Source organism: Epinephelus lanceolatus, chromosome 18 (genome assembly GCF_041903045.1).
Source record: "Epinephelus lanceolatus isolate andai-2023 chromosome 18, ASM4190304v1, whole genome shotgun sequence".
NCBI classification, from domain to species: Eukaryota; Metazoa; Chordata; class Actinopteri; order Perciformes; family Serranidae; genus Epinephelus; species Epinephelus lanceolatus.
The window spans coordinates 13,644,801-13,905,171 of record NC_135751.1 but is presented as its reverse complement, the minus strand read 5'-3'; the positions used below and the strand labels follow the sequence as shown (position 1 = coordinate 13,905,171).

Here is a 260,371-nt window from a genome sequence, read left to right as displayed (position 1 = left end):
AAGTCTGATGTATCAAATTTATTTTACAGCAAGAAAAGAATAGTATGTTTAATGACAGTGTTTATATGTCATGTCCTCTCCCCAAAACAAATAAATTGTTTATAAAAAATGTTTGATAGTTTGTGTACATGTGTAAGAGGACAGTTGTGGCCAGTGGTGGATCTACCTAACGGTGGCAGAAGCCCCTTTTACACTGCTTGTTAAAGGTGTTAATTTCACAGCATTATACTGCCTCACCATTCTTAATAAAAGGTACGATTGCAGAATGGGGGCACAAAGTTGTCTTGCATTAAAGCCGGCAGCAAAGGTAGTAACAGCACTGCATTGGCGTGTGTGCAAAAAGGGCAGCCAATGGGATGGGACCATGGAGGGCATGGGTGTGATGTTTGACAACATCTTAAGTTTGTGACACACTTTAAAAGCAGCTACTAGCAGTCAGCAGCTAACTCAAAGAAGAAGAAGAACAGCAGCCAAAAATGTTGGAAAAACAGTGAGGTCCAGGAGCTCTTTACCCTCCGAGGATAGGACAAGATCAGCTCAGATCAGATCGTTTATAAAGCGCTACCTGACGCGTATGATATATGTCATGCTAGAGGCCAATGCATTTGTGTCCATGATGCATGCTGTCCAAAACACACCCTTTAGCGGTATGATGCCGCTGTTGTTTGATTCTGTTTAAAAAAGTAAAGGCGGTAATGAGGGTGTTCGTAGCAGCTCTATTATGCAAGCTCTGTTGAGGGCTTTAGGTAGCCAACTAGGGCACCATCAAGGGGGGGGGTGCCAAAATTGCACCATCTTGTTTTTCAGACACTAAAAAAAACTCGAGAAAATAAGGGAAAATGATCCAAAGATGCACATGAACTGCATGAACAATGCAGTTCACCTTAATGTGTTCATTAGTGTGTGACCATTGCATTGAAAACATACTAGAGCACTGATGGGTATGGTGGAGTGGAGTTTGTATGGAGAGCATTAGAGTATAAGAGAAAATGAATTGCAATTGTGGTGATTACAATTTTAAATTCATCAGCACTTGTTCTTGTTTGAAATAAATATAAAACATAGTATTAATAATAATAGTTTATTTTGGGGGGCAGGGGTGCCTAGGGTGCTAAATGTGCTAAGTCCTGCATTGGTTGTGGCTTGTCCAGACTCAGAGAGTCCAGTAAATAAAGGGCTGACTGAGCTCATTGTTGGCAGTAAGAAGCTACTTGATTAATGCACTCGTTTTCTCTCTGTCTCTCCCTCGTTTTGTTTCCCTCCTCTGTTTTTTCTCTCATGAAGGAAAAGCAGGAGGCAGACACAGGAAGGAGAGATTCGTACAACCGTGTCTGGCTGTGAGATGGTAAAACAGATTGTATCAAACAAAGGATCTTTTTCTTGAATTGGCGTGACACAGAGATGCATTGCTTTTGACAGGTTTGGTTTTTATTGCCTTTTATGAACTGATTCATTCTAGTTTGCCCTGGGTTTTTTCACAGTAGACAAAGAAAGATTCGAGACTGTTAACATGGTTACAGTGAATAATAACAGAGTAGGTCACTTTACGATAAGTCAGAGGATCTGCACTGTAAAAGCACCTTCTTTGTTTCCTACTAATTGGTAAAAGTTCACTTTGAAAGCAGCATTTTCAGAAAAGTATACACCCAACATTCCAAAGGATGAAAAGTACAGCGGTCTGGTTTTTTAATGTCCCCTATATTGAGGCAGAACAGAGGAAGCTGCAGCTGTTTAACATTCAAGGCCATTGTGAATGTCTTTGTCCTTCTCTGCTTCCCTCTCACTCGTTAACCTTTAGATGCTATATGTCAGAAAGGATTTGTTTGAGTAGTTTCATCCTGAATTCCACGTTACGTTTCTGTGATGAAATATCAGCTACCACTTTGGTCCAGACTGAAATATCTCAAAAACTACTGAATGGATTGCCATGAAATTTGTTACAAATGGGCGTGGTCCTCAGAGGATGAGTCCAGCTGACTTTGGTAATCCTCTTACTTTTTCTTTAGCGCCAACAGCAGGTGTGAAATTTCTCTACAAATATTGGATGGACTCCCATGAAATTTGGCAAACCCCTCAGGATGAACTGTAATCACACTGGTGAACACTTAAAAGGGACAGTTCACCCTAGAATCAAAAGTACACACTGTCCTTCTTACCTGTAGTGCTTCTTATCAGTCTAGATTGCTTTGGTGTGAGACATAGAGATGTCTGCCTTCTCTCAAACTGAACTAGCACTCAGCTTGTGGTGCTCAAAGCACCAAAAAAATAAAACAATTGAAAAACAATTTCCCTTGTATCTAACTGCACCCTTCAGCTGTATCACTGAGCAGAGGAAAGCAGCATTTACTTGCCTTGCACCTCGTGGTGCTAGAGGCTTTCTTCAGCATCAAAAGCCAAGTGCCATCTAGTTCCATTATAATGGAGAGAAGGTAGACATCTCTACAGTTGATATTTTAACACTTGGCAACTGACACCAAAACAATCTGGATTGACAGGTAAGAGGTAAAATACGTATTCCTGATTTTGGGGTGAACTTTCCCTTTAACGTTTCCTCTAGTACCATCAGTAAGGTCAGTTTGTCCAATACTTTTTTAAAAAAATATTAAACCTACTAAACATCATGTTACTATTGTCTGGTGAGTATATTAGCACACTGATGTTAGCATTTAGCGCAGGTAAATATAATATAATTTAGGTATATCCTTTCACGTATTAGGATATCCTTTCATTTCTGGCCTACCATCAGTCAGATTTAAAGTGTGTGTAACATCCAAACATCCATATGTTTTGAACAGTCGGAGTTTGTGTCTGAGTGCTGTGCTTGTTATGTGTTGTGTTTGTGTGGTATGCAGCTCTGTCTGTATGGTATATTTGGGCCCCCAGCATTCCTGCTGACAGGCAGACTGGAGGCCTGAACTGGCTCTCCGCTGGCCCTCTTTGTGGCTGCGCTCTGTTTGGACCCAGTGGTGCCGAGTCATACGGCCCGCTTATCTCTCCCAGTTAAGCCCCCCTGATTTTTATCACAGCTCATTCCCATGAGGCCATCCTGGTTCAGTATCACCCAAGCATTTGGCTGTGTTGTTTTTTTGGCTGTTATGTCTCAGGGTTCAGAAATGTACCTGAGGGTCAGCAGCACACATGAGCCACAGGTTTGTTTTATCAATGAAACAGCGTAGTGCACAGATAAGGTAGGTTCATTAAGTTGTCAAATGGTTAGTTGTCAACTACTAAATTAATCACCAGCTAACTCTATTTATTATTCAGTTTCTCTACATTTAATTAAGTTAAGGATCTGAATACAGTACAGGCCAAAAGTTTGGACACACCTTCTCATTCAATGCGTTTTCTTTATTTTCATGACTATTTACATTGTAGATTCTCACTGAAGGCATCAAAACTATGAATGAACACATGTGGAGTTATGTACTTAACAAAAAAAGGTGAAATAACTGAAAACATGTTTTATATTCTAGTTTCTTCAAAATAGCCACCCTTTGCTCTGATTACTGCTTTGCACACTCTTGGCATTCTCTCCATGAGCTTCAAGAGGTAGTCACCTGAAATGGTTTTCCAACAGTCTTGAAGGAGTTCCCAGAGGTGTTTAGCACTTGTTGGCCCCTTTGCCTTCACTCTGCGGTCCAGCTCACCCCAAACCATCTCGATTGGGTTCAGGTCCAGTGACTGTGGAGGCCAGGTCATCTGCCACAGCACTCCATCACTCTCCTTCTTGGTCAAATAGCCCTTACACGGCCTGGAGGTGTGTTTGGGGTCATTGTCCTGTTGAAAAATAAACGATAGTCCAACTAAACGCAAACCGGATGGGATGGCATGTCGCTGCAGGATGCTGTGGTAGCCATGCTGGTTCAGTGTGCCTTCAATTTTGAATAAATCCCCAACAGTGTCACCAGCAAAACACCCCCACACCATCACACCTCCTCCTCCATGCTTCACAGTGGGAACCAGGCATGTGGAATCCATCCGTTCACCTTTTCTGCGTCTCACAAAGACACAGCGGTTGGAACCAAAGATCTCAAATTTGGACTCATCAGACCAAAGCACAGATTTCCACTGGTCTAATGTCCATTCCTTGTGTTTCTTGGCCCAAACAAATCTCTTCTGCTTGTTGCCTCTCCTTAGCAGTGGTTTCCTAGCAGCTATTTGACCATGAAGGCCTGATTGGCGCAGTCTCCTCTTAACAGTTGTTCTAGAGATGGGTCTGCTGCTAGAACTCTGTGTGGCATTCATCTGGTCTCTGATCTGAGCTGCTGTTAACTTGCGATTTCTGAGGCTGGTGACTCGGATGAACTTATCCTCAGAAGCAGAGGTGACTCTTGGTCTTCCTTTCCTGGGTCGGTCCTCATGTGTGCCAGTTTCGTTGTAGTGCTTGATGGTTTTTGCGACTCCACTTGGGGACACATTTAAAGTTTTTGCAATTTTCCAGACTGACTGACCTTCATTTCTTAAAGTAATGATGGCCACTCGTTTTTCTTTAGTTAGCTGATTGGTTCTTGCCATAATATGAATTTTAACAGTTGTCCAATAGGGCTGTCGGCTATGTATTAACCTGACTTCTGCACAACACAACTGATGGTCCCAACCCCATTGATAAAGCAAGAAATTCCACTAATTAACCCTGATAAGGCACACCTGTGAAGTGGAAACCATTTCAGGTGACTACCTCTTGAAGCTCATGGAGAGAATGCCAAGAGTGTGCAAAGCAGTAATCAGAGCAAAGGGTGGCTATTTTGAAGAAACTAGAATATAAAACATGTTTTCAGTTATTTCACCTTTTTTTGTTAAGTACATAACTCCACATGTGTTCATTCATAGTTTTGATGCCTTCAGTGAGAATCTACAATGTAAATAGTCATGAAAATAAAGAAAACGCATTGAATGAGAAGGTGTGTCCAAACTTTTGGCCTGTACTGTATGTCTTCCATCTCTTGACACAAGGATGTCCAGGAATAAAAGGAATACTTTCGTGGAAAAAGTAGAGCTTTACATGAAGAGTAGCTACACACAATCAAGATCTGTTTCCAACACAGGGAATGAACTGATTAGGACTTAAATCAAACCAGATTAGATTTAAAAAGCTTTCCTATACAAGATTCGGAGTAATCCTAGACTTGGTAAAGTTGTGACTCACCCACCTGACCCAGTATCCTGGAGTTAATCCAGATGAAGCCTTAAAGATGGTGGATAGATGGGGATAATTTCACTGCAGGATCCCAGCCTTGCATCTGTTTCTCACAGAGGAAAGCCTGTAACACTTTCTCTCCAAATGCTGATCAGTTAAAGGTTTTTTGGCATCAAGTTGTTTTTTATTTATGAGGGTGTTCTTTAATCTGCTTCCATCGTTTTGGCTGTATTTACTTAATGATGTGCTTTTTGTGATCTGTTGCAGTTTATTGAGCTCCCTCAGGCCTCACTGATGAAAACTAACATTAACACAGGTGGTGGAAAATAATCTTGTTTATTTAGTACAGGACTTCATGGTAAGAAGTCTACGTTTCTGTGAATCAAGGCCTACTCCTCCTGTAATTTACACCCTGTCTGGGGAACAGGGCCTTGATGTAGCGATGAAGGTGGGGCTGAGACAGTCGTATTTCCAGCTCGTTAATCAGGATTCAATTTGGTATGTGGCCATCAGTGAAGTTGAGGGATGGCGGCAGAGAGGTTCACACTGGGGGATTCTGGGCGTAAAATGCCAGCGCACAAAGCAAGCGTTGAGTATTACGCAGTCAAACTTAGCTGGCAGCCATGTTGCCTTGGCCTGAGATCAGAATGAGTCCAGCAGCATTAAGATTCTACCCTGCACCCCTTTCTCCTTGTAAGTCCTGCAAATGAAATGGTCTCCCCATGTCGGACACATGAATCAGCTGTTTGACTTGGCCCTCCAGTGACTCCAGCAGCAGGGAGGGAGGAGAGGGACCGTCTGCACCACCCCTTTCTTCTATGTCTGTGGAGGTTTAATCTTCAGGACATATTACCTCAGTGACCAGATCTGAGGCAACGGCCGTGGTTTTCTAAAAAATCCAGAGAGCCGAAACAATTAGTGTCACGTTAATGATGCAACCCCAGCATCAATCCTTAGCGATGGAACCTTTTAAATCAACAAATCTCTGCCAGACTTACGGTGTGCCATCTTGTTTAACCTCCATTAACAAGAGACCAATTGGAATTCAAGACACTGTGTTGTTGTTTTTCTTCCTGACCAGCAACAACACTCGAAGGCCAGATAGTAGAGTTATACGGTGCTTTATTCACTGTCTCCCAGTACCACTGGTTTCCACTCCCTGTGATTTTATGACCCAGTAACAAGGAAGTCCTTTATGTCCCACTGCTGTTCTGGTTTTACTACCTGTAGCAGCACCACAGTTGAATTACTATACCACTGTTTTATCTTCTTAAGGACAAATAATGTTTGAATTCAACTTTAATTTAAGCTGGAAAATTTTCAGATGCATGCTGTACAGTTTTTTTTCCTGCTGTTTCCCACAGCCAGGCAGCCATTGGTTTCTCTTCATTTTTGAGAACTCTTGTGATGTTTAGTAGCCTATATGGAGCCTGACATAAAATAGGAAAATGAAGGTGTTGAAGAAAGAAGAGTCAAATGAATTAATTTATTTCATCAACTGATTGGTGGTATAGGAAAAAAATAAAGCTCTGTATTTCCTTTTACACTCAGCATTTATTATTAAATGTCAGCATTATTTAGAGATACTTTAGCTATGTTGTTCACTTGTCTAACAACCTTTTAATACTTAAGTCACACCATAAAGTATTTGTAGTAAAAAGGCTGGTAAATCTGTTGTATATGAGATAAAACATGTTTGTAAGAACATAACTGACAGTGTTTTTGTGTTTCATTCTTTTGTCTTCAGGGACATACGCTTGGAAAAGGGCAGCAGGCAGTCAGTCACAATCTCATCTCCACTTATCCTGTTCTCATTAGTAAGAAGTCAGAAAAAGACCAGCTGAAGTGCCCTGACGTCGCCAGCCCCGCGGTTGTCAAGGTAATGGATGAAAATGGTTTTGTAACGCAGCCTCTGTTAGTCCTCGTGGAGTTCAGATTAGGTCTGCAGTCACCACTCCTCCCCTCCCTCCCTCCCTCCCTCCTTATATCCCACTTCTCCTTGGCTTTACCATCTATCTGTCTTGGAGCTGGCAGGACGTCTAATAACCTGAACATAGTGAGCACCCCAGAGTCCTACAGACTCACAGGAGCCTCAGATACAGTCTACCTCTGCTATAATGAAAGTGTGCATTTGCTCCTGCAGCATGAGGGCCAACCAAATGTGCAATGTGTACGAGAAACAATATGTAATGTCATTAAAAAATATACATGTATATACAAAGAGCATGGACACATCAGAATCATCCATGTGTTGCTGGTTATTGGCTGTGGTGCTTTTTTGCTCACACTTTGGTGTCAGCCTAGTTGCTAGAAGAAAAGTTGGCTCAGTATGTTCATGCAAACAACGGATAAGAAATGTTTCATACATACTATATCAACATTTCTACACTGACATAGGTCAGATTGCATGTAGGAGCTGACTTTGTCATTGTGAGATGGAGTGGAAAGTAGAAAGTCTAGGCCAGACAGAAGCCAAGCAGCAGACCACTGCAGAGCACAGTTTGACACCAACAAACAACAAAACTGGCTGTTTTTTTGGAGCATTTCCAGCAGTGGTTGTAGCAACAAAACCAAGTATTTCAAGCCAAAACATGATTTATTCCAAACCCTTACCAAGTGTTTTTTGTGCCTAAACATAACCACGCCTTTAACATATCCACCTCATATGAAACCTATAAATGATACATATCTGTGATTTGCAAAAACGTAGCTTATAATGCCAACATTTGTTCTGGCAATTGGGTCATTGGCATACACTATGCTACTTAATGCCAAGGTACACATGCTTAGTTTTGGATGCAGAGTTATTTGTGTGCCATGAAATTAAGTTGCAGAATGCATTATGTGCAAACGCACTTTGAAACTAGTTTGATAAAGTCATATCACTTGTCATATAACCAAATATATTTTATGCCATAAAATTAGGTAAACAGGAATTGAATTTGAATGAATGACTCTTTAAAGATATGTAAAGTGCATTTCATACACAGCACACATTTTTGAGAGTGAAAAAAGTGTATTTTGTCTCAAGTAAAACAAATGATGATAATCCCATTCTAATGATATTCTAAACATTGCCTCGTGGCACAAAAGTGTATATAAATTGTTCAGATAATACAGTCTGTTTCATAGCACAACAAAACACAAAATACAATATGTCATTTAATTTAATACTGTGGTCAAGGAGAGTAGGTGAGTAACATTAATATCCATAGTAGGAGAGTTCTATTTTAGGTATAGTTTTTAAGACATACAAATTAATTAATGAGGCATTGTTTTTAAACCTGTGTATTGAGAAGCCACACATTTATCTTCTGTGAAGTTTTTGTAGCTGTGATCAGTTGCATTTCAGATTACGTTTTGTTTAATTTCAACAGCCATGAGTTTTATTTTATAATGAAAGGATTACTATCACTCAAGGTGCATGAAAAGTATTAGTGTGAAACACCTGATCAAATAATACAACAAGTACAGTAAATAGTTTATTTTAAATGGGAATTAAGTGGGGGGTGGTTATCGCTTTAACAAATGGAGGATTTTTATTTTGCTTTTACATTTTAAGGAGTCTCATTAAGTCAGTATTAATCTAACATGTCATAATTCCTTGAAAATGCCTGTTTAATGCATTTTTTTTAAATCAAAAACCATACTGAAAATTGTTAATTTAATCCAAAATTAATCAATTGCTCACATTCGAGTAAGCAGGTGTTTAGTGAGTAATCGTAGGCCTTGTATGTCCTTGTTATGTAACTGTGCTATAAACTGTGATCCAAAAAGGCGAGAAAACAGCTCTGAGGTTCTGTCCTACAAGCTGTTTGTCTCCTCAGTGAGACTCAAAGTGTGATTCTACCAAATCCTGCAGGCTTATACTGTATGTACGAAACAATTAATATTTCACTTTCTCTGTGTCTAATTTATCTGCTTCATCTGTTAATCTGCTGTGGCTTTCTCCGATTAGAGAGTGACGATCTCTTCCCAGCAGCTCCATCCCTTTGTTCGATCAAACTTTCTGTTTTCTGTTTTTGTGAGAGCATATGTGTGGTCAGGTTGAATTGGTGGCCAGACCCTGTCACACAAATTCCTTTTCATTCAGCTGGAACAGAAAGAAAGAGAGAAAGACAAAAAGGGGGTGAAAGTAAGAGTGAGAGAGAGAGTGAGTCAGAGGCAGGGGGGACAAGGGAGGAGAGGGGGGGAAAGAGAGAGAGAGAAAAAGCCAAGAGACATTTGTAGTTGAGTGGACGAGCACAGACAATCCCTGGCACACAGCTCTTTGAGTGTCATGTAAACCACCCCTTCGCTCTCTCTTTTTGTCCCATTCACTGCCTGCCACCCTCCCCTCTCTCTGCCGCACCCTGTGGCCTCTCTGCTTTGGACTTTGGGGGTTCGCCTGCCTCTATAAAAGCTCTGTTTGTGCCCTGAGTGAGCTCCATTCCCCAACATGGAGAGTCAGAGAATCCAGTCCTCATACAGGAAGCGTTTTGGGCCTCAGGGCTCGAGCGGCACAGGAGTCAGAATTGGGAGCCTGTCTTCTGGCCGTTTCTCCTGGCATGGCACCCCTCGCAACCTCACCCACTCCAGCCCCATATCCCGGATCTCCTTAGGCTCCACCAATGCTGCCCTGCTCCTGGGGAGCCCCGTGGACCGGCTGGACTTCTCAGCTGACTCTCTGATGAAGGCCCAGTACAAGGAGACACGCACCAATGAGAAGGTGGAGATGATGGGCCTGAATGACCGTTTTGCCAGCTACATAGAGAAAGTGCGCCTGTTGGAGCAGCAGAACAAGGTGCTGGTGGCGGAGCTGAACCAGCTGAAGGTGAAGGAGCCCAGCCGACTGGGAGACATCTACCAAGAGGAGCTGAGGGAGTTGCGCAGGCAGGTGGATGGTCTCACTGCTGGCAAAGCTCGGCTGGAGATAGAGAAGGACAACCTGGCTGCGGATCTGGCCATGCTGAAGCAGAGGTAGGAGGAAGAAGCAGGGTGGGACTATTGTGGGTGGAGGATCATGTTTGTGTGATGCACAGCAGCACCACCCTGTTATTTGCCTAAAAGATTGCTCAAATCACAGGCACAACGGGACTGAGTTTTGCAGCCTATTTCTCTTGGTTGTACTTTCTGATGATAAAAATGATAAAATTTATGTTAAATTTGGCACTTGTGAAAATAAGTCATCAGAAGACATAAAAACAACTTAAATGCAAACATGTAAATAAGCAGTTTTGTGAACATCAAAAATAGACATTTTAAGTTAATAAAAACATTTTGAAAGATGCCTTCATGGGGGTGCTTAAGTTTAAAATTTAGATTAACCAATAAAAACACATCTAACAGGTGATGGGGAGAAGTATCTGCTTTCTCCTTTCTTCTGTATATCTGGGGTTTTATTTACTACATTTATTTAAGTTTATATCAGTTTAATTTTGTGTTTTTGTGTTTAGCTACCTTTTCTATGCATCTTTTCACATGTATTTGTCACTATCAAGAGACAAACAACTTTTGGTCAGCTTGGTTTTTTGTGAATGTTTTTAAAATACCAGGAAAAGACAAAGAAATTTAGATTTGAGGTCTCTCTCTAAACAAAATGAGACATGGTTGGTTGCATAGCTGTTTTTTTTTTTCTTTTTTTAATTACGGATGCATTTATATGCAGATTAGTTTGTCTCCGATTCGTTGGAATGCTGACCGCTGTGCTTTGCCCGAGCTTTACTCCTGGATCCCTCTTTACAAACTTGATCCTGACTGAACCCCTCATCGCCATTGAGTGAGAGCGGAGGAATGAGGCAAACACAATGGCAGCCTTCCACAAAGGAAGCAGGCAGGCGGGCAGATGTTCTCTTGTTCCCTGTTACCCCAAAACACTGATTCACTGCAGTTGTATATTCAAATTTTGATTTTATTTAAGGTGCACGCGTGGCATGAATCTATAATGTAATTTAGTGAGAAGAACAAGTGATTAAATGTCCCAGAGGGTGGAAAAGTCTCCTTCAGACTCCTCTGTCTGATTACCACGCAGCTCCTGGTCCCCTGAAAGAACGCAGAGTGAAGAGTGATGGCCGCGACTGAGAGGGTCAAAGGTCACTTTTGTGATTCTGCTGCTTTTCTCGAACCACTCCATTCAGCAAACTCTGCGTGAAGCTATGCAGATGTTACCTCAAGTCTGGGCGTTTATGTCTCCATGCCTCAGATGGATTGCAGGGTGGTGTGTGTCTGCGTGTGAGGCTGTGCAATACACACATGCATCCTTTGTGTATGTGTGTGTGTGAGCTCCATCCCGTGGGAAAGGCCTCTGGCTGTTAGATTGGAGCGAATGTGTAATGATGCATAAGCTGCCCTTTCAGCTGAGCCCCGGTCGTCTCCTGAAGCACAAGGAGCAGCCCTGAAGCTCACAGTGAAAATGTGATCAAAGTGCTTGAAATAGATTTTCGGTCCCCCATAGTTTGACTCATATCAACAGGAAGGTCTTATTTGAATCACAGAAAACCTAATGCTTGTTTTTTTCTAACTGATGCTGCGCCATGAAGCAACCAGATGAAAAATTATTATCAGCAGGCATAAGAGCAAAATGGAAAATTGCTGGGATTGTTTTAGGGATTTTTGTTGTTAAAACAAATCTCCAAAAACACATTTTACTAAAATGTATGTTATGATATAGAACAAATGTATTCAACAATCATAAAAAAGACATGCTAACTTTTGCTGTTAATACTAATATAAATCTACAAAAGTTGTAGTGTTGTTAAAATATTTTTTCTTTGATAGACAGCAGGGAAATAAGCTGTAGTTATGTGTAATTTTCCTTATGATCACCTGCTGTGTGAAGCAATTTTACTTCACACTTTTATTCTTTTTTTTTTTTAACTTACTCAGGTTGCAGGATGAGCTTGGCCTCCGACAGGATGCAGAGAACAATTTGAATGCCTACAGACAGGTAATTCTGCTGATATTTCTCTGAATTCATGACTTAAGCTGACTGTCTGAGTGACTGTCTGGCCTCATTCCCATATGTGCCTTATTCTTTGCATAGGATGTGGATGAGGCGGCTCTAAATCGTGTCCAATTAGAGAGGAAGATCGAAGCTCTGCAGGATGAGATAAATTTCCTGAAGAAGACTCACGAGGAGGTAAAAATGAAATGAAAGATCAACTTTAACTATCACCACCTGAACCTTTAATCCATTTGACCACTTCATTTGAACTTCACTTCTCCCACTACCTCTCCCGCTCTCAGGAGCTGCGTGAGTTACAGGAGCAGATCATGGCCCAGCAAGTGCATGTTGACCTGGATGTATCTAAACCAGACCTGACTGCTGCTCTGAGGGACATCAGGGTCCAGTATGAAACCATGGCCTCCTCAAATATGCAGGAGACAGAGGACTGGTACCGATCCAAGGTGAGAAAGATATGCCTTTTATAAAGTGTATGGTACTGGGAAGTAGACTAAAATGTCCTTGTGAGGAGATGCTTACAGGCTGTTGGATTGTTTACCTCTGTGCACAGTTTGCTGACCTGACAGATGCAGCCAATCGAAACACAGAAGCCCTGCGTCAAGCCAAACAAGAGGCCAATGAATACCGGCGTCAGATCCAAGCGGTGACCTGTGATCTTGAGGCTCTCCGTGGTACAGTAAGTCCACTAAGCCATAGAAAACACTGTGTGTTGTGAACATATTGGTTAGTGTAATTTATCTCTGATAAGATGGACACAATGCAGCTTCTTTTGGTAAAACCAGGCAATTCTAAATTTTATTGGTCAGTATCTTGAAAACTAAATAAAATATCAAAAAGCTTCACATAGCCTTTTATAAGTTTGGTTCAATAATGACCCACGGAAAATTTGGTACCACTCTTGACCTACAGTTCAGGAGGGCATGTCAAAGATGTTTATTTTCAAAAACTTCAAAATGACATTTATGGATGTCTGTACCAAGTTTTGTGTAAATCAGACTTACAGTGTAGGAGTTGCGAATTTTTAAAGCTGACATTCAATTATAGTGCCCCCATCAGGCCAAATGGGGTCATATTTGTTGAGCAGCATTTGAGGAAAAATAATAAACCAGCACAAAAATAATTTTTAATATCTGTTTGCAAATGGTTTGCCAGAAGTCTGTGACCCAAAGACACTATAAGAAAATTCATCGAGATGTGTGCCAAGCTTGTACTGTAGCCAGCTTCAATTCTTGCTTGTTTCAGGTACATTTTGTCTTCAGTGGTTCCTCAACAAGTGAAATGTGATTGAACAAAAATATATATATATATAAAAAAAAAGTTTAGCCAAAGGAGGCTTTGAGTTGTATGGCCAAGCGCATTTTTGCCAGTGTGATGAAAAAAAAGATCCTGTCAGTCATAATAAAGTCAAAATAAAGTCATAATAATGAGAGACATTCTTATTATTTTGTGAAACTAAGTCATTTCTTTGAGATACAAAGTCATTATTTCAAGAGAGTGTTCATTACAGTGACTTACAGGACCTTTTTTTTCTCCTCACATTGGCAGAAGTGGCCTTCCACAGCTTTGGACCTGAAGTCAGACTATCTTGATAAATCATACGTTCTTTTGACAATCATGCATTTGTATCTCTTAAGTTAAGTATAAAAGTATTGAATGAATACATATATAATAATTTCACTAGTTTAAACAGAACTTGCAAAAATGATAGTGAAGCTAAGTTTGTTTTCACTAAACTGCACAGGTGTGCTAGACATGTTAATATGTGTAATATATATATTGTTAGCCTAATGCTATTTTTTGTCCTGCATGACATCATTGCATTAGTTAATGTTGCTAACCATTTACAACATTAAAATCTTCATAGAGAGTAAGATAATGACGCATTGTTATTAAATATTAAAATTGTCTTGTCTGTCTGTTAGGATCATTATGCAGCTGCACTTTCCAAATAGGCCTATTGAGGGACTCAAGATGGATGTTAACACCCTGAAACTGCCTTAAACCCTATCACTTAATACTTGGGAGCCAAAAATAGCAAAATTATCCTCCTGAGACATGGCAATTCATATTTGTCCTCTGTAGGGGACATGACACGGAGGCTGTTATTCCAAGCACCAGCCTACATGCAGTCTGTTAGAGCCCTAATGTGCTGTGAAAAGCACATCCTGGGCTCTCTGGTGATGAAACATACATGGCAGTGTGACCAACAAAACACTGTCTTTTCAAAAAGGGAGGAAATGCAAACAGCAAACACTTTTTATGGGAATAAGGGAGAATAGTGATCAAATTTATAAAAGTATCTTGTGTCTGTTGTTCATAAGGATGGTGTTTTTATTTATGAGAGTCTTAATTATGTCATAATGAGAGTTTAAAAGCCTAAACTATGTCCTACTGGGGGACACTCTTCTCAGTATTAACCATTTTCCATCCTTCAGCAAACTCAATGCACTCAGTGAGGCAAGAAATATTTTGTTGAATTATTGAGGAAGAGTCAGACATAGATTATTTGTACACACACATACACAGACATACACGCGTTCAAACACACTATGTATGACCAGGTAAAAGCATGCACAATCCCAAATATTACACTTTTTAAAATTGAATTTATTGATATAATGTGATTTTTTTGCACTGTACTTTTAGTGGAAAAGCTGTAATGGTACTGGTTTATAATAATAAAAATAAAAGTAGTGGCAGGAGTGGCAGTAACTTCAAAAATAGTAGCACTGGGAGAGTGGTAGTACAGGAGTAGATTTATGGTACTAGACGTGGTAATGTCAGTAGTAGTAGAAGTAGATGTAACAGTAAAACTCAGTTGAACTGGATTTCAGTAGAATATTAAATTGTAGCCCACAGTCTGCTACATTAGATGTTGGTGTTCATCACTTTGTCTTGTCTCTTCTCATTGAGAACGAGTCTCTGGAACGCCAGCTCCGGGACATGGAGGACCGCTTTGCCATGGAGACCTCTGGTTACCAGGATACGGTGAGCCATCTGGAAGAGGACATCCATGGACTGAAGGAGGAGATGGCGAGACACCTGCAGGAGTACCAGGACCTTCTCAATGTCAAGCTGGCCCTGGATATCGAGATTGCCACCTACAGGAAGCTGCTTGAGGGAGAGGAGAGCAGGTGAGCCAAAGCTCGACAGACCAGTTGGGATTGACACAAGCAAAAAATGTGAACATTATTGATAGTGAATATTCTTCCTCCTCTGTTCCTTCAGGATCACCATTCCAGTTCAGAGCTTTTCCAACCTGCAGTTTAGAGGTCAGTATTAAAGGTGACCTCACTGTATTCTCTTCCTTCTATTGATTTGGATTTTTTTGCTTTTTGGACAGTGCTCATGTTAAGATTTGAATATTTCTTGATAACAACTAGAAATTTTGTCCTGATGGCGGGGTCACCAAAATCATTAGTAATCATGCTTTAGGCACCATGAATATTCATAGGACATTTGGAGTCCAGGGTGTGCTGGTGGCCATTGATGCATGTCATTCCCCATCTCTCTTCCCCAACTTGTACTGTCATATCATCTACTGTTGTCTAACTAAAGAAGACTGCTTGAAAAACAAAACATAAACATGGCTATCTCTCTTGGGTGGTGGTAAGAATATAACCCTAAGCATCCTATGGGATTTTTGTTCCCTGAATGTCACAGTTTGGAACAGAGAGTAATAAACTTGCATTTCTTGGACTGTATTGACTGTTTCCTGCTTTCTCCCTCTACTCCTTTTCTAGAAACTAACCTGGACACTAAAACCCCAGAGGCCCATGTGAAGAGGAGCATCCTGGTCCGAACTGTGGAGACCAGAGACGGGGAGGTACGTGCTTTTACAAAACAACACAGTTCAACTCCCTCACACTGAGAGGGTCAATTAGCACATTGCACCTCTCACCCATTACCTCTGGAGGGCATTGTTGAACCCTTCTGCAGGATTTCACACTCGCTCACTGACGCTCAGCACACCTGGTGCCATAATGCAGCAAAAAGTCACAAGGGATTTGTTATTTGTTTCTATATTTAACTCTGGTGTCTTATTTTTTCAGATCATTAAGGAATCAACAACTGAACACAAAGATCTTCCTTGAAGTTAAGTCTTCAGTTGCCATCTGAAGATTTTCAACAGTTACAATTTTACTGTGTTTACCAAACCCCCAACACTGTTCCACCAGAGTCATCATCTTACTTTCTCTCTTTTCATCACGTGCCGGCTAATTTGCTCACTGCCCTGCGACAATAACATACCCATTAAATACTCCTAGACTCCCTCATTAGAGTTTCTCCCATAAACATCTAAGTTGAGCTTTTGTACAGCTGTGAGTAGGATGTAGGTAACTTATCTTAAATGGTCCGTAGCCTGTCCCAGTTAAAACAACTGGAAGTCACTGGTAACCTGTTTAATTTTAACTCAGAACAGATTTGTAGTTTCAGATTAGCTGCCATAGACAAGGCCTTGAAACGTAGCGATTGTGTTCAGCTAATATGTAGCATGGTGGAGCTTGATGCTTGGTTATGCGTATGTGAAATGTGAAATGTTGCAAGGGAAGTACGAGAGAGAGTTGCAGGTTTTGCAGACATCAGAACTGGATTTAGGCGGGAAATGAGAGGTGTGTGTATGTTAGAGCAGTTTTTGGTGGAACGACAGGTGAATATGGGCTGTTTTTTAACCCTTGTCAGGTGCTATTTTGCATTTTGTTCCTTTGTTGCAACAGCCACCTCTGTTTGTGTGTTGCCTCTTGTACAGGTGTTTTCAATTAGTGCATTCCTGTCTCACTTCTGGCTGATGTGTGCTCAGATTGGGGTTTAGTGGAAATCATTAAACCCAATCTAGTATGTGGGCAAACAACCTCCAATTGCTCACGTAAAACTACAAAATTAGGAGATAAAACAGCAAATTTATCGATGGCATGCTGGGCAGTTAGTGATGTATAGACATTAAAATCAGGAATTGAGTTTGCAGACATGTACGTTTACTAACGTCAAGGAAGTGCACCACACCAAGCCCAAAGGCACACCAGTCAAGCAAGATTTCTCAATAAATAAAAATCCTGAGGACATCAGAAATATAGAGACAGCTGACAGGCAATCAAGATGAAATCTCTGCAGAGTCCAAATTAATCAAAGGTGTGATGTTTGATGTATGAGTTTTGGCGTCAGCATCCCACTTATCTTGAAATTGCAGCACCACTCAGCTGTTGTAAAAAACAACAACATTTGCCTGAATTCTGTCTTAATCTATTTGTGCAGTCATTTGCATAACAGCCCATTTTAGTTGTGTGTCTTTTTTTCCACGCCGCTGCACCAACAGCAGATGCTTAATGTTTGTATGCTTTCCACTCAGAGGGCAGTGACCATGGCAACCTTTACAGTGCTGTCACATACACACAGTTTACAAAAATTCACCCCATCAACAGGTGCAACAAAATTAACAAATCCGAAGAGCCTGTCCAAACCCACACAGTCTTTAGGGGAGGTTTAATGAGCCAAAATATACAAGAGCAACTTTCTTGCATCACTTTATTTCTGCTCTTCTGCTTCCTCCATCCATTGCACACTCCGCTCTTGGCGTCCTCTGTTTCTTGAACACAAACTGGTAAGACATTTTTTGACACCAGGATGCGTCAATCCGGACATGCCCACTTATCCAGCAGGGGTGATAGGGACAGAGCCAGGTTAGAGGTGTGGAGGAGGTGTTTGGAAGCTGTCCTCCAGCCTCCGGTTAATCCACCAGCCTCCCTCCTTCAAATTCACCACCCAGTTTCTGTAGTGTGTAACTGATGGCAGAGAGGGCTGCGGAGATAACCTCCAACAAATCCCACAGTACTACAAACCCTTATTTTTCTACTTTGAAAGACAGGATGCAGGAGTAAAAAGAAAACGAGGGCAGGGATGAAGGTTTGATGGATGGACATCACAGCTCAAACACTGTAATCCAAGCCTCCTGCTTTGCTGGAAGTCCCACTGACTGATGTCGTGCTGACAGGCCCTGCCACTAATGAGAGTGGTGCTACGCCGGAGCTGGCTGTCGCTGTGCCCGTCGCCAAGGACACGCTGTGAATTTGTGTTCCCATGTGCCTCCCACCTTCTCCCCTCCGCAACTTCCACTCCTGTCACTCAGCCCCTTCTCCCATTTCTCCCAATAACATGCAGCTATCTCTTGTATTCACAGTTATTTTTTTAAAATGTCGATCACAGATAGAATCTGACTCCTGAGTCTTGTAGCAAAGATGCAGATAAATCCTGCTTTTTTGGAAGATACCTCTGCAGATGTGAATATAACATTAGTTTTGACCAGTACCACATGCTATAACATCATGTTAACACCAATAAAACATTTTGTTTGTCAGAGCTGATGCCTCTTGTTTTGTTTCTAAAAAGCTTAGCATTTATTTTTAATGATAGTTCATGTGTTTGTAGTCATGTTCCTTTGCTTCTCATTCAATACTGCACATACATACAGTATATCAGCTGTCTTCTCATTGACATTAGTGTTATGTATGCCGACACTTAACTTTAGGCTACTGGAGGAATGACAGCAGCTGACAGACACTATTCATCAGAACTGATTGTTCTGCCCATCGGCCAGCCCATCATGCTGAGCAGATGGGTTCACTTCCTGTAAGATCACAGCTTAGTATGAGTGTTACTGTATATGCAGACTGAGTGATAGCCTATTGCAGCCAAAAATAGTGTTGCCTGAAGGCAATCATGAGATGCAAATAAACACCTGCACCGGGTTGTTAAACACCTGAACTGAAGATTAAAAGAGTTTGTTAGTTTGTTACCTATAATGTCACCTCAACAATTGTCTTCAAAAAGAGACTAACAGAAAATATTATAGAAGTGCTCCATGTTGAACATTTCAAGGGATCATGATCTAAGAATATAGTTTGTTACATCCTCATCCTTTTTTCAATTTTGTTTGTTTGAGTGCTTAAAGTAGAGCTCGAGTTTTTCAAGTTTGTCTTAAAATAGTAGTCGGACGCCCCATATGTAATGAAACAGAGTTTGCTTGCTGTAAGTCATTTCAAAATAAGTGATGGGGGAATAAGATTCACCATTGCTGTCATGTTAAGCAAAAATACATCAGAAAGTTTAGCCAAAGCCACAACATGATCTCTTCTCTTCTTGTCATATCTTGATGCTTAGACGAGAGCTCTCAGTGTTATTATAATGACGCCAGGAGAAGCCTTTTGTGTTTTAGTTTCGCGGGACACAAACACCGGTCTCCTGGGTTAAAGTCCTGTGCTTGTTGGACCCATCCAAGCAGACCTTTGCACTCATTACACTACGGCTGTTACTTGGAGTGTCTACTAATAAAGCAAATGGGTTTACAGTGGAGTTGGTTCAAAGTCCAGTGCGTTTCACAAAGATGCTAAAGAGTGCCCACGGCGTCATTGTAGTGATGCCGGGGCACTGCCCAAGCAGCATATTTTGACACCCGAGGAGTGAGGCCTGGCTGAAAGCCAATATGTAACATCAGCAGTCTGAAGTAAAACAAATAAATTGTTTTACTGCGAATGTTTCCTTTGTGTTACTATCCCTCCAACACAGCTCAGCAAGGACACATTGTCTGGGGAAACACAAATTTCAAAAGACTATTTTAGGAAGGTACACTTGATTTGTCTTACTGAGACTGCTGAAGCTTCACTGTAACTTCACAAACTCTGGAGTATATTTTTGCATCAAACAAGGACACATCTCTTTCGCTGGAGAGGGGTTTTCTTAACAGCCAGCAGGGAGGAATGATTACAGCAAGCAAAACCTGTTTTACTGTACATATGGGAACGTGAGCATTGTTTGAAGGCAAACCTGAAAAATGAGAACCTATCCTTTAAGTTTTATGTCACGCCATTTCATAAACACATCCATGTAAAGAGCTGTTGCATTCTCTGAGTCATGTTGGGTCTGACTGGCTCTCTTCACTACAACAAATACTGGAATTTCTCCCAATTAGGAAAACTTGAACCAACTAAAAACACCCAGTATGATGATGTTATGTTTGTGAGGATTCGAGCTGTGTTTATGTGTTTGATGATGTACTGTGAAAATCCTTTCATTACTGACAACTGAATTGCAGGAAACAGTTGGAAAAGGAAATTTGAAAGTGGCTCAGAACGTAATCTAAATTATAGAGTAAGAATCAGATGTAAAGCATATTGCCTTCCTCAAGCAGTATGAATAGCTCAGATAGTTGGACTGTGCCCTCTCTTTTAAGTTTTCTGATGAGTATCTGCTACTTGAGACATTTCACAACAAAGTAATGAAGGCTTGACAACATCAGAAATCTTCTCAGTATGGTCAAATAATACTCATACAAGTACATCTCAGCATGATTACAGTTTGCCAAATTAAACATAACAACATCTTACAAGTGGCTTCAAGACCTAACATGGAAGTCCAGGATATCTTAGCTTTCCACCCGCACATGAATATTGCATTAGTCGCTAATATGTTAGCTAAACATTTTTGTTTTTTAAGTCATCATGTTGAACATGTTTTTATTCTGAGCTACAGTGTATTCGAGAGAAATGTGGGTGATGTGTGTACTGAAGTGTGATTGTGTGTGTAAAGTACAGTATGTATCTGTTTTGCCCCGTTCTTATCAGGGGAATGGTGGGTCTCAGGTCTGTACAGAAGTCGACTATGAGCTGAAGGAATTTCAGACAGATAAAACTCTCAGGCAGTCGGGGCTCTGGCCCTGACGTCTGGCTCTGAAACACTTTCCCATCCAGAGTTGTTCCACAGGGCTGGGAAGGGGCAAAGATGGGCATTTTTAAGCTCATTATCTTTCCACAGAGGGTGCCAGGTGACAACAGCTGTCATGTTAGCTATAGAAAACATGAATACACATGGTCACCCAGTCCCGTTAGAAAATGCCAACTCTTTTTGTTGAAATACACAAGAATGGACTTAAAGTGCTGGCATGATACAAATACTCTTAATTGTGATAGGGTGAAGTCAGGTAAAATAGGACATCAGGTAAAATAGGACAAATTAGGTTTCACATTCTGGGCTCTTTACATATTACCAGCTAACCACCAAACATGTTAATGCATTGTTACAATGTGCTTTACTTGAAACATTCATTGTGAATGGACTGAGATAACTACAATGTGCAGGTTAGAGATTAAAAGAATAAAAAAAAATCAGTGGTCGCAGGACCCGCAAGGTGAGTCATGTAGTCTACCATGTTGACTTTCTCTTTTTGGTAGTCAGAGTGCTACAGCTAAATGATTAAATTATAACAACAGAAATTGGTTGTACGATGTTCAATTTTAAAACTTCTTACCTTATAATCTATTTAATATTAATATTTTCACAATACACTTTACTTTTATGGGAAAGGGTCTTGAGTAAATAATGCATTTGGGTGGAAAAAGGACAAAAAATTAAACTAAAATGTGACATTTTACTGGAGGAAAATGTTTTTAAGCTACCAGGTGCCATAAAATCATGACTTATTGTGTGCCATCTGGTAATATTATAGACATTTTGAGTATTTCTGTCACTTTAAAAAGATTAAAGATGATGGTGGGTCTATATCAGCCACAATAGTCCAGAATTAGCCATCGCTGTCACATGCATGTCCACTGTAGACGACACACCACCAAGGAAACAGGCAACAAAAGAACAGGAGAAGGATGGCAGAAAGATTTGAGAGATTGAGAGATGATCTTTTCAATTAATAGTTAGGGTACATTAATGATTTAATGAATCAGTGACTGAGGTGATAAATGTTTTTAAGAAAACATGACTCATTTAACCTTACAACGTCACATTTTACCTGAACATGTCATCGGAGTAAGGTCAGGGTTCTTGATGTGTTTGATGGTCCAAATTTTCTAAAATACTTTTTCTGGCAACATCATGAACTTCTGGCAGCGTCTTCTATATAGAAATACAACCAGGATACATAATAAGCTCTAAAAGAAACACTTCAAGTAGTCTTCAGCATTTTAGGTGGATTTCTTGGTAGTACCACTAAGAAATATTACATCCAAAAAGTGTCTCAAATTACTTAACTTGACCCTAGGAATCATTTCGAAACAATTTTCTTTCATCAAGTCATTCCTCACTTCCCTAATGAATTCTGGTGATGCTTTTCATGGTTGCAGCATGGTAAAACACATGCTCTACCATCACCAAGGCTGTTTTTTAATCATTGCAATTGTTTAGAAATTTGCATCTGATCAGAACCTGCATCAAAATACTTAAACGATAATTGTTTGGCAGAAAATTAATTTGATCGATTAATTAAGAAAATAAGATCAGTTGATATTGAAACACCCCTGAACACAAATTTGTTTTAGTAAGTAAAGTTCTTTTACAAAATACCCTATCTTACAATCATTTTTAAATATTTCTTGATCACCTACTGGGCGTGAATCCACAAATGCTATTTCAATTATGCAAATTTTTAGGTTGCAGATGAATAAACACACAAACAAAAAGACATATGCAACAGAAAACAACATCCTTGGTGATGGTGACAAAAATTAAACGTAAATGTTTGACTTTTCAGTTGTCATACAAGGAAACAATTTGTGGGATGCTGCAGCAGGTCCTACAAACTGACACGTATCGTCCAGTGTTGCAGCCAACACCCCTCGTCTTTCGTGCTCTTTGTCTTTCGCTGCTCTCTCTGGTGCACATTCCTGTCTCACTTGGCTCTCACACCAAGGGGTCACAATGGGAAGGCATGTGTGCTCCTTGGTTAATTTTAGCCCTCATTTCATCAAGGCCATTGAAACAAAACAGAGAGCAACTACCTCAGCCCATCTGCTGGGACCGTGAGGCCACCTCTGATCTCCAAACACCCTTTACAGACTGAACCTATATCAGTGAACACATGCTCATACCAACTGCTTTTCTCTGGACAAAGTGGGGTGATTACTTTTTAGATGTAAAGGTCACCAATCTGCCAACTTAGAGGATCATTAATGGTCTCCTAATAGCCTCTATTTAATTATTTAAACAACAATAGGTCACATCAAAACTCTGTAACACTCAGATATCCATTGGAGTTAATATAGTCAAAGGAGCTGTATGTGACATGCACTGCATATCTATAGGCATTTTTGGACTCAACTGTTATGAGGACTTCCTGAGAGAAACGGCCCACTGGGGAACTCATCCAAGAACTACCCTCAAGGTCTTAATTTCTGTTTGTATTTGCATCAACAATAGCAACGCTGAAGTGATGCACTATAAGTTGGCTGGCATTGGTAAAGCAGTCACTTGAAAGAGTCAAAATCGCATTGTATTTCCACCATCACATATAAGCTCAGTGAAGCCTGAATATTGTCGGTCCATTTGTCTTTGTCTAGACCAATCACTGTACCTACTCTTGCATCACGCATGGGTCCTCTTGTGCTGGAAGAGTGCCCATTCTGAAATAGTAGCTAAAAAGCCCCTCAAAACAGCGTTCAAAGGACTATGATTGTTCCTAGTTCTTATGTTATGGACACAACAATAAGGGGGGTTCTTAGAACTAGAACAAAGTTCCTGCGGCCTGAAAACGCCTCATGATTCACAGTCTGGGGCAGGACAGTCTGCATGCAGCTTTCAACATGAAGGTGACTGAGCCGCTGGCTAACAGCTAACGGTGCTAAGTCAATAAACAGCACGGCAACAGTGCTGACAGAACTAACTTTGTTAACCTGGGGGAAAACTGGAGGGTGTGCGCTGTGCTTCAGCAGCGATGCCGTTCTGGGTCCAGCTTACCAGTGGGACACACACACAGGGACTCAACATGCACTTTCATGCACGTCTATCCGGACTTTCTACCACAACAAATAACAGAGAAGCTCGGGTTACAACACACACAGAGTGAACATGACTTCCTTTTCTGCTCAGGATGCCATTACTCCACCAAATATCGACATAGCAAATAGTTATTTGCTACTGTATTAATGTTCTGAATGTCGCATACAGAACCTTTAAGGGGTTCAGATCATTGCAGGTGCCATGTCAGTGTATCCAATGGTGTTCGAGACATAGTGAGAAAAAGGAAGTGTGATGGACTGACCCGTAAATACCACTCAGCAGTAAACATCACTCAGTTCAGCTGGTCAATGAAACTCTTCGTGGCAGTTTTTTTCCAAAACAAAACTAACAATGTGCACTGTGTCAAGAAGCCACTTGGAGCCTCTCCATGTGACCTTTAAGTAAGTATACAATTGAAACTCTGGCCTGAATATCCACTGTGTCTCGTTATATGGGGCTTGTGCCGGCTAAATGTCTCCTCTTTGGGCTCAAGGAGAAGATAAAAATCCTTTAAAGTCATGAGAACAGAGAAATAAGCTGCTTCCATATAGCTGCATACCAAAAATCTTTCTTTTCTGCAAGGTTTAAAGGGGACATGACACACACACATATACACACACAGGACCATATGACACCATGTCAAAGCTTATCAGCACTATAGATTGATATAATACTCCAGACGCGTGATGGCAGCCACAGAGAAAGAGAGGATGCTGCTATTTTGAGCTCAGAGACTTGTGATGTGGAGTGAAGCAGACTGATGAGGGTCTGCATTCTATCAGTGTCAGACCACCATCAAGTCATACACCACAGAGTAAACACCACTTCAGGACATGGATTTCAAAATAAACATGCTGTTATTAAGAAATACTCTGTGTTCAAGTATTTTTAAGTCACCCAAAGTCTCCAAATTGCAAATCATTGGTCCTAATTTTGTTTAAATAACCCCTCAATGTATTATAGCCTATACATCTTAAACTTTCAGAGGATTGGAGGAGATTTGTGGGGCATTTGAGGGCACTAAAACAACGATCAGATGGTCTTATGACCCAAAGATTTTCATGAGTACAACACATTAAATGATTATGAGAGAAAAACAAGTATTTGAGAGCACTATATTAAATCATAATAGATTTTTAAAATCTTTGTTGTTCTTTTCCAAGTGTTTGTATTTGGGGGGCTGTAACAAATTTTGGGATTATAACTAATTCTGGGCTTCCAAATTAGGGCGTAGGAGGACATATTCATTCATAAAGCGTGTGCCAGCTACCTTGAAGAGGTCTTGAAACAATCCTCATGTGTGCTTGTTTTCCGGAAAAAGAAGAAAGCCATTCCTTGCTTCTATCTTGAAAGTCTATCAAAACGACTTCCGTTTCTGAGCCGGTTAACTCAGACTGACTTGCCGCTGCTGACAGCTGCTCCTGTCGAGCCGGGGGGCGGTGGAAGGGGAGTGGATCCAGGGAATCTGGCTGATAGGAGCTTCTTCTCCGCCGTCCTTATCGTGCAGTGTCCAAACTTGCGGGAGAAGGCTGCGATTATATTAACAAACTGAGATATCCTTCAGCTTCTCCTCCCAACTTCTTCTCCCAGGTTTCCTTCTCTGCCCAGAGGACACCAAAACGTGGGGAACCGGTTTTTTGTAGTTTGCTTTCCTTTGTAAATGTTAAGAAACGTTGCATATGGCTTTTGCGGTATCCTAGTCTACTTTTTTTCCCACATTATCAGCGTGCAACATCCTGCATCTGCTATCGCCCTGGCAACCAGACCTCCTCTCCATCATTCTCAGGCGCTTCATCCCTCACCATCAGCCTCCGAGAGATATAATCAAAAACAAAATATCTGCTTTTGACGCTCGTGCTCCAAGTGGAAGCAGGTTGTTTTCTTCACACGTGGCTCTTCAAACTCTGTTTTTTTTAATTCTTTTTTTTTCTTCTTCTTTTTTTTAACCAGTAAGGTTCATGTGTCGGAGAAATCTTTTCTGTCAGCACCAAAATGCCTGTGAGACGCGGTCATGTTGCGCTCCAGAACACCTACCTGGACACTATCATCAGGAAATTCGACGAGCAAAGTAAGTGAATGTGAAATTAACTCTTGCTCAAGTAAGTAATGAATGTTAAATGCTTTCAATTAGCTGATCCGATTAAGATGACAGCTCGAAACAGGTGTGCAGAGAAAGTGCGTAAGGAGTTTACCCTCCATTAGAAACATCTGGCATTTAAAGGGGAGTAATAATCTTCTCCGTCCCAAGGGGGGAGGAACGGATTTCTGACAGCTAATGGTTACCATCAGTGGGAGTAGTGGGCCAACAGTACATGGATATTCATGTCAGGGTGGTTGAACTAGAGAACTGTTGTGAATGGAACAGGGATGGGTGTACTTTTAATTTACAGTAATGAATAATGTGGATAAAACCTTATTAATTTGGTGCCAAAGCATATTTCTGTGTTGATTCATTTCACCTAAAGTATTACGAAAAGGCAAGAAAGGCTACAGCATTCCATATGCTGTATTTATCATATTTGATTTGCCACTCTTATTAATTTAGACTCATTCATTGCCTGAACAGGTGGCAGGCTTTTTTTTAAAAAAAAAAAAAATCTTATCTTATTTGTATCTGTGATGTTGACAGCTCCCTGCTGCTCCTTTTATGTTGTAGGTGTCATTGCACCTGCATGTTCATTTGTTTGTGTGCTCACCTGATGCCTAATATTAGCTCACATGTTCCACTGGCTGCATAGAGAGACCTCCTCTTACACATTGACAAAGAACATGCCTTCTTTTTACTGTTTGTGTCTCTATTTCACCTTATGCTCATATGTTGTACATCAAACATTACATATCAGTCTTTTTTTTTGCAAGTATAATTTCCTGTCTAAAAATGCTATGATACATTATATCTAGAATATAATCATGCAAAGTCTGCATTTCAGTCTTCCTTTCAAGTCAGTTTTTCCATATTCCCTTTGCCTACTTAGACCTCACTATGGACCACTAATAGTGTGTTGGGTGTGTAAGAGTGAATATAACCTTGGATTTTGACCAAACATGGAGAAAAAGCTAGTTGACTGCTCTCACACAGTTTTAGTCTGATTTCATCTGGGGTCAATAATGTTTGAATCTCTGAAGCCTCTTTAAAAAAAATTAACCTATTATGTAAGGCCTCTACTGTATGTCCCTAAGTGTGTATGGGTGCACGCGCAGCCCCATGCACATGCATGTCCAGGTGTGTGCACGTGCCACAGTGGTGCTGCTTAGCAACGGTGTGACGATCAGTGTTTCCGCTCTGAGCCCCAGATAATGACTTTGGACAGGATGTGCTTTCCACCAGAGGAGCTCACCCATTTACTTTAAAGAGAGGGAAGAGTCCCCTCCACTCATCTGTGTGGGCAGCAGACAGAGAGAGCTGTTTAACCCAGTTCCACCACAGGATAATAAAAGGGCCAGGCAGAGGTGGCGGAGGATATGTATGTACTTTTCATTCAGCTCATTGAACTCCTCCATTAGCAGCCTTCGAACAAAACTGTCCTACTTCACTTTCATGGCGAACTGTGTTTTGGTGTGGTGTTGTGGATGCCACGTACATTACAATCATCAATAACAGGAACTGGATAGTTTATGAGGTTGGAATTACTATTAAGGATTTTTTCTGAGTGCAGACTCAGTATCAACGGTTTGACATCACAGGAAAAACCATTACTGTGGTCCAGTTTTCACTGGTGGATGAAGTAGTCAGATCCTTTACTGAATTAGAAGTGCCAATACAACGATGTATAAATGCTCAATTACAAGTAGAAGTTCTGCATTTAAATCCTACTACAGAAATATTATTATGAGCATATATGCCCCTGTTACTGACACATTATAATAAATATCATTGTTAATGCATCAGTGTGTAAGCAACATTAATGTTGTAGCTGCTCAAGGGTGGGACTAGATTTTAACCACTTATATAGGCAAGGCAAATTTATTTATATAGCACATTTCATATCCATAGACAACCCAACATTATACATTTAGATTATTCAATTAGACAAGTAATTTTCATGCAGTTGAATTGTATTCAAGCAGAGAGTAGTGAACTGAACATAAGAGAATTATTATACATTTGGGTCGGGGGAAATATTCTTGGGTGGGCTGACATAAATTCCATATATGTGGAAACACTGCTGTAGAATTAAATGGCATTCAAAGATCAAAAAAATAAATAACTTGCTGGTTAAAGTGTAAACACAACACGTTAAAACACATCCAAAACCAGATAAAACAAAAAAAACGAATAGCCTAAACTACATTTCAGAGGAAAACATTGTATTTTTTTCTTGACTACATATATCCGACAGCTTTAGTTACTTCCCAAATAAAGATTTTTGCATGCAAAATATACAGAGAGCTTACAAAATATGGTGTCTTATTATGAACTAAATTTCCCAGCAATTTATAAAAGGACGGCTCCATCTCAACCAGCCACTCCAGTAAAATCTGGCTTTTACATTAATGCATGAGTAATATTAATTTTATGCTATAATAGCATAAAGACACAGCCACCATTAAGAACATTTTCCTGACTAAACTCACATACCTTAATTTTCAATGCAGGACTTTTACTTGTAGCAGAGTATTTTTTGCAGTGTAATACGTTTAGCTAAATTAAGGATCTGAATACTTCCTTCACCCCTGACGGTATAAATAGAGACAAGGAAACACAAAATAGCTATGTATCATGATAAGTAGACATTAACATATTCCAGCAGTATAATGACAGGGCCATGCAATTATTGCAAACAGGTGGATGATTACAGTCTAATTAAAAAATGTCAGTTAAAATCTAACAGAGTAATCCTGACAGAAATCAAAACGTGTAAATTCCCACAAGTTACGTGGCGGCAGGTTTGAGTGAGCACAGAGGCTCTCATGATGAAGTGCCCATCTGCTTCTCCTCAGTCCACTTGGGAGAAATTGTGACGTTTATCACATTAGCACCGCTGAAAGGTGGACCTTATTAGCTCCACTTCAGCTGATTGTTAAGAGGAGACCATGCCGGAGATTCTGAACACCCTGTACTTTAGAGTGTTTGATTAAATCCAACCGTGTAAATGTAATTGTATTATAAATATCCTAAACCTACAACAGCAAAAAGCAGTAAGCATATATTTAGTCAAAATTGAATTTAGACCAGAATCTGTTTTTTTGACATTTGTTTTACCTAAAATATTATTATGACAGGCTCTTTCTCTTAATGTTTATAGTAAATTGCTTTTGGTAAAGCATCTTCTACCACTGTGTAAACCACACTGAATACTTAATGATACTTGGAGTAATGTGGTTAATTTGGTTAATTGATACCCATACTGGTTATCTAATATTATTTTTTATGATATTTAAAGTCAAATACTGTACTTTATAGGAACACTTCACTATAGGGCGTCTTGAAGGTGAACATTGTTTATAGCTTCTTGTGTAACTTCGACCCACAGTTGCTGTACATGTTCCCTTTTAGACTTCTTGAATTTTAAAACTGGAATATGACACACAGAGTGTCTTTCACCCTTCAGATCGCAAGTTTCTGATCGCCAATGCCCAGATGAAGAACTGTGGCATCATCTACTGCAACGAAGGCTTCTGCCAGATGTTTGGTTTCGCCAGGGCGGAGATCATGCAGCAGCCCTGTACCTGCCAGTTCTTAGTGGGTCCAGGCACCATGAAGAGTGCCCTGGCCCAGCTGGCGCAGGCCCTGCTTGGCTCAGAGGAGCGCAAGGTGGAGATCCTCTACTACGATAAGGAAGGTAAGGCACAAGAAGGAAGGAGTGTTTGCAACCTCAGATCCCTGGGTAGGAGCCTTCTGGCTGTCCTGTTGGACAGCTTGACTGTTATGAAAACACAGTTAACATAATCACCCATATGTTCCACTGTCTTGCCATCCATCTTCTGACAAGAAACCTGATTGGACAGATCCTAATTCCCTTACCATTATTCAGGCATTTGCTCCTGTTTCGTTCATTTAAAACATCTGTCAGTCACTGCTCTTTATTTCTGGAATATGGATGGGAAAAGTAATAATAAATTACATCCAACAGATTGTTTGCCTCCGAACTCCATGCTACCATTTTAGATTCCAGGAAACAAAATTTGCAACAGCCAAGGCTAAATGTTAAATCATCTTAACTCATATACACATTGTGTTAATGAGGTAAAAGTCTCATTGAGAATAAAAATATAGTATAGATATAGATAGTGTGTAAACTTTAGGATAAAAGATTATGTTTCTGAATATGGAGGATGTAGTTTTTAAAGTGATGTGGATCCAAAAACAAGAAACAAACAAACAAACAAAAAAATCTCCTTTCAAGAGTGACCTGGCCAACAAGGCAAATGATCTAGGCCTGACAGATTTTTTAGGATAGTACGTAAATAATGTTTCTGAATTTGCAGGATATAGTTTCTAAATTGATGTGGATGCAGAAAGACAACAGTAATTATTCGGAAGATGGCTGTTAGGAAAATATATACGTACCTTGTTTCAGTGTTGGAACATGCTGTTGTTTTCTGGTGAGGACGGCCAATTCAGAGACAAAACATACCACTAAGGCTGATGGGGATGTCATTAGTTGTGAAAATCTTTGGTCAAAAACCAGTCAAAAATAGTATTGGAAAATACTAAAAAAAAAAAAAAAGTTCCTCATTGTGGTGGAAGAGGAAAAGTTGGGGGATCTCTTAAGTCATTAGGATATATTGTCTGGGAATAAATTATCTTGTAATTTAATAAATTATGACCAGCAAGACAATCAGCCTTGTTTCAAGAACATGCAGAAAATCCTAAATGACTCTGTAATGGCCTGTTCCCCTTCACATTTCTGTCATTAATTAGTTGGAACACAATCACATTCAGATCTTCCCAGATTCTAGCCATAAAAATCAAACATGAAACACACAATTTATCAGGAAGAAAAATATCTTAATCTTGCACCTCCATGTGTGGTGACCATTCACAGTGACCTGCCTTGTTTTTTATAGACCACTGCAGACGCTCTGTGTTCTTGAAAACGACCAAATCAGAGATTTATTATCAGGCTTTAAATCCCATAGTGTGTACTTGGCACTGAGTTGCCTCCCCAGTGAGACCAGGCAGGCACACTCAGCATCATATTTTTAATCTCTTCATAAGACCTGTTCCTATGGATGCACATTTGTTTTGCCTCTCCTGTTCTGCCATAATGGTTTGTTGGTACAACCTTAATCCCTGCTCTCTTCCCTCTTCAACAATCAACAATCAAACCTCAACCTGTATTTATCTTTAGTGCAAAACATTGATTTTAGAAAATGTACAAACAAAAGCATAATTATCACAGGTGGGGAGGTAAGGGAATGAAAAGTGTAGAGACGTAGAAATGGTGATATTAGAATTGTTATGAGAGAACGGAGTTAAAGAACACAAAGATATAAGAGACATTTAAACTTGGAAACCATGGCATTTTATTGATCACCCCCTTCCTCTCAAAGCTTTATTTCCTCTTGACTCTCTGACTAAATCTTAACGCCACCTTCGGTTGCATACTGACCTGTGCAAAGGTCTGCATTTTGTCTCCCTGATCTTTGTCACTTACCTTCATTCTTCACCTTTTTATCTGTCACTTGCACAGAGACAATGAGGCAGAAACACATGATGGGGGCAAGCAAACACACCAGGCTTAGGACGGTTACAGACATCCACCATAAACACAATATAGTCTCAGTCTGCTTACATACACAGACATGCATGTGTCTTTTGTTACTTTGGACATTTGGGCATGGGGCGTGCAGTCTAGAGTGCTGTTGTCATGGAAATGCAATCAGCATGCCAGCTTAAAACCGCTAAGCATCTATTTGTTTTGTCTCCTGCTTCCTACTGTGCCTCCAGACTGAACAGGCAAAAAATTTTGCGAACAAGTGGACACAATGTGATTCAGCTGCTCTCACAGGCTGATTTTTTTTTTTCAGACTAAATTCCCGTCAGTGTTTTTCTGATTGGATGTGTGACTAGAATTGAATGCAGGAACTGTGTGTGTGTGTGTGTGTGTGTGTGTGTGTGTGTGTGGACATATTGTCCTCTGTATGTATGTGTATGTGTGTGTGTTTGTGTGATGTGCCCTCTCCCCCGTTTCTATTTTTAGACCACGCTGATTGCAGAGTGAAGTTAGACCTGACGCAAGTGTCGCTCATTTAGCCTTTTTTAGCTTTCAGTGTTGGAAATCTGTCTCTCCCTTTCCCCTCACAATCTCTCTCTGTCTTTCTCTCTCTCTCCCACCCACCTGTGCCCCCCCCCCCCCCCCCCCCCCCCCCCCCCGGTCTGCTGTAAAAGCCTCATGAAAAAAAAAAAAGATGGCTGTGACAGGCATGTGTGAGGGGGTATAGCTCAGTGGTAGAGCATTTGACTGCAGATCAAGAGGTCCCCGGTTCAAGTCCGGGTGCCCCCTGCTTTCCTATTGAATTCTCTCTCTGTGTTTAAAGGAACCTGCAGACCATGCCTGGTGGACATTGTCCCAGTAAAAAGTGAGGAAGGCATTGTCATCATGTTCATCCTCGACTTCCAGGAGCTCACTGATCCCGCAATTAAGAAGTCAGGCCTCAAGCAGAGAGTCGCCCAAGGATGGATTTACTGTAAGGCCTTTGATATTTGTCTCATACCTTACCTGCATGATACACATTCCAGTTTAGAGAAGCTTTCTCTGCCCCAGAGATAGACCAATACAAGTGATTTTTTTTTGCACCTGCGCATGCAATTGCATTGATTTTTGTCACGTGTCACACATTGACATTTAGAGTCATGGACAGTAGAAATTACCAAAAAGCAAAATTGTCTCCTAAAACATATCATTAATACAAAAATAATTACATATGAACATAATTTGTAGTGGGTAAAGTTTTGGTAACAGCCAAGCTGAACACAACCCTCAGGTCAGAATCGCAGGTTGAAGATGAGGCTGCCGGTGCTGCGGTCCATGCGACGACCTTCACTTTCCAAAGATCAGTTTGAAGGAGTGGTAGTGGACTACCTGCAGGTAAGGTGGCATGCACACACTCACAACACACAAGAGATAGTGCAGTGTTGAATGCTTATGTGTCTGCATGCCTCGTGTTCTGCTGTGATACGTACTGATGTGACAGTTGCCAAAATCTATGCAAACAATAATACTACATATCTGCTATGCATAACCTTTGTAATAACTTATTGTTTGAATTTACTGACAAAAGATTATGTTTGTACGAAGATCACGAAATATTCTGCACTCAAATTATTTATAGACAAACTTTTCTTGTAGGCTTTTCACAACCAAATTCCTAACACTGAGTACGCACTGTGTTATTTCACATTCCTCAAATAGCAGTAAGAATTGTTTGAAATTCAGGGTCTGATTTCTCAGCCAAGAGGACACCAAGGGGAAGAATGAGTGGAAAAAGCTCCGTTGTTGAGTTCATCTGTCTTTTCTCAGTCTTCCTTTACTTCTGTTTAGAGTTCTCTTGTGTTTTGATAAATCACTCCTAGTGTGACAGCATTTCCTGACGTTATTCATACCTGACACCAGAGCCGTATTTGGCCAAGTTAGGCTAACTTACATGTTGAGAGTCTTTGGCAGCAATGAAACATTCCTTTCTATTTAAGTTCTACTTTTATTATAAGCAAAACAACAAAATTTTAATGAAAAGGGTCCTGTTGTCTGAAATGCTGTGACTGCAGACAGATTATCTTTTTCTAAGAAATACTCATAGCATATGATTTTGTACATCTAAGACATGGCCTCTTGCTTTCTGTCCTTGACAGCCCAACAGCGAGGAAGTCCCCCTCAAAGAGTTTCGCATCCCGTCCAAGGAGAGCTGCATGCAGTCTGAGACGGAAGCTCTGATAGAACAAGACCTGGATCCTCCCTCCCCTGTAGCCCAGCCCTCCACCAAGCGGCGCTCCCTACTGACAGACCGCCTGGACCCTGGCAGTGCCTTCCCCAGGGGGACGTTACCTCGAAGCTGTTCTCGGGACAGCGTCCGCAGCCTCCGACGCGCCTCATCACTGGACGACATTGATGGCATGAGGGCAGAATGGAGCAGTCGACCTGGACACCCCCAACCCAACAGCAGTGAGTGTCTGACTGGGACACTGTGAACGTCTCAGGGGGAATTTATGGCTAAAATACAGAATTAATAGTAGGATTATCACAGGAGGCTATCAGAGCTGCATTTGTGTCCGAGAGAAACTAAAATATCTACACACTGTCGTTACATTAGTGAAATATGAATGTCTATTAACGTCTCATTTTATCAAATTTAACTTCAGACAGAAACATAACACGATCATTCTAAACCAGATTACACCAAGCATGCAACATTTGATGATGACATTATTAGTCAACAATTCATAGTACTGAATTATTGCCAGTCAAAGCCTCTCGTGTGAAATAGAAACCAATGTCACGAGTCATATTTCAACATGATTAACATACTTTTATTTAAAGATGGTGGCTTAATTTCTGTGAACACAAACAACAGTCGTAATGATGTAAGTTAAATCATTTTGTAATCTTACTAATGATACGCAACATAATTCACAGTATGTTTTGCAAGTGTGTGTTTACCTTGTCTGAATACACATTACATCTATGTTGTTCAAAATAAACCAGTAGTAACATTCATTGAGACGGGAAACAAAAGGGGAAATTAAACTGAAAATTACACACACACGTCACCAATGTAGTTTGGTTCAGTGGGGTTTTGCGTGCAATCATTTGGCAAAAACTGATCATTTTCATTAAGGGATTTACCAGTGTTGGGTAATGAAGGCAGAAAAGGGGCTCCCTACACCAAGACATTATATTCTGTGTAAGGATACCTCAGTATACATTACCATTACTATACCAAGGCCATGAATTAAGGGTAAAGGAAAAAATTGGGTGTATTCAATAACATGTCATCTGTGGCCAGTATAGCCCATGCCAGGTCAAGAAGTATGACTATTATTGCTACAGTTACCTGCAATTTAATAGAGCTAGCACAAAGTGGTGGCTGAAATGCTGACTGAAACTACATGTGTTTGAGCTGTCATATTACATTTGATTTCTGGGCATTTTTAAGATGTTTTATATTAGACAGCAACAGTAGAGAGACGATAGGAAGAAAGCAATGCAATTACAATAAGTCTGATGGCAACACAAGTTGCCCTGTAGTATGATATTCACACACACCTGATCAGAAAGGAAAGGAATACCATAGCCATGGTATAATATTGTCACCAATATTGGCCAACAAGACACAATTCTGCAACTAGCTCACGACAAATTTCTCACCACGATTCTCTCAAATAACCTTTACTTTTCTATCAGACAAGAAAAGACAGAAATAGACAAAAGATCAGAGATCACAGATCTCTGTCATCCATAACACAGAGTGTCACTCTGAGCACGTGCAGCCGGCTGATGGTTGTTTTGCAGAGACTCGCCAATCAATCTTTCTGTCACCGTGTGTGTGTGTGTGTGTGTGTGTTTCTGATTGTGTGTGGTTTTGTGGTCCACTTGTGGTTAGATTGCACATTAGTGAACATATGTGCTCCTCTCCCCTCAGGGGAAGTACTTTGTTGGGAAACTGTATTTTTTCGTTAAGGTTTCAATCATACTCTGGACTCCCACTTATGTCATATTTTCTGTCATTTTCATCAGACTTGTACATCCATCTGGGTCCTTGGGGCTGAGGGAAAATGCAGTCTGTCCTGATTCTCCTCTTAAAGCAAGAAATAGTGGATGAAGCATTTTGTTTCTGAAAACATTGGAACTGTAGTTTATATTTGTTTTAAATGTTGGTCATGATTTGGCCTTGAAACCTGGACACTTTTAGATTTCGGAGTGCATCATAGAGAATGCATTCAAATACATTTTCAGATATTAGTTTTCTGCTCTGTTTCATTTTTACTCATCTCACCACCATTCATTCATTATTGTCCTTGATGTGCTTTTGAGTCCTGATTGCTGATGTTGTTGCATTCTGCTGCAGATCTGAAGCCCAGTGCTCTGAACTCCACATCAGACTCGGACCTGATGAGACTTAGGACCATCGGCCGCATCCCTCAGGTTACTCTCACTTTTGGATCGGACAGGATGAGACCTCCTTCGCCCACCGAGATTGAAATCATTGCACCCAGCAAGATAAAAGACCGAACCCAGAATGTCACAGAGAAGGTCACTCACGTCACTCAGGTAGGACGAGTGCTTTAAATCCCATCTTTCTTTCTCTCTTTGCACTTCATCTTTTTTCAAACATAATTCAATCATCTTGTGGTCGAAGCTGGGATCTTAAATTTGGTATTCCTGATTGTTGGTTGCTTGCACGTTTTTTTTAAGGAATTTAAGATGGTTCTACTTATGCACTAATTTGAAGTTCTCACTCTGTTCAATTAAAGTAAACAATTTATTTCTTTTTTAAGATATTTTTTGGGGTATTTTTAGCCTTTATTTGATAGGACAGACAAGTGTGAAAGGGGAAGAGAGAGGGAGTGACATGCAGCAAGGGGCCACAGGCTGGAGTCGAACCTGGGCTGCCTGTGGCAACAGCCTTGTACATAGGGTGCCTGCTCTACCACTAAGCCACAGACGCCCAACAATTTATTTCTTATTTCTTTATTTCATAGTTACACTCTGAGAGCTGTGATCATTGCACAATTTTTAAAATTCTTGTCTGTGAGCTAAATGGCTGGATGCCTGTAATCAAAAAAGGGCCAGTGCTCTATGTTCTTTTCATCATTTTTGCTTGATGAAAAGTTAATAATGGATGTGCCTGTGCCCACAGAGCGACCGATGAAGCCAGTTGAAACCAGACTGAACTTAACATGACTTATTTTTCTTATGTAAATATAATACAATGAGGTGAGATAATTCTATTTCAATCAGGAGAAGCTTAATTTAGCGTGAACAATAATTTATTGTGCAGGATAAAGATGAATAGACCCCATTGTGATGTGTATGTTTAGGGGGTAGAGATGCAAACACTGGTTTAGAAATATTCCCCCGAAGGCTTCAAGACACTGGTGGTGGAAGTGAATTGAGTTGGCTGAAGATGAGGATGGTGAGATGTGGAGCAGGACTGGGCACTGGATGTAATGAAGACTGGAGGTGAATGAGGTGGAAGAGAGTCATATCTGTTTGTCCTGAAATTGCAACTGACAGCAGCAGAGAGGAGATGGTTTTAAAATTTGATAGCAAAGACATGATTGGTTTGATTAACTTACAGTGATGCCCACAGTCAGCTGATTGATGAGAAGCTGAAGAGTGAGGTGGAGTGATTTGTGAATGAAATGAGAGCATGAAGACAGTCTTTCTGATTCCCATTGCTCTGGTATCAGTGTATTTTTTTTTTCTGGTTACCCTTCTGATTGAAGACTGTTATTTATTTATTGCTTGTTTGGATGGATGTGTTTTTTGCAGTGTATGATTAATGTTTTTGGATCATTTCAAGTAAAGTTAACCCTTATATGTAGAGGTAATAAAGTTTCAGCTTTTCCTGCAAGCAGTTTTAAAGATTTGTCACGCTACTCACTCTGGGAAAAGAAATAATATCAGTCATATTGTTACTTTTCCTGTCACCTTGTTTGATAGGATCAGAATGTTGGCCATAATTGCAGTTGATCTTTCCGCACTGCCACATCCAGTCATTGTCTCTGCACATAGATAGTTCAGGCAAAGATGTCTATAAATGTTTACTGCTTTTGGCTCACTGAAGATGCTCGAAGACATCTGCAGTCCCAGGGTGACAGTGCGAAAGAATAATCTCACCTGAGGTGTGACATCTATGGCACCAGCAGCTCAACACTTTCATCAGCCAACTGTCATCACACCACGGTGTGCGTGTGCACATTTTGGCACGCTGCGTCTCACACGCAGCAGTGGAGGAAAAGCCACAATGGAAAAATACTGTGTGTGAGTGTTTAGTTCAGAAAATTGGAGATAAAGAAGTGATGAATTGTAGGTCTGCCAGCTAAATCAATTTATGCATCAAATATTCCTCTGCATTTTGAGAACATTTTTAAACACCCTTTATTTAATGTCTCAGAGACATTGGAGTCATTGGGGCTGGGTGACATGGCGAAAATCAAATATTACAATGTTTTTGACCAAATACCACAAAATTAATATTGTGACAATACTGTAGGGTGCTTTCACAAAATATTTATACATGGAGATTTTTGATAAATAATTGTCAGTAATGTGGATGTAATGACTAAGTGGGTTAAGGCAAATTGTAAAACAGCAAAAAGAGGGTGATAAGCTCAAAGAATAAAACACTGTAATGCAGCCTTAAAACCAGGAAAACACGACACTTAAGATATTACAATATTCAAAATCTAAGACGATATCTAGTCTTACAACACAGTATTGATATAATATTGACATATTACCCAGCCCCAGGTCTCTTACAGTAATTGTTACATTGTATTTTGTTAATACCTGTTAAATTCTCAGTCCGTCAACAGTCCATAGAATGTTGCTACATGATGCCCATGTCTTGCTGAGGTAAAGCACATAGACTTTATTTTTCAGAATGTGTACATATTTTATGAGCTTATTAAATCTGAATCAGCAATATACTCTTAACAGAAGCCATTAGATAAATGCTGTGAAACATTAACCACAATATTAACCTCAAAAATTTAGTGAAGAGAAAGTGCAGAAACTGATAACAATATAATCGTAAAATTCAAAGAAGTAGCACATCATAATTGTAAGAACTTGAGTGGATTTTTTTTTTTTACCTTACACACACACACACACGTACACACGCACATGGACAAAATGTCATGGACTGGCCTGTTTGGTGCAGGATTGAGCTGGCAGTCAGATGCTGTGGGGCTCCCTTAGTGCATCACATTAACCCAGTTTATCCGAGGGGCTTCCACAGTGGTCAGTTGACTCTCTTTCCATCCAGCCTGAGCCAAAGAGGCAGTGTTTGGCCCAATTGATCTGTTTGTTTGGCTTTTGGTTTGTTATCTAACAGGACAGTCCAAAAAAACCTGCCAACAGATCTCAAATAAACTTGTTAGAAAACTGTGCCGTGGGCCAAGGAACAAGTGATGTAGTGTCACCATGAGGCCATTTGTAAAACACTTTACATTTAGGTCCATAACCCCAAGAGCCTTTTACACAAAGCAGATTGGCTGACTGTGTTAATCAGTCTGTGTCTCCACATTTAGAATCCCCTAGGTCCCTTCATTGCCTTTCTCCATCCACCCACTAGACACCCTCAGACTTTCCCTCCTCTCCCCATCACCTGACTGCCCAGCCCACATTCACACCTGTTCCCACTCCCCTCATCTGCTCTGCAATTCCCAGGCCTTCCCTGCCCATCCCCTCATCTGCATCTCTTTCTCTCATCAGCCTCTCACTACATATACCGGCCCAGTTCTGTTCACCCCCTGTCAAACCATCAAAGTTGCTTTGTGCCTCATGCCTTTGTTTTCAATCGCAGTGTTGATTGATCCTTTCAAATGTGGGACATGGACTGAATTAAACATTACTGGTCCAGGTTTTACTCAGCAGTGTAAACCAAATTACTCAGTAAATCTGCTTCATTGAACAATTTCTATGAACTTCATGGTCAAGAGCAACCAAAGTTATTTAGTTAGTTATTAGTTCTTGGATCAAGATAAATCAAGGACCATGCAGTTACCCAAAAGTTGTTATACAATATATCAGCATGAGTCTACAAGATGTTGTTTATATTTTTATCTAAATTTGATACGTTTTTTCTGTAATTATATTCATGGCTAATTTGAAATAAAGCGAACATGCTGTGCAAATGCTAACAGATTTAGATAGAAGTGATAACTCTCAGCACTACACTGATCGATAACACAGGCATTAGACTTGATAGTGTGTTTATTTATTGTAAATGGATCCTAAATTTGCCTGACATTTGTATTATCCTATGTAATTCCTGCTGCCTTGGTGATGGTGAGATCTTACTGCTTCACACCAGAGAAGGCGAGTGGTATCGACAGCCTGCTGCACAATGCGGTAACAACGTGGCTTCTGTGGCCCTTGAAAAACTGACAGGACGAACAGAAGGCCTCCTCAAATGCCTGGCAGAACACTTAACTTGTTATTTTGACTCCACTGACGTCATGTGCTTCAAATTTTGATGAAGAGTGTTTCTCTATGTTAGCATGGCAGTGGAGTTGGGTTTGTCTTACTCTTTATGTTTCCCTTAGAGGGTAGAAAGCAGTTATTATAGCTATCTGTCTCTGGTATGTCTCCTGTTGACAGACCACACATGGCCTTCCTCAACGTGTCTTCATCTCAACAAAAACTTTAGTCCAGAACTGTGTCTTTAAATCTTGTTTTTAGTAAAAACAATGGGCTATTTATTTCCACTTGTTTGCATTGTATATCAACTTGTTTCAACTTGCTTAGCTGTTTTATAGCATGTTTAAATGAACTATGTAGTGGCAATTTATGAATCTCCCTCATTTTGTAATATTATTTCTTGACACTACATATGGCAGATTGATTATCTGGATACCTTTGCAGATATTTAATCTCTTGTTTCATGGAAAATACTATGCTTTCCGAGTATTATCTTTTGTGTGTGTTTTTAGTGTGATATGTTTTCAGTATATTCTATGTAAATTATTTTTGCATTGGTTATGCTTTGGTGTTTTAGCTGATCTCCTCTAGACATTTATTAGGGTATATGAATATGTCCACAGAAAAAGTTCTACCACTTTGTCCCTTCTCTCTCACTAAAAAACCCATAATCTATGAATATGCAAAAACATTTCATTCAAAAAGTTCACTACTGGACACAAGATGTCTCCACTTGAACTGAAAGCTTTAAGTTTCCACATCACGCTTGTGTAAGCTGCATATTGAACCAGGATTGGCTTCCTAAGTAGTTGTGATGTCACAAGATTCTGCTCGTATGTGAGTTTAAAGGTTAGCACAGGGAAATTTACCACCTTCAGCAAATGAAATTGAAAACTGACTTCTGGTGTTGAACTCTGCACAAGTAAATTTACAATATAATAAAACACATTTCTGAGTGGAGGGGGACTTTAAGTTTGTAGTTTTATTTGTCCGATCAGTCGTGGTGGTTGTCTGTGCTTGTCCATTTGCGTAGATTCTTTTTCTTGTTCCAACAAAATTCTAAATTATTTTTGGGGGCAGAGATGTGAAATTTCATTAACCAACGATAACTAAATCAATATTGTGCCTGTACAAATATTTGTTTTAAAATTGTGTCTGGAATTTAATTGATTAATATGTGTTACTCACTGTTGAGTGTGTGAGGATGTATGTGGAGATGGTGTGGGTGTGTGGGGGGATCACAGACTGTCTGTGAAGCTGTCTGTTCTGGTGAAATGTGCATAGTTATGAAAGCGAGTAAAAAAGGGCGATGGCTGTGAGCCTATTGAGCGGCACTGGGTGGCTTGACGCTGGTGCCAGTGACCTTGGCCTCTGGAGCTAATGGAAGTGGAGGGCATGCTCTCTGTGCATCTGCCAAACCTCCAACTGCCCTAAAAAATCACACTGCAGTCTCCTCCTCCTGTCTTCATGCTGGTGCCAGTTTGAGCTTTGGTCCTGTTAAAACAGTTGGAGTTGACTCCTCGCAGTGGCATCATAGTCGCTGGGTCAAATATGAATGTGAAGCACTGAAGGTCAGGTTTTAGGTCACAGTAATCGTTTCTGTTGTCATGTAGGAACAAACTGTAGCAACGGTCAATAAGCATACCAAGAACAAGTTTTTCTAGACAATTGTTTGTTTGTTGTTTTTCTTTGAACTAAATCTATTAGCAGATGTTACCTTTACTTTTTGTTATTTGCAATTATACAATAAAATTGTTGATTATCCTGCCTTTATAATTGGATTTCGATTGGCACCTTACAAAAAGGGAAATGAAGGCTGTCATTGATCTTTGTTCATATTGATTTGGCTGCATAACATGAAGCACACAGTGTGATTGACTCGACTGCAGCTTGTAAAAGACTGGTAACTGCAGAAAAGGCCCAGCACACTAACCAGTGTGTTTTGGGAAAGCAGAAATGTGTTTATGTGGTGCCCCCTGGCTGTCAATGAGCTTACAACATGAGGCTGCAGAGGAATTCAGTTTGAATGGACAAGAACTTCCTAGTTGTTTTTTAAAGGTGGCGCCATGATTTTTAAATTTTGTGGGCAGGAGAGTGTGTGTGCACAGTTGAAGTATATTTGTTTATCTGATTTGAATTTCCTAAGTATTACAATCTGATCAAACGTATTATTAAAGAGCAGTCAACAAGTGCAAGTAATCAAAATAAATTGAGGAGGTTGCGTGACTGTCCTCCAAGATACTGTGTTAATTCCCTCAAACATTTTTGGCTACATTGCCTGTTTCAGAGTAGAAAATTATGTTGTTTATACTTTCTTGAAATACAATCAGTTAATTTTTTAGCCATGCGACTTGACAAAAATGTAAAAACAAACACAGCAAAAAAAATGTCTAGTAAACAATCCAGACTGATAAATAGCACTACAGTTAAGAGGAAAAATATGTATTTTTGGTTCTGGGGTGAACTGTTCCTCTAAATAGTTCAGTGTATTTAGTTTGATTTATTTAATCTGCCACTTTTTGAGACAATACTTGATTGATGATTTTGAGTAACTTACAAAAACATGGTCTCACTCCGAAGTCGTCGAAATCCAGCGCTTGGTCAGTAACTTGCAGCGTCAGACACTGACAAAAAACGCTGTCCTTTGATGTCGGCATGATACGCAGCCAATCGCCATACAGTTTAACAGCGCTCGGTGCACGGTGGGACAAGAGCGGTGCTCACGCCCGGTACGATTATAAAGCGAAACCCTGTTCTTTGTTCCTAAACCTTAGCACATGCTTTTGTTGCTTAAACCAAACCATGTGCATTAGTTGTTGGAGGAAAAAAACATCAATTCGTGGTGTTGTACTGATGTATTGCGTTTATTTTGAAAGAGACAGTAAATTTCCTGTGAATACAAAAGTGTATTTTGAAAGAAGACAATGCATGTAACAGGCAGAACTTGACTTGACACGATGTCCAAGAATGTCAACAACCAACGCACCCAGGGTACCTCTCATGTTGTATCTGGACATGGATAGTCCATGACCAAACATTGATATGTGATGAGACTGGAGGGAGAATGTGTTGCACATGACCTCAGAAACAGCACAACATGAGTGATACACCCATCCATGTGAGCATATAGACAACAATTTGTTGACTGATAAAAGGATTATGCAAACAACTGCAACCACAAAATAAATAAACATGGCTGTAACTCACTGCATAGAGATATAAACATTTACATAATTATTTCTAAATAGCTAACCATAAACCAGACTGCCTATATAATCAGAAAAGCTTTGTTATCTTTTAGCAGTTATTGCCTGTTGAGTACCAGTGGTGGAGTCAGACAGCATCATTCATAAAGCCACTGTATCATTTTTTTCATGTTTGAAGGAGGATCCTGCTGTGAGGGCTGGGCCACAGGGAGGGAGGAGAGAGCAGGAGGCAGGGAAATACAGACAGATGGATAGGGGTTTCCTCCCTCTCACTCTCTCTTGCAGTCTCTTAGCCTCCTGCTGCTGATTACCCTGTGGTGCACTTCAGCATGAGCTTCAAGCATAAACTGCAGCCTGTGAGTACCTCAGCCTTACTGGGTCTCTCAAGCTCCCTGGTGTCCTCCTCAAACTCTCCCTTGACTTTTCAGCGCCACTTCCCTGCTTTGTTTATTGTTCCCTTTTCTCCTTCTTCCTCCCTCTCTCTGTCCTCATCCTGCACCTCACTCTTTCTGCTTACCTACTGTAGCTCCACAGGTGAGCAACACTAGCTTTATGCAGGTTAAGCTGATGCCATGTCACGTTACTATGACAAGGACTTGTCTGTCTATTTGCACAGTTTTCACACATTTTGTGCACAGAATCTTGCAGCTTATTTTGCTTTTGAGTCGCTTCTGTGGTGGATTTACTGAAGTACAGAAATATGTGTTCATGTTTAGAGTGGAATAAGGCAGGATGAGGAACACACACTGGCTGAATAGTTGAATTTCATGTTTATTAAAGTTTGCAAGAAGAAAAGATTAACTGAAATGAGCTATACGTGAAAGATTTTGCACTCTGCATTGTGTCTTTATTCAACAGTAAGAATAAAGGTAAGATTTTTTTGTCTTCACAGCAGATAAATTACAATTCACAATCATGTTTGTGTTTTTACGATCATGGTTATTTTGTATTCAAGCCCACTTTTAATGCCATAAAATCAGCAGTATCATATATATCACACTGTCCTTCATGATTTATATCCTGTTCAGTTTAAAAGCTTCCCCTGTACTTCACACCTTAACTGTTTTTCCTGTCTAATACAAGTGAAAAAGTAAAAACAGTGAACTCTTGCCCTGTTAATTACAAAGTGCAACTAGCAACAGAAGGCTGTTCGCGTGCGAACTTGTGGTGGCATTTGCTCTCTGGTCGTCATTATGACACAGAGCTGTGCACAGCATCAATAACTTAACATTTCTTGGATGAGTGAACTTTTGCTCGTGTGTTTACATTCTCATTACTGTGTTGTCTTTTCACATCTGTGCAGCTCCTGTGGTCAGTTGCTGCTGACACACAAAGGAGTGCCAGAAGTCGTTGTGTTCATTAAGTCCTGTGTGGTTTCCCACTTTAACCTCGTTTCCAAATACCGTATGATGTCTTTGGGTCATAAAAAACACAGATTTATGGAGCAAGACCAGAAGCCAACATTCACCTAGTTACTAAAGGCCACTGCATGCTATAATGGAAAACTATACAAGCCTTGGTTAAATCTAAGCTTGAACTTTGTATTTGCCTCCTGCTTTTTTAACCAAATATGGCCATGAACACATTTAGTAACTTTTTTAATGTAGTACTTTGTCCTTAAGAGGTATTTCACTTTGAGTATTTCTGACCACTGTTTTATCTAAGCTGGGAAAGTGGAAAGAAACAGCTTTTTTTGGAGGGAATGTTTGAAGAGCTGAATTCTAAGAAAATATCATGCTAGACTTTTCTTATGATTCTTGTGAGTTTAGTGTTTGGCACTGCAGCTACTCGTTATACAGGTCCAGCGTCTTTTGTCAGGGTGTCTTTGGTCCTAATTATGCAAACTAAAATGCAAATGAGGGTCTAACCACTGCAGGGTTCGTGAGGAGGTAGACAGACAACACTGCACGTAGAGCATTAGTGTACATATGAGTGTCAGCAGCAGGGCATCAGCAATACACACCTTGGGGAGAGCAATTTCACACCAGCAATGACTGTTAAATCAGCCACATAGAGTCCCAACCTTGCAGAATTAACTGAAATCACTCCTCTGTGTGGCTCCCAATCGATGCGGGCACTTATTCGGGTTGACAATCGATCAGAACGCTGGTAGAAGGGGTCACATGGTCTCCATAAAATGGGAATCACATGGTGCAACAGAGGCAGGTGAGGCTGCAGTGGGCTTTTTAAAAACAGCACTTAGTGATTTGACTTAGTGGAGCGCCTGGAGAGAGAGGATAGAGCCACACAGAGGCTCTGTCAGAGCTCAGATTGGGGTTTTTTTGTAGAAGCTTGTGTTTATTCTGCTAGAAAGTGATGCAGGAGAGGAGATGGCCACTACACAGCAGGCAGGCAGGGCTGCAAAGGGTTTGGAGGAGTTTCCTCCTCTGTTGCTGTGGTCGACACCAAGAGGAGAACCTGGACATGGAGGCCCTAATTGTTGTACCGGTCAGTGGGATCTTAATGCTCAACGTCTGATGCCTTTACAGTTAACTTACTGTATTTTGTTGGTCCGCCTGTTAATGCTATTAGACAAATCACTGAGGGAGTGGTGGTAGCACTGGATGGGGATTTGTGTATTGATGTTCTTTGCCTTGCTCAAGGCTGGGGTCGTTTCTGTTATTTTTGCTGCATTTGAAAAAAAACTGCATTTTAAGAAACTCACTGAGTGTGAATATGTTGCGACTTTTTCTCCTACCAAACCTGGTGAGAATCTTTTTGAGGAAGTTGTAATTTGCCACTCAGACACAAATTATTATACAATAAAGCCTGATTGGCTTGATTGCCAAACCGCACTCATTAGTGTGTACAGCAGCCACTAATGTATGCATAAACACTTCTCTGTCTAAATTAACAGCTACTTTATTGTATGAATATTCTGGACTTAATTAGGATATTTTTGTTGCCTTGCATCAAGTGGAGTGACAGTCATTTTACTTTGTTTTAAACAACAACTTAATGCAAGTGCTTGGTTTGGTTTTGCTTAATTAATGATTTTTTAAGGGAAAATTGTGTGTCAGTGCTCACATGAGGCTTTACTTTTTAAGTTGGGGATGTATTCTGTTATGTGTACTGATCTATACCAATTTCTAAGGTAACTTAGGACAAACTACTGCTAGCAGTGCTTAAAGTGAGCTGGTACTCACCAACATGCAGTCCTGGCACTCCTACATTTTACTATTTGGTGTACCATCAATCAACAACTCCCAAAACTCAATGATTTTTTGGGAGTCACAGAATCTTATGGGTCACAGATTTCGGTGTTACACCCATTCTCTTTTCTGCCCTCACCATATTGGGTTCTCTGGGCAATTTATAATGGCCTGAAATAAAGTACATTATCCAGGGCCGCTGGCAGCACTATGTAAGCTATCCAGGGGACACTACATGAAAGGGCAACACAAAGAGAACACAAACAGAATCAGAAAATGCCACAACACAGCTTTGAAAAGCAGCTCCTATGTTGCTAAATGGCCGAAACACAATTTTGGAACTCATCCGCTATGGTCTGACAACAAGTTAGCCTTATATTAGCTTTTTTAAAAATGTATATGCATTTATATGTAGATATCTGTGTATAGAGATTAGCTGAAACGTGTGGCACACAAAAAAGGAAGTTTTGGCCCGCATGTCTGCTTGCTACACCATGTCTGTGGAAAATTGCCCATTTCCCCCAGAGGATTATTGTTGTCAGAGCGAGCCAGTGCATTACGAAATTGATGTAATGCTATAAGAACTTTTAGCTGTTCTAATGAGTGTTGGCTGTTGTGTGTAAATTAAATATTAAAACAGAAAGAACATGTTGCTGTTTTAAATCATTAAAAACCACAGTATCTTCTCTGTTTTTCATCAAATACATACTGGAAAAGTGGAGGGTGAATTGTGTAGCAGTGCATGAATATTAATCCTCATCGCAAGAAGTAAGTTACTTGTATGTTTTTGGCTAATGTTTGTATCTTGCTCTTTCTTATTATGGTGTTTGCTTAAGTATAAGCAATGAGCACTTTCCATGTTTTCATCTCCTCACGGATAAATCAACTCTTGGCTCTTAACCCAGTCCCTGTAAAGTTACCTCTATCCCACTTGTCATACTATCCTACCTCCATTATGAAGAACATCCTCACCATCCTGTCCCTTTCTCCTCAGGTGTTGTCTCTAGGTGCTGACGTGCTACCAGAGTACAAGCTCCAGGCCCCACGCATCCACAAATGGACAATCCTCCACTACAGCCCTTTCAAAGCAGTATGGGACTGGGTCATTCTGCTGCTGGTCATCTACACCGCCATCTTTACACCGTACTCAGCCGCTTTCCTTCTCAACGAGGTGGAGGAAGAGCGGAGGAGAACCTGTGGCTACACCTGCAATCCGCTCAATGTGGTGGACCTGGTGGTGGATGTCATGTTCATCGTGGACATCCTCATCAACTTTAGGACCACCTACGTCAACCACAATGACGAGGTGGTCAGCCACCCGGGACGCATCGCACAGCACTATTTCAAGGGCTGGTTCCTCATTGACATCGTGGCTGCCATCCCCTTCGATCTGCTCATATTCCGCTCCGGCTCTGAGGAGGTGAGAAAGCAGGGGACACAGTGGATGTCAGTGGCATCACAACATCAAAATCAAATCTCCCAATGTTTTCTAACAAGAAAAATATGCCTTTTTTTTACAACAGACAAAAGGTCAAACGTCAAAATGGTGTGTAATAATGGCTCCTTCCGCTTCACCTTTCAGGATGTTATGCCAGTCATATTATCAGTTACACCGTCCGTTTCCTGCCACAACAAATGTCAAAATGCTGTGAAAAGCTATGTTTTATTTAGCAGGTATTTAGTAGTGTGGTTCTATCTTGGCTGCAATGACAAAATGTTTGTGTCTTGTGGGTCTAGTGTTTAAGACGTATACTATATAAGCACAGTGTCCTTAGTAGAGTTGTTCTAAAACTGCCTGAAATGCTGGATTGGGTATTGGTGAGTACATGAGTCCATGCACCAATCCGATACCACATAACTTATTGATAAACTTTAAAGTAGTTTCACACCCAGATACAATGGCTGTTTTCCTGAAAGTCAATTCTTCTTTGCTGCTCTAAATCAGTAGCCTACACAGCAAGTTGCACTGTGCAGCCACTGGCAACTACTGTTTTAACACCCAGATACAAGAAATTGACATCAAAGAACCAGTGGTGATGAAGGCCAACTGTGTTGCCTCAAGAAGTCTGTGTCTTGGCCAAAAAGTTGCACTTGAACACTCTGCAACCACTACAGCCAATGGCCAATTAGCATGTACATTCCGCACCTACGTGACAGGAAATAACTCTCCATACTAGGAGGCCGTCTCTAAGTCTGCATTCATCATTCAAAAGGGAAACTGGAAGACCAACAGGACAGGTCCAAGACACCATTTAGCCAGTTAGCACATTAACAACACAACTTTATATTGAAAGAACAAAGGATATTTACCGTGTGCTAGCAAAAAAATAACACAAACAACTACAAACTGTTTCTGCTAAAGAGCTTAATGATGGTTAAAAAAATAATCTTACCTGATATAACAACTTTGTTTTGATCTCACGTCCTCTTGACATGCCTCTAGTCATTTCTTTGTTTTCCTCAGTTCCATTTCTCTTCCCATTCACAGAGCTAAACTGCTAATCAGAGTGATATCATTCACAAATGGTTCCACTGTCTCCAATGCTTATCAACATGCTAAATTGGCCAAAAAAAACTGACAAGGGCCGAAAAGATGCCAACAGTATGGGCCACACTGCAAAAACAAGGGTGACAGACGCTCACTGACAACCCAATATTAACTAATGACTGAACATTGTCTTTGTGTGTTAGGGCCCTTAGAGCTGTGAAGAGGAATTGAGTTCTGGTAACAGTGTAATGTTAGCTGTTGAAAAATGTCATAAATCTGTAGTATTGGATCTGTACTTGTTATTGGCCAATACGCAAGTTCAGGTATAGGAATGGGCACCAGAAGGAAAAAATGGTATCGGACCATTTGTAGTCATCAGTTTGAATCTGATTTTGGACATTGTTGCATAACCCCCTCTCTCCCTGCGTTTTCTGTCTCTATCTCCAATGTCCCTATGAAACAGGGGTATAAATGATAAGGTGCTCACTCATATGGCACTGTAAAATGACAGTACCATAGTAGATAACAAGGACAGAAGACCCAATGAGTATGTTACAGTTTTTCATAAAGACCAATGAAAAAAACTTTTAAGAAACCCCTTTGAGTTACAGATGCTACAGGAACAGAGGCTAAATAAGTAGGTAGGACTCCCGCTCTCTATTGAATCATCGCTAAAACATTCAAAGTTGGACGAATATAAAAAGGTTTGATGATACTCTGCTGAGACATTGACCCCATTTGAATGAGCACACCCCTTGCAAATACATCAGCTATTCAGGCAGTGTCAGATTTCCTTCATACCATCGACCAGAATTGGTTATTGAATTATCTGGAAAAAAGAAATAGGTCATGCAGTTGCAGAATCGTTGTTAATTTATACAGCAATTAGTCTAAACATTTGTTAGCAACATTTAGACTTTTGAGATACAGTTAATCCATTTGTTGTCTAAACATCTTGCATAGTTTACTGATTTGTCCAACAAAGTGGTGGAGTATGGGACGTTAAGTGTCAGGTCTGTGTGTGTGTGTGTGCCAATGCGTTGCACGATAGAACCTTCCATTAATGTCTCAGTACACTTTATAACTGCAGCAGAAAGTCAGTGATTAATGTTACTGGTTATTTTAGACTGGAACAAAAGCTTGCTAATATCACTAACATGAGGTCTTCTCTTCTCTCTCTCCACCAGCCTCAGACAACCACTCTGATTGGCCTACTGAAAACAGCCAGACTGCTGAGATTGGTACGAGTGGCCAGGAAGTTGGACCGCTACTCAGAATATGGAGCTGCAGTCCTTTTCCTCCTCATGTGTACCTTTGCCCTCATCGCTCATTGGCTGGCCTGTATCTGGTATGCCATCGGCAACGTGGAGCGCACCGGCTCTGCCCGCATCAGAGGCATGAAGATCGGCTGGCTGGACAACTTGGCTGAACAGATTGGTAAACAGTACAATGACAGTGACGCAGCCTCGGGCCCCTCCATCAAGGACAAGTATGTTACAGCCCTGTACTTCACCTTCAGCAGCCTGACCAGTGTGGGTTTTGGGAACGTCTCACCCAACACCAACCCAGAGAAGATCTTCTCCATCTGTGTCATGCTCATAGGCTGTGAGTAGAATGGGAATGAGTCTGATATCAGAGCACCCACTTGAACAAATACAATATGTCTATTTTTAAAGCAGCTGTAGGTGAATGTTAATAATTGTCTGCATGTGCAAGTGAGAGGCAGAATCAAGATTCAAAACCTTGGTCACCAAGGTTTTGAATCTTGATTGTGGCAGATTTTTTTTGTGATATGATTGAACCAGCTGATGACCAGTATTTTGTTTTTTTTTTAGATTTTAGTTCGTCTTCATATTCTTATCATTTTCAGGCTATACAATAGAATTATTCTGTGTCTCCCAAAGACTAATGTGTATGTCAGTGTGGAAAGAATGTGAGACTAAAACTCTTATATAGAAATTACAAAATTCTTCAGGGTGTCACACCCTTTAAAGCATATGTTCAGTATTTTTCAACCTGGACCCTATTTTCCTATGTTTTTGTGTCAAAGTATCTAATAGGAACAACAGTTCATGACACTGGTCCATTACTGAGTGAGAGAGCTCCAGACAGCAGCCCGAAACAGGCTGCAATGTAACCACTCTGTTGCATGTTTGCACCTTGAATGTATGTCTACTAAAAGCTTGTTTTTGCTTGTTTTTGTCAGTGACAGGCTCCGATTATTATATTATTAGTGTCTGAAAACATTATGGAAGGATCCTGACCGAAATAGATGTTATTGTTAAAGACTAAGGTCCTTTTTGGTTTAACCAGAAACATCCCTGAAATCCCTATCTCCAAACCCACCAGACTCCATTTATATATACAGTAATTTTTACATTATAAAACACTTAATTCAGAATTGACAGGAACAAAATGAAACTCACAAAAACTGTCTCGGTTCTACTTTCAACTGTTCCAACAATTATCAGCGTTAGTTTGGTTGGAATAAACCCTTAATTCATCAAGTTAGATGTGAAAATATGCTGGCTCTAGTGGCTTTGGAGGTAGCAATTTCAGTGATGTTTCTGGCCAAACAAAAAGGTTTATTTTTTTCCCATAATGTTGTCAGACACTTAAAATAATAATCTGAACCTGTCAGTGACAAAAAGAAGCACTTTTAGTGGACATGCATTGATGGTGCGAACATTCCCCAAATGGGTGCATTGCAGCTTGCTGTCTACAGCACTCACAGTCGATACTGGACCAATTTTAAACATGGATGTTAGTTACTTAGACACAAGAACATGGAAAAATAGGGTCCAAGTTAAAATATATCAAACCCTATCCTTTAAAGGCCAGGTGACCTATGCATGTATTTGCTCACACATTAAACTCTGGTAAAGTAGATTCCTCTTTCTTAAAATCAGGCATTAATCTTCAAAAACATCCAGAGGCAATTCTTTTTTTTTTTAGGTTTAAAACACTTTATACAGCTTTGTTTAATTATTATTTCAACGAAACACCCATACTGCTCTTAAATATTTGCAACAAAACAAAAACAAACAAAAGTAACTTAATGAATTTCATCTGTCAATATTGTGTTTAAATTATCTATTTTCTGAAATGATTTTACAACATAGATGTAATACCAGCATGTTGCCAAAGGACTTAATTTAAAATACAGAATTGTTCGCATTGTGCCACTTGTTTTAAAAATGTGAAATAGAAAACAGTACATTTATCAGTTCCTCTGACATACAGTATCTCTGTGGTCTTTCCCATGCAGCTCTGATGTACGCCAGTATCTTTGGTAATGTATCGGCCATCATTCAGAGACTGTATTCAGGGACAGCCCGGTACCACACTCAGATGCTGCGGGTCAAAGAGTTCATCCGTTTCCACCAGATCCCAGGAGGCCTGAGACAGAGGTTGGAGGAGTACTTCCAACATGCCTGGTCCTATACTAACGGCATCGACATGAACGCTGTAGGTCAAGTAAGATATTCATGCACATACATGGTCCTGCACCAGTTCACATATTATTTGGGTAGAAACACTTTTTTATTGAACAGTGGATGTTGAGACAGTTTAGAAAGACAGAATGGTTGCTTTATATATTCATATAAAGACTTTAAATTAAAAATTACAGTTTTGTTTTTCAAAAGCAATAATACGTGAGGGGGTATAGCTCAGTGGTAGAGCATTTGACTGCAGATCAAGAGGTCCCCAGTTCAAATCTGGGTGCCCCCTAGCTCCATCTTTTGTGTACATAATCCCAAACCACAACTGTTGTACTGGCCACTCAGCTGGAACAAATGTTGAGCACTCATGATGCATGTTAAATATCTGTGTAAAATATGCCTCAATCAAACCTCGGGGCATGTAGTGTACTTTTTCTTTTTTTTTAGATTTGTCATCAACATATACTGTAGGACTATACATGCATTTGTTATGCTAGTCTCAAAATAAATTATTGGCAGAACATGCCTAAAAACTCCTAGGCACTGAAGTGGATGGTAAAAATAAGCATCCTTACAAAACTTTTATGATATACCAGGATGTTTTAGCACTCTCGTTTTCCTCTGGTTGTCTTTTTATATATCCCATTGACGTTTGCAGCATTACCTCACATATTCTGTTTGACCTACATTGGTTGTTTGCCTTGTTCTTTGCTGTGGCAATGACCCAGTTTTCCCACATTGAACTCTCATGTAACCTTACACTTTAATTAACATAAATGCAGGTTTTCACTATGTTGCATCGCAAGTGGATTCACTTTCAGAATTGAGATTTGTTTTTTTATATTTTTCATATTTTCGAACAAAACCTTTATCACAGTCAGCTTTCTTACCTCTTCTTTGAGCATATGTTGGGATTCATATGTGCTACTGTGAACATGAAATAAAACATTTTATGAAATCAGTAGGGGGTATAGCTCAGTGGTAGAGCATTTGACTGCAGATCAAGAGGTCCCCAGTTCAACTCTGGGTGCTCCCTTCTCATTTAAACATGGATGAGTGTTTCCAGTGAGGCTGAAGCATTGGGAGATGGCATTTTTAGTGATGATGTGCGTCATATCGCTGCTTAGGCTACTATCAGCACTGAAGCATGACACAGCCTGAGAGCAGCATTAGCGCCTGCCAATTCAATGTGAGAATAGATAATCACTTGGAGCCGCTGTCCGTTGCGTCCCCCCAACCCCGAATCAATCTGACACAATCTGCTCTCCTCCTCTCACCCTGATGTTTCTTTATTATGTATCTTTCAGATTCAGTTTTCTGTTTTTAGGTTACAAGGTTTTAAAAGATACACGACAAATGGATTCAGGAAAAAATGTATAAATATCATGGAGAATTATTAACAGTAGATTCACCCAATGCCCTCTGTTGCCCCACAGGTTTTAAAGGGTTTCCCTGAGTGTCTACAGGCTGACATCTGCCTCCATTTGAACCGCAGCTTGCTGCAGAACTGTAAAGCTTTTCGAGGTGCCAACAAAGGCTGTTTGCGGGCTCTAGCCATGCGATTCAAAACCACCCACGCTCCACCAGGTGACACTCTGGTCCACAGTGGGGACATTCTCACCGCCCTCTACTTCATTTCCAGAGGCTCTATAGAGATCCTCAGGGACGACGTAGTGGTGGCCATACTAGGTGAGCTGCAAGCCACTGTGGAGTTCCTGTTTACTGTGTCCTTTTTTCTGTAAGGTTGCAAATCGGTCATTATTGTAATTATCAGTCACTCATTTAAATATTCAACAAATTATTTCACTAATAAAATGTCAAAAATAATGACCAGTGCCCATTACAAACAACCAAACTATAAAATGAAATCTTGAAATTGCAATAAAAATCTTCATTTTACTCTTCTGACACACTGTAACCACAGCGTGTCGCTAATTTGTGTGTGTGTGTGTGTGTGTGAGTGTGAGTGTGTGTTGCCAGAGGTGTTTGGGCAGAGCTCCACTTCCATTTCACAGTGGCATTGATCATCAATAGGGTCAGCACTCACATCCAGGGCTACATAGGTCATTTCTTTTTTAGCTGAGTTTGGGGGGATCATTAATTTGTTTTGAGCAGCAGAGCTGCTGACAATTAATGTCACTCCATTGCTTTGTTTCTCATTTGTTTTGAATCAGATTCATCCATCAAAATGTTATCAGTTAACTTTCTTCACTATTAATAGCAGTCGCTTGCTCACTTGGTTAAATATCTATTGATAAACTCTTTGTGTTTTCCCATCCTCTTTTTTCCTTTTGCTGATGTTTCTGTAGGAAAGAACGATATCTTTGGTGAGCCCATCAGTCTGTATGGGAGGCCAGGTAAATCCAGCGCTGACGTCAGGGCGTTGACCTACTGCGACCTTCACAAGATCCTGAGAGATGACCTGCTGGAAGTGCTGGACATGTATCCCGACTTCGCTGACATGTTCTGGAACAACTTGGAGATCACCTTCAACCTGAGAGATGTGAGTGCCACCAGAGGGCGATGTCACACATTAAAAACACCATCCTATTAACAAATCGCATAATCTGTGCTTTTGCTTTTGCCTTGAAACCTAAGAAAACCTGTTTTGTCCAGTTTTATAAACAAACATGGTGCATATACATTCAACATTTCCCACCATGATTTATTGTGTGTATACGTTAGCCGTCATAAGCAGGCCTAAATTCATTCCTACCCCACGAAACATTTGCAAAGTCTTTTAAAAATGCCTTGAAACCTACATATTTTGGATCGGCTTGCATTCCTTTTTTTAAAATGCCCTTTTACTGGCATGTCTCAACCTTACTGAACTGCCTCTATGCACAGCACACTCAGCAAAGCATTGCTCTATAGCACCACAGGTGGTCAGTCACAAAGTCCACAGGGCACCTTAAAGATGTGAAATCAAAAAGATGACATCTCTTAGTCATACCTGCTTAGACGATCTCTTCTCAGCTTTATTTCGTATCCCTATCCTTGATTACGTGATTATCCTTGAAAGATTACTTTTGATGTATCTACCATGTCTTGGCCTGTTGTTTGTGTGAGATCCGGTGTGTATTTCTGAATTTCTGAGGCTCATATGTATCAGGTAGATAGAATACACCAGCCAACCCCGAGCAAGGACTCTGAATGTGGCTACCGCCGGACAAGGCATCGCAGAAGCTCCCTGCGTCGTCGAAACCGACCAGGTGAGTGAGGGTTGTTGCTTTAAAAATTTTCATGTTTCTACTCTGTCGGATCTCCATATTGCCTCATGCTGGTTGTCCTGTGACAATGTCTGTACAGATGGCATGGACCGTGAAGACTCTTACCCTGATCAGTCCTGTCCAATGGTAAACCACCACCAAGGCACGATGGCAGGATCCCACTGGGAAGACCTCTGCAGCAGCCCAAGCATCTGTTCTCAGTCTAGTGATGAGGAGATGAAGCCCATGGGGCACAGCAAGGGGGAGCTGTATCCCAGCGGGGGTGACACCAGAGACTATCCCCCAGCTGTGGTCAACCTCCTGCCTCACAGTGGACCCTCAGCAGGGATGGGACCGCCTGTAGACCTCGGTGGTCCACCATACTCAGGTAAAAACTACCCACAACCCCTTCACCAGTCATGTCAGGATAGTCTTCAATAGACTAGACAGAGCTTTTAAACATTTTAGAGGTCAGAAGAATTTTTAAATCACAATTCTATCAGTGCCTCCTTCAGAATTTGCTCTTGAGATTCTTTCCCTGTCAGATCAGGTTTATTCAATGGCAGTTTTTGCAACACACTTTTTCCTACATGTCTTCCTTTACTCTGAGGGCAACATCAGATGCTGCCATCCATCTCCACATGTGCTAGGCATCATGACTAATATAATAAAACAGAAGAATGAAATCTCCTTCCCTAACCTTTTTTAGTCACACGGAGGTGTAGTGTCTGATTTGTGATGAGTGGGGTTTTGATTAAGACCTCAAATTTTCATGCCAGGGAAAGTCCAGCGCACTTAAAATTCAAGTCCAAAGTGTATATGCAAGTAATAAACATACTATAAAATAAACTAATAATTAATCCAACAAAATCTGAGATTTGAACCAAAAAGAAATGTTTAAGAAAAGTTCATATTGTTTTGCAAAGTGCAACCAAAGAGTGTATTTCTATGTGTGAAATTTTTTAAGTGGCAGTGACTGTAAGCAAAATAATACAACAATAATAAAATCTAAATAGGATTTAGACTTGTAGTTTGTAATACAGAATACTTGTTACACAGATACAAATGTGTCACTATACCTTTAAAATTCCAGCTCTTCCAGTACTAGTAAAAATAGAACTGAAACTAAAAGAAGAAAAGTAAAAGTAAAAGTAACATCTGCAAAAAGCAACAGTCAAAAATAAACTAACAAGCAGAATCTGAATAACTGAAATGAAACATTTACCAAAACTAGTAAAAATACATCATAAAAAATCGAAAATGATATGAACATAAAGACTAAATCAAAAATCTAGAGTACAAATTGTCTGCTTCTCATCTCATACTCACATTGCATGATTTTCTTGAACAACAGACAATAAAGTGTTTCAGAAATTCAAGGCAGATTCTTGCTCCTCTGCACAGCAGCAGCCCCCATCAGCATGTCTGGCCTGTATAGCTATTGGCCAGATCGCAGAGCCAGCCAGTTCTCGGACAGCCAGGGACGACCGTCCTCTGTCAGGGCCAGTTTCCATCCTCCACCCTGCGCTGAGGATCGGCCCAGTGAGTTGGAGTCCAGATTGGAGCTGCTGCAGTCCCAGCTGAACAGGTGGGTTGTTTTTATGAAAAGAGGGGGCACCCGGATTTGAACCGGGGACCTCTTGATCTGCAGTCAAATGCTCTACCACTGAGCTATACCCCCTACTGAGTGTAAAGGATGGGTGTTAACATTTTCTATTATTACCAACAGCCTGTCTTTACCTCCACGTCATACTTAGGAAAGCTCCTCCCTTCCTCCCCTGCTGTGTTTACATATCAGTTCCCAGCTGATTGTGTGCATGGTGACTAGCAATGTGACTAGCATATGTATGAGAGAGAGGGAGACGAGAGAGGAGGTGGGAAAGACAGATAAGAAAGGGTCAAAGGTGGGAGTAAAAATTTTAGAAACATTTTATATAAAGTCAGTCATGCATGTGCTTCCTTCCCTCCTTTTACATGCCTGTCCTCATGTATGCGTGTGATAGAAACTGTAGAGAGAGCAAGAGAGAAACCTAGTGGACATTTTTGAAAAAGCAGATGAAAGGACTCTATAAAAAGATTATGACACACTCCATCCACCATCAAAACAGCAATAGTGTAATTTAAAGATGCATGTTTTTCTGTTCATGAGGACAAATTCCTAATGTCTTTCTTTATCCTGCCAAGGCTGGAGACTCGTATGACAGCAGACATCAACGTGATCCTGCAGCTCCTCCAGAGACAGATGGCCCCAGTGCCTCCGGCCTACAGCGCTGTGTCCCCAAGCCCTCACCCGCCTCACCCCACCACCCTGTACAGCACAGGAACACCCACAATCCACACTGTCCCTCCAATCCAGCCAGTACAGATCGACAGCACTGCCTCACTGCTGCAGGTGTTGTGTTCACTTTACTTACTAACAGTTATCAGACGTTTGACGCTCTGAGGTCATTCAGTTTGGGATCCTTATGGACTAATTCCAGTTACACTGAGAAAAAAAATCCTTTGACTTTTAAATTAAAGTAATGGTTTGACATTTCGGAGAATTCGCTTTTATGCCTCTGCGCTGGTAAAAGCCTTACTGGAGGTATTTTTTTTTGGGGGGTTGCTCCCATACTTACATCCATCCTATTTTCATGACTGTGATATCTATAGACATCCACTTGGACTCAACAGTTAACTGATTTTGTGGTTAAAGGTCATTGTGACCTCACAAAATGTGGTTTTGGCCATAACTCAAGAATTCATGTGCTAATAATGACAACATTTCACACAAATGTCTAACAGGATAAAAAGAATGAGTGATGACATTATATATCTAAAAGGTCAAAGGTCAGCTTCACTGTGAAATCATAGTTTTCTGCAAAAACACTTTTCCGGCCATTATTCAGTGTCTTAACTCAGGAACAGAATGGGAGACTTTTGGTCAAATACTAAAATGGTGACACTAATTTTGGGTGTTCACCTTGAATCTGTGCTGAACGATAGATCTTCTGTGCTGCTGGGTTGACGATTTGTGTGAAGCATCTATGTTTTATAATTTGTAGCTTTTTTTGCAGAAACATCCATATATGTCTATGAAGTACTGTCTATTGTCATGGCTACACATGAGTCTGGACAGACATGGATGTAAACTGTAACTGCAACTTGACTGGTTCGCAGAGGCATACAACTGTGAGGCGGTTATTTGAATTCTGGCTTTGTACAAAGGTAACACAAACCAACTACCAGCACCCTTAAAAAAGATGACAATGACAGTAGTCACGGGTATTTACCATCTCCAGCTCCCATTGTCAGTGATTGAAACATGACACTTAGGTGGACACGCTAATTTTGCCCCTTTTCTGGTACAACCATGGGTAACTTCTGCAACTCTTTGTCATCTTAGCAACAAATTCTGTCGATCTTGAGCATGGTCTGTGATGAGCGTCATTATAGATTACTCAGCACAGTGTTTGAAAAAGAGACTGAATAAGTAACAGATATAAAAGAGAAGTAAATATCACAACATTTTCACTCTATGCTGCTTTCTTCTGTTTACTTACCTGTTTTCCAACAAGTTCGTGAAGTTTAACATGATTTGGGAAAAAAGGGGTCTGTCACCTATTTTAAGCAGGTGTCAGCAAACACGTGTGCTAATTTGGGTGGGAAATGTGGATTACTCATAGTCTATGTAAAAAGATGGATGTAGCAACCCTGACATAACCCACTGAGTTGCGGACTCCTGTTTTGAAGCCTCGAGTTTGGCCCGTTGGCCATCACCATCTCAGTGTTTGTGGAGCCAAATTTAGATTAGAGGTTGGAGGTGTGTTGGAGCAATGGGCAGATCTGACTAAAAGACTGAGTGATGCCTCGCATATGTGTATCTTTAAGCCTTAGATAAATGTAAATGCATGAGATACATAAAAATTCTCAGCCCGTACAGTTGTCACGATAGTTGAAATTAGCTATAGAGACTAAAACCCGTTTTTTTCACTAGGCTGTAAAGGTGTTTATTTCTGCTGTAAAGTTGGGCAGTTTAACATGGATATGTATGGGAATTCACTCGCTTCTGGAGCTAGCCTCAAGTGGGCATTCAAGGAACTGCAGTTTTTGGCACTTCTGCATTAACTTCATTTTATCTAGGTTGCCTCTTGGTATTACTTTAGCCAGTAACTTCCCACAGTGTCAACCGGTTACCTGACAGAATGAGATTCAGGTGCTGCCTGGTGGATTTTGTTACCTTTGGACAAAGTAAAGCTGGCTGTTTGCCCCTGTTTCCAGTCTTTATGCTAAGCTAAGCTAACCTACTGCTAGCCCTAGCAGAATATTGACTTTGCAGAGAGTGGTATCAGACTTCTCATCTAACTCTCAGAAAGAATGCAAATAAACACAATGTTCAACTACTCCTTTAAACACTAAAGTCTGAGAAGGGTTCCCTACATCAAACCAATTCTGTGTGAGTTACACTTAATTCCTCTCTCTCTTTCCAGAGTCCAGACTCTGACTTCAACCACAAATCCAAGGACTCCCTGTCAAGCGGGATCCATCTCACTGTGGCCTCCGATGACACCGTGTCCATGTCGCCAGACGCTGATCCGCCACATCTGCCCTCTGTGGGCCTCACCCCTCCTCAGTTGTCAGGGGCTCTAGAGCCTCCTGGACTGCTATGTGTCAGCCAGCGCTTCCCCTCCCTCCCTGAGCACCTGGAGACCTCTACAGAGATGCAGGAGATCCAGCGGCATGTCTCTGACCCTATCTTGCCAGGCAGCTAGAGAACCAATCACCAACTCCACCCTAAAGCCTGGTCCTTTGGATGGGACAGTCGTATGTTCCCCACTTTCCTCCTTTAAAACCTCCTTTGTCCTGTTCAGATGCTGCTGTAGAATGTGGGATGCAGAGTTCAGAGTGCCTCCTGTTTCCTACATACAGACTCTACGGCGCCCCCACAGGCTGCTGTGGATGCGTGCCCCAGCGTCACTTCACACCCGAGGTCCTGTGCAATGAAGAGATTATTCCTATCCAGCAGGGTGGGCAAAAACACAAGTTGACAGTTAATACATACAAACATATACATGTGTTATTCACTGGATCTGAAGGCTACGCAAACTGCATCCCAGTCCAAGGCTTCCTTGAAGAGAGGTGAAATGTCAAGGACTACTAATATGTTTCACATGTGAAAAATTATCTGCATTCACTTTGTATAAGAATTGCACATTTAGACTTGAGCTTAGAAAAATGTAGTCATTTATTTGGAATTGAATTTATTTTCCTAATAGAGATGTGTTGATCACGATAAGAACGATACACCTAGTAAATGTAATAAATTATGAGTGTTATAAGTTAGAGACTCACTTTATTGTTTTGGTGTATGTTGGAAAAATATCAAAAGGCATTCTGTAGCTGTCTGGCGCACTGTGAAGGATGGTGGCTTCAAGGATAAAGTGTAATGTTCATCTCATATTTCATGCTCTGACACTTGATCATGAGAAGGTATTACAACATACACAACCAAGCAGAGCAGAATAACTTCATAGTTTCTTGTACATTTACACGTAGCTCTTACAATTTTGTTTTGATCATGACTGTTTTGCTTGGTTTCCCCTCTTCCTGTTTCTGTACATCTACACTCTTCAACTCAAACATGTGTCAGCTACTTTTCATGGTCACATGGTTTCATAATATACCTGATGTGTTTATCTCAAAGTGCCAACATTAGAGGACTCGTTCTCTCGTCCTCTAGCCTGTGATACTTAAACAGTTAACATACTTAAACTGCAGACAGCTGTTTCACGTCAACTGAGTGACAAGTGAAGTGGACGGTAACTGTCAGTCACACACAGTCACAGTGACGTCGTCTCAAGGCGTCCTTTGTTGAGATGAATCCACAGTTACAACCACAAGGTGAATGTAATGACTTTTTAAGCATTTATAATTCTGTATAATGTTTCTTGAAGCACAAATTCCTGTTATTTATCTTTTTTAGATTAAAGACACACTGCAGAGTTACCCTGGGAGTCTGATATGCTTTTTATTATCCAGATTACTCAACCTAGTAGTTATTTATTTTGGATTCTGACCCCTAACAAAAAAGCAGCGTCCAGTTAGGGTCTCTTTTCATGTTTAAGGTGTCTGAGTTGCCAGCAGTTCCATCAAAGAGAGTGTTCGCCTCTAAACTTGGTGGTTTCATTTGAATAAGTGAGGCCCTAAGAGGTCAAATTGTCTTCTTCCACTACTGGAAATTAGGTAATGAATTAAAGTGATCACCCTTGTGTTAAAGCAGCCTGTTAGGGAATTAAATAGACAGACACACACACACATGACCTGTCAGACCTGGGAAATGAAACATAAGCATTTATCTTTCGCTACATTTTTAGCTCTGGGAAATAATAAGAAATAAATTTAGCCATCATGTCTATACAGCACACAAACATATGCACTCATACACATTCGCACCACCCAAGCAGTCACTATGCAAGCAAAAACGGCCGGAGAGTTTTACACAATCAACGCTTGTGTACACTGAAATGTATCAGGGGGTATAGCTCAGTGGTAGAGCATTTGACTGCAGATCAAGAGGTCCCCGGTTCAAATCCGGGTGCCCCCTCTTTATACACACACACACACACACACACACACACACACACACACACTGTGACAATTGGCTATGCATGAACTAATAGTACAAGGAGACAGTGGACCAATTGCAACTAGACAAACAAAACAACAAGGGGCACTGTGGCCTTACAGTTTAAATGGTGTGTGTGTTCAAATGGACCCCTCTGTGTGGGAGAGCTGACGTGAATGCTGCAAAGCTTTGATTGGTGCCATGGTAACTGACTTCCAAAGTAGCTCTTGAAAATACTGTGTTTATTCCTCCACACCACTGATAGCCATGGCTGGGGGTTTGTTTTCAGGATGACTGTCCATCTATGAATGCCAGATCTAAAATTTTGATAGATCTCACCTGTTTACATTTTATTAAGGCTTAAAGTTACACATATTTAAGGACTGTCTGCAAAAAGTGTCCTAATAATTTAGTGCCCACCTTGAAACTGTGCTGATTGTATAAATCTTCTGTGCTGCTAGGGAAAGGTTTTGTGTGAAGCATCCATGTTTTCAGACACAGATGTAAACTGAAACTGCTATCTGACAGGTGCATGGAGGCATACAGCTGTGAGGCAGTTACTCTAGTTTATATGTATACTGTACATACCCACAAAATAGCCTATAATTTAAGAAATAGTAATCCAACATTATTGATTGTGCATCAACGGTAGTTAATTTTAGTTATTCTCAGACAAGGACAATTTAAGTTAGTGATAGTTTTGTGACTCTTACTCGCTCTCATCTAACATCAGTCACCAGCACTCCAGAGTTACTTTGACTGCGACAGTGTGACCACACGTGACAAGCTTAAAGATACACTAGCAAGATGTTAAGAAAGTCAAACATCTGGAATTCGTTCAAAAATTTGCAAAGGTAACCCCCAAAAAGTCAAGTGCCAAATATGCATAAGGAAACTGACAATCACAAATCGACAATGAGCTTGGCACAAAACTGTAATAGCTTAGCCTTCTTGCTAAGTATTCTTTACGTCTAGCTGATGTTTCAAAAAAGCAGTTTCTCAGTGAAACTTGGATGCTAAAAAACTGATATTCAGGACAGTCTTACTGTGGAGTAAGCATGATTGTTAGCAGGGTTTTCTGTGGGTTTTCCACCTTCCTCTTAGGTTGGTGACTTTAAATTGCCTGTGGGGGTACATCCATAGGCACACCTTTTTAACAAGAATAATCAGTTACAAAAAAATGGATGGACATCAACAAGTTTGTTCCTAGGACATGGAGGAATACAATTTATTAGAGCAAATTCAATAATAAACTTTATGAAAAAGCTACAACATGAACACTTGTCTTACCAACATCTCGAGTTGATATATTTATATGTATGTACATTTTTGCCTTGTAATGGCATGCTACAAGGACATGACCCTTTAATTATTGAAAACAACAAAAAGAGAGGCAGACGCAGTCAGGAAGTTGCTTCGCTCTCCTGCCATTCCACAACTCACTCTAACACACAAAGAAAATACAGCTTTCAATGCACAACCTTCTACAAATAAAGAAGAAGAGAATAAGTAGGGAGTTTAAAAAGGCTGAACGACATTGCTCTGGTAGGTTCTGAGTGTTGCTGTACATGGCTGCCTTACAGTGTCACCAGCCAAACTAAAACACACCGTATGATGACAAACACCACTGCAGTGACAATACGAATCCCTCTCAGGTTATTTTACGATTTATAAAAATTGCACAGGTCACAAGTTTGAGCCTCGTACCATCATATTGTGGGAGGACACACACCCATTTGAAATGGGTTTAATTGCCACAGGGAGTAAACAAGACTATAATATACTGATCTTTGAGTCACCAATAATATGGTATGAGTCCACAAGAAGGCTACGACATATCACTACATATTAGAGAGGTCATCTTTTGCCATCCACAGTAGTTTGTATCAACCTTTACAACTCAAACAGATGAAACACACAACATCTAAACCCTTCATCATAATCTCACAGCTGGCTGAAATCACACCACAAGTATAAAAATCTGAATTTCATAGACAACTGCTCAGAGTCCAAAGCTTCTGAACACTACCTTGAGAGCAAAATAAATAAGAGCTTAAACACGTTTAATAGAACAATGGAGTAAAGACATGGGAGAAAGTGTAAACCAGGTTATTGTGGAGTAGGTGTGTGTGATACTCCAAACACGTTCAGGAAGTTCACTCGTGACATCGTCCTGGTCTTGAAAGCAGTGGGACGACGACTAAAAATTAAGTCCAAATCTGAAACAACAATCCTTCTCTTCGTGGTCTAAGTGTTCGTGGCTTTAGACACGCAGGATCTCCAGGCAGTTGTTGTAGCAGATGGCGATCCAGTCCGGCTGCGTGGAGGCCCACTGCACGTTGTTGATCTCCCCTTCGGCAGTGTAGGCCAGGATGGGATCCTCAATGGCGCGCGGCATCTGCTGGATGTCCCAGATCAGAGCCTGGTGGTCATCGGCTGAGGAAAGAAGACGTGCAGAGAGGGCATTAAAAGAGATGTGTTGGACAGAGAGCAGAGAAATACAGATTACAAATAAAGTTAAGCCTTAAAGGAACAGTTTACCCCCAAATCAAAAACACAATTTCTTCCTCTTACCTGTAGTGCTATTTATAATCTAGATTGTTTTGGTGTGAGTTGCTGAGTGTTGGAGATATTGGCTGTAAAGATGTCTGCCTTTTCTCTACCAAAAAAATACCTTTAAAAGACCTCAAGAGCAATGTCTCTTTCCAGAAAATCCAACCCAGTTACTCGAAATAGTCCACAGTCCTCGTTGTGAGCAGTTTCATGTGGGAACTATTTTCTTTCTACCGACCTACACCCACCAACCTTATTACTGCAGCACAGACGGAAGCGTGTATCTACTTTTAGCTCACCTCGCACCACTGAGCAGCTAATGTTACAACTCAGCGGAGGAGGACGCCATTAATGTTTACACCTCCAGCTGTCACAAGCACAAGCTTTTGGTCAATGAGTAGATGCACACTTCATTAGGGGAGTGTGTCCCTTTAACGTCCCTGAACACTGTAGAAGTTTGGGCTGTTTCAGATGAAAGTTAGCTACTGTGAGGACAAACATGTTAAAAAAGCTGAATTTTGAGGCATTAAACAAGAGAGCACACTGCTGAGTACATATTTACCTCAAACTCACTTTGAAAACTTGGCGTTTTGTGTTGTTTTCCCACACTCTCTTTTAAGGTGTTTGACAATTAAAAATGCCAGTACAATGACCAGACTTGTTTTTTGTTTTGTTTTTTCATTTTAAAAACATGTCTATGGTAGCATCTGTTTTTTTCAACTATGTATATCCCACTATCTGTAGGTGCTTTTACCTGCAGTACAGATGTGACATGATGAGTGAGGGGCCCAGGCGATGCCGTTTACACAAGCCCGATGGTTGTTCAGCCGAGCCACTGGAGTGCAAGGCACACGCACGTCCAAGATGACCACCTATCAAACAGAACAGTGGTGAAGTGTCCATAAACTTTAATATTTCATGTTTCTTGTGCTTATGGAGCTGGAAAGGGAACACAAAATCCTTCAGGAATCAATTAACAATCAATGTTAATACAAAAAAAAACAATGGGCAGAAAGATGGGTAGTGAAGGATCCACAGCAAACTGACCTCCATGCCGTCCATGGCCATTGTGGCCAAGTAGTTGGGGTCCTGTTTATTCCAGCAGAGGCGGAGCAGCGGGTGGTGCTGGGGGTCTTCATAGATGATGGTGCTGTGTTCCAGGTGCCGAAGGTCAAACATGCGGACGGATCCATCAGCTCCCACAGAGGCAAACATGTCTCTGCCACCTCCTGCACGGCTGAACGCGATGTCATACACCTGCACAGACACACCAACACTGATCTAAATGTTTTTGTGCACAAAAACACATAGGGCTTCTTTTTCACAGCACAGACACACACAGACCTCTTTGTCATGAGCGATCAGCTGGGTTTTTACATGTCCGGACACCAGGTTAACCCGTCCCAACACCTGACCGGTCTCCAACCCCCAGATTGTGCAGGTGGTGTCGATGCTCGAAGTTCCTGCAGAATGAACAAACATGTTGAACAACACAACTGAAAGAGCAACAAAGCCCGATGTATAACCTCCAAACTATTTATCAAAGTGGATCTCTTACCCAGCAGATTGGGGTCAACTTCATTCCAGTCAAAGGAGGTGAGGGGAGCACAGAAGTCGGAGTTCTTGTTGTTATTCAGCAAACATTCGAGACGTGTTTCTGTGTCGCTGACCTGCGTGATAAATGTAAAGGAATTTGTCAGTGAGCAGACTTCTGAAAACAAGCGCTAAATTCAGATACAGATGTCTTCTTGAAGTGTAATCATGCACTACTGTAGATCACAGGGACAGGCGGGGAGTTAAGCAGTAAGACTGAAAACCAGTCAGACAAAACCAGACAAAAGGCAAAACCAGTAATGTTCATCTCTTAACACTTTCTGACTTTGTTACAAATATATAGTGTTTTTTTTTTTAAACGCTGTAGCACATTGTTTTAAACAGGAGTGAAAAGAGCACTTGTTGGGAACTATTCCTAGCTGTGGGTCAATACACAGTTGATGCCCTACAGCAGTGGTTCCAATAGGACCCCTTTTCTATCACCGAGTAAACTAATGACCCCTGACGAAGGGAAATATTTTAAGTGCAATTCATATTAAATTCAGTGCATATCGATAACAGTACAGAACAACTAATAGATTGTACAATTAACCCAAATAATGAACGAGATACCTGCATAAAGTTCTTATAAAACAAGTGATTTGGATTTTGAGCAAAGGATGTCCTGTAAAGATTGCAGAGATGAGCTTTTCCTGTCACTTTTAGTGACTTTTAATTAAGTTCTCTATCTGTCTTATGTGTTTTATTTTACAAACCTTTGATTTGAGACTTTTTTTTTTTTTTTACAAAGTCACTGTTGTTGCGCTTAATGTTTTATTGTTTGTTATTTGGTTGTTTCAACTGTGTAGTTTTCTAATGTAGGACGAGGCTGTTTAGCAGACAGTGAAGATTCTGTGACTATAGCTTGTGTTCAGGTCTTCACCGTGCTCTTAAGATTAGTTTTTACCCAAAATTATATCTTGAATAATAATCAAAACTTTATTTTTTCTCACAGCAATGAATGAAATGCAGAGATATAGGCCTGCTGTATCATTTTTTAATTATTTTGTGTTGTCTTACACCCCTAAAATCAAGCAAGTCCATGACCCCCATGAAGCTTTGGTGACCCGTAGTGGGGCTCAGGACCCAAAGTTTGGGAACCCCTGCTCTAGTAAGAGGCAGGATGGTGTGTGTGTGTGTGTGGAATTGACTTGAAACATAATCACAGCACCCCTATTTATTGTAAGGAAGGATCATATCACCCAGTGCAACTGTGACACACACTGATGTGTTTATAACAGTGCAGTATTTGGGCAACAATGGACCTCGATTTCATGTATATTTTAGATTAGTTAAGGATCTGTTTATAGATATTTTATATTTGCACCAGTTTTTGACAGCAACTGCTGCACAACAAGGAATTTGATGAACATATAAACAACAGACATATCATCAGACTCATCCTGTGAGATCAAATATCCTACCCTCCATATGCGCAGGTAGTCTCCACTGGTGGCCAGCAGGTCCGGGTACACCCCCTTCGTGTCTGGGATCCACATGATCTTGGTGGTGGGGTAAGGATGGTCAAACGTGTTCCTGCAGACGAACTCGGAGCTCTCCTCTTCCAAACCCACCAGCTGAACCTGTGCAGGAGCAAACACACGCATTACCTGTTACTGCAAGGCAGCTAAATAGCTGTTTACAGAGCAACAAGGGTTAGAAATAGACTTAGCTATATATAGTCTTACTGAGGGACATTGATATGACAGACACAACGACATTCTTGCAGAATATCTACACAGGAACTTTGGTTATTTGTGTGTCACTGAGGAATGACAACAAAATAGACATAGTAATTTTATTTTTTGGTGCTGCGCAGGACAGCTAGCATTAGCATTAGCTCGCTAACGTTACCACCTCCACTGTTAGCCGATGAATGGCCATGACCACACTACGCACCTTGTTGTTGTATTCCTCCACAAAGCTCCCGAGCGCCAACCGAAAGCGTTTGTCTGGACGGACGCTCCAGTTCATCGCATACACCGTCCATGGCGCCTCGTATTTGTAGATTTCTTTTCTTTTGCCGTGAAGCGACATCCTCCCGAGCTGCAGCTGTTGTCCGAGCAGCTAACACGCTACCGTTAGCTAACTACAAAATAAGTAGTCCTCCAAGCCAACAATTGTCAGTTACTTTAACTTGCGATAACAAATACCAGCAGGTGTGGTGGTAATGACCATTTAATTAAATAGATGTTGTTTTCGAGCAAGATTTCTCACCACTTTACTTAACAAAGAGTAGCATTGCTCGTTACGATCTATAGCGCTGTCAAGTCCAACAAAACACAACTGACTTCCGGTTATTATTTACAAAGAATAAAAGCAGGTCATTATTTTAAAAATGATTTTTTTTTTAACAACAAAGTATGATTTTATTATTTAAATAACTGTTTCTTTGACAAAAATATACATCCATTAAGCCAGATTTTGTGAGTTTCTACCAAATCTCACACTATTTGTGATTTACGTCATACTTTGTCTGTAAAAACTTAAAAAATAAAGACACTTTGAAGGCTCTTTTTAAAAACACTGTCGGCAAATGGTTTATATTTATGTGTATTTGTTCATAAAATTGTTAGAATATTCATCTGTAGTTTTCATTTTAATCTAAAACGTTTAATTTTTCAACGTCTATGAGTTTGTGTCCGCAATAAATACATTGCATAACTATGACTAATATGCAAAGAAAACAACTGACTCTGTACACTACTATATTCTTATTCTTTTGCCTGCCTTAAAAAGAAAAGTAAAACCAATAATGACACCAACAATTGCATTTTCACTGAGAATAAATGTGAATACAGTGACTACATCACACGTACTTCACATTAAATTTCTGGGTACATTTTGGGCCAAACATTACTAATATTCCCGTTCTCGTGGTTTTAACCACATTTCCAACTGTCTAGTATTGAAATTTAACTAGAAATGTTGAAAAAAAAAAGTTTTATTTTAGAAGTTTGAACCGGAATATACCTAGTGTATTGTGTCTAACTTGACGGATAGTTGTAGTTACTCGGTATCGCCACTAGAGGGAAGCAAAACATGTGATTATAAATCAAAGCCGTCTGTTGTATACACAAACACGCCTCCTGTAACTTCAAAATAGATTAGCTTTTTTTATATTAATGATATATATATGTATATATGTAAATAACAAAATAGACACAGAGGAATGTAAATAATACAAATAAATATCTTATAAATAAATATAAATGGTGTTCATTTTGAATGAAAGGTTGGTGCATTCAAACTCTATCAATTTGTACAATCTTACACACCCTAGCTGTTCTTTTGCAGATTTTAACCTCCTATATTTACAGTTTAGGCGAAATTCATTCCAAAAAAACCCCCAAAACATTCAAATAGGTGGGGTTTCATGAATTCGGCTCTGTGCATATAATATTATGCCATTATGAGGATTGCTGCTGATTTTCTAGCCTCTGTCTTAACAAGTCCATACATTACACTAACTGGTGATTTAAATTGGACAGATAACGTTTTTTAATTAAATCATTGTTCCATTTGTTTCCAATAAAGTTGACAAGAAAATAATTAATTCTCCGTGGTATCACTACCTGTATTGCAAAAGGAACACACGTCACTTTCAAAACTGAGTCTTGCTGTAAGGAATTAATGAGAGGGATACATAAGGAATAATGTAAAGGGGGTCAGTGTCACATCCTGCTGCGATGCTTTTATTTTGAAAGGTCAGCCCCGTGTCAAGTACTCTACTGCTTCAGGCGTAACATCACTACAAGGACAGTCTAGGCTGCTTTAGCTCAACCAGCGTTACGTTTATTGTCACTGTAACTCTCCAGGTAAGCTCCTTATCCGGTTAGTCCACTTATTTTGTTTTAATAAGTCCCATTTAACGTAGTGAGTTGTGTTAAAGGGAAAAAAACGCTGCTTTCCGTACAAATTTAGGGTGAGCGTTAGCAACAAGGTGCCATGCTAGTTAGCCACCGTTAGCATGCTAACGTCAGGTTTGCTAACAGCTAATGATAAAGTGAGAGGGTGCTGGGGGATGGGGCGGGTACTGTGATTATGACTACGGTTTGTGGTTTAATCATACGTATGTCACAAGATAAGTTCACAGTGATAGTTTTGACTAGAATGCCACTAAAGTAAGTGAGACATATCCCATTATTTCAGCCCGTTAGCAAGCGTGGAAGGTAGCAACGTTGGGTCTTTGGGTAAAGTTAGTTGGGCTCGCGACAGCTTTCTGGTTGAATATTCAACCCCCAGCTAGTACAGCGTCCTAAGTTTGACCTTTATGTTGCCCCGGTAGTGTCACAGTTTGTCATTAAAATGTCTTATTGTGGTATTTTGTAGCTTTATCCTATTTTATTCGCAATGACAAAGTGACAGCGTACGCAGAGATTAAAACGTTTCCCAACACTGGCTCACTGGACTTCCTTCTCTTCCTTAGTCATTGTTTTCTAGCTAGTCTCTGTCCTTAGAGATTAGTTAGTCTCTCTTTGGGGTTTGTCACATGGACTCCCAGTGTGTGAGCAGGCACTGACTCGATTTCTGCAACGTGAACCATTTTAATAAACCTGGGCTCTTGTCACAAATATAACTGTTAACTACAGAGGCCCCAGTTTGGACTTACATGTTAAATATTTGCATGTGTAACCTTGGCAGCTTGGAGTGAATAATTGTAGTAGGTTGACACATTCACCACACTTTATGGATTTATATCAGGTTATGCTTCCAAGTAAGGCTGGGAGATACAGAGAAAATCAAAATATTATGACTAAATACTTTGATTAGGATATTGTAGAGTTGACTATTGGTGCTTTTACACAATATTAGAGCAATAAAACAACAGAATGGTCTGGTAAGTTCAGAAAATTGCATTTCTTTAATGTAATGGCAGCCTTTAAATCCAGGAAGACACAACCTGTACAGAAGTAAGATATACGAAATCTAAAATGACTAATACGTAAGCACCTTGCAGCATGTAGTAGTTGACAGATTTCTGTACTGATTTGGCTTTTCACTTCTTGTTTTAAAGTTTGAGGTTTGAAGTTTGAGCAAGCTTTATCCTTCCTATTGTTTATTATCTATGTAGACATGATAAACTTCTGCATTTGACCTTCCTTGTCTCTTGTTTAACCACCCCTATGTTTTCCTGTCTGTCGTGCCAACTAATATTAACTCAGTTTTTCTGCTTTGGTGCAGGTCCCACCATGCGTAGCGCACATCTCCTCCTGATACCTGCGCTACTGCTCCTCCTGGCCCTTCCTGTCTCCAGGGGACGCTACAATGACGACTTTGATGATGGCGAGGACCTTGCAGACTTTGATGACAATGACTTTGCTGAGTTTGAGGACATGAATGACGATCCAGCAGCGGAGGCAGAAACTGCCCCTCCGCCTCGGGCTTCGCCGTCCTCGCAGCCTGAGGATGATGAAGATGAAGATGAAGCCACTGTGGAGCTGGAGGATGGCATGGATGGTTTTGAAGACTCAGAGACACAGGTACACAGCCTTGTCTTACTGGTTACAGCATAATATTTTAGCACACCTTTTATAATAACTATTTTATCTATATGTGTGGCATTATACAGATTTACAGATCTACAGATGATTCAACTTTATGTTTTTCTAGGATCAAGACATATACAGCAAATATGACCAGGAAGAGTTTGAGGGGATTGGGGACATGGACAAGCCTAGCCACTCCATGAAGGACCCCCTCATAATCCACACGGTAAGCCGGGCTTATTGCTGAAATCTTCTCAGAAGCAAGTTTCACACTCTCCTGTCCCCTGCTGATTGTGATCTGCTTAGGCTCCGACTGTGCACATGGTTTCTGCTGACTGCAAAAAATATGATGTTACATGTTGTTTTATCAACTGCGTGTATCCTGGTCGCAATTAAAAAAAAAAAAAAAAACATAAGCAAATCTAACATTCACATTAAAATTGTTTATGTTATATAACTATATTCAGTTGGAAAAAGACTAAGTTCCCCTTGCGCTTTCATGCACTGGCCAACAAAACTCTACTATCAGTCCAGCTGTAATACTGATGACCACTTGTTTCTCTGCAGGTTCCTGCCCATCTGCAGAACAGCTGGGAGAGCTACTACATGGAGATCCTGATGGTGACAGGCCTGTTGGCCTACATCATGAACTACATCATCGGCAAGAACAAGAACAGTCGCCTCGCTCAGGCTTGGTTCAACTCACACAGGGAGCTTCTAGAGAGCAACTTTGCACTAGTGGGTGAGTTCCTCCACCTCTGAGTTGCCTCCTGTACACAGCAGCAGTGTGAGAAAGCAATGAACAAAATGGTGACGGTTATTATGGAACAGATCTTGTGTTAATGTCAATAATTTGTATGTATAGGTGACGATGGCACCAGTAAAGAAGCAGTGAGCACAGGGAAGCTGAATCAGGAAAATGAACACATCTACAACCTGTGGTGCTCTGGGCGTGTGTGCTGTGAAGGCATGCTGATCCAACTCAAGGTATAGACAGTGTGTTTTATGCATGGGTGTGTGTTGCTATTAAATATACAGTCATGTAACGTTCCCTGTGGTCTGTGCCAGTTTCTGAAGAGGCAGGACCTGCTCAATGTTCTGGCCAGGATGATGAGGCCCGCCTGTGATCAAGTGGTACGTAGTAGCCAAATAGCAGTTCAAATAAGTCTGTGAAGTGGAACACAAAATATAGATGCCCTGGCTTGTGCTTGTAAAAGTAGTAGTAATAGTCAGAGTCATCGTCTCACTGTGAGTATCTGTCTGTTTGTAGCAAATCAAAGTGACGCTTAATGATGAGGACATGGACACTTTTGTGTTTGCTGTTGGCACCAAGAAGGCGATGGCCAGGCTTCAGAAGGAGATGCAGGACTTGGTAAATATTTATCAAACTGATGCAGTCTTAAGCTGTGTTTTTTTTATACAGTACTGTTGTAATGGTGTTGGTTTTTGTTGTTTTTCCATAGAGTGAGTTCTGCGGTGACAAGCCTAAGTCCGGGGCTAAGTATGGGCTCCCAGACTCCCTTACTATTCTAAGTGAGATGGGCGAGGTCACGGATGGGGTGATGGACAACAAGGTAAAGTCTTCTTATGCCTATCTCACAAGTCACTGCAGAGTCTCAGAATACTGAACAGGGTTTTTTTGATCTCCGCTCTTAAAATATAACTCTCTCATGCCTGTGGATCTGTTTTTGATATTTTTAGATGGTGCATTATATCACCAATCATGCAGACAAGATCGAGTCCATCCATTTCTCGGACCAATTTTCTGGTCCAAAAGTTATGCAAGAGTAAGTATTTATTTAATCTTTTTATTTTTGGAGTTTCTCAAATGGAATTTATTGAGAATGTTAATATTTTCCTCGTGGTGCTGAAAGTTCCTGTGCCATTTTTCAGGGAGGGTCAGCCCTTAAAGCTGCCTGAGACCAAGAAGACGCTGTTGTTTACATTTAATGGTGAGTATTTTGTCTTTCCCACTATCTATGACCCCATAATTTGATTCTATGATGTTTAATGAACACTTCGTGTGTGTGCGCAGTGCCTGGCATGGGCAACACCTCTCCCAAAGACATGGACTCTCTGCTCCCTCTCATGAATATGGTGATCTACAGCATCGATAAAGTCAAGAAGCTCCGTCTCAACAGAGAGGTGAGCAGGATTTAAGTGCTCTGGTGCCCCACTTGTTTGCTGTGCTTTTCAAGAATGTGCAGCTAAGAGTCCCTTCTATCCTCCCTGTTTATTAAGGGCAAACTGAAAGCTGACAGAAACCGTGCCCGTGTGGAGGAGAACTTCCTGAAGCAGACTCATGCTCAGCGTCAGGAGGCAGCCCAGACACGCAGAGAGGAGAAGAAGAGAGCTGAGAAGGAGAGGATCATGAATGAGGAAGACCCTGAGAGACAGCGTCGTCTGGAGGTTGGCAATGCCGCAAACAAACTGCACAAAAAAGATCCTTAAATGAATAGCTTAACATTTTGGGATATCTACTTATTCACTTTCTTGCCATGGGTTTGATGAGAGAATTGATAACACTGTCAAGTCTTTATGATAAATGTGTAGCTGGAGACAGCAGCCAGTTAGTCTGTACAGAATCAAAGCCGTAAAAGAAAACAATAATAAGCCACAAACCCCCCTTGTTAAATCATAACTTGTCTTTTTACACTTTTTTATATGTAACTTGTTAACTAAGCTCTGAGGGTACCTGTTAGTAGGTAGATTTTGGGCAGTTAGGTAGCAGTCGCCCCCCGCCTCCCCCATCAAAGGCCATCAAAGTCATGACTCAGAGAAACAGAAGGGGAGACATTTGGTCAGATAACTGAACTGGTGACACAGACATGAATGTAAACTGTAAATGCAACTTGACTGGTTCACTGAGGTGTACAAACACAAGGTCGTAATTCCAGTTTTTCTTTTGTCCTTATTTCAGGAAGCAGCCCAGCGACGTGAGCAGAAGAAGATTGAGAAGAAGCAGATGAAGATGAAGCAGATCAAAGTGAAAGCCATGTGAAAGATCACCACGGGGGATACAAGCACACATGAAAGCAGTGCTCAGCTCAAGACAGTTCTCTGCAGCTTCTCTCACCTCTGTCCGTAGCTCTGGCTCACAGTCGCTCTAAACAGACATCCTGTGCCTCTGGGTGTGTCAAGCTCTGCTGTCTCTGTCACCACCTGCTCCATTTGGTGCGGCTGAACCCAAATGACTGAGCGTGAACTGTCCATGTCTGTTGACAGGGACTTTTTTTACTGTCATATCACCACAATTCACATCAGGATATTTTGTTTTTTGTCTTTTTCTGTCCAACTGTTTTCTCAAAATTAATCTTAGCTCTGTTTGAAAGCTGTGCAGCTTAATGAGCTTTTAAACTTCATCTGCCGGGAAGGGACACACTATTTGGTGTTATTGAGCCAGGTTTTAAAATGAATGAAAGCATCATTGTGGTTTCATTGGAAATTTATTAGCATTAATATAATCTTATGATACTGTCAATGAAATTTTAATTTATATCTGCCATGAAGTTGGTTTCTTGCAGGCTGTTTCTTATGAATATCTGAGCAAACATAATAAAATGCACTGGAATCTGTTGGAAAATGTATTTTTCTGTCGTCTTTCTCTAAATTTCAAATATTTGATTAAATTTACAAGGCAATCGATGAACGATATGGAAACAGATTCACGGACCTCTGGCTAGCAGCAGTTAAAAGAGTGAGGGTCTATAACAGGGACCAGAATGGCTGAGGCTTGGTGCTAAATTTAACTGAGATTGTGTCAGCAGTCTCCAAACTAGATTTGGTTACATCAGTGTAGTTCACAAGCTAAAATGGATACAATGACCCAGTCTAACCAGATTTAAGTCTGGGTATAATAAAAACCTGTGATCCCCGTTCAGTAATGCAGGGTGTCTGCGGGTCCTTAAAAGGTCTTAAAATCTCTTAAATTCAATTATATAAATATTAGGACTTAAAATTCATTAAATAGCTCTACATTTTGTGAGGTTTTAATTGCCAATGCCATCTAATGTCATTCATCCATCTTTTAATTTTGCTTTGTCAGAATGAGTCAGATTCTTCTGCATGCAAGTACTTATTTCGGATGTTGCTAATCTTTAAAAAAACAAAACAAGAATACCTACCACTGAACCTAGTAACTCTTTTTACTTCATGCTTGCACTTTTGGCAAAATGTATATTGACACGACTCATTCTAAGAACCATATTCCTACATAGACCCACCTCTGCATGTGGCCATGGATATAATTTAACCTGCAATGCCTGAATATGAAAAAAAATACAGATTTTTTTTTTAAGTCAGTCATAAATTTGGCTAAAAAGTATCTTGAAAAGGTCTTTAAAAGCATTAAGTTTTAGTGTCTGATACCTGTAGACACCTTGAAAACAAGAATCTTGTGGGGTTTTTTTTTTACCACACTATCTCAAAATGTCATTTAATCATTTTTACAGAAGCATAAATATGGCGGGAAATAACATACACTTAACAAAAAATGCATTGCACTTAGGGGTTTGGAATGGGATTAACTTTTAAATGAATGGCATGATGGTATCCACACTTTGTAATCTGGAGATCCAACAGGGCAAATGATTCAGTATGATGTATAGACATAAATCTGGATTTTGACCAGTAATTGGATTTCCATACTGAAATTCTTTGACTTAGTAGAAAATTTAATGGTTGCCCTCTTTCGGAAACCATTTGTTTAACCTTTTACCAAATAGTGTTTAAATTGTGACATTGCAGATATTTTTGTTCTTATAATTGATATGCATCTAAATTTTCAAGTTCAGTCACAAAATGATATGAATCTTCTCCAGCAATGCTTTCACATTGATTATTATTTTATGGTGCGCAATACTGGCCACTTTCCAGATGGCAAGAGGTGTTGATTTTGGGCTAGTTTCTGTACAAAATAGCCAGTAGTTAACCACAACAATGTTCAGTATGCAGCAGTGGAATGTAACTCAGTACATTTACTCAGTACCTGCACTTAAGTACAGTTTTTAGTCAGTTGTGCTTTACTTGAGAAAAAAAATGTGATGAAAAGGATTAGGATTAAACTGCCTAATAATATAAAGTAGCTAAAATTAGCTCCACCTCAAACAGCTACAACATTAAAAATGCAGCCCACACATTAATAAATCAGTAATAGTGATCAAACAATAACATCTGAATAAAACACTGACAGGGCCCATTTTGTTAAAGTTAAAAAGTTTAAGTTCTTTATTTGTCATATGCACAACAATTCCAGTGAGGCGAAGTGAAGGCATTGGCAATGAAATTCTTTGCCCTCAGGTTCCCTCTAACAACTCATAACACATACAATATGTAAAAAGAGAAAATCAAGCAAGTAAATATAATAAGCTAAGCTATAAACAAAGTAGTGTAGAAGTTAAAATCAAGAAATAAAATAGAATATATAAAATAGAATAAAAAATGTAATATAATATATTGTACTGTGGTAGACTGGCGTATAGTAGTAATAAAATTAGTGAAACGGATAGTTTTTTTTAAGTGGGGTTGTATTAGGTACTTATCCATGGTCAGTGTATTACCTACAGTAAATTGTAGTCAGCATGCCCCCAGTTTAGAGAAGCAGGCTGGAGTCCGATACGGAAGCTAAGCATTGTACTGCTGTGGATGGGGTCAGCAATAAAATGTATTTTAGCCAACTAAAAAAAGTACTGTCCAAAACAATCAACATCAGTTTAAGTGTACACTATATTGAGAGTATTTTTACTGCTTTACCTTTTTGTTAGACAGCGATTTCCAACGGGTAACCGAAGGCATTGTATCACTTTCTATAAAGTCAGACTCCAATGAAAAAAACTGCTGCTGCTCTACTGTTGCCTGGATCAGTTGTGGTTTTTTTTGTCTGTGTATGTTACTATGTGACTTTGGCATTTAAAGTGGTAAGTTCGAATTCACCAATGCAATTTAATAACACAAACTAAGTAACTGATGGAGCATGCGGTAGACCAGCAGCTGCTGTGTTCAGTGAGCCAGAATTACTGTTTTTATCAATAGAGTCTGGTGGCTTTGAGAGCAAAGATGTGGAACTGAAGCTTTTAATGGCCTCCCAAGTGGAACAGATAGTTGCACTTAATTTGTCATAGATTTTTTTTAGGTGGGACTTTTTTTTTAGGTGGCTACAATGCGTTTTATCGCTGACCCCATCCACAACAGTACATTGCTTAGCTTCCGTGTTGGATTTCAGCCTGCTTCTCCAAACTAGGAGTGTGCTGACCACCATGCATTGTAGGTAATACACTGATTATAGATGAGTAACTCATACAAGCCCACTTCAAAAAAACTGAACTATCCCTTTAACTGTAGTCAATGTGTGTGGTAATGCAATAAATACTACTACTACTACTACTGCTGCTATTAATAACAACAACAACAATTAAATTGATAATGATAATAATAATAACAAATGCTGCTTAATTAGTTATTTTATGTTGATACTTCAAATACATATTACTGATAATACATATTAAGTATTAGAACTGCACTCCTTGGTTCAGAAATATGATCAAATGTTGGTGAATAATACTGAGTTGTCACCGATCAGCCATTAGGGGGCACGTTGATCACTTCCTTGGGCTTGGGTTTGTATGAGCAGATTCGAACATAATTTTGCAACTGTAAATCTGACCGTTAATAAAATACAGTCGTTCATTCATATAAAATATTTTTTTTATCTTCAATTATATCTACATTGTGTGTTGATGTAATAGCTTTCGTATATATTTTTTCAAGTCACCGTGTTTGAAGAAAGTGCCGATCAGGAATGGAGAGCTGCATTCGCATACACTGATGGAGAACAGGCGAGGCTTTCAGGTTGGTTACGCGATGGCCGCTCTCTCAACAATATAGGGATTTTAAAGCGAAAACAATGGCTTCGCCGCTCGGAGAGGCGTGTTGTTGTCTTGACTAACTACCGGAATGATAGCGGTATCGTTTTAGCTCGTCAGTGTAGCTTTAGCGCCGGGTCGGAGGTGTCCCTTTTCTGTTAGGGGCTCAGTGTTTTTCTTGTTCGTCTCCCGGGCCTGGATGTAGCTGCCTACACTGTAGCGGCGGTTGCTACTTTCGGATGAGCGGGCAGTAGGTCTCGAAGAGGTGGGGTCTGAATTTAGGCGGACCGGGAGGTCAAAACCAGTCAGGAGAGCATCTACGAGAGGTGCATAACATGAATGTGACTGATAAAATGTTATCGATGTGGGCGGAGGGGCAACAAGATCAGAGTTTGACTCCCAACTTGATGTTCTTGCTAGTTAGCATTAGCCAGCGGCAGCGTTAACGTTCACTTGCCCTAGCTAAGCGAGAAGTAAAATAACATTACTGAACGTTATCTAATGCATAAGAAACCGGCTATGTTGCTCCTGCAGAATACTTCGGTACCCGAATTAATATGCGTTTAATATGATTTCTCATTTGACGTTGGAAAACAGTTTCTTTGCATTTTGTTGGTGTAGCTAGCATGCTGCTAACTGAACTAACTGCTCAGTGACGTAACGCTGGTCATTGTTTTGACAGCACGCAGCATCTTAGTCGAGGCTGAGAACGTCCTTATTATTATCTTCTTTAATTTATTTTCTGCTTTGCTTTGAATATGACTGTTAACAGACAGTGATCAGAAAAGTTAATGTTTGGCTAACTAATGTGACGCAGCTCGGGGTCATCCCTATGTTCGCAGGGCCCTATGTTATGATCCCCAGACCCTATACATTCGAATTCCTAGTGATTTAAAAGGTATACTGTTAAAAATTATCCATTGATATAAACTTGCACTTTAAGTGATTAGTAAGGGGTATCGTTTTGCTAATGAATGAGAGGGGATGGATGATCCAAGTGCAGTTTGAATGGTAGAAATGTTCAGCCACTGGAGATATCAAGGTCTTCAGTCAAGAGAACTGTCTTTCCTGCGGATCGAGGGCGTAGGTTTAACATCAGGCAGCTATAAATGTAGGTGGGTGATTTAAACATATTGACCCAGGAAAACGTAGATTTAAAATTTGACTCATGGAAAAACAATGTTGCAGAGAACATAAACCCTAAGAAAATTCCTATCGGGTCATATTCAGAGGATATAAAGCTGGGGGAACATAGAACCCTGGGAACACAGACATGCTCCCTGCAACTCATCGTTCTGTTAGGTTACCAAAAAGTGTACCCACTGCCAGCAGCCAAATATACTTTGGCTGTAATTACTGCAGCATTTCTCACCAGTATATCTCTACTCTGCAGTTAATTTGTCAAAGCTTTGCTTCTCTGGTGGTTTTGGTGGTGGTGGCTCTGAAGTGCTTTTGTCCCCAAACAGTGGCTGCTGCAATGTCTGAAATCATGGTTGTCTTTTGACACACAGTTGTAGGATGGATCCAGACGGTGGGGCAGATTCACAAAAAGCTGTCAGTTTGCAGTGGAAGAGCTACAAACTTGTCCAGGATCCAGCCATTCGACGGGTTGCCCAGAAAATCTACAGATATGATGGAGTGCATTTCAGTGTGCCGGTGAGTTGATTTCCATGTTTTTATTCTATAATGGGTTTGTGTGTGTGTGCCTAAAATTTTATCTTGGAACTACGACCTGTATAAACTTGTTGGAATACAAAGTGGGGAAAGAGTGCCAATACTTAAAGCACAAATAAACAAAATATAAACCATTAAAAATATCAGAAAGGTGTAAAAACTGAATGTTTACAAAGCCAGAAATGTGAACAGGTTGTAAACATGTTAATGGTAAATGTCACAAATGTAAGCTGTTAACAGTAAGGAGCAGTTCAAAATATACAGGAAATGTGCCAAAAAGTGAACAGTTAATGGTAAGGGTCATAGAAAAAAAACAGATTGATGGTAGGGTGCAAATCCAAACAGAGCTGAACAGGGCAGAGCTTAAAGAAGGCTGGAGCCACGTCAGCATCCCATGCCTCTGCTGTCCTCTCTGTGTGAGGTAGATGAGTTGTAATGTTTGATTGCCACAGGAAGAAAGGAAAATCAAATCTTAATTTTTCCAGGACTCTGGATTTCCTCCTGTGGGTGAACTGCGGGATCCAAGACCCAGGAGACTATGGTCCAGGTACACAGAACTGTCCCTGCCAGTGCCGAAGTTTAAGGTGAGAATAGCTGGTCAACATTAACCTCACACATCCCGCCAGCTTCGTGTATTAAAATGACAAGTTCTTGTCCCTGATTTTGCAACCTCTCGTCACAGCTTGATGAGTTCTATGTGGGTCCCATACCCCTCAAAGAGGTGACCTTTGCTAGACTCAATGACAACATCAAGGAGCCCTTCTTGGCAGAAATGTGTGCCAAGTTTGGTGAGGTTGAGGAGATGGAGATCCTGTTTCACCCCAAGACCAGGAAGCACTTGGGCCTAGCTAGAGTGTTGTTTACCAGCACCAGAGGAGCCAAGGACACAGTCAAGCATCTGCATAATACTTCTGTCATGGGTAACATCATCCATGCTCAACTGGATATAAAAGGTAAGCTGCATCACCTAATCTGAGGCTTTTTAAAGTAGGAGCTGGTTGTAAAATACAAGTTATCACAGTTATGATTCAGACAAGTTTGGGGGGATTTATTTTTACAATTGAAAAGTCTAGGAAATTTGTATCATGTACCTGGATCTGTATACACAGTTTTTTACACAGTAATACACAGAGGGAAATACAATTATGAGGTAGACCTTATGAGAAAATACTGAAAATGTTATTGGAATTCCAAAATTTGCATCTTTTATCCAAATCTGATCAAAAGTGAGTCACTTGTTCCTTGCTCCACCTCCCCAACTTCCCTTCCAGACTTAACAGAATTTGGTTAACAAGCTTTTAAGTAGTCCTCATCACCAACAAAAAAAACATACATTAGTTGTTTTTGTTTTTTTGTTTTTTTTGTTTTGTTTTTTTTTTTTGGTGGAAACAGTTAAACCGAATGGAGTTTGTCTTGAAAACCTCATTAGAAGTAGATACCGTTTATATCTTCAATGAGCTCATTTCACAACCTGTGTTTATTGTTCTATGACTTTTGTTTTTTTACCCAGGCCAGCAGAGGCAGAAGTATTATGACCTGATAGTAAACGGGTCCTACACTCCTCAGACTGTGCCCCTGGGAGGCAAGGCTTTGACAGACAGGCTCCAGCCTCAGGCCCCAGCACAGCCACAACCACAGCCTGACACGGTATTGCCACAGCAGAAATGTCACTTCACTTCGTTAATGATCATTTAAAGTCGATATGGATATTAAATATTAAGAAAACGTTGAGTGTTTTAAGCAGCATGAATAGTAGTCTTTACCTGCATCCATTCTCAATCAAATGAAGCATATTATAGAATGAACAACAGATACTTTCTTAATTTCTAAACTCTAATAGATTTTTTTCTGCACAGTCATCTGAAATCAGGCGGAGGCTCTCCAGTGAGCTTGCAGTTTTGGCAGCAGGGGTCCAGGCCCTCACATCAGGAAACGTCACCCCATGCTCTGGGGATGCTGGGTACAGTGATCAGCGTCTGGACACGCCCCCTTCCTCCATGTCAGGCCCCTTCACACCAGGCTCCTCTGCTTCATCTCAGGGGGGTGGAGGAACACCTTACAGCTCCAGGTCTGGGACTCCTTTCTCACAAGACTCGGGCTACACAGGTGGCAGGTTAGTTATTGATATTGGACACATAGAGAGTTTCGTGTCAACATTTTACCAGTGCCTTAGTGCTGTCGTTATCATTCAGGTCTTTTAGTCAAAGCTGAGACACTCAACATCTTCATCCATACATCATCAAATCATAGTCTGAGACCTCAAGAAATCAGTTCATGAATAATTAGCTATAAGTCTTCATATCTTATTTGTGTATTTTTACACAACTCATAATTCTTTGGTTATGTTCAAATGAAATTAGTCTCAGCTCACACAGCAGTTTAGGAGAGTAGGTGACAGTAGTCTGTAGTTGCCTGTTTGTGAATGTCAATCACGCTTAGGACGTAAAATAATAATGATTAAAAATCTTATTTGTGTCTTGCAGGCATACTGGCTACAACACTGGCACTTTGGGCAGCGGCTACCCTCCCCAGGACATGCTACCATCCTCCTCCTCGTCTTCTGCAGTCTCGTCTACTGTCGGAGGATACAAAGTGGCTCGCTACTCTGAGGATGCACAGGAACCTTCAATGTATCATCGAGGTCGCCCTATGTACCCCCCAACCTCATCATACCGTCCCAATGAGCCGCCATGCTACCCCCCTTACCCTAGTGTTGGAGGGCCTGGACCACACATGGCTCACCACTCCTCAATGCCTCCGCCACCTCTTGCCGCCCAATATGATCAGCCCCCAATGTCAGACCGAGACAGAGACTCGGGGGGGCGCTATGCGGCAGCAGGGATTGGCTCCAGAAGGTCATCTTACCACCACCAGCAAGACACAAACTCTTCCACAAAGTACCATTCCCATCACTCCCATCACCACTCAGAGCGCAGGGATGACAGGGGGTACCGGCGCGACAGCCTGGGCTCCCGACCAGGTGAGCACAGCCACCAGAGACACCGTAACCACCACCATTCTCACAACCACCATGGCAGCAGCAGCCGCAGAAGGAGCAGCCACGACCGGGACAGGGATCGAGACAGAGATCGAGACAGAGACCGAGATAGAGACAGGGACAGAGACAGTGACTACTCCAACAGCTCTGACCCCAGATACAATTCCAACTCCTACCGCTCTTCCTCCAACAGCATGTCTCCTCCTCCCTCTTCTTACTCTGCATACTCTTCCTCCAAAGAGCCTGCCCCAGCCCCTCCTCAGGGATTGGACACTCCCACCCGTCTCGGTGGCACAGGCCTCGCAGAGAGGGGCTCCCTGCCTTCTATAGGTGCTGACAAAGACTACCATCCTGGTCACCACAGTGCTCTGCCTCCACCTCCCCCACCGCCGCCACCTCCCCTCCCACCAGCCTCAGTCATTGCAGCAGCTGTAGCTGAAACACTGGGAACACTGGATTTCAACCAGGATAGTCCGGCCCGTGAAGAGCAGTGGACAAAGCCCAAACGCCGTCCCAGCACCCCACCCGCACCGCCGAAGACTCCCCCGCCTTCCTCCCCACCCCACCCCTCCATTGCTTCCTCCTCTACCTCCCCTTCCTCTACCTCCCTCCCCCACCATCTTCCCTCTTCCTCTACCTCCCCACCGCCCCCTCAACGTGACTCCTCCTCCCCAGAACCAGATTCCACAAATGAGAGTTTACCGTTTGTCTACCACAGCAGCAGCCTCGACTCTCGTATTGAGATGCTCCTAAAGGAACAGAAGGCTAAGTTTTCTTTCCTCGCCTCTGATGAGGAGGATGAGGACGATAGGAAAGAGGACAAGCAGAGGGGCTTACGTGGGGATGGAGGAGAGCGAAGAGGCGGATCAGGCGATGTAACAGGGGAGCACACAAGTGGTAATCAGGTGGGAGATAATGGGGAGAAGGACCACAGGAGGAAAGGGGAAAGAGACAGAGATGGTCACAGGGGAAGGAAACGGGGCAAGGGGGGAGAAGGTAGGAAGAGTCCCACTGTGCTTACAGCAACCATACCATCCTCTTCCACCTACTCCTCTCACATCCTGCCCCCAGAGGAACCCCAGCCTCAGGTGGGCCTCACTGGGACTGGAGCTTTGCAGGAGGAATCCTCACAGGCTGGATCTGCTGATACACAGAACAGGACAGGAGCACACACACCACCTTACAATGGACAGAGTCAGGTAAGATCGGTCGTCCCTAAGGAAGCTTTTGGCTTCAGACTGTTGGGTCTCAATTCGGGTCGCAAATTGTAATCAATCATTGGTGACATCAACAATTAAAAGCATTAAAATTTTGCTATATCACCCAATACCAAATGCATTTTTTCCTCAATCAAAGCTCACTGCAATAGATTACATATTCTCTGGCAGCACTACATAGCCATGAAACATATAGAGATGTAGAGACCTAGATATACAAAACATACAAAACATAATGCTTTGCTTTGCCCTCTTCATTTTCCAATGTTGCCGCTGCACTTTTCTTCCAAACCCTGAGATGGCTGCCTTGTCATAAAGTAGTTATATTGCGCTCTTTGTTTGCTAATCATTAAAACATGCTTTCGAAATACACCAACCTACTGAAAGCTGGCATGTACAAGGAGACTACACAATGTTTAAATTTCAGAATCAAATTTTTATTTGATGAAGTTCATTTCATGTTTGATCAAATGCTCAGCGACCAATTAATAGTTTGTTGAATATTGAAATTTATTCATTGTCTGAACTGCATTTTGTTCTGACAAATAAAAGCTGCATGGTCCTCATGCTTGTAGGCATGTTATTTTTTGTAGTGGGGCTGTAATTGGATGGGGTGTACAGCAAATTGTTTTGGAAAAAGCAACCCAATGATAAACTGTTTTTGTCAATAGAAAGATTTTTTTTATTATTAAACGTGCATACCCACAAAAGTATGTGTACATAAAAGTCTGAAAACAAAAAAAGGTTTGGGCAAAGAAAGAAACAGACAGGATAGAAGAAATAACGTCAGTGCACAACAAAAATGTAAAGATTCAGGAGATCCTGGGTACAAACTAAGCATAACCTTCATTGTCATTCATTTTTGTAATTTTTCTGTGTTATTTGCTTTTGTGGTTATAATACTTTCACAGTACACTTCCTGATTCTATGATTTTAAGTTATTTTGAGAGCCCCTCTTTTAAAAGCGTTGATGGTGCTTAAACACTTAATGTCTGTTTCTTTCAGTCCTCGCCTCATTCCTCAGGAGAGGACATGGAGATCTCAGATGAGGAGGAGGAGACCACCATAACAACAGTGACCACCCACCAACCCTCAGTCACCTCAGGTTCCTCACCCTCTTCATCCCAGGCTGCCATGCCTTCACAAACAACAGACCCCTCATCTTCGCCCCCACCCATCTCTGACTCTGCACAGCACTTTGGCAGCTCCATGCACCCTCCCATACCTTCCTACCCTCCTCATTTGCCTCCTCCACCTCCCCCAGGTTACTCCCTCCAGCCCCCACCTCCCCCGGGGATCCCTCCCTTGCCCCACATGGAGCTGCACCCAGAGTATCCTCCCCCCATGCCCCACCACATGTACGACTATGCCACATCCATGGAGCTGATGAACCAGTACAGCGGTGGAGCCCCTATGTCTTTCCAAATGCAGACCCACATGCTAAGTCGCCTACACCAGCTGCGCATGTCGTCATCCAACGGCACCCCAGGGCCAGGTGAGGCAGCCACTGCAGACTACACCTCCTACCATCTCCACTCTATGCCGCCACCCCACACACACCACCCCTACATGGACCAAGAGGGGAGCGGGGCAGGCGCTCATTATGACCAGGACCACCGCTACATGCCCCCTCACATGCCCTACCCCTACGCAGACCCCCACAGCACTCAGATACCGCCCCCTCCACACCATGGCATCCCGCCTCCCCACACTGGCTGGCCTCCACATGTCTTACCACCACATTACCCCTCTTACATGCCCCCACCTGGCTATGGCACTATGCTGCCTGGGGAGGGACACCAGTACAGGGCTCCAGGAGAAGAGATGCCCATGTTGGCTGAAAATCCTCATGAAGCCACGGTGCAGATGGTCCTGGCCACTCTGATCCAGGAAATGAAAAACATCATGCAGCGGGACCTGAACCGAAAAATGGTGGAGAACGTTGCGTTTGCAACTTTTGACGAGTGGTGGGAAAGGAAAGAGACCAAGGCCAAGGTAAGGAAGACTCATCAATTCTGCTGTGGTCTGGTTTTAACCTTGCTTTATTTTTCCTTTTGTAAAGGTAAGAATTATTGCTTTATTCACCTATTATTGTTCATGTTTTGGGGTTTCTTTTATTAAACTCAGACAAAATCTGTTTAAACGATGTCCTTTACTTCAAGTTGATAATGTTTAGCTTAAAAACTACTGTCAGTATTTACTTTTCTTTATATGCACTGATGCCACAAATTTTGCTTTCTCCATTTTCGGTTTAAAGGTCCAGTGTGTAAGATTTAGGAGGCTATATTGGCAGAAATGGAATATAAATGGAGTATATTCTTGCTGTATAATCACCATGTTTCTACAGTAGCCCAGAATGGACAAATCAAACATTAGCTCTAGATAGGGTCAATCACCTATGCATTTAAGCCATGGTATTTAGAAGCTCTTCCACAACAAGAGACATCGAAAAACACTAATTTTTTAACCTGAAACTGCCTTATTCAGTGTTTTTACTGGTTTAAATCACCGGGTCCGTTTGTTTTGGAGAGGAGGAGACTGCAGGTAATTCATGGTAAAAAACCTCCTGAATGTCTGGATCAGAAGTAAGGTGAGCACACATTTATTTATCAGAAAATAAAGGGGGGCTCACATAGCAGGTGCTGGGTGAGGAGGCCACATGCGACATGCTAAACAGTGTAGAAGAAACACTGATTTGAAATGTGAAATGCCTTCATCTAGTGTTTTTACTGGTTTGAATCACCTGGTCTGTTTGTTTTGGAGAGGAAGAGACCTCTGCCGATAATTCGGCTCCCAATAGAAACCTTCTGCACAATGAACACTGAAGGAATTCTAACTGGGAGAAGTTTCAGCTGGTTGCAATCTGCCAACCTCACCACTAGAAGCCACTTTATCTTCTGACAACTTACACACTGTCCCTTCACGATGATAACCTTACAGGATCTCATTAGCAAGGGGATGTTTTGCTTTCCAAAGCTGTCTCTGCTTTTACCATTTGATGGCAGCTTGAATTTCCCTTACCACATTGACCAGGGATCACTGTCATACTGTGAAATTGGAATAAATACAAATTGTCCTGTGAATGTTTTCCTACTCTAGCCTTTCCAGACAATGGTTAGAGGAGTGTCTAGTTTACGAGATGATGAGAAGAAAGAGGAAAAGGTCAACCGTCCTCGAGAGCCTCTCATGTCTCTTGTGGATTGGGCAAAGAGCGGTGGCATGGAGGGGTTGTCTCTCCGAGGAGCCCTACGACTGCCTTCCTTCAAGGTAAAAAGAACTACACTGTGGCAGATCTTAGTATCTCCATGTTTGACAGCTCACACTTTAATTCGATAAGTTAAAACACCTACATATACACCTTTTTTTACATTTACCAAGCAATGTATCATCATCATTGCATGCCCTCAGTTTTGAGCTGTTGTTTTTTTATTTACATTTTAAAAGAGGGCATTCCCTCCACAGTACAGGCCTCGAATTAGGGTTGTACACACTTCAGGTCTATTTTTATATAGACATAGAACATAAATATGTTAATTTCACTAAATTGTTCAGGTGAAGAGGAAAGAACCTCAGGAGCTTGAAGAGGGAGACATGAAAAGGCCGCGACCCTCGACCCCACCAGACGAGGATGACGAAGGTTTGCTGAGGAGATGTTGAACATTTTAAAAGACAGGTCGGTTTAAAAAGCCTGCTGAATATAATTCTTAAACTTGTGTCTTGTTTCCAGCCGCTGAGGGGAGAATGCCAGAGGCAAACAGACATGGAGCTGAAAGGGACAACAAGAGGAGGAAAAAGAAGCCAAGAAATCGTAAACCCTGGGAGCTTGACAGTGAGGGAGAGGAAACATCTGATGGCTCCTCGACTGAAAAGGTTTGTTTGTTTGTTTGTTTTAGAAAGCAAACAACAAAATACAACATAAACACAAGAACAAGAGCCAAGACACACCTAAGTTAGGTGCATAAATTAATCATTTGAAAACCTTTTTTCTGTCAGATTTTCTCATCAAGTAGCAATTTGAGCATTTCATCTAATAAATATGAATATGAATATTTGATGCATATGGCATGTTAGTGGTAAGTAGTTAGATTTCTCATTTGTTTTGTGTGAAGTTTGATATGAATCTTGTTCTCACTCTTTCTGATTGCTAGATGGCAGCATTTCACTCTGATCATTTAGTGTTCTAACCTCAACCTTTTTTTACTTGCAGGAGGATGAAGAGGAAAGTGAAAAGGAGTCTGATGGTAAATCACAACCCATATTTTTAATGTATTTGCTTTCAGTTAAAGCACTAATTCTGACAAATATATTATTATTTAAAATTTAAATTAAGTAATTAAGTTATTATAACAAATATCTTTTTTTTCTTTGTCTTTTTTTTTTTTTTTTTTTTCAGATGACGCCCTTAGTGCTGATAGTGATGATGAAAGCCTCTCTTCATCCTCTGAGGGCTCTTCTTCTTCAGCCTCCTCATCCTCATCTTCCTCTGAAGATGAGGATGAAGAGGAAGGAGAGAGGGCTGAGAGCGAAGGGCCAGACACCATGGATGAGTCGACCATGGACAGCACAACTGAGAAAGAGGACGGCAGGTATGAAGTTTGAAATTCTGTTTTCACTATTTAATCTTTGTGCATTGCTGACATCTGTCCTCGGAAATTTATGTCGCCAGTTTTATTTAAATGAATGTCACTTTCATCATGTGTTATTGCCGGCTCCAATTTTATTTTTTCTTGTGTTTCAGGGAAAATAATGCAGCTGCTGTTTCAAAGACAGAGGTCAAAACAGGTTAGTCAGAAGTCCTGATCAACATCATTAACAAACACAAATCAACAAATGCAAATATAAAAATCATCAGCATTAACCACTGAGGTTAACCATTATAGGAAGATCAGAGGGAAAACCTAAAATAGTGCAACAATTGGAAAAACTATATCAAGTGTGTTGTGTTTAGTTCAGATCAGTCTTTTAAAAACGCTCATTTCCTCTCAGGTGAAGCCAAGGACAGCAAGGCAGATACAACAGCAGCACCTAACAAGCGCCCTCCATCGCCCCCATACCCGCGTCCATCGTCCCCTGTTGTCCTTGTGCCCCCTCTCAAGAAGCGCAGGAAGACCGTCTCGTTCTCCACAGTCGAGAACGACAACAAAACACAGCTCCCTACTGGACCATTATCTCCATCTCCCTCACAACTGTCAGGTGAATCTCCCCTCCTCTCCCCCAGCAGGCCCCCAGACTCTCCCGTCACTGCTTCCCCATCCCCCACGGCTCGTCCTTCTCAGGGCATCCAACTGCTCCCCTTTGCCTCCAAACCAGGGGAAGGCAATGCCCTCATCGTGCCCCCATCTGGGCGGACACAAGACTCCGATGAGTCCAAAAAGGGACCACCTGTTTCTCCTCAGATCACCCCTGTCAAATCCCCCGGAAAGCGGGGTGCAGGCAAAGAGTCCCCCAAATCTCCAGTCCCTCCTGTTATGGTGTGCCGCACTGTGCAAAACCTGCCATTGGACCATGCCTCTATGTGCAGGATGGCCTTCGAGGAGGCTCCTCCGCCACCTCCCATCAACAAACGGTCCAGAGGCAGGCCTCGGACAACCAGCTTCTCTGCGTCTTCCTGTCATTCCTTCAGAGAGGAAGACGAGGATGATGAAGAAAGTGAGCAGAGGCTGAGACTTAGAGAGCAGCTGGGCGCATCAAGCCTCTTGCAGCTGGCCTCGGCGTCAACCACTGACCTGTCTGTGTTGGCTGACGTAGCCCTGAAAATGGACCCTGATGCAGGGGACTCAGAGGAGACAGAGACATCTGATGAGGCAGAGGAGCAGAAGATGGAAGAGGATCTCTTCTCCCCAGAGTCACTGGCTCTGGTTTTGAGCCCAGAGGGTGTAATTGTCCTTATGGAGCACAACTACTGCAAACCCCCAGTTCTCCCAGTACCATCCGGTACCAAAAGGACTTCCTCCAAACAAGACTCCTCTGTTTTGCTCCCAGCAGACCTCAACACTATTTCTGGGGTGCTTGAGGCACCAGAGGAGGTTATTGGAGAGGCGCTACCATCCAGAGGAGATACAGGAGAGTACTTATCTTCAATGGGAGTGCTTTGTGAGTCTGAGGACGTTGGCCAGGCTGCAGCTCTACCTCCATCGTCAAAGAAAAAGATCATGGTCAGCAAAGGTCTCGAACTTGAAAACGACAAGAACAAAAAGAGGAGAAGAAAAGACAAAGAAAACCTTGAGATTCTTCCCGCAAAGAAAGAGAAGGAGCAGCCGGGCAAGAAACAGAGGAAGCGGAAACTAGAGGTGCGTAGGACTTCTGCTTTGTTCCTGTAAACGTTTGTGAATGCCTTAACCATAAATAGTGTGTCATAGGCAACAGGCTGTCACAATGTGTCTGACGCAGAAAACATTATGACTCATTGTCGGTCTAAGTTTAGGTTTCTGTAATGGTGGCACATTATTTTTTAGTAATGTCATCACGTTCCTAAGGAAACGACATGACTGGCTTTATTTGTATCCTGCGTCTTGTCCACTTACAAAATCTGCAGAAAATATGAAAGTGGGCCTAATACAGACACACTGCACAACTACAGTATATGTAGATATAATAAAAAAGTAAAAACATTGTTTTGTATACTGGCATGACCAGATTTATATCGCCATCATTGTATTGTGGTAGATTCTGGCCCATGGATGTTTTAGGAGGAGCAGGCCGAGATACGGATCTCTGCTCCTCTCTACAATGACTAATCACAGTCACTGCATCAACACAGAGCGACTGGCTCTGCCTCAGTGTTTTAGTTAAATTTGTTCAGTCTATGTTTATCAAACTTGCTAGTGTCACCGTCATGCTCGGCCACCAGCATAAACCACATGTTTAGGCTGCGACGGATGTGCAGTGCTTTTTTCCTCATACATGCCAGGCTGAATGTGACTGATTCAGATGTTTGATTTTGACTGGAAAAACACTCAGAAGGACTGGAAAACAAGCATACAAGATAATATCTATCGGTATCATCCTTCTGAACAAGTGAAAGAGATTGTAAGGGATCTTTTCTCTTGTAATCAGTTAAGTTAAGATGATAGCCTACCTCACTGAATGTCTGGTAGAACAGCACTTGTGCTTGTTTCTATGAAAATTAATTTTGTATTTCAGGAAAAAATTGAATGATCCTGCATATATACATACATTTTGGTAAGTTAAAGCAAGGTACTGACTGAAACTGTTCTATAAATATGTGACCATGTCCACGTGACTCTTGTGACTGTGCACAAGATGTGAAGGTATAAACATTAAACAAACTAACTAAAAGGCTACAATGGATGACAAATTTCACTTGAACCTAGACAATGGAAACTGAAGTGTATGTTTGAACACAGACTCAGTGCTTGTCCATAGTTGTGGTCACTCACAGTTCATTTGTACTAATATTCTTCTTCTGTGTAGGACTCTGAGGAAGATGTGGACGTGGAGGAGCTCGAGTCTGGGGAGCTATCCAGCTCAGACACAGAGGACGAGATGGTTGAAGACGTGAGGAAGAGCGAGCGCCTCTTTCTGCAGGAGGCAGGGATAACGTCGTCCCAGCGCTGGCCAAAACCTGCCCCAGCACCCGAGCCACCAGCCATGAAGTTTGACACCCGCAGTGAGTTTGAGCAGATGACCATCCTGTATGACATCTGGAACTCCGGTTTGGACGGTGAAGACTTGAATCTGCTGAAGAAGACTTATGAGAAGCTGCTACAGGACGACCACAGCTCTGACTGGCTCAATGATACACACTGGGTCAACCACACAAATATCCTTATCAACACAGACCTCTGCATTAATTATGTGTGTGCGATCACCAAATTAACCCCAGTTCCCAATGTCCAAACAATCCATGGCTGTTTTGAATCAATAAGTAGCCCACATTTTTTACTGGGTCAAATATGTTATGTCTTCATATCATTGTGTGCTTTTGTGCTATTGTCCTTGACCTTTGAGCTGCACTAACCAATTTGCCAAACCCTCGGCGTAAGAAGAAGAATGCAGGTGGACAGCTTCGTGAGCATGTGACGGGTTGTGCCAGGAGTGAGGGCTACTACGCCATCAGCCGCAAGGAGAAGGATGTCTATCTGGACCTGGACCTGCCTGAGCAGGTCATACGGGAGGTGGAGAATGTCGACACCTCGGTAAGCATTCTTCCAATTTTATTATGTGACTCTGTAGTCCTTTCATCTCTGCAGTATCCTTAAGGGTTTTTTTTTTCTTTACCGCCACTCTGTTCAAAGAATCTGTTTAACAGCGATGTACTTGAATCTGTGGTTCTCCAATGATTTTGCCAATTGATTTAAAGAAAAAATAGCCTGTTTAGGTCTGTTCTTCTATCATTATCAAACTAACAATTAAGAAACTAAATATTGAAGATACAATAGATGGCTTTTAAAACAATGAAAGAATAGTCTTAGCTGTAAAGAAACACTTATTGCTCTATTTTTGGATTTGGTCAGTCTAGTGCTGTCATGATACTAGAATTTCTAACTTTTGACAAATATCTATATTCAAAACTGTTTTGATACCACAGGGAAACATTGACATTGAGGGCATACAATTAAAAAACTGTATTGAAATATAAATATAACATGGCTATAACATGACAACGACAACGATTCCTTTCAGGGTTAGGACCGTTAACTACTGGACTCTAATAAACATTAACAATAGTTAAAACTATATACATGAATTAAAACAATATTTTTTCCTGTGGTAGTGCACAATGTGTTGTCACACATTAGAAAGGTTACAAAGTGCAAGTGAAATATAAAACCTGGCCTCAAAAGCCAACATGAAACTGGAGCAAATGAGACGAGTGATGAGAAGTGAGTATGAGTGAGTGGGAAGCGGGACTATCCGTGCTCTGCAGTGGTGGGTGTGTGGGTGTGTGTGTGTGTCAACTCACTCTTGGAGATTGGAGAGAGCGAGAAACTAGTATAAATAGTGTTGATACTGAGGAAAATGAGATCAGAATCAGAATTGTCATGTCTTAGTTAATGTTTATTCACCATTCATTTTTTATAATGTTGGTTATTAAAATAAAACCCACCGAATACAATTTTCAGCAAGTTTTAAAATGTTTGATAGTTACTATGGAAGTAAAGGTGGGGGTCTGATTGTGTGGAAATTCAAAGTGCTCTAAAAAATCCAAATGTGGTTGCAGATGACAATGCTGTGGAAAGGATCATATATTCCAGCTCTGTGCTGGCTCAGTAAACAAACTCCAGGGGATCCTTTCATTGCTGTATATGCTATGGTTATTATAGATGGTTATTGTGACACTTTGGAATTAAATAGGGGCTAGGATAAAGAGAGGATTTCAAACAGATTGAATTGATGGACTTGGGGAACTGTGATAAAGCTTTTCCAAATAGCTGATGAGCACAAAGCTTCATAACTTTACCATGTGTGTTGTGAAGTCTAGAGGTTTTGGACAATTTGTTAATATAGATAATACAGTAACTTATGGTTGAACACAGCAAATTTCATGAGACACAAAAAGACTCCATATCTACAGTGTTACTCCTAACCAGTTACCTTATGGATTAGTCTTACAGAATCACATATTAGCAATTTTCTGAAGTGGAGCCTGAATTCAGACTGCCTCAGCAGTGATGGTCGGGAATTTGATTGCTGTGCAACACCTTAATGCTGTTTTTGAGATGGTTTAAATCTACAGTAGGATATACAGTTTGTTAGTTGAACCAGCAGTACACTATCTAAGGTTATTTTCTTTTATTTAAAGTATTTAGAAAAGCTAAAATACTATCTTGTATTAATCAAGGGTAAGGTTTGTTTTTTTTTTTTTTTTTTTAAAAAAAAAAGCTTAATTAAACGTTAATTATAGCCTCAGATTAAATTCTGTTTTTGTGAAGCCCTTAGTGCTGCATTTCTGCAAGGAAGTTAATTAAGGCACTTTAATTAGAAAATAAAATGTGACGTTATTGGAAATCAAGGGTTAAAACCCTGTTTGCACAAATTTTCCAAGCAAACATATTAGAAACATGTGTAACACAGTTTGCATTGACTGATTAAAGGAGTGTAACCGTTGTGAGACAGATGGCTGACAGATTTCTCAAGGGCTCTAAAAAAACACTATTTGAAAAACACTATTTGAAGAATACTGTGGTCTTGATTTACCAAAGAGCTCATGCTCACAAAAATCAGTATTGCCATACGGCACCTTTAAAGGGATAAAACAATTTAAAAACAATTTTTTAAAGGTGTGAATTTATTCAGAATCATAGAAGATTAGATTCAAGATTCTTATTTGAATCAGTATTTTCACCCATCTGTAGTTGTCTGTTACAACCACAGTAATCCTCAAACCTTCCAGAACTTCACACCAGTCACTCCTGCCAGTGGATTTATTTTACAACCTTCCCAAATTTGGTCACTTTCGTGTGTTTTACTATTTTTAAGCATGTAGTTCATTGTGGTTTGTCTAAGAAAATATCTGCTCCCCTTGTATAATTTGGTGGAAATGAGGTGTACTGGGTCACATCAGGGGTTACAGCTTCCATACAACACCAGATTGTTGTTAGGGAAGGTAGGAGCATTTAGTGTTCGTGTGGTTTTCAATGGAAAATGGGCTTAAAGTAGTGTTGTGTTTCTGAGCAACACTTAGATTCCCCAGTTATGTGTTTTCCATTCTGGTTTTGTGCTGTGCTTCACTGTCACTATGGAGAAAAACAGATTTCTTTATATTCGGGGCACACACAATTTAAATTTTTATTATGGCTTATTGTTTTGATGTAGCCTCAGTGTTTTAAAGGTACAATATCACTGACTCAGCACAAAATAAGATGTAACTGAACACCACAGCAAACAGCATCTTTGATGTCCTGATCAAAGTAACCGAGCACCTGTCCCAGGTGCACAGTGATGTGGTTTGGTCTGACTGTGGAGGAGTTCACAGTGGAAATGTTTTCATAACACAGACTGATCATGTTCTTCAGAAAAGGCTATTCAGGTTGACCATAATGAATTGTAAATGACACCATCCTTCAGTCAGTCAAGTTATTGTTTCAACACTTTGCATAAGTAAAGCTGACTCAGCTATTGAAAAAGCTAAACACACAGCAAAGCAAAAACAAGGACAAGTGTTTATTGTGTTTGTGACCATGTTTAGTCAGCTGCACAGTTAATGGGAGTCATCTTTTTTTGTCATTAGCAACATTGTTGTTTCTAGACTTTTGGACAGCTCTAATAGTTTCAACTAAGCTCACCTTTTCGGACTTGCTACTAACCACTTGAAACATTGATGTTTTGAATAGATGGATGGTTTTAGCCATGTATACACAAAACGCAGACACACACTGTTGGTTTGTAATTAAATCTACACATTTAATCTGTATTTGGAAAAAAACACACAACTTATAAAGGTTTATCATGGTTATTGAGGATATATCTTTTCATTATTAGCAACAAGGCATGAGCTACACAGACATATAAACACAGTGCAAAATACTCTAAACCGCTTCCGCGGTAGTTCCACTACTGTTGGTCACACCATGACAACATGTTGCCATGATCACACACACACTCACACACTCACATGGTATAAACAATACCAGCCGTCGTGTCTTTGCAGCAGCTGGTAAATAGCAGGTTTAAGACAAAAGACAGAACTCCTTTGTTTTTTTAATATGGTGTTTGAGAACCCTTGTCTAACAGAAGCTGTGTCATTTTTTCAGTTACTGCTGAAACATTTCATACTCATTCAACGTTCATAATTTGATGTAGGTTTGACATGTATCCTACAGTTGTGCTGCTGAGCAGTGTTAGCTTCAACTTTTGTTCCTCTTTATAGTTCTTACGCCTCTGTGCAATAGCTGTGGTCGAAGGCAATATCTGAAGAACACCTTGAAGGAATTTCTTCAGATTTGGCACAAACGTTCACTTGGACTCAAGGATGAACGAATTAGATTTTGATGGCCGAGAGTCAAAGGTCAAGGTCTCCATGACCTTGCATCCATCCCGTTCTCGTAAACACGATATCTCATGAAAAGTTTGAGGGAATTTCTTTAAATTTGGCACAAACATTCACTTGGACCAAAGAATAAACTCACTGGAATTTGGTGGTTGAAGGTCAAAATATGTTTTTGGCCGTAACTCAATCATTCTTATGTTAATTATGACAAAACTTCACAAAAATGTCTATTAGCATTAAAAAAAAATATCCAAAAGGTCAAAGGCCAACTTCACTGTGATATCTTAATATTCTGCATAAAACACTTTTCTGCTAAATACTCAACGTCATATCTCAGGAACAGAAGAGGAGACATATGGTCAGATACTGAATGGGTGACACTAGTCTTGGGTGCCTACCTTGAAACGATGCTGATTGTATAGATCTTCTGTTTGGCGGAACGCAGATGTGTGTGAAGCAGACATGTTTTCACAGACATGGATGTAAACTGTAAGAGAAACTTGACTGGTGTGCAGAGGCATACAACTGCAGGGCAGTAATTATAGTTCATCTTGATTTGAGTTGTCGGCTCTTTGTAGTCTTTTATTGACGGTTTGTTCGTTTAAAGACAAATTTTGATAATGGCTGATATTGTGTATAAGAAACACAATTCAGAGGCTTCAGAATTCCAGAATTTCCAGCTCAAGGCTATGTGATAAAGTGATACTGTGGCACTGACTCCTTAACTGTCTGTTTCCTTCCAGGGAGCCAACCGGATACTATCAGAGAGACGTTCAGAGCAGCGCCGCCTCCTCACCGTCATCGGTGCCACAGCTGTCATGGACTCTGACCTGCTCAAACTCAACCAGCTTAAGGTATGAACACCTACAGTCGTAGTGTCTCATATATCCACTTAGTCATATTACAGTTATAAGGTATTGTTGTGCATTATGGTTTGTCATATAAAGTCCTTCCAGACAGCGTTTTGATAGTGTATTTGCTGGTATTCAGATTTCACAATACAGTTATCTTGATAAAGAATATTATTTCAGTAATCCCAGAAATAAGATGAAATCATCATACTTCAGTGACTTTAAAACATCACCACACAATTCCTGGTGGTGATGGCAGAGATGTGTAGATAGAAAATGAACATGATGTCAGGGAGTGTGTCTTTTGTAGAGTACTTACAACATCCCATTAGGCGTAGCATCCCTTCCAGGCATTGGAGGCAAATACGTTGGGAATTTCGGCCTTCTAAAATGATCTGTCAAGTACTGCCTCTTAAAAAAGTACGATAGTGAGGCTCGATATCCTGTTCTATTCTGTAACTTAAGTCAGCCTGGCTGTCATACAAACACACATTTGTTTGCTTTATTAATAACATCAATTTATTGCTTACTTAATGTGTCATTCCCATTTCCCTCAACACGCAAGTGCTGAGCTGAATAGGCGTGAAAATGTAGATTCTTTGGACAACGGTAAGATTTTTGCTGATATTACAAAGTCTGCCAAAATACAGTTTCAGTTTGATTCAGTTCAGGGCCCTGCAACTGATATGAGATTATTATTGTAATTTTCATGGCTGCTTGCCATCGTCTGCCTGATGCAATGCCTCAAGTGCTGTATAAAAGTTCAGGGAAGAGGTGTGCTTGGACGGAAATGGTGGCAGGCGTGCCACAGGAATTTAAAAAAAAGATGATGATATGTATCGATGTTTTCACTTTTCAATGATCGTTCACCATTGAATTAATATAGCGATCCAGACTGATGTATGTGCACTTTTTATAAGTGTATCAAAGTATTTGCTGATAAAAGGCACAGTTGCAAAGAAAAAAAAGGTGTGGGGAAAAAAAGCCTTTGCATTGTCGTCAGCAAGTTCAACCAAGGCAGCGGCCAATAACTCAAAGGTGACCCGCACACACATGCCAAGGCCTGGTGATGACTCATGCGGACGGGCAGGGAAAATCCTGAGGTTAAGATGCTGCCCTTTCATTTCTTTTAGTACCTTTTGCCTAACAGATTTGACCTTTTTCTGTACTGACTAAACATTCCTGTCTCCTCCAGCTGCCATGATACCATTCAGTTTTTATCCACAACAAACCCACAGCGTGTAGAGCCACAGGAGTGCAACCAACAGGCACTCACCCCCTTATATACAAGATTTCCCTCTGTGATAATATTATCACACAGAGGCACAAACCATCTTCGCTTTTCAGCACATTGCTCTGAGTATAACACAAAGAAAACACTGCAATGAAAAAACTGCTACCCTAACTTTGGTGACTTTTGACAACTTCAAAGCTATCTTACTTAAGCTGAAATTGCATATTTGTGTTTTACTCATGTAGTTTAAATGCCAGTTTGTTTACACATTAGAGCTATATGCCTTGACCAATAAAAGTTGGACCTGGGGCCTTCTGCAGTTCCTGTATTCCAAGTAAGGTCACTAACTTTGCACACTCTTGAGTTATGGATGTATCAGTGATTGGCCTCCTCGCTAGGAAGGCGTTAATCCTTCAATGCCTACCAGTTTCTCCTGCCTCCAGGGCATCACAGCTGACTCTGTTGAACACACAGACAGGAAACAAGTTTATCAGCAACACCCCAAAGAAGGGTGGTGGTGGTGGTGGTGGTGCGGTTTGGGTGGTGGCGGTTTTACTCTGGAACTGTGATAAATGCAGAGTCAATCTACTTACAAACCATGTCCACACCTAAAAGCCTACATACTTAAATCTATATTTGCTGCTTGTACATGTAAGGGCTGGAGTTTTCTAAAATCTCAACGCATATTCATCTGAGAGCCTGCATGCATTGTAATTTTCTTTTAAAAATCAAGTCTTTTGGGGCGTCGGTGGCTTAGTGGTAGAGCAGGCGCCCCATGTACAAGGCTGTTGCTGCAGCGGCCTGGGTTCGAGTCCAGACTGTGGCCCTTTGCTACTGTCCTGTCCATTAAAGGCAAAAAATGCCCAAAAAAATATCTTAAAAAAAAAAAAAAAATCAAGTCTTTTGATACAGTGACTCTTGTCTGTCCTTATGCAGTACCGCAAGAAGAGGCTTCGTTTTGGACGCAGTAGGATCCATGAGTGGGGCCTGTTCGCCATGGAGCCCATTGCTGCTGATGAGATGGTCATTGAGTATGTGGGACAAAACATCAGACAGGTACTGCCCCCAGTCTGTGTTGAGTGACTGATGATTTTAAAGCAGTATTTTTAGACATACCATGCAATTAGAATGTTGTCCAAATATTAACAGTCCTATGCAGTGATGATACAGTTCCAGCCACAAAATTCCATTATTTCTTCACCAGTGCACTCTAATATAAAGAACTGTGAATATGTGAATATGGCAGTAAATTAAATGTTAGATGCCTTTATACTGTGGTTGGTTCAGTGTTAACAGTGATCAAATGTTTGTTTGTGTCTCCAGATGGTGGCTGACAATCGAGAGAAGCGGTACGCACAGCAGGGCATCGGGAGCAGCTACCTGTTCAGAGTGGACCACGACACAATTATAGATGCCACCAAGTGTGGTAACCTGGCGCGATTCATCAACCACTGCTGCACTGTGAGTCTAAACACCCTCAGTCACTTTCATTTCATATCTGACGTGTTTTAAATGTTGGTCATAGCTAACAGGCGCTGACATATGACTGATTTTATCGTAATTTATTTCTGGAGCTGCTCCTCATCAGTCTGTCATCATTTTGTTCCTCCAGCCAAACTGCTACGCCAAGGTTATCACCATAGAGTCCCAGAAAAAGATTGTGATCTACTCGAAACAGGCCATCGCCGTCAATGAAGAGATCACCTATGACTACAAATTCCCCTTGGAGGAGAACAAGATTCCTTGCCTGTGTGGAACAGAGAACTGCCGTGGAACACTAAACTAGTGGACACGCATCTCTTTCTCACTTGCCAACGGCCAGCCAGACCTGAACACCCGCCTGGTTCACCCTCCTCAGAGTGTACCTCAAAACAAAGCCACCTTCCTGATTCCCCACCCCCGTCCTCACAATTCCCAGGAAACAGAGACACACATTTGCACTTTTCATGCACACTTTTCATTCACTTGGCAGTCTCACAAGCCAGTGTGTGAGCGGTTTGTGTCACCTGGCATGTGAATACAATGAGGGGGGCCTCCGCTTCAGCATTAGCTCTCCTGTGGCAGTATTGTTGGACTCCATTTGGTTAAATGTTCTGATCAAGGGGTTCCATGAGGCCTGGCATGAAAAGTCCTTCTAGTACCATGCCAATATCCATTTAAAGGAAGGCAATAAAAACTAAAAAGAAACACCAGTATTTTATGTCTAAACAGCCCGGATCACTGTTCCCATGTCAAATCCCTCCCTGCACCCACCCATCCACTCAGATCCGCACACAGACGCACAGGAATATCTGACAAATTCAGGGTTTTTAAAAAGCGCTTGTTAAGGGCATACTTTTAAGATGACAAAGTTCAATCAATTTGGTCTTCAGTTATGCAAGATTTCCAAGTGTGAAGATTGTTTTGAAGCTTTTTTTAATTTCATTTCATAGTATTATATAATAATATTACTATTGCTGTTATTAATGGTATTGTTATTTAGTTGCATTAGCTGTAAGTATCTTACAGTGAGCTTCAGTGTACCCACCCACTGTCCTTAGTGGCTTGTGATTCACCAGAACCATAAAACTGTCATTTCTCTCCTCCACTGTGCGTTACTCTCCTGATTCGCCACAACTTTCTGTCTGGATGAGAGTAAAGTCCTTTTGAGCTCTTGATTTTAACCCACCGTGAAAAATATGTCGGTTAAGTTGTAGCTAAAAGTGTGTTTTCTTTTTACATGGCTGCTGAATATTTGTCTGCAGGATCAGCACAACAGAAAATTGGCCTGTTTTTTTTTTTCTTTCTTCCCTGGAAGTTAAAGCTATGTTAACAAACAGTCTTTGAGGTTGACAAGTGTTTGGTAGGATCTTTCTGTCTGTGTGTTTGTCTGTGTTTAGTTTCTTGGAAGCAAATGTTGACAGTTCCTATTTCTACCGTTCACAAAGGTTTTCTTTCTTCAGCTTTTAAAGCAAAGATTACCACCAAACTCACACAGGTCCTAGTTAAAATGTGTAGTCGGTGATTAACTTTGTCAATCTGTGTGCTGCACATGATTTTAAAAGGCACATTTATTTGATGAGGTCAGGTCTCTTCAGAGATTTAGTTTTGTGATGTTTCTTTTTCCCCCCGTTTTGTGGGCCTTTCCAGAATGCACTAGTAGGCCTGTGTGTTTTATTTGAAAGTGTGGAGTTGTTGCCCCATACGAAACATCCCTCCCTTAAAAATTTTAATCAGCTTAATGCAAAGAGATGTCCTGCTTACGATCTGTCTGTAGATGGGTGGAAGGTATATATAGATAGGCCTCAGCAGGTTTGTGACACGCTTCAGATGGCAGGATGTACGTATATGGCCCTTGTGTTGTGTCTCTGTTTTTCATATGGCTATGGCCGTCCAAAGTTTATCTTTCATTTTGAACTTTTAACTAGAAGACTCTTTTTATTTAGATTCCTCCCAAACAGGAAAATGTGTAAGATATTTCTTGTTGCAATGACAGCCTTTCAGTACAAACCAACCCTCTTTACTACAGGACAAAAAGATGAAAGGAAAAAAAAAATTCAAAGAAGTACATGTAAATATTGTAGAGGTGTTTGTTTCTCGTAGAAACACACTGATTTCAAGCTGTAAATATGTCGTTCCTTTTCCTCTCTCCATGAGGAGGAAACATGTACATACCTTCCATTCATTTATTTTTTATTGGTTTTCCTTTTAATTTGATGATTATGTTAATATTATTTGCAATATTTCTCTTGTATTAATGCGTTGGACCCTTTATTAATGGTGCATTAAAATATTTTTTAAACAAATGAAACATCATGTTTTTTCAATAACTTTGTGTCCTTCTACTGAGGTTCAGCAAGTGTGGAAGGATTATGTAGACATCAGTGTCTGAAGGAATCAGACAACTCAAGTATTTTTTACGTGCTAGATAGAAGGTACCTATAAATAACTAGCTGATAAAATGTGTTCAACAGGAAGTTTCTTGCATAGCGGAAACTACAAAGTCCCATTTCCTTCTTGACAGAGTTGAAATGAGCACCGACAGTGCACCTGCAACTGTGATATTTCCTGTTTAGAGAAATGAGAGGAAGTGCTGAAATCTGGCCCGCAAAGACTGGATTTCATAAGTCACCAGATGACGATAGGAAAAGGGAGATTTGGAAAGCTCACTGCGCAGATGGTGACCCGAGTTTTTAAAAAATTCAAGCTGACGAACATCTGGCAAGCCCCTGCTCTGCTTAACACGTTATTCTGTTGAAATCAGCTGTAGTGGTATTGGTGGTATGAAGGTGCACTTTTTACCAGAGCTGAACTGAGCTGACCTGAAAATAGCACTTCACCCTTTTCTACACCAAGTTTATTGGCTTTTATGTTCATTTTGAATAAACATAACAAACATTAACAAAGACCCTCCCTCCTGTCCCAAATAACACAACATTCTTGGTAAAAAGATTCCAAAACACATAACATTAAGTGTAAATATCAAGTCACTATAAGAGGAGAGCAGGAAAAAAAACCAAGAACAACATGCACATACAGTCGCAAAAGGGACCTGAAGCAAAATTTTGGGCACCCTGCATGGTCAGAGCTTGGTAGTGCCCCCTTTGGCAAGTATCACAGCTTCTAAATGCCTTTTGTAGCCAGCTAAGAATCTTTCAGTTCTTGTTTGGGGAATTGTCACCAATCCTCCCTACCAAAAGTCTTCTAGTTCTGTGAGATTCTTGGGCCGTCTTCATGCACTGCACTTTTGAGGTCTATCCACAGATTTATAATGATGTTCAGGTCGGGGACTGTGAGGGCCAAGGCAAAACCTTCAACTTGCGTGTCTTGAGGTAGTCCATTATGGATTTCAAAACATGTTTATGAATCATTGTCCTATCGTAGAAGCCAGGACTTTGCTGGAATATAACTGAATCCATTCTTCCTTCCTCCTGTAAGAAGTTCCCCATGCCACTGGCTGCAACACAAGCCCAAAGCATGACTGATACAACCCCGTGCTTAACACCTGGACAGGATTTATCGGACATTTACTCAACTGACAAATTTGTCTGTTTTTCTTAACATTAACTGGAAAATCTTCTATTCCAGTTTAGTTATTTTGGCTTCAACAGGAACAACACTTTCTCTCAATTTAGAAAGAACTTATTTCCAGGACGAGTTTTTGACATACCCACATAGAAATAAACACAGCTCCATTTCCTTTGTTACAGTTAATGCAGTTGTCAGGAATATATCGGTTTTCATCTGGTATTCATAGTTTTGATTTGGGCCAGAAGACACATCTACTGCCAGTCCTTCAGGGAGGGGAGTTTTATTTAGAACCTGCTAATTATATGGACTGTTTTACTGGAAGTGCATTGCTTGTCAACAGCTTGGGTCACTGCTTACTTCCTGACAGCTGATGTCATTCACTTACACTGCAAACATTCCAACAAAAAATAGAACAGTAAAGCACGTACAGCTGATTTCTGTCATGTATGATTTGCAGGCCTTCAATTGTTTGTGGGTGAACGTAAGATGTGATTTCCCTCTTAGTCAGAAGGAGGCTGGCTATTGCTTTAGTCACATTCAAACCATAGAGCTCAGCATTTCAACAATTTATTGCCTTATTGTTGCAGGGATGACAGCAATTGTTCCCAAATAATATCATCAAGAACCTTTGAACTTATCTACATGAAACACTGCCTTCTATGGAAAGATGTTGTTCCATGAAATCCCACCTGTGTGTAGTTTTGATCTCTTCCAGACTGAATTATAGAAATGGGAAGGTAAGATTTTTCAAATTTTACAGCAGCACAAAGACATCAGATCAGTCAAAGGAAAACTGCTGATATAATTCATACACAGTATGTTTACAGGTATTCCTGCATACAGACATTGCGTAGAGCCTTTTGTGGCTCCACAGTGAGCTTTACAAAGTTGGGCAAACTGATAAAAATCCTTGTTATACAACACAGTAAAAACAAAGACTGCCCTTTGACCAGTCCTCTTTGGTTAACATGTGACCTTGATACGATGGTGTGTAATGGCCTTGACAGTGAATTTCAACTGCACACTTCAAGAACATAGATAAGGGTTAGATATTGGGTGAAATTAGAGTCTACATCAGTAAATTTAGTCTAACTTGTGGATTACTATACTGCCAAAACCCAAGTTTAATATCAGTCAAATATTTTTTAGTATGTATAAAAATTCAGTGGCTTATTATTGACAATAATGTTTGGACTGACATTGTTAATAAATTATTTACTGATGCTTTATAGAAAGTTTATCACTGATTATGAAGAAAAACCTTTGGGTTGCCAGGTCGTGAAAAATCTAGTTTGACCACTTATCTTAAAAAGGTCTGCAGACAATCTGAATCTATTCATCAACAATTTAGTAACACTTAACAACTGCAGACTTGATGATTATTAATGGATTTTTATTAATATTCATATTCGTGGTTGTCAATGTCTTTTGTTTCAAGACCCTTTAAATGATGCACATTTAGTCACACACACCCATTTGATAAGATCTTACTTCAGGGACCTCCATCTGAAAACAATTTGATCGTTAGATATGATTAAATACCATGCCAAACAGCAGCCTGCACAATCTTGAACAATATGGCAAGGATCCCAAAATAAGCCCTGCTTTTTAGTCTTTTACTATAGACACTCCTTCCTTCTCTACTTGGGAGAGGCCAATGCGGGGCATGTCAGTCATTCACAGCAGGAGCCTATCAATTAATTACATTCTGTCTTAACCCCACCTGGTTATATAATTTGTCATTCCTGCTTGTTTTGTCACGCTGATGATCGCGTTGTAGCTGAAACATGTCCGTCTCTGTTCATTTTGCCCAATATTAAGTAAGCTGATTTATCCAATGTTCTGTTTGTTTGTTTTTTAGATATGATTAAGACCAGGGTATTACACTCTGCTCCAAACATTTAAGGGAACACTTAATGGTCACAGTATAACACCAAGTTAGTTAAACTTCAGGGATATCACTCTGTCCATTTAGGAAGTACAAGTGATTGTGAATCAGTTTCACCTGCAGATGCAATGGAGAGGCAAAAGCAAGACAACCCCCAAAAAGGGAGTGGTTTTGCATGAGGTGACCACAGACAGTTGGGACAGTCCAGCTCATCCAGGATGGCACATCCATATGTACGGTTGCAAGAAGGTTTGCTGTGTCTACCAGCACAGTCTCAAGAGCATGGAGGAGATAACAGGAGACCATGCTATTACACGAGGAAAGCTGAACAGGGCCGTAAAAGGGCATCAACCCAGCAGCAGGACCGTTATCTATTCCTTTGTGTGAGGAGAAACAGGAGGAGCACTGCCGAAGCCCTACAAAATGACATGCAGCAGGCCTCTATGTTTAGGAATGACACTGGGTTTGTTTTTCTCATTTGGAAAACTGTAATCAAAGCTTATCACTCTGTCATTGACCTGCTTTGAGATTAGCAGCTTTTCATCTTAAATGAAATGTTTTAACATCAATTATCATACTTCAACTAGATTCACACTCTCCACAATATCATGCATAATGCTTACATATGTTTTCATTAACATGAAAACAGTCAGGTGAGTTTAAGCAGAAGTTCTCCTTGATACCAGTTTAAGCTGGATTGATGAGCATTTTTAACACATATGTTTTAAGTGAATAACTTATGGAAATGTATGAATGGATTACCAAAATGTATAACTTATTAACATAAATATTTTAAGTAAAACTTTTAAACCTCTTTAAAATATGCCTAATTGGAACCAATTCATTGTAGGCTTAATCCATCCAATAATTATTTACTCTTTATCATTTTGTATTATAACTAATGTAATCCCACTCAGACACCCTTGTGATTACAACCTTGCTCATTTCAATGACAAAAATATATTTTATTTTATTTAATGATAAATAATCAGGTGATAGCATTCCACCCCTGTTGGAACAATTTTATTATTTTATGTTTCTTTCTTTCATTTATTTTTTGTTTGTTACTTTTGTTATGATGTTATGATCAATAATGGATTGTAACCAGGTGTGTGTGTATAGACATATTTAATATATATATATATATATATAGAAAACAAAAATAGAAAAACTGTTTTGTTTATTATGTCCCTGATTTATGTTAACTGCTAATTCTAGTGCTGCTATCAGACTTGTTAGAAGTACTCAGATGGTAAACTTAGGTAAAAGTAGCAATACCACAGTGTAGAAATACTCTGTTACAAGTAAAAGTCCTGCACTCAAAATATAACTGAAGTAAAAAAGTATTAGCATCAAAGTACTCATTGTGCAGAGTGACTCTTATCAGAATAATATATTGCACTGTGTAATTGTAGTACAATTTGCATTAATATGTACATTGCTTTTGTGTTGTAGCTGGTAAAGGTGGAGCTATTTTTTTACTTTATGATGGAAAGCCTATCATGTGAATGTCACCAAAGGATAGAGTCTTAACTGTATCCACAAGTAGGCCTATATCATAATTTATATTTTTGTATCTCACTATAACCTGAATCTGGAAGGTCATTTAAAATAAATATAGTATAGTAAAAGATACACATTTCCCTCTGAATTGTAGATGAATTTAGTAGCAGAAAATGGAAATACTCAGGTAAAATATAAGTACCTTCCGTAAATGTACTTACCAGCACCAGCACTGACTGCTGCTCTCTACGTGCAAGTGCGTCTGTCTGCAACAATAAAGGTTTACAAAAAAAAAGCCCTCCTCCTCCTTCTCCTCCTCCTCCTCCCCCTACTCCTAAAGCTGCCGTGCAGAGCTTAGCGTTCACAGAGAGACGTGACAGAGAGACGTGACAGATCGCCTCAGAGCACGTCCCCACTGCACAGCACTTCCACAACATGTCTGAAAACCAGCGGGGTCTCGTCTACCTGCTCACCGGAGGCTGCGGCTTCCTCGGCAGGCATCTGCTGCGGCTCCTGCTGGAGAAGGAGGACAAACTGGCGGAGGTCCGGGTGTTTGACAAGCACATAGATTCAAGTTTGAATGGACTCAGCACAGGTAAGACGACCTGAAGGTGTTGTTGCGACGCAGTTTCTGATAATTTAAAGATTTAGCTAATATCAGCGAAGCCAGTAACCCTTGAAAAACCCTTGCTCTCATTTATTTTCAGTCTTTATAACTGCATTCGCAATCTGTCGTTTCTGCTTGAAGATTGTCTGAAAATTCATAAAAGAGTATCTCTGTCATATTTTAGAAAACATCATTGGTTCTTGGCTTATTGAAACTTTTCTCTGTGTATGTTTCTGGTGTAAGGCCAGTTACCTCCAGTGTTCCTTTGCATGTTTTCTCCTTACATTTCCCTCTGATAGTCTATAGGATGTTTGACTGAAGTTAACTGTGACAGGATACTGATGAACCTACATATTATGGAGTTACCACATGGATTTCATTATTGGGTTATTCCCCTCTGAAAATGGTGCTGATGAGGGCAGGTTTAGCTATTTGGTCGTAGCCAGCAGGTAACAAACACATCAGCTATTTGAATGGATCACCAGGGTGTAAATCATTATGCAACATATAGGCCTAATAAATGGATTAGTTTTTTTAGTAGTGTAAGAGGAGATACTGGAAAGTTTGAGTACAGCTGAACATTGTGTCTCTCTATGGAAAAACTCCCAACATAATTTCCCTCACATGTTGAATGGTCACTGGGTCGATCTGCAGATGACAGCTGGGCTATGAATCCAGGATAGCCAACTTCCCTATATCCTGTGCCAGGATAATGATGTTATAACCTGTCATTGTGTGATTTGACGCGTCCTGTTCACGACCTATAGCCGTTTACAGTTACTGTCATCACTTTTGTATTACATAAATGTGGGATGTGTTGTAGTTGTGGTGTGCTGTGACCTGATGTGGGCTGCATGCTTTCTGCTTCTGTTTAGTCTTTTCTTCCTGGGAAAGAAACAAACTATTAAAATGAATCAAGGTCAAGGAGTGTTTTGCTGGTGAGAAGGCATGCTAGAAGCTACATGAAATATAGAAAGTTACATTCAACAACTGCTCTTTTAAAGCTTTGTCCCTTGTTAGCGTCAGGAATGCACTGAAAACACAAATGATGCCTCTATCCACAGTAGAATCTGCTTCGCTCAGCTTCCATTATTTATTGTCAGCCAGTGCTGAGGCATGCTGTTGTTAGATTGGGCCCCAAAAAGATCAGCTAACAGTAACAGGAGAGCTCAGTCTCACTAACACCCAGTGCAGGCCCCACAGAAAAGGATACGTTTAATTGTGTGTGTGGTTTTATCTGGTTGATATTTAGGCTGGCTTGAATTAGTGGAAACGTCTGTAATTAAAAGCTTCTCTGTAATTAGTAAAATTACAGACAGTCTAGATTGCGAACTTTAGAGTCTGAATAGCAACAGGATCTCTGACTGCATGTTCAAAGGTCTGGCCCCTTTCCATGTAAGCAAAACTCTTGTCTTTTCCTGTTATCTATCAGTGTTAAGTGTTGCAAGGACAGTGTGTGAGAGCAAAGTCAAGCCAACATTCATAAATGATAAGCATTGGTGCCTGAGTGAAAAACATCATGAAATCCCACAAGGAATTCATCCAGTGTGAGGGCAAGTTGGGTGTGGCCATGATATATACTGAAAGATAATTTAAATTTGTCATTTGGCAAAGAGTTAGCGATATTGTTTCTATCAAGGGAGCTGTTTGTCTTGTGTCTTGTGACGAAGTCCGGGAATGTGTCAGGTTTTTAATTACCTGGTAACCTTTCTTACTTGAAATAGAATTACATTTACAATGACAGAAAAGAGCTTGTGGAAAGATGATCCAGATAATCTGCAGTATGACACAAATAGTTGTTGCTGAAGAAAGGCAGTGTTTGTCTTATGCCAAACAAAAGAAAGTTATGTTATCCGTAAACAGAGTGAGGAATCTCTTGCCAGCCTTTGTTGGGTTCTTAGGAAAGCATCCCTGCTGCAGGACCAGACAGATAAAATGTCTTCCTGTTTCACCCACAGAGCAAACAAAGGTGGTGGTGATACAGGGGGACATCACAGACTACAGCAGTGTTCTGGAGGCCTCCCGAGGGGCCGATGTCGTCATCCACTCAGCCAGCTTGGTAGACGTTTGGCACAAAATCCCAGAGACACTCATCTTCTCTGTCAACGTCACAGGTGAGACTTCAAGGGAGTGGTGGTTCGTGTGATAACAGGGAAAAGGGATGGGGAGGAAGCGTCAGTGGGTGATTCAGTTTAATGAATGTTTTACTGTGAGAAACCAAAAAAACAGAGGAAACCCACACCCTCTCCTGTTTTGGATAGTTTTCAAGGACGTGACTTCATTCATGGTTTAAAAAATGTTGGCCATAATTATGTTGTACTGACTATTGAGACAATATTGGCCATTGTTAGCCAGGCATGTTGTATTGAACCAAACAAAATAACATAAACTGCTTTCTGTATAATACAATTCACTACAACAACTACAACACAAACAAATGGTATTGAAATACTGAAGAAATGATCACAGAGGTAGTTTAATTTATTTGCATCACTACATTTAGATTGTTTGGTTTACGGCTATTGAACTTTATGGTGATGTATTTAAAGGAAAAGGCTGCTGATAACATATCTAGGTATCAGCTGTCAGGTGTCAGCAAATCCAATGGAAAAACACAACCCCCAACAATGCATTAGCCCCATGAATGGATTATTCAACGGGCTTAGTGGGCACAGGCCTAGGGGCCCAGAGTGTAAGGGGGCCCCCAGGCCTTCAGCTACAAAATGTAATGTATCTTTCCCTATCTTGTATGGGCTATTTGAGTCACTGCTGCTGATGTTGTTTCAGCACACTGTATTATCCCCCCCTCTTAGACTTTTAATTGTATGTCTTGTACATTTTTTATGTCTTTTTTTACTTGCTGCAACACTAATTGCCCTACGGGGACACAAATAAAACTGAATCTGAATCTGAATCAATCAGGGAGAGACTAAAAATGACCACAAGGAGACACACAAAAACAACCCAAAAAAACAAAGATACACAACCCCCCCAAAGAGATACAAAACTACCACAAAAAGACTCAAAATGACCACAAAATTTCCACAAAGGGACACAACACAACTCAAAAGAGACACAAAACCACTACAAAGTCTGTGTGTTTTGCTCCTATGTTGAGGTGGTGGGGCCTTTTGCATGTCTGTGCCCAGGGGCCCATTGTCTCATAATCCGCCCATGATTAGTCCTTCTCTCAGGACTTTCTGATTTCCTCAGATTGTCTGTGGCCTTCAGTCCCATGCCCACCAGTTCCTACTTGAAATGTAAATCTTTAAAGAAAGGTCACAAATATATGCTTTCATTTAATAACATAAAGCCAAAACAATTTCCTATATTTCCTGAATATTGTTAGACTTATTCTTTAAAATGTGTACAGGAAATACTGTGACTTAATTGTACAAATTCATGGATCTTTGTGACAATGAGCTTTATGTGACTAAACTGGGAACATGGTGAGAGCATCATGATGTTTGTGGGTTGTGTTGAGGTTAAGGTCAATGTCTGGCCTTTAGTAGTCTGCAGTGATTCAGCAAATAGACAAAACACACTTTGTTGTGAGTCGTGGGCTTTTTAAACAGTTCCTCCCAAACAGGAGGACTTGTAAATTATTTATTCAGTTCTAGCAACTTGCTTGGAAACTGAATAAATAATTTACAAATATCCGTCTAGAGGTTGTTAATGGGTTGAAGTGCCAGAACATCATCAGCTAAATAGGGTTTAATTTTAAACTAATGTTATCAAACCGCCACAGAATTAAAGTCTGTGGTCTTGCATGAAGTCAAGGAACAGAGGGAGTGGTTTGATTCTGAAGGTCCAGTCTAGATTCCTCTGGCAGACAAATATGACAAGAATTCGATATTATTTCCCCTGTGTTTGTCTCAACAGGGTTTCATGTTAACTCCCTCTAATCCTGTCAGTAGTGGAGTTGAGAACATTATCTAGACTTTGGTTCCCAGTTAGAATTGATTTTACTGATGACGTAAGATGCCCTGTGCTTTCTGGCCTTCAGATTTAGTACATACCAGGGATTTTAACCCACTTGTGTGCCAGCATGTGGCCTCAGATCTTCACGCCCGCCACTCCTGAAAACAGATGTTTACTGAATTTGAACCATCAGAGCCTGCTAGACCAGTTTTATTTTTCAAATGTCTACTTAAGAAGCACTTTAATAAGGCCTTTTTATAGCTGCAAAGGCTGCAATTCAGTTGACGTATTGATTGATTATGTTAAATATATGTAATGCTTTTAGATAGGTGCTATATATTTCTGTATTTCTTAATTTTATTTCTGTAACAGTCAAGGCGATCTTACATTTTCTGTCATCTGGGTAACTTGGCTTCCTCTTTAAAGCGCATATTTTAGCACAGTCTCATCAGGAATTGTTTTGATCCTCTGGAAAACTGGAACAGATGCAACTGTGCAGCCTGTGGAGTGTGTCCTCTTCTCCTCTGCTCAGTCTACGACCAAAGGTCAAAGGCCTAAAAAAGTCTCACTATGGAAAACTAGAAAGACCTGAAAAGTATTAAATACAACAAAAAGAGGTCTTATTTCCTCCACTTTGCAATGGCCACTGCACGTCCACTGTTACATAACAAAAAACAGGTTTTAGAAAAACATGTTTGCTTTCTATCAGCTAAATATAACACATATGGATCTCATGGCTCTGTTGCATTATGTTCTGTTGACTCTGTACGTATGCATCCAATTATGATTTCAAGACTTTCATGCTCTTCCTGTTATTGCGTGATTTAAGTCTTTCAAAACTGGCTGACTGCAGCTTACTGAAGAAATCCAACTGTGTCAAAGTCATTCCTGTGGCTTTGGAGGATGGACAAGCTTTTGTGATACTCAGTAAATTCAGTCAACCTATTCTCCATCTCTTAAATGACTATATTTTCTCTCTTCTCAGGAACAGAGAATGTGATCAACGCATGTGTGGAGTGTGGCATCCAGTGCCTGATCTATACCAGCAGCATGGAAGTGATTGGGCCCAACATCAACGGAGACCACTTTGTCAGGTGAAGGTTTAAAAAATGTAATTCTGTGTTGACTCATTTCTAAGCTAAGAGTTATCCAGTGTGCACGTCCAAGTGTGTCCTCACTGGGAACACATGGGTGCACTTCATACTCTCAAGCTTTGGCTCTTACACATTTTTGCTTTGGCTCTTACACTCTCAAATTGCGCCATGGCTCTTTCAGTTACATTTCTGTGGTCGCTATCTTCTATCTTTTCTCTTATTATGTGTATCTTGAATGCACCATCATGGAAAACATAAGGCCTGTACAGAAAATATATGATCGGGTGGACACAAAAGTACACAACACACAGAATCTACTGCCCTAGTGGTATTTTCAAGGGTTTCTTTTAAAGTCCTCCAGATAGAATCTGGGATGAAAAGACATTGAACAAGAACTACCATCCACAGTTCTCTTTATCTTACTGTTACGCTATTACTCTCTGATGTTTTGCATGTGACTGTCTGGTTTTTCAGACGCACATTACGTAAGGCAGCTGTGCAGCCAGCAACATGTCTGCATCTTTAACTCAAAATGCACTTAACCACTTGTCAGGACATTTTAAAAAAATATTTTTGCGCAAGGATGCATGACAACCGCGACAAAAACAGCTGTGCAGTAAATGAAAACAGAGATGACAAACAAGAAGAGTTCATTCATCAGGAGTGAGTCAGAGCCACATGACTATTTGACACTGTCATTCTGTCTCCAGGCACTGTGCTTATTTAGTATAGGTACCGGAATAGTGTAAACATACACTGTGAGACTATTCCCAGCTGCCTTTTTTTTAGCTGTATGTCTATTTCTATGCATGTAAAAATTGTTGTGCGTTATTGTGTGTTACTGTAAGTACATCTATATCCTGGTGCAGAGGCATGATTAGAAAAAAATACATATATCTGTATATCTCTATCAAACATTAATGATGTTTCATGTGTCTGAATCTGAATCTGAAATCTGAAATTTGATTTTCAATGGGAGCCAACAGCTAAACACACTGAAAAATCTAAAATGCAAATGTAACTTTTGAAAGCCGGTTAGCAACAGAGGTGGGACCAAGTAGTTGTTTTGCAAGTTACAAGTAAGTCTCAAGTCTTCGCACTTAAGTCCCAAGTCAAGACAGACAAGTTCTAAGTCCTTGACTTTGGCCTTCACTTCCCAAACAAGTCATAATGCACCATTCACCAAGTGTAATGCTATGTTAACAACAGAGTAATCACATTAGCTAAGCAGTTGCTCGCTAGCTATGTTAATATTAGCCTAGGTTCTTTTAAACCAAAAGGCTCAAGTTCAAGTAAATACATGAGTCATTGGTATAAAAGTCCATGTTGACTTGCAAGCCTTTTTTCTTACTTTGTCAAGTTGAGTGCAAAGTCATTAGATTTTTAACTCATGTCCGACTCAAGTCCATGTCATGTGACTCGAGTCCACACCTCTGGTTAGCAGTATGGTAAATCAAAATATACATGATTAGTAGTAATTGTGATGTGGATCCTGAATGCTAAAGGCAGGAGATGGAAAAAATACTTGCAGTGGCAAACTCTGTCTTTCTGCTATTAGAGTGAATCCTAACATTCCTCCAGATGTGTGTGTGTTTGCACATTTCTGCCTGTGTGTGTGTGTGTGTGTGTGTGTGTGTGTGTGTGTGCACGCGCGTGTGCGTGTGTGTATATGTGTTTGTTCTTTGGGTTTGTACATATAGTTCATGGCTACAGCTGTAGCTCAGAACAAAATTTGGCAGTCTCTCTTTCAGAGGAGTCAGAGTAAAAGAATGAATCCTGGTCTGTTCTTGTTGGAAAGACTGACTGCTCATTTTTTCCTCTCTATCTCTCTCTCCCTCACTGTGTTTAAATCCTCTCTCCGTCTGTTCAGCCACATTCCTCTCACACATACTGAAAGGTCAAGAAAACATTACCTGCTTACTTTCTCCTAAGTCCTCCTCTGACCGTTTGACTCTTTGTCCACAGGGGAAATGAAGACACACCCTACCAAGTGAAGCACACTATGGCCTATCCTAAGAGCAAGGCAAAAGCAGAGAAAATCGTGCTTGAAGCTAATGGCACCAAGGTACTTTATGTCCAACAATACACATTTCATAAATAAATAGTTGTTGCTTCAAGTGGTTTCATTGAGGCAGATTTATTGAAAGCACATTTTAACTTTACAGACACACTTAGAAAACTAAAGAAGAAATAATAAAACCATAGTGATGCAATGGAATTGATAAAAGGTACTGATGTAGAATAAATGTTTTTATTGGCATCCAGATATGTGTATTATGTTTACTGCTGAACATTACTGAGTACTAAAATGCTGACTAGATTTTATACTGTATTGTCTTAGCTTAAGACTGGGTTACACAATCTGAAAGCTGTGGATGTTGTTTGCTGTTAAGCCTAGAAAAACTTTATGAGGAAATTTCTTGTGCAACTTTGCCACAAAATTCTAGATCATCCTCTTGTGGCTACCCCGTGGGGTCACTCCTGCTGTTTACTCTCAAAATCCACAAAAATTTACCCTCGGACTGCTCTGTGTATGTTTTTTTTTCTTGTACGCCTCCTGTCTGATTTCCCAACGCTGAAACCTGGTTTTGTCTCCCCTCCAGGTGAAGGGTGGGAAGTGTTTATACACATGCTCTTTGAGGCCGACGGGGATCTATGGCGAGGGGCACGAGCTAATTAAGGATTTCTACAAGCAAAGTGTACAAAGGGGAGGCTTGGTAATCGGGGGTGTCCCAGAAGACTCTGAACATGGACGGGTCTATGCAGGTAAAATTACTGTTTTTTAGTCATAATCACAACCTTAAAGACACGTCAGTGAACCAATGAAGCCTGAAAATCCCGAGCAGCCTCTGTTCTGTTTTTAACTCTGACAACCAAGGCGTGTAAACCAAGCTGCAAAGGAGAACCAGAGTAAAGAATAGCATGACCTATGCTAAACCAGGACCAAAGCAGAAGTGCAGTTGTACTGCAAAAGTACTTCCTCTGCATTTCACAGGAAGTGTCCTTATTTTGACTTAAGTTTTACAGTGCCACCAGTCATGATGCTCTCTTCAGCTGACTCCTCAACAGCTGCTCGTCAGTCAGTTAAAGGCACAAGCAAGATAACATCAAAAGACAGATTGTACAACATGATGAACTTGAACAATAAGGATAATTCAATCCAGATTTCTTGGTTGTGATAACAATAGCATGTGAATAGTACAGCACATCATAAATCTTCATGGTCATGTGAACATGTCATTCAATAAATCTCCTTCCACAAATAATGATGACATTTTTAGAACAGCTTCAACATGCCGGTTTCAGTGCTGATGAGTGGGGTTTTGTTATTCACTCATGGTATCAGCTGTTGCTTGTGACCGTATTAGTAACCACAACTCGTGTACATGAGAATGACTCACAGTCATCGAGTGTCACAGGATGACATTTGTAGAAATCGAGCAGATGCTGATGTGACAGAACTGGAACATGAGAAGGATCTACAGCTGATAAATGTCAAGGATGCAAGTTCACTATTAGAACATTAGACACTGTAGATGTTTTGTAATTGGTAGCATGAGCTCAGCTTACGTTATGGATGATGTCAGTGTAATGTGGTCACAGGTGTGAAGCAACCAAGCAATTTTTTCTCACGAGTTGTACTTGCATAGAATTTTGATGTAAGGGAAGTATTGTCTCTTTCACACCACTAGCTTTTATGTCACTAGTTAAAGATGCAGCATGTAAGATTTAGAGGCATCTATTGGTAGAATGGAATATAATAATCATAATTATGTTTTCATTAGTGTATAATCCCCTAAAACTAAGAATTACTGTGTTATCGTTATCTTAGAACGAGCCTTTCATATCTACATAGGGATATAGAGGGCTTCTTATGTTTTTCAATGAGGGCTTTTCAATGACTGTATATAAAGATGGACAACGCATCTCCACTTCCTCCCGCTGTACAAAAATAAAGCCAAAATGTCCTATGGCTGCTGACATCCTGTGCTGATGACGTAATTTGGAGCCAGAGTCTGCACAGTAGCCATCTCTGAGTTCCCACTGCCCGACCAATTGCAAAAAGCACCGCTGACTGTGAGCACATACAGCTGTTAGTCATGACGCCAAACCCCCTTTTTATAGCATCAAATAACTAATTAAACATCAACGTGATAAGGCCTGTACTGCAGCCAGCCACCAGGGGGCAATTGAGATGTTTTGGCTTCACTTTTAGGGAGTTGTTATGTCATCCATCTTTATGGCACAATCTATGATTCTACATCACGCTTGGAAAGGGAGGGGTGAGAGGAGGCGTATTCAGTTGGTTGCAATCTGCCATCTCATCGCTAGATGCCACTAAATCCTACACAGTGCGTCTTTCAAGTGAAGATTATGATTTTATATTCAGCTTTGATTAATGGCATAAAACACTGGTGTTGTTGGGTAAACCTCCAAGTTGATAACTAACATATAGCAGGTACATGCTCATACATCAATAATGTGGCCGTGACAGGATTAATTCAGTCTCTTAAACTAATAAAGTATTTGGTGTCAGCCATAAATTTAGTTTCTAATAGCAAATGTTATTTTTAAGAACTCTATAAAACACAAGTTCCAATGAAGGCGATGAAAGTGTTTGTAAAAAGACATGTAAGGCTGTAAAGTAACAGGTGAAATTGAGGATCAATCTTCATACTGACATCATCATCATCAAGATAAATGTTTTGAGTGTGAGTTACATCATTCAGTGTGGTAATCCCCCACTTCTTGTGTTTCTAGGCAATGTGGCGTGGATGCATATACTTGCAGCCCAAGCCCTGAGAGAGCGTCCGCAGACAGTTGGAGGTGAAGCTTTCTTCTGCTATGATGACTCACCCTACAAGAACTACGAGGATTTCAACATGCAGTTCCTCTCAACATTTAAGTTCCGAAGGGTCCGCATGCCCTCACTGGTGATCTGGTTCCTCGCCATGTTTAATGATGTGCTTCGCTGGATACTGAGCCCCTTGTACAACTACACTCCGTTGCTCAACAGTTACACCTTGGCCATAGCTAGTACCTCCTTCACTGTCAGCACAGACAAAGCCCAGCGCCACTTCCAGTACCGCCCTCTGTACGACTGGGAACAATGCCGAGCCCGCACACAGAAATGGGTTGACACATTCCCTCTGGAAGACCCCAAAAACTCCTAATGTGACTACTGCAACAGGCATCAGAAGCTGCTAAACACACACGCAGGACTCCAGATACACAGTGTGTGGACTAACCTGCTGTTAAGTGACAGTAAAACAATGAAAAACAAACTGTTTTACAGTATTAAAAAGATTCATTGTTGTATCTGTTTAAGTCTTAGTATTTTTGCTCACTTATAAAGGAAACATAATGACAACATTTGTTCAGGTGGAGCACATTAGTTAATTTAGTGCCATTTAAGAATGATTTATTATTGAATTCCATTGATATCAGCTCATGTGGTACAGTAGCCAGGGGATCGTTGTTTTTTTAAGAATGTACTGTAGAATTTAGATAATAAATGTCTACATCGGAGATTTTCTAACATCAGTATTTGTAGTTATGTAAATTATGACAAATGTAAACGCAATTTACAAGCATTTACTGGACTTTATATTGACATATTGTAGTAATATATATTGCCGATAGCAATGTTTTATGTTGCATAATTTAAATATTTTTACAATTATATTGTCGATGAAATGTATCACATTTGTTATCTTTTTGTAATTTTTAATAAAGATTATTTAATATATTTTAACCTGGCTTTTTTGTTGTGATTTTGCACTTGATTCACATTAGAGACTGCATTTTCTTTCCATAACTAATGTCATTTATATATTTTATGATGATATACAGTGCACCTCATAATGGAAGTCTGCACAGCCTGGAGACCTGATTCATGATTTTAAGTCATTGGTTTCATTCCAGTGTGTGTCCTCACCATATCCTCATGGCTAATGGTAGTTCTCCGCCTCTGGATTTCTATGGAGACGATAAACTTTGTTTACCCACAGTGCTAAGGGCCCACTCTCTCCCTAAACTCTTGTGGAAACTTGTTGTCAGACTATGACAACCAGCTGGATAGCATTTGTACAAGCAAGACAAAGTATATGGGAGTTCCCTTGTAGAATATCTTTGACACTGTTACAACATTTCTGGGTGTCCCCCATTCCTGTGGTTTGCCATGGCAATCCTCACAACAATCACATGCATACTAGTGTGAAATGAAAAGTAGAGAATGACTCATAATCCCCACAAAGAACTCCTGATGGCTTCCCCCAAACAAAGCAACACAACTTGAAAGTACCACTGATTTGCCTTCCAACATATGCCTACAGTATAATGTTGAATACTGCATAATATGATAGATATGGTTGGTCTGATACAAACAATTATCAAACAACTGTAAGCATGCCTGCGTGTGTTTAATAAATATACTTTGGAGGAGCAACCAACTCTGAAGCTTCAAGGTTGCTTGTAATTAAACCGATTGCGCCATCTACTGGTGTAACGACAACATATCAACTAAGTAAAACACTTCGGAATGACTAATAATTTGATAATAATTTCCAGATCATTGACCATATCTTTAAAGACTAGCGTTATTATTGTAAATGTGATGATTGGTTTCCTGGCATTTTTTTTTATCTATAAATGTACATTTAGCAACAAGCACCTTATTTTGTTGTTTTCCTGAAGGATGTTGAGCAACATGTGAAACTACTTTCTAATTCGACTGACAAAAAGATTATCAAGACACTCAATATTTGTATGTTTTGTATTTTTGTCTAATATGATATACCCCTGGCTCTTTTCTTATTGGTATGTATATTATCCTTTGCATATAGAATCTGCCTTATGTTCCTTGGTTTAATTAAATAAAACTTAATAAATAAAAAGAAAAGGAAAATCTTAGTTTTTATAAATAGGGTGTATTTATTTACCCTCACATTATTAATTTAACTTGGGAATTATTTGTTCTTCTCTCCTTTTTACTAACTTCTTGGTTATTGATTTCTTATTTTAAAAAGTACGTTAAGAGTGCTTTACAAATAACCCTATTTGATTAAAAAATAATTTAAAAAAACACTTATGCCAAGAAGCATTGATGTTTAATGCAGTAGGCCTATAATGTACAATATACTTTTTCTGCTGTGTAAGGGAGGCTCCTGTGCGTGTGCGTGCGTGTTCCCGACGACAATGACGAGAACACGCACGTAGCTGTCAGTAGGAAATGCAGGCTGCTGGTGTTGGACGTACCTCTGCCGCTGTGCTTGGATAAATGAAACAAAGAAAGTCCTTTTTGTTTCGGAATGATAACTATCACTAAGAGGGTTGCTCGAATCTGGCAAGAGTGGTCGCAGTGAGCCCACATGTGTAGCGGAGGTAACCGAAACATTCAGCTAGCAAGCTAGGCTAACAGAAACAGAACACTATCGGCGCTAATGCTAATTAGGCTAAAATAAGCTAACTTGGCTAGCTGGTAACTTGGCTAGCTAGCTCGCCGATTGTGGGACGTTTGCTCTTCCAGGTCCTCAGCCTGTTCAGCGGTTCCTGTCCCGGTCTCGCTCTTTCGTGTTGTCATTTCACGGAGGAGGTTGCGGAACCGGAGCTGTGGCGGGGGCGTCGTACGGATAGGAACCCCCTGGCTCTCCAGGCGGACGGATCACGGTGACACGCCGGTCGTGGGTGAGTTAAGCAGCGGAGCTGAAGTTGTAGTTGACCGGGGCAGCGGGATGAACAAGGCCGTGGACGCTGTACGGCCAGGGCCTGGCAGGCAGGGAGGGTGTTGACTATTAGCCATTAGAGAACCGTTGCTCCTGTGTGATGAATCGGGAAGTTGAGTCGCTTCGAGAGAGGCCTCTAGAGAGGATATGACAACAAAGTGGCTGGTGTTATAAGCGGCTAGCATGTAACCATAGCTGTCTGGAACAACCACTACAAACGTTAACCTGCTTCATCAGCAAAATACAAGATCACTGTGATTGTCGGGGGCGCTTTGTTGATAACGTTAGTTACATGTCATTGCACTATTACATCACTACCAAAAAGCAATTTATGCAGCTAGACTGTCAACAGAAATGTTTTTGTCAGCCTGGCTAGCCCGCTCATGAAGTGAAATTGTGTTAAAGCGGGGTATTATAATTGTTGTAAATGTAATAATTTTGTAAAATCATTTTTACTTTGTGATACAGGCGCTTGTGTAGCAAAAGAGTAAATATAGCTCGAGACATTTATGGCTGCAAGCATTACTATGTACAGTAATGATATACCAAAATGTCACATTTTGAGTTGCAAGTAATTCAAAACACATAACATTCAGTAAATACTAACTGTAACCAATTAAGGCTGAAAGTGGATTGGTGTTATAAGGTGGTGTATGTTTGCACAGTCTCCCAAGAATTTCCATGATTTATAAATATGGTTCACTGCTTTTTCAATCCAATTATCTCATCAAGTTTTAAGAAGATGAACTCTTTGCTCGTGCTTTATAGCAAATGGCTGTAAGTCTGTTTATTCATAGACAATATTAGTCATCTTTTGCCTCAGGTGTTGACCCTCAAACTTGACAGAGTTGCAACTCTATCCACTATTAAAGACACTATTTATGATCCAAGCTGCAGATTTTATTTCAGACAATTGTTATGACTGAACTGATAGCTGCTTTTTTTTTTTGGCAAAATAGACTCAGCTCCATCATTTTCTCTCTGTTTGTAAAGGAGAGATCAGATTGGAACCATGGCTGAACTCTCGACCTTAACCCCATCACCACCTGCATTGGGTGATCCTCATGCAGCTCCATCCATCCCTCCGTCCTCGTCAGCACTCCCTGCTACCAACAGCCCTGCTCCAGAGTCTATCAGGGAGATGCCTACACCCAAGTCTTCCCTCTACAATGACAAAGCTTTAACTGGAAACACTCCTACAGCACAGTCAGGGAGTTCACCTGTGACATCCCACCCACCTTTGAGTCCTCCCAAACTCACTGCTGAGACACCCCTTACATTATTGGTACACGAGGTTGCTCCTCTGAGAGAGGAATCAGCAGGGAAAGATACAGAGACTGGAGCTAATGTTGTTAAGCAGGAAGCAATGACCAGTGACACACCAGCTGCAGAGCTCTTGAATACTGAAACAGAGAGTCCAGCACTGTCAAGTAAGCCATCAGCTCAGAGTGAAGTGCAACAGGCATCCCCCTCTCCTGATCTCAATCCTGGTCCTAATCTCTACCCCAATGTGCACGTCACCCACAATCCAAATCCTGTCATGGATGATGGTCAGTTTACAGCGGGCCAACCCCAGATCAATACAGCTTCCATTCCCATGCCTGCTCCGCCAGCTACCGCAGATTCGGCAGCAACAGCTGAAGAGGAGAAACCTCAGCCACTTCAACAAGCACAAACCCCTCAAAGTCAGCCTCCTCCTCTCTCCCCAAAACCTGACACTCCCAGTGACGTAAAGAAAGCAGAACTGCCCAGCACCCCCACCAGAGCTGAACACCCCAGCCCTACTGTCCCACTGATCCACGAGCCAGCTTCTGCCCTCCCGCTACCCAACCCCAACCCACGGCCAGCTCCTGACACCCTTAGCTACCTAGAGTCAGCCAGCCTGATGTCGGGGACATTGGAGTCTCTATCTGGGCTTGGAGAGGATGGTAGCTCTGTGGGCTCAGACTCAGAGATCAATGGCATGGCTGTCAGACGCACTGATAAATATGGCTTCCTTGGTGGGAATCAGTACAGTGAAAGCGGGTAAGTATTAGAACATTAATTAATTAGTCACAACCCCCGTCCACTGTGCAAAATATTGATCACTGTGTGATTTCATTATGTCTACCATATAGATCTAAGATATTCTGAACTTAAAGATGCATATTCAGTACGGCGGTTGAATGAGGGAAAATAGACACTTCTCTTTTTTTAAGGTTCCATGCAGACAGCTCAATATTTGTAATTTGAGACATCATTAGATTATGGCCAGAGAATTGGCTTATACAGATAAATGTAAATCCTGCCTATCTTCCTTTTAATCGGTCACTTTGCCCTCCCTGAACATCTTATTCACTCTGTCATCCATCTGCCCCAAAGAGATAGTCCTCTTTTCTCAGTTTGACCCTCTCTTTTCTTTCTTCCTCTTCTTCTCTGCTGCTCTAAACATATCCATCCATCCTTTATCTCCCCTTGGTCTGACTCAGATAATGCTGACAGCGTTTCTGTGACTCAATATGTACTGACTGTGTGTCTCTGTGGTATCACCTCTCATGCCCATCTGCGCTCTTCCTCTCTTTTCTGTCAGATTTGCTTCTACTTTTCTGACAAGCTAATTGCTCTTCCACTGTTGAATAATTAAGAATGTATTGATTTACAATCAGTAGAGGCAGTGCATTCTGGTGAATTAGCATGTTCTGTATTTGAGCAATACAGCGTAATGTTGTGCAAATAAATGTGAGAGAGAAAGTGAGGTAATTTATTTGTGCCATTAGATTAGAGTTACAAACTTCTAAACATATCTGAGTGTGAAAAGAAAAAGAGCACTTCCCAGTTCTGTCAATGATGGAGTCATCTTATATTACTCACTTTTACAGTGAAAAGGAAGTTCGAGTTGAAGTCGCCAGGCAGAGGGAGGTAAAATGGCTCGACATGTTCCACCACTGGGATAAATGGGTCAAACATCGCTTCCAGAAGGTATGAATGTCAGCCTTTCAGATGTGTTTGGATGTGTTTTAGATGTACTTGGACTGGTAATACCTGGCATAATGCCAAAGTTAAATTACCCCATGTGTCTTTTTGTGCCTTTTAGGTGAAGTTGCGCTGCAGGAAGGGGATTCCATCTTCTCTCAGAGCCAAAGCCTGGCAGCTGCTGTCCAACAGCCAAGAGCTGCTAGAAGCAAACCATGGAAAATTTGAGGTATCCCCGTGACCGCGTTGTCTTTTTTTAAACTTCATTTTTTAAATAACATTTTAAAATTTAAGAAAGAGGCTAAAAGGTATAAGAAAAACATGCGGGTCAGGATGCCGTCATCAATTCACACAGACCAATATGCAAGTACAGTTCATCACACACAGTCAGGCCCCCTTGTATTTGAGACAAAAAGGGGAAAAGAGGAAAAATGTTAAAAACAAAATGCAAGAGAATTTTGTGAGAGTAACAATCCCTTTTTAGTCACTATCGTTTACCCTTGCCTTTCTGTAGTCTAAAAACTTCTAGTGTATAATAATACACTGTACATACATACATACATCATACAAATGTGTGTGGATGTGTGTATCTTTGTGGGGGATTTTTACTGACATTTTTCAAAGTAAAAGCCCCCAGTGATTGAATATAAACTGGGTGGACTCAGAGACAGTGAGTTGGGCCTAGCTCATCCAACTGAATTTGTGTGAAAAGAGGGGGCAACTCTTCAGCATTTTTTTTTTTTTTTTTTTTTTGCAGGGCAGTACATAGTTCAAAAATTACCTCTGCCATACACAAATATAGACATCTGCTTACTGGTAGGCACACTGAAGCCCCAGACCTTTAACAGAAGCTCAGAGGACAACCACAGTAGTCTATTTAACAGACTTAAATTGAACTAAATTAGGCGTGTATGAAATGATGATAAGGAAGTGGCCACTGTGGGACCAATAAAGGATTCTTATTTTATCTTAACATAGTTTTGTTTCCACTTCTGGCATTTTATTTAACATTTTTGCATCTTCAGTAATGCTTTGCAGCTCTCAGCTCAGTTCATGTGTCTGATATCAGTAGAAAATAATTTCTTTTCCAGCTGTTTCAGGCAATTCATTTCAGGTTCCAGCTTTTACAGTATAACAGTTAAGCTCTCAGCTTTTTTAGCAATGTATTTCAACTCTTCGGTTCTTAAGGTAATACAGTTCTGCCACTTTTACATTGTTCAGCTTTCAGTTTTTCAGCAGCTTTCAGATTTTTCAGGCATTTTGTTTCATATTTCTGCATTTTCAGCAGTGATGTGAGATTCAGCTCAGCTTTAGCATTCTGCAATTATGTACTTGTACCATGCAGTGCATCTGTGTGGAAGCATCTGCATTTGTTACATTTCTCTACTCATTTATTTAGGTTTTTCTTTTAATTTGTCACCTGTCTGTGTGTGATGTTGACGATGTTTTAATTATAGCGAAGAAGCCACAGTACTTTGACTGATTAGCTCAAAGTGTGGACCACTGTAATGGGAATTTGTGGCTGAGTAGGGCAATTCCAACTCCGGGGGTGCTGAAGGGGCGCAGGCGCAGACCTAGTGGGCCGTAAGCGTCTTATCAGGACCGGTAATCCTGCCTGCCTTGCCTCCTCTGTGTCCACGCCGGAGGGGGGTCTGGCCTTGGCCGGGCCTGGGTCTCAGCAGTCTGCTTAGTGTTGTTTGTGTTGTCTTAAGAAGACTCTCAGATGTGGTTTTATATAGGACTTTGCAGTCTAATCCACTTTGATGGCTAATTTAGAGACCGACTCCAGGAGCTAATGAGAACTTTTCTGAAACTTGTATCTATGTTTTTTTAACTGCAGGAGCTGGAGAGAGAGCAGGGAGAGGCTAAATGGCTGGACATTATAGAGAAGGATCTCCACAGACAGTTCCCCTTCCATGAGATGTTTGCTGCTCGTGGTGGCCATGGGTAAAAAAACAAAACAAGCACACACAACCTCATTCTGTTTTACATCAGAATAAACACACATGATTGATTAGAGTAAAACCTGCACACTGACTGCAATCCTTAAATTTTATGTAACCATGGACAAACAATGTTTGATCCATGGTGGATCTTTATGAGGTCAGTGTCTTGTCAAATTGATTTGTAACAGCCTGGCAATTGTACCAATGTGCATATATCTGTCAGTAAATAAACATATTCCCATGGGAAAAGTGGAGCTGGAGTAACAGATTACAGGATACAACCAAGAAAATTGTGTAAATTCGATAGAACAATGAACAATGAATAATTCCATCAATTTGATATAGAAAATGATAACAATAGAGGATATTTATGCAATATATATATAATCATGGTATGTTTTAAAAATTTAATCATATGTTTTCGTTTAGAAGATAACTGATTGAAATGAGTGTCAATTTTTTTTTTTATTTCAAAGTGTTTTCAGAGGCACTTGTCTGCATTCTGTTTCTCCCCTGGATACCCATTAGTTTGATTTGCATGGTTCCCTTAATGAGTCAACAGGAGGAGCATGAACTGCTGAAGCGTTTTGGTGGATTTGGCCACCAGATAATTTGTTGTTTGTTCCTGCAGGCAACAGGATCTGTACCGTATCCTGAAGGCCTACACCATCTACAAGCCTGACGAGGGCTACTGCCAGGCCCAGGCTCCAGTGGCTGCAGTGCTGCTCATGCACATGCCTGCTGAGGTGAGGGCATGAGACTTTGGGGTACTTGTTCTCATTCGAGGGTGTATGAAAAATGCTTCATCAGTGTCAGTTCTGTAATGATTACTTAACAGAAGAAGTATTTTAATAATCCATTACTGGGGAAATTCAGTTTATTACAGTCTATTGTTATTACTTCTTGTTATAATTTCCAACTTGATATCAACCCCAGCTTTGTTCGCTTGGCGTTTCACCTTGCTGTATTTGCATTTTTTGCCACGATGTGTGCAATTTTTGTGGCTTCCTCTTGGATGTGTGCTGCTCATGGTCTGGCAGCTGGCTGCTACCTCTTTATAAAATCCAACCTCACCTGCGCAATATGCCCAGGAATGTCTCAAACACAGAAAATAAAAAAATAGAGGCAGAGGGTAGAATCTCTGCCGATAAATACACCGTCACACACTTATGTATGAGTCTGTACATTGTTTTTAGGAAAACCCTGCATAGTATACCTTTAAGCATGATTTTTCTATCTGTTTATCCCTCCTCACTGGACACATTCGTCAAGAGAGAGCTCATAAGAAAGCTCGAGTGGGCGTGCAAAAAAGCGAAACAAAGTACAAAATTAAAAATAGTAGCAGACTGCAGACTGGTGACACTGCTGAAACTTTGTTGACCAGACAAGATGTCCTGCAAATATCAAGCGTGTGTGATACAGACAGTACTCCAGTTACAATTGCTTTGCTCAGTAAAAGCGGGGGCTGACCTTTTTACAACAAGGTGACCACACCGATCTGCCTAATCTGTATTTTGACAGTTTAAAACCTGAGTTCAGTCAGTCCCATTTATAAATGGTCGTATGCAGAATGTCAGTGTGAGGGTGTTTTGTTGTGATGTGGTGATAGTCAAGTAGCAGTGTGTGTTATTTTCTAATAGCACTGGGACAGTGAGTGTCGTTGAGGTCCGATAGAAGAAAAGAAAGTGTGTTCTTATCTTGCGAAGTGTTGTCACAGTTTCAATTGCAGACGCTTTGTGTTTAACAGAAGGGCGCAAAGGCTGTGTATATAATTGTTTTTTATATATTATATTACCACATCACATAATGCAGGCTTGCCATCAGTTACACACAGTAGATACAGAAAGAAGGAAGCATGAGAAGATTTGATGAATCAATAATGTGTGCATTGTTCTATTTTTAAAAGAGCCCAAAAAAGAATTGGGAAACAAAGTGATGTAATTGTTTTTCAACTCACAACTTTCTGAAAACTCTTTAGCCTCATTTGCAGTTGACTGGCAGCCTCAACTTATATATTTTTTTCTGTTTCACAGCAAGCTTTTTGGTGCCTCGTACAGATATGCGAGAAGTACCTTCCTGGCTACTACAGCGCTGGACTGGTGAGTGAATGAAACAAGGCTTTTGTCAGACCTTCGTGTCAGTTTTCACAGCTTTACTGACTCATCACTTCTGTCTTCTAGGAAGCAATCCAGCTGGATGGTGAGATCTTCTTTTCCCTGTTACGGCGTACATGTCCAATGGCGTACCGTCATCTTAAGAAGTTCAAGATTGACCCGATTCTCTACATGACTGAGTGGTTCATGTGCATCTTCTCACGCACCTTACCATGGGCCAGTGTACTGCGTGTATGGGACATGTTCTTCTGTGAAGGTAACGTTCATATCCACCAGCCCTTAGCGCTTCTCTCTGTTTATAACTTAATTGTTTACCTACGTTTACCTCGAGTTGGTGTTGAATTACAATGATCTCATAAGAAATCGGAAACATTTTTTCCGTCATAAATTGATTGAATCGGAAACTTTTCTGCAGTTTTAAAGGGACAGTTCACCCCAAAATCAGAAATGCACCTGTACCTGTAGTGCTGTTAATCAATTTTGATTGTTTTCATGAGAGTTGCTGAAGGTTGGAGATATTGGCTGCCTTCTGTCGCATATAATGGAACTAGATGGCACTTGGTTTTTGGTGCTCAAAGCATTTGACAAACTCAACAGAAATGTCTCTTTCCAAGAATCATGACCTGGTTATGCAAGATAATCCACATACCTTGTTGTGAGCAATTTCATGTAGGAACTTTTTTCTTCCTACCAAACTAAACCCACCACTGTATCACAGCATAGAAGGAGGCATGCATCTACTCACAAACGAGAGGCATGTGTTTGCGACAGCACCAGGTGTAAACATTAATGGCGTCCTCCTCACCTGAGCTGTAATGTTAGCTCGCTCATAGTTGCTAGCTGAAATAAATAAATAATATGTAGTCCTGATTTTAGGGTGAACTGTCCCTTTAAGTATTTCTTGAATTCAGTTTTATTTTTGGCCTGTAGTTTAACAGAAAAACTGATTTGCGTCTCTGATCGTAGGAGTGAAGATAGTTTTTCGTGTGGGCCTGGTTCTCCTGAAACAGATGCTCGGCTCAGTGGATAAACTTCGGGAACTACAAGGCATGTATGAAACCATGGAACGTTTAAGGAACATCTCACCTGACACTATCAGAGAAGACATATTGGTACAGGAGGTAGGTCTCTTTCTCTCAGCTTCATAAACAAAACCTGCTTCTGTTTTTAGTCAGGACACGAGTTATGAGTCACTTTGTCCTGTAGTACCCAGCCCAGTAATCTTCACTTCCTCTGTCTGTCTCGTTCTTGTCTGATGTGTCGTCCAGATTATCACGCTCCCGGTGACGGAGTCGCTCATAGAGAGGGAGTGCAGCATCCAGGTGAGGAAGTGGAGGGAGTCTAGAGGGGAGCTGACACACCAGCCAGGCCGCCGCCTCCATGGCACCAGGGCCATCTACGAGCACAAACGCCGTGCCGCCTCCATCAGCTCCGGCGGCAGCTTCTCTTTCCTGGGAAGCCCAGTCCCTCCGCCAGGACCCCTCAGGGCCTCTTCCAGCCTCCTCTCACTCCCTGGCTTCCGTAGGTCCAAGAATCCTTTCCACTCCCAAACCAAGAAGGGCTCCTTCTCAGGGCCATCAGGATTCGAAGGCCCACCGCTTCAGTCTCGGCCTTCAGTAACATCAAGCCCAGAACAAGGCCCCAGCCATAAACCCCCCATTCCTCCAGGGGCAGGTCAGAGGGCACAGGCACCCCACATTCAGAGCCCCTTAGTCGGGGGTGCAGCCGGCTCATCACGTGGGGCTGCTCAGGCCTCAGACGACACCTCAGCACAGGGCCAGCCTGCTGCTGCGGCCTCAACGCAAAGCACAGCACCACCACCCAGCACCCTGTCCCCCTCTCCTAAGGTCGTCTCAGAGCAAATTACTCATACTATCCCCTCTCCTACAGCAAACAACGCCCCTCTGCCACTAATTTCAGATTCAAAAAAAGAAGCGGCGCCCGCAGCCGATGTCACAACTGGAGAGGAAGAAGTAAAGAAGAAGAAGAAGAGCAAAGAAGACAAGAAGAAGGAAAAGGAAGACGAGAAGAAGAAAATGAAGGAAAAGAAAGAAAAGGAAAAGGCTGAAAAAGAGAGGCTCAGGAAGGAGAAGGAGAGGCTAGAAAAAGAGAAGAAGAAAGGGGGGAAGAAAAAGGACAAAGGGGGAGGAGAAGCTGAGGACAAAAATGGAGCTGCAGCAGCAAGAGATTCGGCCTAGTTTCCCACCCTGTCATTCCAGGATAATGAAAAGGGACACTGAACAAAAAAAGGTCAGGGGAACAAAAGACCCCCAGAAACAGAAGAGTGATTAATAAAAAAAATGGGATGGCTTCCTGTATAATGCATCATTTCAAAGACTTAATGTAGTCCCAGGACTATGGTGGAGAAAACTGGATCATGGTTTTAATAGCACCTCGGGGGGCTTTTAGCCCTTTGCGCAATGCTTTCCTTTTTCACCGAGTTTTAGTATGATGGGACAAATTTCCTTTTACAACTGGAGCACGGACTGTGAATCTGAACGCAGTCATTATCTTTTAGTTTTTTAAATTCTTTTTGTCTTTTTTTTTTTTTTAAGTCAGATTGAAGGCAGTGGTTAGAAAAACTCGAGGGACTGTTGAGCTGAAGGGTTGCAGAAATAGTTCCGGTGCCACAGAGTATGTAAATAAAAAGTATCCTGATAGCGCTTCACAAGCCCCATCATTTCTCATGCGTGCACAGGCTATCTGGATGCCTGTGACAACAAGAAAAGAAAACCCATTGAAGTCGTCTCAAACACAGGCACTGAAGGCAGAAATGCTAGAAATGTTGTTGAGGATGTATTTATTGTCATGTTAAATGTTGTGAGTGAGTGTGTGCCTTAGTAGTGTAGTGAAATGTGTTACTGTTCTATGTGTGGCCTCCCTGTTTTCAGTCTCCCTCTGGCTGCTTTTTTTCTCTCAAGTCAAACCATTGAATCCTGTGTGGTTCTCCCTAAATTCTCTAGTCAGTGGAATAAATCTGAAGGGGGACTGGAGGAATGTACACAGATGAAAAGAGGGAGATGATTAAGCATATGACCACCATGCAGTGGTGGTTGTTTTTTAATGAATCATTTATGTGTGTTTTTGTCTCTGACAAACGACACACGGGGAGCATTTTATTGTTTTTATTTCAATTAATTCAGTTTAAATTTCTTGTGTCTGAGGTCGATTTTGGCAAAAAGTGGGGTGCAACATTATTGATAAAGTGGTTGCGTGAAAACATGCAATACACAGCAGTGACTGTGCACAAGTCCTGCAAACCAAATCTGTAAAATTAGTATTATTTTGCTTTTATTTGCGAACAAAATCCTATGTGTGTGTTTTATTTAGCCAAATTTCAGGATGGGTAAGAACTTAAGTTCACGAACCCATTAGAATGTGATTTCAAGTATCTTAAGAGAATGAAGGATGATTTTTGCACTTGTGATTCTGTCACAAAGTACCACTGAAGTCGACCACTCCATTAGTGCAGTGACGTAGAAAACGAGAGTCTCAGCAGGCCGGTTTCTTAGTTTGAAATCTTGCCTCGAGGACCTATAGGAAGCCACTTGACTGGAGGTGCCAGGTGTGCCAATGTAGCATTAACCTCTGATCTCTGACCTTTGGGCTCTGATGTATTTATGTACAAAGTGGTTAATTTAATCAAATATAGTATATTATGAATTATTATTATTATTATTTTGGATCTGACTATTTTTCTATGTGAGTAAGAGACACCTGGTTGACTGGAACGATGGCCAACTACACACAGTGTAGTTGCAGGGTGATCATTTAAGTGTTTTATTTTTAATTTCTCTTCTTTTTTTTTCTTTGCACGCTAAGTCCTCTGCTTTTACACAACAGACTTGACGCATGTTTTTGCTATTATTTAAGTTTACTGTCACCGTTGGTTTGGTCAACTATAGGTTCACGAGTCTCCAGTTTACTGAAGTGCAGTATTAAATAGATTTGGGTGGAAAAATGGGCCTCCGACAGAACAAACTGAGACGAGTGATTCAGACAGAAGCTTTGGGAGTTGAAGGTCTTAATCGTACTGTATAATATAATAAGAGGTGATTTATGAGCTTTGAATAGTTCTTTAATTCGAGATCTTAAGTATGTCTGTCTCACCAAATTGTGTTGTAACATTCATAATGACTTACGGACTAACTCCCTAACCTATTTACACTCAGTGTTCTGTACTGTAACATATTTATGCATACATTAAACTGCACTGAACCCCATCAGTATACGATGAATAGTGCCAGGTAGTTAGTGTAAAACCATTTGATGGCAAAAAAAACATTGATACTCTTTAACTGTACTGTTTTTGTAGTTAAGGATTAGAGGGACTTTCGTGTAATTGTAGCCAACATGTCCTACATATTCATTGTTTTCACTTATTTCAGGTCTTTACGTGGCTGTCATTAAATATATAAATATCACACACTCCCTCCCTCCCTCCCTCCCTCCCCCGATATTGACGCCAGTGCATTCATAGGCACAAATTAGTGTAGTGTTAGTGAGGATAGGCCTGAACACATCTATGCAAACAATCCACCATCATGACTGTTGATGGTGTGTGGTAACAGCAGCACTGATTTCACCTCTGATCGTGATGGTCAGATTGGTGCCATGGGGAAAATGAAATTTGTGCTTCAGTTTCACTGAGCACACTCTCATGCCCGTGGACTTCAATATTTTATGAGCAATACGTTCTCGCAGCTCATGTCTCGATGATAATGTCATTTCTCTTACTTCAGAGGGCTCTAGATGACGTGATGATCAATTTAATCTCTCACTAGCTTGTGGAATCGGCACCTAGCGCTGCAATATTGAGGATGAATCAAGGAATCCATTTCTTTCAGGTCATTTGTGCATTTCTGCATTGATCTGAAATTGTCATTCTTGATTACAGTTGATTGGGAATGACTACCCACTAATGCATATATATGAAGAAGAGTTTCAGCTGTTTTTCTCCCCATGCCGTTACGTCTTTTGTGTTTTTAAGTTTACATTGTCACTCTCTCTGGTGAAAGTGAAATAAAATCATAGCTAATTGAATTCATTCCTTCAGATCTACAACTGATGTATTTAATTGATGATGATAATGACATTTGTGATGAGTAATAAACCATAATATATTAAATCACTGTGGTGTTTTTGTCTTTCTTGATGAAACATGGAGGATGTTCTGTTTTTTTGAATTACTTTTGTGGTAAATTCATGAGAGTCGTGATGAAGAAATCATCCTTGAGATCATATCTGCTTGTGCAATTGTTGAACATATTCTTGGAAACAATATGAATCTGGCTGGATTTATATGACCAGCATTTATTTTTAACCACAGAAAACCACCTGTCACTGCTATAATAAAAGTAGTTTGGTCATTTCTTTGCCCTCTGTGCAGAAGTTCACAGGAGGTGCTGATCTGTGTGGATTAGATGTACCTCTCAGGCTCCTCTTCGTACATGCAGATGTAAAGCCGCTCCACTAGATGTCACTAGCTGTGTGTTCATGAGAGATTTTGCTGTAAATTTCTCCATACTTGTTTCCTCCCTTGAACCCTGTCCCATAGAACCACTGAAGAGAGACACTATTGTACAAAAGGAAAGAGATTTTATTCACAGTTTGTCCCTTTTATTCATTACAGAGGAAAGGTCACTGAGGTCGAGACAGCTTATGGAAAAAAAAGATGATTTAATGGATGGATGGAGGAAGGAGCGGAGGGAAAGAAAACGAAGATTTGAATGTTTTCTTTCGGCCCTTTCTCTCCCCTCCTTCGGTAGTGTTTTTTTCCCACTTCGCACGGAAAAAAGTTGTCGTCACTTTAAGGAGACAACTTTTTTCCTTTCTAACCTGCAAATGCTCTTCGTTCTCTCACCTTCTCCACCCAAGAGGACATCTTCAAAATTTGGAATGAGGTCCTCCCACTTTATGTGCGCCCCCTCTCAGTAATAAACCTGTCTTTTCCTCAGATACTACAGGAAGCAGGGTGAAAAGTTTCATTCACACAAACACCTCAGAGGAGGAAGTGACAGGGCAGACAGAGATGTAGAGGTGAGAAGACAGAAGATGATTGCAAGGAAAGAAAAGGTTTTGGAGCTTGTGGATGGAAATGATGTTACAGGATAATTTTATTGAAAATCACCCCTATTCCCCATAAGCAAACATAGACACCCCACAGGCATCAGCCCTGTCATGTGTAGGTGTGACAAGTCTTTGGTTCGAACATGAATGGCTGAGCACATGGGTTTACACAAAAAGGAAGCAAGGAGGAAAGAAAAGGGCAGGGAAGGCAGAATAGCGAAGGGATTGCTGTCTTTTCGTGTCTTCTTGCTTTCTCTTTACTCCTCCTTCTCCTCTCCGTGTGTGATGACGTAGCAGATGTTCTTGTAGTCTACGTTGCCAGCAACATCTGGGGGGAAGGCGGCCCACATGTTCTTAATCTGAGGGGGAAAACAGTTGGAAATTCAGCTTGGCAGGGGATGTATGATCTCAATGTTTTGGAAAGGAATGTACCATGTTTTTGAGATACTGGTCCGTTATCAAGTTACAAAACCTGCTCACATTTTAAGCTCACACTTTAGATTCAGCTTACTTGACCACATTGTTAAGATTTTAGTCCAGGTTAAACTTTAAAGTTTTGATAACCAATAATAAAGGAACCTCGAACATTGGGTGGATATAGTAAAATCTGACATCGTCCCTGTGGAATAAGGGAGAGACCCTTCCAGAAAATGAAAGAAAGGGGTCATCCTATCTGTAAACGATGAGGACACTTTGAAAGTCGCCATCATATCTGCATATAGAGACAGGAGGTGTTGAATTACAGTACGCAGTAACACCAACGAGCCAGTCTGCCAAAAACATGCAGTGTTCCTCTAACAGGTTGCTGATTTTACCTCTTCCTTGGAGAACCTGTCGCACTGAGTGGTCAGGAGCTCCTCAAGGCTGGAATGCGCAAACAGATTTTGGTCATACATTTGAATTGATCCGATTTGGACTTGCATAGAGAACGTTAAAAATAATCTATTAAATTTGCTTACAATCCCTTCTTGATGGTTCCAGTACCCTCCGGGTCCAGGACTTTGAAGGAGCTAAGAATAACGTCCTCGGGGTCAGCACCTGGTGAGGACAGGAGGAAGAGAAAAACACTGAGTAAATCTATCAGTGACACACAACGGAAATGCTCCATGGGTAATTGCATTCAGGGTGCAACAATGTGTGTTAAAGTATACAGTAAAAATAAAAGTACTCATTACACAGAACGGCCCTAATCAGTGCTATATTATTATATTAGTGGAACAGTGTCATTGATGTATTGATATATAAGCACCCTGTGATTGAGTTGTTCGAGGTGAAGCTAATTTTAACACCTTTATACACTGTTTATACACTAGTTTCATCTAGTGTTTCCTTGATGGGGGTTTATGTATTACATACCAGAAATTTGAACTCAAGTACAACACTTGAGTAGATGTACTACCACTAATGACCAGTAAGGACTTCAGTCAACATCAGCATGATGGACATAATCTAAAACACACATCAGTGTGACAGAGACAGTCGGTGAAAATGAGACACCCACCCTTCAGTTTCTCTCCGAACATGTTGAGGAAGACGGTGAAGTTGATGGGGCCGCTGGCCTCTTTGATCATGGCCTCCAGCTCCTCATTCTTCACGTTAAGCTGGCCTGAACAACCACAAAAAAAAAATCATATTAGTCCAAGAAACCATGAAACACATGTGCTTTTCCACTGTAGATTGATCCCATCAGCACTCACCCAATGAAGCCAGCACGTCCCTCAGGTCATCTTTGCTGATGATACCATCTCTGTTCTGGTCAATGATTGTGAAAGCCTACAGAGAGGAAGACTGTGGTTATTACTTGAAGGAAGCACTGAGGACAGATGGGGAGACGGGCTGTGTGGATGGATGGGGTGAGACCCCTTAACACTTTCAGGGACTCCTCTGTCATCACTTTGTCTGTGAAAGCAGCAGCTGCAAATATCTTTGACACAATGCTTTACAAATGTTGTTAGAGGGTAGTGCACAAGAGAAAGGCTGCACCCAAAAAGGCAGATCTCACTGTCATGGCCTTGAAGGGGGTTCAAGGGGGGTTAAGGGGGGTGGTGGGGGTGCTTAAGGTAGCCCCAAGTCTTCTCTTACATGTTAATTTAGGAAAGTAACGTTAGGGAACAGCTGTCTGATCTGCTCACCCTGCACAACTTACATCTATGAAACTTAAGATGACCTCTTGGACTTGATCGCGCTGCTCATCTCCCTCCCTTCCTTCTTATTTCTTACTCTCTCTCTATCTCTCTCACACACACACACACACACACACACACTGCCCTCGCTCTGACTAATCCAAAACACCCACATCTATTTTTCCATCTGAGTAACGTGCTAAGATCACCCTAATCATCATGTTGAACATTCCCAAAGTGGCACTCAAGGAGCCTGTATCACTTATCGCAAGAGGCATGTTTCCTCTATTCGCAGCACATATCCCTTGACAACGTATTAAAAAACACCAACACCATCATGTAATCTCTTGGCTGCTCTTATAAAATTCCATCTCCCTGACCTTACTGAACTCCACACGCCCTTCACACTTCATGCTTTCTCCCTTTGCTTTTTGGTCCTTCTTTCTCCGTTCATCAAAGTAATTCTCTGATTGGACACAAATAAAAGTTAAAACTACTGAATATATCAAACATGCTCTTTCCTTTTTCTACTCATGTCCTCTGTTCTGCACTACAATACAAGGTCCAGTTGTTCTGCTTGGCCTCACAGCCTTAAGCCTTAAGGAGAAGTCTGGGTGACAGCTGGGGGGGCGAGGTCAAAGGGGAACAAAATGTTGAGAGCTTCAGATGGTGACAGAAATTTCAGAGCTCCTCCTAATGACATTCTCATGCTGATTAAATTGTCAGGGGAGAGGGGGCGACTGCAAAATAGCCACTGCTGTGAAAATGGATCCAAGAGCTGCTTAATTACCAAACTCTAATTTTGGTTACCGGCTCCAAAAAATCAAACTCAAATCACACCAGCGTGAATTCAGAATTGAAAGTGGTTTACATTTATTTATCAGAAGTTATACAGATGTCTAATGCATCCTGGGGCTGCCATGATGAAACAATAGGGGAAAATGGGCTCCTGTAGGGGATGGAGTATCACTGTGTGGCCGGACAAACCTCACCTCTTTGTACTCCTGAATCTGGCTCTGCTCAAACATGGAGAACACGTTGGAGGAGCCGCTATCTCCTGCTGCTGCCCTCCTCTTGGCCTTCTTTGGTGCCTGGAGGACAAACACACGAGTGACGTCTTCAGGTCAGTCAGTTATATTTTGTCTAAAACTCACATCTGTACAGGCAGAGGTTCCCAACCTCCTTTTGGCTTGTGACCCATTAAAGTTAAGTAACATGGACGTGCATTTATCTACCCAAAAATAGTAGTTTTCCTCTATGAACTTCTTTCATTTTCAGATAAAACTACAGCAACAAAGATAACAAAAAAAGGCTGACATAAATTTTGTGTTGCAGATTTTTCTTTTTTTCCTGTCCCATCAACTGTGTCATAAGCCCTCAGGTTATGTTGTTACCTGGTAAAGAGGTCTTGACCCCAGGTTGGGAAACACTGCTCTAGCAGATGAGATGTTCAGGTGCAAACATCAGGTTAGTAAATCTGATGATCTGACTACAAATATGACATGCATTTGGTTTGTGAGCAGGGCTGAAGGTTTTTTTAAAAAATCATTTTCTTGAATTTGGTCCTGCAGATGTTTGGCATGCAATTTAACAACACATTGCTACCCAAGCATCCTTAAAACTGCATCAACGAGAACTGTAAATCCACAAAAAATTTCCAAAATGACTTGGTTTACTGGAAGTGATGACACATGCTCCCATCTATTTGATATCATTATTTCAAGACTTGACAAAAAAAAGTCATCAACGAGAAGATTTAATCCATAGGGTTGGTTTGTTTCCCCTGTAGATGTTTCCACCAGAAGAGTGCAGAAGTGTGGGAGACCTGGTACTCACCATCTTGAGACGGTATCAGTGGAGGTTTGGCTGATCAAGAAGGAAAGATAGTGTGAAGCCGCGTTATACGTACATCCCCGGGGGCTTATATACCCCTCCGCCGGCCAATCTAACTTTAGCCGCAGCCTCAAGTTTGGATGGGGATAGAAAAGAGAGGGAGGGAGTGAGAAAGGATGGTTAAGGATGAACTGATGGCTAAAGTGGAGGAGACAGAATGGCGGTACATCATATCACCTTACAGGAGATCAGAAATAGACCCAGGAGTCTTGGAATTAAGTAAACCTGATATCTAAGGGACCATGCTGCAGGTCTGCAGTCCCACGTGGACTAATAAGGACATTCGGGACATTAGATGCTTGTTGGACCACTGGACGGTATCTCTCCACCCTCCTTCTGACCACCTCCATCTGCCTGCATAGAGGCACAGCAGCCACTTTATTTTTGGTTTGTGATGTCCATTGCTATATTACGGACTGAGATACAAGCCTTCCATACACTCAGTGACTGATGCTTTTACCCTGTATGTGCACAGCTTATTTTAAGTTGTAATGATGCTAATGTGCTCTAATGTAATGTAAGATGTACTGCTGCATGAAGGCATCTGGCTCATTTATATATTCAATCAAAATATCTCTTCACACAACAAACAAGATGGAAGAACAGTTTTCTTTGCATGTATTTGAAAAACTTTGGATTAGCATGCTCACACTGAATTGTATGTGTGTATAAATAAGAATTAAATACTGTAATACTTTCTCCTGATGCATTTTGCTTCACTTTATTAAAGACACTTCTTTATTTATTCATTTCCCCCCTTTTAAAAACATTTCTTTACTCTGTTATGATGAATTTAGGGTATTGGCATTGTTTATAATTGAATTAATGAAAAAAAAAGAATTAAAAAAAAATTAGAAAATACTTATAATTTTAGTTGTGACTGCTTAAAAAATCTGTACAGAGCATTTTCTATCCAGTGATCTCACCTTAATAATGAGTATGCTATTATTAGTGACTATTAAACTTGAATTAATTGTGACTGATAAATGAAGACTGACTTACTATTAAACATCTCACAATACTACCCATAATCATCACCATCTTTGGTATTGTTGTTTTTGATAACACCATTATCTTTAATTATGATGCACAAAATAAGTAATGTACATGAACATCCAAGAGGCAGCAAGCAATAAAAGCAATGTAAGCACACTAATAAATAAAATAACTAACTAAATAATAATATAAAAAAAAAACTTATTTAGAAGATACTCAGAATGAAGTATAAAATATTAATTAATTGTGTGCTGCAAGATATAGAAGCACAGGTGGAGGAACTACTCAAAACTCAGTACAACAGTATCAAAATACTCCCTGTAAAAAGACCTGCAAAAGCCCTGCATTTAAAGTTCTACATAAGTTTAAGCGCACACTTATCAGCTAAATGTGCTCAAAGCAAAAGTAGGTGCTCTGCTGAAAAATGGCTTCTGTTATTATATATGACATTATTAGTTTATTAATACTGATTAATAAAAAGTATTTTTGTAGCTGATTTTGGTGGATAGAAGAACAACACCCTGCTACAAATATGTGCTAAATGTGTATGATATTCTTTTAGATTTTCTCTGATTATTGCTTTCTTTGTGAAATATTGGATAATAATAATTTATATGAGACCATCTGAGAGGTTGCCCATTAGTGCACGTGTCAACATAAACCACGGAATGAAACTGAAGGGGAGGGGGTGTTGCAGTTTCCAGGCACTCAGATGGTGTAAGGACATATATCGAAACAGACACGGGCTTATATCACCGATGTGTGAGTATTGAGTTCATAAATTATTCATTCAGCAGACTCCAAAATTTGTGACCCCCAAACCCTGCCTCTGCAGTCCATGCCTGCCACATCAGAAATGTGACATTGAGGAAAGGGTTTTATATCTAACAATTCTTTGTATTTTATATAATGTTTTTTTTTTCATTAAAAGAATAATGTGTAACTTTAACTAATAGATAAATGTAGTTAAAAGTATTATATTTCACTCTGCAATGTAGTAGAGTAGAAGCAGAAAGACGTATGAAATGAAAATATTCACAGTATAAGTACAGTACTTGAATAAATGTCTTTACTTTCCACTACTGCATAAAGGCATTTATGTATCTATGATCTTATTTTTCAAAGCATCTCATCAGTGAAAGCCATGTTTTCTAATTCAGTCTTGGTTTTTGTAAGTGTGAGCTCCTTGTGTCTGTTTCCTGTTTTGTTTGTTGTAGTTTTGGTTCTGTCTGAGGATCAGTTTTGTTGTCAGCGTTAAATTACCCACAACATGACAGCCAAGTGAAAGCACCATTAACCCCTGGCAGCAATCCACCTTTTTCATCACCACAAAGGTGTGTGTTTAGTGACTGGCCTCAGGCATGAATACTTTCCCACCTGTTTGTCCTCCCGACCACCCTCTCGCATCATCTGCCCACCATTCCTCCCCCCTTAAATATAAGAGGGATTACTTGGCAGGGTGATGGCAGCAGACATTCCCAGAAGAACATAAAAGGGACAGCTGAGCGTGACCAAAATAGCTAAATAAACTTGACAGTCTGCCAACGCGCCGGGCCCTGAGAACAAAATGCTTTCCTTCATTAGTTTTTTCAGGTTTTATATCCAAATTTACCTCAGAGATAATCTGTTTTCATTTCATTATCAGCTTTGTTAATCTCCTCTATTGGAGGACTTTATTTCTGGCCCCTCTCTCGGCTCTCTGGTCCTGATTGTTTGTGTTTCCATTGATCTCTCAATCATGAGTCATGTCTCGGTTCTTCACTGGTTTCCACTTCTGCGGTAAGTTGGATCAGACAGACGTTTGTTTATCTTTGGTGTTCAGGACATCCAGAGCCCAATGCTAGCTGTCAGACCTCCCCTGTGATCCAGCTGACCTTTGATCTCAGGCTCACTTGATTCTCACCACCTTGTTGCAGGCATGAAATACTGTACGTCATACCCCATGTTCCGACTGTGATTTCTACTTTTAAAGAGGGCTCAGACTGATCAACTCCATGATATATTTTTGCACTTTGGCTTCACATTCACCATGGAAAAACCCTGAATTATAACTTAACAAATAACTTAAAATAACTAAAACAAATTTTGAATTTTCAGATTAAAATCAAGGCAAATGTGTGCTGAAGCAATAATTTTAAGTGGTGAAATGACCAAATGTAACCTTTAACAGACCAGATTCAAGCCTGAAATGTTGCTTGTGCTCCTTATGTGCTCTTACATGAATGATTCAGTGCCTTAAAATCTCAGTTTAGGGCTAAATCAAATAGACAGTCCCCTAATGCTGCAAAGTAAGGAAAAGCAATTGGCATTAGTTTACTGGCTAAACATTTTAGATCATAACAATATAATGTATAGCATATCATGTCTATCTGGAACAACTCTAGCTGTTTTTTTAGTTTATCTAGCATTTCTTGCAGCCATTTTTCATTCTGTACTTGTAGCATGTGATATATTAAAGGAGATGAATGTCAAGTGGTATGTCTACCATTCAGCATGTGGGCCAGGGTTGTCTACACGCGGTTCTCAACATGGTGGTGACTGAGCAGGCAGCTAAGCAGTTAATAGGAGCAACAGTGCTAACACAGCTAAAGGCCCAACACAACAAACCATTATCAAAGAACTGGTGTTGACGAAGGCGAACTGCTGCGTCATCTCACGTCTGCTGTGTCTTGGCCAAAAAGTTGCATTTGAACACATCGCAAAAACTACAGCCAAGGACCAACTAACACTAGCACAACTGTTTAATCTGGGGGGAAACAAAGGGTGGGCATTATGCTTATGACAACACTGTCGCTGTTATCAATGGTAACCATCTGTAACTGCCGTATGAGCACAGTGCAGAGTGGCAGTGGTTAGCTAGCAGATGGATGCACCTACTAACATGCACATGTGGCTGGACCTGCACCACAGCAAAGAAAAGAGAGGCTCAGATTACTTTACAAACAGAGAGAGCATGACTTCATTCTTTGCTCAGGATGCCATTACTCCACGACATCTTTACATAGCTCATAGTTGCTCTGAATGTCATATATAGAGCCTTTAATTAATTCATCATTATATAAAAAACAATCAACACAATTACAAAGCCTCTACATGGTTTGTCTTTTCGTTGTTTAACATGTTAGACATAAAGCAAATATGTTCTTTGAAACATGAAGACATCTGTACTATTTTTTTGATCTGTTCCTGCGTTTTCCTTTTACAATTTTATTTTTGAAGTTGTTGGAGGGTTGTCAAAAAATGTCACTAATTTTTTTTTTTTAAATCTGTCTTAATTAATAAATTAATAAATTAAAAAAAGACAGAAATAATAGCTTACTCCTAACTCCTGCATTTAATGCTTAAAGATTTGGTCCACCTGTTTCTAAATGTTATGAGTCAAAGTTATTAATTGAAAATAAGCTGTGGCCTCTCAAACTTTCACAGACGTGTCAGCTGCTGCAGCTTGCTGACTATACACAGCTGTAAAATAAATTAAATGGTCTCATTTCACAGTGTGTTTACAGGCTGCTATTGTGAGGAAGTGTTTCCATACATTTCAGGGGGTCTATGCTGTAATGTGACACGTGTCACCACGATCCTCTGCAGCCATCTATCACTTTTTAGGTGATTGGTATGTCTGCGTGTGGGGTCAGGAATGTGAAGACGCTCCCAGTTTGTACTAAGTAGAAAGAAGACCTCAGAGGAACCTTCATGACATGTCAGGTGTCAGAGATGTATGTTTTACTCTGGTATGTTTGAATACTTACCAGCTTCAAGTTGCCTTGTTATGTTATTTGACTCCATAGACGGCAGGATTGAACAGTAAATTTTAACTGTAAGGTCAGGTGTCAGCTCTTTTTTTTCAGTCTGCTGGCATTGAACGTGGAGGAGGCTGAATGAAGTGTTTAATTATAAACCTTATTAAACGTCAACATGTTTTGCCTCGTGAGCAGTTGTTTTGTTTAATTAATCCAGTGGCTTTAACTGAAATGACAGTCAGACACGTTGTAATGATCTGAGTAAATGAGCAGATAACTCAATTAAGGGCACTTCATTTCCCACAAATATTTAACCTGTCAGTTTTAACACCAGCTGCATTATTTGTGTCTCTTGCATACTTTTATAAATCACTGTGCTATTTCTGACTAAATCATACTGCTAAGAATACACTGTCTTAGTCAGGTGGTTAACGCTAGCACACTGTGCCTGCAGCGCCCTCTGCTGTTCACTAGCCTGCACTGACGCTGTTTCTGATGCTTGAGGCTCAGTGATTTCTTTTTTTCCAGTAAAAGGGAGGGAAAATAAATTTCCTAAACTTCAGTGTTCACTGTGAGTGCGTTTACATGGACATGAATAACCCATTTATGATCGGATTTTGGGAAATATGCAAGCTGGAGTACTCGGAAAGAAACCAGGATGTATCAGGAGAATATGAATAACCCAATTGCTCTGTGCTCATGTAAACACTTTATCCAGAATATGATCATAACCAGGATAAGCCTCACAAACAGATTATTCTCGTGTGTTGGCCACAAATTCCCCAATATTTTTTTTACAGATCTCAAACACTGTTTTTTTGCATGCTTTAAGAATTCTTCTAAAAACATCATGCCTTTGAATGTGAGAAACATTCAAACACGATACAGTAAAAGAGACAAATTATATCTGTCTCATGCTTGTTTCCATATGCTATTTTGTAATTCTAGTGGAAATGTTTTTTTAAACTTTATGAACTGGACCAGCAACCAGTGTTGTGTTTGTAATTTTTGTATCAGCATACATTATATATACTTATAGGTGATCTAGGACTGTGTATTAATATGGAAGCAAACTAATTATGAGACATGTAACTCAGCAGTTAATAGCCGAATCAATGTGTACAATTACATGGACATGAATAACCCGTTTACGAGGCTTATCCTGGCTAAAATCATGTTATGATACAGTGTTTACATAAGCACAGAAAAATATGAATATTCCCTGTATACATCATGGTTGCTTTCCGAGTACTTCAGCTAGCATATACAGGTTTCTCATGAATGGGATATGGTGTTTACATGCTCAAACACGTGTACTGGTACTCAAAAACCAGATTATAAATAGGTTATTCATGTCCATGTAAATGCACTCAATGAAGGATGGCTGAATTCAGTTTAGTGGCTTCAAGTTCAGGGTCCTGGTAGTGATCGTGCTGGCTTATTCTTACACTGTCATGGCATACTGGAACTCGGTAGGTATGGAGCCATCTATAATGTTATTAGTAACACCTGTGCTTTGTCAGGTCAACATGTCTGCAGTGACAAAGGCCTGCTGGAAAATTTTTAATGTGTCATGTCACATTCTGTCTTCCTGTCCAGCTTGCCAGCCACATTTCAACTTTCCCCTTCGCCACCATTTCTCTACTCTACCAGCAAATGCCCCCTGACCTTCTCGTCTCTCCCAGTCCCCTGACTCTCACATCCAGCCACTCCCTCCTGCCCTACAATAACCCTTTTCAGCCATTCCCATCACTTTCTCTGCCCACCTGCTGACCTGTTCCCACTTTTCCTTATCAGCCCTGTAGTACATATACCAGCATTTTTATCATTATCACACTTCACAGTCTTGACTAAAATGTGAAATAATATTATGTTTTTCTTTGTATTTTGTATCACAGATGTACAGTATACCTGTGCAGCTACTTTCAGCTAATTGATTATGAGACATTTAAGTCAACAGACTGATTTTATTTTTCATGCAATGAAAAATATATAATACTCTTTGCTTAATACTGCAATAAACAGCCTTTCTATGCCATGGATGAAATCATTAATTGCACCATGTGTGAATATCTGCTCAGGGAACTGTTATGCATACTAATGTAGTCAGTAGGAGTTGTGCAGGTTCCAATTAGCAGAGGACATAAGAACAAATAAGGAAAATGCCTTTCTATGCAAGACATTTTGACATCCACAGTAGGAAACCAAGTATGAATAATACAGTTAATGATAACTAAATTCCATTAAGCTGCTTCAGTTTCAGGGTCCTGCTATTGTGCATGCTGGCTCACTGTCACAGTATACTTAGACGCTCAAACAGAACATGCCTGTGAAACACACCAATCTGCACAACAGGCGCAGATGTGCAGACACCAGCTGCACTTTCGATGCTCTGTGTGCAGATCCCTTGCTTTGTCTTTTTTGCATCCCATGAACACTTTAAGGCCGTCTTGGCTCAAGAAAATAACAACTTTCTGTGAAACAAATCCAATATAGAAATGATCTAAACCCATTATATGAAATAGAGGAACATTTAGCACATTTACAGGAGTCTGGGCCTCAAACACTATGTTCTTAAATACAGTTAGACTCACAGCACCTCAGGTTCACTTCCTTTTCAACACACATGAACCACTCCATCTCACTTCCCCTTATATGGTCTCTAACTGTCAGATTTCTTTCACCCCAAGTCAATGAGATCTTGATCACCATGTTCCTCTTCTGCTCGACGACTCCTCAGCCACTCCTCTCTCGCTTTCTTCACTTCCTGCCCATAATAATCATGAAGTTTGCTGAACTCCTCGAGCGGATCAAAACCCAACAGAGGCCACTCGCCGTACAAAGGTGCCGGTCCATTAAGTGGTGTGACGTAAGCATTCCTCCTGTGCCACAGTTTAGGGGACTTTTTAGCCACCACTTTAGTAGGTATTGAAGGTGCTTGTAAAACAGTGCCGGCACTGAAGCTTCTCCCCTCTCTAACCACTGCTGTTGGCCCCTGCACAGGAGAGAAGAAGGTGGCGGTGGACTGTTTGAGAGCACTGACAGAGGAGCTGTGACTGGATTCGCCAGAGCCTTGTTGCTGTTTCGCTTCTGCAGATGAAAAACAGGAAATTAATAAAGATCTCTGTGGCTACTTAAAGTAATTAATCATAAAAAAAAATCAACATATGGTACCTTTTCTAAAGGAATAGTTGGACATTTTGGGAACATGCTCATTTTCTGGCATTAATTAGAGAAGGTTGATAACCCACCAATCTCTTGTTTAGGTACAATAAGCAGCTGGTTAGCTTAGCTTAGCTGTGGCAGGCCACATATACAGTCAGGTCCATAATTATTTGGACAATGATACAGTTGTCATCATTTTGGCTCTGTACACCACCACAATGGGTTTTAAATGAAACAATGAATACCTGCTTAAAGTGCAGACTCTCAGCTTTCATTTAAGGCTTTTTTCAAAAATGTAGTATGAACCGTGTAGGAATTACAACCATTTCTTCACACAGTCGCCCGACCTTAAGGGCTCATAAGTATTTGGACAAACTAACATAATCATCAATTAAACAGTCAGTTTTAATACTTGGTTGCAAATCCTTTACAGTCAATGACTGCCTGAAGTGTTGGACACATAGGCATCATCAGATGCTGGGTTTCTTCCCTGGTGATGCTCTGCCAGCCCTTTACTGCAGCCGTCTGCACTTCCTGCTTGTGTTTTGGGTGTTTTGCCCTCAGTTTTGGCTTCAGCAAGAGAAACGCATGCTCAATTGGATTCAGGTCAGATGATATGACTTGGCCGTTGCAGAACATTCCACTTCTTTGCCTTAAAAATGTCTTTGGTTGCTTTTGCAGTATGCTTCAGGTCAATGTCCATCTGCACTGTGAAGCATCATCCAATGAGTTTTGAAGCATTTAATTGAATCTGAGCAGATAATGGTGCCCCAAACACTTCAGCTTTCATCCTGCTGCTCTTGTAAGCAAGACAAGACTTCACTAGAATAAATACAGAGGGTTTATCACAAGATGCAAACCATTGGTTAGCCTTAAAAATGGAAGGCCAGATTAGAGTTTGTCAAAAACCATCTAAAAAGCCTGTACAGTTGTGGAACAGCATACTATGGACAGATAAAACAAAGATCAACTACCAGAATGATGGGAAGACAAGAGAAGGAAGAAGGGAAGGAACTGCTCATGATCCAAAGCACACCACCTCATCAGTGAAGCATGGTGGAGGTACTGTTATGTCATGGCCATGTATGGCTGCCAGTGGAACTGGTTCTCTTGTATTTATTGATGATGTGACTGCTGACAAGAGCAGCAGGATGAAAGCTAAAGTGTTTGGGGCACCATTATCTGCTCAGATTCAACCAAATGCTTCAAAACTCATTGGACGATGCTTCACAGTGCAGATGGACATTGACCTGAAGCATATTGCAAAAGCAACCAAAGACATTTTTAAGGCAAAGAAGTGGAATGTTCTGCAACGGCCAAGTCATATCATCTGACCTGAATCCAACTGAGCATGCGTTTCTCTTGCTGAAGCCAAAACTGAGGGCAAAACACCCAAAACACAAGCAGGAAGTGCAGACGGCTGCAGTAAAGGGCTGGCAGAGAATCACCAGGGAAGAAACCCAGCATCTGATGATGCCTATGTGTCCAACACTTCAGGCAGTCATTGACTGTAAAGGATTTGCAACCAAGTATTAAAACTGTTTGTTTAATTGATGATTATGTTAGTTTGTCCAAATACTTATGAGCCCTTAAAGTCGGGGGACTGTGTGAAGAAATGGTTGTCATTCCTACACGGTTCATACTACATTTTTGAAAAAAGCCTTAAATGAAAGCTGAGAGTCTGCACTTTAAGCAGGTATTCATTGTTTCATTTAAAACCCATTGTGGTGGTGTACAGAGTCAAAATGATGACAACTGTATCATTGTCCAAATAATTATGGACCTGACTGTAATTCATTTTAAAAGACAAAGCGTGGGATGCTTAAAATCAATCTGTTGGCCACAATTGGCCCCCGAGCCAGACCTTGATCATGCCAGACAAACGGTATCTTATATCTTGATTGTTTTATCTCTACAAAAGCCAAAATTTAAAAAACAACAATTTGCATTTTTACAGCAGGTTATGTGCTGGATTATTTCCTGACTGGGAGCAGTAACTTCCTGGAGTCTCTGCTTGTTTCCTCACAACTGCTTAGAGCCATGAAATAATCCTGCAAATAATCAATTTAAAATGGCTTCAGAGGTGCTGGTAGGTTCTTTTTTTACCTTTACTTTACCAAAAAGTGACTAAATCCCAAAATGTTGAATTATTCTTTTAAATAATATTGAAGACATAATAAAAGAGAGGATGAACAAATTATAATGCATCATAATTATAATAAAATGAGGCCTACATTTTGAATATTCTAAGTATGATAATTAACAATTAAGAAAAAATAACATAACAAAGTCACAGCCTTCACAACACACCTTCATACTGCCTCCCCAAGTCTCTCACCAGCAGGGAGAGGTAACAGTGGCTGGCTGAGAGCAAAGCTTTCACCCAGCTCTCCTGAGTCTGACCATCCACTGCTGCAAATCTGTAAGTTTTTAGTCCAGGCCCTTCAAACACCAGAGAAAAGATAAATTGTCCATCAGACTCTGACCGCCTGACTGCACACCCCTCCAGCACGATGACACCCAGCAGGTGTCGGTCAGCTGGGCGCTCCTGGTAGAAGAGCAGGTTTGCCTTCAGGACAAACCACCGCCGCTGGTAGGTGGCATTTCTCTCTTTCTATGGAGACAGATGTCAAAGTAAATCAGGGTTATTGAACTTGTTATCACATGGTGATAGTGCTTAAGATTCAGTTACTTCATGTTGTTTGTGTCTTATGTTTATCCAAACCTTTTTGTAAAGATATCCCTCTTTATCTACTGGAGAGGTGCACGATAGGTAGTGGCTCAAAATCTTCTCATGGAGCTTCATTCCAACACCTATAGAAGAGAAAGTGCTATTACATTCAGAATGTAAGACACTAAAAACTGTGGGACATGAAGCAGTAACACGTTCCAGAAATGGTTTAATCCAGAATCTATATGGAAAACAAAGAAAAACAAAAAATATCAGCAAAACCTCACTGATTTGACCGTAACTACAAACCACAATTAGTTATCACTTTTCTACTAAAGGGGCAGTTTTCCCCCAAATCAAAAATATATATTTTTTCCTCTTGCATGCAGTGTTATTTATCAGATTGTTTTGGTGTGCGTTGCTGAGTGTTGGAGATATCAGCCACAGAAATATCTGCCTTCTCTCAAATACAATGGAACTAGATGGCACTCGGCTTGTGGTGCTCAAAGTGCCAAAAATACATTTGAAAAACTCAACAAAAATCATGACCTAGTTACTGAAGATAATCCACAGACATTTTTGTGAGCAGTGTCATGTAGGAACTATTTTCTTTCAACCCAGCTACACCCGCCAACTGAATCACCATGAGAAGGAAGCATGTGTGTACAGCACAAAATGTTAACATTTATGGTGTCCTCCTCAGCTGAGCTGTATTGTTAGCTAGCTCAGTGGTGCTAGGTGAGCTAGCATTAGATGCATACTTCCTTCTGCTTGGTGATATGGTTGGTGGGTGTAGTTCAGCAGAGAGAAAATAGGTCCTATATGAAACTGCTCACAACAAAGGTCTGTGGATTATCTTAAGTGACCAGGTCTTGATATCTGGAAGGAGACATTACTGTTGAGTTTTTCAAATCAAATTTTTTGCCGCTTTGAGCACCACAAACCGAGTGCCATCTGGTTCCATTACAATGGAGAGATGGCAGACATCTCTCCTGATATCTCCAATGCTCTGCAACTCACACCAAAACAATGTGGCCTGCTAAATAGCACTACATGAAAGAGGAGAAATATGTGTTTTGGATTTTGGGGTTAACTGCCCCTTCAAGTTCAGTTCAGTAGATCTTTAATATCCTCCAATTATTCTCTCGCATAAGGTTAGATAGCAGCAATCATTCCATGTAGGTAACTATACGTAATATACCTACAGTATATTACTCAAGTACTGAAGCCTACTTTGAAGTGCTTCTGCTTTACTTGAGTGTTTCCATGTTACTGTGTACTTCACTAAATAGAGAGAGAAGTACAATTATTTTTACGCCACTACATTTTTCTGACAGTTGCAATTAGTTACTTTTTGGATGACGATTTTACATTAAAGACAAATGATAAGCGTGTAAAATAAAATGTATTATTAAAGATGAGTGGTTTCCAACCTTTCCAGCTGATCACCAGCGTGTGTGTGATTTGCTTTCAGTTCCGCCAAAGAGACGTTTTTCCGTAAACTTAACAGATGATTTCATTTGAATAACTGTTTAAAGCCCAAAGAGGTAACGTGACCTAAGCAGAACTTTTCCTCTTTCTTCCATTAGTCGTCTCTCGACCCCTCAGATTTATTTTGTGACCCTTTATAGGGGCCTGACCCCTAGGTTGGAAAACCACTGGAAACTGTATACAAAAGGTGAACTAACACCATCTCAATTGGCTTCAACAGTACACGTACTGATGCATCAGTTTTAAGGGTCGATTAATGTGATATATTAAATAATACACAGTGACCACATTTCAGCAGATTAAGTACTTTTGCTTTTGATACTTAAAGCACTACATTTTGCTTGTAATCCTTGTGTACTTTTGCTGCTTATAATGAAGTATTTTTCCATTAAAGCATTGATATCTCTTCCCCCACTGAGTAACTATACTTAAAACTGCATGAAATCATCAAGCAGCGTGATTTTAAATAAGAACCACAGAAGGTTTTCACTTTTAATTTAGACCTTTAACATATATTAAAGGATATATTATTATCTTGAGGAAAAAATATTGATATCCACTACACACGAGGTTTGAAAGCAGCTGTCAGTGTACCCCAAAAGAACTGACAACCAGGACCCTACTGTTACTCCAAATATACAGAATTAATAGAGCTACAGTCAAATAATACAAATTGTATTTAGCTATAAGTAATAATGACAATAACAGTGATAAAGCCGAGATAATACCAGTAAAAACCTGTCTTGTCCTCCCTCCACAGCTCTTGTATACAGTGACTCAGGCAGAATAGAAAACAGTGACTCAGACTCACCTCTGCCAATGTTGAATCCCTCACAGGGTCACTTTACCTTCCCACACAGTTTTTACATTATTCACATTTACAGATCTCTCCTTCTCTGGGTCCTCGGAGTTCCTAAACATGGAGCCAGTTGTTCTCTATCAGTTCGATGCATCCAGAACCAGACAATGTTTGAATATAGTTTCAGGTTACTACCACTGGTTCTCCCTCGGGTACACGAGGACGAGTGTTGAAATATAAATAACTCGACCCACTTCCTGGTAACAAAATCCTGACATATTATATTCTCTCTCGTCTACGCTTGAGTCTACCCTGAGCTGGTGGATCAGCTGAACCAAGCAGTCGCTGACAAGACCTGCTACCTGGAAATGAGATGCTGGATGTTGAGGTGGAGTTTGAGGGCTGATGTATTTGCCTCGGCTCTCTCGGTTCTGCATTCTGTGTTGCTTTTTTCAGATGAGCTTTATTTTAATCTCTTGTGGCGTGCAGAGAAAGTGTCCCTTAGTGCTTGGTTGATTCTTCAGTGAGATGTACAGCTTCTTTTCAGATAAATAATTGTTTATGACATTATCAGGTGTGTCAGATTCTGCTTTTAATGCAATTTCATGCCCCAGTCTGTCTCTCTTTATTAATCTATATCTAAGAAACATTTTTGTATCAATGAAAAGTAAATGCAGGCAGCCATGACCTCTTGAATATGTGCCTCAACATTTCTTTGCTTGATGTGTCTATTTATAACACACACTTATCCTTTTTATCCTTTAGGACCTCCAAGGAATTCAAAATCTAAATGAGCTCTAGGCGAAGAGATTTACAGGGTCTGTCATACTGTCGAGCTCAACGACACAGTCTGAATCAAGTGTCACAATCAACTTGTCATAGGTTGAACCTCAGTGCAGAAACTGAATGCAAATTTTCTGTATTCATGTTAAAGAAAGTGTTGAATTCCTGCACAGTCCTTATGTTTATTTATGTTATTTTAAAAATGCGATGGACCTTGGTCATCAAGTATCACATTCACAATATGAGGTAACATCTTTATTCTATATTGTACTTTATACTGTAACAAATCAAAAAGGGAGTCATGACACAAACACCTGAAACTGAGAATTAAACACTACCTTATTCACATGCACCTGTCCACCAGGTGTGTGTTATTTATCTGTGGAAAATTAACAGAACAAAAACATTTAATATTATTTTAAGTTGTTAATAATTTTAGTATCTCTGTTGAGGTTGTAAAACAATTATTTAAAACTCCACGAAAAAAACATGTCAGGAGGATCAGGAGTGGAAGTCCCTGAATGTGATGCAGCCTCACAGTTGGATATGGTGATCTCAGCACTGCTGAGACAGTTGCTGTAATTTTAGGACTGCAGTGGGTGGAAGAAGTCAGACTAGAAAAAGCTGTAGTATGTTGATCTCCAGCGACAGCAGCATCTTATGATTTCATTCACAAATATTAACTGCCAGATGATCTCATTATGGAAACTTCTGTGGTAAATTAAGAAAATGAAAAACGATATATATATATTCTTAAAAAGTGCTGCCAAATGTGGGAGGTTTGCATCCAAGATATTACATACAGAGGTTTTACAAATACTAAGTATCTTAGAAAAGCTAAGAGAGTATTTCTAATTAGTATTAGATTTGTATTTTCTTAATCAATTGATTTGTTAAAAAAAAAAAAAAGTCAGAAGATTGTGGAAAATGCTGATTCTTATACTCTAAGGTGACATTCAGACTACTTACTACTTACATACTTCCCCCTCATCTTTTTTATATAAGACAATGAATCCTCAAATTTTATCAGGTAACCATAAATTTTTTGAAATATTTGTTTCGTTGCTGGTTATTTTTCTGGTAATCGACTAATCAATTTATCTGTCATTATTGCAGCTCTCTTTCTGTTTGTATACAGTGTTGGAATTTATGTAACTAAATTTACTCAACTAGTGTACATAAGTACAGTTTTTACGTACTCATACTTTACTTGGGTATTTCTATTTTTTTCTACTTCACTACATCTATTCAACACATTTACTGGTGTTGTTACCAAGTCAGATTAATCAAATCAGATTATATCAGAAATTTTATATACAAATAGAAAAAAAGATAAAATTCTAAAATATGATTAACTGTAATTTTACCACCTAATGGTACAAAGCAGCTACATTTAACTTCACCTCAACTAGCTATATCATTATAGTGGTGCTCATACATTAATGCATCAGTGATAATAATTTATTGACATAGTATAAAACTCTGACGAGGGCTTTTGTTTTTGATACTTAGAATATATTTTCCTTCTAAAACTTATGCATATCTAGGCCTTCCTAAGAAAAATGTAAATACATTACCTACTTGTGATGTTTTTTTTATAGTGTGGTATTATTTACTTAAGTAAAATAACAAATATATCACTTTATCTTTATGTAGCCTGCTTTTACTCACTGTTTTACTACCTGTTTACATAGTGATTTACTGTCACTATGTATATATATGACTACATGAATGTTTACATTACAGTGTATTCACCTTGCAATTACTGTACACTTGCCTACCACAAATATACATGATTTAATTTTATACGTTATAGTTTATCCAAATGCACCATTTTATGTCTTAGCTTCTCGTTTTCACTTTCGCGTTTTTTCTTTTTACACATAACCCCATTTGTTTGAGCATTGTTTGAGGGAAGCTGTTGTATAACAACTGCTTTTCTGGAATTGTTGTACATATGACATTTCACCAGGTGGTGGCGGTGATGTGCCGTGTCGTTGTTTACCAGCCTACATACAGAGAAAGAGAAGAAGAAGAAAACGAGCGAAGAAGACACGAAAACGAACGTCGCTTGAATTATTTTTATCAGGTTTTGGCACATTTTCAAGCTAAATCTCAATTTAGTAGCGTTTCTGTATATTTTTTCAGCAACGCCATGTACAGGTTATGCTGTAGTAGTTAACTAAGTGTAATTTTGCCTCTAGCAGTAGTTTGGACTGTGATAAGTGTTTACTTGTTCTGCATGCGCTGTGTGTCTGCTGTTGTTGGCTAACATTTTTAGCAACAAAGCTAACACGAGCAGTGTGGTAACCGCTCATAATCTACTCTGTAAAAGTGTTATAAAGCTACCTAGTAAGGTTATAGAGGAATAAAAGAGTCACTGTCTTGCCTTCTGTAGTACCATGCCGAAGAGGAAAGTTACGTTTGAGGACGGGGACGGGGAGTTTGAGCTGGATGACGACCTCCCAAACAAAAAGGTAGCACTGTCCTCTTCACACCTTTGTTTAGACACTAAAGATCAATAAGATCACTGGTTAGCTAGTAAAGGCTTCACAGATGTAACCGACAAGTATACAGTGGAAGTACAGAAGAAGTATTAAGATCATTTAGTTATGTTAAAGTACTAATATAATGCAAAAATACTCCACTACAAGTCAAAGTCATGCAATGGAAACTTTACTTAAGTAAAAGTATGTAAGTATTATCAGCACAATGTACTTTAAGTTTGAAAATTAAAAGAAGTCATTGAGTGCACTATTATATATTATGTATTTGGAATAATATTACTGCTGCTTTAATGTGTATGTTGCAGTTTACTGCTGCAGATGTTAAAGGTTGTGCTCATTGTAACTCCTATATTCTGTTTGGAAATTTACTCTACAGCAGTGCATCATATTTTAAAGTCATCATGTGTTTATAGTGTGGCTGTCCTGTGAGAGCCATGCTTTTCTAAAAAGTTAAGTTATCATTGTGTCAGAAAAACAGTCCTGTTTTCAGCTTTGTGATGATGCATTTTCCAGCTGATCCAAGAGGATTTTTTAAGACTTTATTTAGCTGAAGAAAAAGGAGAATTTTCTCAACGCATAAAGGAACATCCCTCAGTTTATCTCAAGCATTCAACATCGACACATCTGAAGATATGTGGTTTTCACTGGACAGGAAGGGGTGAATTTTTTTAGGGATGCACCGAAATGAAAATTTGTGGCCGAAGCCGAAGCCAAATATTATTAAACGTTTGGCCGAATACCGAGTACCGAATACCGAATATCATTGTTTAGTTTTTCATTAGTTTTTGCAGATGAACCCCCTCCAGATTAGTGTTGTCACGGTACCAAAATTGGGACCCACTGTGCGATACCAATGAAAATATCATGGTTCTAAGTAGTATCACAATACCACAGCGAAAATGACGCAGATGTGCCTTTTGTCATTTATAAAAAGATAAATCACTTTTCTATAATACATCAATGATATTTCAATGGAATAAATTACTTATTGACTTATTCATACTTCAAAAACAGCATCAATCAGTGATGAACATGGGGGGGGGGGGGTCCAAAATAAAAAAATAAATAAAATAAGAATCAACCAGCCACCCTCCTCTCCTGACAAGTCCCTTCATAAGTAACAATAACAGTCCCTAAAGTGCGGTGAGGTTTGTGGGCCGTTATTGCCAGAAAGAGTAATGTGAACGGCTCGTTTCTCCTCTGACACATCACGTACGGTCTGTGTTCAGCTGGCTTGGCCGTTCAGGTACTTCTGGGCAGTCATGACGCCAAGAAGAGGATATTATTGGAACCGACTTCTCCGTCGCCGGTAAGCCGATGGCTGCCGTATTTGACAGGAATACATTACTGTCTGTGTCTGTGACCCCCGTTCAACCCACAACCGGTGGGATTCGCCTTTTGTTTCTGCTGGTGGTTGAAATCTGTAGGCTGCTCGCACAGCGTGCTGAATGATTTAAGCTTATTTTGCTCGCTCAAAACTATTTTTAGTCGCAAATACGGTGACGGACGGATCACCACACTGCCGACATTTTATTCCGCCCATCACGGTACGCCATTTGATTGTGTTATCAAAACACGCCGCTATTATTTGGCCTTGCTTTTAACTTATTCCACCGAATACCGAATGTGTGTTTTTTTGCAATATTCGGCCGAATATATTCGGTTACCGAATATTCGGTGCATCCCAAATTTTTTTAACCTGAAAGTAACTTCAGCTGTCAGACAAATATAGTGGAGTAAAAAGCACAGTATTGTCTGCAAAATGTAGTTGATTAGAGGGAAATAAATTGGAAATACTCAAGTAAAGTACAACTCTCTCAAATTTGTACTCAATTACAGTACCTGAGTCAAGGCTTAGTTACATTCCACCACTGCAACCATATAATTTGCAAGTTAATGGTCACAGGTAAAAAAAATAAATATATATTTTTTTTTTCCAAAGACAATAACAAACAGTGCTTAAGTCACATCCCTTTGGTTAAGTGATTATAGTACCTATTGCCCTAATGACTAGTCTTCTGAAGCTTTACTTGGTTATCATGTAAGCAAAGCCATGTATAAAGAGGAGTCTGTCATTATGTGTTTGCCTGTTTATAAAATGTTCTAACTTGTCCTCTATAGGGTCTTTTCAATGCACACATCCCTTAAAGGTTGGCTGTGTAGAATTTAGTGGCATCTAGTGGTAAGGATGCAGAACTGAAACTGAAACATGAAGTAAAGCGTGGTCAAAGTGAAAACGCCAAAACACAAATACCCCACCTAGAGCCAGTGTTTGGTTTGTCCTTTCAGAGCTACTGTTGGACTCTGTGAAAGAGGACCCACTTCATATGTAGATATAAAAGGCTCAATTTAAGGTACAAAAAACCCAGCAATTCATATTTTCAGGTGATTTTAAACTAATGAAAATGTAATTATGAACATTATATACCATATATACCACACAATTTACCTTAAGACTTAAAAGTGCAGAAGGACACTTTTTACCAGTCAGACTTCAAGTCTTTTAAATGAATACATAGACAGGTGTACTGCAATAGAACTAAATCAGTGACAGTGTTGTTAGGATGAGGAAATAAGTGACTAAATCCAGCAAGAAAAGGACTGCCTGTATTGCTTTTGATGTTAAATAATAGTATATGTAATTTTTTCTTTCTTTCTTTCTTCTACCGTTGAAATAGAGTGCTGAGGTCGTGAGTGGACCAGGCTCCAGGTTTAAGGGCAAACATTCCCTTGATAGCGATGAAGAGGATGAAGGGGAAGAGAAAAACAGTAGCAAATATGATATTCTGGCCAGTGATGACGTGGAGGGTATGTTTAGTTTACTATTTGAACTGTAACCATGAATTGATAGATGGTAGAGAGGTCATCTTGCTTACTTTACATTTTTAGTATACATTTACATGTTCTTCACAGGTATGAAGCTACATTTTTTCCACATGAGAATTTGAATTAAGTGCTAAGGAAGCACATTTTAACTAGAAGGGGCTGAATTCTTTGACACTGGAAATTTTTTGTCCCCTTCGGCTACTTACAAGTGCCATGAGTGTAGCAAAATTTGTCTTTTGTCTAAACATGGAGTATCAGTAATTATGTCACCTGAGACCATGCTAACTATTTTCAGGCCAAGAGGGAGCAACAATTGACTTTGACGAGGGAGTCTCTATTACACCTTTCAACCTGCAAGAGGAAATGCAGGAAGGACACTTTGACTCCGAGGGAAACTATTTCATCAAAAAGGAAGAACAGATTAGAGACAACTGGCTTGACAACATTGACTGGGTAATATTTGTATTTTAGGGACTTTTGCTTCATGTCTGAAAACTTTTCAAGCAATGTAAAATAACATAAGGTACCTCTTCCAGGTGAGAATTAAAGAACAGCCCTTCAAACAAAAGAAAAAAGGTCTTGGAGCCAAACGGAAACGCAGAGTTGGTGATGAGGATGAGGCTGAGGAAGAGAAACAGAGAGAAGAGAAGCAGGCAGACAAAGAAAATGATGAAGAAGAAGAAGAGGAGGAGGTGGAGCCCGCAGAGGACCCGCTGGCATCCTACACGCAGCACCAGCTCACTGAAGCTGTGATTGAACTGTTGCTTCCTGGGGAGACAGTTGCCAAAGCGCTTCGTCGGCTAGGAGGCCTTGGAGGACAGAAGAAGGGGAAGCTGAGGGAAGAGAGTGAACCCACAGAGGAGACCAAAAGGGATACAGAAAAGCTCGACAGGCTCACAGCACTAGCTGACAGATTGGTTGGATCTGGGATGTTTGAGATTTATCAGCAAACATATGAAAAACTGGCCTATTTGTTGAAGAGCATGAGCAGCACCAGACCAGCTGTGGGGAGGGAACCCGGCGGTGATGGTGATGAAGAGGAAGACGAACTCGACATGTTTGCAGATAAATTTGACGAGTCGCATACAGCAGATAAAAAGGAAGTAGAAGACAATAAAGGTTACTGAATCTTACTTGGTTACATTCCCTTCATTAGTACAAAATATCTTGTTTTGTTTAACCATGTTTTTTTGTCTTCCTTAGTGAGCGATGAGGTGATGTGGGAGTACAAATGGGAAAATAAGGATGATTCTGAAGTTTTTGGCCCCTTCACCAGTCAGCAGATGCAGGTATTTTCCTCACTTTTGAACTGATGGTTTTTGTTAGCGAGCGTTAAAAATGATCAGAACAAACATAGAAGTGATAAGTTTGGTGGTGGGGTGACAGAGGTAGAATTGACATTAGCTTGAAATAAATGTTTTAATATTATTATTATTACTATTTTCTACAGTGGAAATAGAGGTTTTTAACTAGGCTTTGACCTAAATTGTTGTCGCAATTTGGGCTCGGGTTGGGCTTGGGCAGAAATTATGCAGGTTCATGTAGGTTCGAGCCTGACTTTTTGGGCTGGATCATGGCTCTATACCATAGTATGATTGCTATGACGACTGATTATTACACTCACAAACCCACCAAACCAAGAATTTACTGGAATGATGACAACAAAATGATATGGGGTTTGGAATTCGGACTCTGCCTGTTATCTCAATTTACAATACATGATTAAGAAGGAAAATAGTAAATAAATAATAGAGGATTTTATTGTATACAAGGGCTCAGAATACCAATCCATTAAGGGGTAGATTACTGGAAGAACATATTTTCATGTGTGATATTTTCAGGTATGTGTTTGGCACATAACATCATATTATTGTCATATTAGAAGTGTTTGCATTAAAGTATAGTCAAGTATCTGCACAAGTATAACTTGCACTTATCCTAACAAATTAAATATCAAGTTTATGTAGGCATTTACTCAATTATTTTGTTCTTCTCCTGCAAACTAATGTACCTGCAAAGCTATTAGTAAATCCCATTATTTTTACTAGATTATTTGGCTGCAGGCTGGTTTACCTTTAACCTCAATCTGGCCAGGTGGGTTTTAAATAATCTTCTTGTTGTCTGTTTTCCAGGATTGGGTGGATGAAGGCTATTTCAGCTCGGGTGTTTACTGCAAGAGGGTCGACCAGGAGGGAGCTCAGTTCTACAACTCAAAGAGACTGGACTTTGAGCTCTATACATGATCAGTGTCCCATAAATGAATCATAACCACCATGATCACTCTCTGCAGTCACATTTTGCCCTCGATCTATCTTCAGTCTTTTGTCCAGGGCTTTGGTGTCAGATCTATCATTTTAACAGGGGCTTTGTTTTCTGTGCATTGGTTTTAAATAAATAACTCATGTATGTGGTGTTGCTATCAGCTATTTTTGTTATGTTTTCTTAAGATTCAAATCATGTGGGGTCATTTTAAGACACTTTGAGAACCATTATGATTCTCATTTAGTGAAGTTTACATGGCCATCCCACTTTACATTTAATTATTTGAATCATTTTTTTTTTACTGTTAAGTATTTTACACTTGAACATTTACTACTGTTAAGATGAGAATATACTGCTGTACTTTATTGTCAATTCAGCCAGCTTTTTATCCCAGACCTCAGTACTGAATGGCACTTTTGCTGTGAAGAAATTCATGTCTTCAGTTGAGTAGATTATGGAGATGTTAACTGCACAAGTAGTCATAGTTAGATACCATGGCTAGCTGTTAGATTTTATCTACTTTGCATGTTGTCACTAATACATCAGTGTTACCTCCCAGACTTACAAATAATTGAGCCACATTAAAATTATGTATGTTCTGTCATATCAGAGTTTGCAAAAGATTAATCTGGACATGTTTTACTGTTAAAAGTGACGAGAAGATGCTGGATTTTGGCAGTATGTTTTAGAGCTCAACAATTAGTTGATCAAAAGAAAATAAATCTGTATTTCAGTCTCTTTTCAAGCAAGAATTGGGCCAAGGTTAGATAGTTGCAGTTTTTTTTGGTCATACACGATAGAAAATTGTATGTTTTTAGGTTCGGGACTATCAATGACACCACCTTGTGCTTTAGGACAGTGGTTTTCCAATTTTTTCGTGTCAGGGACTGATACACATTTGGTCATGGACTTATATTTGCTAAGATTTTCCTTCAAGGACCTACATGTTGAAAGATATTGATGGCAGATATAATTAAAACCAGTTGTAACTACAGTTAAGGAGATAACCATGAAGGAAGTGAAACCTATGATCAGAATAGTCACTCTTATGACTCTTACTCACATTGGACTTACTTCTGTAGTGAATTTAATAGTAAAAAATAAACTATTCCTCATTTATATGGGGACTCACGGAAGGACCTAGACTAGATTATAGTAGACTAGACTATTAAGCAACAAAAGAACTGGCAGATTAATTTATGATGAGAAAAAAAAATCATAAGTACAATTTGCTCAGAACCAGGATTTATGGAATATAAAAAATGTTGAATGTGTAAATATAAGATATTTTGTTTATATCAGAGGTTCCAATAAAATTGTGTTTCAAAATTTAACTCTAGCTTAACTGCACTTGTAGTATATCGTGTCAGTGTGACGGATCTTTACATTTTCACTGGCGAAAACTCCATTGTAACTGGGGTAACGTTACTGTCATGTTGTCAAATTACCCGTAATTTCAACACCTCCACTTAAGTTCTCTTTGAAGATACTAGGTCACCCGAGGACATAAAAGAAGACGATCATATTCTATGAGCCATTTGTTTCCGCTCTCCTATTGGCTGCCCACCTACCGACGACGTCTCAAAACCTTTTCTAATTGGTCAGTTTTCAACCGAGCCAACCGGGCGGAAAAAGAACCCGTGCTGTGATTGGATAATCCGCCTGTCTGGTTGTTGGATTTGTAAAAACGGATACATTTGCCAGTCGCTGTAGGGCGCCGTCCGGCATGCCTTGTTTACGGTGAGGTCGGAATACTATCCTACGGCTCAGCTAAACGTTTTTGGTAAGTGTGTTTAGTGTGATTTAGCCAGTACATCTGCATACAGCTAAACTACGAAACGAGAATATGAACAGTTACCCCATTGAACGTTAGGGGAGATGACAGCTCCCGGCTACGGCTATTCCCCGGTGCTGAAACTGTATATTACACACTGGGTGAATATCGGCGTTAGCCAAACCATGCAGTGTTGACGGAGTTACAACAAAGCTCTGCTCAGACATAGCTAAAATGTATAACATACACTATTTTTTTTATGATAAGCGTTGTATGATACTGGCTGACGTTGGCAAATGTTGACATTCGTTTGCTCACATTTAAAAGTTTGAATATGAAACAGTGTCCGTTCCAGCATTTAGACCCATCTCACTGTAAACGAACCGCCGCTTTCATTTGATTGAAAACGTTGACTGAAATGTATTTCTATTTAATTAGCCATTAAAACCTGGTTTATTTTTATCCTTTTACGTAGCAGTGTTATTAATCAAGATGTAGCCTACCTTTCGTTAACGGGCTGTAGATGTGAGTGGACTAACGTTAATGTATCAACGACTGGCAAAGACCGAGAACTCAAATTCAAAACACGAGTGTTTTTTTTCCTTCAACCTAACAGCTGCATTGATGGTGATTGTAAAGGTTGTGCCTCGATTTACATCGCCGTTTCAATCTTAAGCAACGTTACTGATTAAAACCAATATTTGCACGAAATCCTATAACCTCAACCATACGTGTAGGCCTGCCATAAATGTATTTATACCATGACGGAAAATTAAATTTTGCGTGAGAATCGCGTGTAAATCCTTTTCACAAGATACTGCAACCTTTTTAATGACTACATGAAAGACGTTCCTCTCGACCACGTTGGCTGTGTCTGTTAATCTACTGTAATAAGTTAAAGTCATATTGAATACTCCTCACAAATACATCTCAGCTGTTGTCCTACTCTTGTCCACTTGTTAAATGTTTATTTAAATCTTTTACTTAGTGATTTTCTTTTTTTCCCTAACCTTTGTCACATTACATTAGATTAATCTATATTTCTCTGTGTTGATGTTGCTAAAGCTGAAACAATTAGTTGATGAACAGAAAGTTAATCGGACACTATTTTCTCCATTTTCATTTTTCAAGTAATTGTGCCAAAATTCCCTAATTCCAGTCTCTCAACTGGGAGGATTTGATGCTTTTACTTTGTTTTATGTGTGATAACCTGAATATTGTTGCTTGGACAAAACAAGACACTGAAAAGTCACTTTCGGTTTTCAAAAAATCTGATGGCCATTTTCTCACAGTTTTCTGACATTTTATATACCAAGTAATTACTTGAGAGAAATGATTATTATTATTTCAATTGATGATAAAAATATTCAATTTCTGTGAGGAAAATATTAAAAACTATTGTCACTATTTGTCATTTCAGAATAAACTTTAATTCCAGTGATCACAAAAGTAAGTGATGCTTCATTTTTAAGACCTATTTGGAAGTACTTTCATACTGATATGATACCCCGCATGTTTGTTTTTTTCCCCTCGTTGTTATTTACAGAGAAGGACAGACAAGGAGAGAAAGAGAGAGCAAGGGGATGTTGACTTATCCCTCTGACTCGCTCCCTCAGATAGTTTGTCCAATGGATGAAGATGCTATTCCCCCAAACAGTTTCTGTAGTGCACCTCCCCACAGTGAACCTTCACCACCTCTCCTCCCCTTTTCCTCCATCACTCCCAGGTATAGTTGTCCCGGCACCTTTTGCTTTCTTTTGCTGTAGGTGTAATTTCCCCTCCTTGCTTTTTGGCACACTTTTCCCTTTATGGATGGAACAATTATAGACTTTTAGACACAGCTATAGGAATTTAGCCAATATCCGACAAATGATTATTTCCATCAGTGCTGATATCAGAAGATTAATTTTTTAATTTGAATGTATCTGCTGTACTGCTATGCATTGTGCAGATACAGAAGTCTACAAAACACAGTGGTGTTAGCACCTGGTTACAAAAGACTACATTTTTCTCAAGTGTCTTTAGTCACAAATGGAGATGAGCAACACAAACTATCTCACCTGAAATGCAGAGAGCCTTGAACAATTATTCTTAAATAACATGGTGAAACAGCAGGTGGATTGTTGACAGTGTTAATGTAGATGTTGATGGTCCCACCTCAGCTGGAAAGAAATAATTGTAAATGTTTAAGTGAATCTCTCCACTGCAGTCGGCACAAAACTCATATGAGAAATGCTCAGAATGTTGGATTGGTTGGCTAGTGATGATCACATTTAAGCAGATCAGGGTATCAAAATTTTTAATTATCATATTTATAATTGATATTTTTGCACTAATATGTGTTTGTCAGAGGATCATTGTTGGTTCCAGTGAGGGTGTATTTTTAAACAGTTTTGCTGCTAATACTTATACAGATTAGGGATGTCCCGAGCCGATCCAAAAGCATCAGCATCAGCTAAAATAAAGCTAAGCAAAATCCAATCCTCTTTTTACTGACTGAACTGAGCTTTTTGTCCACCTCAGCTTGCCTAATAAAAGCCAAGCTCTGCAGTGCAGCATTTGACTGCATATCCAAATGAAAATTACAGCATGTGAATGTGAAAAGATTATTTGGTTTTACTTGGAAGCGACTCTGTTCTGACACCCAGGTTGGCAAAATACACAGATTCAGTAAGCTGTGATGGTAACTAATCTCTTCTCTTTTACTAGCAAAGAGCAGTGTACAAAACATTTAGCTAGCAGCTTCTCATTTTTAGCCAGGACTGACCATCGCTTTCGTCGGCTAAAGTGACAAGTGGCGGCAGGTCATATCTGCTGTCACTGCTTAACATTAATTCTGCTTGTAACTTGATGGCAGACCAAAATAAAACTTGGCTGTCGTCTGGTTTATGTGCTCTCTGCAGCCGCTGTCTGTACTCATCCAAACGATGTTTAGGAGGTAGAAGAAGCGTCACTCTGTAACCGTGCAACCGCTGTTGGATTGAGTATTTCTGTTATCTCAAGAAATCCAATTAAGTCATACGTCCTCTGTCTACCTGATTGCTTCACATCAGTTTCAGAATTAGTGGTCCTCCAGTTAAACTTTCATCCATGTGAGTTCAATAATTTAAACTCATCAACTTTATGGCTTTGATTCAGGCTTTGACTCACCTTCACTATTTGGATCTTGTAGCTTGGAAAGAATAAGGTGTGCCAATTTAGAAGACCACGTTAGTTTTTTAAAATATGTTAGATACAAACTTAATCTTCATTAGTGTATCGGCAGACGTCCATTAGTAAATGAAAGAGCTAAAAAACAACAACACGGGACATCCCTAATACAGATACTGATGCATCATGTATCTTTAAGACCCACAGTGCTGTTTTTTCTTTCTTGCTGTATTTGAAACAAAAATGCTGCATATTAATTTTTTAATCTTCACAGCCATGCAAAAGATGGAATATCTGGGCACAGAAGGAGTGGCCGCATTCAAGAGATCAGAGCACAAACTCCTAAAAAGCAGAGCAATACAGTCAGTGCAGCAGCTCCGAGACAGTCCAGACAGAATCCGTCCCCCACCAAGAGACAAAGGGAGAGTGCAAACATGGTATGAGTTAAGCTTAAAAAAATCTTGTTCAGATACTCTTCAATAAACAAATGAGTCACTGCTCATATATCCCTTTTGATTTGTAGGTACGGTTGTCGCAGTCCAAGCAGCAAAGAGCTCAAGGCACACATGTGCATGAGAAACAGAATAAGGTCAGTTACATTTTTCTTCACTCTAGATGTTCTCACCCTCAACCTGCTGTTTGTCTTTTTTGGTCTCTCAGTCACTGTCTTTCAGTCCATCTGCATGCCCTTGATGGTATTATTCATGTGATGAAGCTTTCAGAGTCTAATCTGTTTGTGCAGCAGTTGTACTGTATGGCTGTGTATGTCAACACTGGAGACCTGTACAGTGAACGGGCGTGAGGGTTAATTGAGTGATTTAATCCTCCTTCACGGTCTGCTGCATCCGACACAGACAAGCAATCGAGCGCCTTAATGTGACCCAGCAATACATAAATGTGATAGTTTACAAAGTGCAATGTGTCTTCATTGTCTCTCCCTTGTCGTGCAAAATTGTAGAGCTAAACCAGTACCAGTGTTTCAGAATCAACACAAATGACAAACGACACATTATGCGTACAAAACTCCCCAAACTTTTCTCAGATCTGAAGCTAGTGCAGATAAATTCCAATTTTTGCAAGAAAGGAATTAGTTAAATTGACACAAATTGTAGTTTAGGTATGTGATTGTGAACGCACAGTGCTTTGTTTAATTTAATTTAAGCAACTGTTTATATGTTTATTTTGCAGGATGGAATTGATATTAGTTTTGCAGCAAAGCGCCAAAATAAGTAAGTGTAATTTTTGTCAGCATGTGTATGCATAATAATCATTTTTATTCATCTGAAAAAACTGTTCACCCAAACATTCTTTCTAGGTATTTGCAAATTTTAATGGTAATATTCCAAAAGATTAAAAAAACAACAACAAAACAACAGTTTATATGGTGTTTATGAAACTGTATTAAAAGAACAGTTGTGTTTGTGATGCAGGCATGGTTCCTGTAGTTTTACATATGACCTACAATACCAAGCCAGTGTAAAGGGGGCATAGATGTTTGCATGTTTTCACAAACCGAGAATTAGAGGGTTGTTAGGATGCCAGATAAAAGATCTTGTATTGACACCATGCATAGATGATCTCACAAGAAAATAATGACACTGTTTTCTGCCTGTGCTTTAAGAGCCTAATTTCTCTTTTTGTTATAGGCAAAAGGACCAGAAAAAACCACAGAAGAAACCAAATGTCTCTGCTGCAGAGAATGTAGTGGGGCAGATTGCTGTCGATACCACGCAGAATCTTGACACAACCACATCTGACATGGGCAGATTAGCTGTTGGACCCTCTGTTGAAAATGCATCTGCCCCGAAGGGATGGGTGATCGGCCCCTTGTTTCAGTCACTCAGATCGAAGATGGCCAGTTTCACAGAGATAGTCATGAGTCCTGTTAAACTCTTCAGAGCAAATAGCCCCCCACCATTCATGGACCGTCCAGACAGACCTGATGAGTGTGAGCCACAGGCCGATGGAATGTCTGATGTTGAACACTCAGAGCCAGGCGATATGTTTCATCCAGAAGCACAAAGTGAGAATGAGAATCAGGACACTGAAGCAAAGCAGCAGAGGCTCAGTGAAGTAGAAGGTGCACAAAATGCAAAAACTGTTGCTCTTAGATATTCAAAAAAGTTATCATTTGATGTGGAGTTGCCAACACACAGCTCTGAATGGGCAGATGAATGTGCAATAAGTCAGAAGGGAAAACACTCACCTGATTCTGTGCCTTTGCATCACAGTCCCTTACCCTGCACTGTTTCTGAGGAAGTTTCAGAATCCGTTGGGTCTGTCCTTAGGTCCTCTATGCTGTTACAGCCTTCTGTCACTGTAAGTGCCTCACTTGAATCAAAGTTAATGATTTCCGGTGCTACGGAGGACCAGAAAGGCAGACCATTTGTTCAGCTGAAACCACTGCCAAGGAAATATACAGGAAATCGATCTGGAGTAAAGAAAGTTTCATCTAAAGTCAAAAAGGAAGAGTCTGATCCTGAGGTTAATGATGAGCAGGTTTCTCTCATGAATTCAGCCAAATCAAACAAAGCTCATTCAAGTGACACTGACAAAACACAGTCATTATCTTCCTCAGTCTGTTATGCTCAGCCTGACACCGACTGTCCTCAGCCTAATGATGGTGATAGCAGGAAAAAAGTCACTCAGAAAACTTTGGTTCGCAGGAGCCACAAGAATAACTTAAATACCAGTACTAATGGAAGGACACTGAAGCCTACTTTGGATACTCAGCAGCTGGAGTGTCACTTAAACCCTGAAACTTATTTAGCTGCAGGTGTCGGGAGAGCAAAGAGGGGGCTGAAACTGGACTGTCATTCCCAAGACTTTGTAAAGAGGAAGAGACTGACAGCAGACAAATGTACAAAGGATCCAAAAACACAAGCACTATTAAATGTGGCCTCAGATAGTGGCATATTGAGTCCACCAATAAAAGACGTGTTGACAAATACCATCGTCCATAAGGAAGAAATGCTGAAGCCACCTCCAAAAAGACAGCCTGTTTCAACAAGAGCAAATAAGAGAGAAAACGTTCGACAAGAAATGCTCGCTACAATAAATGAAACAGTGCTGAACACACGGAGCGAAAGTTCCTCTGATGCGATGTTGGTTTGCTCATTGGATAAAAGCAGTGGGATTTCAAAGGACAAACAAAAGAACAGCAGCAGCAAGATGAAGCCTGGTGCTTCATGCAAAAGGCTAAAGACAAGAACAGGTCTTGATGCACCTGATGTAAACAAGGATAACAGTATGGATCTGGAAACCACCGTGGCAATCACGTCCACAGAACAAGCCGAGAAGGCACCGTTATCAGAAGTCCTTGTCCGTCCTCATATAAAGCAGCTCCCAAGCACAAGCAAGCAGAAGAATATCAACACAAAGCCACGGAAACGGAAATCGCCAAACCAAGTGAGTTCAAGTCCAGAATCGGACAGCATTCTGGTTTCTACCTCACCAGCACTATCAACAGAGCCACTAGAACTCACGTCCACAGATTTTAATACCTCTGAGCATGTTCAAAAAGAGGACAGCCCGAAAAAGGAAGTGAACCAGCCGTTCAAGAGACCCAGGAAGAGTATTAGAGGTGCTGTTAAATCATCTGCGTCAGGAGCGAGCGAAGAGACAAAACAATGTATGGATAACCTCCATTTGATAACCAAAGAAAACAAGCCGAGAGAAGGCAAAGGTAAACTCTCAATGGACCCTGTATATTTTGAAATGACACCTTTTGAAAGTAATCAGCAACCTGCTCCTTCACCCTCCAAACCTAAATTAGACTGTTATGTACAATTAGATCATGAAATTAAGCATATCATAGATGGGAAAGAATTGAGTGCTACTTCTGTGTCAGATGAGGTATTTTCCACTGATGCTGAAGCCAGTCACCACAACAGCAGCAGTGTCTCCAGGCTAAGGTCTAGTGCACGAAGGGCTAACATTAGGCCAAGGAGAGCAGATAACCAAAGGAGGAAATGCAGGGTTTTGCATGGTAGGACATGTAAAGATGAAGAGGCGACAAACACCGTCACAATGGATGATGCAGACTTGGCTACAGCAAGTTCACAGTCAGCAGAAAATGGCTCGTCAAGGTGCCTGTTGCGCAGCTACTCTTGCCCAGAGATCCCCTCCCTCCGTCACCATGACATGCCCTGGACTCCTACTTTGCATTCACCTCATCACAGCAGGACTCACACACCACACCTGCACCAGTCCTCCCACACTCCCTCTGCCCACCATGCCCACAAATCCCTGCGCCGTGCTCGTCGACACACAGTCTGCAGTGTGGAGGTGGAGAGGGAGATTGCTCCTCTCTGCCTTCGTAAGGAGGTGTACCCATCCAGAAGATCCCTCCCATATGACAGAGCCACCCTACGCCTGTGTCCTAGTCTTGCTCTTTCTCCCAGCACTTCCCTCTCAGTGCTTGCGTCCTGTTTCCTCTCAAGCCCCCTGGCTTTCCTTTCTAAAAAGGTTGACAGTAGAGGATCTTCTGCCAGCCCCAGCACTTCCAGTCATGTTTCCTCTCCAATCTCCTCTTCTTCTTCAATATCACAATTGTTATTCCCCCAAAGAAATGACTCCTCCAGTGCTACGTTGGACTACAGTAGCAGGTAACTAACTTTTTTAAAATCTGTAATAAGATGTTTTATGATAATGCCAATGATGTTCAGATATGTTTAGCACTTTGCTGATACTAGCTCTTTGCTTCTTTGCAGTGGAAATCCCTTGGAGTGTGAGATGGAGAGAAGACAGCAGAGTGAAGAAGAGGATGACGGCGAGGATACGAGCTCATCCAGTCAGGAGTTTGAGGATGTTGGGATGAGAGAAGAAAAGGCTTTGTCTGATTCTGAAATCAAGGTATACATTATTTTACACAGATTGTTACTGTGCATACTTTTGGACTGTCTATTATACTAAAAACAGCACTTTCAAGACCAGACACTGGCATTTGTCAGTTTTATTTCCATGCACGAGCCTAAGCTTCCATAAATATTTAATTGAATAACCACTGGTGTGATGTTTCGAGCTTCATGTACTTCATCCGACAACATACAATGCAGAGACACACCAATCAAATACCGACTAGGTCAGGTCACCTGACAGAGCATGTGACGGGTCGGCACCCTTTAATACAGAATACAGAATAAATGTGTGTGTGTGTGTGTATATATATATATATATATATATATATATATATATATATATATATATATATATATATATATATATATATATATATATATATATATATATACAGTACAGGCCAAAAGTTTGGACACACCTTCTCATTCAATGCGTTTTCTTTATTTTCATGACTATTTACATTGTAGATTCTCACTGAAGGCATCAAAACTATGAATGAACACATGTGGAGTTATGTACTTAACAAAAAAAGGTGAAATAACTGAAAACATGTTTTATATTCTAGTTTCTTCAAAATAGCCACCCTTTGCTCTGATTACTGCTTTGCACACTCTTGGCATTCTCTCCATGAGCTTCAAGAGGTAGTCACCTGAAATGGTTTTCCAACAGTCTTGAAGGAGTTCCCAGAGGTGTTTAGCACTTGTTGGCCCCTTTGCCTTCACTCTGCGGTCCAGCTCACCCCAAACCATCTGGATTGGGTTCAGGTCCGGTGACTGTGGAGGCCAGGTCATCTGCCGCAGCACTCCATCACTCTCCTTCTTGGTCAAATAGCCCTTACACAGCCTGGAGGTGTGTTTGGGGTCATTGTCCTGTTGAAAAATAAATGATCGTCCAACTAAACGCAAACCGGATGGGATGGCATGTCGCTGCAGGATGCTGTGGTAGCCATGCTGGTTCAGTGTGCCTTCAATTTTGAATAAATCCCCAACAGTGTCACCAGCAAAACACCCCCACACCATCACACCTCCTCCTCCATGCTTCACAGTGGGAACCAGGCATGTGGAATCCATCCGTTCACCTTTTCTGCGTCTCACAAAGACACGGCGGTTGGAACCAAAGATCTCAAATTTGGACTCATCAGACCAAAGCACAGATTTCCACTGGTCTAATGTCCATTCCTTGTGTTTCTTGGCCCAAACAAATCTCTTCTGCTTGTTGCCTCTCCTTAGCAGTGGTTTCCTAACAGCTATTTGACCATGAAGGCCTGATTGGCGCAGTCTCCTCTTAACAGTTGTTCTAGAGATGGGTCTGCTGCTAGAACTCTGTGTGGCATTCATCTGGTCTCTGATCTGAGCTGCTGTTAACTTGCGATTTCTGAGGCTGGTGACTCGGATGAACTTATCCTCAGAAGCAGAGGTGACTCTTGGTCTTCCTTTCCTGGGTCGGTCCTCATGTGTGCCAGTTTCGTTGTAGCGCTTGATGGTTTTTGCGACTCCACTTGGGGACACATTTAAAGTTTTTGCAATTTTCCGGACTGACTGACCTTCATTTCTTAAAGTAATGATGGCCACTCGTTTTTCTTTAGTTAGCTGATTGGTTCTTGCCATAATATGAATTTTAACAGTTGTCCAATAGGGCTGTCGGCTGTGTATTAACCTGACTTCTGCACAACACAGCTGATGGTCCCAACCCCATTGATAAAGCAAGAAATTCCACTAATTAACCCTGATAAGGCACACCTGTGAAGTGGAAACCATTTCAGGTGACTACCTCTTGAAGCTCATGGAGAGAATGCCAAGAGTGTGCAAAGCAGTAATCAGAGCAAAGGGTGGCTATTTTGAAGAAACTAGAATATAAAACATGTTTTCAGTTATTTCACCTTTTTTTGTTAAGTACATAACTCCACATGTGTCCATTCATAGTTTTGATGCCTTCAGTGAGAATCTACAATGTAAATAGTCATGAAAATAAAGAAAACGCATTGAATGAGAAGGTGTGTCCAAACTTTTGGCCTGTACTATATATATATATATATATATATATATATATATATATATATATATATATATATATATATATATATATATATATACGTTTTACTCTCTTTTAGCACACCTTTAAAAGCATACATTTTTAGTCACAGGGTGATGCAGATTTTAGCCTAGATCGGTCACATTGTCACAGCTCTTGCCATATGGTCACTCTGTCAGAACTGATATGTTGGTAACCATGGAGCTAATTTGCAATGTTTTCGTTGTTTTACGTTTTTTATTATTATGTAATTTCACTGTTGTCACATTTCGTAATCCTTTCAGAATGATTTAGGTTACTAATCCGCTTGTTCATCATCACAGGTGGTGCAAAAGCATGAGGAACGAGGAAAGGTGTCGTCAATTAGAATTCGGAAAACTTTACCCAAACCTCAGACCAACCTGACACCCATGGGCCTGCCCAAACCCATCAGGTAAATACTAGTCTCTCCACAAGATGGAGTTTGTGAGTATAATCCTGCCATTGGTCGCTTGTTTCAGAATCAATTCTCCTCCCCTTGCACTATCTGTATGTCCAGGTTTTCAAAAAAAGCTGGTGTTAGGTGAAATGAGTCTCACGTAGCCAGATCTATCTCCACACTTTGTTTCTGTGCTATGCATGAAACAACGACAGCAACCCCTGAGCTAGCAACGTAGACGCTAAAACGTCTTTTAATGTTTTATGTGGCTCGTTTGTCTTTTTTTTTGTTTTGTGTGGATTTAGCCTCTTTGTTGCATCTGGGGCTTAGCACCCCTAAGACAATCGTGATCGACTCAAAGAAATACAAAGAACCCAGAGTGTGTTTTTCCCTTAGTGTTGCATTTTGATTGGTTCAGCCAGACCTTTCTCCAGGGCTGACAGAGCACTTAAACGAAGTGTGGAGACATAGTAGGTCTGGTTATGTGAGACTGGGTGAATATCCAAATACATGAGCATAGAAGTTGCAACAAATTAATCTCAACTCAAAGGTCCACATACTCACTGTTTTTTATTTATTTATGTTTTTTGGTACTTCAGATGCATCTTTCGGGGTTGACTGGTGAATGGAGCTGGCTCAGGTGTCGACTGGTCAAGAGTTAATGTTCTTTTATTGGTGTTTTGCTGCAGTTTAAGAGTACTGACCAGCTCAATGCTCAACAGACATATTTTATTTGTTATTCCTGTTGCAGCCAGGAGGGTCTTCATCTTACGCTTATTTGTTTTGTAATGACTGAATATGCTGCATTTATTCATGCACTCAACACTTATCAAAGGGTTTTACTTACTCTATTTCGCCTCATTGTTTACCTCAGCAAATCAAAAAGATGTCGCTGTCTTCTTGACTTCCTTGCCCATAAGCAAAATGAGGAAGTTTAGGTAGACAGACAGAGTTACCTATGGCTGTACTTGGCACAGGTAACTGTAAAAAAAAAAAAGAAAAGGTCACCATAGCAAAAATAAAGTATTGTTAATTGCTTTGTTGCCATAGTATCTAAATAAATAGTTGTATTATTTACCTAGAGGGTAAATAGTAACACACAGCAAGTTCAAAGGGAAATCTTAAGCAACCTGTCTGGCTGATAACCAAACACTGGGTCAAATGCAGTGGTATATAAAGTCTTAATAGATGCAGCCATTATATGAAAGTACTTCTGCAAACATGCAACACTCTGCCTTGCATTAGGTTAGTGATTAAAATTAGGACAAATTCTATGGCGTCACACTTTGCCCTAACATGGAAAATGAATTTGTGTCAGTCTCATTACATGTCTGTTGTCTATTGACCATTGATCAATATTCAGATTGATTGCAACAGTGTTTTTTTTTCTCTTATGTTACATCACAGGCTGAAAAAGAAGGAGTTCAGTTTGGAAGAAATTTACACCAATAAGAATTTCAGCAAACCCCCTGAAAGGTAAGGGCAATATTACAACACTAACTGTAAACACATGTTACATGATGCATATAAACACTCACACGATAGGTATATCATAAAGGTTAACAAGTCATGAATGTTAAACAAATATAAATACAGTCAGACAACATAAACTTGAGCTTCACCCCATAATCCCTTTAGACTTTGGAACAGAAAACTTTATCTATGGCTCTATGCTGTGATCCTGGACATATGAGGCTTGGGTGAAGCTTTGCTGTTAACACGCTATAGACAAGGCTAAGAGAAACTCTATAGCCACACTAGGAAACCTGTGATGCTTTAATGCTCATTACACACTACAAAAAACAGTAGTATGGATGAAAGAATGGAGGCACATGCTGTTTCCCAATTTCATACTTCGCACAGATTGTTAACAGAATATACTTAATCTTTAAAGTATACTGTTTTTGCACATAGTTTACAGGATGTCAACATTAGCTGTTTTATACTAACAGGAAATGGTAGTACTTGTGCAGTTGGCCATCAAACTTTAACTTAAAGGAGTACTTCACCTGCAAAATGGTAAAACTGTATATCAGTTACTCACTGCATTAAAGAAACTGTTTTCACTGTTCCTCCACAGTGAATGGAGGATCCAAAAAAAGGCGAATATTCTTCATGAATTGAAAAAAAATGGATTTTGCATTTAACACAAGGAGATCAATATCAGAACATCAAGTTACAAATTCTCACACAACTAGTGCAGTATAATCCAAGTCTCATTTATCCAGTTGTATGCTCAGTACTTCCCAAACACATGCATTTTTGCTGAAACATTTAGACACAAATCACTTTGTACAAAGTCTCATGCACAGACAAGTAAGTATGTCTGAACTCTGAGCTCAAATGCGCTGGCATGCCCAGGCGTGCTCAGGGCATATGTTGAAAATTGTGTTAAATAGTAAGATTTTTGGAAAAGTGCATGTGAAATGAGACTTGAATACTCTCATATGTTGAAAATTGTGTTAAATAGTAAGATTTTTGGAAAAGTGCATGTGAAATGAGACTTGAATACTTGTTTGACAGTTTGTTAACAGATGTTTTGATATGGTTTTACTGTTGTTAAATGAGGACTCTGATAACTTCAATTCATAGAGAGTGTTCACCTTTTTTGGATTCTTCACAAGCATGCAGGAAAAACAATTTTTTCTCCTTGAGTTCAAGTTAACACGTGATGAGTAATTGATTTACCAATGGTCATTTTACAGATGAGGTATTCCTTAATAAAGCCACTGCCAGTTAAACTTCACAAACAAAAAGCAAAACAATTTCTCCCCAAAAAACTTTTCTTCATTTCCTTCATGCATTGCATTGTGCAAGTGCCTTTAGGGTACTTCAGGGTTATTTTGTCACTTATCCAGTGTGAACATACTACACACGTAGTAAAGATTTGGGACACAGCTTCACCATCCTCACTCAGAATGTTGCTGCTAGTAAAGCAAAGTCTGACCAGATGGTGGCACCAGAGGAAATGTTGTCACAGGTGATATTTAGTGTTCTGTGCTCTCTTATCTGGAATGAAAAAGTGACGTTTGTGCTTCATTAAAAATTACTTGCACTCCCTGAACTACCCGAATTTGCTCACTGACTTGGAATTTATGGGTTTCAGCCGGCTGGAGACCATATTCGAGGTACCTCTCAATCGCAGAAATGGCTCTGAGTCCTGGTTTGGCCAGAGACGTGTCAAACGATTTTTGGAGTTCCTGGAAGCGGGTGAGGCCAGAAGACCAAAGAAGCCACTTGCTGGCATTGGAAAGGCAGTAGCTTCATCTTCCAGGACGAGACGTGGGGGCTCTCCTAAAGACGAGCCATCCCTGAGCGCGCAGGATGTGGACTCACTTCTCTGTGAGAAGCTCGAGCAGCTGAATTTGTGGTTGATACGCGATCAGAAAGACAGTTGACAGATGCCGCCTCAAACAGTGATTTTTTTGGCAGCCATTAAACAAACACTGCAAGAGACAATTCTGTCTAAGACTGTTTCTAATGTGTTTTCAATACAAAGATTCACATGTGACTCTTCTAGCTCTTTTTGTCAGCACAATCTGTGTATGATTGTTGTGGTGACAAGTTACTATTGAAGAGTTACCTTTTCATTCTGTAGCATTTGTAGCCTACAAGTTGAAGAACAGTACATCATAGCATCAGTGTATTGCCTCATAGAAGGTGGTTATAGATATAGTGGTTAAACGCATTATACAGGAAGTTCCTTTTTTGTCATGACTGCACTCAAACCTCTGCCGTCCATTTTTCCTCCGGCCACTTTCCATCTAAAATAAGTGAAACTGTCTAAAAAAAAAAAAAAAAAAAAAAGTTGACATTTTTGATTTAAACACTTGTATAGTTTCATAACATTTACATTGTATCCTCAGTTTTTTTAACCTCAGATGTACCCAGAGTGATGACGCCGTTTTCTTTACAATGACAGTTTCTTCTCTAAAAATGCTACCGCAGAATGCATCTTATTTCTTTTGCGCTATCGCGTTTGAAAGAAGGTGCATGACATGAGTACACATCTTGCAGCATTATTGTAAGTTAGACCATAAAGGCAGCTATTTTTATTAAGTGCTGAATATAACTTTTAAACATGCCAGGAAGAGATTTGTATTCGCTGCAGCTAATTTCACAAACAGGTGTCTGTCCACAGACTCTATGTACAGTCACGTGTGTCTGCAAGCAGCATGTGTTAATCATTTTACACGGCTCCGTTCTCTACTCATTTATCAATTATTTGTGTTTGTAAATTTCATGGCTGAAGAGGTTTTAGTTGTATAAAGCATAACTTAGAAACAATACGGCACTCCAGAGAGCATTACTAATCAAGAGTGGAGGTGTCCAGATTCCACTGCTGGTTGGCTCTCTATTCCCTGTGGCTCTCTCTGGATTATTCTGTGGTGTCTATATTTGTATTGCAAGTGTAACTTCTTGATAAACTGCCTATGTATGTACTTTTCTTTTTTGGCCAAATTTTTCTGAGGTTGCCTTAACTACCTTTTTTATGAGGGTGTAATAAGATCCTTCAAGCAACTCAAAGCACAAACGTTTTTGTTGTTTTTATTATTAAGTCGTTTGTTTATATGTTTGTATAAAAGGACAACATAATGATACATTTGACAATGATAAAGCTAATATGGTAACAATGCAATAGTGCCAAGGTAATGTTGGCAACAAGAGCAGAATCTTGTACTGATGAAGCACTGCCATGCCAGTTTTTTCCAGTAGAGACCCAATCCTTGATGAAAATGTTTATGTTGCTCCTTTTTAGATTGTCAGCTTGAATAATCCATTAACTTTTGTAGTATTTGCAAGCATATATAATTTCTAACAATGAATGTGTTCAACTGTAATGGCGTTTATGGTTCAGAAACATCAAGGATTGGGTCATTACCGGGGAATGACAGTTCTAATCTTTAATATATAATGTATATTTGTCAGGTAGTGTCATGTCTCAAACTATAGTCAATGCTGGATTTTATATGGTCATTTAGATTTTGAATTGTCTATTGTATATTGTTAAATAAATATTACAGCATATAAAAAGACATCCAAGTTTTTGACACTGTTTTCCAGAGTGGTTGTTCCTTTGTGTAAAAACAAATGTCTAAGAGGAAGTATAAAATAAAAGTGTAAACTGGGACAGCCGTCATTTTATCAGCACAAGAAAGACTAAACCAGTCTTTATGTTCTCCATGGAAGCACCAGTCTCTTCATATCTTCATGGCTTTTAGTCGTTGATAAGCACCTTTGTATTGTCTGCTGTCTGTCTCCATAAGCATCCAAAAGTCACTCCTCTGTTACTCTTCTGTAGAGGTTTATCAATGTTGATTAGTCTTGCAGAGTGAGGAGATATGAGATCAGCGCCATCAGAATGGGAATTGCAGCCAGAATGGAAACCAATGTCACAATGGAGATTATGCTATTTTTCTTCGCCTTGTTTAAAAACTCTGTAGCTTTCTCTGGATCTGTTGTCATCTCAGCCTGTGGAAGTGAGGACAATATAACATTTCAAAATAAGGTTTTAATCAGGAAAATATTATGCGAGTACATAATGAAACTAATACCACTGGCAAGCAATAATATAGTTTATAATTTGGTTCTGTGATTTAAAGGACACAATTAAACCCTTGTGTTTACACTGCCTTCACTCCTTCATTGAGGTCCCACAGACCCTGATGTTGTGTGTGTGTGTCTGTGTGTTAAAATAATTACTGCAAAATCAACAAGGTTCCCCAAATTTGGCTTTTAAAGTTTGAATTAGGTCACACTGAAATGGCCATGAAATATGTCCTTATTTGGTGTCATTACAGTGCTGATGCATTTGATGTGGATTGTCTGTGACTAAGTGCCACAGACCAACACAGCAGTGTATTTGGAAACATGACCATGCCATGTTCAGGTCACAGACACCATAACTCATTCTTACAAATGAGTTTACATCTTTCAAACTGTCACTTTGATGCAGTTTAGCTTACAGGTGACACAAAAGAAAAGATCCAGATGCTAAAATACCTTGACTGAGTGTATCAGAGCCTTGATTCCAATGCAGGAGATCCCACAGATGATGCTGCAGATAGCGAGTTTCCTGTGGTACGGGTCGTCGTTGCAGAAGGCATTGCATATTTGAATTCTAGTGTCATTATTTTGCGCGTCACCTGCCTCTGGGATGCCGTTCAGTGGGTCCGATTCATCCACCTTTTCATGTGGTGACGCAGACATTTCTGCAAAACATAAGAAATTAACTTCATTACTAAAATGACTTTTAAGTGAGTAATGTACAAATAAGGGCTGAAAAGAAAAGGAAAGTTTTAGGATTAGTCTGAGTGGCCGCTTTACGGCTTTGTGTTTGTTCACAGTTGATAGAATTGTTTGTTTTCCAAGATAAAGAAACATGTAAGGAACTGGTTTTACCCTTTGTGTAAGGGCAAGCCCCGCCTAGGTAAATGTTTAGTTAATTAAAATTTGTATACTTTAACGTCCTAGGTGAGGAACACATGTTTTGAATTTAGAATATTGTACAGAAACAATAGGACAAACTTTCAGTGCCCACACAGATTGTATTTGGTCTTTTCTCTTCTCTTCTATTTGTGTTCCTGTTTACATTCTGAAAATAATAACCCGATTACTGACTCCATTTAATGTCACAATGCCACAGTCTGACCTGTATAAGGCACATTCTGCCAAAACACAGCTGGAAACCCTGATTTTTTATGACTGTTAATACAGTGACAAAACCCCCAAAGAGGCATGGTTTTGTTAAAGTGTATACTTATTTAAAATCACAATGATGACAAAGCCAGAATCACCCGGTGTAATTAGGGTGCCAACATGGCCCACAGGGAATATAAGGTGTTTAAAAGGTTTTTCAAAGGTTTGAACTTGATCTCCATGTGAATAACGCTTTACTTCCCTGTACTGACTGCCCGGGTGGTGGAAACTGCTGCTGTGATTTATGCTATAAACAGAGGTATGTGTTCTAAAGTTGACCTTCCGGTCCCTGTTTACATTGTATTAATAAGGTTTGATGTTTTTACCATGAGCAGTTTGACAAGACAACCCCACATAAATGTTTTCCTACAAGTTGAAACATGTTCCTCAAAAATATTCACCCAGTATGTTCTCTCTAGTGAGCATGGGAATTTCTCTGAAGTGGGTATTTCCAACAATAAACAGAAAGTACCCTTTGGATGGCGTAACACGGGGCAGAGTGGTAAGTGTTTCTCAGAAAAGAAAACAAAAAAAGCTTGACAAACTTGTATGATCACACTTAAAAAAAATGTTAAACTTCCCGCTTGGCTGGCAAGTTGTCATGGCGACATGATATGAAATGTAGTTAATCTTATCTCTGATTTGGTCAAAGCACGGTATGCAGCACGCCAGTGTACTCTGCATGTTTGTTACTTTGGGAAAATGCATAAGCAGGGAGCTGGACTGGGTTAGTCATGTATTGCTGCACAGGCCTGTGAATCATTTGTAAAAGGTGGTTCTCAAAGACAAAGAGCTTTTAAAACTTAAATAAAAAGATCAAATTGACCGAAATATAGACTTTTAAGACAGTTAAACCTCATTTAAGGGTTAAAATCTTTCTTTAAAGTACAAACCTGATCAAATATAAAAGGCACTGTTCCTCAATCTGGAAACACTCCTTCAGTGAAACAAGTGATTTCTCAGTTAGTCCAGATTCAAAGTGATATTAAAGTCTCAGTAAAATGTGTTGTCTTCTTGTCCCTTAAACAAAATTCCAGTTCAAGGCGACAGCTGCCACATGAAGCTTCTTCCTTTGGATATGATGTTTTCTGTTAAGATTTCCACACGTGGTCATCCAAACACCACAGCTGACATTGTAGTCCAAAAGACAACAGCTCTGCAGCCCAACCTGTCCCTGTGAAACCCCAGTGCCATATAAGTTGTTGAATGACAGGACTGCGAGCCAGGAGTGAAACTCAGTGTGAAACTTCCACGCCCATCCTGTGCAGGCTCTTGCCTTCTTTTCTGCCTTGCCCTCCCACGCACAGTCGTCAAACCCTTTGGTTCACTCTGCTACATTAGTTCTCATATTCTGTGTAAATGCAAGTTGGGCTTCCTCTCTTCTTCGTTCGTCACAGTTGTCACATACAGTACAGTGCAACAACCCTCCCCTCACTTATTTCCCATGCAGCATTCCAGAGGACTTGGGAAAGGTGTGTCAGCACTTGTATCGCCTCGGGGTGAAACAGCCACAGATTCCAAGCGACCTCACTGTCTTCTAAATTTATCTTGGAAAAATAAACAGGTTTTACATTTTTATCTTTCATGCAACAGCTCATTAGCTTTTTGCCCCATCACAGCATCTTGTTTCACTTTGAAACTTACACTCTTCTCTTGGGCTGAACAGTTTTCTTGTTGTGCTTCACAAGAAGTAGTTTTTCTAGTCTCCTGCCATCCCTCTGCTCTATGACCCAGAGATAAGAAATATTTACTCTCCTTGGCTGAGTGACTGATGACTACCTGACTGCATTTTTGTAGAGCTGACGCTACCTGTTGGACACTCTACCAGTCATCACAGACAGCTGAATCTTTCCTCATTGTGGAAAAGGTGCATGGCATCAGCTGTGGCTCACATGCTCATTATTAATTATTCATCATCATGACAGGTGCACTCCTCTGTGTTTAAAGAAAGTAGAACAAAGATAAGTGACACCCTCGGAGCAACAAGTACAAAATTATTCTCAGAAAATGTGTTTTTTAGCTGTGGATGCACGTCAGACCTCAGTGAATTGGGATCTTTTAATCTTGTTACGACTGATTTTGTGTTGCAACTGCAAAAACAAACTCACCTCGTCTTGCATCTGTAAATTTCTGGTGCTTCCTCAAAGTAATAATAAAGTTTGGTCATTCTAATGAGAGTTACAAGGACTGATGGAGATGTATGATCTAAATGTGTTGGCTTAAACAAACAGGATGCTCAAAGAGGGTCATGAACATCATAAAGGCAGGTCTCTGACTCATGCCAGCGGTCATCTCTTTGCTCTTCAATCTTCCAGCAGGAAGTATACAGGAACATCCTTACTCAACACCATGATTCATTAACAGTTTCTTAACGGGGCCATCACTTATGAATATAAATATAAATTAATAAATTAATGTAAATGACCACAGCTCAAAAACTGTATCCCTCCATTTCCTCCCTATCACACCCCGCTCCCCCAGCCTCGTCTGTACATAAGATCCAAGCATGACAATGTTAGTTGATTTGTGTGGGTTAACCTCTTTGGTCCAGACTAAGAATATTTAACATCTTTTGGATGGATTACCATAGCATTTTGTAAATATTCATGTTTCCCAAAAGATGAATCATACTAGCTTGGTAATCTCCTGACTTTTTCTCTAGGGCAGTGATACTCAACTTATGACCCATGAGACAAATTTGGCCTGCGATAGGGTGCCTGGTGATTTGCCAACCACTTTGTAATTCACAATGAAAATAAAGTGATTCATGGGATTTTTTTTTGCACTTTTGTTGTATTGCAGTCCTCCCCTCTCTCTCCTTTCATATCTGTTTCTCACTATAAATAAAGCATGAAAAATGTCAAAGAAACACCCCTGCATAAGGACAGCACAGTCCAATGGTTGAAGACACAAAATTTCTTAATTTTTTATGTATGTATGTGTATATATATGTATATATATATATATATATATATATATATATATATATATTTATATATATTTGTTCTTCCTGTGGACACTGAGGTCCTTGGATGTGTGTGTGGAGATGTTGACCATGTTCTATCACACAGTGGTGGCCAGTGCACTACTTTATACTGGAGCTTGACAGGCAAAAACACCAAGCCTTTGGTAAAGGTGGTTAAAAAGGTTGGCTCAGTGCGCGGCAGGAGACTGGACCCACTAAGAACTGTGGTGGAGAGGGGCACATTGAACAAACTGAAAGCTATAATGGACAATAGCAGACACCCTCTCCACAGCCTCCTGGAGCGACAGAGGAGCAGCTGCAGCAGTCGGCTCATCTCACTGCTTGCAGAACAGAGCATTTCAGGGGATCCTTCGTCCCCACGGCAATAAGACTGTTTACCATCTCCTGAATCCAGTCACACACACACACACACACACACTAACACACTAACACACATCACCTTAGCCACAACTGGCTGGGCTGTGGAATGGATAATTTTATTTTAATTTAATTTCTATTTATGCAGTTATTTTAACTTATTTTATTTTCTGTCTATTTTAATACCACTGTGTTCCAAAGAAACTAGTAGGCAACAACACTCACAAAAGACTAGAGTCAAAATCTATGTTTTAATAGGGCAACACACTAACCCTACCCCTATTAAAACATAGATTTTGACTCTAGTCTTTTGTGAGTGCTGTTGCGTACTATAACAGGGATAACTGAAGTTCTATTATTATTTATTATTATTTTCTATTCTATTCTAATTAATATGATTATTTGTGTGTGTTAATTTGTCAGGTATCTTACTGACACACAGTTTCACAGTCTTGTCAATACTGATACGTTCAATACTCATATTTTGCCATGTGGATCTAGGTTACCCATTCTGTGTACATCTATTGGTCCAACCATTGAATATCAAAGACAGACTAACAGATGGATGGAAACCTGTATGAATACCTATCCTTCCCCTGATGTAGAGACCTATAGAATATAGATGGAATTGTATTGAGTTCATTGTGTTAAACAGACTCTTCCGTGTTACTGCTAACAGCTGCCTGTTACAATTAACCCCACCCATGGAGTCCATTGCAGCATTTCACCTCTCAGTGCAATTGTAGAAGAAAGGTAAGTTCAAGAAAAAAACAATAACTGTATATTTGTAGCAGAAATAATAATAATAATGATAATAATAATAATAATAATAATAATAATAATAATAACAATAATATAGCGCTATTCAAAAACTCAAAGACACTTTACAGACATAAAAAAGTGCAGGGAAATACAATCCAATGTGCAAATCAGCAGACAAAAGAGGATAAAAATTACAGACAGGAGTGCATTAGTTATAGACAAGGTTGTAGACAAATAAGGGTGCTGACAATACAAAGTTAGGTGGGTATAAGGGAAGAGCAAGAAGGAAGTAGGATGGATTAAATGGATGTGCATGATTTTAGATTAAAACAAACAAACACGTTTTTTTTTTCATTTCAAACAGTTTTAATAGCATTCAGCCCAAACTGAAATGTGTTTGGTTGTGTCCCGCTCTCCCCTAGGTTATTAGTGCGGCTCTCTGTTCGAAGCCCCGCCTTAAACTCCCAATCAGCCAATGAGGAAGCCCCAAACGGTGAATGCGGAAATAAACACGGAAGTGGCAGCACATTAAAGAAAGGAGAGGACGACACGTAGACTGGGTCAAATACTGAGCCAAAATGGACTTAAACACATTCCAGCGGATATCAGGCTGCAGTATTGTTTGTTAGTGTGGCCAGTTTTTCCGCTCTTAACAGCCTAAATGGAGACAGACAGAGGTGTGGTTTTGGCCACAGAGAGATATGGTAGTGCAGAGTCCTGGAAGTATTTTGCAAAAGATGAAGTGATGGAGAGGAGAAGAGATGGGAGGGAAGGTGAATCAAGAGGAAACTCTATTGTTGGAGTTTTTAAAGTAAGGATTTATAATGTTTTCCTGCACTGCACCTTTGAACAGTTTGTAATCTCCTGCCACAGAAGCTCGCTTGGGTAAAGTCAGATGGCTGAAAGGAGTACTTTATGTTGTTGAATGGCCTCTGATGCTTTCAGATTGTAGAAAGTCCTCTTTACAAATTAGGGTGCATTTGTATGCACATGGAGAACAAAACGCTGTACAGTGATTCACGCTGACAGACAACTGAAAGAAAGCAGAAAGAGACAACTGAGCAACAGTTCAATAACAAGAGAAGAAACCAGCAGTCATTGGTAAAAGAAACCGAAAGCTTAGCATCAAAATGTGTGCAGATTAAGATAGACACTGGGTCATGTTTCAGTGTCAGGCACACAATTATGTCTATAAGACGCTGATATTAAAAGGTGTGTTGCTTTGGCAAAGCTATTACTCAAACTTCATAATAGAAACAGGTTAGTGTAGGGTTATTATTGTTGGAGCTGGGTCAGAGAATATTAGGTAAACATACTGTAGACTGACAAACCACAGTTTAATAACCATGTTCAATCTAAGCAATCAGTAGATGGCAGAGGGCCCAAGGAAAAACAGGTTCCCAAAATTCTTTAGGGCACAGGTGCACCGTTGTGGTTTAATAATAATTAAGGTTTCACATGCACCTTACTGAACTGAAAACAAATTCAAAATCAAAGTTCAAACAGTGTTCTCCCCTAACATGTTTCATTGTGGGGTCATCGACTAAATGGGGGAATTCAAATGTAGGTAATACATTAGATGTCTGAATTATAGCGTTTTTATCTGTTAAAACTTTGGCTGCACAGTATATCGCTTTTTTAATCGTCATCGCACTTATCAACTAGCACAATAAACACATCACGAAAGACTGATATGTCGCATTCAGGGATTTTTTTCGGTAGTTAAATAGGAATATCAGTTGAAAGCTGCAATTAAATATGTAACTTGCTCATACACTCCCCCCCTTAACTCACATTTTAACATTTTATTTCAGACTGTCTTCCTGCCTCAAGGCTATCCAGAGAGCGTCAGTGATGACTACTTACAGTACCAGTTTTGGGATACTTTGCAGGTACAGTAAATGATGCACCAAAACTATAAAGATAATACATATATCCAGACTGAAACTCTCCCCTCACACTCTCCCCTCCCTCTCTCAGGCATTCTCCAGCTCTCTGTCAGGGACTCTGGCCACTCAGGCTTCTCTCAAAGGTGTCGGTGTTGGAAACCAAGAGGCGACAGTCGCTGCAGCCACAGTTACCTGGATACTGAGAGGTGTGATCCCTTAAAATAAACTGAAAATGTACATTTATACTTGCATGGTTAGTGCAAACTAATGTTTCCCATGCAGATGGAACTGGTATGTTGGGAAGAATTCTCTTCGCCTGGCATAAAGGGTAGGCTCATTGTTTGGTTACTGTACAGTGCATCAAAATTTTCGGAGTTTTAAATCAGTGTACAGGTACTCGCTTCGATTTCACTGACTGAAACTCCTGTTCACAATCAGTTTCTTTGTCTTTGTTCCAGGAGTAAACTGGACTCTGAGGCCAAAAAATGGAGGTATGCATTATGCACAAGCACTGAATTTAAAATTACATGGTCAGTGTAGTCATTATCATGAACCCATCTGATGTAATAAATGATTTTTTTTACCAGACTTTTTGCTGATGTCCTCAACGACATTGCCATGTTCATGGAAATATTGGCTCCATACTTTCCTGCTTTCTTCACCCTGATAGTGTGTACTGCAGGGGTATTCAAGGTAAAAAAAAAAAAAAGCAGCACATTATATGGGCACACATATTCACCATTAACTAGCTGCTTGTTAGCATGCATAATAGTAACTTATTGGCTCTTTATTAGTCCTTATAAAGCACTTATTAATGCCTTATTCTGCATGACCATATCCTACAAGGCCACTAAGAGCTTCCCCCCCATAACCTCCTAATTACTGCTTATTAATACTAAGTAAGGAAGCCGTTGTGCATGAATTACGATCTCAACATGCCTGCTCAGTGTAGGCCTTATAAGGTGGTATTACAGCAACAATAGTCATTCTCCCTTAATAGTGTCCAAATAACTCTAAATTAAGTCTTTCTAACTCAGAATATGTTCCCTATTCTAAAGTGACGTCTTGCTCATAACTTATTCACTAATAGTTTGACACACAGTTGTTTCCTCATCACATAATTTACAGACCCTGTTCTTAAAGGAATACTTCACCCACAAAATGACAGTATGTGTATCAGAATTCATGAAGAAAATGTTTTTCTTACATGCCTCCATGGAGAACAGCGAACATATTGATCGATTGCAAACAGCAATCTAACAGCAAAAATATATCAAAACATCTGTTTACAAACTCTCATCCAACTTTTGCAGTTTAATCAAAGTCTCATTTATCCAGTCATTTGCTTAGTATTTCCCAAACACATGCATTTTGCTAAAACCTTACTACTCAAAACTAAACTAAATGTTAAAATGATCAATACTCTCTTCAAAGCTAGGCTCCTGCTGAGTTTTGTTATTAGTGCACAGACTACAGACAATGAAACTGAGACTGAAATGGGGTCAAGTTCTTGTCAAGATGCAATTGACTGACTCTCTAAATATTCTGTTGTTCACCTATTAAACACTTGATACACTTAAAGTTTTGGGCTGCTGGGTATTTACTGATCAATAGAAGTTGACTTGTGTGTGCTGGTCTTCTCCAGTCCCTTGTTGGAGTGGCAGGCGGTGCGACCAGAGCTGCTCTGACTGTTCATCAAGCTCGCAGAGACAACATGGCTGACATCTCTGCCAAAGATGGCAGTCAGGTACTTTTTTGACCTCTGTTTTCCTCAGGCCATGCGTAGAGCAAACCGTGGTAAACAATGTGATTGCATGTGATGAATAACGTTGCTCACAGTTTTGGCATGGAGGGGTATTTCCTGTACCAATCCATGTGATCGGCTATTTTTAATATACCAAAGAAACAAAAAATTTTTAACCATATTAACAGTTTTTGGCTGTGGCATATCACAATATACATAAAGTAGTACAATAGACCTTGTTCACACACAACATTTTAGTTCTTAATAACATTAATAATTTTCACACACACAGGAGACTTTGGTTAATCTGGCTGGACTGCTGGTCAGTTTGATGCTCATTCCCCTCGTCACTGATAATACAATGTAAGTATGGTTATAAAGAACGTATTTAAATTCCCCCAAGAATCTTATGCAGGGACTTATTTATTGAAGAGTCTGTCACATCACGTTCCCCTCTCTCTTTCTGCCCCTCAGACTGACTCTCAGCCTCTTCTTCCTCTTCACCGTCCTCCACCTCTTTGCCAACTACAAGGCTGTGCGTTCAGTCGTCATGGAAACCTTCAACGAGGCGCGGCTTTCGATCGTGCTGCAGCAGTACGTGAGAGATGGACAGATCCTGAGTCCACTAGAGGCCAATCAGAGAGAACCAGTTTTCTTTGGTGAGAATCGTGAATTTGCTGACAGTTTAATTTCTTCATGAGTAGCTATCAGCGTTTGGACACAATTAATTCTGTGCATTCAAAATGTATGTTTTTTTTCCCAGAGTTAAGGAAAACGGTGCCAATCAGACTTGGAGTGAGGCTGCAGGAGGTTGTACAAAGGTAATTTCATGAACCATTTTGGTAACATGATGAATAATTATACAAAATACAAGTTCAACAATTTAATTTTGCCTGTTTTGTAGCCCAGAGGAACTGAATTTGGCTTTGAAGGAAAACAACATGCCTTACATATTAGGAGTACGTAATGGTATGTCATCTTCCGTCTTCCTCCACAGAAATACAATGTGTTCAAGAGCCATATAAAATACTTTGAGTGTTTTTTTTAAAAACTCAGCTGTGTTCCTCCCAGGCTGCGTCTGTGTTTGTTTGGGACCAGAGGCATCGGTGCGTGACGAAATCAGAGCGATGTGCCAAGCTGTGTGGCTCAGCAACACATTGAGCCCTCCAACCCAACAACAGCAAAGTGAGCCTTCACCTCCATTCATTTACTGACTTCACATTATTAAAGGGGCTCTCCTCTGTGACACAAAATCTTACTTTATTTTAGGTCCCTGGGAAATTGTGCACGAAAGTCACAAGTTGATGGACAAAATTTTCAATCCATTTCTCAAAGGTGAACACTCACAAAGCTGTTTAAACCTACCAATCACCAACTTAAACTAGAGGTTGTGTTTTTTTACCGATAGAAAACGTGATTGTTGCTAATATAATTTCAGGTGTGGAAGCTGCTGGATGGGACGTAAAACGAACTCTGCTGGACTGGGATGAGTGGAGGGTTGAATGGAAAACAAAAACTAACTGAGCTGTGAAACGTTTGCAGCCATTCCACATTGTTTATATCACTTTTTTAAATGCTAATAAAACAGTGATACTTTTTCAGTATCCTCATTTGATTCTCTTTTTTTTCAAATCTCAATATGTATGGTACAAGGAAAGAAAAAAATCTATATTTGTATGGGAATACTTTGATTTTTACAGGCATAATAAAATTAAATGCTGAATGAAGTGACTTGCTCCACGTTTTTGTTTTTCTTTCTTTCTTTCTTTCTTTCTTTCTTAAACTGTACACGACATTGCATTTACCTGTCTACAAATGTGTCATACAAAAAAACAACCTGACTGACAGCCCTTCTATCTGTTATCCACGAGGGGGCGTTGCAGAGCATAAATGCGAAATTAACTCGCCACGAAGAAGAAGAAACGACATCCGTTGGTGAAGTTGTTTCTATGATTTTATCAAGTTAGCAGGATTTTCCCGCTTTCTCAATTTACAAATGCCGTTGAATTTTTTCTTTAACAGGGTTTGATACAAGTAACGCAATACTATATTTTGATATACTGCCGAATACTATATAATTGTTAAGAATTATTTCACGGCTTGTTGTTACTCTTTTTTTCAAACACGTCCTGAGGCTATTTCGAAAATTCTGGCCGGATGTTGCGTTGTATTGACGCTAACTTGACTGGACCCTTCAACAACTTAAAAAGAACTAGCTTGTGTGTTTGCAAACTGAACGAAATTGTGAACTAAATGGGAAGGTATACATGTGCCTACAACTGTGAAAGCTCCAGCGAGTCAGATGTGAAGTATTTTAAGTGAGTATTAACATTTATTACCTCAAAATAGGGAATAGCGGGCAGTTTTGTTAACGTTAGTCAAGCTAGCTAACGTAAACATCACAAAAGCAACTTCTTGGTTTTCGCTGGCTGCGTTTTCAAGCTCAGTTTAGAGTTTTAACTACACTTTTTATTTAAAAAAGTATCGGAGATGATTCAGACAACTGTTTTGATAAGTGATTAATCTAAAGTTAAAATACCAACCATTGCTTGGTTTGAGCTTCTCGTTTTGCTACTTCTCTTTGTTTTATTTCATTGCAAGAGTTCAAACTGGAGGCAGTCATGCAGCTAGTATTAAATAGTGGAAATGCACTTCAGCTCACTGTGAAAGTGCATTTTTTTTCTCGCTGAAATAAAGTACAAAAGAATTATCAAGAAACAGGAAATTGTAATACTCCAGTAAAGCAAAGGTATATTTAAATCGTTTGAAGTACAATATGTATAAATACTAAGTAAAGTTAAGGAAATATAGTAACTTTTTACCACTGGTTTCCATAAGACTTGAGACTTTCAGGAAACAAAATGGGCATTTTAGGAGGGAGGAAAGAATTTTGAAATGAATGGCCAATGCAGTGAAATATAGCCTAACAGAGAAGAGAAACAAAATGGACTTTAATCCAGACAGACCTTTTAAAGTATGTTTATTAGTTTTTGGATGTATTTGGCTTATGTCCTTCCCACAAGTAATAAAGTTTGTAAGACAATTTAAAAGCTAAAACTTTATAGAAGTGCAATACTTACTTCCTTGTGCATGTGATTTTTTCCATATAACATTAGGATTTTAGAAAAAGCCTAAAGTAATCTTTAACTATGAATAAATGTCATCAAGAACTAATAGGCAAATAGTACTGGCTTTTAAATGGAGTTCAGTGTTGTAGTTCCCTCACAAATCACCATATTAATAAGGTTTATGCTACTACAGGTTTCCCCTTTACAATCCCCGAAAACTCAAGAAATGGCTCATCAACATGAAGTGGAAGGACTGGACCCCATCTCGCTTCTCTGTGCTGTGCAGCAATCACTTTGAGGACCAGTACATTGACAGAACAGGCAAATGTGTCAAACTCAAAGAAGATGCAGTTCCCACCATATTTTCATCCCCTGGTGACGCACAGAAAAGAAAGGTTTGTAGTTAATGTAGTTATTCAGTATCAGTGGATCATGCTGCCTCATTGAATTGAAAAAGTAGTTTATGAAGAAGACAGTAAAACCCCTTAAAATAATCTTCATCTGTTTGTGATATTCTTTAAAATAAAGATTGCATATGCAATTACTGTCACTGTTTCCCCAATGTAGGCTTCCATCAACCCAAGAAGTAAAAGAAACAAGGTGAGAGCATATTGTATTGATATTTAACTTAGGCTATAGTTACATGATTCACTTGTCATTTTCGCAAGCTAGTTTGATCATATTCTGTACTTATAAAACATTGTTTGCTCAGGGAGATATTAACAAAGGCACTTTATTGTCAACCCAGCCACCTGCTTCCTCACAGACAAGTCCAGCTCAGTCTCAGATGACCACTCCTGCCACAGCAAAGAGAAAAGTCCAGAACAAAGAGCCCAGCCAGACAGAAGAAGAGCCTGCAGGGTATGTGACTACAGACAGGGAAGTTTCTTGACCTTCCACTGTCACTGCTATCAGCCCTCAGTGTTTTTTCCCTTACTGTGTTGACATAAAGTTTCTCTGTAATATCGTACAGACCTGGCCTCTCTTGGACCATGCTGATCAATTATGGGCGTGTCATTTTTTTGTTTTGCTCATCCTACTGTCATTATCTCACTGATTCCCTAAGTTGATCAGCCAATCAGAAAACTCTAAACAACCATGCTGACAAGTGACATGGATGTAGATACGTAAATCTGTCAACTCAGTTTCGGTGTACATTTCTACTGTCACACTGCAAGTGATTATATAAAGTCTGTATGGTATAGGTTTGTGCGTGTAATCATAACGTTTCAAAGACTAAACATGAACACGTGGACTTCTGCCTCTAAACTTTGTTATACAAGTTTATGTAAATGTAAGTTTCATGGCTGCAAGCCTAATGTTTCGGGAAGGTTTTGTACACAGATCTATGTAAGGTAAACAGGATTAGCAAGAGAGATGTTGTTTATCCTCTGACTAACCAGTTTTTTTAGAGTTCTGCACAGTGAGACAATTATCAGTTGATCTGTCAATTATTCTTCTGATTGGCTTTGTCTATCAAAGGCCAGAAAGTAGTTTTAAAATGCCCCTTTTCAATTTCCCAAAGCTCAAGACAGTGTCTTTAGATTTCCATATATGAAGTTTAATGTCACATAAAACAAAGAAGAGCAGCAAATCCTTGTATTTCAAATGCTGTAACTCCAGAATATTGACTAATTGATTAATATATTAATTGTGACTTGTCTAGAATTTATTGCACACCTAACCTGAACCCAGGTGATTAGTTTTATCTTCACACGTTGTGATGCTCTATTACAAGTATATAAGTTCTATAGGTATTGGATAAATTCTTGCATTATTTTGATTGTCTGCATCAAAGGAAGTAACAAGCAGTTTCTGTCTGAACCAGATTTCAGTATAACATTTTGCATTCGGTTTGTACCGTTTTGGATTGTTGCCTCTTTAACGTGTTGACCTTTTCTGATTTTATGTTTAGAGACAAAGACCCAAAAAAGTCAAATGACAAATGGAGGATTATAGTGGATGAAGGGTTGATGAAGATAGAGTCATTTCCACATTTCTTCCATGGAGATTATTGTGCACCTCGGGTAAGCGGTACTATTTTGTGATATCATTATTTTTGTTCATCTTAAGCATAAATTATGGCAATTATGATATGACATTGGGCTAATCAAAAGTCTTTTGTTGTATGATGTTTATTTTTATTATTGCACATTTTTATCAAATACTGTTATGTTACCCAAGTTGTAATTTTTGAAACTCGCCAACAGGATATTCAGTGGGCTCCAGATGATAATTTTAATGTAAGTTGTTCTCATGATTGTAATCTACAATATTTGTCTTTTGTACTTTGACTTCTGCGATTATGAGGTATTTTAATCAAGTGCTCTTCTGTAACGTTCACAGACAGAGTGTGAAGATCCTGAAAAGGTCATAGAGGTAAGTTACAACAGGATTATCTGAGTGCACTGCAACATTAAATACAAGCTAAACCTTGTGGGATTCTTACTGTATTCACATTGTATTTCTGATGGCAGGTGAAAGAGCCGTGGCAGTGGCTTGGTCTGGATGTCAGAGGACCGCTGCCCCAAACTCTCAACGGACACAAATACATTTTGACTGTGACAGACTACTACTCCAAGTGGGTGGAAGCTGTGCCAATGCAGTCGTGCCTCCCTTCAGATGTGGCACAGCACATCACCAACATCATTGCCCATTTTGGATACCCGCTCAGAATCCTCTCCAGACTGCCTCATGACATAGTCCACAAAGTGAGTGCTTTGCTGATTGAACTGCTCAGGTTTCAGACCGTTCTGAATATTCTGTTTCCAACGTTTTTTTTTCTTCTTTCGTGACAAGCTGCTGTCAACTCATGACAGATTAAATGGTCATCTGCTTCAGTCATGCTACTGCAAGTGTTTACATTACATAGCCTACCCTGCTACATGTAGCTACATGCTACCATCAGATAATCATGTAATCTTGGTTGCTGATGTTGTTAATTTCTCCCCGATTTTGGATAACATTCCTCCTAGAACATGCCTGATTATAAAGATTTTGGTTTTAGAAGCTTTTATTGGTGACTTTTCACCATAAAAAGTGCCGCTATACTCTGTTACACTTATTCCCCAACTGCAATTATGGTGCAGAGATGCTGAGATACATAAGACTCAGAATCACTGACCAATTAGAGCAGACTGGGCTTTATTGGGAGGGGGCTTAGAGAGACAGGGGCTAACATGGAGTGTTTCAGACAGTATGAGGAAAATAAAGTGTTTTTTGAACATTAAAGCATGTAAACATGTTCCAGTAGAAACCGAATATGTCCCCTTTATGACTAGTAAATAGCCTTCAAATCAAAATACAATACAAGACAATCTGAATTTCAGTCTGAAATCCTGGAAAACCAACCAAAGATGCTTTTTATAAGCCAGAGACTGTCATTGAACATTCAATTAAAAATTGAATGGATATAGTGGTATACTGTACATGCACAGTATTTATAACCCCCAAAAGACTACAACTATGCTCGCAGGTTGTAAACATGACAGGGTTTTTCCATCTATCTTATATAATGTAAAAGCAGCTTAAGATTTGTTGTTGTTAAATAATGACAAAATAACAAAATAATTGTCATTTTAACTTAGTTAAAATAACGATGTGTTTGGGTCTCAATATCCAGTTCAACAGTAGACATGTAGCTGAGAATATGGACATAAAACTCCAGGGACCAGTTAAGCTTTTCAGAAAGGCTGAAGAATTAAAATTCCACTGAGTAAGAGATGTTAGTGGGACAGATGCTAGCAAAGAGTGGGGGTGGGATTTAAGCTTGCTGCATAATGCACATTTTTGTGTCTCACAAAAACATACTGTGTGAATGTATCCCTATGCTAGATCAACAGAGAACTGAAAGAGCAGCTGAAGGTCACCGTCGCTCTTGTCATCTATCATCAACAGACTGGCACCGTGGATCTGGTCACACAGCAGCTAATTGACAGGTCTGTACAGTATCCCAGTCAATATGTGTTCTCGTATCAATATATCTGCACTGCACTGATGCCTCTTCTAGCTCATGTTGGCTAGTCAGCCAGAGCAGATGAGCATGAAAAATACAGTCAATCAAGAAATGAGCACAGAGGTCAGGTGTTTGTACAAAACTGAAATTGTCGCTCTTCTCAGCAGTGCCAACGTATATCCTGTGAATTTTTCCTTTTAAACTGATAAATGCATTAAGGACACTCCTGTAGCTGAAATATCTCTCATCATGACTACATGTTTTCTTTCCGCTGCTCCCCAACAGGATGGTAAGTGATCTAATAGAGGAGCATGCAGCTGACTGGGATGTCTACCTGCCCGCCAAGGTTTTCAGTCTGTGTTTCAAAGAGCATTCAAAGACTAAGGAAAGGCCCTTCTCCGTGCTCTGCTGTACAGGACTGGAGCCCATCAAATCCCCCAGAGGACTGAATGTAAGTCTAGGTTTTGGACTTTTGAATTTTGATGAGCCTTTGTTTTTTATATACTGTAAAATGACTCTGGTGTTCTTGCCTCTCTGTCCCATAGTACGCTTATTCCAAGATCCGAGAGAGTGCTTTCGTCGTTAGATAGATATTTAAAGTTTATTTGGTGAGTTGAACATATTTTAGGTTTTTGTGTGTAAGTTCATCATACTTGAATGTTGTGTTCTTCTTCATGGTGTCTTGAAATTTGTGGAGTATATTGGCATTTTCACAAGGTGTTTTACAGAAAGAGAAAGTTGGTGTATTGAAAACATCTCAGATAAATTTTCTAAATTTTCTTGTCTCACTCAGTATTATTTTTCAGGTCGGCTGATGTGGAAATGAAGCTGGGCTTGGTTTCCTTGACCGAACCAGGGAGGAAGCGTAATTTTCGGCCATGGGAATTTCTTTGATTGTGTGAATGATTGTCAAGGGAAAAATGCTGGAACTCTCCAGTACTTCATGGACACAGTGGGAATACAGTGACCCTGATAGCTTAATCAGGATGGTGACATTGTCGACTGGACGGGTGTGGCAAATACCTGTAGATTTCTACAGCATCCTCCACTTTCCAGAAACTTAATATCATTTTCAACTAGTTCAGTCCATGTTTTGGCTTTAACCCATTTTTTTGTCCATCAACTCAGTAGAATATTGTGTTGAAATACTAAAAAACATCACAGTGTGCAGTTTGGCACCAGAGGGAATGTCAAGTTCCTGACAAAGTAAATGCAAGTCTTAAACAGTCTGAGTAATGACCAAACGTTTAGAGTGATGATGTTAGTTTTGTGCTTGAGCCATATAAGTCTGATGGATATAACATTGTTATGCTTTACATCAGGATTTTTTTTTCACTTTGTAATCTGTCCCCCTTTTTCCAATGCCTTTAAGTTATATTTTTTGAGAATAGTCCAGGCAAAGTTAAGGCCGCTGTGCCTCGTTGTTGTTTAATATGTACAGAATGTAAAACATGTAAATAAACTTGCTTTAAATAGTAAGTGCTTTGATTAAGCATGCAAGAAGCAAATTAAGACTGTGAAAATACAGCAGCACATATTGAACCATGGCGTGTTTTCAACTATTTTAATGTGTTCCATGTTGGTTTTGACAAATGATCGGTGCACATGTGCAGTATGTAAGGCATCTGCAGCAGAAGAATCACATCTGTTATATTATGTCTGAGTTGCATCTGCAAAGGCAATAAATTGGAGCCTCTTTGTTTACAGATTACAGTCTTATGGTAATAAAAATCTGCACCTAATTTAAGTCTTTTTTAAAAAAAATTTTAAGAACTATAAATTGTATGACAAGTGTGTCTATCTATGTATGCTTTAGATGATTTTACATCTTTCTATAGTTTTTTCTTCCGTTTATAGTGACCGCTGCCCAGCCAGCAAAGCCACAATGTCACATATACGTCACAACTGGATAAACAAACCTTGATCTTCCACAGCTCGTAGCACCTTACTTGATTTGTGTCTCTCAGCTGCTGTCAGCTCAGCTGTCCCACTCAGTGCGGTGACAGCTGCTATCAGGCTGAGAGGAGGAAGTGTGTCCTCCCACGTGAAAGAACCAACCAGTGAGAAGAAAACACCTGTTTGTTTCAGCAGGGAAGGAGACATGATGAAGGTTTATAATTGGTCTGATGGTGAAACTCTGTTCAGTGTGTTAAAATGGTTTTGATCCTGCAGAGGTGTACTGCTGAGCTCAAAGGGAGGTGTGAGGCTTTATGAAAAATCATATCTCGACAAATACGTTTTTGGTTGAATTGTGCTGGTATATTTGCTGCCACGTAAAACTGTGAGATTGTGTATCCTAACCAAAGTATCAAAATTAGTTCATTTACTAGCTCATGTAGACGTTAAAGGGAAGGAAAGAGGAACATCAATTTGCCCCATATGGATTTATAGCAAGTTGAGTTGCCAATACCAGAAATTAAGGCAGAGAACAAATCTTTAATTTGGAATTAAGTAAAGTCACTTGGGCAAAGGTTATGGGATGGAGAGCTTAAGAGGAGGGCATCTGTATCAGATCCAGCAAGAAGTCGGAGTGGGAAGGTCACTTGGGAAAAGTAGAAAAGAACAATATTTGATTTAGACTGGGATATACTAAACTACCTTATTGTAAAGTATCTAAGTCTGCAATCAAATGGAGACTGTGGATCATGTCGTGTTTTTTGTCCTAAATATAAAAGTTAAAGACAGTAACTGTTTAAGAGATTAAACCAGGGTTGTCAAGGCCATTTAGGTCCATGGGCAACATACAGCCCAAGTAGATCTTAATTGTAGAATTGTAGAATAACCTATAAATATGAGTACATTCTGGAAACATGCTTTTACAAAACAGATGACAAACAGCCTTGGATATCTTAAGACAAATAAGTGTAATTTCAATAATTGATCCCCCCCACATTCAGTGAGTCTACTATTCACATGTGCATACATGTCCACTCCTGTGTATTAAAACTGGCATCACCAAACCTGACTAAAGTGAAAGCTATTGATGAAGCAGGTTAAATAAACCCCTGCTGTACAGCCATTTACAAATAAAATGTTTTGGCAGTGCCTTAGCTGTAGGGTTCCACCAATACTGTTATAACATAGAAGTGTCTGGTACAGCTGCTTATTAACAATATTCTGCACAGTGTTCAATATCTTTAAATGTGACCACAATAAGTATTCATTATTTGAACTGACTGAAATGGGCCACTTACTGTATAACTTGCTCCTGAAACCTGGCACCTCTTGGCCTCCACAAGTGCATCAATATGAGGTGTGAAAAGTAACACAGTGGGCCGGACCAGGCCCTTTGCTGGGCCATTTCCGTATGTTTGACGTCTCTGAATTAAACACACGGACCTTAAAACCAAATTGGCATGATAATAATGTATCAATAACAACAACTTGCCATTAAAAGAAGAATAAAATAAAGAAGTTCATGCACCGCCCCCTGCTGGTTGATTTGGCGGTTGCAGGTGTGGCTGTCTGATGCTGCTGTGATCTCACAGTTGTCGCTGTGCAGTGGAGGCGTTTTTTTTTTCTGCGTGCAACCAACCGCAAGAAATGGTGAGTGAGGAAAACAGATACAGCACAAAATGCAGTGGCCTGTTTACTGGCCAAACCTTACTTAATTAATCATTAAGTCATTCCGTAAGTGTTAAAATGTATGCTGACAGTAGCTGAACCAAGCTTGTCACAAAAAGCGACCACCCAAAAGCTGATGTCTTTGTTTAGCTAACCCTAGCTAATATGGGTTAGCTTCCTTACGTTGGTTAACGTCAACATTGTACCTCAAGCTAGCTAGACATTACTTTATAATGCTCGAATCGATAACAAGGTTAATGGAGGAGGGTCCACACGAAAGGGTACATACATTAACATTATTTTGGATAAGTGACAGCTCAACCAACAAACTTTGCTTTTGATAAAATGGCTAACTAGCCGTGAAGAAGCTAACTAGCTAAAGTTGTCAGTTCGGCTAACGTTATCGTGTATGTAACAACAGAGATTAAAAAAACTTGTGTTAACAGTTTAATGCAGGTAGTTCATCGTTAGGCAAAACAGTGTGTTTAGTAACGTTAAGCGGTGGCTTGGGAGAAGGGGGCACGATTTCCAGACCCAGTTTACTGAAGAAGCTACTTCAGCTAACAGTTGGTTGAACGAGTACCTAGTAGCCACAGCTAAGCTAGCTAGCAGCTGCCGCACCGTGTGTCCTCAAACGCCTCGGTAGAGATTGGCGTGACGTTATTGAGAGGAGCTGTTTGCTTTTTTTATGTAAACCTAACCAGTTTATCAACTAGTTAACTCTCCAAACTGCTGTCACTGTTAGCCTCACCACCACTGCTGCCACACAGCTTAGCCCTGTGGTTATAACCTGGCTAATACAGGCAGTGGAGGTACATAAACAAGAGGCAATCTGCTGCCCAATTTGCTTTAACCTCAGTGAGCAATGGCTATCACTCTATGATTAATTAGAAAGTTAGTATTTACTTAACCTGCATCTTTATGTACCCCCATGTTTACATCTGCCACATGCCTGTCTGCATTAGCATGTGACATTCAAATCTATCAGTACTTTCGGTCAGGGCTTCCCCTGGTTACTTTTGTGTTGTGGTTCCCTGTACTGCAGGTGTTTTGATCAAATCCCGCCCTCAATAAGTTTCACATTAACCCATGCTTTTGCTTCAGTTTGGTCAATAACTGTAAATGCAGTGGTGGAAATTTAACATAGTACATTAACCCAAGTACTTTACAGATTCAAGGTACTTGAACTTGATGAATTTATTATTTTTGCTACTTTATACTTCTCGTCCTCAACATCTTAGGGACAAATGTACTTTTTACTCCACCTCATTTATCTGGCAGCTTTAGTTTCTTTATAGATTATCAACATTCTGCTCCTTTAGTTAAACTTCTTGGATAAGCTAGTAAGTACATTGTCACAACGCCGAAAAACAGTTTTTCCTGACACCATGAAAAGTTGACTTTTTAGAGATGCATGGTTCCCACAGGACAGTGATGCTGCAAACTATTAATGATCTTAGAGATCATTGCTGAAGTTGAAGCTACCCAAAATTATATAACGGCGTTAAAATAAGCACAATTTTAAACATCTGCAGCAGTAAAATGCAACATTGATACCAGCTTTAATCCAAAACATATATACAAGTAAAACACCGACAGGTAACACTTTACTGCCCAATGAGAACTGTTACTTATGCTACTTAAAGTACATTTTGTTGATAACGTTTACATACTTTTGTTTAAGTAAGGGATTGAATGCAGGGCCTTAACTTGTAGTGGAGTATTCTCACAGTTAAGTATTGGTACTTTTTATTTAAGTAAAGGATATTATGTCTTCCACCACTGAGCACTTTATGAAGCTTCTATCTGCTTCTATCCTCTATCCCCTTAGTGGGGCTCATGGGTTTGAAATAGACAGAGATGTTATTATTCAGCATATCTAACTTAAGTCTTGGTTGTTTTTCTAGCTTTGGACAAAACCGATTAAAACACCACAACATGAATGAGTTGTTACAGGGTGAAGTGTGCCTTCAGAGGTTTACTGGGTCATGTTTGAATAAACAGCATTTATAAGGTCAACAATGGACTTATTCTGAAGTGAATACTGGTGGAAGTCATTGGTGTCTCATTTCCACTTTTGTGTTTCTTACTTATCTTATTTCAGGATGTGTTTCTAATGATCAGACGTCACAAGACGACCATCTTCACAGATGCCAAAGAGTCTACCACAGTCTATGAACTGAAGCGCATTGTGGAAGGCATTTTAAAGAGGCCACCTGAAGATCAGAGGCTTTATAAGGTAAATTACATGAAGCAGCTTTCAGATCAGAATTTCTTCTGTTCAGAGAGTTGCTTGGGAACAAATACAGTTATTTATAAATTACCACAACATTTTAACAGACTCTGCACTATTCCATTGTGTGCGCTGTCTGTGAACTTAACTTATCTTAAACAGATCTTATCTGTCTTATCTAATGTCATGACCAGTTAGTGAACTGCATACATATAGCTAACAGCTTCTTGGTTTGTTGTTGTTGCTCACACCCACCTGAGTTATGTTGAGAGCAGTATTGGTATTTACTTTCATACTGTAACACTGTCTGATTAAGGTGAAACGATATGAATTTGTCCACATTCAAAGAATTAGCTATACCATTAAGAGCTGCAACACTTAGTCAACAACTAATCTGCAACTTTTAATAAGAAATTAATTGTTTCAGCCACTTGCAAGCTAAAATGCCACACATTACTTTTGGTCAGACAACACAAGCAAACTGAAGACATCAAAACAGCCTTGGAGAAGCCATAAATGGCAAATCTTTACCATTTCCTTATTTACGTTCTTGACAGTTAATCAAAAACAGTCGGCAGATCAATTGATAATGGAACTTATTTGCAGTCCTAATACCGTTTATGAGTTAGTGAGCCCCAAAGTATCGCTGGTTGTTTTAGAGTGTAGTATTTTTATGGGATTATTTCATCAATGTTATGAAGTGCGTTGTTTTTTTTAGGTTCACTAGAGTACTAAAAATAGACACCCCTGTCTATTTTATCTATAATACACTCTTAATTAAGGTTATTATATCATACTATATGTTGATGTTGCAACATAACATCTTACCATATCATCCACCTGTGAGAAAGTGTTTAAAAGCCAAATGCAGAGCTTGGATGATGTTTTATCATCATGTAATTTAGCCAACAGTTAAATGAGTCTTTCACCATCCAGTTTAAAACTAAACTGACACTGATACAAACTTGTCACAAGTCGTTTTCACAACAGAGAGCACCGTGTGAAACTGATGAGTTCTCACTCATCTCACTGACCTGGCAACTTGGTCTCACAAATCTCTTCAAGTGCTTTGAACACCATCTCTGAAAAGGCTGAAGATGTGCACTGTGTAACATGAAAAATAAAATGTATTGAATGAATAGCTGCTACTTTTATCTTTTTAAAATGTTCTTCACCAGGATGACGTGATGCTTAATGATGGTCAAACTCTTGGAAATTGTGGCTTTACAAATCAAACAGCCCGACCTCAGGCCCCAGCCACAGTGGGATTAGCTTTCCGTTTGAGCGGTAAGTAGTTCACCTTTTAAAAGGCTCCATATTAGACCATTTTCACTTAGTGTTGTTGTCGTGGCACCATCCATTCACTTGTGTTATTTTGAGCTGAGCAGGTTGTTTTGAACTGTAGTAGCTCTGATTTTTTTGTGTTTAGATTTACTCTGTCATGTTGTCACTTTCTCTGTCGTTCCCTCAGATGATTCATTTGAGCAGCTGAGGATCGAGCCTTTCTCCACTCCCCCAGAGCTCCCTGACGTCATGAAGCCCCAGGACTCGGGCAGCACAGCCAACGAGCAGGCTGTACAGTGAGGGAGGGGCCCTGCAAAACTAGAGGGACGCACAGGGGGTCGGAGGGAGGATGCACGGGGGGAGGGAGGGGATTAATTTTGGGAAGTGATGCCTCCGCGGGTGAGTTTTACCTTGCCGACGACAGATCTTCAGCTGGGCATAAACAATTACAAACATGGATTCCCCTTGTTGTAAATGTGATGGCAGGTGCTTCAAAGTGGTTCATTTGTCCTGAAATCAGTGAACGCATGCTAGATAAATTGATAATTTCACACAAGACCCTTCAGAGATACCTGACGGACTTGTCACGACACTGTCAGTCATCCATGGGATTGGTAACGGCTGAACATAAAAAAATTGTACCTCGTATTTAATTAATTCTAGTCTTTATTTGGTGTAAGGTTATTGCTGCCTTACTTGTGTTTTTTATTTTGCTGGCTTAAATGTGGGAGTTGATAAGGCGTGACATTTTTAGGCTTTATGTTTGTGTGTTTCTTTATTAAACTATTACTAGGATTTAACATGTTTTTGGTCTTTGGCCTGGATATGTGTTGCGACAATAGCTAGGAGTTTGTGAATTTCTAAGTTACTATCTGTATTTCAAAAACTTTCGAACAGTATGAATCTGAAATAAAATAGATTCACTTGTTGGCGGGAGATCTGGCATTAAGATGAACATTTCTTGGTACTTAACCAATCAGTAGTTGTAGTTTTCATACTGTAGCTGCTCACAGAAGTTACTGAGACTGACTGCACTCAGTTGTGGGTATCTACAACACATGTAACACTGGCGTGGACCTTGTGTTGAAAATGAAATGTCTGACAGTCAGAGCAGCAATCAAAAATTAAATAATAGTGATTGTTGATTATTTTTTACCTTACTTATGAAGGTGGGGACTAACCAACTTTTCTCTCCAATGTTTGATTGTAGCCAATGACATCTTGGAGATGTTGATGAAATCTTCATGACTTGAATCAGTGGGCCTAAATGTTTCCAGTAAACAGTTTTAAGTTAAACAGGTAGTTTGTTACATGATGAGTTTTGAACTGTGTCTGTGAGTAGTGGGCTGCACATTTGACTCTCTATTATCCAAAAAAAAATCACTGCCCCTTTACATTTAGTTCATGCTGCAATTTGTGTTGTATTATACCCCATTAATACCTTAATACACATTGTTTTTCTAAAATTAAAAATGAATTAAAAATGAACTCATTTGCACATCAGAAAATTCAAATACAACACTGGATCTCACAATCTAGAATAATAAAATTTAAAAACAACAAAACCTCCATTAGTTACAACAGGAAAGTATATTCTGACCTGGGGGTGTTGAATGAAATTGTTGACATTAACATTTGCAAATTGAGGCTGTTAAACAGTGGGACATGATCAAAGTTGCACTTGTAACTGATTTAACATTAAAACAACTGTTTTTCACCCCTGTGCACTGTGGTGTTTTTTTTACGTGTAGTTAGTCAAAGGTAAATGTATTAACACAATATTATATTATGTCGTGCACACTCAAAACACAGGAATTCAGTTATTGATTATGCATTGCATTTGTTAACAGCAGTTGATCATATGGTGTTTAGCATTTTCTTAAAGTGCAGATTAAATGTCACTGTTATATTCAATAACATGAGCTAGCACAAAGGTTCATGGCAGCTTGATGAAGGGAGCAGCAATGAATTAAAACGGCAGCCAATCACATGGGTTGGGCTGAGTTGTACTATCACTGGGGTGTGTAGACCTCAAAGTTTGTAAGGCGACAACTTGTGGATTTGTTCTGCTCGTGTTTATCACCTTATATTGGGAGAGCTAGTAAAAAAGATGTGTGGAAAGTGTAACTTAATTGGGACTGCAATACATTAATTTCCAATTAATTTGTTTCCTAAATCAATATTTATTTGGTAAATAAGATGTCAGAAAATACTGATACATGCCTATCACAATATGCCAGCACCTAAGATGACGTGTTTATATCAATTGTTTTGTCCGACTAAATGTACAAAAGAAAAGATATTAAATTTACAATCATAAAAGAAGCATCAAATCCTCCCATCTGACAGGCTGAACCCAGAGGATCTTTGGCATTTTTGCTTGATAGATTTTCTACTGGTTGACTAATTGATTAATTGACGAATGTTTCACCTCCAAAACTTAAGTTGATGCTTAACATACGTCAAATAAAACTCTAAAAAAAAACACTTTACAAACGTTGCAAAAAGTTGTGTTCGTTGTTCTAAAAGTACTGAACTTTCCGAAGGCACTTGAAGGCAGCGTACGCTTAAACTAACTAGCAGGCTAGCTTCCTATATTGCTAGGGACGGTAATCCGTAGTGGCAACACATAACTTGTTTAACCGTTACACGCACGAAGAAATGATGACACACAACTTAACACTGACTAAGCGAACATAGCCCACAACAAATGGAGGTCAGCGAGCACGTTTTATCGGCGGGCCGAGCCGTGCTGGACATGGTGGAGCGGGAGTGGCAGCCGCTTTCCCCGAGCGAGTTGGACCAGCGGCTGGACCAGGCGGTGGAGGAGATCCTGGAGGCTGACCTGATAGCAAGACTCAAAACTCAGCCTCATCCGACTGTTTACGTTCAGTTACTGCAGAGTCAAACTAATGTGCAGCCTCAAGTTTTACAGACGACAACATCCAGCAGTGCCCCGGAGGAAGAGACACCAGAGCCCCGGGAACCGTTGGAGACCGTGGACAGCGCTGCAGTGAAGGTATCAGCCTGTCCTCAGTGATCCGTTGATCTGTTAAAGGGTGGTACGATCATTTTACTAACTGTACTTTCACAGTTCTAGGATATTCTTAAGTTATAGATCTACATTGTTTTGCTAGGATAAGAGGAATTGTCCTGAGGCCACCATGATACTAGAAATTAAAAAAAAAATAACTGAATAATTCATTTACAATCATTGACTACAAAAACTAGCAGAGACAAAGTCCCTCCCAAAGTTATACCTACACTAAGGTATCTACAGTATGTGCATATACAAATAAATACACATGCACATGTACAGTAGATAAACCATAGACTGTATGACATGAACATACATTTCATCACTTTAACAAAATGAAACTCTCGTCCTTTGTCCTAATTTAGACCAAATTTTAACAGTGTATGCCTTGGCTTTGCCTAAAGTTTTTTATACCTGCCCACTGTTGTAACTAAATATTCCAGTCATTAAAGTAACTATCTTTGAGATAAATATGAGAGCTCTTCCATTTTTCTGCTGTCAGACCTGTAGGACACACTCTTTGTTGTAACCATGATGAATTAAGCATCAATTGTCACTATTTTCATCATGGTTATGATCACATTATGGTACTTTTACAATCATTTTCACCTGAAATACCTACTTAATCTAATGACTGACTTTTCTCTCTCATCAGCACATCACAGACCTGCTTCAAAGCTCCAAATCCAGGGCTCGAATGGCCGGACGGGCTCGCTTGTCCCTGTCCCACACTGTCCTGCTGTCCCTCACCCTGCTCTCTGAGCGCATCAGCTACCGCTCTGTGTCCCGCCGCTTTCACCTGGAAAAAGGAAACATCCACAGGATCTTCTTTTCTTTCTGTGAGCGCATAAACTCGCTGGAAGAGAGGCAAATCAGATGGCCAGTTGGTGGGTTGACTTCAGTGTTGTTTGTGGGGTATGATCAGCACAATGTTGTCAGTGATTTGGGTGAAAAAATGGTGTTTAAAATAATGATGGTGGGGGTGTATCCTTTCTACTCTCCAGATAGCGAGGCTTTAGAGGCCCTTTTCCCACTTTGCTGTCCAGAGAAGGAGCAGGAGGAGCTTCCAGGTGTGCCTCAGGTCCTGGGAGTGTTGGGACACACTCGCATCCCTATCCGCCTGCCTATAGGAAAACATGATGTGGAGAGCACAGTGCCTGAGGTGAAGAGGATGAAGAAGGAGGCCCATCCTGACTCTTGGCTAAACCTGCAGCTTATATGTGATCGTAAAGGCAGGTTCCTACACTGCAGAATCAGTAAAGGATCAGACGTGGACAGAGGCATCACTCTGAGAGACAAACTCAAACAGCATCCTGAACTGATGCCCTCTGGCTCCTGCCTCGTGGCCAGAGCGGGCTACCCGCTCACTGCTCAGATTTTAACCCCATACTCAGGAAGTCAAGGACTAAAAGAGGAACTCTTTAACAAGACGCTTGAGGGACATTTTCACATCCTGGATCAGGCTGTTGCCAACCTGAGAGCCAGATTTCAAAGGCTCAAGTATTTGGATATTGGAAACTATGACAGAGCCAGAGCTGTTGTGCTGACCGCCTGTGTGTTGCACAACGTGTTTTTGGACATGGGACAAGTGATTCAAGGGGATGTTGAGAAAGAGGAAGCCATAACTGGAGAGGTAGAGGGGGAGGTAGATGATGAGGGCATTCAGAGACGAGACGCCATCTCAGATTTGTTGTTTAAAACTGTTGATTCTATAAGCAGATGATGCGATAGTGTCTGTCAGGGAGCTTGTGTCCTTGGAGGTAAATGTACAGTTTTGTTATATAAAGGTTTATTTTATTAGAATCTCTACTGTCTGAGTCTGCTGGCACTCAAAACTCTTTCACTGCTACTATCAGATAACAGGGATATGTTTGCTGTTAAAATATTTACATTGTGTGAATTAGCAGTTTTCCCACAATAAATATTTGTAATCCGGAGTTAGGGCCTGAGCACTGAACAGTGCGAGGACCCTCTCGAAAGTGGAGGAATTATTTTTCTCTCAAACGAATTACATTACTGAGGGGATAAAGGTGCTCAAAAACTCACAAGACTTTGCACACAAACCAGAAATGGTACATTTTATGGGTCTGTAAAAAAATGGTTCTGTAGCACCCCCACAAAACTTGAAACAAAATAGCCTCCACAGTCTGTTTCACTTACTTTGGGCGGCAGTAGCTCAGTCCATTGCAACTTGGCTTGGAAACCGGAGGGTTGCCTGTTCAAGTCCCCGTCCGGACCAAATATGGAGCGTGGACTGGTGGATAGGTGGATAGTGCCAGTTCACCTCCTGGGCACTGCCGAGGTGCCCTTGAACAAGGCACTGAATCCCCCAACCGCTTGGGGCGCTTGTCTATGGCAGCCCCCTCACTCCGACATCTCTCCACTTTGTGCATGTATTGGTCCTGTTTATGCATGTGTGTGTATTTTGGACCTGAGTGTTAATGAAAATGGAGTCCCCTCAGGGGGATTAATAAATTATATAAAATTTAAAAAAAATAAAAACTACGAAATTGGGTGTGCTCATGTATCATGTCCAGACCTACCAAGTAGTCTTTTGGAGCTGTACCCTAAATCCAACAGGAAGTCAGCCATTTTGAATTTACTGTGTAATTTCTGTGCATTTTTGGCCATTTACAATTAGTGGGCAGTGAAAATGAATTTTTCTTTATCTTGACAAGAGTGCTCCCAACCACTCATAAAATTTTCTCTTATTTCAGAGAAGAGCAAATGTAAGAAAACACTGGTTAATCCAAGAAATCAATGGTGACTAACAACAAAAAAAAGAACAAATGGTGTATACAAATGAAAATTAAAGAAAATTTGTTTGAATCTTGCTTCTTGCATGAGGCCCAATATCTGGTACAACTTTCACAATAAAACAGTCAAAGGAAATAGTGTTTCTAATATTTTGTCCACTGTCAAATAGGTCAGTGAAAGTGGACATAACATTCACAAAGCTAGTATTTATTGCAGGACTGTTTATTGTAATACACTACATAGTGAAGCTGTTCATACTGCCTGATAATGTGTAAATGATTAATACAGTAATAGTGAAAGTGCATCTGTCTATGAATACTGTTATCAGACTAGTTTATAATATAGAGGTTTAAGTCTGACTTTGACTTCTCTTGAACAATGATCATAATCATTGCGTCAGTTTGTTCAGTCATGGGGCCCACATAAAAAATAACATGTTCTTGCATAGGTTGTTGACATCTGATAATAATAACTGGTACAGTGATGTTATGGTGCCTTGTGAGTAACATTTTAGTTGTTCTTACTCTCCAACATCAGTCAACCATAATTCACTCCTCTCCTTTGGTAGAAAAATAAGTGACAATTAGGACATCAACAGAAAAGGACAACTTTGAGGAGTCATGTAATCTGCTTACAGTTAGTTCGTTTCTGAACTGCTTTACCTGTTGTGTCAAGTTCTACAGAGGTCAGACTGGCCAAACTATTCCTAAAACTGTAACAGTGAAAAACGTGCCAACATGACAACTAAAAAACGAAATACTAAGTTTTCCTCGTGCTGTTTCATAACAACACACATGGAAGTTCATGTCTCCTTTGGCCTAATGTCCATCCTTTGTCATCTGAGTGCTGTTCTTTTGAGCTAGGCTGGAGATGGCCTGGGCCAGGTTGTTAATAGCCTCTATCTTCCTCTCCTCCAGAGCTTTCTGCTGGGCCCACATGTTCATCTTCCTCTCTTGCAGCTCCATGTACAGCTGCAGGACGTCCTGTGGAGGCCGGGCGGTGCAGGGAGCAGCCGTCACAGGAGGTGTAGGGAGGATTGGGGTAAACCTCTTGCTGGCTATGGCTTTGCCCACTCTCGTCCCACTGAGTTTGGCCCTTCGCTGGGCTTCGATCTCCTCCCTGCTCTTACCCAGGACCTCATGCATGGCCTTGAAGAACTCCCAGTGGACGCTGGCCACCCCCAGCCTCTTGGCCCTTTCTGCGTTCTTCCTGTATGTGGCCAGCATGTTTCTCCACTTGAGGTCACACTCGTACGCCTTCACAGTGACATCAGTGACCTCTGACTCCCTTAGTTTGGCGTTCACCTTCTCTGCCACCATCTCCCAAAGTTTCTTTTTCTTGCATACTGGCTGGTCAAAAGCCTGGTCCATTTCAAGTCTGGTGTTGACAAGGTGCCATGTAGCCTGTAGTGTCCATATAAATTCTAGAGAGGAAAACAAAAGTACATCATGTCATTGGTTGAAAAATCATATGACCTTGCACAGAACCTCTCACCTGTTTTTTAAGTTTATTAATTTTATTTGAGACAGCTTGTCCAATTTGAATTAAGTTTTCAGAAGACATATAATTCTCGGTGATGTAACTGACTTTAATGCTCGTTGATGTCACTGTTATTAAATGAGTCACCGTTTATGATCATAATCACTGCAATAGGCAGAGACTGCGCACTCATCGGGTCCTCCTCGCTTCATGCGGTGACTGGATGAAACCTGTTTAACTTAATGTTGCGTGTACTGACCTGCTTTGGTTTTATCGGTGTCCACACTGGACACGACCGTCTCTTTTTCTTCCACTTCAGTACTTTGTATCACAATTGTCTCGATAACCTCCATGGTGTTAAACACATTTAAATAGCAGCCAAAGTAGTTCTTTTTATTTATTGTGTGTATCTATCGTGGAATTTAACAACATCTCAGAGGCACCGATGCGTTTTCTCGCATCGAGTAAAACGATGACTATAACAACGTTACGTAGCAGCTTGGGACGTGTAGTCCGTTTTAGTTGATACAAATGGGCTTTTAAGTTCTTTGGTGTACCAACTAAACTACAATCCCTAAACGCTGTGGAGCTCTCAATACAAGCCTCTCTTTATCATTGTCACGGGGAATGTAGTTTTTTAAGGGAGGAAATGCACTAGGGGTGGTGAAAGGCAGCGAAATTTGAACTACAAGTCCCAACGTATATCTAACCGTCCCACCTCTTCACTCCCTGCTCCCTCCCTCGACCGCCCCTGTTTTGTTGTTTGGCTAAAGATGGCGTTAGCGGCTAACACAGGCGATTGCATTTTGTTTAACCAAAATTAGTCGACCAGTGGTGACAAAACATTGATCAAATATAGCTTTAATCCGTCATTTGATGTTTAAAAATACGTTACATTGAGATAATACACGTCCATCACGTAGAATAACGCTTGTTCGGCCTTCTCACGATGTAGGCCTGTTTTTTTAGGGAGTGGACCGAAGCTGTTGGAACTCCAACTCCCGTCGGCGAGTGCGGCGTCAGGTGGTACAACTTTTCCTTTTCCATGGTAACTGTAGTTTTCTGAGCGCACCAGGCTGTTGTTTTTGTGGAAACTTTGAAAAATATGAATGAACTCATTAAGAGCACAAATTCACCAGTTAAGTGAACGAGCTAACAGTTTAAAGTGAAAGGACATGCTATTTAATTTCTCCGTATTTCACTGGAAGCGTCCAGTGAGGCTGCACATTGTGTATTATATCTGTCTAAACTGAGAGGAGGAAAATTAGGGTAATTGAACCCGGTGCCTGCTAGGCAGAGGAACCATGGCTGCATCACCTGTGCAAGGTGACCGGAAACAATTTCGAGCACCCACCAGAGAAGGGCACCCATCATCATCAGAGCCCTCTTTGACCTGGTGCTTAGCTCACCTCTCCAAACCCCGATCAGGGGCTGAACATCACGGGCATGGCAAGGCTGACTCAGGCGGTGGCAGAGAAGGGGACAAGAGGTCCAGAATGTCTCAGTGGCGAGCCCTGGTTGCCATCCGGACCCAGCACATCAAGGGTGACAAGGCTGGCATTGCCCGATTCAGAACTCAAGGTGGTCTCCGGCCCCTGCTGGAGCTACTCAAACACCCAGAGTGCTCTAGGAAAACCCTGGACCTGGCTCTTAGCATCCTGGCAAACTGCTGCACTGAGCTGGAGACACGCATAGAGGTGAGCTGAAAGGAATAATTGTAAAAGCATTGACTGCTCTATTTATTAAACCATCCATTAAAACTGCTCTAAATGTCTGCCACTATAGGTCCGTAAACTTGATGGAATAAATATTGTAGGTAAGTGGTCATTTACATTCTTGTAACAAATTTGATCTAAGAATAACAACTTTTTTAAAAAACTTTTAGTACTGGTAAACATTTGTATTTTCACAATCAATCAATGGCATGTAATCTTGGAAAAACTCTTGACTGTCTCAGTGGAGATCCTGAAGGAAAATATGGCCCTGGAGACGGTCCAGAACCGAGCAGCCAGGGCTTTGGGAAACTTGGCCATGGATCCAGAGAGCTCTGCACTCATCCACTCTGCTGGTAAGTCTTAAATGTAAATTTGTCCCATTGCATCATTTTTAGCTGCCAGTTTTTAGCATTTAAAATGAGATGCAACTTGAATGGTACTTGAGTGGAAAGGATTATTTTGCAGTAACAGCAAAATAGTTGTAATTGTTATAACTTTGATTACAGTTGCTTTTAAAGAATAATCACCTGCCTGATGGACAGGTCTGTCAGTATTTGTGGTGTGATATTTACACTTTTACAATAAAAGAACAGGTGTGCAGCAGGATGTCCATCTTACATCTTCACATTTTGTAAAAGGATGAGCAGATTACACTAAGTTACTGAATTATATCATGTTTCCTCACTCAAACATTGTACATTTTGGATTTCTGCTTTCGTAGGCAGGTGTGATATTCCAACATTAAAGAGTGGAGTCTCTATATACTGGGAGTTATTAATAGTAAACAGCCATTCATACTGGGGAATTACTTCTTCTCTACGTATAAAATGACACATTATTAAGCCACAAAGAAAACAGAGTGTTACTTTTTACTTTTTTAAATTAATCAATCAACAGAATCTGCAATGATCTGGGTCATTTCAAGCAAACATGCCAAATATTTGATGGTAGTAGAGTATCCTTGTATGTAGAGTATATATACTTTTATAAGGTGAATAGCTTTGGTTTGGGATTTTTGTTCCCATAAAATAAGACATTTGATGATATCACCTTGGGCTCTAGGAAAGAGTGATGGGCATTTTTCACAGTCGTCTGATGTTTTATGGTCCAAAACATATCAGGCAACGTCAGATTAAACAATTATCCTTCAGAAACTGTGTATATGATCTGTGAAATGTTTTTGTGGAGATGTATTATTTGTCCTCAGATTAAAACCCAGCCTTTTTCTTTACAGGTGGTGTTCCTCTTCTCCTCCTTTGTGTGTCTCTTTCTTCTGGCCCGTCTTCCCCTACTGCTGCTCCACCCAAAGAGTCCTGTCCTAAACTGGAGTGCGCTCAGTCGGCTGCCCGGGCTCTCCTTTACCTCTCAGATACACCTTCTAACCGCCTGTCACTGCTCACCCAGGGGACCTTATCCTCTCTCGCCCCTCTCATTGCTCCAGAATATCCCCAGGGGCTGAGGCGGGCGGCACTCAGGACCCTCCACGAGCTTACCCGGGGCTGTGGTGTTGAATGCGCCAGGGAGGTGTCCCGTTCTGGAGTCCTCGCTCAGCTTGGTGTCATGGCATCTGGGGAGTCTGGTAAACCTTTTGAGGAGCTGGCACTGAAGACCCTGGCCAACTTGTGCTCCCAGGGCTGCCTGCGCCCCCTTGTGGGGTCACTGGGGGTTATACAGAAGTTCACTGAGGAGGTCAAGAGGGACCCACTGAAGTCTGGAGTCTTCCTCAAGGCACTGTGCTTGTGCTGCAAGGAGGCGGTCAACCGGGCCAAGGTGAAAGAGAGTGGTGGATTGGAGGTGCTAATTGGCTTTCTGGCCGCCCATCAGAGTCACCCCCTCTCCCGACTCGTCATCCTGGCCTGTGTGGACTTTGTTTTTGATGAATCTGCTATGGAGCAGCTTCAGGAGTTAGGGCTGGTCCCTCTGCTTGTTGCTCGACTGGTTGAGCTCACCAGAGGCGAGGAACAATCTGCTGAGAAGATGGACGTGAGCCTCTCCTCCAGCATTTCTCCCACGGAGCTCCTGCCCTCCTCATGTTTTGACTCTTTTGACTTTCCTCCTCCTCCTGAGAGCTGCAAGAGGCAGGAAGCCGAAAAGGAGCAAGGTCTATGTTCATCAAGCTTTTTAAGTCTCAGGTATGGAAAATGAAAAGCACAGGTTTATTTATTTTCCATGTGAATTTTATCATACTATTTTCTGTTGTTCATCAACATGCTTATTGCTCTCTCTTCAGGTCCTGGTTGGTGTCTGAGGGATTGATCTCTTCAGAGGGGGACCTGCTGAATTCCTCTGGTGTTGAAGGGGAATGGGGAAGTCTTCAGATCCCACCGTCTTCGTCCCCTCAAACACCCTCCCCAAACCCTGATTCCCTTTCCTCTCCTAAAAACTCTTCCCCATTCAACCCTACTACCTCTTCCTCTTCTAAAAAAGCTGCTCAGCCTTCACTTATTACCTCTTCGGCACAGCCCCAGCTATCATCCTCATGTAAAATCCCTGATCCTCCTCCATCTAGTCCTCAACCTGCAGTTGCTTCTACACCCCAAACCCAGCCCAGTTCTAACACTATCTCCTCTCCCACGAAAACAGCCCAAACGCCAGTCTCTCCATCAAAGTTCTCATCCCCTCACAAAAGGAGGCCGCGTCCTCATTCATCAGCTTCTTTGACTAAAGTTATTCTTGATACCCCTCCCTCTGTGCCCCGCACAATGGCCTACCACCACCCTTACCACCCCGAACCCTGGACGCCAGAGTCACCCATCCTGCTGCTGCTGTCACGCTTTTCCCACGCCACCGACCCAAGTGCTGCTCTGGTCAGCGCAGGCGTCATGTCCGGCTTGCTCTACTACCTCACCCAGCACCAGGACCCCAGCAGCAGGTGCTTCCGTATGCTTTGCCGGCTGAGCTGTAACCCAAACTGTTTGCAGGCGCTGGTCCGAACTGGCTCAGTTGCGCTGATTCGTCACCATCTCTGCCAGAGAGGGGGAAGATTTGAGGGAGAGGAGAGGCAGACGGGCCGAGTGAAAGCCAAAGTTAAACAGCTTGGTAAGATAAAGATCTGAGCGAAATCAGTAATCTGCAACACAGTAACTTTAGAGCAGCAAAGTAGCATAATTTATAGCACAATCTACAGTTGCTCATTATAGATTCACATTTTAGTAATCTCTTATCATAATCTTGCATTATTAGCAACATAATGTATGTTATCACTTTAATCATTAAACTTAATTCTTCTGACGAGGGATGCACACATTCAGCTTTACATGTTCTAATACCTTAACTCAGCCATTAAAACTACCAATCTAAAGTGCTTTCTTTCTCACAGATTTAAAATTAGTTCACCTGACTGTGTGCAATTTGAATATTTTTTATTAACGCAACATGATGCCAGGGATAGCTGTGGCACTAGAAACAGAGTCAGCAGTAGTGCTGGAGTTACACATTGTATTGTGAAACTGCTTTATTCAGTGTTTCTATTGGTTTAAATCACCTGGTCCATTTGTTTTGGAGAGAAAAAGACCTCACTGCTAGTCGCCACTAGATCCCACCAAATAATGCACACTTCACTTTTAATCCAACTTGTTTAATTGGTGCATCTCTACTTCTGGCATAAATGAAACTGAATTGGCTTCTATAAAATTTCAGCATCATTTATTTTACCAGAGTAGTTTATAATTGTGCACTGACTTTCTGCAGGTTCTGCTCTTCTCAATAATCTGCGTATCCAGTGTGAGTCTGGATTTGGCTCTGGAGTTGTTGCCCATGTGATGCTGTCAGGATCTGAGACCGACAAGGTGAACTGTGCGCTGTCTCTGCCATTAATCTGCAGGTGAGTAGTAGATCTTAGAGTTGTCCCGATTCCAATAACAGTTTTGCAAGTGCCTCTGATACTGCCTGAAATGCTGGCTCATGTATTGGCAAGTATGCGCATCTGTGCACTGATCTGATGTAATTTTTAAGATAAACTTTAAACTTAATTTAAATTGTCTCAGCCTCGTCACCACTGTCGCTTTCCAGCAAGCGCTCTGATGCGATTGAGTCTCCTTAAGAAGCTTTATAATCCAGCCTTGAACAGCAGTATTTTTTAGAGGCATTTAAAAACAAATAAATCCAACAATGAATGACCTCCGTGATTATTTATCAATTTATCCATGTTGAATGGATAAATATACAGTATATTATACTTGTTATTCAGTTTTTACACATTTTGTTTGGCCTATTGACATAGAAATGGGGTAGTAGTATGGGCTGACATGTAGTGCAGGTGTTCGAATCATTATCGGGAAGTAAAAAATGGAACACCTCTATTAGATCTGTAAGAATAATGACTGTAAGTGACCATATCTGAGCTTTACAAACCCTCCTTTTCTCCAACAGCAACAAGTCCCTGTTAAAGAAACTTCTTCTGGACAGCGGCGGACTCCTCCTGGCTCTGCAGCCTCTTGGTTGCGATGACGATGATGTGGATGAAGACCAGCCTACTGAATGTGGGAAGTTGCTTTCTGATTGGTTTAATTCACCACATTCAGGCCTGACTTCACAGCTCCACTCACTATTCTCCTCCCTCCTTATTGGATGCCTGTCTACTCTGACTGGTGGCATCAAAATGGAGCTTAACAAAAAACATCTAAATCCAGTAACGACGCAGTCAGTCGAAAAAATTGACCCAGTTTCACCTCCTCCCTCAAAAAGGCCTCGCCTGGCCGACACCTGTCCTTATGGCGTCTCGAACTTTGACCTCCTCTTGCTGCTGGACGACGGGACTCAGGTCCGAGCCAACAGGGAGGCTGTGACTGGGGTGGAGGGGACAGACGGAGTCACCTCTGAATACTTTTGGGCTCTGTTGAGAGGCGGATTTGGAGAAGCTCTGGGTAATGCAGGTGAAGCCATCCAAATTAAAGATGTCAGCACAGGTATGCTGCTACCAGTGCTGCATTACCTGCATGGATGTCGCTTCACACAGGACACAAAAACAACAAGGGAAAGTGATGAGGGACAGAGTAGAGGACAGTGTCAGGTCTTGGACAAATTGGTCTTTGATGGACTGGGGATCTGCCAAAAAGAGACAGAGGAGTGCTCAACAGATGACTTTGCTTTCCAGAAATCAGCTCTGGGCGAGATGATGATTGGGGCATGCAGATTTTTGGTGACTGAGCTTAAGAAAGAGCTGGAGGATCTGTGTGTGTCTCTTCTCCTGTCCTGTTCCACCAAGGCTGCCCCCACAGTGGACAAGGTGGAAAAGGCTGCATCTAAAATGGATCAAGAATGCGTTGAGTCTGCCGAGGAGAACCTGGCTAATCGAACATCGGAGTTAGAGTTGACTGGCTTTGAGGTGCAAACAGAAAATTTACCAGGACAGACAAAGAAACCAAACAGTTTCCCACACCCAACGGACAGTAATAAAACCTGCTCAGCTGGAACAATTCAAAAGGCCAGCAGAGCACTCAATACGACTTTCAACCAAAAGACAATCAAAAGCATCACCCCGGTTTCCAAATCAAGCTGTGTGTCAGTGGTGGACAAATCATGTGACCTGGAAGTTATAAGGTTAAGACCAAAGAACTTGATGAAAAGTTCAGCACAGGGTCTAAAATCAGCAACTCAGGACTCCCTCTCTTCCTCAGAAGCCAGCGCAGGAGACAACACACACCTGTTTGCTCTCCTCCCCCAGGTATACTGGTTTTCTCAGCGCTACAGCTACCCAGCACTGGGTCGGGCCTGCCTGTCTCTACTGCTGGGCTTTCAGGACTGTCCTCAGCCCTTCTTGTCCTCTGCCCTTGCTGGGGATTGCCTTCGCAGACTTGCCAGAGAGGCGGACTGTACAGAGACTCTAAAGCAGGATCTACTAAGTCTGGCCACAGTAGCTCTGAGCTGAACTAGGGGCGGAAACGTTGAGTGTAGTAGACTATGGCATGAATTCAGAGGGCACAGATTTCAGTGAGAGTAAACTTTGGGACTTGCTTTATGCTTCTAGTGTTGCCATTGTATAATGTATGGAAAGTTCAAGTGCAGGTTACGACAACAGCACGATTACCTAAAAAACAACAACTGCTTTATGAAGTTCTCTAGCACTAACAGGACTGACTGTTGATTTATTTTCATAAACTGGAAGCATAAATTACAATTTAGTTTTGATGTAATCTGATATAAACTGTAGCCGTCCCAGCATGACATAATTGTATTATAATTTACTGACATTTGTATTGTGATTTTTTTTTTTTTTCCTGAAAAAATTCAAAGAAAGTGTCCGCTATCATTTGATAAATGTCATTTAGCTGGAAGTACTGGAATTATCAGGGTTGGTCTAGAAGCCAGTTGTTTATTTTGTACATAAAAATAATATGGATTAGGAGATATATAGTGTATAGATTCCAAATGTCCCATAAATTTAAGCCACTGAATATAATGTTGGAACATCATTTTGCCTTTGCTTCCTTGTTGTTGGTATGTGTTGATGTGCAGAGTGGTCACAGTAATTTAACTGAGTGGCTTTAGGGAATGTCACTCAGTTTTATTAATTCCATTACACGGCAGAGCGAGAGAAACAGCTATTGGTTGAACTGCCATAAAATTTGGAGATATGGTCTCAAGAAGATGAAGCGTGATTAGTTTGGTATCCCCAGGAGCAGCAATGTGACTCATTGATGTGTTTTTTAATAGTTTTTTGGACAACAATGAAGCTGTGGCACACTGGAATTAGCTACAAAGGCTTTGGCTTCACAGACGATATTTGTTTGGATCAATTCACTGATGGTTTTGGTCTTTTCGTGGAATTTTTTGACATTAAGCCTTCTATTTATCTTTTTAAGCCTGTATGTGCAGGTTTTGAACTAGTCAAACTTTGCTGACCCCTGGTGTTAGTTTATAAGAAGACAACTTCAGACGAAATGTGAAAACACTTCACTTAAAAACTTTGAGTCATGTCTAGAAGGTTGATTATATTGAACACAGCACGAAAGTAAACAAAAATAATGGCATTCATTGTGATACAGCATAAAGTGGTTTTATTTATGTCAGGATGCACCGCTCAATGACGATGCTGCTTGGGCCCTCAGTCAGAATATTTAAGGCAGTATAATTACACTGCGGACTGGAGTTTTCAGTAGCCAGCAAAACACAGCCAAGAAAGGTGACTGATTCTCTCAGTGATGGGAGTCTTCATAGCCATCGGGCAGAGGATTGGTGTGAGGGTTGTGGAACAGAGAGTGGTTTCCATCGCCCCAGGGGAATTTCTGGAAGGAGACATATGAACATATAGGTAAAATCAACAACAGAAGGAAAAACTTGCTGAAAGAGTAGGGGTATTTGGGTGAAGGCAATGGCCACTATAATGCTTTTTACACAGAGATCACACTATAGGGCCAATACAAGGTCCCTTCTTTGTGCCACCTTTGCATTTTTGCACAGAGCCAAATGACGGCAGCATCATTCAGCTCCAGAGTGTGATTTTAGACAGCATGTCAGCATTGTGGAATCAAAATAGGCGTGGCAGGCGTAATGTAACAGTGTCAGTCTCTAGTGTAACATATAACATACATGTTGACAGTGATAAACAATGGCATTACATGGCATCAACAGTAATTTACTGTAATATGGCGGCTGATTTCGTCCTCTGCTCAGAGATTAAGGAGCTCCAGGATCTAATTATTTTCCCAGTTTGTGGACATTTTCGTCCACCGTTCCTCTTCGAGTTAGCTGCTAACTGCTAACAGCTACTTTTTAAAATCCCCCATGGTATGTTCCACGCATAACACGTCATCAGAAGCGTCACATCTGTGCCACACATTCTCCCATCCTACCAGCTGTCCTGTTTATACATAATTTAGACCAAATTTCGGTGCTGTTATTACCCCTGATACCAGCTTTGAGGTGAGACTACTCTTTCCCCCCATTCCGCACTTGTACCTTTTATACAGAACAGTGAGGTGGCATAATTGCATCAAATTCCCGCCTTGAAGAGGCAGCTTAAGGGACTTATGATTGCAACCTGTGGAGTAACCCCCTACTGGCCATTAGAAAGAATGCAGGTTCAAGCCACTTAACCATTTTATAGACTACAGCCTGAGACTCACCTTGGTGCGGATACGCAGGTGTGAATATGGCACAAACTCTGGTGGCTCATGCGAATGCGCCTTCATCTTCATGTAGGCGTTGGCCATGCAGACTGCCACACCAGGAACAGCTAACACAATGGTCAGAATCTTCCAGGTCCTTGCTGAGGAAAAAACACAACCAGTAAAATTATATGACTAAAGACATAAATAGGGCATGAAGATAATGAGAAAGTAAAATTACAGGAGCTTCCTCTCTACAGAGTTCATATCAATAATAAAATATAGTTCCTGATCATTTGCCAAACACCATGAGCATGCAGGATGGCTGCCAGCTCTGCAGACATTTCAGTTAATGTTCAACAAAAGGCTCCTACAGTATGGACTCAGAGATGCTGTAGTAGCATGAATCTGGAGGCTCTCATGTATTTTGGTTGTATTTGGTTTGAGAGTGATAGCAATAACACTTACCTCCTCCTTCATGGCTTGATTGTGACGCTGCAGCAAGCACACGACGAGCAACTAAGGCAGCAGGAGACACAGACATCTGTTGAGGGGGAGAGAGAGAAAGAAAAGGAGACGATTGAGAAACGTTTGCAGCATACTTTAATGCTGCACACCAGCCTAAAATTATTATTATTTTTTATTATCCTAATATCAAGGGAGCCTTCATAAGCTTTACACTGAGCCAAACACAGCCTTAAACATCTTATTTTTCTAACATATTAAGTAATTTGCAGAATTAATAGGTAATCTGTCATGTGGCCCTGTACAAACAAACAACATGTATAAACAACAGGCAGTTTAGGCTGGGCCTACTCGAGCTGCTCTGTATAAAGGGTGTCGGTAGCCCTACTGTAAGCAAAATAAGGTCAAATACTTACTGTTATTCAATCAAGCAATACTCAATATGCTTTATTATCCTCTTGTTTTTCTGGCAAAGTCGTTGCTGGTAGTATTTTCTTCTCCTTCCTGCTTGTTTGTCCTTCAGTCTGTCCTGAGCTGAACTCAGAGTGTGTCAGACTCCTCCCCATTTCAATATGTCCATACACCAGGAAACCGAGTTTATATTTGGGCAAGTGCAAAGGGTGGCTGATATGTGACGAAGAGGAAGAGGATTGGGGAGGAGGTGTGTTGTTGGTCCTGCGCAGAACATTAAGCCTGCAATACAAAGACTAAAATAAGGGCTGATTAATCCTTATTAACTGACATAAACAATGTGTTAGGTTCCCATTTTTGTTTCACTTTGAGAGTGCTACTGAAAGCCAGTCAGTTCACTGAAAACACCTGTGGCTCAGCTGCAGAATAACCTCCAGTTTATTAACTTTTTTTCTTTTTTAATTTATTAATAATCTATTACTTTAAGTCCTTTTTGGTCTGTCTTGCCCAGGATTAGAACAGACGAACACTGATATCCTGAAGAAGAGGTGAAATATTGAAGCCATTGAGCCTCATATTATTAATAGTATAAGTTTAAGTATACTAATATTTATATAAGTTTAAAGGTCAGGTAAGTTTTTAATTGCAAGGCTTCCAAAGACTCTGGCTGTCATATGTAACATCAGTTTCACACATATAATAATATCATGTCAACTTAACTTGTCAACTTTTAACAGGAAACATTTCTTAGTTAAATATTATAATATATGCAAACATATTGAGAAAAATTAGGAGAAACTGAGCAGATCTATTCATTTTCTTAATACAGCCTGTACTATTACACTGCTGCCCACCAAGCCAAAATGACTGTGGATTATGTGCACATTTGTAGACCTACATGTGAGTAAACAACAGACATTAAATCTTAAATATAGATTAATATAAACAAAGTGTTTAAGGTAGATGGGCTTTCATTTGGCAGTTCAGCCGGAGCACGAAAAGCTTGCAAGCATTTGTACAAGATATTGAATCGCACAGCCTCATATCATTTGTTTACCTTAAGATAGACTGTCCACCAGATGGGGTAGTGCTGCTATGGGTACACTGTCCTTAAATGCTCCTTCAGACTACTTTGGTCATTTGTGTTAGTGTTAGGCAGGTTCACCTCTGCAGTAAGGTTACCTCCTCTTGGCTTGTTGTTTTGACCGCTGAAGTAACACTGTATAACCTTTAAAATAAAAGTACTGGATTTTAGCTGAAGTATCTGCACAGAGCCTGTATCTTTAGTTTGACTTAAAGACCAAGGTCATTTTTACAACTTTAAAGTTTGAGTACATTTACTCAAGTGCTGTTCTTAAGTACTATTTTGACATACTTGAGTATTTCTATTGTATTCTATTTCCTACTTCTACTACTTATCTGACAGCTTTGGTTACCTGTTACTTTTTACTTTAAAAACATTAGATATGGTCATACAATATGTCATAACATATGACACTTTGAATTCAGGACTTTAACTTGTAATTAAGTATTTTTAAACTGTAGTATTTCTATTTTTACTTAAGTAAAGGACCTGAGTACTCCTTCTACCCAGTTATCAAAAAAGACCTCTATTATTTTTTATACTGTATACTCCCCACTGTTATGTGTTCATTCTTGATTTTCAGGATATATTAGAATAGCCTTTGTTGTCTCTGTCTGGGCAGCTTCAGGCTGCAGTGCAAACAGCAGCCAGAGCCAACAGTGATGTCAGCCAGTCATGCAAGCAGCCAGTCTGAACGTCTCGCACTTGTGTTATTGTGGGCAGAGGTTAAATACCATCTCAGTTTGAAGAATCTGTGCACAGACATGTATGGGCAGGTAGACACACAAAGCTTTGCATGTGCTGCAGGTGTGCTGCAGGAGCTGGGAGAGGCCAACACTCCCTCCCTTCAATCTGCAGACATATTATTAAGATCATGGCTTGAATGCCTGAATTCCAATGTACAGTCTACATAAGGCAGAACTTAACTTAAACATGTGTCTGTAGGCAAGTATGGAATATATTGCAGAAATTTCCAAACTCAGATAAAGGAACAGTGTTTAGTGAGAGCTGGCGGTGGGGATTGCAGACTTCAACCAGCTGAAACTTCTCCTGATTAGAATTTCTTCAGTGTTTACTGCTCAGGAGGTTTTTACTGGTAGCTGAATTACCTGCAGAGGTCTCTTCCTCTCCAAAACAAATAAATCCAGTGATTTAAACTGGTAAAACACTGGGTAAAGCAGTTTTACATTACAATTTAGGGTTTCTCTTATGCTGTTGGGCATGTTGCAGATGAGCTGTTTGGCCAATGCCTGCTAATGTGTGCTCACAGTTTTCTCTGACAATTTAAGATCCAGATTTTCAGGAGGTTTTCAGTACAAATAAACCTGGTGATTTAAACCATTAAAAACACTGGATAAAGCAGTTTCATGATATAAATCAATGTATTTATGACGCTCTCATCACTGCAAGGCTGCTACAGTGGCCACTGTGAAACAAGAAAATTTGAAAACACACTTTTGGCTTTACCTAGTCACTGGTTTGGTTTTTATCCACTCTGGGCTACTGTAGAAACATGGCGGTGCAATATGGTGGACTTCATGGACGAGGACCTGCTTCCTATGTAGGTATAAACAGCTCATTCTAAGGTAACCAAAACACAACAATCCTTATTTTCAGGTGATTATACTCTAAGAAAACATACCCAATATGCCCCCCTAAATCCTGCACACTGGACCTTAGGTCTGTGTAATACTTTTTTTTTTTAATTTATATTGTTATGTATTTTTTTTCATTATGTTTGTGACGTGGCTCTAAGGGTGGCCATGTTGGTCTGTCAGTTGGTCCACCACTCTGATCCAGACTGACATACCTCAGCAACTACAGAAGGATCGAGATGACATTTTGTACAGACATTCAAGGCTTTTTTGTTGCCAGGATGATGAACAGCCGCATACAGAATGAACAGATTCAACAGGTTTTCTACCTTAACCTAATGGTTCATTTCCATCGGTGGGTGTAGAGTTTATACACAGCAACTGGAGGAAGCAGTGTAGACTCAACACAGCAAAGTGCACAGGATGGACACAGGCACATAATGATGTGTAAATAAAAAATATATGTTTTCCAATAATATTACAGAATATCTTTCCTGACTGTTTCCTCTTATAATCATTTTGAAACCACTTTAATTTACAGAATGAGGGATTTAAGTCATCCTAAAGTGCGGGTACAGTGTGTAAGCTGAGTTCAAATGAGTTTACCCTCCACAACATCCCTTAACACCCACACAATCCCTGTCTGTGTATACTTCATGCCAAGAGAAAGACAGCTGTGGATTGTGTGCGATGCAGTAAGTGTGTGTGATGTTGGACGGAGGTGAGAGCAGTTGGTTGTAACAGTCTGTCCCATCTTTGCCTTATAAAGCTGTGTGGCTCTTTCTCTTTTCTGGGCACTTGGCTACCATATTGCTGCATTCACTTCAGAGCAAGCTCTTTACTGAAGTTATACAGCTTTTAAACAAAGAACTGCTTTTCGTGCAGACCATTGCTGGATGTTTGATATAGTTTTGAAAATACAAACCAGACAGAAAATAATATTTTAATGCTGAACTTTGTCCTGCACTTTCACTTCCACAACTGTAGTGATTTTAAACTATGGCTTGCTGCTTTCTTGTTTCTGCAATGTAGGACTATACAGTAATGGAAAGTATCTCTGGACAATGTGCTTGCATACACTGGAATGCTATCTCTAATTTTAAGTGAGTGAGACTGGGACCTGCCTGTAGGAAAACTCTGGGAACAGGCACTTAAACAAACCATCAGAATCTATCATCAATATTGTCCCAGTTGCACTGAGACAGCACGGGATTTCAAGTGATGTGAGGGCTGACGTTAATCTACAGTGGAAACTTCCGCACACTGTTACATCAGGTGCTCCAGTGCAGACGCAGCAGTTGGAAAGAGAGTTCACTGTCTATGTTAACTTACAGCCTTACACAGCAAGTAAGCTTGACACTTGGCTTAAGTGCCACTAACAAGTCTTAAATGATAAGTGCAAGGTATTTTTCAATTTTCAATTTAACATGCACAGTACCACTGACTGGCTGCTAGTGGCTGGGCATGAATGGTGGCAGTCAGAAGCCAGTTTGAAGCGGCTATAATCAGTAATTTTATATTAACAGCGGATCACATGACGATACTGCCTAATACCAAACTGGAGCATTTAGCTGCTAAGCAACTAAATATTTTCCTCAGGAGCTGGTTGAGACCAAACACTGAGCTTAAAGGAGAGTGAATATTGGACATCTTCACAAGGTAGCCAGAAACATGACTCAAAATTAATGCTGATGTTTCAATGAAACTGCTAGATACGTAAATTAACAATGTGAATGTTGAACTGTTGCACTAGACTTGTGTTTTCATGATGAAGCCCAGACCAAGATATCTTTTGAGCCAATCTCTGTTTATTTTGATACAAGAGGTAAATGACAAAATTCTCTGTCAGTCGTCATTTGTGTGACTTGAGCCCCTGCACAAATTAAATCACACAGGAATGCGTTAACGTGCTATACAATAAGTTTTAGCAGATAAACCTAAGAATGGAGTTTATGTCGTTCAACACAAAGGCTAAAACACCTTTTGCTCAAACAAAATTTCTATGACCACAGTGTCACTTATCTCATCCAAGGAGTACAACAGCAAAAAGGGGAGAGGTAAAGGCAGGAGACATTTAGGAGGGACTCAAGGAAGTAAATGTAGGTGTACAGAAACATCTCAACCACATATTGACTGTGGAGACCTAAAATGTCAGGTTATAACTATTTATGCAGATTTTTTGTAGTTATAATACTACACATTACTAATAGATGTTTTACCGCTGTATAACTGACTTACACCAGATTGACTTAACACACGAAAACATGTCTGTATGTGTACAGCTTGTTGCCACTGCCCCTGTGTGACCAATAAAACAGTTATTGCAGGTTTAAAGACACTGAAAACAACCTGTTATTTAACAGGTCAAACAGACTTGACCCATGCAGCTGTTAATTACAAGGTCAACAACTCATTGTCGCAATATTTCCATAAACTGGGCTCTAATCATTTCTCTGGTAGCCAGCATTAAAGCACAAGGTTGAGGTTAACTTATAAATAGTTGGGTTTGTTCCAAACCTGTGAACAGGATAATTATCACTCTTTAGCTACCGCCAGATGTAACTCAGGCCTTTATATACTATGTTAAACACTCTTATCATCCTTAGTATTAAAAACACATACAGTAAAAGAGCCATACAGATGAAGTACTTTATTATTATATTTATTTATTTTATTTTCATGGATTTTGTTGAAAATAAAAAAGGTATTGTGACACCAACTTTATTCTCAAATATACCTAAATCTTGCCTGACTCCTGGGAAAAGATTACGTATATCATAAAACTAGGCCAGCTGGTTGCTTCACTCTCTTGTTCCTGCTTTACACTCTTCCACTTGACTTCAGTCTTCAGGCGAGTTTCTCTACACAACGCCTTCCACCTCCACTCATGACTCCCTTTGTCCAAAGAGCCAATTTTAAGTTCTGGCTAAGAGGTTATTTTAAATAATGGTGAAATCCCACTTCATCCTAGACTCCTTGATTGACTAAGGTTGCAATGTCTTCCAAACCCAAATGTTTTTTTTTCTTCTGGACGCTGTCTGACCTAACCTTCTCAGTCAGATGCAGGTTCAGCTGTAGGACCTGCATGAAGAGAGAGCCAGCGCCATCACCCTGTAGGTCTTTGTGTTCTTCCCGTAATGTGTATATGCTACATGGAGCTTAACACTAATATTAAGCCCCCTGGAGGTGGCCCTCAGTGGCTTACAAGCTGAGAGAAGAAGACCATAAAACTGCTAATAAACACAACTGTTCCAGTCCCTAGGCTAAAGAAGAAAAAAAAAACAAGACATAAAAAATTCAAGACAGAAATTATTTTGGATTTCCTCTCTCAGGACTGAAAGTGATCCTACCAGAGTTAATTTAACCAATGTGAAGCTTATCATGGAAGTGTGAAAGTGTGGAGACTCAGTTGAGAATTTCTGTATTTACACCTTTCACCACCAAGTGGCGCAGAGTGTATTTTGAGATTGTCAATAGACTTATTTGAGGAGGTAAATGTAATCAGGTGCAGGTGTTGCTGCTTTGTCTGTTGACTGTGCTCCTGCTGTGTTGTGCCACAGTCTGTGTTTTTGCCCAAATCTGTGGTTTTGCAGTCTGTGGAACATTTTGGTTTATTTTAAGTGAGAAGGTAACAATGGATTTACACTGCAACAGCAACTGTGAGCTGTATTGAACTATATAATAATTCTGACTGTTGGTGATAGATACACTTCAAATGAAGCAAACATCAGAAGTAAATTTTACAGAATAGCATCCCCTCAGTGACCTTTAAGTGTAAAAAAAAAAATTGTCAGATTCAACCACTTTGTGTTTCCAGTTACTGGAACATCCTGATTTTGCCAAGTAGTTGTTGTCCTGAGAACAATATTTTGTATCCACCATCCTGAGGGCACTACTGTAGAAATGATGATGTGCGCAACTTCCTGTGAGATAGAGGAAGCAGCAGTAAGCTAGTTAGTCCCATAGACTGTCTATGGTTAGTCCCTGTGGCTTGTTGGCTAACTGCCAACACTGGTTCTTTTTGAAAGTAATTTGCCTTCAGTTTAGCAAATACTGATTTACTTTTTTAACAAATATTTAACTAATGTTAACTTAGCATTTTCTAAAAATATCTTTGCAGAGCTCTGATACCTGTTGCACTGTCCATGCCTGTAATGACTAACAACCAGTCTAAGCTTAATTTTTGTCTTCAGCAACTGTGTGTTGAACATGTAACCAGAAGAAAAGGGGATTATTCCTGTTGCCAAAGGTACCATTAATATGAGAAATAAAACCACAAGAGTTTCACGAGACATAGCGAAAAAGTATTAAATCAGATGCTGTGCAAAGAAGCGCACATTACAAGATTAGACCCAACCTTAAAGTTTTACTTAAGTTTACACTAGTCTGCTACTACAGACATTAATATATATTTGCTTTTTAGATTCATTGTTAGTGTTTTGCCACCATGGAAACAAGCCCACATTAGCTTGCAAAGGTGAGCTAACAGTTAGCTAGCTAGCTAACTCCTTGATCATAACAGAATACAGTAACATTAACTTTAAGTCCTGCTCATTTTAGAAAGGCCACGACAAGAAAATGTGTTCTTTGTGTTCTTTGACTGTCAAAGGGACAGTGAGTCATAGATGTTTGTTTCTGGCTGCCAGAGTTAGTGGGCTAGCTGTAGCGCATTAGCATTAGCATGCTAACACTTGCATGCTAGCCTTAGCGCACTAGCCTGTAGCCTTAATTTTTCTCCAGTATTGTGTCCGCTGACAGAAAGTATTGCATAATGGAAGTGAGGCTTATGGGGAACCAATCTGAAGCACACGGTAAAACAAGAACACCTTTTCTATGGTGGCCTTTTTAAATGAGCAGTAGGGGAAGTTATTAACTTAAATGATCAAGCAATGATAAGTAAAATAGCATTAACTAGCTAGCTAGCATGCTAGCTGGTTAAAAGGTTGTTGACTTCCACTTTACTGTAAATGTCATAATTCCCATATTTAAAAGGCACTAGCAAAATATCTGGGGATACACCAGACAATTTTTGGGCTATATTGTCACAGCAGATGTGTCGACACTCTTTTTTTATATTACCATTTCTTGTTGCACACATTCATGATATGGTATATGTATTCTCTACAACTCACTTTAATTTCTGTTAGCAAGTCTGTTGTAATGCCATGTTGCCCTAAAAAGTAACCCAACCTCATGTATGTTCACAAGGCCGCAGATCCATTCTTAATGGACCACAAGTGACTTGCAAACATGTCAAGTTTGTAAAAAACACACTTGACTCAATAATTCAATCAATAAAAGAGCTTTTATTTTTAAGTGCTGTTTCCTGCTGTAGTGTGAGTGACTGATAGACAGCTACTTCAAAGTGACAGCAAACTAGCTCGATGACATGGTCAAATGCAAGTATGACACTGAATATATTTAACTGCGTGGACCTTGAAGTAATGGAGAAAGGCATCTTACATCTTACAAATAGCCTGTAACTCAAGCTGCGCCAGTTTTGGACCTTAATAAAATGTGAACAAAAAAAGACAAAAACCATTGATACAAGGATGCATCCGTGCTTTCGTGTTGTTTTAGCCAAATTCTGACCCTACCATCTGAATGTCGCAGCAGAAATCGAGACTCATCAGACCAGGCAACATTTTTCCAATCTTCTATTGTCCAGTTTTGATGGGACCGTGTGATTTGTAGCCTCAGTTTTCTCTTCTTAGCTGACAGGAGTGGCACCTGGTGTGGTCTTCTGCTGCTGTAGCCCATCTGCTTCAAGGTTCAACATGTTGTTCTTTCAGAGATGGTCTTCTGCATACCTGGATTGTAACCAGTGGTTATTTGAGTGACTGTTGCATCTCTGTCATCTTGAACCAGTCTGGCCATTCTCCTCTGACCTCTGGCATCGACAAGGCATTTTCACTCAGAAAACTGCTGCTCACTGGATATTCTCTCTTTTTCGGACCATCCTCTGTAAACCTTAGAGATGGTTTGACGTGAAAATCCCAGTAGATCAATAGTTTCTGAAATACTCAGACCAGCTTATCTGGCACCAACAACTGTGCCACATTTAAAGTCACTTAAATCAACTTTTTTTCCCCACTCTGATGCTGGGTTTGAACTTCAGCATGTCATCTTGATGCCTAAATGCATTGAGTTGCTGCCACGTGATTGGCTGATTAGCTATACGTGTTAACACACAGTTGAACAGGTGTATCTAATTAAGTGGCCGGTGTCTGTATATTTTAATGTCTGTAGTACCAGACTAGTGCAAACTGCAGGGCACTGGCTGCAGGGCTCTCTTTGATGGCTAACATATAAAATGTTGTTCTCAGGACAACAACCACTTGGCAAAATCAGGATGCACCTGTACTGACATGGCCTATACTGAAACTGATGAACATTTCCATACACACACAGCAGCCAGAGGAAGCAAGAGCCTAATCAATATTTTTATTTTAACTCCGCAGTTCCTCACAGCTCTGCAGAGTCTTATATCATCTTTCAGCTAATTGTATTGGCTTTCTGATTGGCAAGTTGACTGTTTTGGTTCAGTATCACTGTTATCATCCGAATTCTTACGAAAGACATTTTATAGTCACGACAGCAGGACTGGTATTATTTTCACCTTGAGAGTGTGTGAGTGATCATGGCAAAATGTGGAGACACCTAGTGTAGCAGGAACTACCACAGAAGTGGTTTTAAGTACTTTGCCAGGTGTTTATATGCCAGTGGACAGATTTGGTCAACACAGTAGCATCACAATCATGCAAGATGCAGTGAGCAAAGACAGGTGTGGGCCAAGCAACAGTGCAGAAAAAAGAGGGGTTTGATGTAGGGAAGGAGGCTACTGTTGTGGATCAGCATCGTGGCTGGTATGATCCTGTTGCAAGATGTTCTTTAGTTTTTCCTCTTTTGACCTTAAAGGACACATAAGGACAGCACACAGACACACACAGAATGTAATTTGTATGTATATATTGGGGCACACGTTGTTTCTAATATGACAGACCACAGTGAAACTGTCATCCAGATGTGTCTCCACAGACACTGCACCGTTCTCATACGGGGTAAAAATGAGCCAACACAGTATGCGCCACCTCTGACAACAATCAGATCTTCCTTTCAAATCTTTGACATCGCGTCTTGAAAAATTGACACTCCCCTTATTGACCCGATTGTGTCTTTTAATAGGTACCTCTCAAACATGCAGACAGATAAATGTTTAGAGGTGAATCATGGGTGAAGGACTCATGAGTCAGACGTGGGTTATGTTATTGTCTTACGCTTAGTACCACCAGAGAAGACGATGTGGTGGTCTGCACATGTGACATCAGTTTTCCTCAGGTGGCTTAAAAACAAGTGGTCTTCTCTCAAAGCATACACATCATATGTGGTTCTCCAGTCAGACGTTTGCATTGAGTGCTGCCGTGCCTGAGGTCAAGACATAAACTTAAACATTAGTTTAAGAAACGGCTGGGGGACCTCCCACACTATAGGATATGAGGATGATCCTGGAGCTTGGTGTCGATACCACCATGGGCTAATGCTTCTTGTACACAGTCTCAACAGACTGTACCAACACACAGTGTTACCCCAAAGAGCCCAGTGACAGCCGAGAGCCTGTTTTTGACGTTACAATGCTCTTCTGTAGAAACTGTGGAAACTCCTTGAAAATGGCGTTTTAATTGAGGAAATTGAGGTAATTTCTACAGTGGTATTGTGTTTGTTTGTTTATTGTTACATGCCCAACACACACATAAACACAAAAATGATGTAATGTTTGCTTTGCAATTTACAGAGTACACATTTTACTGGCGTATTTATCTTTCTTAAAGAGATTGTTTGCTTTCGCTCATTCTTTTCCCCTCCTTGTTTTAGGAAGTGTAATGTTTACTCTATTAACAAAACCCAAGAAAAACATGTCTGTTGTTAAACTGTCTTGTACACAGGTAAGTTTGTTTGGAGGGGTGGAGTTCAACACATTTGTCAAAACCTAATTTTCAACAAAAAAATCATAACATAATTTTTCATTTTCATTTTGCTCAAGTTTATTATTGGGCAAGGACTGTGTATTTGCATTATGGGTGTCAGTGAGGCTGTTCAGTGACAACTTACATCCTTGATAAGTTATGTATGAGTGTGTACGTATGTGTGTGCAGGACGTCATCGTCACGCCTTTTTAGAGCTGCTAACTGCGGTTGCTAATTTTTTCCAACATGACAAGAATGTAATTATGAAGAAAACACTGTTGTGTGTGTCTGAAGGCCTTCCACTGTGGTGCTGTGGCAATCATCCTAATAAAGGGCATCACTAACTGGTCTGGGGACTGCTCTGCCAGATGACAGAGCCCGAAGGAGATTGGTGCACTCAGCAGAGCGTTCCATCGGATCAACATTCACTGTGCAGGACTTACACACCAGAAAATGCAGAACCAGCACTACTGAGATTATGAAGCATCCTCACCACCCCAGCAAAAGACTACCAGCTTCTTAGTCGAGACACTAAGATAAAGCTTCTTTCCTCAAACCGAGCTCAATACACTGACCCTGCATATTGCATATTTGTGCTCCACTAAAAAGTCTTATTCTTACATTTATTTTTTTATAATCCTTATTTTCCACACTACTCTTTTAGCACAACCTTGGGAGCACGCCTCATTGCATTTCACCACACATATAACTTGAGTATGTGACATATAAACCATTGAATCCTGATTCCTTGACTTTATGTGTATGAAAGCCTCTTAACAGTGCAGTAAGTGGAAGAAAAGTCAGACAGGCACATTGCCCTGACACACTGGGTGTTTCCTTTTTAGCACAGTATTCAGAAAAGAATTTCCTCTCTGGCTTTTAGACTAGTAAAGGGATTTTTGAACCCAGTTGCTTTGTTGTTGTTTTTTGGTCTATTTTCCTCCTGTTAATGTGGCAGTTAAAACAAAGGTATCATTTTAGAAAAATGTGAATAATAAACCATTTGCTCAAGTGCAGTCTGACTCTTACAAATCTCATATTTTCTAAGGGCAACACGTCAATCACAGAGATTAAGGAAATTGGTTAATTTCCGAATAGAAGACAAAATACAAAATCTCATTTCCTTGTGTGTGTGTGTGTGTGTGTGTGTGTGCATTCTCAGCTAATGGAAACGGACCAAAATGGGCATTCGACTTTGCCCAAACAGACCTGTGTGTGTGTGTGTGTGTGTGTGTGTGTGCGTGTGTGTGCGTGTGTGTGCGTGCACAGAGGGCAGGACTGGGCAGTGGGAGTGTATCAAAGAGAATACCATATATAAGACATCAGGGGTAGTCATGCTTTAAACATCCATCCATCTGTTTATCAGTCCATCAGTTAGTCCCTCTGCTCTCCATCAGTACTATTCAGGTTTTAGTAGCTTGTCTCCTCCATCATGCTGGTTCAAGCTCTACTCCAGACCTCACTGGTTCTCTGGTTGGTTCAGCAAACTCTGCAAGGCGGTAAGAAAAAAAATGGGGATTTTATAAGTAAAGACAGAGCTCTGGTTGTATACTAATATCACAGTTTGATTAAAAAAAATCTTCAGTTTTTGTCAAACTTTGGGTTATTATTTGAACTGTTTAATTCCTCTACTAGCCTCTCATGTTAATTAGTACAAATATTATGCATAATCACTTAAAATTATCAAATTTATGTGTTTTAATTAGTGAAGTTTTCAGATTCTTGTGGATACTATCCATCTTTGTGTAATCTTTAATTTAGCTTTTTGGTTGAAAAAGATGTAATCATCAGGTTCAAAAAGATAATATTGCCACAAAACTGATATATTTTTTGTAGTTTAACAAACATGTTTTATCTTTATGACTTAATCAAAAATGTATAGCACAGTCTGGTTATTTCTGCACAAACTTGGAATATTTTAGTTAGCACTGATAAGTTTCAGGATAAGTTGTCACTTTATCAAAGAGCTTAATATACAGTATGACTTTACCTTGAAACTCAGATGGATCTTGAGCTGTTCACTCTCACTTACTTGCTAAATGACATGTCTGTGAGATTGAGGGAGAAAAAAAAAAGCTAGTGGACTATGTGGGCTCCACCATCAGTGAGTCACTGCGGTTTATATTATCTAATTTCTTTGAATCAAAGGATGCGATGAAAAGGTGGCAGAGGCAGGTAAAATCTGACAACCAATTGTGAGAAAAATAGACTCCACACTGTCGCTCCATTTTGTCTCATCCTCTGTTTCCATCAATGGATATCTGTTCTTCTCTCCTCAACTGTTGCCAGGTCTGGATGCAGTATTTATGAGACACTATGGTGGCATTTGTAATACTCAGTTGTTCAAAGATATGTCATCGGTGTCTCAAGGTACTTACCCTACTGGGGAAAGTTTTTAAGGAGGTAAAGTTAGTCACAAGATTCAAATTATTTACAGTTACAATACATTGTCTCCAGCGAGTTGTGTGACACAGCATGTCAGTTTTGTAAAAAAAACTATTAAGTAAACAGGAATCTTTACTATACAGAGAAATCACTGTACCCTCACTCCAAACTGAAATTATTTTTGAAGACAAATAACTAACTAAAAGACTCGCATAATTATTTTTTCATGTTCAGTTTTGTCTACACTTGCACATTGTTTGTTCACACTGTGCATCATAAAAGCTTCATCATATGCATTATTATCATTTCCATACAGTGAATGCAGGGTTAATCGGTGGTGGAAGAAATAATATGATATTTAACTTAAAAAGTAGCAATACTACAAAGTAAAAGTCCTGCATTACAAATCTTATTTAAAATGACAAAATTATTTGCATCAAAATTTACTTAAAGTACCAAAAGTAAAAGTACTCATTAGGCCTATCTGTAATGGCCCAATTAATGGGTATGCCTACATGTTGCAGGGGGTATAGGTGGAGCTAAATTTGATGACTTAATACACTGTTGTGTACTTTAACCCATAATAATCATAATGTATTCCTTGACTTAGCCTGTATTTTGCAGTAATACTCTAAATATACAAAGTAACTAGTAATAAATCTTTAAACTAAATGTAGTGGAATAGAAGTATAAAGTAGCATAAAATGGAAATACCAAACTAAAGTACAACTTGTAGCCTATTTAAGAACAGTACTTTTGTAAATGTACTTAGTTACTTAACACCACTGGGATTAGCATGTGTTTTTATTAGTCTGTAAATTTGAGCATTTTTAAAGTGCTTTTGTGTACTTTCTATTTATTTATTTATGGTCTATAAATACAGTACACTGCATAAGCCTTTTTTTTAGTAATTTTTAAAAAAAAAAAAATTTTATATGTATATGTAACTTTTTTTATTTTTCTATTTTTTCAGGGGTTAAACCTCAAAGTGTATCCTGGGGGAGAGTGCTGCCAGCCAGAGGTAACATTAAGCTACAAATGTTTTGTTTGAAATATATGTTTTTTTAAGTTACTCAAACATGTCTTTGTGTTTAAATCACTGTGGAAATTGGAGAATGGTAGTTTTTTCTCCCTTCATGACCATGACCATCTTTGAAGGTCAACTATTTGAGTTTTGAAGTTTTGGGTTCGTTAGCTTGGAATGTTAGCAAGACTAGCTAATGTTAGGCTACTAGCTGATGTAGACTATCCACTTTTGTCTTAGTTTGTAGCCACAGACCAAGGCTTCATGATATTTTTAACCCCTGCCTGGAAACACTAATAACAAAACAAGCACTAGGGATGCACAATAATTTTGGCATGTCATTGGTATCAGCCAATATTGGCTTTAAAATGAAATTTTACTGTGTTTTTTATTGTGATATGGATCCCCCTGGGTCTGAAATAAAGAATGAATAAAATATCAGAATTGGCCGACATGCTTTTTCTTAATTTGCACTATAAATTAATATTATTTACATTGAAAATTATTGTATTTCATGTCTCAATCTGCTGGTGGGCCATCACGACAAAAGTATGCATGCATAACATGGTGTTAATTCCACTACAGAAGAGACTTGATGATCATTGAAATTAAAAGTGGATATACTGATAGGTATTGGTTATCGGTTATCAAACAAATGAATTGTTAAATATCGGCATATTGGATATCAGCAAAAATTTGTGCTTCTTCTTTTCTTGACTCTGTTTTGGTTTTCGGCAGGTGTTGGCGTTGGAGTAAAGCCTGGAGGTCAGTGGTTTTCTAAGCATGCATTAACCATAAGCGTTACACCAAATTGTTAACTAATGACTTAAGTACAGATACCCTACGGTGCATGTAATTACGTAGAAAAAATTGCGCCCCATGATTCTCACCTTCACCAACTGATTTATAAGTTTGTGGACGTTGTGTTGGATGTGCAACCCTGCAGATTTAATGTTACAGACAAGTCAGGAGAATAAATAAGGAGTAGATGTCCAGATGTGATATTTTTTGTAATGTGCATAAAATATCAAACTTACATGTATAAGGCATCATATAGATGTATTGTAGGTAACATACCTGGATGTTGTAGCATGTGAAATAAGTTAGGTATCAGACATGTCCTGAAGGTTTAAATTAAATGCTAGTTATCACGTTAAATGGGCTTTTGACATATTTACATAATGAATGTAAGGAAATCCATTGTCTTGTTTCAGTTAAGGACCAAGACTCAGGTGATGGACATTAAAGTTTGCCATAAAAGTCATTAACTGTCTCTTTTTCTACTCTTTCTCAGTTGCAGGTGCCCTTGGAGCATTGGGGAGCCGATATGGCACCAAAGCAATGAAGACTGGAAGTATGTTTAACTTTCTGCACACAGCATTGTGTTATATTACTTTCACTTCACATGAGTAATGTTTGTATTTTTTTCTTTTTAAAACCATAGTTGGACGTTATCCAGGTGCTCAGCTTGGTGTTGGTAAGTCGTCTTAAGAACAAATCCTTATATAATGCAGGTGGCAGCATCAGTAATCCTGCAATCAGTTCTCAGAGGCAGGGCAAACATAACAATACTTGAAGGAAACAAAAACAGAAATCTCTGTTTTTTTTATTTAGGTTTCTAAATGCTGTTCTTTTTTGGAGTCCAGGGAAAATCAGTCAAACTGGTGATGGTTTATTCATTTTAAGAATGGCTTTTATCTGTTTTTGCAAATGAACTCTTCACTTGTTGAGTTGTACACATAGGTATGATGCAGCCAAAAACAGTTTTACAGAGTTTGCCAGCTGGCAAAAGAAGACATTTAATCAAATTCAAATGCAAAATATTAAGGACCTCTTTAATTAATGAATATCAAACCAATAGAGTGCAAAAGTTTTTCCATTCTTTGAGATGAATTGCACAAAAACCAAACAAACAAAAAGAAAAAACGTCCTGCCAGTCGTGATGTAGAGAGATCTGTGTATTTAAGCCTGGATGATGATACCTTTTGGCAGACTCTTCTGTTCAACAACAATGTGAGATGTGTTCGTTTGATTGTTTTCACAGGTGGTTATAGAGCTCTCGGATTAGGAGGTAAAGCAGGCCTGAAGCAAGGTGGATATGGAGCCCAGGGAGGCTATGGTACGTCAATATAACCACTTATCAAACTCTCACAGCCTATTTACTTTTTATAATTTTCTCTTGGCTTCTCTTGTAGGTTACTGATTCACTCCATGTAGTTAATGAAATTGGTTTATTAAAATACTGCACATTTTGATGTGATAACTTTCTTGTGATTGCAGGTGCTGCTCTGGGCACAGGAATGGCACTAGGGACTGGACTTCCAAATGGACTGGGACTGGGTTTGGGCCAGGGAGGGAAACGTGGTAAGACTGATCTTTAAAGGAATATATCATAATCAGGGCCAGTGGATATTTCATATAGGTATATAGATACTGATGATGAGTCAACATGCTCAAACCCAGAATGTGTAGATGGATGTTGGAACCCTTAAAAGCAAAAACAGTCATAAACAACCATTAGTGGCAGCCAAACCTGCTGAATACATTCATAGAATAGGTAACACATTCATAAAACACAGTGTAAGTTTGATGAATTTCATTGACAGTTCAGCACTTGCAGATAAAAGCCTGACTCACTGCTGTTTGAAAAGCTGCCAGCTGTGATATTGTGGTGATATTAAAGGCCCTGAAAACCTATTTTATCAGCCTCTTACTATAAGCAGCAGGGTCTTACATGAATATCTGACTATGTTTTGCCATAGTTACAACAGTTCTCGTCATTTCACATGAGAGATTTTTGCATTCCTGTTTTTGTCTTTTTAGTTTTAGCTTCATTAAGCTACATTTGAATCTAAATCAGATGACAGCTGTAAGTAACGCTTCAGATGAAGCAGAATAGTGTAATATGTAAGTGTTAAACTTTCGTGTTTACCCCTAATAGCTGTAATCTGGTTCAGATTTTGGCAGCAAACTGTTAAACAGTTAGATGAAATCAGATATATGACAGGTGCTAATTCAATGAGCGAGAGACATGAAACTTTTGTCCTGAATGTTATTTCTTCTTAAAGGGGCATTCATATAGCCTAGTTATGCATGTCTTCCCTTTTGTATGTCTTTATCTTTACCTTTGTCTTGACAAGGATTGATTGTATTTTTGTTGGCATTACACTGAAGCAGTCTGTGTAATGTCTTAGGGAAAAAGAGGAAGGCAAGGACGAGGACAAGTCTCACATAAACAGTTGGGTTTTAGCTGTAGAAGTCTATTTAAATTAACTCAGTGTATTTCTGACTTTCAGTTTATGGTGCGGGCCATGGCACTCTGCCAGGTAAGTAATTATATAGTTCCGTGATTTCCTTATGTTGTTTGCCAAAATGAGAATATACACAATGATAGTACTCTCTTGTGCTTGTTTGCTTGATAAATCTCAACTAAGTGGCACTCTGCCATTGTCTGTGAACATGATATAAGGGGCAGATTGCATCTCAGCGAATAAATGATATGTCCTTGTAAAACAGAGAAACCCCGAGGACAGAAGTGACGTAATCAGAGTGCTTGTCGGAGTTACAGATTTGCTTTATGTCTTCTGAACTCAGCTCTTTGTTTTCTTGCCAGGATATGGGACTTTAGCTGGCATCGGCTATCCTGGAGCCCGACCAGGTAAGTGATGAATCAAGTCTTACCTAAGAACCCATTACTTCTTTCATTCAGCCCAGATTTGTCTGCTGAAGGGTATTTTCTAGTGTACCATTGTTTCTGCCACAAACACACACTTATGCTGTCAGTCATGGATAAAATCAGGTTTATCGGATTACACAAAAAAGAATGTGATTATTAGATTGTTTATTGTCACATTCTGGGGTAGCTGGATAGTCTTGCAAAACCACATTTGACCTCTGTCCTGTTCCACTGAACTGAGCTCCTCATTGTTACAGAGATGCTCTTTGCAAACAAGTCAAAGACTTATCCAGCCACAGCATTGGCCTGGGTATCTCTTTCAGTTAGCATGTTGATCGAAATCAATGACAGTCCCCCTGTCTGCTATTATTAGGACCTGGACTTGGGTATCCCATCGGACAGAAGGCTAAGGAACAGAAACCTGGTAAAACCTTCACCACAGCAACTTGTGGTGTTTGTGTTTGTCAGTCTGTGTCTGTCTTTGTTCTGTGTTGTATTTGTCTGTGATTCACTGACTCTGAGTTTATGCTGGCCTTTGTTTGCATGAAATCACATCCATCTAGAGCTGGGCAATATGGATATTATATTGAAATTGTGATATAAGATGAGATATCGTTTTAGATTTTGGATATTGCAATATCATAAATGTCCTGGTTTTAAAGCCTGCATTACTGTAAGGTGATGTCATTTTCTCAACTTCGACTGTTACAGCTTTTCTTTTCCATTACCCACTGAGTCATATTATTTACATTCAAATGTGCTACTACTTTTTTTTAATCAAAAATCTAATTGTGTAGATATTTTGTGAAAGCACCAACAGTCAACCCAAGAATACAAGTGCAATATTTATATTGAGGTATTTGGTGAGAAATATTGTAATATTTGATGTTTTTCATATTGCCCAGCCCTATATCTATCTACTGTACCATTATTATCAGCTCCTCTGTTTCATTGTGTGTGCACAGGGCTGATATTTGACTGTGTTTGTCTATCAGTCTTTCATCTGTATTGCATGTTGCATGAGTTCCCCAACTCCTATTACCACAGTTTACAGTTAATCAGAGTTGATGTCTGGAGTACTTAGTGCAGTAGTTAACAAGACTACAAGACACTAACAACTTAATTTTTATTAAGATTAGGTAATAATTGTGAAAGCTGTATTTTGCACCATTATTTTGATGACTTACTTTATTTATACACCCCCTACAAATACTCTGAGCACAGTTCTGGTTCACAGTAATTGGGTTATAGAATGCTTGCAAACGTCTGTAGTTTCAAGAATAGTCTGACGAGTGAAACATTTTTCACAATTAAAACTTGCAGTTCACTGTAGGTTTCTGCTTTCATGTCCTCTCAGTGTTTTACTAAGCTTTGTTTGTCCCTTGTCTTTGTCACGCACTGATGCTGTCTGAGTGCCTCAAGTGGTGTCCTTGTTTTGTGCTGCAACACTGGTGTGTTTTATGGCATTTCAACAATTTGGGGTGGCAACATTGTGTTGCCATGTGTTGATGTCATTGCTCTGACTCAGTGAGAAGTACTGTGTGTGTCCTTCCAAAGTGTGGCTTCAGTTGTCTGTTGTCTCTGTTGTCTCAGTTGCAAATTATGGTGATGATTCTGTCCTGTGAAACTGGACTAATTTCAGGCCATAATGGATTTTGTCTTGTCTCTGTTTGGTCTTGAATTACCTTCATTTGATTCCTCTATGGATGATGTGTTATATTGCACTGAATGCCCTGATACACACATCAGTTGAAATACAGAACAGTAAATATATTTGCCACTGGCCTTACAGTGTACTGCTGACCCTCAAAGAAACACTGTTGTCTCAGAACCACCAAGAAGTCGTGAATGCATGATGATATTTCTCTGCCAGGTGTGTCTGCAGCAGATTTGGGTGGACCTCAGATGGCTAATCTGGGCCAAGCTGTTCCAGATCTGAAGAGAGAAAAGAGCAAACCTCATGGACCTGAAATACCCGACATGAGGAGAAGCAATATACTTACTGCTCCTGAATTACAGGCAGAAACTGGCTTTAGACCTGCTCTACTGCCTCATGGAAGAGACATCAAAAGCCTTGATCCAGCAGCCAAGTCATCAAGTCTTGGACCTATGACACCCCATGATGATAGTCTGGCTGTTTCACAAGCACAAGGAGTAGAACAATATGAGCCTATGATGTTAGAAAGAATAGGCACAGCTAACCACGGAGCTGCACTGGCCGCTGGCAGTGTAAGACAGCAACTGCCTCTTGATAAAGACAAAATCAAAAGTCTGGCTTCTTCTTCCTCTCAGGTTCAGAGTTCAAGAGACTATGATTCATCTATCCAACAAAATCAGCGAGGCCCAAACTGTGGATCCACCCGTGATTTGTCAGATACATTAAGAATCAGTCATGAGCTTTTGGGTTCAGAAACACAGAGGACTCAGGGTTTAGTGCACCAGCCACATGTCGGTAAAGACGGCAAACATCTTGGACATGCACATCTGCAAGTACAATCAGAGAGAACCTATCACCAGCCTCTTTCACAAACTCAAGACAGCAGAGGCAATATATTGTCTCTTCCACAAGGTCAGGGAACCAGAGGCTATTTGTCTGCTGTAGCAGATGGACAGGCCATCAAAGACTTTGTGGCTCAAGACAAATCTGGGCCTAGAATCTATGGTACTATTGCTATAGAAAATCCCAGTCATGGTTCTGTAAATCTTCAAGGACAAGGAAGGGGTGGCTATGGACCGGTGATCCCAGGTGCAGGTGGAACCCAAAGTTTAGGCATTGCCCCAGTAGAAGGGCAGAAAGCTAAAGGCTTTACTGCAGATGGTCAGAAATCAAAACACCTTTCTCATGGCGCACGTGATGTCACTGAGTCAGAAGCTCTCGGTATCCCAGGACAGACTGGGAGGAATAACCAGGCACCAAGTAAGAGCAAAGCTTTGTCTTTATACGCCATTGTAATATCTCTTTGTTCACTCTTGAGATCTACACTTTATTTTCCCCCCAAAATTCACCTTCTATCAGTTATTCAAATACTTAATTACAAATGAAATAGTTATTTTTCATTTGTTTCTGTATTTCTCTACCTCTGTTTGAATTTCTTTCTTGATTTACTAAGTAACATCATTTCTTTCAGGTGCTTGTTGTCGTAGGAAAGTAATGTCTCTATGAATCTATCTCCACTGAAGTGTTATCCCTGTTTTTAATGGACATCTAACTAATAATTCCTGATTTCAACACTGCTTAGAGATTAGTCTTTAGCAGGTTGGCTGCCGTCTTTAAAGTTTAAATGCAAACAAGAAACATTAGAAGTGGATTGCTGTCTGACTGCTGTATGACAAGCAAACCCTTGTCTTATCAATAGTTTGTCCATGTGTTTGTGTGTTTTGCTAGTTGTTTGAAGTTATCGGTATCTTCTTCTGGTATGTTCAGAAGATGGCAAAGAGCTGTGGGTACATTACAGACACCTCCTGGACTGGAGTGTGTTAGTGTTTACTCAGATTTTCATGTTCACAGTTGGACTTCTTATCTGGGTAACGGAGACAGGACAAAGACGAAGAGGGTAAAATGAAGTATATAAATATAATCTATGGCCACATGATGGTGTGCTTCATGTGAAATACAGGCATTGTTTGCTCAGTGATTAAGATTAAATTTGTCATTTGTCATTTGTTCATTAATACAGCTTTGATGACTTTTATGCTTCGAAATATGCAGTAAATATCTGATTAGCTTATTATCTGATAAATGGTGTATGTGGTTAACATTTGGGAGCACTTCCCATGCTGATTGTATATTATCCTGTTTATCCGAAGCTAAAGACAGTAGCCGCTGCCTTGTTGTCCTGTCACCAGTTTTGTCTTTATTCATTTGTTTATTGATGCGTTGAGGATTGTTTGCATGTCTCTTTAGTGCTGCTGTGCTTTTAGGCCATGATTAGCGTTTATTTAAATAATTATTTCTGTGTCACACCAAACATCTTGCCCATCCCACATGGAGTCACAAGACATAACATTGAGTTTCAGCAGGAAGTAGTGAAATACCAGATCTCAGCTGGTATAATTATATGCTGTCCTCCATATCAAGTAATTGAGTCCATAATTGAGCTACACATACCTTCAAGTACATTTCACATGCTTCCATCCCATGTGCGTCACTATCTCCAACTGTGGTGCACACCCAGCAAACCGGTTGGAAAACCAGCACACACCTACAGTATACAGCTTGAAGCTACAACATATGGATTGTCTTTGTGTGCATTTGTCTGTAACCTTTGATCAGTGACACAGAACTGATTACTATGTCTGAGCCTGTCAATATCGTACTAGTCTTCAGGATATGGTAAAAAGTAACTACAGTGATTATGCTGCTTTATGATAGTTGTTGTAGTTTCAGGGTCATGGGCCAGCAGCTGGAGTGACTAGTGGCTTTTCAAATGGTGAAACCATTAGCTTGTATGTGTATTGCTTGGCATGCTGTGTGGTGTCATTTATAATTATAATGTCACCTTTGCATGGATGGAGGATCATAGCAGTCAAAGAAAAAAACTTAATTCTTCTCACACATCTCCACAATGATCAAAGAATCCAAAAACAGAGAGACTTCTTGATGAATTAAAGTCATAGGGGTCCATGTTTATCAACAGCAAAACATTCATTTACAAACTCTCACACAACTCGTGCAGTCTAATCCAAGTCTCATTTATCCAGTCGTATGCTCAGTACTTCCCAAACCGCCAGCCCTTTCTGGTGGGAAACTGAACCGAAGTGAAACTAATGCTCTTTTCAAAGCCAGACTCCATTGACAAAAACATTATTTTTACCTTGCTGAACACAGGAGCTGCTGGTGTACTCCTGCCTCGATCATATTATTGTGTGACTTTGGAAAATCCAAAATAATCCTTTAAAACACTGAAGCCACACAATAACACATAACTAACTGATCGAGGCAGTGGTAGACCACCAACTCCCGTGTTCAGCAAGGTAAAATGATTGTTTTTGTTAATGGAGTCTGGCTTTGAGAGCATAGCGAAGTTTCATTTTCAGCTGAGTTTTAAATAGTAAGGTTTTAGCAAAAATGCCCGTGTTTGAGAAGTACTGAGGGACTGGAAAAATGAGAATTGGAATATGCCGCATGAGTTATGTGAGAATTTGTAAACAGATCTTTTTGTATAGTCTTGCTGTAATGAAGAATGGACTGCTATGACTTCAGTTCATCAAGAATTTTTTTCTATTTTTGGAAGCTTTGTTCACCAGAGACATTCTAGAAAAACAATGTTTCCTTCACAAATGCAAGGTGAAACTGGGTGAGTAATTTATAAGCAAATGTTTATTCTGGGGTTACATTTAATGACATTATAGATTATGTTGATTTGAATTCTTCTTGGTAACAGGATGGGCATGGCTTCTGATTACACTAAATCAACTTTCAGAGGACCTTTGAGTGCTCAAAGTAAAGATGTGCTTGTTTAAGTGATATCTGTTTGTGTATCAAACTAAAAAATATAGTTTTATATGTGCTATGCCACATATTGCTTTTGTTACAGCCTCAGATCCAAATAGTTACATAGTTTACGTATTGCATACAGTCGTGCACTTGTCCTAATTTCGAAGGATTTTCTAAAATAAGGAAAGTCTTCTGTTGTTACAAAGGTTACATCCTCCTTCAAGAACTCAAAGTCCCAGAGCCAAAAACAGCGGCACATTTCTGTTGTTCTTGGCTTCATATGTTTGTGGAGAGTTTTGTAGTATCCACTATTACCCTGGGCTGCGCATTTAAAGGCTACTTGTTTTGGGTTGATTCAGGTGATGGTCTCTTAATCACTGATCTAGTTTGTAGGACAAAGGTTTGGGTCACAGTTCTTTAACTCCCACTGTAGTTCTTAAATCGAATACCTCCAGCAATATCGCTGTGTCTTATTTTGTGCCTTAATTTTTTAATTATGGGGGACTTTTCAGAACAGAGGTTACAAAGTGCTTTAAAGATGAAAACGGAAAGAGTGAGATATAAGAGGCAAAGGAAATGAGGAGACATAAGTGTATGACTCATTAAAAATAGACATTATAAAGAGATATTGTGAAGCGATGTTGGAAAAAGATTCAGCATCTGGTATTGTGGTTTTTGGGATTCAGTCCAGGAAAGTGTCCAGTGGAGAGGGTGCAAAAAACCATCCAACCCTGGCAAACATGTCGAAATCCATTGTGCGTATATTTAGTTTTTTGTTCCGCTGTCAGTTGCACATGTCCAACAGTCCATCAGCAGCAGCCTCTGTACCTTTTGTATATGGAAACAAGTGAATGAGGCAGGATATTATGTCCCAGGTCTACCATGTGTTTAAAAACGTGATTTAGATTTAAACCTGACTTTCAGCCAAAAGCAGTAGGCTACTGAGCGTTCCATACTCATGTTTTCCTCTATGAATGTTGCTACTGTTGGTTTTATAAAAACAAATCAGGGATCATGTCCCTCCAGCCCACACGAAATCACAGGTGATTTTTCTGAGCTTGTGTTAACTTCCTCTACAGGTTATATTGGTGGTCCAGGAAACTATCTGGGAGGGAGCCTGGGCGCTGGAGGCTACGGAGCAGGTAATGTTTGGCACTGACACATAACAAGGGAAACAGTTCCTGTAAGCAGATGGAGATGCTGATAGAGATATGACTACCTGTGGTAAAAAATTCCCATGCACTGCCTACAGGTCTGGGACAGGGAGCATACTTGGGTGGTGCAGCTGGCAAACATGGAGGTAAAAGTTTACTCCTTTTTTCTTGTCTTTGTATTTATTTAGGTGTCCTTTTGTGCCAAGTATTAACCTCTAACTCTTTCTGTCTCCAAAATAAATCTTAGCTGCTGGTGCTCTTGGACAGGGCGGGTATCCCCACGGTAAGTGTAGTAGGGAAGTCACCCGGTGAGGTTGTATGATTCAGTGATTCAATAATCTGTCACCTTTCTGAAGCCCATTCAATCTCAGTTTGTACTCTTTTTATTCATTATGGCCTCCTCCACAAACCCAGTGACTGTATGCATATATAGAAACCTGACTTAAGAGAATCAGGATTTCTCCACCTAAATTTTAATGCTCAGGATGTGAAGGGAGCTGAGGACGCGCAGTAGATCATGTTTCTCATGGTAGAAAATCAGCTGTTGCACCTACTTTGCCTTGTAAACGGATCATTTGCTTGTGAGTCTTCCTAGAAAAAACCTAAGCTGTGTTCGAGTTCATCTTCAGTTTTCTTTAAAGGTCAGAGGAGAAGCTATTTCAGTATTTTCCTTAACCTTTCTGGTGAATAATTGATAGTGATTTAAAAAGAAGTAGACATGACAACAAAAATAAAGGATTGCTCACAAACCATTTCAGACTGTACTCCTTTGGGTGCCCTTCCTCTTCGTTTGTACGTATAGAAGTCTGAACATCAAGATATTGCCTCTCTGTAGTGGCTTTCCATGTTTCAGATTTGTCCCAAGTTATATATTAATGTGTTTTGGTAAACAAATGCAGAAGCAGCATGAGTCTGTGTCCCATTCAATATGTTTTGAATGTGTGTTATCCCAGGCTATGGTGAGGGTGCAACAGGATACCTGGGTGCCGTGGCGGGCAATGGCTATGGTAAGTAAAAACTCATCACTACATGTATGAAGAAAATCAATTTCACCCAAACAAATTTTGTACATTGAGTTACAGGAGGCAACATAGAAGACAATTTAAAGGTCCAGTGTGTTGGATTTAGGGGGGGGTTGGCAGAAATGGAAAATGATAAATATGATAAGTACGTTTTCTTTAGCACCTGAAAATAAGAATTGTTGTGTCTTTGTTACCTTACAAAGAGCCAATTATATCTTCATAGGGAGCAGGGCCTCGTCCACAGTGTCCGCCATGTTGTTCTACAGTAGCAGAAACCATGAAACTGCTTTATTCAGTGTTTTTACCAGTTCAAATTACTGAGTCTGTTTGTTTTGGAGAGGAAGTATACTTCATCTCCTGGTAAAAACCTCCTAAATGCCTGGTTAGTTATCAAAGAAAAAGGGCGAGCACACAATAGCAGGCACTGGGCTAGCGTCCCATCCGCGACGAGGTGAGCAGCATAGGAGAAGCATTGATTTATACCAGGAAATTGCTTCATTCAGCATTTTTAACAGTTTTAATCACCTGGTCCATTTGCTTTGGAGAGGAAGAGACCTCTGCAGATGTTTCAGCTCCCGATAAAAATCTCCCGAACAACACTGAAGGAATCCTAACCTTGAGTCCATGCTTTGGAGAAGTTTCAACTGGTTGCAAACTGCAATCCTCATCGCTAGATGCCACTAAATCCTACACACTGTTCCTTTAAATATAAAAAAAAGAAAAACCTTTATCGTTGAAATGTGAATTGTCTGCCTCCTCTGACCATGGATCACTCTTCATTCTGTTTGGTGTCAGGGGGAATCTGCATCAAGGCAAGGCAAGGGCAAGGCAATTTTATTTATATAGCACTATTCATACACAAGGCAATTCAATGTGCTTTACAAGAGAAATACATTAAAAACAATAGATCATTAAAAACAAGAGCTAAAAGCAAGAAAATAAATAGTTAAAAACAGTGCAGAAAATGCATTTAAAAAGCAAACATAATGCAAAAGCAACAGCAGACAAATATAAAAACAATAGCTACAGATTATCCTAACAATAAGTTAATCAAAGCCGTCACTGACAGGAGTGATGATATTTAGTTAAGACAGGCCGATCCTTTGTCTTTAGTGACTCTCTTTGTTCTTTCTCTGAGATGCTGGTGCAGAAGGTTTGTCTACAGGTATTTCACATGCATGTAGAAGGCTTTCTTGAAGACATTCTTTTCTTTTGGTTCCAGGTACAGTCAGAGATGTCAAATGCAGTTGAAAAGATTAACTTTGAATTATTTAAAAACTATATATATATATTCATTTTAAACATACAGCTCCTTCTCTTTGCAGGTTATGGGAATGGTTACAGCGACGGTCAAGGGGCTGGTGAGTGTCATTTAAAGATAAAAAGACAGAAAGATATGGAAAACTTAGTCTACTTAAAGAGTCATTAACTTACAAACTCAATTATAATGCTAATTAGAACTATGTTTCAGGGCTCGGTTACCCTTCAGAGTTAGCTGATGGTGCTGAGAAAAAAGCAGGAAAGCATGGAGGTAACAACTTTGTGGAGTTAAAACCTGCTCAAACCCATAACGGATGATGTCACTAACCTGTAGATGCTTTTAACCTCCAGTTGAAAAAGTAAGAGGCCAACAAGAAAGCACATTTCCTCTGCTGAAAATGTCCAGTGTGGTATTTTATCCACTGGGTGTAGCTATTGTCTCTTATTTATAGAAGCTGACCAGTTTAATCTGGTGGTTTCTGACTTCCTGCTCACATAGATGCTTTTCACACAGTTTTATTCAAAAGTGTGAATCAGTCAATGGATAAACAGTGTCTCACCTGCCTGTTTATATATTTCTTATTTTTCTAGCTCTCGGTACAGGAGCCTACCCTGGGCAAGTGCCAGGGGCGTATGGTAAGAGATTTGAGGAATGTCCTCTGGCTACCAAACACTGTTACTAACACACACACACACATATATACTAGAAGTATGAATGACCCTATGAAACTAGCAAACACCTAAAGCTGCAGGCTCTGTGATGGTTTAAGTTTGTTCATAGTAACTTATGAGTTGATTATATAATTCATAGCAGCACAGTGTCAGTCAAATGCAACGTAAAAGGAACTAGAAAGTGACTGTCGTCCTCAAAAATACGACCTCATGGGTCATTCATACAGTTTATTATGACCACTTTGCAGGTAATTATGATGGGAGCAAAGGAGGGAGTCAGGTGATATAGTAGAAAGAGGTAAAAAGTCAACAAAGGGAAGTGGTTGGGTTGGATGGGTGGGTCAAACAAACAGGACTTTCACCCATGAGACCACTGTTAATGTGACGTGTGAAACCAAAAGTCAACACTGGGTCCTTTTAACTACATAACATCATGTGTCATGTGACGTATATACACATTAGTAGCAAAAGTACTTATTTTAGGCCAAACCATGATCTTTTTTCTAAACTTAACCAAATAGTTTTGGTGCAACTGCTACCATCTCACAATGTTAACCATATGTTTAAAACTGTATATTAACGGTCATAGACAAGCTTAGATTTTGTATGAGGACGTGGTGATTTCCTGCCATCGAAAGGGGTGTTAATTTAGGAAATGCACCTGAGGGTCATATCAGACGGTAGGAACAAATGTGGTCATATGGGTTGTAGGACTTGATGGCTAAAAATATCTGTGGAACACATTTCAGTCAAATCTATGACTATGAGAAACTGTTGTATCATGCTGGAGAGAGAACAACCTCCTCCAGTTCACCAGTAAGAGCTTTGTATGAATGTACTTTTTTCAATGTGTCACTGAAGCCCCTCTTGTCTTCTGTCAGGAGCACTTGGTACAGGACTGGACCCAACTGCTGGCAAATATGGTGAGCAGTGATGACATGACCTCATCCTTCTGTTGCATAATTAGTCAGGCCTCCGTCAACGTCAGTGTGACCTTCCATGCATGCGTCAGATTTGAACTAGTAGATAGCACAGAGCAGTTTATAGCATGTGCGGGTTAAAAAGGGTTAAAAGAGAGAATAGACATGAGTAAGTTTGCCCATCTGTTTTTTTTTAATTTATTTTTTTCCCTGCAGGAGGCGGAGCTGCTCAGGTCCCTTATGGTAATGCTCCAGTGATTCCTACTGGACTGGAGGGTAAGAGCTGCATGTGTTTGCAACTTCAGCTGCGACTGTAATCTAAAATAGAGTACATTTGTATTACAGAGTATAGAAAGTTACATCAATTATGTATAGAATAGCACATTTCTACTGTGGCCATTGACATTTTTGGTAAGCTGGTGTCTATTAAAGTCAAAGACAGCTCAACATACTGTAGCTATTAGACCCCTGTTCAACTTTATTATGAAATGTAAATTTAATGGAAGAGCCTGACATTTTGGAAAACGCAGCAGTTTGTAATTCCTTGTCAAACAGCAAATTGTCATTTAAACTTCCATAATATAACACGTTAATAAGATAACTTCAGAGGGTAGGCAGATTTTGGTTTCAATGTCCTCAAAGTGCTGTATGATACAATAACAAAAATGAACCCAACAACAACAACAACACTGGTCACTGGTTTAAAGGAATAAACTTAAACTATGAAATAAAAACGATATTCTCATTTTGTTGCACCACACCCACCCATCCTGTTCATGTACCTAAACATCATAGCTACCAGAACAGTTAAATACTTAACGGATTTGTCACCCCCTCAGGTGATGGTGGCTACCCATATCCTGCTCAGCAGATCAACCTTGCAGCTGAAGGTGCCAAAACCTCTAACAAATATGGTGAGAATGAGTGTTAGTGAGCTATAAAGTGTGAGAAACTGTCTGATGGAAAATAACTGTGAAGCTGTTTCTCTCAAGTCCCGCTGAGGTCAGAACCCTCAGTCAGACAGTCATTTGAGAAAACATAACTATGCTAATTAATTAAGAAAACAAACAATAAGCAAAGGAGTCACTTACCAGTTTTAATTTGCCATGAATTCAGCCAGAGATGGGACAGACAGCAGATGTGTTTGTGTCTCTGTGTGTACATTATCTCTGTCTTTTGTGACTCACAATTGTTGCCCCTATTGAAGTCCAAGTATCTACATGTTTTGTGTTGTTTCAGGAGCCGGTGCAGGATATGGACCTCAGCAAACAGGTGAATTTCCATGGATTCTCTCACCCAAAAAATCCTACACAGACACACATCCTTTCACACAAAGCACAATACCCCTGCTGTGTGTCTTTTGTCACACCAGTACATCACATTGTAATTCACAGAAGTTGCTGTGTGAGCATGACAGTATTTTTAGTATCGTATGTCTTGCATAATTGAGATTTTAAGTACACAGTTCAGCTGCACACATTTCTTGGCTACTCCCAAAGCCCCCCCAAAAATCAGAATACAATTTTATTTTGTGCATTTTGTCTGTTTTAAAAATGTAACTTGTTTGCTTGTGTTTGATAAGGTTATGGTGCACAGCTAGGAGCAACTCAAGATGCCTTGGGTAAGCAAGAAACCCCCCAACTTCCTCATTTATGACCAAGTTCCACTCACTTTGCTGCTTCTGGTGACCTTATTAGTCATGTCCTCTTGCATAATATTACACTGGCAGCACAGAGTGCAGTGCACATTTCCCTGTGCTACAAAATAGCTATCACATCTAATTGTTAGTGTGCGGTTTTGCATGTGTCAAAATATTACTGTGCTTTCACACGTGCGCATTGTTTCTCTGAGAAAAACAAACGAGTTACAGCTACTTTTGGAAAAATGGACTGTTCATTTTACATGCTCTGAACATACTTTTGCTTAAATTGCTGTCACGCCAAAAATACAACTGCATGCATTATGGATTATTTTCCCACTCAAGGGTATGGAGCCTGCAGAGTGAGTTGGCTGAGTCCTCTAGTAAAAGTCTAAACCCGTTTCTGCAAGAGTTAACTTAGCTGTCAAACCTCTTTTTCTCACTGCATCTGTTTCCCTCTGAGCACACATATTACACTGAACTGGGTTGATCCTTTCACAGGAGAGCAAACTGGCAAATATGGCGGAGTGAATGGTGCCCTTGGAAATGGATACAAAGGTGAGAATGAAGGGAGGTTTATAACTGGTGCGTGAAGGCCCAGTTAAAACACAATAAAACTATTAAAACTTCCACCAAGTGGAAATTGTGTGATTTCATTACCATTACGTAAATTCGTTTGTGGCCTTGTGTTTTTTTTCTCGACCACTCAAATTAATAGATTATTCTTGATTTGGTGTTTTTGTGTTCTTTCCCCCTGTCCTTATTGTCTCTTTTTTTAACCAGGCTAATTCAAATGACCTGGACTTCTTCAAGTGGATCATTTTCATAATGTGTTCAGTGTAATGTGTTTTTAAAGCTTTTCTTGTGTGTGTTTCACTCTATTTTGTCCTGCTGTGTTGTCTGTTTTGTCTTTTGCTTTATTTTTCTGACCCTCCCTTGTCTTTCTCTGTAAGTGGACATTTGATACCTGTTTGTCTTGTTGGTCCAAAAACCTGCAGCGCCCCACCAGTCTTATTCTGTCAACACTGAAGAAATTGGTGGTGATTGATGAACATAAGTATTTGTTAAGTGCAAGAAATTTGCCTCTATGTTTTAAAATAAATATTAAAATGATGATTTTACTGTTTTAATCCAATAAATTATATGTCAGATGATGCTGAATAGAAGCTTCTGAGTAAAACCATTGTGTTTACTTGCACACATTGTTCTCTGTAATAGTGTCAGCGAAGCCTCATCTGTGCACAGGAAGTTTTACCACTTCCTTTCTCATGTCAGACAACACCACCTAAGTTAAACACACTCACATCAAAACTAAAAGTAATGAGATAAAACAATACTACAAACAGTTCAGAAATGATGCCTTTAATATGAATAAACATATGAAACCGTAACAGACAAAATAATAATGTGATTAAAATACATAAAACACACTTGAATATATATATATGTTATATATGTTTATATAGATTCTAAAATGCTACAAAGTGATTGCACAATACATAAAATCTGCAAACATTTCAATTTTATCTAAAAGTATGGGAGAAAAAAAAGGCTTAAGTAAGTCCATAAGTAAAAGCTACATTGAATCACATTCATATTTTGACAGCTGCAAGAACTTTTAGATGATGTGCTGCGTATACTGTGCTGTCCTGTGACAGACCAGGCCAGTGTCTAAAGCACAGTGGGTACTATATGATACAAATAACATGCATATGTAGTATATAAAACAGAAGTATCTTGTCTGCCACTGCTTTTATTCATATTTTTAATATGTTACAACATTTTACAAGTACATCTCAGTCAGCTGGATCGTTTGTGGATGCTGATTTCTGAGAGCCTACATTAACATAACTTTTCTTTCAAACAAATTATTTAGTATATAAAGTAACACTCTCCATAATTCAGTGCAGCCGCTTTGTCAGCACATAAAAGATTCTTCCCCAACAGACATACTTCTCATCCTTTGTGACAAGTACAGATTTAACAATGGATGTTAAAGGATTTTGGATTTCCTGGATATTAAGTGTTCATCAGCAAATTTCTACGGTCCCAGTAATAGTCTTTTTTGTACTGAAGTAGCAGTTCACAAAGGCTTGATAAGCTCAAATTTTATTCTGCTGGTAAAATATTATTTACACAAACAAAGGGCTCCTATTTTTGAAGCATTTAAAAAATAATTGTAAAAATATTTGTATTTTAAGTAATCCCGTCTAACACACTTTTACGAGACACTTTTATAAGACTGCCTGTCCTTTTTTCTGTAATTTAATTTGATAATTTTACTTCCTTTTGTAAAATGTATTTGCTTTTATCAGTATAGGTGGCAGTCATGCTGTTATATATTATAATGAATAATGTTTTACAGTTGTCGTTAGATGTTATAGTCTCGGTACAAGATGTTCAGGCACACTTGTAGAGAAGTGTGGAGTAGCTAAAGAAACCCAGAATTTGGCTGCTGTTTGCAATGGCATTAATAAACTCCAATTGATGATATAAAACTATCATTAAACAGCAGGAAAAATAGTTTTGTTTTCTTCAGTGACTTTTTTCTTTTTTCTTTTTTTTGGTGGCAAAAATGTTATAAGCGGAAACACTATGGCGCACCGAACTGGACTGGCCCCTGCTTTTCTGCAGTCCAAATCAGATTGATCTTTTCTTCCTCTTTTGCAGTTTTGGTGGTGCTTTCCCGGTGGACTGTGCGAATTACGACAGTGCCACTATATCGGCGTAATGCTGCGATTGCAGTTAGAAATGATAGAAATCCACCAAGCGCAACACTTCCCAGAAAACACTGTTTTCCATTGCGATACCATTCAGAGTTTTCTGGAGAGCTGGAGGCACCATGAAATTTGACAGTGTCAGCCGCCTTGTCATTCTCAATGCAGGAAAAACCTTGAGTAGGACTCTGGTTTCTCTGTGAACTTGTTTCATTCACAAACACACCCATCTCTAAGAGGATGGCCTTTGGAACAGGATGTGCATGACGGGACACATACAACCTTTTCAGACTTTGACTCATAGGTGAAGGTTTATAATCTTTGCATGTAGCTCCACTCAGACTTGGAGCACATTTCACCGCCAATTTGTAGAACAGCTGGCCATGATGCAGGTTGCAGAGATCCTCTTTGACTCCAGCAGACAGAGATTGCTCACATTGTCCCAGCAGGTCGTCGTCCCACTTGTTGTCCTCATCCCACACTTCAAATTTCACTATATTTCCTGAAGACAAATCCTGGGTGCCCAGGTCGACAATCGTGGCCCAATGTGGATTATTGTTGTTGTAAATGACAGGAGTACGCCGGACCATTATCCCATTGACGGACACCTTCACATAGCCGTCCGTTTCTGTGGTGTGGTCTCCCCACAGACCAGAGGCCCGTTGTACAGTTATGATGACCCGCGCCATACCCTTACGGGTTGGGCAGCAGTCTTGGTTTACAGCAGGATCATTGTGGCATTGGCAGACACAGGTATCTCGTGGGTCACTCTTGATGCCGGCCTGACAGTGGTCACTGCAGTTCTTCCACAGACCCCTTTCCAGGATGTAATGGCTAATGGCTGAGCGCAAGTTCTTGCGGACAGGGTTGTTAGTAGGCAGTAACTCATGCAGTGAGTCCAGGGAGTATGAGACTATGTCTGGATTCTGTGGTAGTGTGTTCAGCCATTCTTTGTAGGCTGATGGATCCTTGTCAGCAGAGAATAGAAGGTCCGGCTCCGTGGTATGGCCCCCCTTTATTTCTGTGAACCTGTGGAGGAGAGGGTTGCTTTAATATCTGAGACAATCTGGCTTTTCTTTCAGTAAAAGTATTAAAATAATTACAAAACATCACAAAATGTATGAGAAAATACCTGTCGTTGAAGAGGCCGGAGAAGGATGTCTTCATTTCCATCTTGTCCATGTCCTTCTGGCAGTGTTTTACTTCTGCTTTTGCTTCAGCTTTGATGCTGGCTGACGCCTCAGCTTCCAAGCACATCTGCACCTCCTCCACACTGAGGCCCTGCAGGCTGGCCTGGCACTGCCTGATGCTGGTCACAGATTGAACTCTTCCTCCCAACTTCACCTGGAATTATATATTTAAACACATAAACTGCATAAGCATATTTGTTACTTTGTTGTTAATTTTTTTATCGCTTTTTGTCCTCATCACTTTGCTTTACCTTGGTGATGTAATGGGTGCCGAAGTTGTCAATAAGTTTGTAAAAACGTTGCTTGTATTCAGGGCTGTAGATTCTGGGGAGCTGTTTCAGTGCTTTTTGAAATTCTCTGTGCAACTTGGGAGTGCCGGACACTCTGTAGCTGTTTATAATGACACACCAGACAAAAACAACAGCAATATGAAACAAGTGTACAAAGGTTTTACATTTATTTTCAGAGCTAGGGGAGTGTGTGGAGAAAAGTTTTATCCAAGTCCTTCTTACCTGTAGTACTCACAGGACATGCTGAGGCTTGTGAAGCTGAACTTGTCATTTTTTGTTTTTTCCATGGAGTATTCAGCCAGTTTAGAATGGGTACCAGCTAGCATCACTTTGCCACTTTTTTCACCTACAGTAACATCTAGATTGGCCTGCCAGCTGTTATCCACAGAAGAGGTACTGGAACTGACCAGGGACTCACTGGACCGGTGGAGCGCACTGGCTACTTTCATGTTGCAGGACTGCTTTGGTCTCCAGTCCACCACTGACAAGGGGAGCTTTTGCTTTTTGTTCTCCAGATAGGGGTTGCTGCACAGGGTGCATGTTTTGTCCTTGCGTTTCCACCTATTCATGTCAAGCACAAAGGCCCCCTTACGTTCCATTTTGGTGATATCAAAGCCTTCCCCGGCCAAATTGGTACCTGGAGCAAATTCTGCATCTACACACTGCCTGGGTGTCCCCTCTGTGCATGACTGATGTGTACACTGAGGGAGGGACAGCATGAGGCTGGCATAGATGCAGATATTCAAGAGAAACATGTTTCTCGTAATTTGGGTGACGGATGGAAACTGAAGGTTTATCCTGAAAGAGAAACAGTTTTGTTGAACAAACATGAATAAGTAAAGCAGTTCATTACTACACCTCTACTTGGTCATTGGACATATAGTAATTCTGTCACTCCTTTTTAAAGAAGTGACATTTTTGGCTCAGCATTTTATCCATAATAAACACCTTAAGTCAGTAGATCGTCCCATCCTCCCTCTAACATGCAGTTACAAAACCCTCTCTAACAGTGCTTAATAACTTGCCACTAACTTGCCTCTCCTTTGTAGACCATAACAACATTTTGGATAAATTTCAAGTAAAAATAAATTACGTTATTTAAATTGTGTTAGACCCCTCTGCTGCTTTTGAAAATGTTTACCATTCTGTCCTCTTGGGCCATCTCAATCATGTCAATCATTTCCAGGCCTTGTGGTCAAGTCAAGTCAGTTTTTATGTATATAGCACCAAATCATATCAAAAGTTATTTCTCTCTATATCAAGCTGGTCTAGACGATACTATTTTGGTTCGAGTCCTATCAACAGATTGGTTTCAGTTGCAAGTGATACATCTTTATCTTCCTTTGATTCTTCCTCTTGTGGTGTACTTCAAGGCTCTATTTTGGGACCTATTGTACTTTAACTTGGGTTTACTTTTAGAAAACATGCCATCCCAAGATTTTTCATGTATATTTTATGAGGAGGGAAATGCATTTAACACCGTATGTTGATCCTCAAGGATATGCAAAATGCATTTTAATGAGAAACATGGAATGTAAACATAACTTGTTTGTTTACTAGAGAAGTCAGCAGGGCATTTCTAAATCTCTTTTCATTTGCCACAAGGGTGTCAAACACTGGATGTCTAAAGGAAGGGCTAAATGAGATTAAGACAAATTCCCTTTAACTTGCAACGGTCTAGGTATCACATTTGAATCTGTCTTACAATGTGACAAACTGTCATTAGTGGTAGCTTTCTGCCACGTTAGGTCTATTGTGAAAATAAAACCTTATCTGTCTCCTAGGAATCCGTAGACTTTTGTACATACTTTTATTTCCTTGCATCTTGACTGCTGTAGTTTTCTTTATTTGAGTCAGTTATCCTTTTCTTTCCTGCAGTTTGTCTAGAATCACCTCACTAGTACCAAGAACAGAGACTAATGAAATATAGAATTGATTTTGAAATTCTTCAATTGTGTTTTAAGCACTATACGGATCGGCACAAGTTTGTATGTCAGATCTCTTTAGTCCCTATTCCGACTTAAGACTTCTCAGATGTCCTGATCAATTACTGCTTTCCGTTCTACATTTTTAGTTAAACCCCAAAGGTGATAAATCGTTTTCATTGCTGTCTCCTAGTCTGTGAAACATTTTAGCTCTTACTGTCGCGCCATTCTAGTCCATCGCCATTTTTAAAATTCAGTCTTAAGACCAATCTTTTTATAACTGCACTTGAGTCTCGGCTACAGTCATGACTACACAACTGCTTTGGTCAACATTTGCCCTATAAATAAATGGAAATGACTCAGCAGTTATAGCTCATTAAAAGTTTAACTGCTCTCACAAATGGGACAGGACTAAAGTATATTATAGAACTGCTCACTGATACAGCAGTGACACTAAAGAAAATTTTATACAGATGCTAAATAACTTCAGACAATTGTAAGTAACTCACAGACAGTTACGTATATTCAAATAAAGTAAAACAATATTTAAATATAAGCACATCAGCTGAGACTCACCCTCGTCTTGCCTGTTCACGCTGCACTTGAGAAACTGACTGTGAGCATGAATATCAGTGCTTTGCGTTCAAATGATAAAAAAGCAGGTGGTGAGGGGGTGAAGTGGCGAGGTGGTGGTGGTCTCATGAAAGCATGGGGAACAAAATGTGGTTTTAAAGTTTCATCGATGCTGAACAGACATAGCACTGAGGGGGAGGAGCTGTTGGTCTACAGATGAAGTCAAACACATAGTGACAGCATAAAAGTAAGGCTGGCTTTCCAGTCAGTAACGGACCAGAGACCACAAACCTATCATTTCTCTGAAGTGGTGGTGGGCTGTGGCTTTACTCTATGAGACTAAGAGACTGTCACACTCTAATGAATAATTTCTTAAGTTTATCACAAACACAAAGTAACTCAACAGCTGTATATGATAAACATTTTAATGAGCTCTGTTATAACATTGGGCTGTTTCAGCAGCAAACGCTGAGACAGCAAAGAAAATTAATCTAAATTAAAATACACAAAAAACCTATAGTAGCTTGAGTAAGTACTGTGCATATGTATAAAAGCCATATATTAAGGAATACTGAAAGGTAAATTAAAGATGGATAAATTGACATATTTGAAATTAACAGAGAAAAGTGCATTCAATTACAGATAACAAGAAAAAAATCATTGAACAAAGTGTAGATGCATGGATTCATACATGAAAAAACACTTAAGCATTAAGGATATGTAGAAAAAACATGTAGGTAGGAGAGAAACTGACTATAAAATATAAAAAACATTTATAATATGATGACACCACATGTGTAATGGACTCTGCATGTGTTCTGTTCTTCACTTCTCGCTTTAGAAATGGGCATCAAGCAACATGTCAAAAATCATCAAGGTAATAATGTGATTAAAATGTATAAAACACTGTTTCAAATGCCTGTACAAAGACAATAAAATTCTTTGAAAATGCACAGATACAAAAAAGACTGGTGAAAGCTGCATTAAATCAAACTCATGTTTCAGTAACTGCAGAATTTTTTAGGATAATCAACTGCATATGCTTTGCTGTCCTGTTAAAGACCAGGCCAGTGTCTGCAGTATAACTATGACTTTATGATGCAAATCAAATCAAACTATCTTTTCTACCTAGCCTCTATTAATAGTAGACTTCTGTCAAATACAAATCTCACACATCCTGAATATGACTTGAGGCCATTTTGTCAGTTATCAGGAGAGATTTAATAGGGAATTACAGTCATGAATTATGCCTTTTGCTTAGATTAATGTCACCAAATCAATACACTTTAAAAAAAAGATTCCTAATGTTTTGCATCAGTAAAGCCAATTATATGGAATCAAACTTTTGAGTCTCCGCAGTAAGACTCTGGTTTCTCTGTGAACTTGTGTCATTCACAAACACACCCATCTCTAAGAGGATGGCCTTTGGAACAGGATGTGCATGACGGGACACATACAGCCTCTTCAGACTTTGACTCATAGGTGAAGGTTTATAATCTTTGCATGTAGCTCCACTCAGACTCGGAGCACATTTCACCGCCAATTTGTAGAACAGCTGGCCATGATGCAGGTTGCAGAGATCCTCTTTGACTCCAGCAGACAGAGATTGCTCACATTGTCCCAGCAGGTCGTCGTCCCACTTGTTGTCCTCATCCCACACTTCAAATTTCATTATATTTCCTGAGGACAAATCCTGGGTGCCCAGGTCGACAATCGTGGCCCAATGTGGATTATTGTTGTTGTAAATGACAGGAGTACGCCGGACCATTATCCCATTGATGGACACCTTCACATAGCCGTCCGTTTCTGTGGTGTGGTCTCCCCACAGACCAGAGGCCCGTTGTACAGTTATGATGACCCGCGCCATACCCTTACGGGTTGGGCAGCAGTCTTGGTTTACAGCAGGGTCATTGTGGCATTGGCAGACACAGGTATCTCGTGGGTCGCTCTTGATGCCGGCCTGACAGTGGTCACTGCAGTTCTTCCACAGACCCCTTTCCAGGATGTAATGGCTAATGGCTGAGCGCAAGTTCTTGTGGACAGGGCTGTTAGTGGGCAGTAACTCATGCAGTGAGTCCAGGGAGTATGAGACTATGTCTGGATTCTGTGGTAGTGTGTTCAGCCATTCTTTGTAGGCTGATGGATCCTTGTCAGCAGAGAATAGAAGGTCCGGCTCCGTGGTATGGCCCCCCTTTATTTCTGTGAACCTGTGGAGGAGAGAGTTGCTCCGATAACAGAGCCGCGAGAGAAACCAAAAGCTCTTAAACAGAAAGTGAGACTTTAAAATCTGATACATTTCAATTCTTGCAGTTTAGTTAGTTAAGCGTTTCCAGGGTTAACAGTCATCACTTCAAGTGCAAACCAGTAGAAAATGTGACAGAATATGAGACAAAATGTCCTATACCTGTCGTTGAAGAGGCCGGAGAAGGATGTCTTCATTTCCATCTTGTCCATGTCCTTCTGGCAGTGTTTTGTTTGAGCTTTTACTGTAGCTTTGATGCTGGCTGACGCCTCAACTTCCAGGCACATCTGCACCTCCTCCACACTGAGGCCCTGCAGGCTGGCCTGGCACTGCCTGATGCTGGTCACAGATTGAACTCTTCCTCCCAACTTCACCTGGAATTATATATTTAAACACATAAATTGCATAAGCAAATTTGTTATGCTTGAATTTGTTCATAAATGTGCATTTTCTTTTGTTATAATCACACCATCATTTTGCTTTACCTTGGTGATGTAATGGGTGCCAAAGTTGTCTATCAGTTTGTAAAACTGTTGCTTGGATTCAGGGCTGTAGATTTTGGGGAGCTGTTTGACTGCTTTATAAAATTCCCTGTGCAACTTGTGAGTGCTGGACACTCTGTAGCTGTTCACAGTGAGACCAGAGAATACAACAGTATTGCATTTGAGCATCAAAGTTCATTCATTTTGTTTATTGCATTTACCTTTTCATGAGGGGAGTGTGTAGAGAAAAGTTTTATCCTAGTCCTTCTTACCTGTAGTACTCACAGGACATGCTGTGGCTTGTGAAGCTGAACTTGTCATTCTTTGTTTTTTCCATGGAGTATTCAGCCAATTTAGAATGGGTACCAGCTAGCATCAACGAGGCACCCTTTTTACCCACATTAACGTCTAGATTGGCCTGCCAGTTGTTATCCACAGAAGAGGTGCTGGAACTGACCAGGGACTCACTGGACCGGTGGAGCGCACTGGCTACTTTCATGTTGCAGGACTGCTTTGGTCTCCAGTCCACCACTGACAAGGGGAGCTTTTGCTTTTTGTTCTCCAGGTAGGGGTTGCTGCACAGGGTGCATGTTTTGTCCTTGCGTTTCCATCGATTCATGTCAAGCACAAAGGCCCCCTTACGTTCCATTTTGGTGATATCAAAGCCTTCCCCGGCCAAATTGGTACCTGGAGCAAATTCTGCATCTACACACTGCCTGGGTGTCCCCTCTGTGCATGACTGATGTGTACACTGAGGGAGGGACAGCATGAGGCTGGCATAGATGCAGATATTCAAGAGAAACATGTTTCTTTTAAGTTTGGGTGACGGATAGAAACTGATGGTTAAACCTGAAAGACAAACATGATTCATGAGCAAGTGAAGCCGTTTATTACTACACCACTAAAAGTTAGTGGTTGGACAGGACCAAACCAAACTGAAGCAGCAATAAACATTTTCTACCACATGATAAATGAGTTAAAATCACTTCAGTGAAATCTTTATGTCAAAACATTGTTGCGCTTTCAAACCATGCACCTGTCCATCTGACTGCATCCCACTTTGTTTTTAAAAGCAAAATTTTAGACAGTTGGTCTACTGATATTTTTTATTCCAGTTTTAAACATGCCATTGTTTACCTGCTCATAAATAAACCTTCTCTGGATCCCTCTGGATTCAACTATTTTAGAGGCATCTCTAAAGCTTGAAACAAATCTGAAGACTATAAAACCTAGAAAACTGGACAAACCACATATAAGGATTGTATCCATCAACTTGCACACATGTTTAGTCTCTAACAGTCAGACAGGAACATAAAGCTTGTGACAGAGTGAATAGGGACACTCTTGACAGACTACTGAATATTATGTATTTTTTACATCAAGTTTTAGAATATTTCAAAAATAGCAGATAAGCATAGACTCACCTTTTTCTTACGTACACACACTGGAAATGCAAATCTGACTGTGTGCATCAGTATTCGAACTCTGTGTTTTTAAAGAGAAGGAGGCAGGACAGGGCGTTGTGGGGGAGTGAGGTGACAGTGGTCTTTGAGAGAACAGTAGGGGGAAAAAAAGTTGTTTGACAGTTTGATCAAAGAAGAATAAACTCTCACTTCTTTGAGGGGGTGCTGCAGTCTGGTCATACTATGTGACATTAGGAGGCTGTGATCCTAACACTAAATTTCTCAAGACTATTACAACCAATTTTGTTGTAGTTGTTTATGATGCGCTAGGATCAAATTTTAGTGAGAAATTTTGAGAAAATTCGGTTGTTTCAGCAGCAAACACTGACATGGAAAAGAAAATGAATCTACATTTAAATAAACCCAAAAAACAGAGTGATTTTTGATCATTTTTACACATTAGAAAATATCATTTATGTTTCCACACCCAACAAAAGTACATCTAATATGGAGAAATTAAAGGGACAGTTCACCCCAAAGCCAAAAATATTTTTCCCCTCTTACCCTTAGAGCTATATATGTATCTATATTGTTCTGGTGTAGGTGGCCAAGTGTTGGAGATATCAGCCGTAGAGACATGTGCCTTCTCTCGGATATAATGTAACTAGATGCTTGTGGTGCTCAAAGCGCCCATAATAAAATAAAATAAAATAAAATAAAATAAAATAAAATAAAACCTTTGAAATACTCAACAGCAGTGTCCATGAGTACATGCACGCTTCCCCTGTGTGGTGATACGGTTGCTGGATGTAGTTTGGTAGAAAGAAAATAGCTTCTATATGAAACTGCTCACAACAAAGTCCATGTATTACTTTGGGTAACCGGATGATGCTGTCTGGAAAGAGACATTGCTGTTGAGTTTTTCAAATGTTTTGTTTTATATGTAGTTTTGATTTGGGGTTGAACTGTCCCTTTAAAATGTTTGGAACTGAGTGAGAAGACACTGTTAATTTTTAAATTAGATTTAACTTAATTGTGATTGCACAGAGTACTGAGACAAATGCAGTTTAGCATCTAACCAGATTTTCAAAAAGAAGTACAGACTAATGTGCATGTATAGAAGTATATATATAAATAATAACTAGTAAGGGGTAAATATAAAACCTATGCAGCAATAAAACAGTATGAGCATGTACAGCAAGTAGGCACAGTCCCACAGAAGTGTGTTTGTAGGCGGAAACATGTCATGAAGTCCGAGCAGCAGAGTCGGGTGAAAGGTGAAGGTGGTGTGGTGTGGTGTGATCATGGGTGTGATTCATCTAGATCATCAACAGTTCTCTTCCATTAGAGAATTCCAGCACGTCACCTGCTGCCTTCAAGTGCTCCTCGGGAACATCGAAATCCAAGTGCATCTATTGCTTTTGTTGAGTGACAACAGCAAAATTTACCCAGTTATGACATTTTTTTTGTTGCTTGAAATTGACAACACGTCACATATATAAGACTTGAGCACTGCACTCAAACTGTCATGTGGCTGGTGGTTAGTGACTCATTTATTAACCTACTGCAGCAACAGATTTTCTCACGAGTAAATACTGAGGCTCCCGTAATTTCTATGCATAGTCTGTAATTGTGAACAGTGGGCTATACTGTCTCTCTGGTATAATCATAGTTTTCAGAAAATTCAACATGTTGGTTGACCCAAATTTGTATCCGTAGTTATGATTAAAAACACATTTTGTTGTTGTAATGAACATGTTTGCTAGTAACTTTCAAAAAATAATCATGTTCTTTATATTTAGCAAGTGAGCTCAGGTGGTTTCTGCAATATTTCCGGTGGTGCTGAAGGCGCTCTAACTCAGTCAGTGTTGGCATTTACACTGTCAAGTAGCGCCAAGCAACATGAAACTAGTCCCAATAAAGGAAAATAAGACCAGAAGTTAAAAGAGTCCACCTTCAAAATAAAATTTGATCTTTGTATAAAAGTCAGTTTATTGAATTTTTTTTTTTTTTTAAATGCTGCCATCGCTGGAGAAGTTGTTTCCAGTGTGTACATCCATCAAAGCGTCAGTCCATCCCATTCTCATGAACACAATATCTCAGGAATGCCTTGAGGGAATTTCCCTGTATTGGCACAAACGTCCATTTTGACTCAAGCATGAACTGATCAGATTTTGGCCATAACTCAAGAATTCATACGATAGCTATAACAAAATTTCACACAAATGTCTAAAAGGGTAAAGTGATGAAGTGATGACATTTAAATCCAAAAGGTCAAAGGTCAGCTTCACAGTGCCATCCTAATGTTATCAGGCTATTACTCAGCACCATCACTCAGGAACAGAAGGGGAGACATTTGGTCAGATGCTGATTCGTTGACACCCTTCTTTGGTGCCCACCTTAAAACTGCTGCTTGTATAGATCTTCTGTGCTGCCGGGTTGAAGATATGTGTGTGTAGTCTTTTAAAATGTTTGCC

General features: G+C 40.1%; 21 protein-coding genes and 5 non-coding genes across 38 annotated transcripts; 18 read left to right on the top strand and 8 right to left on the bottom strand.

The window, feature by feature from the left end:
- Positions 1-9,525: 9,525 nt before the first annotated feature.
- gfap (glial fibrillary acidic protein) lies at positions 9,526-18,434 on the top strand. Its single transcript, XM_033645318.2, has 9 exons — positions 9,526-10,096; positions 12,002-12,062; positions 12,159-12,254; positions 12,362-12,523; positions 12,631-12,756; positions 14,994-15,214; positions 15,309-15,352; positions 15,824-15,906; positions 16,133-18,434. Exons 1-9 carry the CDS (start codon positions 9,576-9,578, stop codon positions 16,172-16,174), a joined length of 1,356 nt encoding a protein of 451 aa, XP_033501209.1. The 5' UTR covers positions 9,526-9,575; the 3' UTR covers positions 16,175-18,434.
- Positions 18,435-25,268: 6,834 nt separating this feature from the next.
- Positions 25,269-61,427, top strand: kcnh6a (potassium voltage-gated channel, subfamily H (eag-related), member 6a). 4 transcript variants are annotated; one of them, XM_078161336.1, is made up of 16 exons: positions 25,269-25,923; positions 29,408-29,638; positions 32,340-32,489; positions 32,787-32,890; positions 33,652-33,961; positions 35,865-36,067; positions 47,299-47,724; positions 49,980-50,397; positions 52,061-52,260; positions 53,672-53,924; positions 54,545-54,738; positions 55,333-55,447; positions 55,545-55,832; positions 56,852-57,032; positions 57,629-57,836; positions 59,914-61,427. In XM_078161336.1, the coding sequence occupies exons 1-16, from the start codon at positions 25,848-25,850 to the stop codon at positions 60,193-60,195; spliced, it is 3,639 nt and encodes a 1,212-aa protein (XP_078017462.1). In that variant the 5' UTR covers positions 25,269-25,847; the 3' UTR covers positions 60,196-61,427. The 4 variants fall into 4 exon arrangements, with proteins under 4 accessions (XP_078017462.1, XP_033499598.1, XP_033499602.1 ...); XM_033643707.2 differs by having other exon boundaries at positions 56,849-57,032; XM_033643711.2 differs by having other exon boundaries at positions 25,270-25,923; positions 55,348-55,447.
- On the top strand, positions 32,234-32,305 carry trnac-gca (transfer RNA cysteine (anticodon GCA)). The gene has a single exon. It is a non-coding gene; the product is annotated as a tRNA-Cys (tRNA).
- trnac-gca (transfer RNA cysteine (anticodon GCA)) lies at positions 52,453-52,524 on the top strand. Its single transcript has one exon. It is a non-coding gene; the product is annotated as a tRNA-Cys (tRNA).
- On the top strand, positions 53,200-53,271 carry trnac-gca (transfer RNA cysteine (anticodon GCA)). The gene has a single exon. It is a non-coding gene; the product is annotated as a tRNA-Cys (tRNA).
- On the bottom strand, positions 57,054-57,125 carry trnac-gca (transfer RNA cysteine (anticodon GCA)). The gene has a single exon. It is a non-coding gene; the product is annotated as a tRNA-Cys (tRNA).
- Positions 61,428-61,955: 528 nt separating the features above from the next.
- Positions 61,956-62,027, top strand: trnac-gca (transfer RNA cysteine (anticodon GCA)). The gene has a single exon. It is a non-coding gene; the product is annotated as a tRNA-Cys (tRNA).
- A 1,220-nt stretch (positions 62,028-63,247) lies between these two features.
- dcaf7 (ddb1 and cul4 associated factor 7) lies at positions 63,248-68,482 on the bottom strand. The gene is made up of 7 exons (XM_033645192.2): positions 68,094-68,482; positions 67,619-67,777; positions 66,160-66,271; positions 65,946-66,064; positions 65,649-65,858; positions 65,356-65,473; positions 63,248-64,484 (listed from the first exon to the last, which is right to left on the bottom strand). The coding sequence occupies exons 1-7, from the start codon at positions 68,229-68,231 to the stop codon at positions 64,312-64,314; spliced, it is 1,029 nt and encodes a 342-aa protein (XP_033501083.1). The 5' UTR covers positions 68,232-68,482; the 3' UTR covers positions 63,248-64,311.
- A 1,404-nt stretch (positions 68,483-69,886) lies between these two features.
- ccdc47 (coiled-coil domain containing 47) lies at positions 69,887-75,266 on the top strand. The gene is made up of 13 exons (XM_033645191.2): positions 69,887-70,012; positions 71,379-71,677; positions 71,808-71,909; positions 72,251-72,425; positions 72,549-72,670; positions 72,752-72,817; positions 72,954-73,055; positions 73,147-73,257; positions 73,385-73,470; positions 73,577-73,635; positions 73,719-73,828; positions 73,925-74,092; positions 74,604-75,266. The coding sequence occupies exons 2-13, from the start codon at positions 71,387-71,389 to the stop codon at positions 74,682-74,684; spliced, it is 1,473 nt and encodes a 490-aa protein (XP_033501082.1). The 5' UTR covers positions 69,887-70,012; positions 71,379-71,386; the 3' UTR covers positions 74,685-75,266.
- Positions 75,267-78,499: 3,233 nt separating this feature from the next.
- Positions 78,500-102,260, top strand: setd1a (SET domain containing 1A, histone lysine methyltransferase). 3 transcript variants are annotated; one of them, XM_033644241.2, is made up of 21 exons: positions 78,500-78,529; positions 80,055-80,199; positions 80,703-80,801; positions 80,900-81,170; positions 81,728-81,864; positions 82,074-82,285; positions 82,701-84,414; positions 85,438-86,427; positions 87,532-87,699; positions 87,985-88,069; positions 88,160-88,302; positions 88,640-88,673; positions 88,826-89,018; positions 89,171-89,214; positions 89,419-90,722; positions 91,867-92,215; positions 92,410-92,591; positions 97,129-97,239; positions 99,407-99,526; positions 99,794-99,931; positions 100,083-102,260. In XM_033644241.2, exons 2-21 carry the CDS (start codon positions 80,062-80,064, stop codon positions 100,254-100,256), a joined length of 6,606 nt encoding a protein of 2,201 aa, XP_033500132.2. In that variant the 5' UTR covers positions 78,500-78,529; positions 80,055-80,061; the 3' UTR covers positions 100,257-102,260. The 3 variants fall into 3 exon arrangements, with proteins under 3 accessions (XP_033500132.2, XP_033500131.2, XP_078017461.1); XM_033644240.2 differs by having other exon boundaries at positions 82,074-82,330; XM_078161335.1 differs by lacking the exon at positions 78,500-78,529 and adding an exon at positions 78,539-78,869 and having other exon boundaries at positions 82,074-82,330.
- Positions 102,261-107,223: 4,963 nt separating this feature from the next.
- On the top strand, positions 107,224-118,248 carry hsd3b7 (hydroxy-delta-5-steroid dehydrogenase, 3 beta- and steroid delta-isomerase). The gene is made up of 6 exons (XM_033643857.2): positions 107,224-107,466; positions 109,437-109,592; positions 112,385-112,493; positions 114,459-114,558; positions 115,097-115,259; positions 117,255-118,248. Exons 1-6 carry the CDS (start codon positions 107,307-107,309, stop codon positions 117,665-117,667), a joined length of 1,101 nt encoding a protein of 366 aa, XP_033499748.1. The 5' UTR covers positions 107,224-107,306; the 3' UTR covers positions 117,668-118,248.
- Positions 118,249-119,716: 1,468 nt separating this feature from the next.
- On the top strand, positions 119,717-129,450 carry tbc1d10b (TBC1 domain family, member 10b). Of its 2 annotated transcripts, none has more exons than XM_033645079.2 (10): positions 119,717-120,179; positions 121,211-122,242; positions 123,076-123,175; positions 123,291-123,398; positions 125,010-125,116; positions 125,747-125,861; positions 127,149-127,214; positions 127,296-127,485; positions 128,196-128,350; positions 128,498-129,450. In XM_033645079.2, the coding sequence occupies exons 2-10, from the start codon at positions 121,230-121,232 to the stop codon at positions 129,425-129,427; spliced, it is 2,784 nt and encodes a 927-aa protein (XP_033500970.1). In that variant the 5' UTR covers positions 119,717-120,179; positions 121,211-121,229; the 3' UTR covers positions 129,428-129,450. The 2 variants fall into 2 exon arrangements, with proteins under 2 accessions (XP_033500970.1, XP_033500971.1); XM_033645080.2 differs by having other exon boundaries at positions 119,744-119,876.
- Positions 129,451-132,810: 3,360 nt separating this feature from the next.
- mylpfa (myosin light chain, phosphorylatable, fast skeletal muscle a) lies at positions 132,811-137,412 on the bottom strand. The gene is made up of 7 exons (XM_033645639.1): positions 137,258-137,412; positions 136,414-136,512; positions 134,996-135,071; positions 134,800-134,904; positions 134,258-134,336; positions 134,114-134,162; positions 132,811-133,657 (listed from the first exon to the last, which is right to left on the bottom strand). The coding sequence occupies exons 1-7, from the start codon at positions 137,258-137,260 to the stop codon at positions 133,556-133,558; spliced, it is 513 nt and encodes a 170-aa protein (XP_033501530.1). The 5' UTR covers positions 137,261-137,412; the 3' UTR covers positions 132,811-133,555.
- Positions 137,413-143,997: 6,585 nt separating this feature from the next.
- Positions 143,998-150,637, bottom strand: pheta2 (PH domain containing endocytic trafficking adaptor 2). The gene is made up of 4 exons (XM_033644453.2): positions 150,189-150,637; positions 147,941-148,029; positions 147,526-147,829; positions 143,998-145,140 (listed from the first exon to the last, which is right to left on the bottom strand). The coding sequence occupies exons 2-4, from the start codon at positions 148,019-148,021 to the stop codon at positions 144,731-144,733; spliced, it is 795 nt and encodes a 264-aa protein (XP_033500344.1). The 5' UTR covers positions 148,022-148,029; positions 150,189-150,637; the 3' UTR covers positions 143,998-144,730.
- A 2,310-nt stretch (positions 150,638-152,947) lies between these two features.
- Positions 152,948-158,712, top strand: cd2bp2 (CD2 (cytoplasmic tail) binding protein 2). Of its 2 annotated transcripts, XM_033643806.2 has the most exons (7): positions 152,948-153,048; positions 153,358-153,436; positions 156,145-156,274; positions 156,588-156,745; positions 156,829-157,411; positions 157,496-157,581; positions 158,425-158,712. In XM_033643806.2, exons 2-7 carry the CDS (start codon positions 153,362-153,364, stop codon positions 158,533-158,535), a joined length of 1,143 nt encoding a protein of 380 aa, XP_033499697.1. In that variant the 5' UTR covers positions 152,948-153,048; positions 153,358-153,361; the 3' UTR covers positions 158,536-158,712. The 2 variants fall into 2 exon arrangements, with proteins under 2 accessions (XP_033499697.1, XP_078017460.1); XM_078161334.1 differs by lacking the exon at positions 152,948-153,048 and having other exon boundaries at positions 153,218-153,436.
- A 1,526-nt stretch (positions 158,713-160,238) lies between these two features.
- On the top strand, positions 160,239-174,596 carry prr14 (proline rich 14). 2 transcript variants are annotated; one of them, XM_033644963.2, is made up of 11 exons: positions 160,239-160,337; positions 161,749-161,777; positions 161,875-162,054; positions 163,753-163,915; positions 164,002-164,067; positions 164,667-164,707; positions 165,125-168,085; positions 168,191-168,332; positions 170,693-170,802; positions 172,195-172,263; positions 173,894-174,596. In XM_033644963.2, exons 3-11 carry the CDS (start codon positions 161,912-161,914, stop codon positions 174,183-174,185), a joined length of 3,987 nt encoding a protein of 1,328 aa, XP_033500854.2. In that variant the 5' UTR covers positions 160,239-160,337; positions 161,749-161,777; positions 161,875-161,911; the 3' UTR covers positions 174,186-174,596. The 2 variants fall into 2 exon arrangements, with proteins under 2 accessions (XP_033500854.2, XP_078017459.1); XM_078161333.1 differs by having other exon boundaries at positions 160,250-160,337; positions 161,945-162,054.
- Positions 174,597-182,097: 7,501 nt separating this feature from the next.
- rusf1 (RUS family member 1) lies at positions 182,098-186,951 on the top strand. The gene is made up of 14 exons (XM_033644134.2): positions 182,098-182,402; positions 183,406-183,483; positions 183,572-183,686; positions 183,763-183,808; positions 183,939-183,971; positions 184,068-184,173; positions 185,126-185,227; positions 185,517-185,587; positions 185,699-185,883; positions 185,988-186,045; positions 186,129-186,193; positions 186,296-186,409; positions 186,494-186,559; positions 186,663-186,951. The coding sequence occupies exons 1-14, from the start codon at positions 182,253-182,255 to the stop codon at positions 186,746-186,748; spliced, it is 1,275 nt and encodes a 424-aa protein (XP_033500025.2). The 5' UTR covers positions 182,098-182,252; the 3' UTR covers positions 186,749-186,951.
- A 258-nt stretch (positions 186,952-187,209) lies between these two features.
- LOC117267978 (uncharacterized) lies at positions 187,210-193,953 on the top strand. 2 transcript variants are annotated; one of them, XM_033644074.2, is made up of 12 exons: positions 187,210-187,542; positions 188,486-188,687; positions 188,860-188,892; positions 189,041-189,153; positions 190,208-190,319; positions 190,503-190,535; positions 190,639-190,671; positions 190,770-191,003; positions 192,127-192,230; positions 192,533-192,698; positions 192,793-192,855; positions 193,054-193,953. In XM_033644074.2, exons 1-11 carry the CDS (start codon positions 187,478-187,480, stop codon positions 192,835-192,837), a joined length of 1,140 nt encoding a protein of 379 aa, XP_033499965.1. In that variant the 5' UTR covers positions 187,210-187,477; the 3' UTR covers positions 192,838-192,855; positions 193,054-193,953. The 2 variants fall into 2 exon arrangements, with proteins under 2 accessions (XP_033499965.1, XP_033499964.1); XM_033644073.2 differs by having other exon boundaries at positions 193,041-193,953.
- Positions 193,954-195,705: 1,752 nt separating this feature from the next.
- elob (elongin B) lies at positions 195,706-201,045 on the top strand. Its single transcript, XM_033645126.2, has 4 exons — positions 195,706-195,793; positions 197,916-198,050; positions 199,223-199,331; positions 199,516-201,045. Exons 1-4 carry the CDS (start codon positions 195,791-195,793, stop codon positions 199,626-199,628), a joined length of 360 nt encoding a protein of 119 aa, XP_033501017.1. The 5' UTR covers positions 195,706-195,790; the 3' UTR covers positions 199,629-201,045.
- A 124-nt stretch (positions 201,046-201,169) lies between these two features.
- LOC117268559 (putative nuclease HARBI1) lies at positions 201,170-205,155 on the top strand. Its single transcript, XM_033645124.2, has 3 exons — positions 201,170-202,347; positions 203,021-203,252; positions 203,370-205,155. Exons 1-3 carry the CDS (start codon positions 202,039-202,041, stop codon positions 204,086-204,088), a joined length of 1,260 nt encoding a protein of 419 aa, XP_033501015.2. The 5' UTR covers positions 201,170-202,038; the 3' UTR covers positions 204,089-205,155.
- Positions 203,369-207,090, bottom strand: LOC117268560 (uncharacterized). Its single transcript, XM_033645125.2, has 2 exons — positions 206,861-207,090; positions 203,369-206,545 (listed from the first exon to the last, which is right to left on the bottom strand). The coding sequence occupies exons 1-2, from the start codon at positions 206,952-206,954 to the stop codon at positions 205,941-205,943; spliced, it is 699 nt and encodes a 232-aa protein (XP_033501016.2). The 5' UTR covers positions 206,955-207,090; the 3' UTR covers positions 203,369-205,940.
- A 243-nt stretch (positions 207,091-207,333) lies between these two features.
- On the top strand, positions 207,334-214,729 carry armc5 (armadillo repeat containing 5). The gene is made up of 7 exons (XM_078161706.1): positions 207,334-208,298; positions 208,387-208,417; positions 208,559-208,669; positions 209,551-210,448; positions 210,547-211,355; positions 212,007-212,139; positions 212,688-214,729. The coding sequence occupies exons 1-7, from the start codon at positions 207,906-207,908 to the stop codon at positions 214,183-214,185; spliced, it is 3,873 nt and encodes a 1,290-aa protein (XP_078017832.1). The 5' UTR covers positions 207,334-207,905; the 3' UTR covers positions 214,186-214,729.
- Positions 214,730-215,297: 568 nt separating this feature from the next.
- cox6a2 (cytochrome c oxidase subunit 6A2) lies at positions 215,298-217,404 on the bottom strand. The gene is made up of 4 exons (XM_033645436.2): positions 217,246-217,404; positions 216,833-216,908; positions 216,383-216,525; positions 215,298-215,542 (listed from the first exon to the last, which is right to left on the bottom strand). The coding sequence occupies exons 2-4, from the start codon at positions 216,906-216,908 to the stop codon at positions 215,453-215,455; spliced, it is 309 nt and encodes a 102-aa protein (XP_033501327.1). The 5' UTR covers positions 217,246-217,404; the 3' UTR covers positions 215,298-215,452.
- An 11,842-nt stretch (positions 217,405-229,246) lies between these two features.
- LOC117268762 (uncharacterized) lies at positions 229,247-248,233 on the top strand. Of its 4 annotated transcripts, XM_033645433.2 has the most exons (24): positions 229,247-229,382; positions 231,242-231,289; positions 232,031-232,057; positions 232,587-232,646; positions 232,737-232,769; positions 233,337-233,411; positions 233,573-233,656; positions 234,589-234,618; positions 234,906-234,950; positions 235,342-235,392; positions 236,842-237,885; positions 241,485-241,547; positions 241,658-241,705; positions 241,807-241,842; positions 242,513-242,566; positions 243,907-243,942; positions 244,433-244,477; positions 245,395-245,436; positions 245,650-245,709; positions 246,273-246,347; positions 246,673-246,705; positions 247,016-247,054; positions 247,574-247,630; positions 247,856-248,233. In XM_033645433.2, exons 1-24 carry the CDS (start codon positions 229,316-229,318, stop codon positions 247,858-247,860), a joined length of 2,157 nt encoding a protein of 718 aa, XP_033501324.2. In that variant the 5' UTR covers positions 229,247-229,315; the 3' UTR covers positions 247,861-248,233. The 4 variants fall into 4 exon arrangements, with proteins under 4 accessions (XP_033501324.2, XP_033501325.2, XP_033501326.1 ...); XM_033645434.2 differs by lacking the exon at positions 235,342-235,392; XM_033645435.2 differs by lacking the exon at positions 236,842-237,885.
- Positions 248,234-248,418: 185 nt separating this feature from the next.
- LOC117268163 (perforin-1-like) lies at positions 248,419-253,920 on the bottom strand. Its single transcript, XM_033644375.2, has 5 exons — positions 253,771-253,920; positions 251,492-252,067; positions 251,231-251,369; positions 250,922-251,133; positions 248,419-250,818 (listed from the first exon to the last, which is right to left on the bottom strand). Exons 2-5 carry the CDS (start codon positions 252,022-252,024, stop codon positions 249,666-249,668), a joined length of 2,037 nt encoding a protein of 678 aa, XP_033500266.2. The 5' UTR covers positions 252,025-252,067; positions 253,771-253,920; the 3' UTR covers positions 248,419-249,665.
- Positions 253,921-254,205: 285 nt separating this feature from the next.
- LOC117268938 (perforin-1-like) lies at positions 254,206-257,948 on the bottom strand. The gene is made up of 5 exons (XM_033645720.2): positions 257,916-257,948; positions 256,764-257,340; positions 256,495-256,633; positions 256,172-256,383; positions 254,206-255,974 (listed from the first exon to the last, which is right to left on the bottom strand). Exons 2-5 carry the CDS (start codon positions 257,294-257,296, stop codon positions 255,095-255,097), a joined length of 1,764 nt encoding a protein of 587 aa, XP_033501611.2. The 5' UTR covers positions 257,297-257,340; positions 257,916-257,948; the 3' UTR covers positions 254,206-255,094.
- Positions 257,949-260,371: the final 2,423 nt, after the last annotated feature.

Bases quoted from the DNA above. Each gene is read 5' to 3' on its own strand.
- pheta2 (XM_033644453.2), bottom strand. From the start codon at position 148,021: ATGAAGCTCCATGAGAAGATTTTGAGCCACTACCTATCGTGCACCTCT. The intron at 147,830-147,940 runs GTTTGGATAAAC...CTGTCTCCATAG, and splicing joins AGGGATATCTTTACAAAAAG to AAAGAGAGAAATGCCACCTA. The intron at 145,141-147,525 runs GTGTGTTGTGAA...TTTCATCTGCAG, and splicing joins CTTGGGGAGGCAGTATGAAG to AAGCGAAACAGCAACAAGGC.
- LOC117268762 (XM_033645433.2), top strand. From the start codon at position 229,316: ATGCTGGTTCAAGCTCTACTCCAGACCTCACTGGTTCTCTGGTTGGTT. The intron at 242,567-243,906 runs GTAAGTAAAAAC...TTCTCTTTGCAG, and splicing joins CGTGGCGGGCAATGGCTATG to GTTATGGGAATGGTTACAGC. The intron at 246,706-247,015 runs GTGAATTTCCAT...GTGTTTGATAAG, and splicing joins ATATGGACCTCAGCAAACAG to GTTATGGTGCACAGCTAGGA.
- gfap (XM_033645318.2), top strand. From the start codon at position 9,576: ATGGAGAGTCAGAGAATCCAGTCCTCATACAGGAAGCGTTTTGGGCCT. The intron at 12,524-12,630 runs GTGAGAAAGATA...CTCTGTGCACAG, and splicing joins AGGACTGGTACCGATCCAAG to TTTGCTGACCTGACAGATGC. The intron at 15,353-15,823 runs GTCAGTATTAAA...CTCCTTTTCTAG, and splicing joins TTCCAACCTGCAGTTTAGAG to AAACTAACCTGGACACTAAA.
- rusf1 (XM_033644134.2), top strand. From the start codon at position 182,253: ATGGAGACAGACAGAGGTGTGGTTTTGGCCACAGAGAGATATGGTAGT. The intron at 182,403-183,405 runs GTAAGGATTTAT...ATTTTATTTCAG, and splicing joins CTATTGTTGGAGTTTTTAAA to ACTGTCTTCCTGCCTCAAGG. The intron at 186,194-186,295 runs GTATGTCATCTT...TGTTCCTCCCAG, and splicing joins CATATTAGGAGTACGTAATG to GCTGCGTCTGTGTTTGTTTG.
- mylpfa (XM_033645639.1), bottom strand. The intron at 135,072-136,413 runs GTGAGGTTTGTC...TCCTCTCTGTAG, and splicing joins AGATTCAGGAGTACAAAGAG to GCTTTCACAATCATTGACCA. The intron at 134,905-134,995 runs GTGAGTGCTGAT...GTGGTTGTTCAG, and splicing joins GGACGTGCTGGCTTCATTGG to GCCAGCTTAACGTGAAGAAT.
- dcaf7 (XM_033645192.2), bottom strand. From the start codon at position 68,231: ATGTCGCTTCACGGCAAAAGAAAAGAAATCTACAAATACGAGGCGCCA. The intron at 67,778-68,093 runs GTGCGTAGTGTG...GCTCCTGCACAG, and splicing joins TGGAGGAATACAACAACAAG to GTTCAGCTGGTGGGTTTGGA. The intron at 66,065-66,159 runs GTAAGAGATCCA...TTCATTCTGCAG, and splicing joins AGTTGACCCCAATCTGCTGG to GAACTTCGAGCATCGACACC.
- tbc1d10b (XM_033645079.2), top strand. From the start codon at position 121,230: ATGGCTGAACTCTCGACCTTAACCCCATCACCACCTGCATTGGGTGAT. The intron at 122,243-123,075 runs GTAAGTATTAGA...TCACTTTTACAG, and splicing joins AATCAGTACAGTGAAAGCGG to TGAAAAGGAAGTTCGAGTTG. The intron at 128,351-128,497 runs GTAGGTCTCTTT...TGTGTCGTCCAG, and splicing joins AAGACATATTGGTACAGGAG to ATTATCACGCTCCCGGTGAC.
- cd2bp2 (XM_033643806.2), top strand. From the start codon at position 153,362: ATGCCGAAGAGGAAAGTTACGTTTGAGGACGGGGACGGGGAGTTTGAG. The intron at 153,437-156,144 runs GTAGCACTGTCC...CCGTTGAAATAG, and splicing joins ACGACCTCCCAAACAAAAAG to AGTGCTGAGGTCGTGAGTGG. The intron at 157,412-157,495 runs GTTACTGAATCT...TGTCTTCCTTAG, and splicing joins GGAAGTAGAAGACAATAAAG to TGAGCGATGAGGTGATGTGG.
- LOC117268560 (XM_033645125.2), bottom strand. From the start codon at position 206,954: ATGGAGGTTATCGAGACAATTGTGATACAAAGTACTGAAGTGGAAGAA. The intron at 206,546-206,860 runs GTCAGTACACGC...TTTCCTCTCTAG, and splicing joins CACCGATAAAACCAAAGCAG to AATTTATATGGACACTACAG.
- LOC117268163 (XM_033644375.2), bottom strand. From the start codon at position 252,024: ATGTTTCTCTTGAATATCTGCATCTATGCCAGCCTCATGCTGTCCCTC. The intron at 251,134-251,230 runs GTAAAGCAAAGT...ATATAATTCCAG, and splicing joins GCACCCATTACATCACCAAG to GTGAAGTTGGGAGGAAGAGT. The intron at 250,819-250,921 runs GTATTTTCTCAT...TCTCCTCCACAG, and splicing joins TCCGGCCTCTTCAACGACAG to GTTCACAGAAATAAAGGGGG.
- hsd3b7 (XM_033643857.2), top strand. From the start codon at position 107,307: ATGTCTGAAAACCAGCGGGGTCTCGTCTACCTGCTCACCGGAGGCTGC. The intron at 107,467-109,436 runs GTAAGACGACCT...TTTCACCCACAG, and splicing joins TTTGAATGGACTCAGCACAG to AGCAAACAAAGGTGGTGGTG. The intron at 112,494-114,458 runs GTGAAGGTTTAA...CTTTGTCCACAG, and splicing joins AACGGAGACCACTTTGTCAG to GGGAAATGAAGACACACCCT.
- LOC117268559 (XM_033645124.2), top strand. From the start codon at position 202,039: ATGGAGGTCAGCGAGCACGTTTTATCGGCGGGCCGAGCCGTGCTGGAC. The intron at 202,348-203,020 runs GTATCAGCCTGT...CTCTCTCATCAG, and splicing joins TGGACAGCGCTGCAGTGAAG to CACATCACAGACCTGCTTCA. The intron at 203,253-203,369 runs GTGGGTTGACTT...TCTACTCTCCAG, and splicing joins GCAAATCAGATGGCCAGTTG to ATAGCGAGGCTTTAGAGGCC.
- LOC117268938 (XM_033645720.2), bottom strand. From the start codon at position 257,296: ATGTTTCTCTTGAATATCTGCATCTATGCCAGCCTCATGCTGTCCCTC. The intron at 256,634-256,763 runs GTAAGAAGGACT...CACTGTGAACAG, and splicing joins ATGTCCTGTGAGTACTACAG to CTACAGAGTGTCCAGCACTC. The intron at 256,384-256,494 runs GTAAAGCAAAAT...ATATAATTCCAG, and splicing joins GCACCCATTACATCACCAAG to GTGAAGTTGGGAGGAAGAGT.
- kcnh6a (XM_033643707.2), top strand. From the start codon at position 25,848: ATGCCTGTGAGACGCGGTCATGTTGCGCTCCAGAACACCTACCTGGAC. The intron at 29,639-32,339 runs GTAAGGCACAAG...CTGTGTTTAAAG, and splicing joins CCTCTACTACGATAAGGAAG to GAACCTGCAGACCATGCCTG. The intron at 50,398-52,060 runs GTGAGTAGAATG...TTTCCCATGCAG, and splicing joins CTGTGTCATGCTCATAGGCT to CTCTGATGTACGCCAGTATC.
- LOC117267978 (XM_033644074.2), top strand. From the start codon at position 187,478: ATGGGAAGGTATACATGTGCCTACAACTGTGAAAGCTCCAGCGAGTCA. The intron at 188,688-188,859 runs GTTTGTAGTTAA...TCCCCAATGTAG, and splicing joins GTGACGCACAGAAAAGAAAG to GCTTCCATCAACCCAAGAAG. The intron at 192,699-192,792 runs GTAAGTCTAGGT...TCTGTCCCATAG, and splicing joins AATCCCCCAGAGGACTGAAT to TACGCTTATTCCAAGATCCG.
- elob (XM_033645126.2), top strand. The intron at 198,051-199,222 runs GTAAATTACATG...GTTCTTCACCAG, and splicing joins AAGATCAGAGGCTTTATAAG to GATGACGTGATGCTTAATGA. The intron at 199,332-199,515 runs GTAAGTAGTTCA...TCGTTCCCTCAG, and splicing joins ATTAGCTTTCCGTTTGAGCG to ATGATTCATTTGAGCAGCTG.
- cox6a2 (XM_033645436.2), bottom strand. From the start codon at position 216,908: ATGTCTGTGTCTCCTGCTGCCTTAGTTGCTCGTCGTGTGCTTGCTGCA. The intron at 216,526-216,832 runs GTAAGTGTTATT...TTTTTTCCTCAG, and splicing joins ATCAAGCCATGAAGGAGGAG to CAAGGACCTGGAAGATTCTG. The intron at 215,543-216,382 runs GTGAGTCTCAGG...GTCTCCTTCCAG, and splicing joins ACCTGCGTATCCGCACCAAG to AAATTCCCCTGGGGCGATGG.
- armc5 (XM_078161706.1), top strand. From the start codon at position 207,906: ATGGCTGCATCACCTGTGCAAGGTGACCGGAAACAATTTCGAGCACCC. The intron at 208,299-208,386 runs GTGAGCTGAAAG...CTGCCACTATAG, and splicing joins AGCTGGAGACACGCATAGAG to GTCCGTAAACTTGATGGAAT. The intron at 208,670-209,550 runs GTAAGTCTTAAA...TTTTCTTTACAG, and splicing joins TGCACTCATCCACTCTGCTG to GTGGTGTTCCTCTTCTCCTC.
- ccdc47 (XM_033645191.2), top strand. From the start codon at position 71,387: ATGCGTAGCGCACATCTCCTCCTGATACCTGCGCTACTGCTCCTCCTG. The intron at 72,426-72,548 runs GTGAGTTCCTCC...TTGTATGTATAG, and splicing joins GAGCAACTTTGCACTAGTGG to GTGACGATGGCACCAGTAAA. The intron at 73,258-73,384 runs GTAAAGTCTTCT...TGATATTTTTAG, and splicing joins ATGGGGTGATGGACAACAAG to ATGGTGCATTATATCACCAA.
- setd1a (XM_033644240.2), top strand. From the start codon at position 80,062: ATGGATCCAGACGGTGGGGCAGATTCACAAAAAGCTGTCAGTTTGCAG. The intron at 81,865-82,073 runs GTATTGCCACAG...TTTTCTGCACAG, and splicing joins CACAACCACAGCCTGACACG to TCATCTGAAATCAGGCGGAG. The intron at 90,723-91,866 runs GTGCGTAGGACT...TCTTCTGTGTAG, and splicing joins AGAGGAAGCGGAAACTAGAG to GACTCTGAGGAAGATGTGGA.
- prr14 (XM_033644963.2), top strand. From the start codon at position 161,912: ATGTTGACTTATCCCTCTGACTCGCTCCCTCAGATAGTTTGTCCAATG. The intron at 163,916-164,001 runs GTATGAGTTAAG...TTTGATTTGTAG, and splicing joins AAAGGGAGAGTGCAAACATG to GTACGGTTGTCGCAGTCCAA. The intron at 172,264-173,893 runs GTAAGGGCAATA...TATGGGTTTCAG, and splicing joins TTCAGCAAACCCCCTGAAAG to CCGGCTGGAGACCATATTCG.